This window comes from Equus caballus, unplaced genomic scaffold, assembly GCF_041296265.1.
Source record: "Equus caballus isolate H_3958 breed thoroughbred unplaced genomic scaffold, TB-T2T haplotype2-0000437, whole genome shotgun sequence".
Lineage (NCBI taxonomy): Eukaryota > Metazoa > Chordata > Mammalia > Perissodactyla > Equidae > Equus > Equus caballus.
The window spans coordinates 8,205,164-8,493,521 of record NW_027222394.1 but is presented as its reverse complement, the minus strand read 5'-3'; positions in this window follow the sequence as shown (position 1 = coordinate 8,493,521).

The window sequence follows — 288,358 nt, the reverse complement described above, 5'->3', positions numbered from 1 at the left end:
TACACCAGCACCACTTCGGGGACAAACCGGAATCACGTGAGGGGCATGCCGGCACAGCCTCTCAGACTGAACCTCGTGCCGGACACCACAGAACCACCTGCCGGACAGACCGGAACCACCTGCCGGACTCGCCGGAACCACCGGCTCGACCCGCCGGAACGACCGCTGGACATGCAAAATCACCTGCCGGCTACGCCGGAAACACTTGGCGAACACTCCGGAATCACCTGCCGGGCATGCCGGAACCACCTCTCAGATATGCCAGAACCACGTGCCAATGACCCCGGAAGCACCTGCCGAGCACGCCGGAACCACCTGCTCGACTCGCCAGAACCACCTGCCGGACAAGCAGAAATCACGTGCCGGCTACGCCACAACCAGTTGGGGAACACTTCGGAATCACCTGCTGGGCTTGCTGGAACCACCTGCCGGTCATGCCAAAATCACCTGCCAACTACGCCAGTACCACTTGGCGGACACTGTGGAAACACCTGTCGGGCCGGCCGGAACCACATCTCAGACGTGCCAGAACCATGTGCATGAGATGCTGGAACCACACCCCGAACAGACGGAAAACACCTGCCAGACCCGTCTGAACAACCTGCTGAGCACACCGGAGCCACCTGCTCGACTCGCCGGAACCACCTACCTGACATGCCCAAATCACCAGCCGGGTATGCCAGAACCACTTGGCGGACACTCCGGAATCATCTGCCGGACATGCCGGAACCAGCTCTCAGACACACCAGAACCACGTGCCGGAGACGCCGGAAGCACCTGCCGAGCATGCCGGAGCCACCTGCTCGACTCGCCAGAAACACCTGCCGGACATGCCAAAATCACCTGCCGGGTACGCCAGAACCACCTGGCGGACACTCCGAAATCACCTGCCGCGCATGCCGGAACCACCTCTCAGACGTGCCGGAAGCACGTGCCGGACACGCCGGAATCACCTACCGGACAGACCGGAACCACCTGCCGAGCACGCCGGAGCCACCTGTTCGACTCGCTGGATCCACCTGCCGGACAGGCCAATATCAACTGCTGGCTATGCCAGAACCACCTGGGGGACGGTCCGGAATCACCTGCCAGCCATGGCGGAACCACCTCTCAGACGTACCAGAACCACCTGCCGGAGAAGCTGGAAACACGTCCTGGACAGTCTGGAACCACCTGCCGGCCAAGCCTGAACCACCTGCCAAGCACAACGGAACAACCTGCCAGACACGCCAAAATCACCTGCGTGTTATGCCAGAACCACTTGGAGGACTCTCTGGGATGACCTGCCGGGCATGCCGGAACCACCTCTCAGACGTGCCAGAACCATGTGGCGGACAGTCCGGAATCACCTGTTGGGCATGCGCAACCACCTCTGAGACGTACCAGAACCACATGCCGTGCAGGCTGGAACCACCTACCGGACAGACCGGAATCACCTTTCGGGCATGCCGGAACCACCTGTCAGATGTGCCAGAAACACGTGCCGGAGACGCCGGAAGCACCTGCCAAGCACGTTGGAACCACCTGCTCAACTCGCCTGAACCACCTGCCGGACATGCCAAAATCACCTGCCGACTATGCCAGAACCACTTGGCGAACACTCCGGAATCACTTGCCGGGCATGCAGGAACCACCTCTCAGACATGCCAGAACCCCGTGCCAATGACCCCGGAAGCACCAGCCGAGCACGCCGGAACCACCTGCTCGATTCGCGAGAACCACCTGCCGATCACGCAAAAATCACCTGCCGGCTACGCCACAACCAGTTGGTGAACACTTTGGAATCACCTGCCAGGCTTGCTGGAACCACCTGCCAGTCATGCCAAAATCACCTGCCAACTACGCCAGAACCGCTTGGCGGACACTGCGGAAACACCTGTCGGGCCGGCTGGAACCACATCTCAGACGTGCCAGAATCGTGTTCATGAGATGCTGGAACCACACCCCGAACAGACGGATACCACCTGCCAGAACCGCCTGAACCACCTGCTGAGCACGCCGGAACAACCTGCTCAACTCACCGGTATCACCTCCCTGACACGCCAAAATCACCTGCTGGGTACGCCAGAACCACTTGGCGGACACTCCAGAATCATCTGCCGGACATGCCGGAACCAGCTCTCAGACACACCAGAACCAAGTGCCGGAGACGCCGGAAGCAGCTGCCGAGCATGCCGGAGCCACCTGCTCGACTCGCCAGAAACACCTGCCTGACACGCCAAAATCACCTGCCGGGTATGCCAGAACCACCTGGCGGACTCTACGGAATCACCTGTCGCGCATGCCGGAACCACCTCTCAGACGTGCCGGAAGCACGTGCCGGACACGCCGGAAACACCTGCCGGACAGACCGGAACCACCTGCCAAGAACGCCGGAGCCACCTGTTCGACTCGCTGGAACCACCTGCCCGACAGGCCAATATCAACTGCTGGCTATGCCAGAACCACCTGGGGGACAGTCCGGGATCACCTGCCAGCCATGGCGGAACCACCTCTCAGACGTACCAGAACCACCTGCCGGAGAAGCTGGAAACACGTCCTGGACAGACTGGAACCACGTGACGGCCATGCCTGAACCACCTGCCGAGCACGGCGGAACCACCTGCCGGACACGCCAAAATCACCTGCGGGCTACGCCAGAACCACTTGGACGACTCTCCGAAATGACCTGCCGGGCATGTTGGAACCACCTCTCAGACGTGCCAGAAGCACGTGGCGGACAGTCTGGAATCACCTGTTGGGAATACGCAACCACCTCTGAGACGTACCAGAACCACGTGCCGTGCACGCCGGAACCACCTACCGGACAGACCGGAATCAACTTTTGGGCATGCCGGAACCACCAGTCAGATGTGCCAGAAACACGTGCCGGAGACGCCGGAAGCACCTGCCGAGCACGTCGCAACCACCTGCTCATCTCGCCTGACCCACCTGCCGGACACGCCAAAATCACCTGCCCGCTACACCAGCACCACTTCGGGGACAAGCCGGAATCACGTGAGGGGCATGCCGGCACAGCCTCTCAGAATGAACATCGTGCCGGACACCACAGAACCACCTGCCGGACAGATCGGAACCACCTGCCGGACACGCCGGAACCACCGGCTCGACCCGCCGGAACGACCGCTGGACATGCAAAATCACCTGCCGGGTACGCCGGAAACACTTGGCGAACACTCCGGAATCACCTGCCGGGCATGCCTGAACCACCTCTCAGATATGCCAGAACCACGTGCCAATGACCCCGGAAGCACCTGCCGAGCACGCCGGAACCACCTGCTCGACTCGCCAGAACCGCCTGCCGGACACGCAGAAATCACCTGCCGGCTACGCCACAACCAGTTGGGGAACACTTCGGAATCACCTGCCGGGCTTGCTAGAACCACCTGCCGGTCATGCCAAAATCACCTGCCAACTACGCCAGTACCACTTGGCGGACACTGTGGAAACACCTGTCGGGCCGGCCGGAACCACATCTCAGACGTGCCAGAACCATGTGCATGAGATGCTGGAACCACACCCCGAACAGACGGAAAACACCTGCCAGACCCGTCTGAACAACCTGCCGAGCACGCCGGAGCCACCTGCTCGACTCGCCGGAAACACCTACCTGACATGCCCAAATCACCAGCCGGGTATGCCAGAACCACTTGGCGGACACTCTGGAATCATCTGCAGGACATGCCGGAACCAGCTCTCAGACACACCAGAACCACGTGCTGGAGACGCCGGAAGCACCTGCCGAGCATGCCGGAGCCACCTGCTCGACTCGCGAGAAACACCTGCCGGACACGCCAAAATCACCTGCCGGGTAGGCGAGAACCACCTGGCGGACACTCCGAAATCACCTGCCGCGCATGCCGGAACCACCTCTCAGACGTGCCGGAAGCACGTGCCGGACTCGCCGGAATCACCTACCGGACAGACCGGAACCACCTGCCGAGCACGCCGGAGCCACCTGTTCGACTCGCTGGAACCACCTGCCGGACAGGCCAATATCAACTGCTGGCTATGCCAGAACCACCTGGGGAACGGTCCGGAATCACCTGCCAGCCATGGCGGATCCACCTCTCAGACGTACCAGAACCACCTGCCGGAGAAGCTGGAAACACGTCCTGGACAGTCTGGAACCACCTGCCGGCCAAGCCTGAACCACCTGCCAAGCACAACGGAACAACCTGCCAGACACGCCAAAATCACCTGCGTGTTATGCCAGAACCACTTGGAGGACTCTCTGGGATGACCTGCCGGGCATGCCGGAACCACCTCTCAGACGTGCCAGAACCATGTTCTGGACACGCCGGTACCACGTGCCGAGTATGCCGGAACCAGCTGATGCACTCCCCAGAACCACCTAGTGGACACGCCAAAATCAACACCCGGCTACGCCGGAACCACCGGCTCGACACGCCGGAACCACCGCCGGACATGCAAAATGACCTGCCGGCTACGCCAGAACCACTTGGCGAACACTCCGGAATCACCTGTCGGGCATGCCAGAACCACGTCTCAGACGTGCCAGAACCATGTGCCTGAGATGCCAGAACGACACCCCGAACAGACCGAAACCACCTGCCAGACCCGCCTGAACCCCCTGTATAGCACGCCTGATCCACCTGCTCAACTAGCCGGAACCACCTTCCAGACACGCCAATATCACCTGCCAGGTCTGCAAGAATCACTTGGTGGACACTCCGGAATCATCTACCGGAAATGCCAGAACCAGCCGTCTGACACACCAAAACCACGTGCCGGACACGCCGGAAGCACCTGCTGAGAATGCCTGAGCCAAATGCTCGACTTGCAAGAAACACCTGCCAGACACGCCAAAATCACCTGCCGGGTATGCCAGAACCACGTGGCAGACACTCCGGAATCACCTGTCGGGCATCCCGGAACCAACTCTCAGACGTGCCAGAAACTCGTGCCGGACACGCCAGAACCACCTGCCGGACAGACCGGAAACACCTGCCGGACACGCCGGAACCACCGGCTTGACTCGCGGGAACCACCGCCTGACAAGCAAAATGACCTGCCTGCTACGCCAGAACCACTTGGCGAACACTCCGGAATCACCTACCGGGCATGCCGGAACCACCTCTCAGAGGTGCCGGAACCACATGCCGGACACTCCGGAATCACCTGCCGGGCATGCGGGAACCATCTCTCAGACGTGCCAGAACAATGTTCCGGACACGCCGGTACCACCTGCCGAGTATGCCGGAACCAGCTGATCCACTCCCCAGAACCACCTAGCGGACACGCCAAAATCAACTGCCGGCTACGCCAGACCCACTCGGCAGACACTCCGGGATCACAGGCCAGGCATTCCGGAACCACCTATCAGAGGTGCCAGAACCAAATGCCGGACACTCCGGTATCACCTGCCGGGCATGCCGGAACCACCTCTCAGAGGTGCCAGAACCACATGCCGGACACTCCGGAATCACCTGCCGGGCATGCCGGAACCACCTGCCGGACATGCCGGAACCACCGGCTCGACTCGCCGGAACCATTGCCGGACATGCAAAATCACCTGCCGGCTACGCCAGAACCACTTGGCGAACACTCCGGAATCACCTGCCGGGCATGGCGGAACCACCTCTCAGACATGCCAGAACCACATGCCAATGACACCGGAAGCACCTGCCGTGCACGCCAGAACCACCTGCTCGACTCGCCAAAACCACCTTCTGGACACGCCAAAATCACCTGCCGGCTACGCCAGAACCACTCGGCAGACACTCCGGAATCACCTGCCAGGCATTCCGGAACCGCCTCTCAGAGGTGCCAGAACCAAATGTCGGACACTCAGGTATCACCTGCCGGGCATGCCGGAACCACATCTCAGAGGTGCCAGAACCACATGCCGGACACTCCGGAATCACCTGCCGGGCATGCCGGAACCACCTGCTCGACTCGCCAAAACCACCTGCTTCACACGCCAAAATCACCTGCCGGCTACGCCACAACCATTTGGTGAACACTTCGGAATCCCCTGCCGGGCTGTCTGGAAACACCTGCCGGTCACGCCAACATCACCTGCCAGCTATGCCAGAACCACTTGGCGGACACCATGGAAACAACTGTCCGGACGGCCGGAACCACCTATCAGACGTGCCAGAACCATGTGCCTGAGATGCCGGAACCACTCCCCGAACAGACCGAAACCACCTGCCAGACCCGCCTGAACCACCTGCCGAGCACGCCGGAACCACCTACTCGACTCGCCGGAACCACCTACCTAACACGCTAAAATCACCTGCCGGGTATGCCACAACCACTTGGTGGACACTACGGAATCATCTGCCGGACATGCCAGAACCAGCTCTCAGACACAGCAGAACCACGTGCCAGACACGCCGGAAGCACCTGCTGATCATGCCTGAGCCAAATGCTCGACTTGCAAGAAACACCATCCAGACACTCCAAAATCACCTGCCGGGTACGCCAGAACCACGTTGCGGACACTCCGGAATGACCTGTCGGGCATGCCGGAACCACCTCTCATACATGCCGGAACCACATGCCAATGACACCGGAAGCACCTGCCGAGCACGCCAGAACCACCTGCTCGACTCGCCAAAACCACCTGCTGGACACGCCAAAATCACCTGCCGGCTACGCCAGAACCACGTGGCAGACACTCCGGAATCACCTGCCGGGCTGGCTGGAACCACCTGCCGGTCACGCCAACATCACCTTTCAGCTACGTCAGAACCACTTGGCGGACACTCCGGAAACACCTGTCGGGCCGGCCGGAACCACCTCTCAGACGTGCCAGAACCATGAGCCTGAGATGCCGCAACCAATCCCCGAACAGACCGAAACCACCTGCCAGACCCGCCTGAACCCCCTGGCGAGCACGCCTGATCCACCTGCTCAACCAGCGGGAACCACCTTCCTGACACGCCAAAATCACCTGCCAGGTATACCAGAACCACTTGGTCGTCACTCCGGAATCATCTGCCGGACATGCCAGAACCAGCTCTCAGACACACCAGAACCACGTGCCAGAGACGCCGGAAGCACCAGCTGAGCATGCCTGAGCCACCTGCTCGACTCGCAAGAAACACCTGTCGGACATGCCAAAATCACCTGCCGGGTACGCCAGAAACACTTGGCGGACGCTCCGGAATCACCTGTCGGGCGTGCCGGAACCACCGCTCAGACTTGCTAGAACCATGTTCTGGACACGCCGGTACCACCTGCCGAGTATGCCGGAACCAGCTGATCCACTCCCCAGAACCACCTAGCGGACACGCCAAAATCAACTGCCGGCTACGACAGAACCACTCGGCAGACACTCCGGAATCACATGCCAGGCGTTCCGGAACCACCTCTCAGAGGTGCCAGAACCACATGCCGGACACTCCGGAATCACCTGCCGGGCATGCTGGAACCACCTGCCGGACATGCCGGAACCACCGGCTCGACTCGCCGGAACCATTGCCGGACATGCAAAATCACCTGCCGGCTACGCCAGAACCACTTGGCGAACACTCCGGAATCACCTGCCGGGCATGGCGGAACCACCTCTCAGACATGCCGGAACCACATGTCAATGACACCGGAAGCACCTGCCGAGCACGCCAGAACCACCTGCTCGACTCGCCAAAACCACCTGCTGAAAACGCCAAAATCACCTTCCGGCTACGCCACAACCATTTGGTGAACTCTTCGGAATCACCTGCCGGGCTGGCTGGAACCACCTGCCGGTCACTCCAACATAACCTGCCAGCTATGCCAGAACCACTGGCAGACACCATGGAAACACCTGTCCGGCCGGCCGGAACTACCTATCAGACGTGCCAGAACCATGTGCCTGAGATGCCGGAACCACACCCCGAACAGACCGAAACCACCTGCCAGACCCGCCTGAACCACCTGCCGAGCACGCCGGAACCACCTACTCGACTCGCCGGAACCACCTACCTGACACGCTAAAATCACCTGCCGGGTATGCCACAACCACTTGGTGGACACTACGGAATCATCTGCCGGACATGCCAGAACCAGCTCTCAGACACAGCAGAACCACGTGCCAGACACGCCGGAAGCACCTGCTGATCATGCCTGAGCCAAATGCTCGACTTGCAAGAAACACCTCCCAGACACTCCAAAATCACCTGCCGGGTACGCCAGAACCACGTTGCGGACACTCCGGAATCACCTGTCGGGCATGCCGGAACCAACTCTCAGACGTGCCAGAACCTCATGCCGGTCACGCCAGAACCACCTGCCGCACAGACCGGAAAAACTTGCTGGATACGCCGGAACCACCGGCTGGACTTGCCGGAACCACTGCCAGACATGAAAAATGACCTGCCGGCTACGCCAGAACCACTTGGCGAACACTCCGGAATCACATGTCGGGCATGCCGAAACCACCTCTCAGACATGCCAGAACCATGTTCCGGACACGCCGGTACCACCTGCCGAGTAGGACGGAACCACCTGATCCACTCCCCAGAACCTCCTGCTGGATACGCCAGAATCACCTGCCGGCTACTTCAGAACCACTCGGCAGACACTCCGTAACCAACTGCCGGGCATGCCGGAACCACCTCTCAGAGGTGCCAGAACCAAACGCCGGACACTCCGGTATCACCTGCCGGGCATGCCGGAACCACCTCTCAGAGGTGCCAGAACCACATGCCGGAAACTCCGGAATCACCTGCCGGGCATGCTGCAACCACCTGCCGGACATGCCGGAACCACCAGCACGACTCGCCAAAACCACCTGCTGGACACGCCAAAATCACCTGCCGGCCACGCCAGAACCACTCGGCAGACACTCCGGAATCACCTGCCGGGCTGGCTGGAACCACCTGCCGGTCACGCCAACATCACCTTTCAGCTACGCCAGAACCACTTGGCGGACACTCCGGAAACACCTGTCGGGCCGGCCGGAACCACCTATCAGACGTGCCAGAACCATGAGCCTGAGATGCCGGAACCACTCCCCGAACAGACCGAAACCACCTGCCAGACCCGCCTGAACCCCCTGGCGAGCACGCATGATCCACCTGCTCAACTAGCCGGAACCACCTTCCTGACACGCCAAAATCACCTGCCAGGTATACCAGAACCACTTGGTGGACACTCCGGAATCATCTGCCGGACATGCCAGAACCAGCTCTCAGACACACCAGAACCACGTGAAAGAGACGCCGGAAGCACCAGCTGAGCATGCCTGAGCCACCTGCTCGACTCCCAAGGAACACCTGCCGGACATGCCAAAATCACCTGCCGGGTACGCCAGAAACACTTGTCGGATGCTCCGGAATCACCTGTCGGGCGTGCCGGAACCACCTCTCAGACTTGCCAGAACCATGTTCTGGACACGTCGGTACCACCTGCCGAGTATGCCGGAACCAGTTGATCCACTCCCCAGAACCACCTACTGGACACGGCAAAAACAACTGCCGGCTACGCCAGAACCACTCGGCAGACACTCCGGAATCACATGCCAGGCATTCCGGAACCACCTATCAGAAGTGCCAGAACCAAAGGCCGGACACTCCGGTATCACCTGCCGGGCATGCCGGAACCACCTCTCAGAGGTGCCGGAACCACCTGCCGGACATTCCGGAACCACCGGCTCGACTCGCCGGAACCATTGCCGGACATGCAAAATCACCTGCCGGCTACGCCAGAACCACTTGGCGAACACTCCGGTATCACCTGCCGGGCATGGCGGAACCACCTCTGAGACAGCCGGAACCACATGCCAATGACACCGGAAGCACCTTCCGAGCACGCCAGAACCACCTGCTCGGCTCGACAAAACCACCTGCTGGACACGCCAAAATCACCTTCCGGCTACGCCACAACCATTTGGTGAACACTTCGGAATCACCTGCCGGGCTGGCTGGAAACACCTGCCGGTCACGCCAACATCACCTGCCAGCTATGCCAGAACCACTTGGCGGACACCATGGAAACACATGTCGGGCCGGCGGGAACCACCTATCAGACGTGCCAGAACCATGTGCCTGAGATGCCGGAACCACTCCCCGAACAGACCGAAAACACCTGCCAGACCCGCCTGAACCACCTGGCGAGCACGCCGGAACCACCTACTCGACTCGCTCGATCCACCTACCTGACACGCTAAAATCACCTGCCGGGTATGCCACAACCACTTGGTGGACACTCCGGAATCATCTGCCGGACATGCCAGAACCAGCTCTCAGACACACCAGAACCACGTGCCAGACACGCCGGAAGCACCTGCTGAGCATGCCTGAGCCAAATGCTCGACTTGCAAGAAACACCTGCCAGACACGCCAAAATCACCTGCCGGGTACGCCAGAAGCACGTGGTGGACACTCCGGAATCACCTGTCGGGCATGCCGGAACCAACTCTCAGACGTGCCAGAAACTCGTGCCGGACACGCCAGAACCACCTGCCGGACACGCCGGAACCACCGGCTCGACTCGCCGGAACCACCGCCGGACATGCAAAATGACCTGCCGGCTACGCCAGAACCACTTGGCGAACACTTCGGAATCACCTGTCGGGCATGCCGCAACCGCCTCTCAGACTTGCCAGAACCATGTTCCGGACACGCCGGTACCACCTGCCGAGTATGCCGAAACCGCCTTATCCACTCCCCAGAACCACCTGCTGGTCACGCCAGAATCACCTGCCGACTACGCCAGAACCACTCGGCAGACACTCCGGAACCGCCTGCCAGGCATGCCGGAACCACCTCTCAGAGGTGCCAGAACCACATGCCGGACACTCCGGAATCACCTGCCGGGCATGCCGGAACCATCTCTCAGACGTGCCAGAACCATGTTCCGGACACGCTGCTACCACCTGCCGAGCTCGCCGGAACCACCTGCTGGACACGCCAAAATCACCTGCCAGCTACGCCAGAACCACACGGCAGACACTCCGGAATCACCTGCCGGGCTGGCTGGAACCACCTGTCAGTCACGCCAACATCACCTTTCAGCTACGCCAGAACCACTTGGCGGACACTCCGGAAACACCTCTCCGGCCGGCCAGAACCACCTCTCAGACGTGCCAGAACCATGTGCCTGAGATGCTGGAACCAATCCCTGAACAGACCGAAACCACCTGCCAGACCCGCCTGAACCCCCTGGCGAGCACGCCTGATCCACCTGCTCAAATAGCCGGAACCACCTTCCTGACAGGCCAAAATCACGTGACGGCTACGCCAGAACCATTTGGTGAACTCTTCGGAATCACCTGCCGGGCTGGCTCCAGAACCACTCGGCAGACACTCCGGAAGCACCTGCTGGGCATGCCGGAACCACCTCTCAGACATGCCGGAACCACATGACAATGACACCGGAAGCACCTGCCGAGCACGCCAGAACCACCTGCTCGACTCGCCAAAACCACCTGCTGGACACGCCAAAATCACCGGCAGGCTACGCCACAACCATTTGGTGAACACTTCGGAATCACCTGCTAGGCTAGCTGGAACCACGTGCCGGTCACGCCAACATCACCTGCCAACTATGCCAGAACCACTTGGCGGACACCATGGAAACACCTGTCGGGCCGGCCGGAACCACCTCTCATACGTGCCAGAACCATGAGCCTGAGAAGCCGGAACCACTCCCCGAACAGACCGAAACCACCTGGCAGACCCGCCTGAACCCCGTGGCGAGCACGCCTGATCCACCTGCTCAACTAGCCTGAACCAACTTCCTGACCTGCCAAAATCACCTGCGAGGTATCCCAGAACCATTTGGTGGACACTCCGGAATCATCTGCCGGACATGCCAGAACCAGCTCTCAGACACACCAGAACCACGTGCCAGAGACGCCGGAAGCACCAGCTGAGCATGCCGGAGCCACCGGCTCGACTCGCAAGATACACCTTTCGGCCATGCCAAAATCACCTGCCGGGTACGCCGGAAACACTTGGCGGACGCTCCGGAATCACCTGTCGGGCATGCCGGAACCTCCTCTCAGACTTGCCAGAACCATGTTCTGGACACGCCGGTACCACCTGCCTAGTATGCCGGAACCAGCTGATCCACTCCCCAGAACCACCTAGTGGACACGCCAAAATCAACTGCCGGCTACGCCAGAACCACTCGGCAGACACTCCGGAATCACAGGCCAGGCATTCCAGAACCACCTCTCAGAGCTGCCAGAACCACATGCCGGACACATCGGAATCATCTGCCGGGCATGCTGGAACCACGTGCTGGACATGCCGTAACCACCTGCCGGACATGCCGGAACCACCTGCCGGACATTCCGGAACCACCGGCTCGACTCGCCTGAACCATTGCCGGACATGCAAAATCACCTGCCGGCTACGCCAGAACCACTTGGCGAACAATCCGGTATCACCTGCCGGGCATGCCGGAACCACCTCTCAGAGGTGCCAGAACCACATGCCGGACATTCCGGAATCACCTGCCGGGCATGCCGGAACCACCTGCCGGACATGCCGGAACCACCGGATCGACTCGCTGGAAACATTGCCGGGCATGCAAAATCACCTGAAGGCTACGCCAGAACCACTTGGCGAACACTCCGGTATCACCTGCCGGGCATGCCGGAACCACCTCTCAGAGGTGCCAGAACCACATGCCGGACACTCCGGAATCACCTGCCGGGCATGCCCGAACCACCGGCTCGACTCGCCGGAACCATTGCCGGACATGCAAAATCACCTGCCGGCTACGCCAGAACCACTTGGCGAACACTCCGGAATCACCTGCCGGGCATGGCGTAACCACCTCCCAGACATGCCGGAACCACATGCCAATGACACCGGAAGCACCTGCCGAGCACGCCAGAACCACCTGCTCGACTCGCCAAAACCACCTGCTGGACACGCCAAAATCAACTGTCGGCTACGCCAAAACCATTTGATGAACTCTTCGGAATCACCTGCCGGGCTGGCTGGCTGGAACCACCTGCCGGTCACGCCAACATCACCTGCCAGCTATGCCAGAACCACTTGGCGGACACCATGGAAACACCAGTCGGGTCGGCCGGAACCACCTATCAGACGTGACAGAACCATGTGCCTGAGATGCCGGAACCACACCCCGAACAGACCGAAACCACCTGCCAGACCCGCCTGAACCACCTGCCGAGCACGCCGGAACCACCTACTCGACTCGCCGGAACCACCTACCTGACACGCTAAAATCACCTGCCGGGTATGCCACAACCACTTGGTGGACACTCCGGAATCATCTGCCGGACATGCCAGAACCAGCTCTCAGACACACCAGAACCACGTGCTGGACACGCCGGAAGCACCTGCTGATCATGCCTGAGCCAAATGCTCGACTTGCAAGAAACACCTGCCAGACACGCGAAAATCTCCTGCCGGGTACGCCATAAACACGTGGCGGACACTCCGGAATCACCTGTCGGGCATGCCGGAACCCCCTCTCAGACTTGCCAGAACCATGTTCCGGACACGCCGGTACCACCTGCTGAGTATGCCGGAACCACCTGATCCACTCCCCACAACCACCTGCTGGACACGCCAGAATCACCTGCCGGCTACGCCAGAACCACTCGGCAGACACTCCGGAAGCACCTGCCGGGCATGCTGGAACCACCTCTCAGAGGTGCCAGAACCACATGCCGGACACTCCGGAATCAGCTGCCGGGCATGCCGGAACCATCTCTCAGAGGTGCCAGAACCATGTTCCGGACACGCCGGTACCACCTGACGAGCTCGCCGGAACCACCTGCTGGACACGCCAAAATCACCTGCCGGCTACGCCAGAACCAGTCGCCCGACACTCCGGAATCACCTGCCGGGCTGGCTGGAACCACCTGCCGGTCATGCCAACATCACCTTTCAGCTACCCCAGAACCACTTGGCGGACACTCCGGAATCACCTGTCGGACCGGCCACAACCACCTCTCAGACGTGCCAGAACCATGAGCCTGAGATGCCGGAACCACTCCCCGAACTGACCGAAACCACCTGCCAGACCCGCCTGAAGCCCCTGGCAAGCACGCCTGATCCACCTGCTCACATAGCTGGAACCAACTTCCTGACACGCCAAAATCACCTGCCAGGTATACAAGAACCACTTGGTGGACACTCCGGAATCATCTGCCGGACATGCCAGAACCAGCTCTCAGACACACCAGAACCACGTGCCAGAGACGCCGGAAGCACCAGCTGAGCATGCCTGAGCCACCTGCTCGACTTGCAAGATACACCTGTCGGACATGCCAAAATCACCTGCCGGGTACGCCAGAAACACTTGGCGGACGCTCCGGAATCACCTGTCGGGCGTGCCGGAACCACCTCTCAGACTTGCCAGAACCATGTTCTGGACACGCCGGTACCACCCGCCGAGTATGCCGGAGCCAGCTGATCCACTCCCCAGAACCACCTAGTGGACACGCCAAAATCAACTGCCGGCTACGCCAGAACCACTCGGCAGACACTCGGGAATCACATGCCAGGCATTCCGGAACCACCTCTCAGAGGTGCCAGAACCAAATGCCGGAGACTCCGGTATCACCTGCCGGGCATGCCGGAACCAACTCTCAGAGGTGCCAGAACCACATGCCGGACACTCCAGAATCACCTGCCGGGCATGCCGGAACCACCTGCCGGACATGCCGGAACCACCGGCTCGACTCGCCGGAACCATTGCCGGACATGCAAAATCACCTGCTGGCTACACCAGAAGCACTTGGCCAACACTCCGGAATCACCTGCCGGGCATGGCGGAACCACCTCTCAGACATGCCGGAACCACATGCCAATGACACCGGAAGCACCTGCCCAGCACGCCAGAACCACATGCTCGACTCGCCAAAACCACCTTCTGGACACGACAAAATCACCTGCCGGCTATGCCAGAACCACTCGGCAGACACTCCGGAATCACATGCCAGGCATTCTGGAACCACCTCTCAGAGGTGCCAGAACCAAATGCCGGAGACTCTGGTATCACCTGCCAGGCATGCCGGAACCACCTCTCAGAGGTGCCAGAACCACATGCCGGACACTCCGGAATCACCTGCCGGGCATGCCGGAACCACCTGCCGGACATGCCGGAACCACCGGCTCGACTCGCCGGAACCATTGCCGGACATGCAAAATCACCTGCCGGCTACGCTAGAACCAATTGGCGAACACTCCGGAATCACCTGCCGGGCATGGCGGAACCACCCCTCAGACATGCCGGAACCACATGACAATGACACCGGAAGCACCTGCCGAGCACGCCAGAACCACCTGCTCGAGTCGCCAAATCCACCTGCTGGACACGCAAAAATCACCTGCCGGCTACGCCATAACCATTTGGTGAACTCTTCGGAATCACCTGCCGGGCTGGCTGGAACCACCTGCCGGTGACGCCAACATCACCTGCCAGGTATGCCAGATCCACTTGGCGGACACCATGGAAACACATGTCGGGCCGGCCGGAACCACCTATCAGACGTGCCAGAACAATGTGCCTGAGATGCCGGAACCACACCCCGAACAGACCGAAACCACCTGCCAGACCCGCCTGAACCCCCTGGCGAGCACGCCTGATCCACCTGCTCAACTAGCCGGAACCACCTTCCTGACACGCCAAAATCACCTGCCAGTTATACCAGAACCACTTGGTGGACACTCCGGAATCATCTGCCGGACATGCCAGAACCAGCTCTCAGACACACCAGAACCACGTGCCAGAGACGCCGGAAGCACCAGCTGAGCATGCCTGAGCCACCTGCTCGACTCCCAAGGAACACCTTTCGGCCATGCCAAAATCACCTGCCGGGTACGCCAGAAACACTTGTCGGACTCTCCGGAATCACCTGTCGGGCGTGCCGGAACCACATCTCAGACTTGCCAGAACCATGTTCTGGACACGCCGGTACCACCCGCCGAGTATGCCGGAACCAGCTGATCCACTCCCCAGAACCACCTAGCGGACACGCCAAAATCAACTGCCGGCTACGCCAGAACCACTCGGCAGACACTCCGGAATCACATGCCAGGCATTCCGGAACCACCTCTCAGAGGTGCCAGAACCACATGCCGGACAATCCGGAATCACCTGCCGGGCATGCTGCAACCACCTGCCGGACATGCCGGAACCACCGGCTCGACTCGCCGGAACCATTGCCGGACATGCAAAATCACCTGCCGGCTACGCCAGAACCACTTGGCGAACACTCCGGAATCACCTGCCGGGCATGGCGGAACCACCTCTCAGACATGCCGGAACCGCATGCCAATGACACCGGAAGCACCTGCCGAGCACGCCAGAACCACCTGCTCGACTCGCCAAAACCACCTGCTGGACACGCCAAAATCACCTTCCGGCTACGCCACAACCATTTGGTGAACACTTTGGAATCACCTGCCGGGCTGGCTGGAACCACCTGGCGGTCTCGCCAACATCACCTGCCAGCTATGCCAGAACCACTTGGCGGACACCATGGAAACACCTGTCGGGCCGGCCGGAACCACCTATCAGACGTGCCAGAACCATGTGCCTGAGATGCCGCAACCACACCCCGAACACACCGAAACCATCTGCCAGATGCGCCTGAACCACCTGCCGAGCACGCCGGAACCACCTACTCGACTTGCTGCAACCACCTACTTGACACGCTAAAATCACCTGCCGGGTATGCCACAACCACTTGGTGGACACTCCGGAATCATCTGCCGGACATGCCAGAACCAGCTCTGAGACACACCAGAACCACGTGCCAGACACGCCGGAAGCACCTGCTGAGCATGCCTGAGCCAAATGCTCGACTTGCAAGAAACACCTGCCAGACACGCTAAAATCACCTGCCGGGTACGCCAGAACCACGTGGCGGACACTCCGGAATCACCTGTCGGGCATGCCGGAACCAACTCTCAGACGTGCCAGAACCTCGTGCCGGTCACGCCAGAACCACCTGCCGGACACGCCGGAACCACCGGCTCGACTCGCCGGAACCACCGCTGGACATGCAAAATGACCTGCCGGCTACGCCAGAACCACTTGGCGAACACTCCGGAATCACCTGTCGGGCATGCCGGAACCGCCTCTCAGACTTGCCAGAACCATGTTCCGGACACGCCGGTACCACCTGCCGAGTATGCCGGAACCACCTGATCCACTCCCCAGAACCACCTGCTGGACACCCCAGAATCACCTGCCGGCTACGCCAGAACCACTCGGCAGACACTCCGGAACCACCTGCCGGGCATGCCGGAACCACCTCTCAGAGGTGCGAGAACCACATGCCGAACACTCCATAATCACCTGCCGGGCATGCCGTAACCACATCTCAGAGGTGCCAGAACCACATGCCGGACACTCCCGAATCACCTGCCGGGCATGCCGGAACCACCTCTCAGAGGTGCCAGAGCCATGTTCCGGACACGCCGGTACCACCGGCCGAGCTCGCCGGAACCACCTGCTGCACACGCCAAAATCACCTGCCGGCTACTCCAGAACCATGTGGCAGACACTCCCGAATCACCTGCCGGGCTGGCTGGAACCACCTGCCGGTCACGCCAACATCACCTTTCAGCTACGCCAGAACCACTTGGCGGACACTCCGGAAACACCTGTCGGGCCGGCCGGAACCACCTCTCAGACGTGCCAGAACCATGTGCCTGAGAATGCCGGAACCACTCCCCGAACAGACCGAAACCACCTGCCAGACCCGCCTGAACCCCCGGCAAGCACGCCTGATCCACCTGCTCAACTAGTGGGACCACCTTCCTGACACGCCAAAATCACCTGCCAGGTACCAGAACCACTTGGTGGACTCTCCGGAATCATCTGCCGGACATGCCAGAACCAGCTCTCAGACACACCAGAACCACGTGCCAGAGACGCCGGAAGCACCAGCTGAGCATGCCTCAGCCACCTGCTCGACTCGCAAGAAACACTTGTCGGACATGCCAAAATCACCTGCCGGGTACGCCAGAAACACTTGGCTGACGCTCCGGAATCACCTGTCGGGCGTGCCGGAACCACCTATCAGACTTGCCAGAACCATGTTCTGGACACGCCGGTACCACCCGCCGAGTATGCCGGAACCAGCTGATCCACACCCCAGAACCACCTAGTGGAAACGCCAAAATCAACTGCCGGTTACGCCAGAACCACTCGGCAGACACTCCGGAATCACATGCCAGGCATTCCGGAACCACCTCTCAGAGGTGCCAGAACCAAATGCCGGACATTCCGGTATCACATGCCGGGCATGCCGGAACCACCTCTCAGAGGTGCCAGAACCACATTTCGGACACTCCAAGTCAACTGCCGGGCATGGCGGAACCATCTCTCAGACGTGCCAGAACCATGTTCCGGACACGCCAGTACCACCTGCTGGACACGCCAAAATCACCTGCCGGCTACGCCAGAACCACTCGGCAGACACTCCGGAATCACCTGCCGGGCTGGCTGGAACCACCTGTCGGTCATGCCAACATCACCTTTCAGCTACGCCAGAACCACTTGGCGGACACTCCGGAAACACCTGTCGGGCCGGCCGGAACCACCTCTCAGACGTGCCAGAACCATGAGCCTGAGATGCCGGAACCACTCCCCGAACAGACCGAAACCACCTGCCAGACCCGCCTGAACCCCCTGGCGAGCACGCCTGATCCACCTGCTCAACTAGCCTGAACCACCTTCCTGACACGCCAAAATCACCTGCCAGGTATACCAGAACCACTTGGTGGACACTCCGGAATCATCTGCCGGACATGCCAGAACCAGCTCTCAGACACACCAGAACCACGTGCCAGAGACGCCGGAAGCACCAGCTGAGCATGCCTGAGCCACCTGCTCGACTCGCAAGAAACACTTGTCGGACATGCCAAAATCACCTGCCGGGTACGCCAGAAACACTTGTCGGACGCTCCGGAATCACCTGTCGGGCGTGCCGGAACCACATCTCAGACTTGCCAGAACCATGCTCTGGACACGCCGGTACCACCCGCCGAGTATGCCGGAACCAGCTGATCCACTCCCCAGAACCACCTAGCGGACACGCCAAAATCAACTGCCGGCTACGCCAGAACCACTCGGCAGACACTCCGGAATCACATGCCAGGCATTCCGGAACCACCTCTCAGAGGTGCCAGAACCAAACACCGGAGACTCCCGTATCACCTGCAGGGCATGCCGGAACCACCTCTCAGAGGTGCCAGAACCACATGCCGGACAATCCGGAATCACCTGCCGGGCATGCTGCAACCACCTGCCGGACATGCCGGAACCACCGGCTCGACTCGCCGGAACCATTGCCGGACATGCAAAATCACCTGCCGGCTACGCCAGAACCACTTGGCGAACACTCCGGAATCACCTGCCGGGCATGGCGGAACCACCTCTCAGACATGCCGGAACCGCATGCCAATGACACCGGAAGCACCTGCCGAGCACGCCAGAACCACCTGCTCGACTCGCCAAAACCACCTGCTGGACACGCCAAAATCACCTTCCGGCTACGCCACAACCATTTGGTGAACACTTTGGAATCACCTGCCTGGCTGGCTGGAACCACCTGGCGGTCTCGCCAACATCACCTGCCAGCTATGCCAGAACCACTTGGCGGACACCATGGAACCACCTGTCGGGCCGGCTGGAACCACCAATCAGACGTGCCAGAACCATGTGCCTGAGATGCCGCAACCACACCCCGAACACACCGAAACCACCTCCCAGATGCGCCTGAAGCACCTGCCGAGCACGCCGGAACCACCTACTCGACTCGCTGGAACCACCTACTTGACACGCTAAAATCACCTGCCGGGTATGCCACAACCACTTGGTGGACACTCTGGAATCATCTGCCGGACATGCCAGAACCAGCTCTGAGACACACCAGAACCACGTGCCAGACACGCCGGAAGCACCTGCTGAGCATGCCTGAGCCAAATGCTCGACTTGCAAGAAACACCTGCCAGACACGCTAAAATCACTTGCCGGGTACGCCAGAACCACTCGGCAGACACTCCGGAATCACATGCCAGGCATTCCGGAACCACCTCTCAGAGGTGCCAGAACCAAATGCCGGACACTCCGGTATCACCTGCCGGGCATGCCGGAACCACCTCTCAGAGGTGCCAGAACCACATTTCGGACACTCCAAGTCAACTGCCGGGCATGGCGGAACCATCTCTCAGACGTGCCAGAACCATGTTCCGGACACGCCAGTACCACCTGCTGGACACGCCAAAATCACCTGCCGGCTACGCCAGAACCACTCGGCAGACACTCCGGAATCACCTGCCGGGCTGGCTGGAACCACCTGTCGGTCATGCCAACATCACCTTTCAGCTACGCCAGAACCACTTGGCGGACACTCCGGAAACACCTGTCGGGCCGGCCGGAACCACCTATCAGACGTGCCAGAACCATGTGCCTGAGATGCCGGAACCACTCCCCGAACAGACCGAAACCACCTGCCGGACCCGCCTGAACCCCCTGACGAGTACACCTGATCCACCTGCTCAACTAGCCGGAACCACCTTCCTGACACGCCAAAATCACCTGCCGGCTACGCCACAACCATTTGGTGAACTCTTCGGAATCACCTGCCGGGCTGGCTCCAGAACCACTCGGCACACACTCCGGAACCACCTGCCGGGCATGCCGGAACCTCCTCTCAGACTTGCCAGAACCATGTTCCGGACACGCCGGTACCACCTGCCGAGTATGCCGGAACCAGCGGATCCACTCCCCAGAACCACCGAGTGGACACGCCAAAATCAACTGCCGGCTATGCCAGAACCACTCGTCAGACACTCCGGAATCACAGGCCAGGCATTCCGGAACCACCTCTCAGAGGTGTCAGAACCACATGCCGGACACTCCGGAATCACCTGCCGGGCATGCTGGAACCACGTGCTGGACATACCGGAACCACCTGCCGGACATGCCGGAACCACCTGCCGGACATTCCGGAACCACCGGCTCGACTCGCCGGAACCATTGCCGGACATGCAAAATCACCTGCCGGCCACGCCAGAACCACTTGGCGAACACTCCGGAATCACCTGCCGGGCATGCCGGAACCACCTGCTGGAAATGCCGGAACCACCGGCTCGACTCGCTGGAACCATTGCGGGACATGCAAAATCACCTGCTGGCTACGCCAGAACCACTTGGCAAACACTCCGGAATCACCCTCTGGGCATGGAGGAACCACCTCTCAGACATGCCGGAACCACATGCCAATGACACCGGAAGCACCTGCCGAGCATGCCAGAACCACCTGCTCGACTCGCCAAAACCACCTGCTGGACATGCCAAACTCACCTGCCGGCTACGCCAGAACCACTCGGCAGACACTCCCGAATCACCTGCCGGGCTGGTTGGAACCACCTGCTGGTCACGCCAACATCACCTTTCACCTACGCCAGAACCACTTGGCGGACACTCCGGAAACACCTGTAGGGCCAGCCGGAACCACCTCTCAAACTTACCAGAACCATGTTCCGGACACGCTGGTACCACCTGCCGAGTATGCCAGAACCACCTGATCCACTCCCCAGAACCACCTGCTGGACACGCCAGAATCACCTGCCGACTACGCCAGAACCAATCGGCAGACACTCCGGAACCACCTGCCGGGCATGCCGGAACCAGCTCTGAGACACACCAGAACCACGTGCCAGACACGCCGGTACCACCCGCCGAGTATGCCTGAGCCAAATGCTCGACTTGCAAGAAACACCTGCCAGACACGCTAAAATCACTTGCCGGCTACGCCAGAACCACTCGGCAGACACTCCGGAATCACATGCCAGGCATTCCGGAACCACCTCTCAGAGGTGCCAGAACCAAACACCGGAGACTCCCGTATCACCTGCAGGGCATGCCGGAACCACCTCTCAGAGGTGCCAGAACCACATGCCGGACAATCCGGAATCACCTGCCGGGCATGCTGCAACCACCTGCCGGACATGCCGGAACCACCGGCTCGACTCGCCGGAACCATTGCCGGACATGCAAAATCACCTGCCGGCTACGCCAGAACCACTCGGCAGACACTACGGAATCACCTGCCGGGCTGGCTGGAACCACCTGTCGGTCATGCCAACATCACCTTTCAGCTACGCCAGAACCACTTGGCGGACACTCCGGAAACACCTGTCGGGCCGGCCGGAACCACCTCTCAGACATGCCAGAACCATGTGCCTGAGATGCCGGAACCACTCCCCGAACAGACCGAAACCACCTGCCGGACCCGCCTGAACCCCCTGACGAGTACACCTGATCCACCTGCTCAACTAGCCGGAACCACCTTCCTGACACGCCAAAATCACCTGCCGGCTACGCCACAACCATTTGGTGAACTCTTCGTAATCACCTGCCGGGCTGGCTCCAGAACCACTCGGCACACACTCCGGAACCACCTGCCGGGCATGCCGGAACCTCCTCTCAGACTTGCCAGAACCATGTTCCGGACACGCCGGTACCACCTGCCGAGCTCGCCGGAACCACCTGCTGGACACGCCAAAATCACCTGCCGGCTACGCCAGAACCACGTGGCAGACACTCCGGAATCACCTGCCGGGCATGCCGGAACCATCTCTCAGAGGTGCCAGAACCACATGCCGCACACTCCGGAATCACCTGCCGGGCTGGCTGGAACCAACTGCCGGTCACGCCAACATCACCTTTCAGCTACGCCAGAACCACTTGGCGGACACTCCGGAAACACCTGTCGGGCCGGCCGGAACCACCTCTAAGACGTGCCAGAACCATGTGCCTGAGAAGCCGGAACCACACCCCGAACAGACCGAAACCACCTGCCAGACCCGCCTGAACCCCCTGGCGAGCACGCCTGATCCACCTGCTCAACTAGCCGGAACCACCTTCCAGACACGCCAAAATCACCTGCCAGGTCTACCAGAACCACTTGGTGGACACTCCGGAATCATCTGCCGGAAACGCCAGAACCAGCCCTCTGACACACCAGAACCACGTGCCGGACACGCCGGAAGCACCTGCTGATCATGCCTGAGCCACATGCTCGACTTGCAAGAAACACCTGCCAGACACGCCAAAATCACCTGCCGGGTACGCCAGAACCACGTGGCGGACACTCCGGAATCACCTGTCCGGCATGCCGGAACCAACTTTCAGACGTGCCAGAACCTCGTGCCGGTCACGCCAGAACCACCTGCCGGACAGACCGGAAACACCTGCCGGACACGCCGGAACCACCGGCTTGACTCGCCGGAACCACTGCTGGACATGCAAAGTGACCTGCCGGCTATGCCAGAACCACTTGGCGAACACTCCGGAATCACCTGTCGGGCATGCCGGAACCACCTCTCAGAGTTGCCAGTACCATGTATCGGACACGCCGGTACCACCTGCCGAGAATGCCGGAACCACCTGATGCACTCCCCAGAACCACCTGCTGGACACGCCAGAATCCCCTGCCGACTACGCCAGCACCACTCGTCAGACACTCCGGAACCACCTGCCGGGCATGCCAGAACCACCTCTCAGACACACCGGAACCACGGGCCGGACACGCCGGAAGCACCTGCTGAGCATGCCTGAGAGAAATGCTCGACTTGCAAGAAACACCTGCCAGACACGCCAAAATCACCTGCCGGGTACGCCAGAACCACGTGGCGGACACTCCGGAATCACCCGTTGGGCATGCCGGAACCAACTCTCAGACGTGCCAGAACCTGGTGCCGGTCACGCCAGAAACACCTGCCGGACAGACCGGAAACCCCTGCTGGACACGCCGGAACCACCGGCTCGACTCGCCGGAACCACCGCCGGACATGCAACATGACCTGCCGGCTACGCCAGAACCAGTTGGCGAACACTCCGGAATCACCTGTCGGGCATGCCGGAACCACCTCTCAGACTTGCCAGAACCATGTTCCGGACACGCCGGTACCACCTAACGAGTATGCTGGAACCACCTGATCCACGCCCCAGAACCACCTGCTGGATACGCCAGAATCACCTGCCAGCTACTCCAGAACCACTCGGCAAACACTCTGTAACCAACTGCAGGGCATGCCGGAACCACCTCTCAGAGGTGCCAGACCCACATGCCAGACATTCCGGAATCACCTGCCGGGCATGCCGGAACCATCTCTCAGACGTGCCAGAACCATGTTCCGGACATGCCGGAACCACCTGCCGAGCTCGCCGGAACCACCTGCTGGACACGCCAAAATCACCTGCCGGCTACGCCAGATCCACTCAACAGACACTCCGGAACCACCTTCCGGTCATTCCGGAACCACCCCTCAGAGGTGCCAGAACCACATGCCGGACACTCCGGAATCACCTGCCGGGCATGCCGGAACCATCTCTCAGAGGTGCCAGAACCACATGCCGCACACTCCGGAATCACCTGCGGGGCTGGCTGCAACCACCTGCCGGTCACGCCAACATCACCTTTCAGCTACGCCAGAACCACTTGGCGGACACTCCGGAAACACCTGTCGGGCCGGCCGGAACCACCTCTCAGACGTGCCAGAACCATGTGCCTGAGAATGCCGGAACCACTCCCCGAACAGACCGAAACCACCTGCCAGACCCGCCTGAACCACCTGCCGAGCACGCCTGATCCACCTGCTCAACTAGCCGGAACCACCTTCCTGACACGCCAAAATCCCCTGCCAGGTACCAGAACCACTTGGTGGACACTCCGGAATCATCTGCCGGTCATGCCAGAACCAGCTCTCAGACACACCAGAACCACGTGCCAGAGACGCCGGAAGCACCAGCTGAGCATGCCTGAGCCACCTGCTCGACTCGCAAGAAACACCTGTCGGCCATGCCAAAATCACCTGCCGGGTACGCCAGAAACACTTGGCGGACGCTCCGGAATCACCTGTCGGGCGTGCCGGAACCACCTCTCAGACTTGCGAGAACCATGTTCTGGACACTCCGGTACCACCTGCCGAGTATGCCGGAACCAGCTGATCCACTCCCCAGAACCACCTACTGGACACGCCAAAATCAACTGCCGGCTACGCCAGAACCACTCGGCAGACACTCCGGAATCACATGCCAGACATTCCGGAACCACCTCTCAGAGGTGCCAGAACCAAATACCGGACACTCCGGTATCACCTGCCGGGCATGCCGGAACCACCTGCTGGACATGCCGGAATCACCTGCCAGACATGCCGGAACCACCGGCTCGACTCGCCGGAACCATTGCCGGACATGCAAAATCACCTGCCGGCTACGCCAGAACCACTTGGGGAACACTCCGGAATCACCTGCCGGGCATGGCGGAACCACCTCTCAGACATGCCGGAACCACATGCCAATGACACCGGAAGCACCTGCCGAGCACGCCAGAATCACCTGCTCGACTCGCAAAAACCACCTTCTGGACACGCCAAAATCACCTTCCGGCTACGCCACAACCATTTGGTGAACACTTCGGAATCACCTGCCAGGCTGGCTGGAACCACCTGCCGGTCACGCCAACATCACCTGCCAGCTATGCCAGAACCACTTGGCGGACACCATGGAAACACCTGTCGGGCCGGCCGGAACCACCTATCTGACGTGCAAGAACCATGTGCCTGAGATGCTGGAACCACACCGCGAAAAGACCGAAACCACCTGCCAGACCCGCCTGAACCACCTGACGAGCCCGCCGGAACCACCTACTCGACTCGCCGGAACCACCTACCTGACACGCTAAAATCACCTGTCGGGTATGCCACAGCCACTTGGAGGACACTCCGGAATCATCTGCCGGACATGCCAGAACCAGCTCTCAGACACACCAGAACCACGTGCCAGACACGCCGGATGCACCTACTGATCATGCCTGAGCCAAATGCTCGACTTGCCAGAAACACCTGCCAGACACGCCAAAATCACCTGCCGGGTACGCCAGAACCACGTGGGGGACACTCGGGAATCACCATTCGGGCATGCCGGAACCAACTCTCAGACGTGCCAGAACCTAGTGACGGACACGCCAGAACCACCTGCCGGACAGACCGGAAACACCTGCTTTACACGCGGGAACCACTGGCTCGACTCGCCGGAACCACCGCCGGACATGCAAAATGACCTGCCGGCTACGCCAGAACCACTAGACGAACACTCCGGAATCACCTGTCGGGCATTCCGGAACCGCCTCTCAGACTTGCCAGAACCATGTTCCGGACACGACGGTACAACCTGCCGAGTATGCTGGAACCACCTGATCCACTCCCAAGAACCACCTGCTGGACACGCCAGAATCACCTGCCGACTACGCCAGAACCACTCGGCAGACACTCCGGAACCACCTGCCGGGCATTCTGGAACCACCTCTCAGAGGTGCCAGAACCACATGCCGGACACTCCGGAATCACCTGCCGGGCATGCCGGAACCATCTCTCAGAGGTGCCAGAACCATGTTCCGGACACGCCGGTACCACCTGCCGAGCTCGCCGGAACCACCTGCTGGACACGCCAAAATCACCTGCCGGCTACGCCACAACCACTCGGCAGACACTCCGGAATCAACTGCGGGGCTGGCTGGAACCACCTGCCGGTCACGCCAACATCAACTTTCAGCTACGCCAGAACCACTTGGCGGACACTCCGGAAACACCTGTCGGGCCGGCCGCAACCACCTCTCAGATGTGCAAGAACCATGTGCCTGAGATGCTGGAACCAATCCCCGAACAGACCGAAACCACCTGCCAGACCCGCCTGAACCCCCTGGCGAGCACGCCTGATCCACCTGCTCAACTAGCCGGAACCACCTTCCTGACACGCCAAAATCACCTGCCAGGTATACCAGAACCACTTGGTGGACACTCCGGAATCATCTGCCGGACATGCCAGAACCAGCTCTCAGACACACCAGAACCACGTGCCAGAGACGCCGGAAGCACCAGCTGAGCATGCCTCAGCCACCTGCTCGACTCGCAAGAAACACCTGTCGGACATGCCAAAATCACCTGCCGGGTACGCCAGAAACACTTGGCGGATGCTCCGGAATCACCTGTCGGGCGTGCCGGAACCACCTCTCAGACTTGCCAGAACCATGTTCTGGACACGTCGGTACCACCTGCCGAGTATGCCGGAACCAGTTGATCCACTCCCCAGAACCACCTACTGGACACGGCAAAAACAACTGCCGGCTACGCCAGAACCACTCGGCAGACACTCCGGAATCACATGCCAGGCATTCCGGAACCACCTATCAGAAGTGCCAGAACCAAAGGCCGGACACTCCGGTATCACCTGCCGGGCATGCCGGAACCACCTCTCAGAGGTGCCGGAACCACCTGCCGGACATTCCGGAACCACCGGCTCGAATCGCAGGAACCATTGCCGGACATGCAAAATCACCTGCCGGCTACGCCAGAACCACTTGGCGAACACTCCGGTATCACCTGCCGGGCATGGCGGAACCACCTCTGAGACAGCCGGAACCACATGCCAATGACACCGGAAGCACCTTCCGAGCACGCCAGAACCACCTGCTCGGCTCGACAAAACCACCTGCTGGACACGCCAAAATCACCTTCCGGCTACGCCACAACCATTTGGTGAACACTTCGGAATCACCTGCCGGGCTGGCTGGAAACACCTGCCGGTCACGCCAACATCACCTGCCAGCTATGCCAGAACCACTTGGCGGACACCATGGAAACACATGTCGGGCCGGCGGGAACCACCTATCAGACGTGCCAGAACCATGTGCCTGAGATGCCGGAACCACTCCCCGAACAGACCGAAAACACCTGCCAGACCCGCCTGAACCACCTGGCGAGCACGCCGGAACCACCTACTCGACTCGCTTGATCCACCTACCTGACACGCTAAAATCACCTGCCGGGTATGCCACAACCACTTGGTGGACACTCCGGAATCATCTGCCGGACATGCCAGAACCAGCTCTCAGACACACCAGAACCACGTGCCAGACACGCCGGAAGCACCTGCTGAGCATGCCTGAGCCAAATGCTCGACTTGCAAGAAACACCTGCCAGACACGCCAAAATCACCTGCCGGGTACGCCAGAACCACGTGGCGGACACTCCGGAATCACCTGTCCGGCATGCCGGAACCAACTTTCAGACGTGCCAGAACCTCGTGCCGGTCACGCCAGAACCACCTGCCGGACAGACCGGAAACACCTGCCGGACACGCCGGAACCACCGGCTTGACTCGCCGGAACCACTGCTGGACATGCAAAGTGACCTGCCGGCTATGCCAGAACCACTTGGCGAACACTCCGGAATCACCTGTCGGGCATGCCGGAACCACCTCTCAGAGTTGCCAGTACCATGTATCGGACACGCCGGTACCACCTGCCGAGAATGCCGGAACCACCTGATGCACTCCCCAGAACCACCTGCTGGACACGCCAGAATCCCCTGCCGACTACGCCAGCACCACTCGTCAGACACTCCGGAACCACCTGCCGGGCATGCCAGAACCACCTCTCAGACACACCGGAACCACGGGCCGGACACGCCGGAAGCACCTGCTGAGCATGCCTGAGAGAAATGCTCGACTTGCAAGAAACACCTGCCAGACACGCCAAAATCACCTGCCGGGTACGCCAGAACCACGTGGCGGACACTCCGGAATCACCCGTCGGGCATGCCGGAACCAACTCTCAGACGTGCCAGAACCTGGTGCCGGTCACGCCAGAAACACCTGCCGGACAGACCGGAAACCCCTGCTGGACACGCCGGAACCACCGGCTCGACTCGCCGGAACCACCGCCGGACATGCAACATGACCTGCCGGCTACGCCAGAACCAGTTGGCGAACACTCCGGAATCACCTGTCGGGCATGCCGGAACCACCTCTCAGACTTGCCAGAACCATGTTCCGGACACGCCGGTACCACCTAACGAGTATGCTGGAACCACCTGATCCACGCCCCAGAACCACCTGCTGGATACGCCAGAATCACCTGCCAGCTACTCCAGAACCACTCGGCAAACACTCTGTAACCAACTGCAGGGCATGCCGGAACCACCTCTCAGAGGTGCCAGAACCACATGCCAGACATTCCGGAATCACCTGCCGGGCATGCCGGAACCATCTCTCAGACGTGCCAGAACCATGTTCCGGACATGCCGGAACCACCTGCCGAGCTCGCCGGAACCACCTGCTGGACACGCCAAAATCACCTGCCGGCTACGCCAGATCCACTCAACAGACACTCCGGAACCACCTTCCGGTCATTCCGGAACCACCCCTCAGAGGTGCCAGAACCACATGCCGGACACTCCGGAATCACCTGCCGGGCATGCCGGAACCATCTCTCAGAGGTGCCAGAACCACATGCCGCACACTCCGGAATCACCTGCGGGGCTGGCTGGAACCACCTGCCGGTCACGCCAACATCACCTTTCAGCTACGCCAGAACCACTTGGCGGACACTCCGGAAACACCTGTCGGGCCGGCCGGAACCACCTCTCAGACGTGCCAGAACCATGTGCCTGAGAATGCCGGAACCACTCCCCGAACAGACCGAAACCACCTGCCAGACCCGCCTGAACCACCTGCCGAGCACGCCTGATCCACCTGCTCAACTAGCCGGAACCACCTTCCTGACACGCCAAAATCCCCTGCCAGGTACCAGAACCACTTGGTGGACACTCCGGAATCATCTGCCGGTCATGCCAGAACCAGCTCTCAGACACACCAGAACCACGTGCCAGAGACGCCGGAAGCACCAGCTGAGCATGCCTGAGCCACCTGCTCGACTCGCAAGAAACACCTGTCGGCCATGCCAAAATCACCTGCCGGGTACGCCAGAAACACTTGGCGGACGCTCCGGAATCACCTGTCGGGCGTGCCGGAACCACCTCTCAGACTTGCGAGAACCATGTTCTGGACACTCCGGTACCACCTGCCGAGTATGCCGGAACCAGCTGATCCACTCCCCAGAACCACCTACTGGACACGCCAAAATCAACTGCCGGCTACGCCAGAACCACTCGGCAGACACTCCGGAATCACATGCCAGGCATTCCGGAACCACCTCTCAGAGGTGCCAGAACCAAATACCGGACACTCCGGTATCACCTGCCGGGCATGCCGGAACCACCTGCTGGACATGCCAGAATCACCTGCCAGACATGCCGGAACCACCGGCTCGACTCGCCGGAACCATTGCCGGACATGCAAAATCACCTGCCGGCTACGCCAGAACCACTTGGGGAACACTCCGGAATCACCTGCCGGGCATGGCGGAACCACCTCTCAGACATGCCGGAACCACATGCCAATGACACCGGAAGCACCTGCCGAGCACGCCAGAATCACCTGCTCGACTCGCAAAAACCACCTTCTGGACACGCCAAAATCACCTTCCGGCTACGCCACAACCATTTGGTGAACACTTCGGAATCACCTGCCAGGCTGGCTGGAACCACCTGCCGGTCACGCCAACATCACCTGCCAGCTATGCCAGAACCACTTGGCGGACACCATGGAAACACCTGTCGGGCCGGCCGGAACCACCTATCTGACGTGCAAGAACCATGTGCCTGAGATGCTGGAACCACACCGCGAAAAGACCGAAACCACCTGCCAGACCCGCCTGAACCACCTGACGAGCCCGCCGGAACCACCTACTCGACTCGCCGGAACCACCTACCTGACACGCTAAAATCACCTGTCGGGTATGCCACAGCCACTTGGAGGACACTCCGGAATCATCTGCCGGACATGCCAGAACCAGCTCTCAGACACACCAGAACCACGTGCCAGACACGCCGGATGCACCTACTGATCATGCCTGAGCCAAATGCTCGACTTGCCAGAAACACCTGCCAGACACGCCAAAATCACCTGCCGGGTACGCCAGAACCACGTGGGGGACACTCGGGAATCACCATTCGGGCATGCCGGAACCAACTCTCAGACGTGCCAGAACCTAGTGACGGACACGCCAGAACCACCTGCCGGACAGACCGGAAACACCTGCTTTACACGCGGGAACCACTGGCTCGACTCGCCGGAACCACCGCCGGACATGCAAAATGACCTGCCGGCTACGCCAGAACCACTAGACGAACACTCCGGAATCACCTGTCGGGCATTCCGGAACCGCCTCTCAGACTTGCCAGAACCATGTTCCGGACACGACGGTACAACCTGCCGAGTATGCTGGAACCACCTGATCCACTCCCAAGAACCACCTGCTGGACACGCCAGAATCACCTGCCGACTACGCCAGAACCACTCGGCAGACACTCCGGAACCACCTGCCGGGCATTCTGGAACCACCTCTCAGAGGTGCCAGAACCACATGCCGGACACTCCGGAATCACCTGCCGGGCATGCCGGAACCATCTCTCAGAGGTGCCAGAACCATGGTCCGGACACGCCGGTACCACCTGCCGAGCTCGCCGGAACCACCTGCTGGACACGCCAAAATCACCTGCCGGCTACGCCACAACCACTCGGCAGACACTCCGGAATCAACTGCGGGGCTGGCTGGAACCACCTGCCGGTCACGCCAACATCAACTTTCAGCTACGCCAGAACCACTTGGCGGACACTCCGGAATCACCTGTCGGACCGGCCACAACCACCTCTCAGACGTGCCAGAACCATGTGCCTGAGATGCCGGAACCACTCCCCGAACTGACCGAAACCACCTGCCAGACCCGCCTGAAGCCCCTGGCAAGCACGCCTGATCCACCTGCTCAAATAGCTGGAACCAACTTCCTGACACGCCAAAATCACCTGCCAGGTATACAAGAACCACTTGGTGGACACTCCGGAATCATCTGCCGGACATGCCAGAACCAGCTCTCAGACACACCAGAACCACGTGCCAGAGACGCCGGAAGCACCAGCTGAGCATGCCTGAGCCACCTGCTCGACTTGCAAGATACACCTGTCGGACATGCCAAAATCACCTGCCGGGTACGCCAGAAACACTTGGCGGACGCTCCGGAATCACCTGTCGGGCGTGCCGGAACCACCTCTCAGACTTGCCAGAACCATGTTCTGGACACGCCGGTACCACCCGCCGAGTATGCCGGAGCCAGCTGATCCACTCCCCAGAACCACCTAGTGGACACGCCAAAATCAACTGCCGGCTACGCCAGAACCACTCGGCAGACACTCCGGAATCACATGCCAGGCATTCCGGAACCACCTCTCAGAGGTGCCAGAACCAAATGCCGGAGACTCCGGTATCACCTGCCGGGCATGCCGGAACCAACTCTCAGAGGTGCCAGAACCACATGCCGGACACTCCGGAATCACCTGCCGGGCATGCCGGAACCACCTGCCGGACATGCCGGAACCACTGGCTCGACTCGCCGGAACCATTGCCGGACATGCAAAATCACCTGCCGGCTACACCAGAAGCACTTGGCCAACACTCCGGAATCACCTGCCGGGCATGGCGGAACCACCTCTCAGACATGCCGGAACCACATGCCAATGACACCGGAAGCACCTGCCCAGCACGCCAGAACCACCTGCTCGACTCGCCAAAACCACCTTCTGGACACGACAAAATCACCTGCCGGCTATGCCAGAACCACTCGGCAGACACTCCGGAATCACATGCCAGGCATTCTGGAACCACCTCTCAGAGGTGCCAGAACCAAATGCCGGAGACTCTGGTATCACCTGCCAGGCATGCCGGAACCACCTCTCAGAGGTGCCAGAACCACATGCCGGACACTCCGGAATCACCTGCCGGGCATGCGGGAACCACCTGCCGGACATGCCGGAACCACCGGCTCGACTCGCCGGAACCATTGCCGGACATGAAAAATCACCTGCCGGCTACGCCAGAACCAATTGGCGAACACTCCGGAATCACCTGCCGGGCATGGCGGAACCACCTCTCAGACATGCCGGAACCACATGACAATGACACCGGAAGCACCTGCCGAGCACGCCAGAACCACCTGCTCGACTCGCCAAATCCACCTGCTGGACACGCCAAAATCACCTGCCGGCTACGCCACAACCATTTGGTGAACTCTTCGGAATCACCTGCCGGGCTGGCTGGAACCACCTGCCGGTGACGCCAACATCACCTGCCAGGTATGCCAGATCCACTTGGCGGACACCATGGAAACACATGTCGGGCCGGCCGGAACCACCTATCAGACGTGCCAGAACAATGTGCCTGAGATGCCGGAACCACACCCCGAACAGACCGAAACCACCTTCCAGACCCGCCTGAACCACCTGCCGAGCACGCAGGAACCGCCTACTCGACTCGCCGGAACCACCTACCTGACACGCTAAAATCACCTGCCGGGTATGCCACAACCACTTGGTGGACACTCCGGAATCATCTGCCGGACATGCCAGAACCAGCTCTCAGACACACCAGAACCACGTGCCAGACACGCCGGAAGCACCTGCTGAGCATGCCTAAGCTAAATGCTCGACTTGCAAGAAACACCTGCCAGACACGCCAAAATCACCTGCCGGGTACGCCAGAACCAGGTGGCGGACACTCCGGAATCACCTGTCGGGCATGCCGGAACCAACTCTCAGACGTGCCAGAACCTCGTGCCGGTCACGCCAGAACCACCTGCCGGACACGCCGGAACCACCGGCTCGACTCGCCGGAACCACCGCCGGACATGCAAAATGACCTGCCGGCTACGCCTGAACCACTTGGCGAACACTCCGGAATCACCTGCGGGGCATGCCGGAACCACCTCTCAGACTTGCCAGAACCATGTTCCGGACACGCCGGTACCACCTGCCGAGTATGCCTGAACCACCTGATCCACTCCCCAGAACTACCTGTTGGACACGCCAGAATCACCTGCCGACTACGCCAGAACCACTCGGCAGACACTCCGGAACCACCTGCCGGGCATTCCGGAACCACCACTCAGAGGTGCCAGAACCACATGCCGGACACTGCGGAATCACCTGCCGGAAATGCCGGAACCACCTCTCAGAGGTGCCAGAACCACATGCCGGACACTCCGGAATCACCTCCCGGGCATGCTGGAATCACGTGCTGGACATGCCGGAACCACCTGCCGGACATGCCGGAACCACCTGCCGGACATTCCGGAACCACGGCTCGACTCGCCGGAGCCATTGCCGGACATGCAAAATCACCTGCCTGCTACGCCAGAACCACTTGGCGAACACTAAGGTATCACCTGCCGGGCATGCCGGACCCACCTCTCAGAGGTGCCAGAACCACATGCCGGACACTCCGGAATCACCTGCCTGGCATGACGGAACCATCTCTCAGACGTGCCGGAACCATGTTCCGGACACGCTGGTACCACCTGCCGAGCTCGCCGGAACCACCTGCTGGACACGCCAAAATCACCTGCCAGCTACGCCAGAACCACACGGCAGACACTCCGGAATCACCTGCCAGGCATTCCGGAACCACCTCTCAAAGGTGCCAGAACCAAATGGCAGTCACTCCGGTATCACCTGCCGGGCATGCCGGAACCACCTCTCAGAGGTGCCAGAACCACATGCCGGACACTCCGGAATCACCTGCCGGGCATGCCGGAACCACCTGCCGGACATGCCGGAACCACCGGCTCGACTCGCCGGAACCATTGCCGGACATGCAAAATCACCTGCCGGCTACGCCAGAACCACTTGGCGAACATTCCGGAATCACCTGCCGGGCATGGCGGAACCACCTCTCAGACATGTCGGAACCACATGCCAATGACACCGGAAGCACCTGCCGAGCACGCCAGAACCACCTGCTCGACTCGACAAAACCACCTGCTGGACACGCCAAAATCACCTGCCGGCTACGCCACAACATTTGGTGAACTCTTCGGAATCACCTGCCGGGCTGGTTGGAACCACCTGCCGGTCACGCCAACATCACCTGCCAGCTATGCCAGAACCACTTGGCGGACACCATGGAAACACCAGTCGGGCCTGCCGGAACCACCTATCAGACGTGCCAGAACCATGTGCCTGTGATGCCGGAACCACACCCCGAACAGACCGAAACCACCTGCCAGACCCGCCTGAACCACCTGCCGAGCACGCCGGAACCACCAACTCGACTCGCCGGAACCACCTACCTGACACGCTAAAATCACCTGCGGGGTACGCCAGAACCACGTGGCGGACACTCCAGAATCACCTGTCGGGCATGCCGGAACCAACTCTCAGACGTGCCAGCACCTCGTGTCGGTCACGCATGAACCACCTGCCGGACAGACCTGAAACACCTGCTGGATACGCCGCAACCACCGGCTCGACTCGCCGGAACCACCCCCGGACATGCGAAATGACCTGCCGGCTACGCCAGAACCACTTGGCGAACACTCCGGAATCACCTGTCGGGCATGCCGGAACCACCTCTCAGACTTGCCAGAACCATGTTCCGGACACACCGGTACCACCTGCCGAGTATGCCGGAACCACCTGATCCACTCCCCAGAACCACTTGCTGGACACCCCAGAATCACCTGCCGGCAACGCCAGAACCACTCGGCAGACACTCCGGAACCACCTGCCGGGCATGCCAGAACCACCACTCAGAGGTGCCAGAACCATGTTCCGGACACGCCGGTACCACCTGCCGAGCTCGCCGGATCCATCTTCTGGACACGCCAAAATCACCTGCTGGCTACGCCAGAACCATTCAGCAGACACTCCGGAATCACCTGCTGGGCTGGCTGGAACCACCTGTCGGTCACGCCAACATCACCTTTCAGCTACGCCGGAACCACTAGGCGGACACTCCGGAAACACCTGTAGTGCCGGCCGGAACCACATCTCAGACGTGCCAGAACCATGTGCCTGAGATGCCGGAACCACACCCCGAACAGACCGAAACCACCTGCCAGACCCGCCTGAACCCCCTGGCGAGCACGCCTGATCCATCTGCTCAACTAGCCGTAACCACCTTCCAGACACGCCAAAATCACCTGCCAGGTCTACCAGAACCACTTGGTGGACACTCCGGAATCATCAGCCAGAAATGCCAGAACCAGCCCTCTGACACACCAGAACCACGTGCCGGACACGCCGGAAGCACCTGCTGATAATGCCTGAGCCACATGCTCGACTTGCAAGAAACACATGCCAGACACGCCAAAATCACCTGCCGGGTACGCCAGAACCACATGGCGGACTCTCCGGAATCACCTGTCGGGCATGCCGGAAACAACTTTCAGATGTGCCAGAACCTCGTGCCGGACACGCCAGAACCACCTGCCGGACAGACCGGAAACACCTGCCGGACATGCCGGAACCACCGGCTTGACTCGCCGGAACCACCGCCGGACATGCAAAATGACCTGCCGGCTACGCCAGAACCACTAGGCGAACACTCCGGAATCACCTGTCGGGCATGCCGGAACCACCTCTCAGACTTGCCAGAACCAAGTTCCGGACACGCCGCTACCACCTGCCGAGTATGCCGGAACCACCTGATCCACTCCCCAGAACCACCTGCAGGACACGCCAGAATCACCTGCCGACTACGCCAGAACCACTCGGCAGACACTCCGGAACCACCTGCCGGGCATGCCGGAACCACCTCTCAGAGGTGCCAGAACCACATGCCGGACACTCCGAAATCACCTGCCGTGCATGCCGGAACCACCTCTCAGAGGTGCCAGAACCATGTTCCGGACACGCCGGTACCACCTGCCGAGCTCGCCGGAACCACCTGCTGGACACGCCAAAATCACCTGCTGGCTACGCCAGAACCACGTGGCAGACACTCCCGAATCACCTGCCGGGCTGGCTGGAACCACCTGCCGGTCACGCCAACATCACCTTTCAGCTACGCCAGAACCACTTGACGGACACTCCGGAAACACCTGTCGGGCCGGCCGGAACCACCTCTCAGACGTGCCAGAACCATGTGCCTGAGAATGCCGGAACCACTCCCCGAACAGACCGAAACCACCTGCCAGACCCGCCTGAACCCCCTGGCGAGCACGTCTGATCCACCTGCTCAACTAGCGGGAACCACCTTCCTGACACGCCAAAATCACCTGCCAGGTAGCAGAACCACTTGGTGGACACTCCGGAATCATCTGCCGGTCATGCCAGAACCAGCTCTCAGACACACCAGAACCACGTGCCAGAGACGCCGGAAGCACCAGCTGAGCATGCCTCAGCCACCTGCTCGACTCGCAAGAAACACCTGTCGGACATGCCAAAATCACCTGCCGGGTACGCCAGAAACACTTGGCGGACGCTCCGGAATCACCTGTCGGGAGTGCCGAAACCACATCTCAGACTTGCCAGAACCATGTTCTGGACACGCCGGTACCACCCGCCGAGTATGCCGGAACCAGCTGATCCACTCCCCAGAACCACCTAGTGGACACGCCAAAATCAACTGCCGGCTACGCCAGAACCACTCGGCAGACACTCGGGAATCACATGCCAGGCATTCCGGAACCACCTCTCAGAGGTGCCAGAACCAAATGCCGGACACTCCGGTATCACCTGCCAGGCATGCCGGAACCACCTCTGAGAGGTGCCAGAACCACATGCCGGACACTCCGGAATCACCTGCCGGGCATGCTGGAACCACGTGCTGGACATGCCGGAACCACCTCCCGGACATTCCGGAACCACCGGCTCGACTCGCCGGAACCATTGCCGGACATGCAAAATCACCAGCCGGCTACGCCAGAACCACTTGGCGAACACTCCGGTATCACCTGCCGGGCATGACGGAACCAGCTCTCAGAGGTGCCAGAACCACATTCCGGACACTCCGGAATCACCTGCCGGACATGCCAGAACCACCTCTCAGACACACCGGAACCACGGGCCGGACACGCCGGAAGCACCTGCTGAGCATGCCTGAGCCAAATGCTCGACTTGCAAGAAACACCTGCCAGACACGCCAAAATCACCTGCCGGGTATGCCAGAACCACGTGGCGGACACTCCGGAATCACCCGTCGGGCATGCCGGAACCAACTCTCAGACGTGCCAGAACCTCGTGCCAGTCACGCCAGAAACACCTGCCGGACAGACCGGAAACCCCTGCTGGACATGCCGGAACCACCGGCTCGACTCGCCGGAACCACCGCCGGGCATGCAAAATGACCTGCCGGCTACGCCAGAACCAGTTGGGGAACACTCCGGAATCACCTGTCGGGCATGCCGGAACCACCTCTCAGACTTGCCAGAACCATGTTCCGGACACGCCGGTACCACCTGACGAGTATGCCGGAACCACCTGATCCACTCCCCAGAACCACTTGCTGGATACGCCAGAATCACCTGCCAGCTACTCCAGAACCACTCGGCAAACACTCTGTAACCAACTGCAGGGCATGCCGGAACCACCTCTCAGAGGTGCCAGAACCATGTTCCGGACACGCCGGTACCACCTGCCGAGCTCGCCAGATCCATCTTCTGGACACGCCAAAATCACCTGCTGGCTACGCCAGAACCATTCAGCAGACACTCCGGAATCACCTGCTGGGCTGGCTGGAACCACCTGTCGGTCACGCCAACATCACCTTTCAGCTACGCCGGAACCACTAGGCGGACACTCCGGAAACACCTGTAGGGCCTGCCGGAACCACATCTCAGACGTGCCAGAACCATGTGCCTGAGATGCCGGAACCACACCCCGAACAGACCGAAACCACCTGCCAGACCCGCCTGAACCCCCTGGCGAGCACGCCTGATCCATCTGCTCAACTAGCCGTAACCACCTTCCAGACACGCCAAAATCACCTGCCAGGTCTACCAGAACCACTTGGTGGACACTCCGGAATCATCTGCCAGAAATGCCAGAACCAGCCCTCTGACACACCAGAACCACGTGCCGGACACGCCGGAAGCACCTGCTGATAATGCCTGAGCCACATGCTCGACTTGCAAGAAACACATGCCAGACACGCCAAAATCACCTGCCGGCTACGCCAGAACCACATGGCGGACTCTCCGGAATCACCTGTCGGGCATGCCGGAAACAACTTTCAGATGTGCCAGAACCTCGTGCCGGACACGCCAGAACCACCTGCCGGACAGACCGGAAACACCTGCCGGACACGCCGGAACCACCGGCTTGACTCGCCGGAACCACCGCCGGACATGCAAAATGACCTGCCGGCTACGCCAGAACCACTAGGCGAACACTCCGGAATCACCTGTCGGGCATGCCGGAACCACCTCTCAGACTTGCCAGAACCAAGTTCCGGACACGCCGCTACCACCTGCCGAGTATGCCGGAACCACCTGATCCACTCCCCAGAACCACCTGCAGGACACGCCAGAATCACCTGCCGACTACGCCAGAACCACTCGGCAGACACTCCGGAACCACCTGCCGGGCATGCCGGAACCACCTCTCAGAGGTGCCAGAACCACATGCCGGACACTCCGAAATCACCTGCCGGGCATGCCGGAACCACCTCTCAGAGGTGCCAGAACCATGTTCCGGACACGCCGGTACCACCTGCCGAGCTCGCCGGAACCACCTGCTGGACACGCCAAAATCACCTGCCGGCTACGCCAGAACCACGTGGTAGACACTCCCGAATCACCTGCCGGGCTGGCTGGAACCACCTGCCGGTCACGCCAACATCACCTTTCAGCTACGCCAGAACCACTTGGCGGACACTCCGGAAACACCTGTCGGGCCGGCCGGAACCACCTCTAAGACGTGCCAGAACCATGTGCCTGAGAATGCCGGAACCACTCCGCGAACAGACCGAAACCACCTGCCAGACCCGCCTGAACCCCCTGGCGAGCACGCCTGATCCACCTGCTCAACTAGCGGGAACCACCTTCCTGACACGCCAAAATCACCTGCCAGGTAGCAGAACCACTTGGTGGACACTCCGGAATCATCTGCCGGACATGCCAGAACCAGCTCTCAGACACACCAGAACCACGTGCCAGAGACGCCGGAAGCACCAGCTGAGCATGCCTCAGCCACCTGCTCGACTCGCAAGAAACACCTCTCGGACATGCCAAAATCACCTGCCGGGTACGCCAGAAACACTTGGCGGACGCTACGGAATCACCTGTCGGGCGTGCCGGAACCACATCTCAGACTTGCCAGAACCATGTTCTGGACACGCCGGTACCACCCGCCGAGTATGCTGGAACCAGCTGATCCACTCCCCAGAACCACCTAGTGGACACGCCAAAATCAACTGCCGGCTACACCAGAACCACTCGGCAGACACTCCGGAATCACATGCCAGGCATTCCGGAACCACCTCTCAGAGGTGCCAGAACCAAATGCCGGACACTCCGGTATCACCTGCCGGGCATGCCGGAACCACCTCTCAGAGGTGCCAGAACCACATGCCGGACACTCCGGAATCACCTGCCGGGCATGCTGGAACCACGTGCTGGACATGCCGGAACCACCTCCCGGACATTCCGGAACCACCGGCTCGACTCGCCGGAACCATTGCCGGACATGCAAAACCACCAGCCGGCTACGCCAGAACCACTTGGCGAACAGTCCGGTATCACCTGCTGGGCATGCCGGAACCAGCTCTCAGAGGTGCCAGAACCACATGCCGGACACTCCGGAATCACCTGCCGGACATGCCAGAACCACCTCTCAGACACACCGGAACCAGGGGCCGGACACGCCGGAAGCACCTGCTGAGCATGCCTGAGCCAAATGCTCGACTTGCAAGAAACACCTTCCAGACACGCCAAAATCACCTGCCGGGTATGCCAGAACCACGTGGCGGACACTCCGGAATCAACCGTCGGGCATGCCGGAACCAACTCTCAGATGTGCCAGAACCTCGTGCCAGTCACGCCAGAAACACCTGCCGGACAGACCGGAATCCCCTGCTGGACACGCCGGAACCACCGGCTCGACTCGCCGGAACCACCGCCGGACATGCAAAATGACCTGCCGGCTACGCCAGAACCAGTTGGGGAACACTCCGGAATCACCTGTCGGGCATGCCGGAACCACCTCTCAGACTTGCCAGAACCAAGTTCCGGACACGCCGCTACCACCTGCCGAGTATGCCGGAACCACCTGATCCACTCCCCAGAACCACCTGCAGGACACGCCAGAATCACCTGCCGATTACGCCAGAACCACTCGGCAGACACTCCGGAACCACCTGCCGGGCATGCCGGAACCACCTCTCAGAGGTGCCAGAACCACATGCCGGACACTCCGGAGTCACCTGCCGGGCATGCCGGAACCATCTCTCAGACATGCCAGAACCATGTTGCGGACACGCCGGTACCACCTGCCGAGCTCGCCGGAACCACCTGCTGGACACGCCAAAATCACCTGCCGGCTACCCCACAACCATTTGGTGAACTCTTCGGAATCACCTGCCGGGCTTGCTGGAACCACCTGCCGGTCACGCCAACATCACATACCAGGTATGCCAGAACCACTTGGCGGACACTCCGGAAACACCTGTCGGGCCGGCCGGAACCACCTCTCAGACGTGCCAGAACCATGAGCCTGAGATGCCGGAACCACTCCCCGAACAGACCGAAACCACCTGCCAGACCCGCCTGAACCCCCCGGCGAGCACGCCTGATCCACCTGCTCAACTAGCCGGAACCAACTTCCTGACACACCAAAATCACCTGCCAGGTATACAAGAACCACTTGGTGGACACTCCGGAATCATCTGCCAGACGTGCCAGAACCAGCTCTCAGACACACCAGAACCACGTGCCAGAGACGCCGGAAGCACCAGCTGAGCATGCCTCAGCCACCTGTTCGACTCGCAAGATACACCTGTAGGACAGGCGAAAATCAGCTGCCGGGTACGCCAGAAACACTTGGCGGACGCTCCGGAATCACCTGTCGGGCGTGCCGGAACCACCTCTCAGACTTGCCAGAACCATGTTCTGGACACGCCGGTACAACCTGCCGAGTATGCCGGAACCAGCTGATCCACTCCCCAGAACCACCTAGTGGACACGGCAAAATCAACTGCCGGCTACGCCGGAACCACTCGGCAGACACTCCGGAATCACAGGCCAGGCATTCCGGAACCATCTCTCAGAGGTTCCAGAACCAAATGCCGGAGACTCCGGAATCACCTGCCGGGCATGCCGGAACCATCTCTCAGACGTGCCAGAACCATGTTCCGGACACGCCGGTACCACCTGCCGAGCTCGCCGGAACCACCTGCTGGACACGCCAAAATCACCTGCCGGCTACGCCAGTACCACACGGTAGACACTCCGGAAACACCTCTCCGGCCGGCCGGAACCACCTCTCACACATGCCAGAGCCATGTGCCTGAGATGCCGGAACGACTCCCCGAACAGACCGAAACCACCTGCCAGACCCGCCTGAACCACCTGCCGAGCACGCCGGAACCACCTACTCGACTCGCTGGAACCACCTACCTGACACGCTAAAATCACCTGCCGGGTATGCAACAACCACTTGGTGGACACTCCGGAATCATCTGCCGGACATGCCGGAACCAACGCTCAGACGTGCCATAACCTCGTGGCGGACACGCCAGAACCACCTGCCGGAAAGACCGGAAACACCTGCTGGACACGCCAGAACCACTTGGCAGACACTCTGGAATCACATGCCAGGCATCCCGGAACCACCTCTCAGAGGTGCCAGAACCAAATGCCGGACACTCCGGTATCACCTGCCGGGCCTGCCAGAACAACCTCTCAGAGGCGCCAGAATCACATGCCGGACACTCCGGAATCACCTGCCGGGCATGCCGGAACCACCTGATCCACTCCCCAGAACCACCTGCTGGACATGCCGGAATCACCTGCCGGACATGCCGGAACCAGCGGCTCGAATCGCCGGAACCATTGCCGGACATGCAAAATCACCTGCCGGCTACGCCGAAACCACTTGGCGAACACTCCGGAATCACCTGCCGGGCATGGCGGAACCACCTCTCAGACATGCCGGAACCACATGCCAATGACACCGGAAGCACCTGCCGAGCACGCCAGAACGACCTGCTTGACTCGCCAAGACCACCTGCTGGACACGCTGAAATCACCTGCCGGCTAGGCCACAACCATTTGGTGAACTCTTCGGAATCACCTGCTGGGATTTCTGGAACCACGTGCCGGTCACGCCAACATCACCTGCCAGCTACGCCAGAACAACTTGGCGGACACCATGGAAACACCTGTCGGGCCGGCCGCAACCACCTCTCAGACGTGCCAGAACCATGTGCCTGAGATGCCAGAACCACTCCCCGAACAGACCGAAACCACCTGCCAGACCCGCCTGAACCCCCTGGCGAGCACGCCTGATCCACCTGCTCAACTAGCCGGAACCAACTTCCTGACACGCCAAAATCACCTGCCAGGTATACCAGAACCACTTGGTGGACACTCCGGAATCATCTGCCGGACATGCCAGAACCAGCTCTCAGACACACCAGAACCACGTGCCAGAGACGCCGGAAGCACCAGCTGAGCATGCCTGAGCCACCTGCTCGACTCGCAAGATACACCTGTCGGACATCCCAAAATCACCTGCCGGGTACGCCAGAAACACTTGGCGGACGCTCCGGAATCACCTGTCGGGCGTGCCGGAACCACCTCTCAGACTTGCCAGAACCATGTTCTGGACACGCCGGTACCACCCGCCGAGTATGCCGGAACCAGGAGATCCACTCCCCAGAACCACCTAGTGGACACGCCAAAATCAATTGCCGGCTACGCCAGAACCACTTGGCAGACATTCCGGAATCACATGCCAGCCATTCCGGAACCACATCTCAGACGTGCCAGAACCACATGCCGGACACTCCGGAATCACCTGTCGGGCATGCCGGAACCAACGCTCAGACGTGCCAGAACCTCGTGCCGGACACGCCAGAACCACCTGCCGGACAGACCGGAAACACCTGCTGGACACGCCGGAACCACCGGCTCGACTCGCCGGAACCACCGCCGGACATGCAAAATGACCTGCCGGCTACGCCAGAACCACTTGGCGAACACTCCGGAATCACCTGCCGGGCATGACGGAACCATCTCTCAGACATGCCAGAACCATTTTCCGGACATGCCGGAACCACCTGGCGAGGTCGCCGGAACCACCTGCTGGACACTCCAAAATCACCTGCCGGCTACGCCAGAACCACTCGGCAGACACTCCGGAATCACATGCCGGGCATGCCGGAAGCACCTCTCAGAGGTGCCAGAACCAAATGCTGGACACTCCGGTATCACCTGCCGGGCATGCCGGAACCACCTCTCAGAGGTGCCAGAACCACATTTCAGACACTCAAAGTCACCTGCCGGGCATGCCGGAACCATCTCTCAGACGTGCCAGAACCATGTTCCGGACACGCCAGTACCAACTGCTGGACACGCCAAAATCACCTGCCGGCTACGCCAGAACCACTCGGCAGACACTGCGGAATCACCTGCCGGGCTGTCTGGAACCACCTGCCGGTCACGCCAACATCGCCTTTCAGCTACGCCAGAACCACTTGGCGGACAGTCCGGAAACACCTGTCGGGCCGGCCGGAAGCACCTCTCAGATGTGCCAGAACCATGTGCCTGAGATGCCGGAACCACTACCCGAACAGACCGAAACCACCTGCCAGACCCGCCTGAACCCACTGGCGAGCACGCCTGATCCACCTGCTCAACTAGCTGGAACCACCTTCCTGACACGCCAAAATCACCTGCCAGGTATACCAGAACCACTTGGTGGACACTCCGGAATCATCTGCCGGACATGCCAGAACCAGCTCTCAGACACACCAGAACCACGTGCCAGAGACGCCGGAAGCACCAGCTGAGCATGCCTGAGCCACCTGCTCGACTCGCAAGATACACCTGTCGGACATGCCAAAATCACCTGCCGGGTACGCCAGAAACACTTGGCGGGCGCTCCGGAATCACCTGTCGGGCGTGCCGGAACCACCTCTCAGACTTGCCTGAACCATGTTCTGCACACGCCGGTACCACCTGCCGAGTATGCCGGAACCAGCTGATCCACTCCCCAGAACCACCTAGTGGACACGCCAAAATCAACTGCCGGCTACGCCAGAACCACTCGGCAGACACTCCGGAATCACAGGCCAGGCATTCCGGAACCATCTCTCAGAGGTTCCAGAACCAAATGCCGGAGACTCCGGAATCACCTGCCGGGCATGCCGGAACCATCTCTAAGATGTGCCAGAACCATGTTCCGGACATGCCGGAACCACCTGCCGAGCTCGCCGGAACCACCTGCTGGACACGCCAAAATCACCTGCCGGCTACACCAGAACCACTCGGCAGACACTCCGGAATCACATGCCAGGCATTCCGGAACCACCTCTCAGAGGTGCCGGAACCACATGCCGCACACTCCGGAATCACCTGCCGGGCATGACGGAACCCTCTCTCAGAGGTGCAAGAACCACATGCCACACACTCCGGAATCACCTGCCGGGCTTGCCAGAACCACCTGCCGGACATTCCGGAACCACCGGCTCGACTCGCCGGAACCATTGCCGGACATGCAAAATCACCTGCCGGCTACGCCAGAACCACTTGGCGAACACTCCGGTATAACCTGCCGGGCATGCCGGAACCACCTCTCAGAGGTGCCAGAACCACATGCCGGACACTCCGGAATCACCTGCCGGGTTTGCCGGAACCCCCTCCGGACATGCCGGAACCACCGGCTCGACTCGCCGGAACCATTGCCGGACATGCAAAATCACCTGCTGGCTATGCCAGAACCACTTGGGGAACACTCCGGAATCACCTGCCGGGCATGGCGGAACCACCTCTCAGACATGCCGGAACCGCATGCCAATGACACCGGAAGCACCTGCCGAGCACGCCAGAACCACCTGCTCGACTCGCCAAAACCACCTTCTGGACACGCCAAAATCACCTTCCGGCTACGCCACAACCATTTGGTGAACAATTCGGAATCACCTGCCGGGCTGGCTGGAACCACCTGCCGGTCACGCCAACATCACCTGCCAGCTATGCCAGAACCACTTGGCGGACACCATGGAAACACCTGTCGGGCCGGCCGGAACCACCTATCAGACGTGCCAGAACCATGTGCCTGAGATGCCGGAACCACACCCCGAACAGACCGAAACCACCTGCCAGACCCGCCTGAACCACCTGCCGAGCACGCCGGAACCACCTACTCGACTCGCTGGAACCACCTACCCGACACGCTAAAATCACGTGCCGGGTACGCCAGAACCACGTGGGGGACACTCGGGAATCACCATTCGGGCATGCCGGAACCAACTCTCAGACGTGCCAGAACCTCATGCCGGTCACGCCAGAACCACCTGCCGGACAGACCTGAAACACCTGTAGGATACGCCGCAACCACAGGCTCGACTCGCCGGAACCACCGCCGGACATGCAAAATGACCTGCCGGCTACGCCAGAACCACTTGGCGAACACTCCGGAATCACCTGTCGGGCATGCCGGAACCACCTCTCAGACTTGCCAGAACCATGTTCCGGACACGCCGGTACCACCTGCCGAGTATGCCGGAACCACCTGATCCACTCCCCAGAACCACCTGCTGGATACGCCAGAATCACCTGCCGGCTACTCCAGAACCACTCGGCAGACACTCCGTAACCAACTGACGGGCATGCCGGAACCACCTCTCAGAGGTGCCAGAACCACATGCCGGACACTCCGGAATCACCTGCCAGGCATGCTGGAACCACGTGCTGGACATGCCGGAACCACCTGCCGGACATGCCGGAACCACCTGCCGGACATTCCGGAACCACCGGCTCGACTCGCCGGAAACATTGCCGGACATGCCAAATCACCTGCCGGCTACGCCAGAAGCACTTGTCGAACACTCCAGAATCACCTGCCGGGCATGCCGGAACCACCTCTCAGAGGTGCCAGAACCACATGCCGGACACTCCGGAATCACCTGCCGGGCATGCCGGAACCAAGTGCTGGACATGCCGGAACTACCAGCTCGACTCGCCGGAACCATTGCTGGACATGCAACATCACCTGCCGGCTACGCCAGAACCACTTGGCGAACACTCCGGAATCTCCAGCCGGGCAGGGCGGAACCACCTCTCAGACATGCCGGAACCACATACCAATGACACCGGAAGCACCTACCGAGCCTGCCTGAGCCACCTGCTCGACTCGCAAGAAACACCTGTCGGACAGGCCAAAATCACCTGCCGGGTACGCCAGAAACACTTGGCGGACGCTCCGGAAACACCAGTCGCGCGTGCCGGAACCACCTCTCAGACTTGCCAGAACCATGTTCTGGACACGCCGGTACCACCTGCTGAGTATGCCAGAACCAGCTGATCCACTCCCCAGAACCACCTAGTGGACACGCCAAAATCAACTGCCGGCTACGCCGGAACCACAGGCTCGACTCGCCGGAACCACAGCCGGACATGCAAAATGACCTGCCAGCTACACCAGAACCACTTGGCGAACACTACGGAATCACCTGTTGGGCATGCCGGAGCCACCTCTCAGACTTGCCAGAACCATGTTCCGGACACGCCGGTACCACCTGCCGAGTATGCCGGAACCACTTGCTCCACTCCCCAGAGCCACTTGCTGGACACCCCAGAATCACCTGCCGGCAACGCCAGAAACACTCGGCAGACACTCCGGAACCACCTGCCGGGCATGCCGGAACCCCCTCTCAGAGGTGCCAGAACCATGTTCCGGACACGCCGGTACCACCTGCCGAGCTCGCCCGAACCATCTGCTGGACACGACAAAATCACCTGCCGGCTACGCCAGAACCATTCAGCAGACACTCCGGAATCACCTGCCGGGCTGGCTGGAACCACCTGTCGGTCACGCCAACATCACCTTTCAGCTACGCCGGAACCACTAGGCGGACACTCCGGAAACACCTGTAGGGCCTGCCGGAACCACATCTCAGACGTGCCAGAACCATGTGCCTGAGATGCCGGAACCACACCCCGAACAGACCGAAACCACCTGCCAGACCCGCCTGAACCCCCTGGCGAGCACGCCTGATCCATCTGCTCAACTAGCCGTAACCACCTTCCAGACACGCCAAAATCACCTGCCAGGTCTACCAGAACCACTTGGTGGACACTCCGGAATCATCTGCCAGAAATGCCAGAACCAGCCCTCTGACACACCAGAACCACGTGCCGGACACGCCGGAAGCACCTGCTGATAATGCCTGAGCCACATGCTCGACTTGCAAGAAACACATGCCAGACACGCCAAAATCACCTGCCGGGTACGCCAGAACCACATGGCGGACTCTCCGGAATCACCTGTCGGGCATGCCGGAACCAACTTTCAGATGTGCTAGAACCTCGTGCCGGACACGCCGGAACCACCGGCTTGACTCGCCGGAACCACCGCCGGACATGCAAAATGACATGCCGGCTACGCCAGAACCACTAGGCGAACACTCCGGAATCACCTGCCGGTCATGGCGGAACCACCTCTCAGACTTGCCGGAACCACATGCCAATGACACCGGAAGCACCTGCCGAGCACGCCAGAACCACCTGCTCGATTCGCCAAAACCACCTGCTGGACACGCCAAAATCACCTGCCGGCTACGCCACAACCATTTGGTGAACTCTTCGGAATCACCTGCCGGGCTTGCTGGAACCAACTGCCGGTCACGCCAACATCACCTGCCAGCTATGCCAGAACCACTTGGCGGACACCATGGAAACACCTGTCGGGCCGGACGGAACCACCTCTCAGACTTGCCAGAACCATGTTCCGGACACGCCGGTACCACCTAACGAGTATGCTGGAACCACCTGATCCACGCCCCAGAACCACCTGCTGGATACGCCAGAATCACCTGCCAGCTACTCCAGAACCACTCGGCAAACACTCTGTAACCAACTGCAGGGCATGCCGGAACCACCTCTCAGAGGTGCCAGAACCACATGCCAGACATTCCGGAATCACCTGCCGGGCATGCCGGAACCATCTCTCAGACGTGCCAGAACCATGTTCCGGACATGCCGGAACCACCTGCCGAGCTCGCCGGAACCACCTGCTGGACACGCCAAAATCACCTGCCGGCTACGCCAGATCCACTCAGCAGACACTCCGGAACCACCTTCCGGTCATTCCGGAACCACCCCTCAGAGGTGCCAGAACCACATGCCGGACACTCCGGAATCACCTGCCGGGCATGCCGGAACCATCTCTCAGAGGTGCCAGAACCACATGCCGCACACTCTGGAATCACCTGCGGGGCTGGCTGGAACCACCTGCCGGTCACGCCAACATCACCTTTCAGCTACGCCAGAACCACTTGGCGGACACTCCGGAAACACCTGTCGGGCCGGCCGGAACCACCTCTCAGACGTGCCAGAACCATGTGCCTGAGAATGCCGGAACCGCTCCCCGAACAGACCGAAACCACCTGCCAGACCCGCCTGAACCACCTGCCGAGCACGCCTGATCCACCTGCTCAACTAGCCGGAACCACCTTCCTGACACGCCAAAATCCCCTGCCAGGTACCAGAACCACTTGGTGGACACTCCGGAATCATCTGCCGGTCATGCCAGAACCAGCTCTCAGACACACCAGAACCATGTGCCAGAGACGCCGGAAGCACCAGCTGAGCATGCCTGAGCCACCTGCTCGACTCGCAAGAAACACCTGTCGGACATGCCAAAATCACCTGCCGGGTACGCCAGAAACACTTGGCGGACGCTCCGGAATCACCTGTCGGGCGTGCCGGAACCACCTCTCAGACTTGCGAGAACCATGTTCTGGACACTCCGGTACCACCTGCCGAGTATGCCGGAACCAGCTGATCCACTCCCCAGAACCACCTACTGGACACGCCAAAATCAACTGCCGGCTACGCCAGAACCACTCGGCAGACACTCCGGAATCACATGCCAGGCATTCCGGAACCACCTCTCAGAGGTGCCAGAACCAAATACCGGACACTCCGGTATCACCTGCCGGGCATGCCGGAACCACCTGCTGGACATGCCGGAATCACCTGCCAGACATGCCGGAACCACCGGCTCGACTCGCCGGAACCATTGCCGGACATGCAAAATCACCTGCCGGCTACGCCAGAACCACTTGGGGAACACTCCGGAATCACCTGCCGGGCATGGCGGAACCACCTCTCAGACATGCCGGAACCACATGCCAATGACACCGGAAGCACCTGCCGAGCACGCCAGAATCACCTGCTCGACTCGCAAAAACCACCTTCTGGACACGCCAAAATCACCTTCCGGCTACGCCACAACCATTTGGTGAACACTTCGGAATCACCTGCCAGGCTGGCTGGAACCACCTGCCGGTCACGCCAACATCACCTGCCAGCTATGCCAGAACCACTTGGCGGACACCATGGAAACACCTGTTGGGCCGGCCGGAACCACCTATCTGACGTGCAAGAACCATGTGCCTGAGATGCTGGAACCACACCGCGAAAAGACCGAAACCACCTGCCAGACCCGCCTGAACCACCTGACGAGCCCGCCGGAACCACCTACTCGACTCGCCGGAACCACCTACCTGACACGCTAAAATCACCTGTCGGGTATGCCACAGCCACTTGGAGGACACTCCGGAATCATCTGCCGGACATGCCAGAACCAGCTCTCAGACACACCAGAACCACGTGCCAGACACGCCGGATGCACCTACTGATCATGCCTGAGCCAAATGCTCGACTTGCCAGAAACACCTGCCAGACACGCCAAAATCACCTGCCGGGTACGCCAGAACCACGTGGGGGACACTCGGGAATCACCATTCGGGCATGCCGGAACCAACTCTCAGACGTGCCAGAACCTAGTGACGGACACGCCAGAACCACCTGCCGGACAGACCGGAAACACCTGCTTTACACGCGGGAACCACTGGCTCGACTCGCCGGAACCACCGCCGGACATGCAAAATGACATGCCGGCTACGCCAGAACCACTAGACGAACACTCCGGAATCACCTGTCGGGCATTCCGGAACCGCCTCTCAGACTTGCCAGAACCATGTTCCGGACACGACGGTACAACCTGCCGAGTATGCTGGAACCACCTGATCCACTCCCAAGAACCACCTGCTGGACACGCCAGAATCACCTGCCGACTACGCCAGAACCACTCGGCAGACACTCCGGAACCACCTGCCGGGCATTCTGGAACCACCTCTCAGAGGTGCCAGAACCACATGCCGGACACTCCGGAATCACCTGCCGGGCATGCCGGAACCATCTCTCAGAGGTGCCAGAACCATGTTCCGGACACGCCGGTACCACCTGCCGAGCTCGCCGGAACCACCTGCTGGACACGCCAAAATCACCTGCCGGCTACGCCACAACCACTCGGCAGACACTCCGGAATCAACTGCGGGGCTGGCTGGAACCACCTGCCGGTCACGCCAACATCAACTTTCAGCTACGCCAGAACCACTTGGCGGACACTCCGGAAACACCTGTCGGGCCGGCCGCAACCACCTCTCAGATGTGCAAGAACCATGTGCCTGAGATGCTGGAACCAATCCCCGAACAGACCGAAACCACCTGCCAGACCCGCCTGAACCCCCTGGCGAGCACGCCTGATCCACCTGCTCAACTAGCCGGAACCACCTTCCTGACACGCCAAAATCACCTGCCAGGTATACCAGAACCACTTGGTGGACACTCCGGAATCATCTGCCGGACATGCCAGAACCAGCTCTCAGACACACCAGAACCACGTGCCAGAGACGCCGGAAGCACCAGCTGAGCATGCCTCAGCCACCTGCTCGACTCGCAAGAAACACCTGTCGGACATGCCAAAATCACCTGCCGGGTACGCCAGAAACACTTGGCGGATGCTCCGGAATCACCTGTCGGGCGTGCCGGAACCACCTCTCAGACTTGCCAGAACCATGTTCTGGACACGTCGGTACCACCTGCCGAGTATGCCGGAACCAGTTGATCCACTCCCCAGAACCACCTACTGGACACGGCAAAAACAACTGCCGGCTACGCCAGAACCACTCGGCAGACACTCCGGAATCACATGCCAGGCATTCCGGAACCACCTATCAGAAGTGCCAGAACCAAAGGCCGGACACTCCGGTATCACCTGCCGGGCATGCCGGAACCACCTCTCAGAGGTGCCGGAACCACCTGCCGGACATTCCGGAACCACCGGCTCGACTCGCCGGAACCATTGCCGGACATGCAAAATCACCTGCCGGCTACGCCAGAACCACTTGGCGAACACTCCGGTATCACCTGCCGGGCATGGCGGAACCACCTCTGAGACAGCCGGAACCACATGCCAATGACACCGGAAGCACCTTCCGAGCACGCCAGAACCACCTGCTCGGCTCGACAAAACCACCTGCTGGACACGCCAAAATCACCTTCCGGCTACGCCACAACCATTTGGTGAACACTTCGGAATCACCTGCCGGGCTGGCTGGAAACACCTGCCGGTCACGCCAACATCACCTGCCAGCTATGCCAGAACCACTTGGCGGACACCATGGAAACACATGTCGGGCCGGCGGGAACCACCTATCAGACGTGCCAGAACCATGTGCCTGAGATGCCGGAACCACTCCCCGAACAGACCGAAAACACCTGCCAGACCCGCCTGAACCACCTGGCGAGCACGCCGGAACCACCTACTCGACTCGCTCGATCCACCTACCTGACACGCTAAAATCACCTGCCGGGTATGCCACAACCACTTGGTGGACACTCCGGAATCATCTGCCGGACATGCCAGAACCAGCTCTCAGACACACCAGAACCACGTGCCAGACACGCCGGAAGCACCTGCTGAGCATGCCTGAGCCAAATGCTCGACTTGCAAGAAACACCTGCCAGACACGCCAAAATCACCTGCCGGGTACGCCAGAACCACGTGGCGGACACTCCGGAATCACCTGTCGGGCATGCCGGAACCAACTCTCAGACGTGCCAGAAACTCGTGCCGGACACGCCAGAACCACCTGCCGGACACGCCGGAACCACCGGCTCGACTCGCCGGAACCACCGCCGGACATGCAAAATGACCTGCTGGCTACGCCAGAACCACTTGGCGAACACTCCGGAATCACCTGTCGGGCATGCCGCAACCGCCTCTCAGACTTGCCAGAACCATGTTCCGGACACGCCGGTACCACCTGCCGAGTATGCCGAAACCACCTGATCCACTCCCCAGAACCACCTGCTGGTCACGCCAGAATCACCTGCCGACTACGCCAGAACCACTCGGCAGACACTCCGGAACCGCCTGCCAGGCATGCCGGAACCACCTCTCAGAGGTGCCAGAACCACATGCCGGACACTCCGGAATCACCTGCCGGGCATGCCGGAACCATCTCTCAGACGTGCCAGAACCATGTTCCGGACACGCTGCTACCACCTGCCGAGCTCGCCGGAACCACCTGCTGGACACGCCAAAATCACCTGCCAGCTACGCCAGAACCACACGGCAGACACTCCGGAATCACCTGCCGGGCTGGCTGGAACCACCTGTCAGTCACGCCAACATCACCTTTCAGCTACGCCAGAACCACTTGGCGGACACTCCGGAAACACCTCTCCGGCCGGCCAGAACCACCTCTCAGACGTGCCAGAACCATGTGCCTGAGATGCTGGAACCAATCCCTGAACAGACCGAAACCACCTGCCAGACCCGCCTGAACCCCCTGGCGAGCACGCCTGATCCACCTGCTCAAATAGCCGGAACCACCTTCCTGACAGGCCAAAATCACGTGACGGCTACGCCAGAACCATTTGGTGAACTCTTCGGAATCACCTGCCGGGCTGGCTCCAGAACCACTCGGCAGACACTCCGGAAGCACCTGCTGGGCATGCCGGAACCACCTCTCAGACATGCCGGAACCACATCCCAATGACACCGGAAGCACCTTCCGAGCACGCCAGAACCACCTGCTCGACTCGCCAAAACCACCTGCTGGACACGCCAAAATCACCGGCAGGCTACGCCACAACCATTTGGTGAACACTTCGGAATCACCTGCCGGGCTAGCTGGAACCACGTGCCGGTCACGCCAACATCACCTGCCAGCTATGCCAGAACCACTTGGCGGACACCATGGAAACACCTGTCGGGCCGGCCGGAACCACCTCTCATACGTGCCAGAACCATGAGCCTGAGAAGCCGGAACCACTCCCCGAACAGACCGAAACCACCTGCCAGACCCGCCTGAACCCCGTGGCGAGCACGCCTGATCCACCTGCTCAACTAGCCTGAACCAACTTCCTGACCTGCCAAAATCACCTGCGAGGTATCCCAGAACCATTTGGTGGACACTCCGGAATCATCTGCCGGACATGCCAGAACCAGCTCTCAGACACACCAGAACCACGTGCCAGAGACGCCGGAAGCACCAGCTGAGCATGCCGGAGCCACCGGCTCGACTCGCAAGATACACCTTTCGGCCATGCCAAAATCACCTGCCGGGTACGCCGGAAACACTTGGCGGACGCTCCGGAATCACCTGTCGGGCGTGCCGGAACCTCCTCTCAGACTTGCCAGAACCATGTTCTGGACACGCCGGTACCACCTGCCTAGTATGCCGGAACCAGCTGATCCACTCCCCAGAACCACCTAGTGGACACGCCAAAATCAACTGCCGGCTACGCCAGAACCACTCGGCAGACACTCCGGAATCACAGGCCAGGCATTCCAGAACCACCTCTCAGAGCTGCCAGAACCACATGCCGGACACATCGGAATCATCTGCCGGGCATGCTGGAACCACGTGCTGGACATGCCGTAACCAATGCCGGACATGCCGGAACCACCTGCCGGACATTCCGGAACCACCGGCTCGACTCGCCTGAACCATTGCCGGACATGCAAAATCACCTGCCGGCTACGCCAGAACCACTTGGCGAACAATCCGGTATCACCTGCCGGGCATGCCGGAACCACCTCTCAGAGGTGCCAGAACCACATGCCGGACATTCCGGAATCACCTGCCGGGCATGCCGGAACCACCTGCCGGACATGCCGGAACCACCGGATCGACTCGCTGGAAACATTGCCGGGCATGCAAAATCACCTGAAGGCTACGCCAGAACCACTTGGCGAACACTCCGGTATCACCTGCCGGGCATGCCGGAACCACCTCTCAGAGGTGCCAGAACCACATGCCGGACACTCCGGAATCACCTGCCGGGCATGCCGGAACCACCTGCCGGACATGCCCGAACCACCGGCTCGACTCGCCGGAACCATTGCCGGACATGCAAAATCACCTGCCGGCTACGCCAGAACCACTTGGCGAACACTCCGGAATCACCTGCCGGGCATGGCGTAACCACCTCCCAGACATGCCGGAACCACATGCCAATGACACCGGAAGCACCTGCCGAGCACGCCAGAACCACCTGCTCGACTCGCCAAAACCACCTGCTGGACACGCCAAAATCAACTGTCGGCTACGCCAAAACCATTTGGTGAACTCTTCGGAATCACCTGCCGGGCTGGCTGGCTGGAACCACCTGCCGGTCACGCCAACATCACCTGCCAGCTATGCCAGAACCACTTGGCGGACACCATGGAAACACCAGTCGGGTCGGCCGGAACCACCTATCAGACGTGACAGAACCATGTGCCTGAGATGCCGGAACCACACCCCGAACAGACCGAAACCACCTGCCAGACCCGCCTGAACCACCTGCCGAGCACACCGGAACCACCTACTCGACTCGCCGGAACCACCTACCTGACACGCTAAAATCACCTGCCGGGTATGCCACAACCACTTGGTGGACACTCCGGAATCATCTGCCGGACATGCCAGAACCAGCTCTCAGACACACCAGAACCACGTGCTGGACACGCCGGAAGCACCTGCTGATCATGCCTGAGCCAAATGCTCGACTTGCAAGAAACACCTGCCAGACACGCGAAAATCTCCTGCCGGGTACGCCATAAACACGTGGCGGACACTCCGGAATCACCTGTCGGGCATGCCAGAACCAACTCTCAGACGTGCCAGAACCTCGTGCCGGACACGCCAGAACCACCTGCCGGACAGACCGGAACGACCTGCTGGACACGCCGGATCCACCGGCTCGAGTCGCCGGAACCATCGCCGGACATGCAAAATGACCTGCCGGCTACGCCAGAACCACTTGGCGAACACTCCGGAATCACCTGTCGGGCATGCCGGAACCCCCTCTCAGACTTGCCAGAACCATGTTCCGGACACGCCGGTACCACCTGCCGAGTATGCCGGAACCACCTGATCCACTCCCCACAACCACCTGCTGGACACGCCAGAATCACCTGCCGGCTACGCCAGAACCACTCGGCAGACACTCCGGAAGCACCTGCCGGGCATGCTGGAACCACCTCTCAGAGGTGCCAGAACCACATGCCGGACACTCCGGAATCAGCTGCCGGGCATGCCGGAACCATCTCTCAGAGGTGCCAGAACCATGTTCCGGACACGCCGGTACCACCTGACGAGCTCGCCGGAACCACCTGCTGGACACGCCAAAATCACCTGCCGGCTACGCCAGAACCAGTCGCCCGACACTCCGGAATCACCTGCCGGGCTGGCTGGAACCACCTGACGGTCATGCCAACATCACCTTTCAGCTACCCCAGAACCACTTGGCGGACACTCCGGAATCACCTGTCGGACCGGCCACAACCACCTCTCAGACGTGCCAGAACCATGAGCCTGAGATGCCGGAACCACTCCCCGAACTGACCGAAACCACCTGCCAGACCCGCCTGAAGCCCCTGGCAAGCACGCCTGATCCACCTGCTCAAATAGCTGGAACCAACTTCCTGACACGCCAAAATCACCTGCCAGGTATACAAGAACCACTTGGTGGACACTCCGGAATCATCTGCCGGACATGCCAGAACCAGCTCTCAGACACACCAGAACCACGTGCCAGAGACGCCGGAAGCACCAGCTGAGCATGCCTGAGCCACCTGCTCGACTTGCAAGATACACCTGTCGGACATGCCAAAATCACCTGCCGGGTACGCCAGAAACACTTGGCGGACGCTCCGGAATCACCTGTCGGGCGTGCCGGAACCACCTCTCAGACTTGCCAGAACCATGTTCCGGACACGACGGTACAACCTGCCGAGTATGCTGGAACCACCTGATCCACTCCCAAGAACCACCTGCTGGACACGCCAGAATCACCTGCCGACTACGCCAGAACCACTCGGCAGACACTCCGGAACCACCTGCCGGGCATTCTGGAACCACCTCTCAGAGGTGCCAGAACCACATGCCGGACACTCCGGAATCACCTGCCGGGCATGCCGGAACCATCTCTCAGAGGTGCCAGAACCATGTTCCGGACACGCCGGTACCACCTGCCGAGCTCGCCGGAACCACCTGCTGGACACGCCAAAATCACCTGCCGGCTACGCCACAACCACTCGGCAGACACTCCGGAATCAACTGCGGGGCTGGCTGGAACCACCTGCCGGTCACGCCAACATCAACTTTCAGCTACGCCAGAACCACTTGGCGGACACTCCGGAAACACCTGTCGGGCCGGCCGCAACCACCTCTCAGATGTGCAAGAACCATGTGCCTGAGATGCTGGAACCAATCCCCGAACAGACCGAAACCACCTGCCAGACCCGCCTGAACCCCCTGGCGAGCACGCCTGATCCACCTGCTCAACTAGCCGGAACCACCTTCCTGACACGCCAAAATCACCTGCCAGGTATACCAGAACCACTTGGTGGACACTCCGGAATCATCTGCCGGACATGCCAGAACCAGCTCTCAGACACACCAGAACCACGTGCCAGAGACGCCGGAAGCACCAGCTGAGCATGCCTCAGCCACCTGCTCGACTCGCAAGAAACACCTGTCGGACATGCCAAAATCACCTGCCGGGTACGCCAGAAACACTTGGCGGATGCTCCGGAATCACCTGTCGGGCGTGCCGGAACCACCTCTCAGACTTGCCAGAACCATGTTCTGGACACGTCGGTACCACCTGCCGAGTATGCCGGAACCAGTTGATCCACTCCCCAGAACCACCTACTGGACACGGCAAAAACAACTGCCGGCTACGCCAGAACCACTCGGCAGACACTCCGGAATCACATGCCAGGCATTCCGGAACCACCTATCAGAAGTGCCAGAACCAAAGGCCGGACACTCCGGTATCACCTGCCGGGCATGCCGGAACCACCTCTCAGAGGTGCCGGAACCACCTGCCGGACATTCCGGAACCACCGGCTCGAATCGCCGGAACCATTGCCGGACATGCAAAATCACCTGCCGGCTACGCCAGAACCACTTGGCGAACACTCCGGTATCACCTGCCGGGCATGGCGGAACCACCTCTGAGACAGCCGGAACCACATGCCAATGACACCGGAAGCACCTTCCGAGCACGCCAGAACCACCTGCTCGGCTCGACAAAACCACCTGCTGGACACGCCAAAATCACCTTCCGGCTACGCCACAACCATTTGGTGAACACTTCGGAATCACCTGCCGGGCTGGCTGGAAACACCTGCCGGTCACGCCAACATCACCTGCCAGCTATGCCAGAACCACTTGGCGGACACCATGGAAACACATGTCGGGCCGGCGGGAACCACCTATCAGACGTGCCAGAACCATGTGCCTGAGATGCCGGAACCACTCCCCGAACAGACCGAAAACACCTGCCAGACCCGCCTGAACCACCTGGCGAGCACGCCGGAACCACCTACTCGACTCGCTCGATCCACCTACCTGACACGCTAAAATCACCTGCCGGGTATGCCACAACCACTTGGTGGACACTCCGGAATCATCTGCCGGACATGCCAGAACCAGCTCTCAGACACACCAGAACCACGTGCCAGACACGCCGGAAGCACCTGCTGAGCATGCCTGAGCCAAATGCTCGACTTGCAAGAAACACCTGCCAGACACGCCAAAATCACCTGCCGGGTACGCCAGAACCACGTGGCGGACACTCCGGAATCACCTGTCGGGCATGCCGGAACCAACTCTCAGACGTGCCAGAAACTCGTGCCGGACACGCCAGAACCACCTGCCGGACACGCCGGAACCACCGGCTCGACTCGCCGGAACCACCGCCGGACATGCAAAATGACCTGCCGGCTACGCCAGAACCACTTGGCGAACACTCCGGAATCACCTGTCGGGCATGCCGCAACCGCCTCTCAGACTTGCCAGAACCATGTTCCGGACACGCCGGTACCACCTGCCGAGTATGCCGAAACCACCTGATCCACTCCCCAGAACCACCTGCTGGTCACGCCAGAATCACCTGCCGACTACGCCAGAACCACTCGGCAGACACTCCGGAACCACCTGCCAGGCATGCCGGAACCACCTCTCAGAGGTGCCAGAACCACATGCCGGACACTCCGGAATCACCTGCCGGGCATGCCGGAACCATCTCTCAGACGTGCCAGAACCATGTTCCGGACACGCTGCTACCACCTGCCGAGCTCGCCGGAACCACCTGCTGGACACGCCAAAATCACCTGCCAGCTACGCCAGAACCACACGGCAGACACTCCGGAATCACCTGCCGGGCTGGCTGGAACCACCTGTCAGTCACGCCAACATCACCTTTCAGCTACGCCAGAACCACTTGGCGGACACTCCGGAAACACCTCTCCGGCCGGCCAGAACCACCTCTCAGACGTGCCAGAACCATGTGCCTGAGATGCTGGAACCAATCCCTGAACAGACCAAAACCACCTGCCAGACCCGCCTGAACCCCCTGGCGAGCACGCCTGATCCACCTGCTCAAATAGCCGGAACCACCTTCCTGACAGGCCAAAATCACGTGACGGCTACGCCAGAACCATTTGGTGAACTCTTCGGAATCACCTGCCGGGCTGGCTCCAGAACCACTCGGCAGACACACCGGAAGCACCTGCTGGGCATGCCGGAACCACCTCTCAGACATGCCGGAACCACATCCCAATGACACCGGAAGCACCTGCCGAGCACGCCAGAACCACCTGCTCGACTCGCCAAAACCACCTGCTGGACACGCCAAAATCACCGGCAGGCTACGCCACAACCATTTGGTGAACACTTCGGAATCACCTGCCGGGCTAGCTGGAACCACGTGCCGGTCACGCCAACATCACCTGCCAGCTATGCCAGAACCACTTGGCGGACACCATGGAAACACCTGTCGGGCCGGCCGGAACCACCTCTCATACGTGCCAGAACCATGAGCCTGAGAAGCCGGAACCACTCCCCGAACAGACCGAAACCACCTGCCAGACCCGCCTGAACCCCGTGGCGAGCACGCCTGATCCACCTGCTCAACTAGCCTGAACCAACTTCCTGACCTGCCAAAATCACCTGCGAGGTATCCCAGAACCATTTGGTGGACACTCCGGAATCATCTGCCGGACATGCCAGAACCAGCTCTCAGACACACCAGAACCACGTGCCAGAGACGCCGGAAGCACCAGCTGAGCATGCCGGAGCCACCGGCTCGACTCGCAAGATACACCTTTCGGCCATGCCAAAATCACCTGCCGGATACGCCGGAAACACTTGGCGGACGCTACGGAATCACCTGTCGGGCGTGCCGGAACCTCCTCTCAGACTTGCCAGAACCATGTTCTGGACACGCCGGTACCACCTGCCTAGTATGCCGGAACCAGCTGATCCACTCCCCAGAACCACCTAGTGGACACGCCAAAATCAACTGCCGGCTACGCCAGAACCACTCGGCAGACACTCCGGAATCACAGGCCAGGCATTCCAGAACCACCTCTCAGAGCTGCCAGAACCACATGCCGGACACATCGGAATCATCTGCCGGGCATGCTGGAACCACGTGCTGGACATGCCGTAACCACCTGCCGGACATGCCGGAACCACCTGCCGGACATTCCGGAACCACCGGCTCGACTCGCCTGAACCATTGCCGGACATGCAAAATCACCTGCCGGCTACGCCAGAACCACTTGGCGAACAATCCGGTATCACCTGCCGGGCATGCCGGAACCACCTCTCAGAGGTGCCAGAACCACATGCCGGACATTCCGGAATCACCTGCCGGGCATGCCGGAACCACCTGCCGGACATGCCGGAACCACCGGATCGACTCGCTGGAAACATTGCCGGGCATGCAAAATCACCTGAAGGCTACGCCAGAACCACTTGGCGAACACTCCGGTATCACCTGCCGGGCATGCCGGAACCACCTCTCAGAGGTGCCAGAACCACATGCCGGACACTCCGGAATCACCTGCCGGGCATGCCGGAACCACCTGCCGGACATGCCCGAACCACCGGCTCGACTCGCCGGAACCATTGCCGGACATGCAAAATCACCTGCCGGCTACGCCAGAACCACTTGGCGAACACTCCGGAATCACCTGCCGGGCATGGCGTAACCACCTCCCAGACATGCCGGAACCACATGCCAATGACACCGGAAGCACCTGCCGAGCACGCCAGAACCACCTGCTCGACTCGCCAAAACCACCTGCTGGACACGCCAAAATCAACTGTTGGCTACGCCAAAACCATTTGGTGAACTCTTCGGAATCACCTGCCGGGCTGGCTGGCTGGAACCACCTGCCGGTCACGCCAACATCACCTGCCAGCTATGCCAGAACCACTTGGCGGACACCATGGAAACACCAGTCGGGTCGGCCGGAACCACCTATCAGACGTGACAGAACCATGTGCCTGAGATGCCGGAACCACACCCCGAACAGACCGAAACCACCTGCCAGACCCGCCTGAACCACCTGCCGAGCACGCCGGAACCACCTACTCGACTCGCCGGAACCACCTACCTGACACGCTAAAATCACCTGCCGGGTATGCCACAACCACTTGGTGGACACTCCGGAATCATCTGCCGGACATGCCAGAACCAGCTCTCAGACACACCAGAACCACGTGCTGGACACGCCGGAAGCACCTGCTGATCATGCCTGAGCCAAATGCTCGACTTGCAAGAAACACCTGCCAGACACGCGAAAATCTCCTGCCGGGTACGCCATAAACACGTGGCGGACACTCCGGAATCACCTGTCGGGCATGCCAGAACCAACTCTCAGACGTGCCAGAACCTCGTGCCGGACACGCCAGAACCACCTGCCGGACAGACCGGAACGACCTGCTGGACACGCCGGATCCACCGGCTCGAGTCGCCGGAACCACCGCCGGACATGCAAAATGACCTGCCGGCTACGCCAGAACCACTTGGCGAACACTCCGGAATCACCTGTCGGGCATGCCGGAACCCCCTCTCAGACTTGCCAGAACCATGTTCCGGACACGCCGGTACCACCTGCCGAGTATGCCGGAACCACCTGATCCACTCCCAACAACCACCTGCTGGACACGCCAGAATCACCTGCCGGCTACGCCAGAACCACTCGGCAGACACTCCGGAAGCACCTGCCGGGCATGCTGGAACCACCTCTCAGAGGTGCCAGAACCACATGCCGGACACTCCGGAATCAGCTGCCGGGCATGCCGGAACCATCTCTCAGAGGTGCCAGAACCATGTTCCGGACACGCCGGTACCACCTGACGAGCTCGCCGGAACCACCTGCTGGACACGCCAAAATCACCTGCCGGCTACGCCAGAACCAGTCGCCCGACACTCCGGAATCACCTGCCGGGCTGGCTGGAACCACCTGCCGGTCATGCCAACATCACCTTTCAGCTACCCCAGAACCACTTGGCGGACACTCCGGAATCACCTGTCGGACCGGCCACAACCACCTCTCAGACGTGCCAGAACCATGAGCCTGAGATGCCGGAACCACTCCCCGAACTGACCGAAACCACCTGCCAGACCCGCCTGAAGCCCCTGGCAAGCACGCCTGATCCACCTGCTCAAATAGCTGGAACCAACTTCCTGACACGCCAAAATCACCTGCCAGGTATACAAGAACCACTTGGTGGACACTCCGGAATCATCTGCCGGACATGCCAGAACCAGCTCTCAGACACACCAGAACCACGTGCCAGAGACGCCGGAAGCACCAGCTGAGCATGCCTGAGCCACCTGCTCGACTTGCAAGATACACCTGTCGGACATGCCAAAATCACCTGCCGGGTACGCCAGAAACACTTGGCGGACGCTCCGGAATCACCTGTCGGGCGTGCCGGAACCACCTCTCAGACTTGCCAGAACCATGTTCTGGACACGCCGGTACCACCCGCCGAGTATGCCGGAGCCAGCTGATCCACTCCCCAGAACCACCTAGTGGACACGCCAAAATCAACTGCCGGCTACGCCAGAACCACTCGGCAGACACTCCGGAATCACATGCCAGGCATTCCGGAACCACCTCTCAGAGGTGCCAGAACCAAATGCCGGAGACTCCGGTATCACCTGCCGGGCATGCCGGAACCAACTCTCAGAGGTGCCAGAACCACATGCCGGACACTCCGGAATCACCTGCCGGGCATGCCGGAACCACCTGCCGGACATGCCGGAACCACCGGCTCGACTCGCCGGAACCATTGCCGGACATGCAAAATCACCTGCCGGCTACACCAGAAGCACTTGGCCAACACTCCGGAATCACCTGCCGGGCATGGCGGAACCACCTCTCAGACATGCCGGAACCACATGCCAATGACACCGGAAGCACCTGCCCAGCACGCCAGAACCACCTGCTCGACTCGCCAAAACCACCTTCTGGACACGACAAAATCACCTGCCGGCTATGCCAGAACCACTCGGCAGACACTCCGGAATCACATGCCAGGCATTCTGGAACCACCTCTCAGAGGTGCCAGAACCAAATGCCGGAGACTCTGGTATCACCTGCCAGGCATGCCGGAACCACCTCTCAGAGGTGCCAGAACCACATGCCGGACACTCCGGAATCACCTGCCGGGCATGCCGGAACCACCTGCCGGACATGCCGGAAACACCGGCTCGACTCGCCGGAACCATTGCCGGACATGAAAAATCACCTGCCGGCTACGCCAGAACCAATTGGCGAACACTCCGGAATCACCTGCCGGGCATGGCGGAACCACCTCTCAGACATGCCGGAACCACATGACAATGACACCGGAAGCACCTGCCGAGCACGCCAGAACCACCTGCTCGACTCGCCAAATCCACCTGCTGGACACGCCAAAATCACCTGCCGGCTACGCCACAACCATTTGGTGAACTCTTCGGAATCACCTGCCGGGCTGGCTGGAAACACCTGCCGGTGACGCCAACATCACCTGCCAGGTATGCCAGATCCACTTGGCGGACACCATGGAAACACATGTCGGGCCGGCCGGAACCACCTATCAGACGTGCCAGAACAATGTGCCTGAGATGCCGGAACCACACCCCGAACAGACCGAAACCACCTTCCAGACCCGCCTGAACCACCTGCCGAGCACGCAGGAACCGCCTACTCGACTCGCCGGAACCACCTACCTGACATGCTAAAATCACCTGCCGGGTATGCCACAACCACTTGGTGGACACTCCGGAATCATCTGCCGGACATGCCAGAACCAGCTCTCAGACACACCAGAACCACGTGCCAGACACGCCGGAAGCACCTGCTGAGCATGCCTAAGCTAAATGCTCGACTTGCAAGAAACACCTGCCAGACACGCCAAAATCACCTGCCGGGTACGCCAGAACCAGGTGGCGGACACTCCGGAATCACCTGTCGGGCATGCCGGAACCAACTCTCAGACGTGCCAGAACCTCGTGCCGGTCACGCCAGAACCACCTGCCGGACACGCCGGAACCACCGGCTCGACTCGCCGGAACCACCGCCGGACATGCAAAATGACCTGCCGGCTACGCCTGAACCACTTGGCGAACACTCCGGAATCACCTGCGGGGCATGCCGGAACCACCTCTCAGACTTGCCAGAACCATGTTCCGGACACGCCGGTACCACCTGCCGAGTATGCCTGAACCACCTGATCCACTCCCCAGAACTACCTGTTGGACACGCCAGAATCACCTGCCGACTACGCCAGAACCACTCGGCAGACACTCCGGAACCACCTGCCGGGCATTCCGGAACCACCACTCAGAGGTGCCAGAACCACATGCCGGACACTGCGGAATCACCTGCCGGAAATGCCGGAACCACCTCTCAGAGGTGCCAGAACCACATGCCGGACACTCCGGAATCACCTCCCGGGCATGCTGGAATCACGTGCTGGACATGCCGGAACCACCTGCCGGACATGCCGGAACCACCTGCCGGACATTCCGGAACCACGGCTCGACTCGCCGGAGCCATTGCCGGACATGCAAAATCACCTGCCGGCTACGCCAGAACCACTTGGCGAACACTAAGGTATCACCTGCCGGGCATGCCGGACCCACCTCTCAGAGGTGCCAGAACCACATGCCGGACACTCCGGAATCACCTGCCTGGCATGACGGAACCATCTCTCAGACGTGCCGGAACCATGTTCCGGACACGCTGGTACCACCTGCCGAGCTCGCCGGAACCACCTGCTGGACACGCCAAAATCACCTGCCAGCTACGCCAGAACCACACGGCAGACACTCCGGAATCACCTGCCAGGCATTCCGGAACCACCTCTCAAAGGTGCCAGAACCAAATGGCAGTCACTCCGGTATCACCTGCCGGGCATGCCGGAACCACCTCTCAGAGGTGCCAGAACCACATGCCGGACACTCCGGAATCACCTGCCGGGCATGCCGGGACCACCTGCCGGACATGCCGGAACCACCGGCTCGACTCGCCGGAACCATTGCCGGACATGCAAAATCACCTGCCGGCTACGCCAGAACCACTTGGCGAACATTCCGGAATCACCTGCCGGGCATGGCGGAACCACCTCTCAGACATGTCGGAACCACATGCCAATGACACCGGAAGCACCTGCCGAGCACGCCAGAACCACCTGCTCGACTCGACAAAACCACCTGCTGGACACGCCAAAATCACCTGCCGGCTACGCCACAACATTTGGTGAACTCTTCGGAATCACCTGCCGGGCTGGTTGGAACCACCTGCCGGTCACGCCAACATCACCTGCCAGCTATGCCAGAACCACTTGGCGGACACCATGGAAACACCAGTCGGGCCTGCCGGAACCACCTATCAGACGTGCCAGAACCATGTGCCTGTGATGCCGGAACCACACCCCGAACAGACCGAAACCACCTGCCAGACCCGCCTGAACCACCTGCCGAGCACGCCGGAACCACCAACTCGACTCGCCGGAACCACCTACCTGACACGCTAAAATCACCTGCGGGGTACGCCAGAACCACGTGGCGGACACTCCAGAATCACCTGTCGGGCATGCCGGAACCAACTCTCAGACGTGCCAGCACCTCGTGTCGGTCACGCATGAACCACCTGCCGGACAGACCTGAAACACCTGCTGGATACGCCGCAACCACCGGCTCGACTCGTCGGAACCACCCCCGGACATGCGAAATGACCTGCCGGCTACGCCAGAACCACTTGGCGAACACTCCGGAATCACCTGTCGGGCATGCCGGAACCACCTCTCAGACTTGCCAGAACCATGTTCCGGACACACCGGTACCACCTGCCGAGTATGCCGGAACCACCTGATCCACTCCCCAGAACCACTTGCTGGACACCCCAGAATCACCTGCCGGCAACGCCAGAACCACTCGGCAGACACTCCGGAACCACCTGCCGGGCATGCCAGAACCACCACTCAGAGGTGCCAGAACCATGTTCCGGACACGCCGGTACCACCTGCCGAGCTCGCCGGATCCATCTTCTGGACACGCCAAAATCACCTGCTGGCTACGCCAGAACCATTCAGCAGACACTCCGGAATCACCTGCTGGGCTGGCTGGAACCACCTGTCGGTCACGCCAACATCACCTTTCAGCTACGCCGGAACCACTAGGCGGACACTCCGGAAACACCTGTAGTGCCGGCCGGAACCACATCTCAGACGTGCCAGAACCATGTGCCTGAGATGCCGGAACCACACCCCGAACAGACCGAAACCACCTGCCAGACCCGCCTGAACCCCCTGGCGAGCACGCCTGATCCATCTGCTCAACTAGCCGTAACCACCTTCCAGACACGCCAAAATCACCTGCCAGGTCTACCAGAACCACTTGGTGGACACTCCGGAATCATCTGCCAGAAATGCCAGAACCAGCCCTCTGACACACCAGAACCACGTGCCGGACACGCCGGAAGCACCTGCTGATAATGCCTGAGCCACATGCTCGACTTGCAAGAAACACATGCCAGACACGCCAAAATCACCTGCCGGGTACGCCAGAACCACATGGCGGACTCTCCGGAATCACCTGTCGGGCATGCCGGAAACAACTTTCAGATGTGCCAGAACCTCGTGCCGGACACGCCAGAACCACCTGCCGGACAGACCGGAAACACCTGCCGGACACGCCGGAACCACCGGCTTGACTCGCCGGAACCACCGCCGGACATGCAAAATGACCTGCCGGCTACGCCAGAACCACTAGGCGAACACTCCGGAATCACCTGTCGGGCATGCCGGAACCACCTCTCAGACTTGCCAGAACCAAGTTCCGGACACGCCGCTACCACCTGCCGAGTATGCCGGAACCACCTGATCCACTCCCCAGAACCACCTGCAGGACACGCCAGAATCACCTGCCGACTACGCCAGAACCACTCGGCAGACACTCCGGAACCACCTGCCGGGCATGCCGGAACCACCTCTCAGAGGTGCCAGAACCACATGCCGGACACTCCGAAATCACCTGCCGTGCATGCCGGAACCACCTCTCAGAGGTGCCAGAACCATGTTCCGGACACGCCGGTACCACCTGCCGAGCTCGCCGGAACCACCTGCTGGACACGCCAAAATCACCTGCTGGCTACGCCAGAACCACGTGGCAGACACTCCCGAATCACCTGCCGGGCTGGCTGGAACCACCTGCCGGTCACGCCAACATCACCTTTCAGCTACGCCAGAACCACTTGACGGACACTCCGGAAACACCTGTCGGGCCGGCCGGAACCACCTCTCAGACGTGCCAGAACCATGTGCCTGAGAATGCCGGAACCACTCCCCGAACAGACCGAAACCACCTGCCAGACCCGCCTGAACCCCCTGGCGAGCACGTCTGATCCACCTGCTCAACTAGCGGGAACCACCTTCCTGACACGCCAAAATCACCTGCCAGGTAGCAGAACCACTTGGTGGACACTCCGGAATCATCTGCCGGTCATGCCAGAACCAGCTCTCAGACACACCAGAACCACGTGCCAGAGACGCCGGAAGCACCAGCTGAGCATGCCTCAGCCACCTGCTCGACTCGCAAGAAACACCTGTCGGACATGCCAAAATCACCTGCCGGGTACGCCAGAAACACTTGGCGGACGCTCCGGAATCACCTGTCGGGAGTGCCGAAACCACATCTCAGACTTGCCAGAACCATGTTCTGGACACGCCGGTACCACCCGCCGAGTATGCCGGAACCAGCTGATCCACTCCCCAGAACCACCTAGTGGACACGCCAAAATCAACTGCCGGCTACGCCAGAACCACTCGGCAGACACTCCGGAATCACATGCCAGGCATTCCGGAACCACCTCTCAGAGGTGCCAGAACCAAATGCCGGACACTCCGGTATCACCTGCCGGGCATGCCGGAACCACCTCTGAGAGGTGCCAGAACCACATGCCGGACACTCCGGAATCACCTGCCGGGCATGCTGGAACCACGTGCTGGACATGCCGGAACCACCTCCCGGACATTCCGGAACCACCGGCTCGACTCGCCCGAACCATTGCCAGACATGCAAAATCACCAGCCGGCTACGCCAGAACCACTTGGCGAACACTCCGGTATCACCTGCCGGGCATGACGGAACCAGCTCTCAGAGGTGCCAGAACCACATTCCGGACACTCCGGAATCACCTGCCGGACATGCCAGAACCACCTCTCAGACACACCGGAACCACGGGCCGGACACGCCGGAAGCACCTGCTGAGCATGCCTGAGCCAAATGCTCGACTTGCAAGAAACACCTGCCAGACACGCCAAAATCACCTGCCGGGTATGCCAGAACCACGTGGCGGACACTCCGGAATCACCCGTCGGGCATGCCGGAACCAACTCTCAGACGTGCCAGAACCTCGTGCCAGTCACGCCAGAAACACCTGCCGGACAGACCGGAAACCCCTGCTGGACATGCCGGAACCACCGGCTCGACTCGCCGGAACCACCGCCGGGCATGCAAAATGACCTGCCGGCTACTCCAGAACCAGTTGGGGAACACTCCGGAATCACCTGTCGGGCATGCCGGAACCACCTCTCAGACTTGCCAGAACCATGTTCCGGACACGCCGGTACCACCTGACGAGAATGCCGGAACCACCTGATCCACTCCCCAGAACCACTTGCTGGATACGCCAGAATCACCTGCCAGCTACTCCAGAACCACTCGGCAAACACTCTGTAACCAACTGCAGGGCATGCCGGAACCACCTCTCAGAGGTGCCAGAACCATGTTCCGGACACGCCGGTACCACCTGCCGAGCTCGCCAGATCCATCTTCTGGACACGCCAAAATCACCTGCTGGCTACGCCAGAACCATTCAGCAGACACTCCGGAATCACCTGCTGGGCTGGCTGGAACCACCTGTCGGTCACGCCAACATCACCTTTCAGCTACGCCGGAACCACTAGGCGGACACTCCGGAAACACCTGTAGGGCCTGCCGGAACCACATCTCAGACGTGCCAGAACCATGTGCCTGAGATGCCGGAACCACACCCCGAACAGACCGAAACCACCTGCCAGACCCGCCTGAACCCCCTGGCGAGCACGCCTGATCCATCTGCTCAACTAGCCGTAACCACCTTCCAGACACGCCAAAATCACCTGCCAGGTCTACCAGAACCACTTGGTGGACACTCCGGAATCATCTGCCAGAAATGCCAGAACCAGCCCTCTGACACACCAGAACCACGTGCCGGACACGCCGGAAGCACCTGCTGATAATGCCTGAGCCACATGCTCGACTTGCAAGAAACACATGCCAGACACGCCAAAATCACCTGCCGGGTACGCCAGAACCACATGGCGGACTCTCCGGAATCACCTGTCGGGCATGCCGGAAACAACTTTCAGATGTGCCAGAACCTCGTGCCGGACACGCCAGAACCACCTGCCGGACAGACCGGAAACACCTGCCGGACACGCCGGAACCACCGGCTTGACTCGCCGGAACCACCGCCGGACATGCAAAATGACCTGCCGGCTACGCCAGAACCACTAGGCGAACACTCCGGAATCACCTGTCGGGCATGCCGGAACCACCTCTCAGACTTGCCAGAACCAAGTTCCGGACACGCCGCTACCACCTGCCGAGTATGCCGGAACCACCTGATCCACTCCCCAGAACCACCTGCAGGACACGCCAGAATCACCTGCCGACTACGCCAGAACCACTCGGCAGACACTCCGGAACCACCTGCCGGGCATGCCGGAACCACCTCTCAGAGGTGCCAGAACCACATGCCGGACACTCCGAAATCACCTGCCGGGCATGCCGGAACCACCTCTCAGAGGTGCCAGAACCATGTTCCGGACACGCCGGTACCACCTGCCGAGCTCGCCGGAACCACCTGCTGGACACGCCAAAATCACCTGCCGGCTACGCCAGAACCACGTGGTAGACACTCCTGAATCACCTGCCGGGCTGGCTGGAACCACCTGCCGGTCACGCCAACATCACCTTTCAGCTACGCCAGAACCACTTGGCGGACACTCCGGAAACACCTGTCGGGCCGGCCGGAACCACCTCTAAGACGTGCCAGAACCATGTGCCTGAGAATGCCGGAACCACTCCGCGAACAGACCGAAACCACCTGCCAGACCCGCCTGAACCCCCTGGCGAGCACGCCTGATCCACCTGCTCAACTAGCGGGAACCACCTTCCTGACACGCCAAAATCACCTGCCAGGTAGCAGAACCACTTGGTGGACACTCCGGAATCATCTGCCGGACATGCCAGAACCAGCTCTCAGACACACCAGAACCACGTGCCAGAGACGCCGGAAGCACCAGCTGAGCATGCCTCAGCCACCTGCTCGACTCGCAAGAAACACCTCTCGGACATGCCAAAATCACCTGCCGGGTACGCCAGAAACACTTGGCGGACGCTACGGAATCACCTGTCGGGCGTGCCGGAACCACATCTCAGACTTGCCAGAACCATGTTCTGGACACGCCGGTACCACCCGCCGAGTATGCTGGAACCAGCTGATCCACTCCCCAGAACCACCTAGTGGACACGCCAAAATCAACTGCCGGCTACACCAGAACCACTCGGCAGACACTCCGGAATCACATGCCAGGCATTCCGGAACCACCTCTCAGAGGTGCCAGAACCAAATGCCGGACACTCCGGTATCACCTGCCGGGCATGCCGGAACCACCTCTCAGAGGTGCCAGAACCACATGCCGGACACTCCGGAATCACCTGCCGGGCATGCTGGAACCACGTGCTGGACATGCCGGAACCACCTCCCGGACATTCCGGAACCACCGGCTCGACTCGCCGGAACCATTGCCGGACATGCAAAACCACCAGCCGGCTACGCCAGAACCACTTGGCGAACAGTCCGGTATCACCTGCTGGGCATGCCGGAACCAGCTCTCAGAGGTGCCAGAACCACATGCCGGACACTCCGGAATCACCTGCCGGACATGCCAGAACCACCTCTCAGACACACCGGAACCAGGGGCCGGACACGCCGGAAGCACCTGCTGAGCATGCCTGAGCCAAATGCTCGACTTGCAAGAAACACCTTCCAGACACGCCAAAATCACCTGCCGGGTATGCCAGAACCACGTGGCGGACACTCCGGAATCAACCGTCGGGCATGCCGGAACCAACTCTCAGATGTGCCAGAACCTCGTGCCAGTCACGCCAGAAACACCTGCCGGACAGACCGGAATCCCCTGCTGGACACGCCGGAACCACCGGCTCGACTCGCCGGAACCACCGCCGGACATGCAAAATGACCTGCCGGCTACGCCAGAACCAGTTGGGGAACACTCCGGAATCACCTGTCGGGCATGCCGGAACCACCTCTCAGACTTGCCAGAACCAAGTTCCGGACACGCCGCTACCACCTGCCGAGTATGCCGGAACCACCTGATCCACTCCCCAGAACCACCTGCAGGACACGCCAGAATCACCTGCCGATTACGCCAGAACCACTCAGCAGACACTCCGGAACCACCTGCCGGGCATGCCGGAACCACCTCTCAGAGGTGCCAGAACCACATGCCGGACACTCCGGAGTCACCTGCCGGGCATGCCGGAACCATCTCTCAGACATGCCAGAACCATGTTGCGGACACGCCGGTACCACCTGCCGAGCTCGCCGGAACCACCTGCTGGACACGCCAAAATCACCTGCCGGCTACCCCACAACCATTTGGTGAACTCTTCGGAATCACCTGCCGGGCTTGCTGGAACCACCTGCCGGTCACGCCAACATCACATACCAGGTATGCCAGAACCACTTGGCGGACACTCCGGAAACACCTGTCGGGCCGGCCGGAACCACCTCTCAGACGTGCCAGAACCATGAGCCTGAGATGCCGGAACCACTCCCCGAACAGACCGAAACCACCTGCCAGACCCGCCTGAACCCCCCGGCGAGCACGCCTGATCCACCTGCTCAACTAGCCGGAACCAACTTCCTGACACACCAAAATCACCTGCCAGGTATACAAGAACCACTTGGTGGACACTCCGGAATCATCTGCCAGACGTGCCAGAACCAGCTCTCAGACACACCAGAACCACGTGCCAGAGACGCCGGAAGCACCAGCTGAGCATGCCTCAGCCACCTGTTCGACTCGCAAGATACACCTGTAGGACAGGCGAAAATCAGCTGCCGGGTACGCCAGAAACACTTGGCGGACGCTCCGGAATCACCTGTCGGGCGTGCCGGAACCACCTCTCAGACTTGCCAGAACCATGTTCTGGACACGCCGGTACAACCTGCCGAGTATGCCGGAACCAGCTGATCCACTCCCCAGAACCACCTAGTGGACACGGCAAAATCAACTGCCGGCTACGCCGGAACCACTCGGCAGACACTCCGGAATCACAGGCCAGGCATTCCGGAACCATCTCTCAGAGGTTCCAGAACCAAATGCCGGAGACTCCGGAATCACCTGCCGGGCATGCCGGAACCATCTCTCAGACGTGCCAGAACCATGTTCCGGACACGCCGGTACCACCTGCCGAGCTCGCCGGAACCACCTGCTGGACACGCCAAAATCACCTGCCGGCTACGCCAGTACCACACGGTAGACACTCCGGAAACACCTCTCCGGCCGGCCGGAACCACCTCTCACACATGCCAGAGCCATGTGCCTGAGATGCCGGAACGACTCCCCGAACAGACCGAAACCACCTGCCAGACCCGCCTGAACCACCTGCCGAGCACGCCGGAACCACCTACTCGACTCGCTGGAACCACCTACCTGACACGCTAAAATCACCTGCCGGGTATGCAACAACCACTTGGTGGACACTCCGGAATCATCTGCCGGACATGCCGGAACCAACGCTCAGACGTGCCATAACCTCGTGGCGGACACGCCAGAACCACCTGCCGGAAAGACCGGAAACACCTGCTGGACACGCCAGAACCACTTGGCAGACACTCTGGAATCACATGCCAGGCATCCCGGAACCACCTCTCAGAGGTGCCAGAACCAAATGCCGGACACTCCGGTATCACCTGCCGGGCCTGCCAGAACAACCTCTCAGAGGCGCCAGAATCACATGCCGGACACTCCGGAATCACCTGCCGGGCATGCCGGAACCACCTGATCCACTCCCCAGAACCACCTGCTGGACATGCCGGAATCACCTGCCGGACATGCCGGAACCAGCGGCTCGAATCGCCGGAACCATTGCCGGACATGCAAAATCACCTGCCGGCTACGCCGAAACCACTTGGCGAACACTCCGGAATCACCTGCCGGGCATGGCGGAACCACCTCTCAGACATGCCGGAACCACATGCCAATGACACCGGAAGCACCTGCCGAGCACGCCAGAACGACCTGCTTGACTCGCCAAGACCACCTGCTGGACACGCTGAAATCACCTGCCGGCTAGGCCACAACCATTTGGTGAACTCTTCGGAATCACCTGCTGGGATTTCTGGAACCACGTGCCGGTCACGCCAACATCACCTGCCAGCTACGCCAGAACAACTTGGCGGACACCATGGAAACACCTGTCGGGCCGGCCGCAACCACCTCTCAGACGTGCCAGAACCATGTGCCTGAGATGCCAGAACCACTCCCCGAACAGACCGAAACCACCTGCCAGACCCGCCTGAACCCCCTGGCGAGCACGCCTGATCCACCTGCTCAACTAGCCGGAACCAACTTCCTGACACGCCAAAATCACCTGCCAGGTATACCAGAACCACTTGGTGGACACTCCGGAATCATCTGCCGGACATGCCAGAACCAGCTCTCAGACACACCAGAACCACGTGCCAGAGACGCCGGAAGCACCAGCTGAGCATGCCTGAGCCACCTGCTCGACTCGCAAGATACACCTGTCGGACATCCCAAAATCACCTGCCGGGTACGCCAGAAACACTTGGCGGACGCTCCGGAATCACCTGTCGGGCGTGCCGGAACCACCTCTCAGACTTGCCAGAACCATGTTCTGGACACGCCGGTACCACCCGCCGAGTATGCCGGAACCAGGAGATCCACTCCCCAGAACCACCTAGTGGACACGCCAAAATCAATTGCCGGCTACGCCAGAACCACTCGGCAGACATTCCGGAATCACATGCCAGCCATTCCGGAACCACCTCTCAGACGTGCCAGAACCACATGCCGGACACTCCGGAATCACCTGTCGGGCATGCCGGAACCAACTCTCAGACGTGCCAGAACCTCGTGCCGGACACGCCAGAACCACCTGCCGGACAGACCGGAAACACCTGCTGGACACGCCGGAACCACCGGCTCGACTCGCCGGAACCACCGCCGGACATGCAAAATGACCTGCCGGCTACGCCAGAACCACTTGGCGAACACTCCGGAATCACCTGCCGGGCATGCCGGAACCATCTCTCAGACATGCCAGAACCATTTTCCGGACATGCCGGAACCACCTGGCGAGGTCGCCGGAACCACCTGCTGGACACTCCAAAATCACCTGCCGGCTACGCCAGAACCACTCGGCAGACACTCCGGAATCACATGCCGGGCATGCCGGAAGCACCTCTCAGAGGTGCCAGAACCAAATGCTGGACACTCCGGTATCACCTGCCGGGCATGCCGGAACCACCTCTCAGAGGTGCCAGAACCACATTTCGGACACTCAAAGTCACCTGCCGGGCATGCCGGAACCATCTCTCAGACGTGCCAGAACCATGTTCCGGACACGCCAGTACCAACTGCTGGACACGCCAAAATCACCTGCCGGCTACGCCAGAACCACTCGGCAGACACTGCGGAATCACCTGCCGGGCTGTCTGGAACCACCTGCCGGTCACGCCAACATCGCCTTTCAGCTACGCCAGAACCACTTGGCGGACAGTCCGGAAACACCTGTCGGGCCGGCCGGAAGCACCTCTCAGATGTGCCAGAACCATGTGCCTGAGATGCCGGAACCACTACCCGAACAGACCGAAACCACCTGCCAGACCCGCCTGAACCCACTGGCGAGCACGCCTGATCCACCTGCTCAACTAGCTGGAACCACCTTCCTGACACGCCAAAATCACCTGCCAGGTATACCAGAACCACTTGGTGGACACTCCGGAATCATCTGCCGGACATGCCAGAACCAGCTCTCAGACACACCAGAACCACGTGCCAGAGACGCCGGAAGCACCAGCTGAGCATGCCTGAGCCACCTGCTCGACTCGCAAGATACACCTGTCGGACATGCCAAAATCACCTGCCGGGTACGCCAGAAACACTTGGCGGACGCTCCGGAATCACCTGTCGGGCGTGCCGGAACCACCTCTCAGACTTGCCTGAACCATGTTCTGCACACGCCGGTACCACCTGCCGAGTATGCCGGAACCAGCTGATCCACTCCCCAGAACCACCTAGTGGACACGCCAAAATCAACTGCCGGCTACGCCAGAACCACTCGGCAGACACTCCGGAATCACAGGCCAGGCATTCCGGAACCATCTCTCAGAGGTTCCAGAACCAAATGCCGGAGACTCCGGAATCACCTGCCGGGCATGCCGGAACCATCTCTAAGATGTGCCAGAACCATGTTCCGGACATGCCGGAACCACCTGCCGAGCTCGCCGGAACCACCTGCTGGACACGCCAAAATCACCTGCCGGCTACACCAGAACCACTCGGCAGACACTCCGGAATCACATGCCAGGCATTCCGGAACCACCTCTCAGAGGTGCCAGAACCACATGCCGGACACTCCGGAATCACCTCCCGGGCATGCTGGAATCACGTGCTGGACATGCCGGAACCACCTGCCGGACATGCCGGAACCACCTGCCGGACATTCCGGAACCACGGCTCGACTCGCCGGAGCCATTGCCGGACATGCAAAATCACCTGCCGGCTACGCCAGAACCACTTGGCGAACACTAAGGTATCACCTGCCGGGCATGCCGGACCCACCTCTCAGAGGTGCCAGAACCACATGCCGGACACTCCGGAATCACCTGCCTGGCATGACGGAACCATCTCTCAGACGTGCCGGAACCATGTTCCGGACACGCTGGTACCACCTGCCGAGCTTGCCGGAACCACCTGCTGGACACGCCAAAATCACCTGCCAGCTACGCCAGAACCACACGGCAGACACTCCGGAATCACCTGCCAGGCATTCCGGAACCACCTCTCAAAGGTGCCAGAACCAAATGGCAGTCACTCCGGTATCACCTGCCGGGCATGCCGGAACCACCTTTCAGAGGTGCCAGAACCACATGCCGGACACTCCGGAATCACCTGCCGGGCATGCCGGAACCACCTGCCGGACATGCCGGAACCACCGGCTCGACTCGCCGGAACCATTGCCGGACATGCAAAATCACCTGCCGGCTACGCCAGAACCACTTGGCGAACATTCCGGAATCACCTGCCGGGCATGGCGGAACCACCTCTCAGACATGTCGGAACCACATGCCAATGACACCGGAAGCACCTGCCGAGCACGCCAGAACCACCTGCTCGACTCGACAAAACCACCTGCTGGACACGCCAAAATCACCTGCCGGCTACGCCACAACATTTGGTGAACTCTTCGGAATCACCTGCCGGGCTGGTTGGAACCACCTGCCGGTCACGCCAACATCACCTGCCAGCTATGCCAGAACCACTTGGCGGACACCATGGAAACACCAGTCGGGCCTGCCGGAACCACCTATCAGACGTGCCAGAACCATGTGCCTGTGATGCCGGAACCACACCCCGAACAGACCGAAACCACCTGCCAGACCCGCCTGAACCACCTGCCGAGCACGCCGGAACCACCAACTCGACTCGCCGGAACCACCTACCTGACACGCTAAAATCACCTGCGGGGTACGCCAGAACCACGTGGCGGACACTCCAGAATCACCTGTCGGGCATGCCGGAACCAACTCTCAGACGTGCCAGCACCTCGTGTCGGTCACGCATGAACCACCTGCCGGACAGACCTGAAACACCTGCTGGATACGCCGCAACCACCGGCTCGACTCGCCGGAACCACCCCCGGACATGCGAAATGACCTGCCGGCTACGCCAGAACCACTTGGCGAACACTCCGGAATCACCTGTCGGGCATGCCGGAACCACCTCTCAGACTTGCCAGAACCATGTTCCGGACACACCGGTACCACCTGCCGAGTATGCCGGAACCACCTGATCCACTCCCCAGAACCACTTGCTGGACACCCCAGAATCACCTGCCGGCAACGCCAGAACCACTCGGCAGACACTCCGGAACCACCTGCCGGGCATGCCAGAACCACCACTCAGAGGTGCCAGAACCATGTTCCGGACACGCCGGTACCACCTGCCGAGCTCGCCGGATCCATCTTCTGGACACGCCAAAATCACCTGCTGGCTACGCCAGAACCATTCAGCAGACACTCCGGAATCACCTGCTGGGCTGGCTGGAACCACCTGTCGGTCACGCCAACATCACCTTTCAGCTACGCCGGAACCACTAGGCGGACACTCCGGAAACACCTGTAGTGCCGGCCGGAACCACATCTCAGACGTGCCAGAACCATGTGCCTGAGATGCCGGAACCACACCCCGAACAGACCGAAACCACCTGCCAGACCCGCCTGAACCCCCTGGCGAGCACGCCTGATCCATCTGCTCAACTAGCCGTAACCACCTTCCAGACACGCCAAAATCACCTGCCAGGTCTACCAGAACCACTTGGTGGACACTCCGGAATCATCTGCCAGAAATGCCAGAACCAGCCCTCTGACACACCAGAACCACGTGCCGGACACGCCGGAAGCACCTGCTGATAATGCCTGAGCCACATGCTCGACTTGCAAGAAACACATGCCAGACACGCCAAAATCACCTGCCGGGTACGCCAGAACCACATGGCGGACTCTCCGGAATCACCTGTCGGGCATGCCGGAAACAACTTTCAGATGTGCCAGAACCTCGTGCCGGACACGCCAGAACCACCTGCCGGACAGACCGGAAACACCTGCCGGACACGCCGGAACCACCGGCTTGACTCGCCGGAACCACCGCCGGACATGCAAAATGACCTGCCGGCTACGCCAGAACCACTAGGCGAACACTCCGGAATCACCTGTCGGGCATGCCGGAACCACCTCTCAGACTTGCCAGAACCAAGTTCCGGACACGCCGCTACCACCTGCCGAGTATGCCGGAACCACCTGATCCACTCCCCAGAACCACCTGCAGGACACGCCAGAATCACCTGCCGACTACGCCAGAACCACTCGGCAGACACTCCGGAACCACCTGCCGGGCATGCCGGAACCACCTCTCAGAGGTGCCAGAACCACATGCCGGACACTCCGAAATCACCTGCCGTGCATGCCGGAACCACCTCTCAGAGGTGCCAGAACCATGTTCCGGACACGCCGGTACCACCTGCCGAGCTCGCCGGAACCACCTGCTGGACACGCCAAAATCACCTGCTGGCTACGCCAGAACCACGTGGCAGACACTCCCGAATCACCTGCCGGGCTGGCTGGAACCACCTGCCGGTCACGCCAACATCACCTTTCAGCTACGCCAGAACCACTTGACGGACACTCCGGAAACACCTGTCGGGCCGGCCGGAACCACCTCTCAGACGTGCCAGAACCATGTGCCTGAGAATGCCGGAACCACTCCCCGAACAGACCGAAACCACCTGCCAGACCCGCCTGAACCCCCTGGCGAGCACGTCTGATCCACCTGCTCAACTAGCGGGAACCACCTTCCTGACACGCCAAAATCACCTGCCAGGTAGCAGAACCACTTGGTGGACACTCCGGAATCATCTGCCGGTCATGCCAGAACCAGCTCTCAGACACACCAGAACCACGTGCCAGAGACGCCGGAAGCATCAGCTGAGCATGCCTCAGCCACCTGCTCGACTCGCAAGAAACACCTGTCGGACATGCCAAAATCACCTGCCGGGTACGCCAGAAACACTTGGCGGACGCTCCGGAATCACCTGTCGGGAGTGCCGAAACCACATCTCAGACTTGCCAGAACCATGTTCTGGACACGCCGGTACCACCCGCCGAGTATGCCGGAACCAGCTGATCCACTCCCCAGAACCACCTAGTGGACACGCCAAAATCAACTGCCGGCTACGCCAGAACCACTCGGCAGACACTCCGGAATCACATGCCAGGCATTCCGGAACCACCTCTCAGAGGTGCCAGAACCAAATGCCGGACACTCCGGTATCACCTGCCAGGCATGCCGGAACCACCTCTGAGAGGTGCCAGAACCACATGCCGGACACTCCGGAATCACCTGCCGGGCATGCTGGAACCACGTGCTGGACATGCCGGAACCACCTCCCGGACATTCCGGAACCACCGGCTCGACTCGCCGGAACCATTGCCGGACATGCAAAATCACCAGCCGGCTACGCCAGAACCACTTGGCGAACACTCCGGTATCACCTGCCGGGCATGACGGAACCAGCTCTCAGAGGTGCCAGAACCACATTCCGGACACTCCGGAATCACCTGCCGGACATGCCAGAACCACCTCTCAGACACACCGGAACCACGGGCCGGACACGCCGGAAGCACCTGCTGAGCATGCCTGAGCCAAATGCTCGACTTGCAAGAAACACCTGCCAGACACGCCAAAATCACCTGCCGGGTATGCCAGAACCACGTGGCGGACACTCCGGAATCACCCGTCGGGCATGCCGGAACCAACTCTCAGACGTGCCAGAACCTCGTGCCAGTCACGCCAGAAACACCTGCCGGACAGACCGGAAACCCCTGCTGGACATGCCGGAACCACCGGCTCGACTCGCCGGAACCACCGCCGGGCATGCAAAATGACCTGCCGGCTACTCCAGAACCAGTTGGGGAACACTCCGGAATCACCTGTCGGGCATGCCGGAACCACCTCTCAGACTTGCCAGAACCATGTTCCGGACACGCCGGTACCACCTGACGAGTATGCCGGAACCACCTGATCCACTCCCCAGAACCACTTGCTGGATACGCCAGAATCACCTGCCAGCTACTCCAGAACCACTCGGCAAACACTCTGTAACCAACTGCAGGGCATGCCGGAACCACCTCTCAGAGGTGCCAGAACCATGTTCCGGACACGCCGGTACCACCTGCCGAGCTCGCCAGATCCATCTTCTGGACACGCCAAAATCACCTGCTGGCTACGCCAGAACCATTCAGCAGACACTCCGGAATCACCTGCTGGGCTGGCTGGAACCACCTGTCGGTCACGCCAACATCACCTTTCAGCTACGCCGGAACCACTAGGCGGACACTCCGGAAACACCTGTAGGGCCTGCCGGAACCACATCTCAGACGTGCCAGAACCATGTGCCTGAGATGCCGGAACCACACCCCGAACAGACCGAAACCACCTGCCAGACCCGCCTGAACCCCCTGGCGAGCACGCCTGATCCATCTGCTCAACTAGCCGTAACCACCTTCCAGACACGCCAAAATCACCTGCCAGGTCTACCAGAACCACTTGGTGGACACTCCGGAATCATCTGCCAGAAATGCCAGAACCAGCCCTCTGACACACCAGAACCACGTGCCGGACACGCCGGAAGCACCTGCTGATAATGCCTGAGCCACATGCTCGACTTGCAAGAAACACATGCCAGACATGCCAAAATCACCTGCCGGCTACGCCAGAACCACATGGCGGACTCTCCGGAATCACCTGTCGGGCATGCCGGAAACAACTTTCAGATGTGCCAGAACCTCGTGCCGGACACGCCAGAACCACCTGCCGGACAGACCGGAAACACCTGCCGGACACGCCGGAACCACCGGCTTGACTCGCCGGAACCACCGCCGGACATGCAAAATGACCTGCCGGCTACGCCAGAACCACTAGGCGAACACTCCGGAATCACCTGTCGGGCATGCCGGAACCACCTCTCAGACTTGCCAGAACCAAGTTCCGGACACGCCGCTACCACCTGCCGAGTATGCCGGAACCACCTGATCCACTCCCCAGAACCACCTGCAGGACACGCCAGTATCACCTGCCGACTACGCCAGAACCACTCGGCAGACACTCCGGAACCACCTGCCGGGCATGCCGGAACCACCTCTCAGAGGTGCCAGAACCACATGCCGGACACTCCGAAATCACCTGCCGGGCATGCCGGAACCACCTCTCAGAGGTGCCAGAACCATGTTCCGGACACGCCGGTACCACCTGCCGAGCTCGCCGGAACCACCTGCTGGACACGCCAAAATCACCTGCCGGCTACGCCAGAACCACGTGGTAGACACTCCCGAATCACCTGCCGGGCTGGCTGGAACCACCTGCCGGTCACGCCAACATCACCTTTCAGCTACGCCAGAACCACTTGGCGGACACTCCGGAAACACCTGTCGGGCCGGCCGGAACCACCTCTAAGACGTGCCAGAACCATGTGCCTGAGAATGCCGGAACCACTCCGCGAACAGACCGAAACCACCTGCCAGACCCGCCTGAACCCCCTGGCGAGCACGCCTGATCCACCTGCTCAACTAGCGGGAACCACCTTCCTGACACGCCAAAATCACCTGCCAGGTAGCAGAACCACTTGGTGGACACTCCGGAATCATCTGCCGGACATGCCAGAACCAGCTCTCAGACACACCAGAACCACGTGCCAGAGACGCCGGAAGCACCAGCTGAGCATGCCTCAGCCACCTGCTCGACTCGCAAGAAACACCTCTCGGACATGCCAAAATCACCTGCCGGGTACGCCAGAAACACTTGGCGGACGCTCCGGAATCACCTGTCGGGCGTGCCGGAACCACATCTCAGACTTGCCAGAACCATGTTCTGGACACGCCGGTACCACCCGCCGAGTATGCTGGAACCAGCTGATCCACTCCCCAGAACCACCTAGTGGACACGCCAAAATCAACTGCCGGCTACACCAGAACCACTCGGCAGACACTCCGGAATCACATGCCAGGCATTCCGGAACCACCTCTCAGAGGTGCCAGAACCAAATGCCGGACACTCCGGTATCACCTGCCGGGCATGCCGGAACCACCTCTCAGAGGTGCCAGAACCACATGCCGGACACTCCGGAATCACCTGCCGGGCATGCTGGAACCACGTGCTGGACATGCCGGAACCACCTCCCGGACATTCCGGAACCACCGGCTCGACTCGCCGGAACCATTGCCGGACATGCAAAACCACCAGCCGGCTACGCCAGAACCACTTGGCGAACAGTCCGGTATCACCTGCTGGGCATGCCGGAACCAGCTCTCAGAGGTGCCAGAACCACATGCCGGACACTCCGGAATCACCTGCCGGACATGCCAGAACCACCTCTCAGACACACCGGAACCAGGGGCCGGACACGCCGGAAGCACCTGCTGAGCATGCCTGAGCCAAATGCTCGACTTGCAAGAAACACCTTCCAGACACGCCAAAATCACCTGCCGGGTATGCCAGAACCACGTGGCGGACACTCCGGAATCAACCGTCGGGCATGCCGGAACCAACTCTCAGATGTGCCAGAACCTCGTGCCAGTCACGCCAGAAACACCTGCCAGACAGACCGGAATCCCCTGCTGGACACGCCGGAACCACCGGCTCGACTCGCCGGAACCACCGCCGGACATGCAAAATGACCTGCCGGCTACGCCAGAACCAGTTGGGGAACACTCCGGAATCACCTGTCGGGCATGCCGGAACCACCTCTCAGACTTGCCAGAACCAAGTTCCGGACACGCCGCTACCACCTGCCGAGTATGCCGGAACCACCTGATCCACTCCCCAGAACCACCTGCAGGACACGCCAGAATCACCTGCCGATTACGCCAGAACCACTCGGCAGACACTCCGGAACCACCTGCCGGGCATGCCGGAACCACCTCTCAGAGGTGCCAGAACCACATGCCGGACACTCCGGAGTCACCTGCCGGGCATGCCGGAACCATCTCTCAGACATGCCAGAACCATGTTGCGGACACGCCGGTACCACCTGCCGAGCTCGCCGGAACCACCTGCTGGACACGCCAAAATCACCTGCCGGCTACCCCACAACCATTTGGTGAACTCTTCGGAATCACCTGCCGGGCTTGCTGGAACCACCTGCCGGTCACGCCAACATCACATACCAGGTATGCCAGAACCACTTGGCGGACACTCCGGAAACACCTGTCGGGCCGGCCGGAACCACCTCTCAGACGTGCCAGAACCATGAGCCTGAGATGCCGGAACCACTCCCCGAACAGACCGAAACCACCTGCCAGACCCGCCTGAACCCCCCGGCGAGCACGCCTGATCCACCTGCTCAACTAGCCGGAACCAACTTCCTGACACACCAAAATCACCTGCCAGGTATACAAGAACCACTTGGTGGACACTCCGGAATCATCTGCCAGACGTGCCAGAACCAGCTCTCAGACACACCAGAACCACGTGCCAGAGACGCCGGAAGCACCAGCTGAGCATGCCTCAGCCACCTGTTCGACTCGCAAGATACACCTGTAGGACAGGCGAAAATCAGCTGCCGGGTACGCCAGAAACACTTGGCGGACGCTCCGGAATCACCTGTCGGGCGTGCCGGAACCACCTCTCAGACTTGCCAGAACCATGTTCTGGACACGCCGGTACAACCTGCCGAGTATGCCGGAACCAGCTGATCCACTCCCCAGAACCACCTAGTGGACACGGCAAAATCAACTGCCGGCTACGCCGGAACCACTCGGCAGACACTCCGGAATCACAGGCCAGGCATTCCGGAACCATCTCTCAGAGGTTCCAGAACCAAATGCCGGAGACTCCGGAATCACCTGCCGGGCATGCCGGAACCATCTCTCAGACGTGCCAGAACCATGTTCCGGACACGCCGGTACCACCTGCCGAGCTCGCCGGAACCACCTGCTGGACACGCCAAAATCACCTGCCGGCTACGCCAGTACCACACGGTAGACACTCCGGAAACACCTCTCCGGCCGGCCGGAACCACCTCTCACACATGCCAGAGCCATGTGCCTGAGATGCCGGAACGACTCCCCGAACAGACCGAAACCACCTGCCAGACCCGCCTGAACCACCTGCCGAGCACGCCGGAACCACCTACTCGACTCGCTGGAACCACCTACCTGACACGCTAAAATCACCTGCCGGGTATGCAACAACCACTTGGTGGACACTCCGGAATCATCTGCCGGACATGCCGGAACCAACGCTCAGACGTGCCATAACCTCGTGGCGGACACGCCAGAACCACCTGCCGGAAAGACCGGAAACACCTGCTGGACACGCCAGAACCACTTGGCAGACACTCTGGAATCACATGCCAGGCATCCCGGAACCACCTCTCAGAGGTGCCAGAACCAAATGCCGGACACTCCGGTATCACCTGCCGGGCCTGCCAGAACAACCTCTCAGAGGCGCCAGAATCACATGCCGGACACTCCGGAATCACCTGCCGGGCATGCCGGAACCACCTGATCCACTCCCCAGAACCACCTGCTGGACATGCCGGAATCACCTGCCGGACATGCCGGAACCAGCGGCTCGAATCGCCGGAACCATTGCCGGACATGCAAAATCACCTGCCGGCTACGCCGAAACCACTTGGCGAACACTCCGGAATCACCTGCCGGGCATGGCGGAACCACCTCTCAGACATGCCGGAACCACATGCCAATGACACCGGAAGCACCTGCCGAGCACGCCAGAACGACCTGCTTGACTCGCCAAGACCACCTGCTGGACACGCTGAAATCACCTGCCGGCTAGGCCACAACCATTTGGTGAACTCTTCGGAATCACCTGCTGGGATTTCTGGAACCACGTGCCGGTCACGCCAACATCACCTGCCAGCTACGCCAGAACAACTTGGCGGACACCATGGAAACACCTGTCGGGCCGGCCGCAACCACCTCTCAGACGTGCCAGAACCATGTGCCTGAGATGCCAGAACCACTCCCCGAACAGACCGAAACCACCTGCCAGACCCGCCTGAACCCCCTGGCGAGCACGCCTGATCCACCTGCTCAACTAGCCGGAACCAACTTCCTGACACGCCAAAATCACCTGCCAGGTATACCAGAACCACTTGGTGGACACTCCGGAATCATCTGCCGGACATGCCAGAACCAGCTCTCAGACACACCAGAACCACGTGCCAGAGACGCCGGAAGCACCAGCTGAGCATGCCTGAGCCACCTGCTCGACTCGCAAGATACACCTGTCGGACATCCCAAAATCACCTGCCGGGTACGCCAGAAACACTTGGCGGACGCTCCGGAATCACCTGTCGGGCGTGCCGGAACCACCTCTCAGACTTGCCAGAACCATGTTCTGGACACGCCGGTACCACCCGCCGAGTATGCCGGAACCAGGAGATCCACTCCCCAGAACCACCTAGTGGACACGCCAAAATCAATTGCCGGCTACGCCAGAACCACTCGGCAGACATTCCGGAATCACATGCCAGCCATTCCGGAACCACCTCTCAGACGTGCCAGAACCACATGCCGGACACTCCGGAATCACCTGTCGGGCATGCCGGAACCAACTCTCAGACGTGCCAGAACCTCGTGCCGGACACGCCAGAACCACCTGCCGGACAGACCGGAAACACCTGCTGGACACGCCGGAACCACCGGCTCGACTCGCCGGAACCACCGCCGGACATGCAAAATGACCTGCCGGCTACGCCAGAACCACTTGGCGAACACTCCGGAATCACCTGCCGGGCATGCCGGAACCATCTCTCAGACATGCCAGAACCATTTTCCGGACATGCCGGAACCACCTGGCGAGGTCGCCGGAACCACCTGCTGGACACTCCAAAATCACCTGCCGGCTACGCCAGAACCACTCGGCAGACACTCCGGAATCACATGCCGGGCATGCCGGAAGCACCTCTCAGAGGTGCCAGAACCAAATGCTGGACACTCCGGTATCACCTGCCGGGCATGCCGGAACCACCTCTCAGAGGTGCCAGAACCACATTTCGGACACTCAAAGTCACCTGCCGGGCATGCCGGAACCATCTCTCAGACGTGCCAGAACCATGTTCCGGACACGCCAGTACCAACTGCTGGACACGCCAAAATCACCTGCCGGCTACGCCAGAACCACTCGGCAGACACTGCGGAATCACCTGCCGGGCTGTCTGGAACCACCTGCCGGTCACGCCAACATCGCCTTTCAGCTACGCCAGAACCACTTGGCGGACAGTCCGGAAACACCTGTCAGGCCGGCCGGAAGCACCTCTCAGATGTGCCAGAACCATGTGCCTGAGATGCCGGAACCACTACCCGAACAGACCGAAACCACCTGCCAGACCCGCCTGAACCCACTGGCGAGCACGCCTGATCCACCTGCTCAACTAGCTGGAACCACCTTCCTGACACGCCAAAATCACCTGCCAGGTATACCAGAACCACTTGGTGGACACTCCGGAATCATCTGCCGGACATGCCAGAACCAGCTCTCAGACACACCAGAACCACGTGCCAGAGACGCCGGAAGCACCAGCTGAGCATGCCTGAGCCACCTGCTCGACTCGCAAGATACACCTGTCGGACATGCCAAAACACCTGCCGGGTACGCCAGAAACACTTGGCGGACGCTCCGGAATCACCTGTCGGGCGTGCCGGAACCACCTCTCAGACTTGCCTGAACCATGTTCTGCACACGCCGGTACCACCTGCCGAGTATGCCGGAACCAGCTGATCCACTCCCCAGAACCACCTAGTGGACACGCCAAAATCAACTGCCGGCTACGCCAGAACCACTCGGCAGACACTCCGGAATCACAGGCCAGGCATTCCGGAACCATCTCTCAGAGTTTCCAGAACCAAATGCCGGAGACTCCGGAATCACCTGCCGGGCATGCCGGAACCATCTCTAAGATGTGCCAGAACCATGTTCCGGACATGCCGGAACCACCTGCCGAGCTCGCCGGAACCACCTGCTGGACACGCCAAAATCACCTGCCGGCTACACCAGAACCACTCGGCAGACACTCCGGAATCACATGCCAGGCATTCCGGAACCACCTCTCAGAGGTGCCAGAACCACATGCCGCACACTCCGGAATCACCTGCCGGGCATGACGGAACCCTCTCTCAGAGGTGCAAGAACCACATGCCACACACTCCGGAATCACCTGCCGGGCTTGCCGGAACCACCTGCCGGACATTCCGGAACCACCGGCTCGACTCGCCGGAACCATTGCCGGACATGCAAAATCACCTGCCGGCTACGCCAGAACCACTTGGCGAACACTCCGGTATAACCTGCCGGGCATGCCGGAACCACCTCTCAGAGGTGCCAGAACCACATGCCGGACACTCCGGAATCACCTGCCGGGTTTGCCGGAACCCCCTCCGGACATGCCGGAACCACCGGCTCGACTCGCCGGAACCATTGCCGGACATGCAAAATCACCTGCTGGCTATGCCAGAACCACTTGGGGAACACTCCGGAATCACCTGCCGGGCATGGCGGAACCACCTCTCAGACATGCCGGAACCGCATGCCAATGACACCGGAAGCACCTGCCGAGCACGCCAGAACCACCTGCTCGACTCGCCAAAACCACCTTCTGGACACGCCAAAATCACCTTCCGGCTACGCCACAACCATTTGGTGAACAATTCGGAATCACCTGCCGGGCTGGCTGGAACCACCTGCCGGTCACGCCAACATCACCTGCCAGCTATGCCAGAACCACTTGGCGGACACCATGGAAACACCTGTCGGGCCGGCCGGAACCACCTATCAGACGTGCCAGAACCATGTGCCTGAGATGCCGGAACCACACCCCGAACAGACCGAAACCACCTGCCAGACCCGCCTGAACCACCTGCCGAGCACGCCGGAACCACCTACTCGACTCGCTGGAACCACCTACCCGACACGCTAAAATCACCTGCCGGGTACGCCAGAACCACGTGGCGGACACTCCAGAATCACCTGTCGGGCATGCCGGAACCAACTCTCAGACGTGCCAGAACCTCATGCCGGTCACGCCAGAACCACCTGCCGGACAGACCTGAAACACCTGTAGGATACGCCGCAACCACAGGCTCGACTCGCCGGAACCACCGCCGGACATGCAAAATGACCTGCCGGCTACGCCAGAACCACTTGGCGAACACTCCGGAATCACCTGTCGGGCATGCCGGAACCACCTCTCAGACTTGCCAGAACCATGTTCCGGACACGCCGGTACCACCTGCCGAGTATGCCGGAACCACCTGATCCACTCCCCAGAACCACCTGCTGGATACGCCAGAATCACCTGCCGGCTACTCCAGAACCACTTGGCAGACACTCCGTAACCAACTGACGGGCATGCCGGAACCACCTCTCAGAGGTGCCAAAACCACATGCCGGACACTCCGGAATCACCTGCCAGGCATGCTGGAACCACGTGCTGGACATGCCGGAACCACCTGCCGGACATGCCGGAACCACCTGCCGGACATTCCGGAACCACCGGCTCGACTCGCCGGAAACATTGCCGGACATGCCAAATCACCTGCCGGCTACGCCAGAAGCACTTGTCGAACACTCCAGAATCACCTGCCGGGCATGCCGGAACCACCTCTCAGAGGTGCCAGAACCACATGCCGGACACTCCGGAATCACCTGCCGGGCATGCTGGAACCAAGTGCTGGACATGCTGGAACTACCAGCTCGACTCGCCGGAACCATTGCTGGACATGCAACATCACCTGCCGGCTACGCCAGAACCACTTGGCGAACACTCCGGAATCTCCAGCCGGGCAGGGCGGAACCACCTCTCAGACATGCCGGAACCACATACCAATGACACCGGAAGCACCTACCGAGCATGCCTGAGCCACCTGCTCGACTCGCAAGAAACACCTGTCGGACAGGCCAAAATCACCTGCCGGGTACGCCAGAAACACTTGGCGGACGCTCCGGAAACACCAGTCGCGCGTGCCGGAACCACCTCTCAGACTTGCCAGAACCATGTTCTGGACACGCCGGTACCACCTGCTGAGTATGCCAGAACCAGCTGATCCACTCCCCAGAACCACCTAGTGGACACGCCAAAATCAACTGCCGGCTACGCCGGAACCACAGGCTCGACTCGCCGGAACCACAGCCGGACATGCAAAATGACCTGCCAGCTACACCAGAACCACTTGGCGAACACTACGGAATCACCTGTTGGGCATGCCGGAGCCACCTCTCAGACTTGCCAGAACCATGTTCCGGACACGCCGGTACCACCTGCCGAGTATGCCGGAACCACTTGCTCCACTCCCCAGAGCCACTTGCTGGACACCCCAGAATCACCTGCCGGCAACGCCAGAAACACTCGGCAGACACTCCGGAACCACCTGCCGGGCATGCCGGAACCCCCTCTCAGAGGTGCCAGAACCATGTTCCGGACACGCCGGTACCACCTGCCGAGCTCGCCCGAACCATCTGCTGGACACGACAAAATCACCTGCCGGCTACGCCAGAACCATTCAGCAGACACTCCGGAATCACCTGCCGGGCTGGCTGGAACCACCTGTCGGTCACGCCAACATCACCTTTCAGCTACGCCGGAACCACTAGGCGGACACTCCGGAAACACCTGTAGGGCCGGCCGGAACCACATCTATGACGTGCCAGAACCATGTGCCTGAGATGCCGGAACCACACCCCGAACAGACCGAAACCACCTGCCAGACCCGCCTGAACCCCCTGGCGAGCACGCCTGATCCATCTGCTCAACTAGCCGTAACCACCTTCCAGACACGCCAAAATCACCTGCCAGGTCTACCAGAACCACTTGGTGGACACTCCGGAATCATCTGCCAGAAATGCCAGAACCAGCCCTCTGACACACCAGAACCACGTGCCGGACACGCCGGAAGCACCTGCTGATAATGCCTGAGCCACATGCTCGACTTGCAAGAAACACATGCCAGACACGCCAAAATCACCTGCCGGGTACGCCAGAACCACATGGCGGACTCTCCGGAATCACCTGTCGGGCATGCCGGAAACAACTTTCAGATGTGCCAGAACCTCGTGCCGGACACGCCGGAACCACCGGCTTGACTCGCCGGAACCACCGCCGGACATGCAAAATGACATGCCGGCTACGCCAGAACCACTAGGCGAACACTCCGGAATCACCTGCCGGTCATGGCGGAACCACCTCTCAGACTTGCCGGAACCACATGCCAATGACACCGGAAGCACCTGCCGAGCACGCCAGAACCACCTGCTCGACTCGCCAAAACCACCTGCTGGACACGCCAAAATCACCTGCCGGCTACGCCACAACCATTTGGTGAACTCTTCGGAATCACCTGCCGGGCTTGCTGGAACCAACTGCCGGTCACGCCAACATCACCTGCCAGCTATGCCAGAACCACTTGGCGGACACCATGGAAACACCTGTCGGGCCGGACGGAACCACCTCTCAGACTTGCCAGAACCATGTTCCGGACACGCCGGTACCACCTAACGAGTATGCTGGAACCACCAGATCCACGCCCCAGAACCACCTGCTGGATACGCCAGAATCACCTGCCAGCTACTCCAGAACCACTCGGCAAACACTCTGTAACCAACTGCAGGGCATGCCGGAACCACCTCTCAGAGGTGCCAGAACCACATGCCAGACATTCCGGAATCACCTGCCGGGCATGCCGGAACCATCTCTCAGACGTGCCAGAACCATGTTCCGGACATGCCGGAACCACCTGCCGAGCTCGCCGGAACCACCTGCTGGACACGCCAAAATCACCTGCCGGCTACGCCAGATCCACTCAACAGACACTCCGGAACCACCTTCCGGTCATTCCGGAACCACCCCTCAGAGGTGCCAGAACCACATGCCGGACACTCCGGAATCACCTGCCGGGCATGCCGGAACCATCTCTCAGAGGTGCCAGAACCACATGCCGCACACTCCGGAATCACCTGCGGGGCTGGCTGGAACCACCTGCCGGTCACGCCAACATCACCTTTCAGCTACGCCAGAACCACTTGGCGGACACTCCGGAAACACCTGTCGGGCCGGCCGGAACCACCTCTCAGACGTGCCAGAACCATGTGCCTGAGAATGCCGGAACCACTCCCCGAACAGACCGAAACCACCTGCCAGACCCGCCTGAACCACCTGCCGAGCACGCCTGATCCACCTGCTCAACTAGCCGGAACCACCTTCCTGACACGCCAAAATCCCCTGCCAGGTACCAGAACCACTTGGTGGACACTCCGGAATCATCTGCCGGTCATGCCAGAACCAGCTCTCAGACACACCAGAACCATGTGCCAGAGACGCCGGAAGCACCAGCTGAGCATGCCTGAGCCACCTGCTCGACTCGCAAGAAACACCTGTCGGATATGCCAAAATCACCTGCCGGGTACGCCAGAAACACTTGGCGGACGCTCCGGAATCACCTGTCGGGCGTGCCGGAACCACCTCTCAGACTTGCGAGAACCATGTTCTGGACACTCCGGTACCACCTGCCGAGTATGCCGGAACCAGCTGATCCACTCCCCAGAACCACCTACTGGACACGCCAAAATCAACTGCCGGCTACGCCAGAACCACTCGGCAGAAACTCCGGAATCACATGCCAGGCATTCCGGAACCACCTCTCAGAGGTGCCAGAACCAAATACCGGACACTCCGGTATCACCTGCCGGGCATGCCGGAACCACCTGCTGGACATGCCGGAATCACCTGCCAGACATGCCGGAACCACCGGCTCGACTCGCCGGAACCATTGCCGGACATGCAAAATCACCTGCCGGCTACGCCAGAACCACTTGGGGAACACTCCGGAATCACCTGCCGGGCATGGCGGAACCACCTCTCAGACATGCCGGAACCACATGCCAATGACACCGGAAGCACCTGCCGAGCACGCCAGAATCACCTGCTCGACTCGCAAAAACCACCTTCTGGACACGCCAAAATCACCTTCCGGCTACGCCACAACCATTTGGTGAACACTTCGGAATCACCTGCCAGGCTGGCTGGAACCACCTGCCGGTCACGCCAACATCACCTGCCAGCTATGCCAGAACCACTTGGCGGACACCATGGAAACACCTGTCGGGCCGGCCGGAACCACCTATCTGACGTGCAAGAACCATGTGCCTGAGATGCTGGAACCACACCGCGAAAAGACCGAAACCACCTGCCAGACCCGCCTGAACCACCTGACGAGCCCGCCGGAACCACCTACTCGACTCGCCGGAACCACCTACCTGACACGCTAAAATCACCTGTCGGGTATGCCACAGCCACTTGGAGGACACTCCGGAATCATCTGCCGGACATGCCAGAACCAGCTCTCAGACACACCAGAACCACGTGCCAGACACGCCGGATGCACCTACTGATCATGCCTGAGCCAAATGCTCGACTTGCCAGAAACACCTGCCAGACACGCCAAAATCACCTGCCGGGTACGCCAGAACCACGTGGGGGACACTCGGGAATCACCATTCGGGCATGCCGGAACCAACTCTCAGACGTGCCAGAACCTAGTGACGGACACGCCAGAACCACCTGCCGGACAGACCGGAAACACCTGCTTTACACGCGGGAACCACTGGCTCGACTCGCCGGAACCACCGCCGGACATGCAAAATGACATGCCGGCTACGCCAGAACCACTAGACGAACACTCCGGATTCACCTGTCGGGCATTCCGGAACCGCCTCTCAGACTTGCCAGAACCATGTTCCGGACACGACGGTACAACCTGCCGAGTATGCTGGAACCACCTGATCCACTCCCAAGAACCACCTGCTGGACACGCCAGAATCACCTGCCGACTACGCCAGAACCACTCGGCAGACACTCCGGAACCACCTGCCGGGCATTCTGGAACCACCTCTCAGAGGTGCCAGAACCACATGCCGGACACTCCGGAATCACCTGCCGGGCATGCCGGAACCATCTCTCAGAGGTGCCAGAACCATGTTCCGGACACGCCGGTACCACCTGCCGAGCTCGCCGGAACCACCTGCTGGACACGCCAAAATCACCTGCCGGCTACGCCACAACCACTCGGCAGACACTCCGGAATCAACTGCGGGGCTGGCTGGAACCACCTGCCGGTCACGCCAACATCAACTTTCAGCTACGCCAGAACCACTTGGCGGACACTCCGGAAACACCTGTCGGGCCGGCCGCAACCACCTCTCAGATGTGCAAGAACCATGTGCCTGAGATGCTGGAACCAATCCCCGAACAGACCGAAACCACCTGCCAGACCCGCCTGAACCCCCTGGCGAGCACGCCTGATCCACCTGCTCAACTAGCCGGAACCACCTTCCTGACACGCCAAAATCACCTGCCAGGTATACCAGAACCACTTGGTGGACACTCCGGAATCATCTGCCGGACATGCCAGAACCAGCTCTCAGACACACCAGAACCACGTGCCAGAGACGCCGGAAGCACCAGCTGAGCATGCCTCAGCCACCTGCTCGACTCGCAAGAAACACCTGTCGGACATGCCAAAATCACCTGCCGGGTACGCCAGAAACACTTGGCGGATGCTCCGGAATCACCTGTCGGGCGTGCCGGAACCACCTCTCAGACTTGCCAGAACCATGTTCTGGACACGTCGGTACCACCTGCCGAGTATGCCGGAACCAGCTGATCCACTCCCCAGAACCACCTACTGGACACGGCAAAAACAACTGCCGGCTACGCCAGAACCACTCGGCAGACACTCCGGAATCACATGCCAGGCATTCCGGAACCACCTATCAGAAGTGCCAGAACCAAAGGCCGGACACTCCGGTATCACCTGCCGGGCATGCCGGAACCACCTCTCAGAGGTGCCGGAACCACCTGCCGGACATTCCGGACCCACCGGCTCGACTCGCCGGAACCATTGCCGGACATGCAAAATCACCTGCCGGCTACGCCAGAACCACTTGGCGAACACTCCGGTATCACCTGCTGGGCATGGCGGAACCACCTCTGAGACAGCCGGAACCACATGCCAATGACACCGGAAGCACCTTCCGAGCACGCCAGAACCACCTGCTCGGCTCGACAAAACCACCTGCTGGACACGCCAAAATCACCTTCCGGCTACGCCACAACCATTTGGTGAACACTTCGGAATCACCTGCCGGGCTGGCTGGAAACACCTGCCGGTCACGCCAACATCACCTGCCAGCTATGCCAGAACCACTTGGCGGACACCATGGAAACACATGTCGGGCCGGCGGGAACCACCTATCAGACGTGCCAGAACCATGTGCCTGAGATGCCGGAACCACTCCCCGAACAGACCGAAAACACCTGCCAGACCCGCCTGAACCACCTGGCGAGCACGCCGGAACCACCTACTCGACTCGCTCGATCCACCTACCTGACACGCTAAAATCACCTGCCGGGTATGCCACAACCACTTGGTGGACACTCCGGAATCATCTGCCGGACATGCCAGAACCAGCTCTCAGACACACCAGAACCACGTGCCAGACACGCCGGAAGCACCTGCTGAGCATGCCTGAGCCAAATGCTCGACTTGCAAGAAACACCTGCCAGACACGCCAAAATCACCTGCCGGGTACGCCAGAACCACGTGGCGGACACTCCGGAATCACCTGTCGGGCATGCCGGAACCAACTCTCAGACGTGCCAGAAACTCGTGCCGGACACGCCAGAACCACCTGCCGGACACGCCGGAACCACCGGCTCGACTCGCCGGAACCACCGCCGGACATGCAAAATGACCTGCCGGCTACGCCAGAACCACTTGGCGAACACTCCGGAATCACCTGTCGGGCATGCCGCAACCGCCTCTCAGACTTGCCAGAACCATGTTCCGGACACGCCGGTACCACCTGCCGAGTATGCCGAAACCACCTGATCCACTCCCCAGAACCACCTGCTGGTCACGCCAGAATCACCTGCCGACTACGCCAGAACCACTCGGCAGACACTCCGGAACCGCCTGCCAGGCATGCCGGAACCACCTCTCAGAGGTGCCAGAACCACATGCCGGACACTCCGGAATCACCTGCCGGGCATGCCGGAACCATCTCTCAGACGTGCCAGAACCATGTTCCGGACACGCTGCTACCACCTGCCGAGCTCGCCGGAACCACCTGCTGGACACGCCAAAATCACCTGCCAGCTACGCCAGAACCACACGGCAGACACTCCGGAATCACCTGCCGGGCTGGCTGGAACCACCTGTCAGTCACGCCAACATCACCTTTCAGCTACGCCAGAACCACTTGGCGGACACTCCGGAAACACCTCTCCGGCCGGCCAGAACCACCTCTCAGACGTGCCAGAACCATGTGCCTGAGATGCTGGAACCAATCCCTGAACAGACCGAAACCACCTGCCAGACCCGCCTGAACCCCCTGGCGAGCACGCCTGATCCACCTGCTCAAATAGCCGGAACCACCTTCCTGACAGGCCAAAATCACGTGACGGCTACGCCAGAACCATTTGGTGAACTCTTCGGAATCACCTGCCGGGCTGGCTCCAGAACCACTCGGCAGACACTCCGGAAGCACCTGCTGGGCATGCCGGAACCACCTCTCAGACATGCCGGAACCACATCCCAATGACACCGGAAGCACCTTCCGAGCACGCCAGAACCACCTGCTCGACTCGCCAAAACCACCTGCTGGACACGCCAAAATCACCGGCAGGCTACGCCACAACCATTTGGTGAACACTTCGGAATCACCTGCCGGGCTAGCTGGAACCACGTGCCGGTCACGCCAACATCACCTGCCAGCTATGCCAGAACCACTTGGCGGACACCATGGAAACACCTGTCGGGCCGGCCGGAACCACCTCTCATACGTGCCAGAACCATGAGCCTGAGAAGCCGGAACCACTCCCCGAACAGACCGAAACCACCTGCCAGACCCGCCTGAACCCCGTGGCGAGCACGCCTGATCCACCTGCTCAACTAGCCTGAACCAACTTCCTGACCTGCCAAAATCACCTGCGAGGTATCCCAGAACCATTTGGTGGACACTCCGGAATCATCTGCCGGACATGCCAGAACCAGCTCTCAGACACACCAGAACCACGTGCCAGAGACGCCGGAAGCACCAGCTGAGCATGCCGGAGCCACCGGCTCGACTCGCAAGATACACCTTTCGGCCATGCCAAAATCACCTGCCGGGTACGCCGGAAACACTTGGCGGACGCTCCGGAATCACCTGTCGGGCGTGCCGGAACCACCTCTCAGACTTGCCAGAACCATGTTCTGGACACGCCGGTACCACCTGCCTAGTATGCCGGAACCAGCTGATCCACTCCCCAGAACCACCTAGTGGACACGCCAAAATCAACTGCCGGCTACGCCAGAACCACTCGGCAGACACTCCGGAATCACAGGCCAGGCATTCCAGAACCACCTCTCAGAGCTGCCAGAACCACATGCCGGACACATCGGAATCATCTGCCGGGCATGCTGGAACCACGTGCTGGACATGCCGTAACCACCTGCCGGACATGCCGGAACCACCTGCCGGACATTCCGGAACCACCGGCTCGACTCGCCTGAACCATTGCCGGACATGCAAAATCACCTGCCGGCTACGCCAGAACCACTTGGCGAACAATCCGGTATCACCTGCCGGGCATGCCGGAACCACCTCTCAGAGGTGCCAGAACCACATGCCGGACATTCCGGAATCACCTGCCGGGCATGCCGGAACCACCTGCCGGACATGCCGGAACCACCGGATCGACTCGCTGGAAACATTGCCGGGCATGCAAAATCACCTGAAGGCTACGCCAGAACCACTTGGCGAACACTCCGGTATCACCTGCCGGGCATGCCGGAACCACCTCTCAGAGGTGCCAGAACCACATGCCGGACACTCCGGAATCACCTGCCGGGCATGCCGGAACCACCTGCAGGACATGCCCGAACCACCGGCTCGACTCGCCGGAACCATTGCCGGACATGCAAAATCACCTGCCGGCTACGCCAGAACCACTTGGCGAACACTCCGGAATCACCTGCCGGGCATGGCGTAACCACCTCCCAGACATGCCGGAACCACATGCCAATGACACCGGAAGCACCTGCCGAGCACGCCAGAACCACCTGCTCGACTCGCCAAAACCACCTGCTGGACACGCCAAAATCAACTGTCGGCTACGCCAAAACCATTTGGTGAACTCTTCGGAATCACCTGCCGGGCTGGCTGGCTGGAACCACCTGCCGGTCACGCCAACATCACCTGCCAGCTATGCCAGAACCACTTGGCGGACACCATGGAAACACCAGTCGGGTCGGCCGGAACCACCTATCAGACGTGACAGAACCATGTGCCTGAGATGCCGGAACCACACCCCGAACAGACCGAAACCACCTGCCAGACCCGCCTGAACCACCTGCCGAGCACACCGGAACCACCTACTCGACTCGCCGGAACCACCTACCTGACACGCTAAAATCACCTGCCGGGTATGCCACAACCACTTGGTGGACACTCCGGAATCATCTGCCGGACATGCCAGAACCAGCTCTCAGACACACCAGAACCACGTGCTGGACACGCCGGAAGCACCTGCTGATCATGCCTGAGCCAAATGCTCGACTTGCAAGAAACACCTGCCAGACACGCGAAAATCTCCTGCCGGGTACGCCATAAACACGTGGCGGACACTCCGGAATCACCTGTCGGGCATGCCAGAACCAACTCTCAGACGTGCCAGAACCTCGTGCCGGACACGCCAGAACCACCTGCCGGACAGACCGGAACGACCTGCTGGACACGCCGGATCCACCGGCTCGAGTCGCCGGAACCACCGCCGGACATGCAAAATGACCTGCCGGCTACGCCAGAACCACTTGGCGAACACTCCGGAATCACCTGTCGGGCATGCCGGAACCCCCTCTCAGACTTGCCAGAACCATGTTCCGGACACGCCGGTACCACCTGCCGAGTATGCCGGAACCACCTGATCCACTCCCCACAACCACCTGCTGGACACGCCAGAATCACCTGCCGGCTACGCCAGAACCACTCGGCAGACACTCCGGAAGCACCTGCCGGGCATGCTGGAACCACCTCTCAGAGGTGCCAGAACCACATGCCGGACACTCCGGAATCAGCTGCCGGGCATGCCGGAACCATCTCTCAGAGGTGCCAGAACCATGTTCCGGACACGCCGGTACCACCTGACGAGCTCGCCGGAACCACCTGCTGGACACGCCAAAATCACCTGCCGGCTACGCCAGAACCAGTCGCCCGACACTCCGGAATCACCTGCCGGGCTGGCTGGAACCACCTGACGGTCATGCCAACATCACCTTTCAGCTACCCCAGAACCACTTGGCGGACACTCCAGAATCACCTGTCGGACCGGCCACAACCACCTCTCAGACGTGCCAGAACCATGAGCCTGAGATGCCGGAACCACTCCCCGAACTGACCGAAACCACCTGCCAGACCCGCCTGAAGCCCCTGGCAAGCACGCCTGATCCACCTGCTCAAATAGCTGGAACCAACTTCCTGACACGCCAAAATCACCTGCCAGGTATACAAGAACCACTTGGTGGACACTCCGGAATCATCTGCCGGACATGCCAGAACCAGCTCTCAGACACACCAGAACCACGTGCCAGAGACGCCGGAAGCACCAGCTGAGCATGCCTGAGCCACCTGCTCGACTTGCAAGATACACCTGTCGGACATGCCAAAATCACCTGCCGGGTACGCCAGAAACACTTGCCGGACGCTCCGGAATCACCTGTCGGGCGTGCCGGAACCACCTCTCAGACTTGCCAGAACCATGTTCTGGACACGCCGGTACCACCTGCCGAGTATGCCGGAGCCAGCTGATCCACTCCCCAGAACCACCTAGTGGACACGCCAAAATCAACTGCCGGCTACGCCAGAACCACTCGGCAGACACTCCGGAATCACATGCCAGGCATTCCGGAACCACCTCTCAGAGGTGCCAGAACCAAATGCCGGAGACTCCGGTATCACCTGCCGGGCATGCCGGAACCAACTCTCAGAGGTGCCAGAACCACATGCCGGACACTCCGGAATCACCTGCCGGGCATGCCGGAACCACCTGCCGGACATGCCGGAACCACCGGCTCGACTCGCCGGAACCATTGCCGGACATGCAAAATCACCTGCCGGCTACACCAGAAGCACTTGGCCAACACTCCGGAATCACCTGCCGGGCATGGCGGAACCACCTCTCAGACATGCCGGAACCACATGCCAATGACACCGGAAGCACCTGCCCAGCACGCCAGAACCACCTGCTCGACTCGCCAAAACCACCTTCTGGACACGACAAAATCACCTGCCGGCTATGCCAGAACCACTCGGCAGACACTCCGGAATCACATGCCAGGCATTCTGGAACCACCTCTCAGAGGTGCCAGAACCAAATGCCGGAGACTCTGGTATCACCTGCCAGGCATGCCGGAACCACCTCTCAGAGGTGCCAGAACCACATGCCGGACACTCCGGAATCACCTGCCGGGCATGCCGGAACCACCTGCCGGACATGCCGGAACCACCGGCTCGACTCGCCGGAACCATTGCCGGACATGAAAAATCACCTGCCGGCTACGCCAGAACCAATTGGCGAACACTCCGGAATCACCTGCCGGGCATGGCGGAACCACCTCTCAGACATGCCGGAACCACATGACAATGACACCGGAAGCACCTGCCGAGCACGCCAGAACCACCTGCTCGACTCGCCAAATCCACCTGCTGGACACGCCAAAATCACCTGCCGGCTACGCCACAACCATTTGGTGAACTCTTCGGAATCACCTGCCGGGCTGGCTGGAACCACCTGCCGGTGACGCCAACATCACCTGCCAGGTATGCCAGATCCACTTGGCGGACACCATGGAAACACATGTCGGGCCGGCCGGAACCACCTATCAGACGTGCCAGAACAATGTGCCTGAGATGCCGGAACCACACCCCGAACAGACCGAAACCACCTTCCAGACCCGCCTGAACCACCTGCCGAGCACGCAGGAACCGCCTACTCGACTCGCCGGAACCACCTACCTGACACGCTAAAATCACCTGCCGGGTATGCCACAACCACTTGGTGGACACTCCGGAATCATCTGCCGGACATGCCAGAACCAGCTCTCAGACACACCAGAACCACGTGCCAGACACGCCGGAAGCACCTGCTGAGCATGCCTAAGCTAAATGCTCGACTTGCAAGAAACACCTGCCAGACACGCCAAAATCACCTGCCGGGTACGCCAGAACCAGGTGGCGGACACTCCGGAATCACCTGTCGGGCATGCCGGAACCAACTCTCAGACGTGCCAGAACCTCGTGCCGGTCACGCCAGAACCACCTGCCGGACACGCCGGAACCACCGGCTCGACTCGCCGGAACCACCGCCGGACATGCAAAATGACCTGCCGGCTACGCCTGAACCACTTGGCGAACACTCCGGAATCACCTGCAGGGCATGCCGGAACCACCTCTCAGACTTGCCAGAACCATGTTCCGGACACGCCGGTACCACCTGCCGAGTATGCCTGAACCACCTGATCCACTCCCCAGAACTACCTGTTGGACACGCCAGAATCACCTGCCGACTACGCCAGAACCACTCGGCAGACACTCCGGAACCACCTGCCGGGCATTCCGGAACCACCTCTCAGAGGTGCCAGAACCACATGCCGGACACTGCGGAATCACCTGCCGGAAATGCCGGAACCACCTCTCAGAGGTGCCAGAACCACATGCCGGACACTCCGGAATCACCTCCCGGGCATGCTGGAATCACGTGCTGGACATGCCGGAACCACCTGCCGGACATGCCGGAACCACCTGCCGGACATTCCGGAACCACGGCTCGACTCGCCGGAGCCATTGCCGGACATGCAAAATCACCTGCCGGCTACGCCAGAACCGCTTGGCGAACACTAAGGTATCACCTGCATGGCATGACGGAACCATCTCTCAGACGTGCCGGAACCATGTTCCGGACACGCTGGTACCACCTGCCGAGCTCGCCGGAACCACCTGCTGGACACGCCAAAATCACCTGCCGGCTACGCCAGAACCACACGGCAGACACTCCGGAATCACCTGCCAGGCATTCCGGAACCACCTCTCAAAGGTGGCAGAACCAAATGGCAGTCACTCCGGTATCACCTGCCGGGCATGCCGGAACCACCTCTCAGAGGTGCCAGAACCACATGCCGGACACTCCGGAATCACCTGCCGGGCATGCCGGAACCACCTGCCGGACATGCCGGAACCACCGGCTCAACTCGCCGGAACCATTGCCGGACATGCAAAATCACCTGCCGGCTACGCCAGAACCACTTGGCGAACATTCCGGAATCACCTGCCGGGCATGGCGGAACCACCTCTCAGACATGTCGGAACCACATGCCAATGACACCGGAAGCACCTGCCGAGCACGCCAGAACCACCTGCTCGACTCGACAAAACCACCTGCTGGACACGCCAAAATCACCTGCCGGCTACGCCACAACATTTGGTGAACTCTTCGGAATCACCTGCCGGGCTGGTTGGAACCACCTGCCGGTCACGCCAACATCACCTGCCAGCTATGCCAGAACCACTTGGCGGACACCATGGAAACACCAGTCGGGTCGGCCGGAACCACCTATCAGACGTGACAGAACCATGTGCCTGAGATGCCGGAACCACACCCCGAACAGACCGAAACCACCTGCCAGACCCGCCTGAACCACCTGCCGAGCACACCGGAACCACCTACTCGACTCGCCGGAACCACCTACCTGACACGCTAAAATCACCTGCCGGGTATGCCACAACCACTTGGTGGACACTCCGGAATCATCTGCCGGACATGCCAGAACCAGCTCTCAGACACACCAGAACCACGTGCTGGACACGCCGGAAGCACCTGCTGATCATGCCTGAGCCAAATGCTCGACTTGCAAGAAACACCTGCCAGACACGCGAAAATCTCCTGCCGGGTACGCCATAAACACGTGGCGGACACTCCGGAATCACCTGTCGGGCATGCCAGAACCAACTCTCAGACGTGCCAGAACCTCGTGCCGGACACGCCAGAACCACCTGCCGGACAGACCGGAACGACCTGCTGGACACGCCGGATCCACCGGCTCGAGTCGCCGGAACCACCGCCGGACATGCAAAATGACCTGCCGGCTACGCCAGAACCACTTGGCGAACACTCCGGAATCACCTGTCGGGCATGCCGGAACCCCCTCTCAGACTTGCCAGAACCATGTTCCGGACACGCCGGTACCACCTGCCGAGTATGCCGGAACCACCTGATCCACTCCCCACAACCACCTGCTGGACACGCCAGAATCACCTGCCGGCTACGCCAGAACCACTCGGCAGACACTCCGGAAGCACCTGCCGGGCATGCTGGAACCACCTCTCAGAGGTGCCAGAACCACATGCCGGACACTCCGGAATCAGCTGCCGGGCATGCCGGAACCATCTCTCAGAGGTGCCAGAACCATGTTCCGGACACGCCGGTACCACCTGACGAGCTCGCCGGAACCACCTGCTGGACACGCCAAAATCACCTGCCGGCTACGCCAGAACCAGTCGCCCGACACTCCGGAATCACCTGCCGGGCTGGCTGGAACCACCTGACGGTCATGCCAACATCACCTTTCAGCTACCCCAGAACCACTTGGCGGACACTCCAGAATCACCTGTCGGACCGGCCACAACCACCTCTCAGACGTGCCAGAACCATGAGCCTGAGATGCCGGAACCACTCCCCGAACTGACCGAAACCACCTGCCAGACCCGCCTGAAGCCCCTGGCAAGCACGCCTGATCCACCTGCTCAAATAGCTGGAACCAACTTCCTGACACGCCAAAATCACCTGCCAGGTATACAAGAACCACTTGGTGGACACTCCGGAATCATCTGCCGGACATGCCAGAACCAGCTCTCAGACACACCAGAACCACGTGCCAGAGACGCCGGAAGCACCAGCTGAGCATGCCTGAGCCACCTGCTCGACTTGCAAGATACACCTGTCGGACATGCCAAAATCACCTGCCGGGTACGCCAGAAACACTTGCCGGACGCTCCGGAATCACCTGTCGGGCGTGCCGGAACCACCTCTCAGACTTGCCAGAACCATGTTCTGGACACGCCGGTACCACCTGCCGAGTATGCCGGAGCCAGCTGATCCACTCCCCAGAACCACCTAGTGGACACGCCAAAATCAACTGCCGGCTACGCCAGAACCACTCGGCAGACACTCCGGAATCACATGCCAGGCATTCCGGAACCACCTCTCAGAGGTGCCAGAACCAAATGCCGGAGACTCCGGTATCACCTGCCGGGCATGCCGGAACCAACTCTCAGAGGTGCCAGAACCACATGCCGGACACTCCGGAATCACCTGCCGGGCATGCCGGAACCACCTGCCGGACATGCCGGAACCACCGGCTCGACTCGCCGGAACCATTGCCGGACATGCAAAATCACCTGCCGGCTACACCAGAAGCACTTGGCCAACACTCCGGAATCACCTGCCGGGCATGGCGGAACCACCTCTCAGACATGCCGGAACCACATGCCAATGACACCGGAAGCACCTGCCCAGCACGCCAGAACCACCTGCTCGACTCGCCAAAACCACCTTCTGGACACGACAAAATCACCTGCCGGCTATGCCAGAACCACTCGGCAGACACTCCGGAATCACATGCCAGGCATTCTGGAACCACCTCTCAGAGGTGCCAGAACCAAATGCCGGAGACTCTGGTATCACCTGCCAGGCATGCCGGAACCACCTCTCAGAGGTGCCAGAACCACATGCCGGACACTCCGGAATCACCTGCCGGGCATGCCGGAACCACCTGCCGGACATGCCGGAACCACCGGCTCGACTCGCCGGAACCATTGCCGGACATGAAAAATCACCTGCCGGCTACGCCAGAACCAATTGGCGAACACTCCGGAATCACCTGCCGGGCATGGCGGAACCACCTCTCAGACATGCCGGAACCACATGACAATGACACCGGAAGCACCTGCCGAGCACGCCAGAACCACCTGCTCGACTCGCCAAATCCACCTGCTGGACACGCCAAAATCACCTGCCGGCTACGCCACAACCATTTGGTGAACTCTTCGGAATCACCTGCCGGGCTGGCTGGAACCACCTGCCGGTGACGCCAACATCACCTGCCAGGTATGCCAGATCCACTTGGCGGACACCATGGAAACACATGTCGGGCCGGCCGGAACCACCTATCAGACGTGCCAGAACAATGTGCCTGAGATGCCGGAACCACACCCCGAACAGACCGAAACCACCTTCCAGACCCGCCTGAACCACCTGCCGAGCACGCAGGAACCGCCTACTCGACTCGCCGGAACCACCTACCTGACACGCTAAAATCACCTGCCGGGTATGCCACAACCACTTGGTGGACACTCCGGAATCATCTGCCGGACATGCCAGAACCAGCTCTCAGACACACCAGAACCACGTGCCAGACACGCCGGAAGCACCTGCTGAGCATGCCTAAGCTAAATGCTCGACTTGCAAGAAACACCTGCCAGACACGCCAAAATCACCTGCCGGGTACGCCAGAACCAGGTGGCGGACACTCCGGAATCACCTGTCGGGCATGCCGGAACCAACTCTCAGACGTGCCAGAACCTCGTGCCGGTCACGCCAGAACCACCTGCCGGACACGCCGGAACCACCGGCTCGACTCGCCGGAACCACCGCCGGACATGCAAAATGACCTGCCGGCTACGCCTGAACCACTTGGCGAACACTCCGGAATCACCTGCAGGGCATGCCGGAACCACCTCTCAGACTTGCCAGAACCATGTTCCGGACACGCCGGTACCACCTGCCGAGTATGCCTGAACCACCTGATCCACTCCCCAGAACTACCTGTTGGACACGCCAGAATCACCTGCCGACTACGCCAGAACCACTCGGCAGACACTCCGGAACCACCTGCCGGGCATTCCGGAACCACCTCTCAGAGGTGCCAGAACCACATGCCGGACACTGCGGAATCACCTGCCGGAAATGCCGGAACCACCTCTCAGAGGTGCCAGAACCACATGCCGGACACTCCGGAATCACCTCCCGGGCATGCTGGAATCACGTGCTGGACATGCCGGAACCACCTGCCGGACATGCCGGAACCACCTGCCGGACATTCCGGAACCACGGCTCGACTCGCCGGAGCCATTGCCGGACATGCAAAATCACCTGCCGGCTACGCCAGAACCGCTTGGCGAACACTAAGGTATCACCTGCATGGCATGACGGAACCATCTCTCAGACGTGCCGGAACCATGTTCCGGACACGCTGGTACCACCTGCCGAGCTCGCCGGAACCACCTGCTGGACACGCCAAAATCACCTGCCGGCTACGCCAGAACCACACGGCAGACACTCCGGAATCACCTGCCAGGCATTCCGGAACCACCTCTCAAAGGTGGCAGAACCAAATGGCAGTCACTCCGGTATCACCTGCCGGGCATGCCGGAACCACCTCTCAGAGGTGCCAGAACCACATGCCGGACACTCCGGAATCACCTGCCGGGCATGCCGGAACCACCTGCCGGACATGCCGGAACCACCGGCTCAACTCGCCGGAACCATTGCCGGACATGCAAAATCACCTGCCGGCTACGCCAGAACCACTTGGCGAACATTCCGGAATCACCTGCCGGGCATGGCGGAACCACCTCTCAGACATGTCGGAACCACATGCCAATGACACCGGAAGCACCTGCCGAGCACGCCAGAACCACCTGCTCGACTCGACAAAACCACCTGCTGGACACGCCAAAATCACCTGCCGGCTACGCCACAACATTTGGTGAACTCTTCGGAATCACCTGCCGGGCTGGTTGGAACCACCTGCCGGTCACGCCAACATCACCTGCCAGCTATGCCAGAACCACTTGGCGGACACCATGGAAACACCAGTCGGGCCTGCCGGAACCACCTATCAGACGTGCCAGAACCATGTGCCTGTGATGCCGGAACCACACCCCGAACAGACCGAAACCACCTGCCAGACCCGCCTGAACCACCTGCCGAGCACGCCGGAACCACCAACTCGACTCGCCGGAACCACCTACCTGACACGCTAAAATCACCTGCGGGGTACGCCAGAACCACGTGGCGGACACTCCAGAATCACCTGTCGGGCATGCCGGAACCAACTCTCAGACGTGCCAGCACCTCGTGTCGATCACGCATGAACCACCTGCCGGACAGACCTGAAACACCTGCTGGATACGCCGCAACCACCGGCTCGACTCGCCGGAACCACCCCCGGACATGCGAAATGACCTGCCGGCTACGCCAGAACCACTTGGCGAACACTCCGGAATCACCTGTCGGGCATGCCGGAACCACCTCTCAGACTTGCCAGAACCATGTTCCGGACACACCGGTACCACCTGCCGAGTATGCCGGAACCACCTGATCCACTCCCCAGAACCACTTGCTGGACACCCCAGAATCACCTGCCGGCAACGCCAGAACCACTCGGCAGACACTCCGGAACCACCTGCCGGGCATGCCAGAACCACCACTCAGAGGTGCCAGAACCATGTTCCGGACACGCCAGTACCACCTGCCGAGCTCGCCGGATCCATCTTCTGGACACGCCAAAATCACCTGCTGGCTACGCCAGAACCATTCAGCAGACACTCCGGAATCACCTGCTGGGCTGGCTGGAACCACCTGTCGGTCACGCCAACATCACCTTTCAGCTACGCCGGAACCACTAGGCGGACACTCCGGAAACACCTGTAGTGCCGGCCGGAACCACATCTCAGACGTGCCAGAACCATGTGCCTGAGATGCCGGAACCACACCCCGAACAGACCGAAACCACCTGCCAGACCCGCCTGAACCCCCTGGCGAGCACGCCTGATCCATCTGCTCAACTAGCCGTAACCACCTTCCAGACACGCCAAAATCACCTGCCAGGTCTACCAGAACCACTTGGTGGACACTCCGGAATCATCTGCCAGAAATGCCAGAACCAGCCCTCTGACACACCAGAACCACGTGCCGGACACGCCGGAAGCACCTGCTGATAATGCCAGAGCCACATGCTCGACTTGCAAGAAACACATGCCAGACACGCCAAAATCACCTGCCGGGTACGCCAGAACCACCTGGCGGACACTCCGAAATCACCTGTCGCGCATGCCGGAACCACCTCTCAGACGTGCCGGAAGCACGTGCCAGACACGCCGGAAACACCTACCGGACAGACCGGAACCACCTGCCAAGAACGCCGGAGCCACCTGTTCGACTCGCTGGAACCACCTGCCGGACAGGCCAATATCAACTGCTGGCTATGCCAGAACCACCTGGGGGACAGTCCGGGATCACCTGCCAGCCATGGCGGAACCACCTCTCAGACGTACCAGAACCACCTGCCGGAGAAGCTGGAAACACGTCCTGGACAGACTGGAACCACGTGACGGCCATGCCTGAACCACCTGCCGAGCACGGCGGAACCACCTGCCGGACACGCCAAAATCACCTGCGGGCTACGCCAGAACCACTTGGACGACTCTCCGAAATGACCTGCCGGGCATGTTGGAACCACCTCTCAGACGTGCCAGAAGCACGTGGCGGACAGTCCGGAATCACCTGTTGGGCATACGCAACCACCTCTGACACGTACCAGAACCATGTGCCGTGCACGCCGGAACCACCTACCGGACAGACCGGAATCCACTTTTGGGCATGCCGGAACCACCAGTCAGATGTGCCAGAAACACGTGCCGGAGACGCCGGAAGCACCTGCCGAGCACGTCGCAACCACCTGCTCAACTCGCCTGAACCACCTGCCGGACACGCCAAAATCACCTGCCCGCTACACCAGCACCACTTCGGGGACAAGCCGGAATCACGTGAGGGGCATGCCGGCACAGCCTCTCAGACTGAACCTCGTGCCGGACACCACAGAACCACCTGCCGGACAGACCGGAACCACCTGCCGGACACGCCGGAACCACCGGCTCGACCCGCCGGAACGACCGCTGGACATGCAAAATCACCTGCCGGCTACGCCGGAAACACTTGGCGAACACTCCGGAATCACCTGCCGGGCATGCCGGAACCACCTCTCAGATATGCCAGAACCACGTGCCAATGACCCCGGAAGCACCTGCCGAGCACGCCGGAACCACCTGCTCGACTCGCCAGAACCACCTGCCGGACACGCAGAAATCACCTGCCGGCTACGCCACAACCAGTTGGGGAACACTTCGGAATCACCTGCCGGGCTTGCTGGAACCACCTGCCGGTCATGCCAAAATCACCTGCCAACTACGCCAGTACCACTTGGCGGACACTGTGGAAACACCTGTCGGGCCGGCCGGAACCACATCTCAGACGTGCCAGAACCATGTGCAAGAGATGCTGGAACCACACCCCGAACAGACGGAAAACACCTGCCAGACCCGTCTGAACAACCTGCCGAGCACGCCGGAGCCACCTACCTGACATGCCCAAATCACCAGCCGGGTATGCCAGAACCACTTGGCGGACACTCCGGAATCATCTGCCGGACATGCCGGAACCAGCTCTCAGACACACCAGAACCACGTGCCGGAGACGCCGGAAGCACCTGCCGAGCATGCCGGAGCCACCTGCTCGACTCGCCAGAAACACCTGCCGGACACGCCAAAATCACCTGCCGGGTACGCCAGAACCACCTGGCGGACACTCCGAAATCACCTGTCGCGCATGCCGGAACCACCTCTCAGACGTGCCGGAAGCACGTGCAGGACACGCCGGAATCACCTACCGGACTGACCGGAACCACCTGCCGAGCACGCCGGAGCCACGTGTTCGACTCGCTGGAACCACCTGCCGGACAGGCCAATATCAACTGCTGGCTATGCCAGAACCACCTGGGGGACGGTCCGGAATCACCTGCCAGCCATGGCGGAACCACCTCTCAGACGTACCAGAACCACCTGCCGGAGAAGCTGGAAACACGTCCTGGACAGTCTGGAACCACCTGCCGGCCAAGCCTGGACCACCTGCCAAGCACAACGGAACAACCTGCTAGACACGCCAAAATCACCTGCGTATTATGCCAGAACCAATTGGAGGACTCTCTGGGATGACCTGCCGGGCATGCCGGAACCACCTCTCAGACGTGCCAGAACCATGTGGTGGACAGTCCGGAATCACCTGTTGGGCATGCGCAACCACCTCTGTGACGTACCAGAACCACATGCCGTGCAGGCTGGAACCGCCTTCCAGACAGACCGGAATCACCTTTCGGGCATGCCGGAACCACCTGTCAGATGTGCCAGAAACACGTGCCGGAGACGCCGGAAGCACCTGCCAAGCACGTTGGAACCACCTGCTCAACTCGCCTGAACCACCTGCCGGACATGCCAAAATCACCTGCCGACTATGCCAGAACCACGTGGCGAACACTCCGGAATCACTTGCCGGGCATGCAGGAACCACCTCTCAGACATGCCAGAACCCCGTGCCAATGACCCCGGAAGCACCAGCCGAGCACGCCGGAACCACCTGCTCGACTCGCCAGAACCACCTGCCGATCACGCAAAAATCACCTGCCGGCTACGCCACAACCAGTTGGTGAACACTTTGGAATCACCTGCCAGGCTTGCTGGAACCACCTGCCAGTCATGCCAAAATCACCTGCCAACTACGCCAGAACCGCTTGGCGGACACTGCGGAAAGACCTGTCGGGCCGGCTGGAACCACATCTCAGACGTGCCAGAAACGTGTTCATGAGATGCTGGAACCACACCCCGAACAGACGGATACCACCTGCCAGAACCGCCTGAACCACATGCTGAGCACGCCGGAACCACCTGCTCGACTCACCGGTACCACCTCCCTGACACGCCAAAATCACCTGCTGGGTATGCCAGAACCACTTGGCGGACACTCCGGAATCATCTGCCGGACATGCCGGAACCAGCTCTCAGACACACCAGAACCAAGTGCCGGAAACGCCGGAAGCACCTGCCGAGCATGCCGGAGCCACCTGCTCGACTCGCCAGAAACACCTGCCGGTCACGCCAAAATCAATTGCCGGGTACGCCAGAACCACCTGGCGGACACTCCGGAATCACCTGTCGCGCATGACGGAACCACCTCGCAGACGTGCCGGAAGCACGTGCCGGACACGCCGGAAACACCTACCGGACAGACCGGAACGACCTGCCGAGCACGCCGGAGCCACCAGTTCGACTCGCTGGAACCACCGGCCGGACAGGCCAATATCAACTGCTGACTATGCCAGAACCACATGGGGGACGGTCCGGAATCACCTGCCAGCCATGGCGGAACCACCTCTCAGACGTACCAGAACCACCTGCCGGAGAAGCTGGAAACACGTCCTGGACAGACTGGAACCACGTGACGGCCATGCCTGAACCACCTGCCGAGCACGGCGGAACCAGCTGCCGGACACGCCAAAGTCACCTGCGGGCTACGCCAGAACCACTTGGACGACTCTCCGAAATGACCTGCCGGGCATGTTGGAACCACCTCTCAGACGTGCTAGAAGCACGTGGCGGACAGTCCGGAATCACCTGTTGGGCATACGCAACCACCTCTGACACGTACCAGAACCACGTGCCGTGCACGCCGGAACCACCTACCGCACAGACCGGAATCCACTTTTGGGCATGCCGGAACCACCAGTCAGATGTGCCAGAAACACGTGCCGGAGACGCCGGAAGCACCTGCAGAGCACGTCGCAACCACCTGCTCAACTCGCCTGAACCACCTGCCGGACACGCCAAAATCACCTGCCTGCTACACCAGCACCACTTCGGGGACAAGCCGGAATCACGTGAGGGGCATGCCGGCACAGCCTCTCAGACTGAGCCTCGTGCCAGACACCACAGAACCACCTGCCGGACAGACCGGAACCACCTGCCGGACACGCCGGAACCACCGGCTCGACCCGCCGGAACGACCGCTGGACATGCAAAATCACCTGCCGGCTACGCCGGAAACACTTGGCGAACACTCCGGAATCACCTGCCGGGCATGCCGGAACCACCTCTCAGATATGCCAGAACCACGTGCCAATGACCCCGGAAGCACCTGCCGAGCACGGCGGAACCACCTGCTCGACTCGCCAGAACCACCTGCCGGACACGCAGAAATCACCTGCCGGCTACGCCACAACCAGTTGGGGAACACTTCGGAATCACCTGCCGGGCTTGCTGGAACCACCTGCCGGTCATGCCAAAATCACCTGCCAACAACGCCAGTACCACTTGCCGGACACTGTGGAAACACCTGTCGGGCCGGCCGGAACACATCTCAGACGTGCCAGAACCATGTGCATGAGATGCTGGAACCACACCCCAAACAGACGGAAAGCACCTGCCAGACCCGTCTGAACAACCTGCCGAGCACGCCGGAGCCACCTGCTCGACTCGCCGGAACCACCTACCTGACATGCCCAAATCACCAGCCGGGTATGCCAGAACCACTTGGCGGACACTCCGGAATCATCTGCCGGACATGCCGGAACCAGCTCTCAGACACACCAGAACCACGTGCCGGAGACGCCGGAAGCACCTGCCGAGCATGCCGGAGCCACCTGCTCGACTCGCCAGAAACACCTGCCGGACACGCCAAAATCACCTGCCGGGTACGCCAGAACCACCTGGCGGACACTCCGAAATCACCTGTCGCGCATGCCGGAACCACCTCTCAGACGTGCCGGAAGCACGTGCCAGACACGCCGGAAACACCTACCGGACAGACCGGAACCACCTGCCAAGAACGCCGGAGCCACCTGTTCGACTCGCTGGAACCACCTGCCGGACAGGCCAATATCAACTGCTGGCTATGCCAGAACCACCTGGGGGACAGTCCGGGATCACCTGCCAGCCATGGCGGAACCACCTCTCAGACGTACCAGAACCACCTGCCGGAGAAGCTGGAAACACGTCCTGGACAGACTGGAACCACGTGACGGCCATGCCTGAACCACCTGCCGAGCACGGCGGAACCACCTGCCGGACACGCCAAAATCACCTGCGGGCTACGCCAGAACCACTTGGACGACTCTCCGAAATGACCTGCCGGGCATGTTGGAACCACCTCTCAGACGTGCCAGAAGCACGTGGCGGACAGTCCGGAATCACCTGTTGGGCATACGCAACCACCTCTGACACGTACCAGAACCATGTGCCGTGCACGCCGGAACCACCTACCGGACAGACCGGAATCCACTTTTGGGCATGCCGGAACCACCAGTCAGATGTGCCAGAAACACGTGCCGGAGACGCCGGAAGCACCTGCCGAGCACGTCGCAACCACCTGCTCAACTCGCCTGAACCACCTGCCGGACACGCCAAAATCACCTGCCCGCTACACCAGCACCACTTCGGGGACAAGCCGGAATCACGTGAGGGGCATGCCGGCACAGCCTCTCAGACTGAACCTCGTGCCGGACACCACAGAACCACCTGCCGGACAGACCGGAACCACCTGCCGGACACGCCGGAACCACCGGCTCGACCCGCCGGAACGACCGCTGGACATGCAAAATCACCTGCCGGCTACGCCGGAAACACTTGGCGAACACTCCGGAATCACCTGCCGGGCATGCCGGAGCCACCTGCTCGACTCGCCAGAAACACCTGCCGGTCACGCCAAAATCAACTGCCGGGTACGCCAGAACCACCTGGCGGACACTCCGGAATCACCTGTCGCGCATGACGGAACCACCTCGCAGACGTGCCGGAAGCACGTGCCGGACACGCCGGAAACACCTACCGGACAGACCGGAACGACCTGCCGAGCACGCCGGAGCCACCAGTTCGACTCGCTGGAACCACCGGCCGGACAGGCCAATATCAACTGCTGACTATGCCAGAACCACATGGGGGACGGTCCGGAATCACCTGCCAGCCATGGCGGAACCACCTCTCAGACGTACCAGAACCACCTGCCGGAGAAGCTGGAAACACGTCCTGGACAGACTGGAACCACGTGACGGCCATGCCTGAACCACCTGCCGAGCACGGCGGAACCAGCTGCCGGACACGCCAAAGTCACCTGCGGGATACGCCAGAACCACTTGGACGACTCTCCGAAATGACCTGCCGGGCATGTTGGAACCACCTCTCAGACGTGCTAGAAGCACGTGGCGGACAGTCCGGAATCACCTGTTGGGCATACGCAACCACCTCTGACACGTACCAGAACCACGTGCCGTGCACGCCGGAACCACCTACCGCACAGACCGGAATCCACTTTTGGGCATGCCGGAACCACCAGTCAGATGTGCCAGAAACACGTGCCGGAGACGCCGGAAGCACCTGCAGAGCACGTCGCAACCACCGGCTCAACTCGCCTGAACCACCTGCCGGACACGCCAAAATCACCTGCCTGCTACACCAGCACCACTTCGGGGACAAGCCGGAATCACGTGAGGGGCATGCCGGCACAGCCTCTCAGACTGAGCCTCGTGCCAGACACCACAGAACCACCTGCCGGACAGACCGGAACCACCTGCCGGACACGCCGGAACCACCGGCTCGACCCGCCGGAACGACCGCTGGACATGCAAAATCACCTGCCGGCTACGCCGGAAACACTTGGCGAACACTCCGGAATCACCTGCCGGGCATGCCGGAACCACCTCTCAGATATGCCAGAACCACATGCCAATGACCCCGGAAGCACCTGCCGAGCACGGCGGAACCACCTGCTCGACTCGCCAGAACCACCTGCCGGACACGCAAAAATCACCTGCCGGCTACGCCACAACCAGTTGGGGAACACTTCGGAATCACCTGCCGGGCTTGCTGGAACCACCTGCCGGTCATGCCAAAATCACCTGCCAACAACGCCAGTACCACTTGCCGGACACTGTGGAAACACCTGTCGGGCCGGCCGGAACACATCTCACACGTGCCAGAACCATGTGCATGAGATGCTGGAACCACACCCCAAACAGACGGAAAGCACCTGCCAGACCCGTCTGAACAACCTGCCGAGCACGCCGGAGCCACCTGCACGACTCGCCGGAACCACCTACCTGACATGCCCAAATCACCAGCCGGGTATGCCAGAACCACTTGGCGGACACTCCGGAATCATCTGCCGGACATGCCGGAACCAGCTCTCAGACACACCAGAACCACGTGCCGGAGACGCCGGAAGCACCTGCCGAGCATGCCGGAGCCACCTGCTCGACTCGCCAGAAACACCTGCCGGACACGCCAAAATCACCTGCCGGGTACGCCAGAACCACCTGGCGGACACTCCGAAATCACCTGTCGCGCATGCCGGAACCACCTCTCAGACGTGCCGGAAGCACGTGCCAGACACGCCGGAAACACCTACCGGACAGACCGGAACCACCTGCCAAGAACGCCGGAGCCACCAGTTCGACTCGCTGGAACCACCTGCCGGACAGGCCAATATCAACTGCTGGCTATGCCAGAACCACCTGGGGGACAGTCCGGGATCACCTGCCAGCCATGGCGGAACCACCTCTCAGACGTACCAGAACCACCTGCCGGAGAAGCTGGAAACACGTCCTGGACAGACTGGAACCACGTGACGGCCATGCCTGAACCACCTGCCGAGCACGGCGGAACCACCTGCCGGACACGCCAAAATCACCTGCGGGCTACGCCAGAACCACTTGGACGACTCTCCGAAATGACCTGCCGGGCATGTTGGAACCACCTCTCAGACGTGCCAGAAGCACGTGGCGGACAGTCCGGAATCACCTGTTGGGCATACGCAACCACCTCTGACACGTACCAGAACCATGTGCCGTGCACGCCGGAACCACCTACCGGACAGACCGGAATCCACTTTTGGGCATGCCGGAACCACCAGTCAGATGTGCCAGAAACACGTGCCGGAGACGCCGGAAGCACCTGCCGAGCACGTCGCAACCACCTGCTCAACTCGCCTGAACCACCTGCCGGACACGCCAAAATCACCTGCCCGCTACACCAGCACCACTTCGGGGACAAGCCGGAATCACGTGAGGGGCATGCCGGCACAGCCTCTCAGACTGAACCTCGTGCCGGACACCACAGAACCACCTGCCGGACAGACCGGAACCGCCTGCCGGACACGCCGGAACCACCGGCTCGACCCGCCGGAACGACCGCTGGACATGCAAAATCACCTGCCGGCTACGCCGGAAACACTTGGCGAACACTCCGGAATCACCTGCCGGGCATGCCGGAACCACCTCTCAGATATGCCAGAACCACGTGCCAATGACCCCGGAAGCACCTGCCGAGCACGCCGGAACCACCTGCTCGACTCGCCAGAACCACCTGCCGGACACGCAGAAATCACCTGCCGGCTACGCCACAACCAGTTGGGGAACACTTCGGAATCACCTGCCGGGCTTGCTGGAACCACCTGCCGGTCATGCCAAAATCACCTGCCAACTACGCCAGTACCACTTGGCGGACACTGTGGAAACACCTGTCGGGCCGGCCGGAACCACATCTCAGACGTGCCAGAACCATGTGCAAGAGATGCTGGAACCACACCCCGAACAGACGGAAAACACCTGCCAGACCCGTCTGAACAACCTGCCGAGCACGCCGGAGCCACCTACCTGACATGCCCAAATCACCAGCCGGGTATGCCAGAACCACTTGGCGGACACTACGGAATCATCTGCCAGACATGCCGGAACCAGCTCTCAGACACACCAGAACCACGTGCCGGAGACGCTGGAAGCACCTGCCGAGCATGCCGGAGCCACCTGCTCGACTCGCCAGAAACACCTGCCGGAAACGCCAAAATCACCTGCTGGGTACGCCAGAACAACCTGGCGGACACTCCGAAATCACCTGTCGCGCATGCCGGAACCACCTCTCAGACGTGCCGGAAGCACGTGCTGGACACGCCGGAATCACCTACCGGACAGACCGGAACCACCTGCCGAGCACGCCGGAGCCACCTGTTCGACTCGCTGGAACCACCTGCCACACAGGCCAATATCAACTGCTGGCTATGCCAGAACCACCTGGGGGACGGTCCGGAATCACCTGCCAGCCATGGCGGAACCACCTCTCAGACGTACCAGAACCACCTGCCGGAGAAGCTGGAAACACGTCCTGGACAGTCTGGAACCACCTGCCGGCCAAGCCTGAACCACCTGCCAAGCACAATGGAACAACCTGCCAGACACGCCAAAATCACCTGCGTGTTATGCCAGAACCACTTGGAGGACTCTCTGGGATGACCTGCCGGGCATGCCGGAACCACCTCTCAGACGTGCCAGAACCATGTGGCGGACAGTCCGGAATCACCTGTTGGGCATGCGCAACCACCTCTGAGACGTACCTGAACCACATGCCGTGCAGGCTGGAACCGCCTACCGGACAGACCGGAATCACCTTTCGGGCATGCCGGAACCACCTTTCATATGTGCCAGAAACACGTGCTGGAGACGGCAGAGGCACCTGCCGAGCACGTCGCAACCACCTGCTCAACTCGCCTGAACCACCTGCCGGACATGCCAAAATCACCTGCCGACTATGCCAGAACCACTTGGCGAACACTCCGGAATCACTTGCCGGGCATGCAGGAACCACCTCTCAGACATGCCAGAACCCCGTGCCAATGACCCCGGAAGCACCAGCCGAGCACGCCGGAACCACCTGCTCGACTCGCCAGAACCACCTGCCGATCACGCAAAAATCACCTGCCGGCTACGCCACAACCAGTTGGTGAACACTTTGGAATCACCTGCCAGGCTTGCTGGAACCACCTGCCAGTCATGCCAAAATCACCTGCCAACTACGCCAGAACCGCTTGGCGGACACTGCGGAAACACCTGTCGGGCCGGCTGGAACCACATCTCAGACGTGCCAGAAACGTGTTCATGTGATGCTGGAACCACACCCCGAACAGACGGATACCACCTGCCAGAACCGCCTGAACCACCTGCTGAGCACGCCGGAACCACCTGCTCAACTCACCGGTATCACCTCCCTGACACGCCAAAATCACCTGCTGGGTATGCCAGAACCACATGGCGGACACTCCAGAATCATCTGCCGGACATGCCGGAAGCAGCTCTCAGACACACCAGAACCAAGTGCCGGAGACGCCGGAAGCACCTGCCGAGCATGCCGGAGCCACCTGCTCGACTCGCCAGAAACACCTGCCGGACACGCCAAAATCACCTGCCGGGTATGCCAGAACCACCTGGCCGACATTACGGAATCACCTGCCGCGCATGCCGGAACCACCTCTCAGACGTGCCGGAAGCACGTGCCAGACACGCCGGAAACACCTACCGGACAGACCGGAACCACCTGCCAAGAACGCCGGAGCCACCTGTTCGACTCGCTGGAACCACCTGCCGGACAGGCCAATATCAACTGCTGGCTATGCCAGAACCACCTGGGGGACAGTCCGGGATCACCTGCCAGCCATGGCGGAACCACCTCTCAGACGTACCAGAACCACCTGCCGGAGAAGCTGGAAACACGTCCTGGACAGACTGGAACCACGTGACGGCCATGCCTGAACCACCTGCCGAGCACGGCGGAACCACCTGCCGGACACGCCAAAATCACCTGCGGGCTACGCCAGAACCACTTGGACGACTCTCCGAAATGACCTGCCGGGCATGTTGGAACCACCTCTCAGACGTGCCAGAAGCACGTGGCGGACAGTCCGGAATCACCTGTTGGGCATACGCAACCACCTCTGACAAGTACCAGAACCACGTGCCGTGCACGCCGGAACCACCTAACGGACAGACCGGAATCCACTTTTGGGCATGCCGGAACCACCAGTCAGATGTGCCAGAAACACGTGCCGGAGACGCCGGAAGCACCTGCCGAGCACGTCGCAACCACCTGCTCAACTCGCCTGAACCACCTGCCGGACACGCCAAAATCACCTGCCCGCTACACCAGCACCACTTCGGGGACAAGCCGGAATCACGTGAGGGGCATGCCGGCACAGCCTCTCAGACTGAACCTCGTGCCGGACACCACAGAACCACCTGCCAGACAGACCGGAACCACCTGCCGGACACGCCGGAACCACAGGCTCGACCCGCCGGAACAACGGCTGGACATGCAAAATCACCTGCCGGCTACGCCGGAAACACTTGGCGAACACTCCGGAATCACCTGCCGGGCATGCCGGAACCACCTCTCAGATATGCCAGAACCACGTGCCAATGACCCCGGAAGAACCTGCCGAGCACGACGGAGCCACCTGCTCGACTCGCCGGAACCACCTACCTGACATGCCCAAATCACCAGCCGGGTATGCCAGAACCACTTGGCGGACACTCCGGAATCATCTGCCGGACATGCCGGAACCAGCTCTCAGACACACCAGAACCAAGTGCCGGAGACGCCGGAAGCACCTGCCGAGCATGCCGGAGCCACCTACTCGACTCGCCAGAAACACGTGCCAGACACGCCAAAATCACCTGCCGGGTACGCCAGAACCACCTGGCGGACACTCCGAACTCACCTGTCGCGCATGCCGGAACCACCTCTCAGACGTGCCGGAAGCACGTGCCGGACACGCCGGAATCACCTACCGGACAGACCGGAACCACCTGCCGAGCACGCCGGAGCCACCTGTTCGACTCGCTGGAACCACCTGCCAGACAGGCCAATATCAACTGCTGTCTATGCCAGAACCACCTGGGGGACGGTCCTGAATCACCTGCCAGCCATGGCAGAACCACCTCTCAGACGTACCAGAACCACCTGCCGGAGAAGCTGGAAACACGTCCTGGACAGTCTGGAACCACCTGCCGGCCAAGCCTGAACCACCTGCCAAGCACAACGGAACAATCTGCCAGACACGCCAAAATCACCTGCGTGTTATGCCAGAACCACTTGGAGGACTCTCTGGGATGACCTGCCGGGCATGCCGGAACCACCTCTCAGACGTGCCAGAACCATGTGGCGGACAGTCCGGAATCACCTGTTGGGCATGCGCAACCACCTCTGAGACGTACCAGAACCACATGCCGTGCAGGCTGGAACCGCCTACCGGACAGACCGGAATGACCTTTCGGGCATGCCGGAACCACCTTTCAGATGTGCCTGAAACACGTGCTGGAGACGCCGGAAGCACCAGCCGAGCACGTCGCAACCACCTGCTCAACTCGCCTGAACCACCTGCCGGACATGCCAAAATCACCTGCCGACTATGCCAGAACCACTTGGCGAACACTCCGGAATCACTTGCCGGGCATGCAGGAACCACCTCTCAGACATGCCAGAACCCCGTGCCAATGACCCCGGAAGCACCAGCCGAGCACGCCGGAACCACCTGCTCGACTCGCCAGAACCACCTGCCGATCACACAAAAATCACCTGCCGGCTACGCCACAACCAGTTGGTGAACACTTTGGAATCACCTGCCAGGCTTGCTGGAACCACCTGCCAGTCATGCCAAAATCACCTGCCAACTACGCCAGAACCGCTTGGCGGACACTGCGGAAACACCTGTCGGGCCGGCTGGAACCACATCTCAGACGTGCCAGAAACGTGTTCATGAGATGCTGGAACCACACCCCGAACAGACGGATACCACCTGCCAGAACCGCCTGAACCACCTGCTGTGCACGCCGGAACCACCTGCTCGACTCACCGGTACCACCTCCCTGACATGCCAAAATCACCTGCTGGGTATGCCAGAACCACTTGGCGGACACTCCGGAATCATCTGCCGGACATGCCGGAACCAGCTCTCAGACACACCAGAACCAAGTGCCGGAGACGCCGGAAGCACCTGCCGCGCATGCCGTAGCCACCTGCTCGACTCGCCAGAAACACCTGCCTGACACGCCAAAATCACCTGCCGGGTATGCCAGAACCACCTGGCGGACACTACGGAATCACCTGCCGCGCATGCCGGAACCACCTCTCAGACGTGCCGGAAGCACGTGCCAGACACGCCGGAAACACCTACCAGACAGACCGGAACCACCTGCCAAGAACGCCGGAGCCACCTGTTCGACTCGCTGGAACCACCTGCCGGACAGGCCAATATCAACTGCTGGCTATGCCAGAACCACCTGGGGGACAGTCCGGGATCACCTGCCAGCCATGGCGGAACCACCTCTCAGACGTACCAGAACCACCTGCCGGAGAAGCTGGAAACACGTCCTGGACAGACTGGAACCACGTGACGGCCATGCCTGAACCACCTGCCGAGCACGGCGGAACCACCTGCCGGACACGCCAAAATCACCTGCGGGCTACGCCAGAACCACTTGGATGACTCTCCGAAATGACATGCCAGGCATGTTGGAACCACCTCTCAGACGTGCCAGAAGCACGTGGCGGACAGTCCGGAATCACCTGTTGGGCATACGCAACCACCTCTGACACGTCCCAGAACCACGTGCCGTGCACGCCGGAACCACCTAACGGACAGACCGGAATCCACTTTTGGGCATGCCGGAACCACCAGTCAGATGTGCCAGAAACACGTGCCGGAGACGCCGGAAGCACCTGCCGAGCACGTCGCAACCACCTGCTCAACTCGCCTGAACCACCTGCCGGACACGCCAAAATCACCTGCCCGCTACACCAGCACCACTTCGGGGACAAACCGGAATCACGTGAGGGGCATGCCGGCACAGCCTCTCAGACTGAACCTCGTGTCGGACACCACAGAACCACCTGCCGGACAGACCGGAACCACCTGCCGGACTCGCCGGAACCACCGGCACGACCCGCCGGAACCACCGCTGGACATGCAAAATCACCTGCCGGCTATGCCGGAAACACTTGGCGAACACTCCGGAATCACCTGCCGGGCATGCCGGAACCACCTCTCAGATATGCCAGAACCACGTGCCAATGACCCCGGAAGCACCTGCCGAGCACGCCGGAACCACCTGCTCGACTCGCCAGAACCACCTGCCGGACACGCAGAAATCACCTGCCGGCTACGCCACAACCAGTTGGGGAACACTTCGGAATCACCTGCCGGGCTTGCTGGAACCACCTGCCGGTCATGCCAAAATCACCTGCCAACTACGCCAGTACCACTTGGCGGACACTGTGGAAACACCTGTCGGGCCGGCCGGAACCACATCTCAGACGTGCCAGAACCATGTGCATGAGATGCTGGAACCACACCCCGAACAGACGGAAAACACCTGCCAGACCCGTCTGAACAACCTGCCGAGCACGCAGGAGCCACCTGCTCGACTCGCCGGAACCACCTACCTGACATGCCGAAATCACCAGCCGGGTACGCCAGAACCACCTGGCTGACACTCCGAAATCACCTGCCGCGCATGCCGGAACCACCTGTCAGACGTGCCGGAAGCACGTGCCGGACACGCCGGAATCACCTACCCGACAGACCGGAACCACCTGCCGAGCACGCCGGAGCCACCTGATCGACTCGCTGGAACCACCTGCCGTACAGGCCAATATCAACAGCTGGCTATGCCAGAACCACGTGGGGGACGGTCCGGAATCACCTGCCAGCCATGGCGGAACCACCTCTCAGACGTACCAGAAACACCTGCCGGAGAAGCTGGAAACACGTCCTGGACGGTCTGGAACCACCTGCCGGCCAAGCCTGAACCACCTGCCAAGCACAACGGAACAACCTGCCAGACACGCCAAAATCACCTGCGTGTTATGCCAGAACCACCTGGAGGACTCTCTGGGATTACCTGCCGGGCATGCCGGAACCACCTCTCAGACGTGCCAGAACCATGTGGCGGACAGTCCGGAATCACCTGTTGGGCATGCGCAACCACCTCTGAGACGTACCAGAACCACATGCCGTGCAGGCTGGAACCACCTACCGGACAGACCGGAATCACCTTTCGGGCATGCCGGAACCACCTGTCAGATGTGCCAGAAACACGTGCCGGAGACGCCGGAAGCACCTGCCAAGCACGTTGGAACCACCTGCTCAACTCGCCTGAACCACCTGCCGGACATGCCAAAATCACCTGCCGACTATGCCAGAACCACTTGGCGAACACTCCGGAATCACTTGCCGGGCATGCAGGAACCACCTCTCAGACATGCCAGAACCCCGTGCCATTGACCCCGGAAGCACCAGCCGAGCACGCCGGAACCACCTGCTCGACTCGCCAGAACCACCTGCCGATCACGCAAAAATCACATGCCGGCTACGCCACAACCAGTTGGTGAACACTTTGGAATCACCTGCCAGGCTTGCTGGAACCACCTGCCAGTCATGCCAAAATCACCTGCCAACTACGCCAGAACCGCTTGGCGGACACTGCGGAAACACCTGTCGGGCCGGCTGGAACCACATCTCAGATGTGCCAGAAACGTGTTCATGAGATGCTGGAACCACATCCCGAACAGACGGATACCACCTGCCAGAACCGCCTGAACCACCTGCTGAGCACGCCGGAACCACCTGCTCGACTCACCGGTACCACCTCCCTGACATGCCAATATCAGCTGCTGGGTATGCCAGAACCACTTGGCGGACACTCCGGAATCATCTGCCGGACATGCCGGAACCAGCTCTCAGACACACCAGAACCAAGTGCCGGAGATGTCGGAAGCACCTGCCGAGCATGCCGGAGCCACCTGCTCGACTCGCCAGAAACACCTGCCGGACACGCCAAAATCACCTGCCCGCTACACCAGCACCAATTCGGGGACAAGCCGGAATCACGTGAGTGGCATGCCGGCACAGACTCTCAGACTGAACCTCGTGCCGGACACCACAGAACCACCTGCCGGACAGACCGGAACCACCGGCTCGACCCGCCGGAACGACCGCTGGACATGTAAAATCACCTGCCGGCTACGCCGGAAACACTTGGCGAACACTCCGGAATCACCTGCCGGGCATGCCAGAAATAGCTCTCAGATATGCCAGAACCATGTGCCAATGACCCCGGAAGCACCTGCCGAGCACGCCGGAACCACCTGCTCGACTCGCCATAACCACCTGCCGGACACGCAGAAATCACCTGCCGGCTACGCCACACCCAGTTGGGGAACACTTCAGAATCACCTGCCGGGCTTGCTGGAACCACCTGCCGGTCATGCCAAAATCACCTGCCAACTACGCCAGTACCACTTGGCGGACACTGTGGAAACACCTGTCGGGCCGGCCGGAACCACATCTCAGACGTGCCAGAACCATGTGCATGAGATGCTGGAACCACACCCCGAACAGACGGAAAACACCTGCCAGACCCGTCTGAACAACCTGCCGAGCACGCCGGAGCCACCTGCTCGACTCGCCGGAACCACCTACCTGACATGCCCAAATCACCAGCCGGGTATGCCAGAACCACTTGGCGGACACTCCGGAATCATCTGCCGGACATGCCGGAACCAGCTCTCAGACACACCAGAACCACGTGCCGGAGACGCCGGAAGCACCTGCCGAGCATGCCGGAGCCACCTGCTCGACTCGCCAGAAACACCTGCCGGACACGCCAAAATCACCTGCCGGGTATGCCAGAACCACCTGGCGGACACTACGGAATCACCTGCCGCGCATGCCGGAACCACTTCTCAGACGTGCCGTAAGCATGTGCCAGACACGCCGGAAACACCTACCGGACAGACCGGAACCACCTGCCAAGAACGCCGGAGCCACCTGTTCGACTCGCTGGAACCACCTGCCGGACAGGCCAATATCAACTGCTGGCTGTGCCAGAACCACCTGGGGGACAGTCCGGGATCACCTGCCAGCCATGGCGGAACCACGTCTCAGACGTACCCGAACCACCTGCCGGAGAAGCTGGAAACACGTCCTGGACAGACTGGAACCACGTGACGGCCATGCCTGAACCACCTGCCGATCACGGCGGAACCACCTGCCGGACACGCCAAAATCACCTGCGGGCTACGCCAGAACCACTTGGACGACTCTCCGAAATGACCTGCCGGGCATGTTGGAACCACCTCTCAGACGTGCCAGAAGCACGTGGCGGACAGTCCGGAATCACCTGTTGGGCATACGCAACCACCTCTGACACGTACCAGAACCACGTGCCGTGCACGCCGGAACCACCTACCAGACAGACCGGAATCCGCTTTTGGGCATGCCGGAACCACCAGTCAGATGTGCCAGAATCACGTGCCGGAGACGCCGGAAGCACCTGCCGAGCACGTCGCAACCACCTGCTCAACTCGTCTGAACCACCTGCCGGACACGCCAAAATCACCTGCCCGCTACACCAGCACCACTTCGGGGACAAGCCAGAATCACGTGAGGGGCATGCCGGCACAGCCTCTCAGACTGAACCTCGTGCCGGACACCACAGAACCACCTGCCGGACAGACCGGAACCACCTGCCGGACACGCCGGAACCACCGGCTCGACCCGCCGGAACGACCGCTGGACATGCAAAATCACCTGCCGGCTACGCCGGAAACACTTGGCGAACACTCCGGAATCACCTGCCGGGCATGCCGGAACCACCTCTCAGATATGCCAGAACCCCGTGCCAATGACCCCGGAAGCACCTGCCGAGCACGCCGGAACCACCTGCTCGACTCGCCAGAACCACCTGCCGGACACGCAAAAATCACCTGCCGGCTACGACACAACCAGTTGGGGAACACTTCGGAATCACCTGCCGGGCTTGCTGGAACCACCTGCCGGTCATGCCAAAATCACCTGCCAACTACGCCAGTACCACTTGGCGGACACTGTGGAAACACCTGTCGGGCCGGCCGGAACCACATCTCAGACGTGCCAGAACCATGTGCATGAGATGCTGGAACCACACCCCGAACAGACGGAAAACACCTGCCAGACCCTTCTGAACAACCAGCCGAGCACACGAGAGCCACCTGCTCGACTCGGCGGAACCACCTACCTGACATGCCAAAATCACCAGCCGGGTATGCCAGAACCACTTGGCGGACACTCCAGAATCATCTGCCGGACATGCCGGAACCAGCTCTCAGACACACCAGAACCACGTGCCGGAGACGCCGGAAGCACCTGCCGAGCATGCCGGAGCCACCTGCTCGACTCGCCAGAAACACCTGCCGGACACGCCAAAATCACCTGCCGGGTACGCCAGAACCACCTGGCGGACACTCCGAAATCACCTGTCGCGCATGCCGGAACCACCTCTCAGACGTGCCGGAAGCACGTGCCGGACACGCCGGAATCACCTACCGGACAGACCGGAGCCACCTGCCGAGCAAGCCGGAGCCACCTCTTCGACTGGCTGGAACCACCTGCCGGACAGGCCAATATTAACTGCTGGGTATGCCAGAACCACCTGGGGGACAGTCCGGGATCACCTGCCAGCCATGGCGGAACCACCTCTCACACGTACCAGAACCACCTGCCGGAGAAGCTGGAAACACGTCCTGGACAGTCTGGAACCACCTGCCGGCCAAGCCTGAACCACCTGCCAAGCACAACGGAACAACCTGCCAGACACGCCAAAATCAGCTGCGTGTTATGCCAGAACCACTTGGAGGACTCTCTGTGATGACCTGCCGGGCATGCCGGAACCACCTCTCAGACGTGCCAGAACCATGTGGCGGACAGTCCGGAATCACCTGTTGGGCATGCGCAACCACCTCTGAGACGTACCAGAACCACATGCCGTGCAGGCTGGAACCACCTACCGGACAGACCGGAATCACCTTTCAGGCATGCCGGAACCACCTGTCAGATGTGCCAGAAACACGTGCCGGGGACGCCGGAAGCACCTGCGAAGCACGTTGGAACCACCTGCTCAACTCACCTGAACCACCTGCCGGACATGCCAAAATCACCTGCCGACTATGCCAGAACCACTTGGCGAACACTCCGGAATCACTTGCCGGGCATGCAGGAACCACCTCTCAGACGTGCCAGAAGCACGTGGCGGACAGTCCGGAATCACCTGTTGGGCATACGCAACCACCTCTGACACCTACCAGAACCACGTGCCGTGCACGCCGGAACCACCTACCGGACAGACCGGAATCCACTTTTGGGCATGCCGGAACCACCAGTCAGATGTGCCAGAAACACGTGCCGGAGACGCCGGAAGCACCTGCCGAGCACGTCGCAACCACCTGCTCAACTCCCCTGAACCACCTGCCGGACACGCCAAAATCACCTGCCCGCTACATCAGCACCACTTCGGGGACAAGCCGGAATCACGTGAGGGGCATGCCGGCACAGCCTCTCAGACTGAACCTCGTGCCGGACACCACAGAACCACCTGCCGGACAGACCGGAACCACCTGCCGGACACGCCGGAACCACCGGCTCGACCCGCCGGAACGACCGCTGGACATGCAAAATCACCTGCCGGCTACGCCGGAAACACTTGGCAAACACTCCGGAATCACCTGCCGGGCATGCCGGAACCACCTCTCAGATCTGCCAGAACCACGTGCCAATGACCCCGGAAGCACCTGCCGAGCACGCCGGAACCACCTGCTCGACTCGCCAGAACCACCTGCCGGACACGCAAAAATCACCTGCCGGCTACGCCACAACCAGTTGGGGAACACTTCGGGATCACCTGCCGGGCTTGCTGGAACCACCTGCCGGTCATGCCAAAATCACCTGCCAACTACGCCAGTACCACATGGCGGACACTGTGGAAACACCTGTCGGGCCGGCCGGAACCACATCTCACACGTGCCAGAACCATGTGCATGAGATGCTGGAACCACACCCCGAACAGACGGAAAACACCTGCCAGACCCGTCTGAACAACCTGCCGAGCAGGCCAGAGCCACCTGTTCGACTCGCCGGAACCACCTACCTGACATGCCCAAATCACCAGCCGGGTATGCCAGAACCACTTGGCGGACACTCCGGAATCATCTGCCGGACATGCCGGAACCAGCTCTCAGACACACCAGAACCAAGTGCTGGAGACGCCGGAAGCACCTGCCGAGCATGCCGGAGCCACCTGCTCGACTCGCCAGAAACACCTGCCGGACACGCCAAAATCACCTGCCGGGTATGCCAGAACCACCTGGCGAACACTCCGGAATCACCTGCCGGCCATGCCGGAACCACCTCTCAGATATGCCAGAACCACGTTCCAATGACCCCGGATGCACCTGCCGAGCACGCCGGAACCACCTGCTCGACTCGCCAGAACCACCTGCCGGACACGCAAAAATCGCCTGACGGCTACGCCACAACCAGTTGGGGAACACTTCGGAATCACCTGCCGGGCTTGGTGGAACCACCTGCCGGTCATGCCAAAATCACCTGCCAACTACGCCAGTACCACTTGGCGGACACTGTGGAAACACCTGTCGGGCCGGCCGGAACCACATCTCAGACGTGCCAGAACCATGTGCATGAGATGCTGGAACCACACCCCGAACAGACGGAAAACACCTGCCAGACCCGTCTGAACAACCTGCCAAGCACGCCGGAGCCACCTGCTCGACTCGGCGGAACCACCTACCTGACATGCCCAAATCACCAGCCGGGTATGCCAGAACCACCTGGCGGACACTCTGGAATCATCTGCCGGACATGCCGGAACCAGCTCTCAGACACACCAGAACCACGTACCGGAGACGCCGGAAGCACCTGCCGAGCATGCAGGAGCCACCTGCTCGACTCGCCAGAAACACCTGCCGGACACGCCAAAATCACCTGCCGGGTACGCCAGAACCACCTGGCGGACACTCCGAAATCACCTGTCGCGCATGCCGGAACCACCTCTCAGACGTGCCGGAAGCACGTGCCGGACACGACGGAATCACCTACCGGACAGACCGGAGCCACCTGCCGAGCAAGGCGGAGCCACCTCTTCGACTGGCTGGAACCACCTGCCGGACAGGCCAATATCAACTGCTGGCTATGCCAGAACCACCTGGGGGACAGTCCGGGATCACCTGCCAGCCATGGCGGAACCACCTCTCACACGTACCAGAACCACCTGCCGAAGAAGCTGGAAACAAGTCCTGGACAGTCTGGAAACACCTGCCGGCCAAGCCTGAACCACCTGCCAAGCACAACGGAACAACCTGCCAGACACGCCAAAATCACCTGCGTGTTATGCTAGAACCACTTGGAGGACTCTCTGGGATGACCTGCCGGGCATGCCGGAACCACCTCTCAGACGTGCCAGAACCATGTGGCGGACAGTCCGGAATCACCTGTTGGGCATACGCAACCACCTCTGAGACGTACCAGAACCACGTGCCGTCCACGCCGGAACCACCTACCAGACAGACCGGAATCAACTTTTGGGCATACTGGAACCACCAGTCAGATGTGCCAGAAACACGTGCCGGAGACGCCTGAAGCACCTGCCGAGCACGTCGCAACCACCTGCTCAACTCGCCTGAACCACCTGCCGGACACGCCAAAATCACCTGCCCGCTACACCAGCACCACTTCGGGGACAAGCCGGAATCACGTGAGGGGCATGCCGGCACAGCCTCTCAGACTGAACCTCGTGCCGGACACCACAGAACCACCTGCCGGACAGACCGGAACCACCTGCCGGACACGCCAGAACCACCGGCTCGACCCGCCGGCACGACCGCTGGACATGCAAAATCACCTGCCGGCTACGCCGGACACACTTGGCGAACACTCCGGAATCACCTGCCGGGAATGGCGGAACCACCTCTCAGGCATGCCAGAACCCCGTGCCAATGACCCCGGAAGCACCAGCCGAGCACGCCGGAACCACCTGCTCGACTCGCCAGAACCACCTGCCGATCACGCAAAAATCACCTGCCGGCTACGCCACAACCAGTTGGGGAACACTTTATAATCACCTGCCAGGCTTGCTGGAACCACCTGCCAGTCATGCCAAAATCACCTGCCAAGTACGCCAGACCCGCTTGGCGGACACTGCGGAAAGACCTGTCGGGCCGGCTGGAACCACATCTCAGACGTGCCAGAAACGTGTTCATGAGATGCTGGAACCACACCCCGAACAGACGGATACCACCTGCCAGAACCGCCTGAACCACCTGCTGAGCACGCCAGAACCACCTGTTCGAGTCACCGGTACCACTTCCCTGATACGCCAAAATCACCTGCCGGGAATGCCAGAAGCACTTGGCGGACACTCCGGAATCATCTGCCGGACATGCCGGAACCAGCTCTCAGACACACCAGAACCAAGTGCCGGAGACGCCGGAAGCACCTGCCGAGCATGCCGGAGCCACCTGATCGACTCGCCAGAAACACCTGTCGGACACGCCAAAATCACCTGCCGGGTATGCCAGAACCACCTGGCGGACACTACGGAATCACCTGCCGCGCATGCTGGAACCACCTCTCAGACGTGCCGGAAGCACGTGCCGGACACGCCGGAAACACCTACCGGACAGACCGGAACCACCTGCCAAGAACGCCGGAGCCACCTGTTCGACTCGCTGGAACCACCTGCCGGACAGGCCAATATCAACTGCTGGCTATGCCAGAACCACCTGGGGGACAGTCTGGGATCACCTGCCAGCCATGGCGGAACCACCTCTCAGACGTACCAGAACCACCTGCCGGAGAAGCTGGAAACACGTCCTGGACAGACTGGAACCACGTGACGGCCATGCCTGAACCACCTGCCGAGCACGGCGGAACCACCTGCCGGACACGCCAAAATCACCTGCGGGCTACGCCAGAACCACTTGGACGACTCTCCGAAATGACCTGCCGGGCATGTTGGAACCACCTCTCAGACGTGCCAGAAGCACGTGGCGGACAGTCCGGAATCACCTGTTGGGCATACGCAACCACCTCTGAGACGTACCAGAACCACGTGCCGTCCACGCCGGAACCACCTACCGGACAGACCAGAATCCACTTTTGGGCATGCTGGAACCACCAGTCAGATGTGCCAGAAACCCGTGCCGGAGACGCCGGAAGCAGCTGCCGAGCACATCGCAACCACCTGCTCAACTCGCCTGAACCACCTGCCGGACTCGCCCAAATCACCTGCCCGCTACACCAGCAACACTTCGGGGACAAGCCGGAATCACGTGAGGGGCATGCCGGCACAGCCTCTCAGACTGAACCTCGTGCCGGACACCACAGAACCACCTGCCGGACAGACCGGAACCACCTGCCGGACACGCCGGAACCACCGGCTCGACCCGCCGTTACGAAAGCTGGACATGCAAAATCACCTGCCGGCTACGCCGGAAACACTTGGCGAACACTCCGGAATCACCTGCCGGGCATGCCGGAAAAACCTCTCAGACATGCCAGAACCATGTGGCGGACAGTCCGGAATCACCTGTTGGGCATGCGCAACCACCTCTGAGACGTACCTGAACCACATGCCGTGCAGGCTGGAACCACCTACCGGACAGACCGGAATCACCTTTCGGGCATGCCGGAACCACCTGTCAGATGTGCCAGAAAACCGTGCCGGAGACGCCGGAAGCACCTGCCAAGCACGTTGGAACCACCTGCTCAACTCGCCTGAACCACCTGCCGGACATGCCAAAATCACCTGCCGACTATGCCAGAACCACTTGGCGAACACTCCGGAATCACTTGCCGGGCATGCAGGAACCACCTCTCAGACATGCCAGAACCCCGTGCCAATGACCCCGGAAGCACCAGCCGAGCACGCCGGAACCACCTGCTCGACTCGCCAGAACCACCTGCCGATCACGCAAAAATCACCTGCCGGCTACGCCACAACCAGTTGGTGAACACTTTGGAATCACCTGCCAGGCTTGCTGGAACCACCTGCCAGTCATGCCAAAATCACCTGCCAAGTACGCCAGACCCGCTTGGCGGACACTGCGGAAAGACCTCTCGGGCCGGCTGGAACCACATCTCAGACGTGCCAGAAACGTGTTCATGAGATGCTGGAACCACACCCCGAACAGACGGATACCACCTGCCAGAACCGCCTGAACCACCTGCTGAGCACGCCGGAACCACCTGCTCGACTCACCGGTACCACCTCCCTGACACGCCAAAATCACCTGCTGGGTATGCCAGAACCACTTGGACGACTCTCCGAAATGACCTGCCGGGCATGTTGGAACCATCTCTCAGACGTGCCAGAAGCACGTGGCGGACAGTCCGGAATCACCTGTTGGGCATACGCAACCACCTCTGAGACGTACCAGAACCACGTGCCGTGCACGCCGGAACCACCTACCGGACAGACCGGAATCCACTTTTGGGCATGCCGGAACCACCAGTCAGATGTGCCAGAAACACGTGCCGGAGACGCCGGAAGCACCTGCCGAGCACGTCGCAACCACCTGCTCAACTCGCCTGAACCACCTGCCGGACACGCCAAAATCACCTGCCCGCTACACCAGCACCACTTCGGGGACAAGCCGGAATCACGTGAGGGGCATGCCGGCACAGCCTCTCAGACTGAACCTCGTGCCGGACACCACAGAACCACCTGCCGGACAGACCGGAACCACCTGCCGGACACGCCGGAACCACCGGCTCGACCCGCCGGAACGACCGCTGGACATGCAAAATCACCTGCCGGCTACGCCGGAAACACTTGACGAACACTCCGGAATCACCTGCCGGGCATGCCGGAACCACCTCTCAGATATGCCAGAACCACGTGCCAATGACCCCGGAAGCACCAGCCGAGCACGCCGGAACCACCTGCTCGACTCGCCAGAACCACCTGCCGGACACACAAAAATCACCTGCCGGCTACGCCACAACCAGTTGGGGAACACTTTATAATCACCTGCCAGGCTTGCTGGAACCACCTGCCAGTCATGCCAAAATCACCTGCCAAGTACGCCAGACCCGCTTGGCGGACACTGTGGAATCACCTGTCGGGCCGGCCGGAACCACATCTCAGACGTGCCAGAACCATGTGCATGAGATGCTGGAACCACACCCCGAACAGACGGAAAACACCTGCCAGACCCGTCTGAACAACCTGCCGAGCACGCCGGAACCACCTGCTCGACTCGCCGGAACCACCTACCTGACATGCCCAAATCACCAGCCGGGTATGCCAGAACCACTTGGCGGACACTCCAGAATCATCTGCCGGACATGCCGGAACCAGCTCTCAGACACACCAGAACCACGTGCCGGAGACGCCTGAAGCAACTGCCGAGCATGCCGGAGCCACCTGCTCGACTCGCCAGAAACACCTGCCGGACACGCCAAAATCACCTGCCAGGTACGCCAGAACCACCTGGCGGACACTCCGGAATCACCTGTCGCGCATGCCGGAACCACCTCTCAGACGTGCCGGAAGCACGTGCCGGACACGCCGGAATCACCTACCGGACAGACCGGAACCACCTGCCGAGCAAGCCGAGCCACCTGTTCGACTGGCTGGAACCACATGCCGGACAGGCCAATATTAACTGCTGGCTATGCCAGAACCACCTGGGGGACAGTCCGGGATCACCTGCCAGCCATGGCGGAACCACCTCTCACACGTACCAGAACCACCTGCCGGAGAAGCTGGAAACACGTCCTGGAGAGTCTGGAACCACCTGCCGGCCAAGTCTGAACCACCTGCCAAGCACAACGGAACAACCTGCCAGACACGCCAAAATCACCTGCGTGTTATGCCAGAACCACTTGGAGGACTCTCTGGGATGACCTGCCGGGCGTGCCGGAAACACCTCTCAGACGTTCCAGAACCATGTGGCGGACAGTCCGGAATCACCTGTTGGGCATGCGCAACCACCTCTGAGACGTACCAGAACCACATGCCGTGAAGGCTGGAACCACCTACCGTACAGACCGGAATCACCTTTCGGGCATGCCGGAATCACCTGTCAGATGTGCCAGAAACACGTGCCGGAGACGCCGGAAGCACCTGCCAAGCATGTTGGAACCACCTGCTCAACTCGCCTGAACCACCTGCCGGACATGCGAAAATCACATGCCGACTATGCCAGAACCACTTGGCGAACACTAGGGAATCACTTGCCAGGCATGCAGGAACCAACTCTCAGACATGCCAGAACCCCGTGCCATTGACCCCGGAAGCACCAGCCGAGCACGCCGGAACCACCTGCTCATCTCGCCTGAACCACCTGCCGGACACGCCAAAATCACCTGCCGGGTATGCCAGAACCACTTGGCGGACACTCCGGAATCATCTGCCGGACATGCCGGAACCAGCTCTCAGACACACCAGAACCAAGTGCCGGAGACGCCGGAAGCACCTGCCGAGCATGCCGGAGCCACCTGCTCGACTCGCCAGAAACACCTGCCGGACACGCCAAAATCACCTGCCGGGTATGCCAGAACCACCTGGCGGACACTACGGAATCACCTGCCGCGCATGCCGGAACCACCTCTCAGACGTGCCGGAAGCACGTGCCAGACACGCCGGAAACACCTACCGGACAGACCGGAACCACCTGCCAAGAACGCCGGAGCCAGCTGTTCGACTCGCTTGAACCACCTGCCGGACAGGCCAATATCAACTGCTGGCTATGCCAGAACCACCTGGGGGACAGTCCGGGATCACCTGCCAGCCATGGCGGAACCACCTCTCAGACGTACCAGAACCACCTGCCGGAGAAGCTGGAAACACGTCCTGGACAGACTGGAACCACGTGACGGCCATGCCTGAACCACCTGCCGAGCACGGCGGAACCACCTGCCGGACACGCCAAAATCACCTGCGGGCTACGCCAGAACCACTTGGACGACTCTCCGAAATGACCTGCCGGGCATGTTGGAACCACCTCTCAGACGTGCCAGAAGCACGTAGCGGACAGTCCGGAATCACCTGTTGGGCATACGCAACCACCTCTGAGACGTACCAGAACCACGTGCCATGCACGCTGCAACCACCTACCGGACAGACCGGAATCCACTTTTGGGCATCCCGGAACCACCAGTCAGATGTGCCAGAAACACATGCCGGAGACGCTGGAAGCACCTGCCGAGCACGTCGCAACCATCTGCTCAACTCGCCTGAACCACCTGCCGGACACGCCAAAATCACCTGCCCGCTACACCAGCACCACTTCGGGGACAAGCCGGAATCACGTGAGGGGCATGCCGGCACAGCCTCTCAGACTGAAACTCGTGACGGACACCACAGAACCACCTGCCGGACAGACCGGAACCACCTGCCGGACACGCCGGAACCACCGGCTCGACCCGCCGGAACGACCGCTGGACATGCAAAATCACCTGCCGGCTACGCCGGAAACACTTGGCGAACACTCCGGAGTCACCTGACGGGCATGCCGGAACCACCTCTCAGATATGCCAGAACCACGTGCCAATGACCCCGGAAGCACCAGCCAAGCACGCCGGAACCACCTGCTCGACTCGCCAGAACCACCTGCCGATCATGCAAAAATCACCTTCCGGCTACGCCACAACCAGTTGGTGAACACTTTATAATCACCTGCCAGGCTTGCTGGAACCACCTGCCAGTCATGCCAAAATCACCTGCGAAGTACGCCAGACCCGCTTGGCGGACACTGTGGAAACACCTGTCGGGCCGGCCGGAACCACATCTCAGACGTGCCAGAACCATGTGCATGAGATGCTGGAACCACACCCCGAACAGACGGAAAACACCTGCCAGACCCGTCTGAACAACGTGCCGAGCACGCCGGAGCCACCTGCTCGACTCGCCGGAACCACCTACCTGACATGCCCAAATCACCAGCCGGGTATGCCAGAACCACGTGGCGGACACTCCGGAATCATCTGCCGGACATGCCGGAACCAGCTCTCAGACACACCAGAACCACGTGCCGGAGACGCCGGAAGCACCTGCCGAGCATGCCGGAGCCACCTGCTCGACTCGCCAGAAACACCTGCCGGACACGCCAAAAACACCTGCCGGGTTCGCCAGAACCACCTGGCGGACAGTCCGAAATCACCTGTCGCGCATGCCGGAACCAACTCTCAGACGTGCCGGAAGCACGTGCCGGACACGCCGGAATCACCTACCGGACAGACCGGAACCACCTGCCGAGCACGCCGGAGCCACCTGTTCGACTGGCTGGAACTACCTGCCGGACAGGCCAATATTAACTGCTGGCTATGCCAGAACCACCTGGGGGACAGTCCGGAATCACCTGCCAGCCATGGCGGAACCACCTCTCACACGTACCAGAACCACCTGCCGGAGAAGCCGGAAACACGTCCTGGACAGTCTGGAACCACCTGCCGGCCAAGCCTGAACCACCTGCCAAGCACAACGGAACAACCTGCCAGACACGCCAAAATCACCTGCGTGTTATGCCAGAACCACTTGGAGGACTCTCTGGGATGACCTGCCGGGCATGCCGGAACCACCTCTCAGACGTGCCAGAACCATGTGGCGGACAGTCCGGAATCACCTGTTGGGCATGCGCAACCACCTCTGAGACGTACCAGTACCACATGCCGTGCAGGCTGGAACCACCTACCGGACAGACCGGAATCACCTTTCGAGCATGCCGGAACCACCTGTCAGATGTGCCAGAAACACGTGCCGGAGACGCCGGAATCACCTGCCAAGCACGTTGGAACCACCTGCTCAACTCGCCTGAACCACCTGCCGGACATGCCAAAATCACCTGCCGACTATGCCAGAACCACTTGGCGAACACTCCGGAATCACTAGCCGGGCATGCAGGAACCACCTCTCAGACATGCCAGAACCCCGTGCCAATGACCCCTGAAGCACCAGCCGAGCACGCCGGAACCACCTGCTCGACTTGCCAGAACCACCTGCCAATCATGCAAAAATCACCTGCCGGCTACGCCACAACCAGTTGGTGAACACTTTGGAATCACCTGCCAGGCTTGCTGGAACCACCTGCCAGTCATGCCAAAATCACCTGCCAACTACGCCAGAACCGCTTGGCGGACACTGCGAAAACACCTGTCGGGCCGGCTGGAACCACATCTCAGACGTGCCAGAAACGTGTTCATGAGATGCTGGAACCACACCCCGAACAGACGGATGCCACCTGCCAGAACCGCCTGAACCACCTGCTGAGCACGCCGGAACCACCTGCTCGACTCACCGGTACCACCTCCCTGACACGCCAAAATCACCTGCTGGGTATGTCAGAACCACTTGGCGGAAACTCCGGAATCATCTGCCGGACATGCTGGAACCAGCTCTCAGACACACCAGAACCAAGTGCCGGAGACGCCGGAAGCACCTGCCGAGCATGCCGGAGCCACCTGCTCGACTCGCCAGCAACACCTGCCGGACACGCCAAAATCACCTGCCGGGTATGCCAGAACCACCTGGCGGACACTATGGAATCACCTGCTGCGCATGCCGGAACCACCTCTCAGACGTGCCGGAAGCACGTGCCAGACACGCCGGAAACACCTACCGGACAGACCGGAACCCCCTTGAGACGTACCAGAACCACGTGCCATGCAGGCCGGAACCACCTACCGGACAGACCGGAATCCACTTTTGGGCATGCCGGAACCACCAGTCAGATGTGCCAGAAACACGTGCCGGAGACGCCGGAAGCACCTGCCGAGCACGTCGCAACCATCTGCTCAACTCGCCTGAACCACCTGCCGGACACGCAAAAATCACCTGCCGGCTACGCCACAACCAGTTGGGGACAAGCCGGAATCACGTGAGGGCCATGCCGGCACAGCCTCTCAGACTGAACCTCGTGCCGGACACCACAGGACCACCTGCCGGACAGACCGGAACCACCTGCCGGACACGCCGGAACCACCGGCTCGACCCGGCGGAACGACCGCTGGACATGCAAAATCACCTGCCGGCTACGCCGGAAACACTTGGCGAACACTCCGGAATCACCTGCTGGGCATGCCGGAGCCACCTCTCAGATATGCCAGAACCACGTGCCAATGACCCCGGAAGCACCTGCCGAGCATGCCTGAACCACCTGCTCGACTCGCCAGAACCACCTGCCGGACACGCAAAAATCACCTGCCGGCTACGCCACAACCAGTTGGGGAACACTTCGGAATCACCTGCCGGGCTTGCTGGAACCACCTGCCGGTCATGCCAAAATCACCTGCCAACTACGCCAGTACCACTTGGCGGACACTGTGGAAACACCTGTCGGGCCGGCCGGAACCACATCTCAGACGTGCCAGAACCATGTGCATGAGATGCTGGAACCACACCCCGAACAGACGGAAAACACCTGCCAGACCCGTCTGAACAACCTGCCGAGCACACCGGAGCCACCTGCTCGACTCGCCGGAACCACCTACCTGACATGCCCAAATCACCAGCCGGGTATGCCAGAACCACTTGGCGGACACTCCGGAATCATCTGCCGGACATGCCGGAACCAGCTCTCAGACACACCAGAACCACGTGCCGGAGACGCCGGAAGCACCTGCCGAGCATGCCGGAGCCACCTGCTCGACTCGCCAGAAACACCTTCCGGACACGCCAAAATCACCTGCCGGGTACGCCAGAACCACCTGGCGGACACTCCGAAATCACCTGTCGCGCATGCCGGAGCCACCTCTCAGACGTACCGGAAGCACGTTCCGGACACGCCGGAATCACCTACCGGACAGACCGGAACGACCTGCCGAGCACGCCGGAGCCACCTGTTCGACTGGCTGGAACCACCTGCCGGACAGGCCAATATTAACTGCTGGCTATGCCAGAACCACCTGGGGGACAGTCTGGAATCACCTGCCAGCCATGGCGGAACCACCTCTCACACGTACCAGAACCACCTGCCGGAGAAGCTGGAAACACGTCCTGGACAGTCTGGAACCACCTGTCGGCCAAGCCTGAACCACCTGCCAAGCACAACGGAACAACCTGCCAGACACGCCAAAATCACCTGCGTGCTATGCCAGAACCACTTGGAGGACTCTCTGGGATGACCTGCCGGGCATGCCGGAACCACCTCTCAGACGTGCCAGAACCATGTGGGGGACAGTCCGGAATCACCTGTTGGGCATGCGCAACCACCTCTGAGACGTACCAGAACCACATGCCGTGCAGGCTGGAACCACCTACCGGACAGACCGGAATCACCTTTCGGGCAGGCCGGAACCACGTGTCAGATGTGCCAGAAACACGTGCCGGAGACGCCGGAAGCACCTGCCAAGCACGTTGGAACCACCTGCTCAACTCGCCTGAACCACCTGCCGGATATGCCAAAATCACCTGCCCACTATGCCAGAACCACTTGGCGAACACTCCGGAATCACTTGCCGGGCATGCAGGAACCACCTCTCAGACATGCCAGAACCCCGTGCCAATGACCCCGGAAGCACCAGCCGAGCACGCCGGAACCACCTGCTCGACTCGCCAGAACCACCTGCCGATCACGCAAAAATCACCTGCCGGCTACGCCACAACCAGTTGGTGAACACTTTGGAATCACCTGCCAGGCTTGCTGGAACAACCTGCCATTCATGCCATAATCACCTGCCAACTACGCCAGAACCGCTTGGCGGACACTGCGGAAAGACCTGTCGGGCCAGCTGGAACCACATCTCAGACGTGCCAGAAACGTGTTCATGAGATGCTGGAACCACACCCCGAACAGACGGAAAACACCTGCCAGAACCGCCTGAACCACCTGCTGAGCACGCCGGAACCACCTGCTCGACTCACCGGTACCACCAACCTGACACGCCAAAATCACCTGCTGAGTATGCCAGAACCACTTGGCGGACACTCCGGAATCATCTGCCGGACATGCCGGAACCAGCTCTCAGACACACCAGAACCAAGTGTCGGAGACGCCGGAAGCACCTGCCGAGCACGCCGGAGCCACCTGCTCAACTCGCCAGAAACACCTGCCGGACACGCCAAAATCACCTGCCGGTTACGCCAGAACCACCTGGCGGACACTCTGGAATCACCTGCCGCGCATGCCGGAACCACCTCTCAAGCGTGCCGGAAGCACGTGCCAGACACGCCGGAAACACCTACCGGACAGACCGGAACCACCTGCCAAGAACGCCGGAGCCACCTGTTCGACTCGCTGGAACCACCTGCCGGACAGGCCAATATCAACTGCTGGCCATGCCAGAACCACCTGGGGGACAGTCCGGGATCACCTGCCATCCATGGCGGAACCACCTCTCAGACGTACCAGAACCACCTGCCGGAGAATCTGGAAACACGTCCTGGACAGACTGGAACCACGTGACGGCCATGCCTGAACCACCTGCCGAGCACGGCAGAACCACCTGCCCGACACGCCAAAATCACCTGCGGGCTACGCCAGAACCACTTGGACGACTCTCCGAAATGACCTGCCGAGCATGATGGAACCACCTCTCAGACGTGCCGGAAGCACGTGGCGGACAGTCCGGGATCACCTGTTGGGCATACGCAAACACCTCTGACACGTACCAGAACCACGTGCCGTGCACGCCGGAACCACCTACCGGACAGACCGGAATCCACTTTTGGGCATGCCGGAAACACCAGTCAGATGTGCCAGAAACACGTGCCGGAGACGCCGGAAGCACCTGCCGAGCACGTCGCAACCACCTGCTCAACTCGCCTGAACCACCTGCCGGACACGCCAAAATCACCTGCCCGCTACACCAGCACCAATTCCGGGACAAGCCGGAATCACGTGAGGGGCATGCCGGCACAGCCTCTCAGACTGAACCTCGTGCCGGACACCACAGAACCACCTGCCGGACAGACCGGAACCACCTGCCGGACACGCCGGAACCACCGGCTCGACCCGCCGGAACGACCGCTGGACATGCAAAATCACCTGCCGGCTACGCCGGAAACACTTGGCGAACACTCCGGAATCACCTGCCGGGCATGCCGGAACCACCTCTCAGATATGCCAGAACCACGTGCCAATGACCCCGGAAGCACCTGCCGAGCACGCCGGAACCACCTGCTCGACTCGCCAGAACCACCTGCCGGACACGCAAAAATCACCTGCCGGCTACGACACAACCAGTTGGGGAACACTTCGGAATCACCTGCCGGGCTTGCTGGAACCACCTGCCGGTCATGCCAAAATCACCTGCCAACTACGCCAGTACCACTTGGCGGACACTGTGGAAACACCTGTCGGGCCGGCCGGAACCACATCTCAGACGTGCCAGAACCATGTGCATGAGATGCTGGAACCACACCCCGAACAGACGGAAAACACCTGCCAGACCCTTCTGAACAACCAGCCGAGCACACGAGAGCCACCTGCTCGATTCGCCGGAACCACCTACCTGACATGCCAAAATCACCAGCCGGGTATGCCAGAACCACTTGGCGGACACTCCGGAATCATCTGCCGGACATGCCGGAACCAGCTCTCAGACACACCAGAACCACGTGCCGGAGACGCCGGAAGCACCTGCCGAGCATGCCGGAGCCACCTGCTCGACTCGCCAGAAACACCTGCCGGACACGCCAAAATCACCTGCCGGGTACGCCAGAACCACCTGGCGGACACTCCGAAATCACCTGTCGCGCATGCCGGAACCAAATCTCAGACGTGCCGGAAGCACGTGCCGGACACGCCGGAATCACCTACCGGACAGACCGGAGCCACCTGCCGAGCAAGCCGAGCCACCTCTTCGACTGGCTGGAACCACCTGCCGGACAGGCCAATATTAACTGCTGGCTATGCCAGAACCACCTGGGGGACAGTCCGGGATCACCTGCCAGCCATGGCGGAACCACCTCTCACACGTACCAGAACCACCTGCCGGAGAAGCTGGAAACACGTCCAGGACAGTCTGGAACCACCTGCCGGCCAAGCCTGAACCACCTGCCAAGCACAACGGAACAACCTGCCAGACACGCCAAAATCACCTGCGTGTTATGCCAGAACCACTTGGAGGACTCTCTGGGATGACCTGCCGGGCATGCCGGAACCACCTCTCAGACGTGCCAGAACCATGTGGCGGACAGTCCGGAATCACCTGTTGGGCATGCGCAACCACCTCTGAGATGTACCAGAACCACATGCCGTGCAGGCTGGAACCACCTACCGGACAGACCAGAATCACCTTTCGGGCATGCTGGAACCACCAGTCAGATGTGCCAGAAACACGTGCTGGAGACGCCGGAAGCACCTGCCAAGCACGTTGGAACCACCTGCTCAACTCACCTGAACCACCTGCCGGACATGCCAAAATCACCTGCCGACTATGCCAGAACCACTTGGCGAACACTCCGGAATCACTTGCCGGGCATGCAGGAACCACCTCTCAGACGTGCCAGAAGCACGTGGCGGACAGTCCGGAATCACCTGTTGGGCATACGCAACCACCTCTGACACCTACCAGAACCACGTGCCGTGCACGCCGGAACCACCTACCGGACAGACCGGAATCCACTTTTGGGCATGCCTGAACCACCAGTCAGATGTGCCAGAAACACGTGCCGGAGACGCCGGAAGCACCTGCCGAGCACGTCGCAACCACCTGCTCAACTCGCCTGAACCACCTGCCGGATATGCCAAAATCACCTGCCCACTATGCCAGAACCACTTGGCGAACACTCCGGAATCACTTGCCGGGCATGCAGGAACCACCTCTCAGACATGCCAGAACCCCGTGCCAATGACCCCGGAAGCACCAGCCGAGCACGCCGGAACCACCTGCTCGACTCGCCAGAACCACCTGCCGATCACGCAAAAATCACCTGCCGGCTACGCCACAACCAGTTGGAGAACACTTTGGAATCACCTGCCAGGCTTGCTGGAACAACCTGCCATTCATGCCATAATCACCTGCCAACTACGCCAGAACCGCTTGGCGGACACTGCGGAAAGACCTGTCGGGCCGGCTGGAACCACATCTCAGACGTGCCAGAAACGTGTTCATGAGATGCTGGAACCACACCCCGAACAGACGGAAAACACCTGCCAGAACCGCCTGAACCACCTGCTGAGCACGCCGGAACCACCTGCTCGACTCACCGGTACCACCAACCTGACACGCCAAAATCACCTGCTGAGTATGCCAGAACCACTTGGCGGACACTCCGGAATCATCTGCCGGACATGCCGGAACCAGCTCTCAGACACACCAGAACCAAGTGTCGGAGACGCCGGAAGCACCTGCCGAGCATGCCGGAGCCACCTGCTCAACTCGCCAGAAACACCTGCCGGACATGCCAAAATCACCTGCCGGTTACGCCAGAACCACCTGGCGGACACTCCGGAATCACCTGCCGCGCATGCCGGAACCACCTCTCAAGCGTGCCGGAAGCACGTGCCAGACACGCCGGAAACACCTACCGGACAGACCGGAACCACCTGCCAAGAACGCCGGAGCCACCTGTTCGACTCGCTGGAACCACCTGCCGGACAGGCCAATATCAACTGCTGGCCATGCCAGAACCACCTGGGGGACAGTCCGGGATCACCTGCCATCCATGGCGGAACCACCTCTCAGACGTACCAGAACCACCTGCCGGAGAATCTGGAAACACGTCCTGGACAGACTGGAACCACGTGACGGCCATGCCTGAACCACCTGCCGAGCACGGCAGAACCACCTGCCCGACACGCCAAAATCACCTGCGGGCTACGCCAGAACCACTTGGACGACTCTCCGAAATGACCTGCCGAGCATGATGGAACCACCTCTCAGACGTGCCGGAAGCACGTGGCGGACAGTCCGGGATCACCTGTTGGGCATACGCAAACACCTCTGACACGTACCAGAACCACGTGCCGTGCACGCCGGAACCACCTACCGGACAGACCGGAATCCACTTTTGGGCATGCCGGAAACACCAGTCAGATGTGCCAGAAACACGTGCCGGAGACGCCGGAAGCACCTGCCGAGCACGTCGCAACCACCTGCTCAACTCGCCTGAACCACCTGCCGGACACGCCAAAATCACCTGCCCGCTACACCAGCACCAATTCCGGGACAAGCCGGAATCACGTGAGGGGCATGCCGGCACAGCCTCTCAGACTGAACCTCGTGCCGGACACCACAGAACCACCTGCCGGACAGACCGGAACCACCTGCCGGACACGCCGGAACCACCGGCTCGACCCGCCGGAACGACCGCTGGACATGCAAAATCACCTGCCGGCTACGCCGGAAACACTTGGCGAACACTCCGGAATCACCTGCCGGGCATGCCAGAACCACCTCTCAGATATGCCAGAACCACGTGCCAATGACCCCGGAAGCACCTGCCGAGCACGCCGGAACCACCTGCTCGACTCGCCAGAACCACCTGCCGGACACGCAAAAATCACCTGCCGGCTACGACACAACCAGTTGGGGAACACTTCGGAATCACCTGCCGGGCTTGCTGGAACCACCTGCCGGTCATGCCAAAATCACCTGCCAACTACGCCAGTACCACTTGGCGGACACTGTGGAAACACCTGTCGGGCCGGCCGGAACCACATCTCAGACGTGCCAGAACCATGTGCATGAGATGCTGGAACCACACCCCGAACAGACGGAAAACACCTGCCAGACCCTTCTGAACAACCAGCCGAGCACACGAGAGCCACCTGCTCGATTCGCCGGAACCACCTACCTGACATGCCAAAATCACCAGCCGGGTATGCCAGAACCACTTGGCGGACACTCCGGAATCATCTGCCGGACATGCCGGAACCAGCTCTCAGACACACCAGAACCACGTGCCGGAGACGCCGGAAGCACCTGCCGAGCATGCCGGAGCCACCTGCTCGACTCGCCAGAAACACCTGCCGGACACGCCAAAATCACCTGCCGGGTACGCCAGAACCACCTGGCGGACACTCCGAAATCAACTGTCGCGCATGCCGGAACCAAATCTCAGACGTGCCGGAAGCACGTGCCGGACACGCCGGAATCACCTACCGGACAGACCGGAGCCACCTGCCGAGCAAGCCGAGCCACCTCTTCGACTGGCTGGAACCACCTGCCGGACAGGCCAATATTAACTGCTGGCTATGCCAGAACCACCTGGGGGACAGTCCGGGATCACCTGCCAGCCATGGCGGAACCACCTCTCACACGTACCAGAACCACCTGCCGGAGAAGCTGGAAACACGTCCAGGACAGTCTGGAACCACCTGCCGGCCAAGCCTGAACCACCTGCCAAGCACAACGGAACAACCTGCCAGACACGCCAAAATCAGCTGCGTGTTATGCCAGAACCACTTGGAGGACTCTCTGGGATGACCTGCCGGGCATGCCGGAACCACCTCTCAGACGTGCCAGAACCATGTGGCGGACAGTCCGGAATCACCTGTTGGGCATGTGCAACCACCTCTGAGACGTACCAGAACCACATGCCGTGCAGGCTGGAACCACCTACCGGACAGACCGGAATCACCTTTCGGGCATGCCGGAACCACCTGTCAGATGTGCCAGAAACACGTGCTGGAGACGCCGGAAGCACCTGCCAAGCACGTTGGAACCACCTGCTCAACTCACCTGAACCACCTGCCGGACATGCCAAAATCACCTGCCGACTATGCCAGAACCGCGTGGCGAACACTCCGGAATCACTTGCCGGGCATGCAGGAACCACCTCTCAGACGTGCCAGAAGCACGTGGCGGACAGTCCGGAATCACCTGTTGGGCATACGCAACCACCTCTGACACCTACCAGAACCACGTGCCGTGCACGCCGGAACCACCTACCGGACAGACCGGAATCCACTTTTGGGCATGCCTGAACCACCAGTCAGATGTGCCAGAAACACGTGCCGGAGACGCCGGAAGCACCTACCGAGCACGTCGCAACCACCTGCTCAACTCCCCTGAACCACCTGCCGGACACGCCCAAATCACCTGCCCGCTACACCAGCACCACTTCGGGGACAAGCCGGAATCACGTGAGGGGCATGCCGGCACAGCCTCTAAGACTGAACCTCGTGCCGGACACCACAGAACCACCTGCCGGACAGACCAGAACCACCTGCCGGACACGCCGGAACCACCGGCTCGACCCGCCGTAACGACAGCTGGACATGCAAAATCACCTGCCGGCTACGCCGGAAACACTTGGCGAACACTCCGGAATCACCTGCCGGCCATGCCGGAACCACCTCTCAGACATGCCAGAACCATGTGGCGGACAGTCCGGAATCACCTGTTGGGCATGCGCAACCACCTCTGAGACGTACCTGAACCACATGCAATGCAGGCTGGAACCACCTACCGGACAGACCGGAATCACCTTTCGGGCATGCCGGAACCACCTGTCAGATGTGCCAGATAACCGTGCCGGAGACGCCGGAAGCACCTGCCAAGAACGTTGGAACCACCTGCTCAACTCGCCTGAACCACCTGCCGGACATGCCAAAATCACCTGCCGACTATGCCAGAACCACTTGGCGAACACTCCGGAATCAATTGCTGGGCATGCAGGAACCACCTCTCAGACATGCCAGAACCCCGTGCCAATGACCCTGGAAGCACCAGCCGAGCACGCCGGAACCACCTGCTCGACTCGCCAGAACCACCTGCCGATCACGCAAAAATCACCTGCCGGCTACGCCACAACCAGTTGGGGAACACTTTGGAATCACCTGCCAGGCTTGCTGGAACCACCTGCCAGTCATGCCAAAATCACCTGCCAAGTACGCCAGACCCGCTTGGCGGACACTGCGGAAAGACCTGTCGGGCCGGCTGGAACCACATCTCAGACGTGCCAGAAACGTGTTCATGAGATGCTGGAACCACACCCCGAACAGACGGATACCACCTGCCAGAACCACCTGAACCACCTGCTGAGCACGCCGGAACCACCTGCTCCACTCACCGGTACCACCTCCCTGACATGCCAAAATCACCTGCCGGGTATGCCAGAACCACTTGGCGGACACTCCGGAATCATCTGCCGGACATGCCGGAACCAGCTCTCAGACACACCAGAACCAAGTGCCGGAGACGCCGGAAGCACCTGCCGAGCATGCCGGAGCCACCTGCTCGACTCGCCAGAAACACCTGCCGGACACGCCAAAATCACGTGCCGGGTATGCCAGAACCACCTGGCGGACACTACGGAATCACCTGCCGCGCATGCCGGAACCACCTCTCAGACGTGCCGGAAGCACGTGCCAGACACGCCGGAAACACCTACCGGACAGACCGGAACCACCTGCCGAGCACGCCGGAGCCACCTGTTCGACTCGCTGGAACCAACTGCCGGACAGGCCAATATCAACTGCTGGCTATGCCAGAACCACCTGGGGGACAGTCCGGGATCAACTGCCAGCCATGGCGGAACCAGCTCTCAGACGTACCAGAACCACATGCCGGAGAAGCTGGAAACACGTCCTGGACAGACTGGAACCACGTGACGGCCATGCCTGAACCACCTGCTGAGCACGGCGGAACAACCTGCCGGACACGCCAAAATCACCTGCGGGCTACGCCAGAACCACTTGGACGACTCTCCGAAATGACCTGCCGGGCATGTTGGAACCACCTCTCAGACGGGCCAGAAGCACGTGGCGGACAGTCCGGAATCACCTGTTGGGAATACGCAACCACCTCTGACACGTACCAGAACCACGTTCCGTGCACGCCGGAACCACCTGCTCGACTTGCCAGAACCACCTGCCGATCACGCAAAAATCACCTGCCGGCTACGCCACAACCAGTTGGTGAACACTTTGGAATCACCTGCCAGGCTTGCTGGAACCACCTGCCAGTCATGCCAAAATCACCTGCCAACTACGCCAGAACCGCTTGGCGGACACTGCGGAAACACCTGTCTGGCCGGCTGGAACCACATCTCAGACGTGCCAGAAACGTGTTCATGAGATGCTGGAACCACACCCCGAACAGACGGATACCACCTGCCAGAACCGCCTGAACCACCTGCTGAGCACGCCGGAACCACCTGCTCGACTCACCGGTACCACCTCCCTGACACGCCAAAATCACCTGCTGGGTATGCCAGAACCACTTGGCGGACACTCCGGAATCATCTGCCGGACATGCCGGAACCAGCTCTCAGACACACCAGAACCAAGTGCCGGAGACGCCGGAAGCACCTGCCGAGCATGCCGGAGCCACCTGCTCGACTCGCCAGAAACACCTGCCGGACTCGCCAAAATCACCTGCCGGGTATGCCAGAACCACCTGGTGGACACTACGGAATCACATGACGCGCATGCCGGAACCACCTCTCAGACGTGCCGGAAGCACGTGCCAGACACGCCGGAAACACCTACCGGACAGACCGGAACCACCTGCCAAGAACGCCGGAGCCACCTGTTCGACTCGCTGGAACCACCTGCCGGACAGGCCAATATCAACTGCTGGTTATGCCAGAACCACCTGGGGGACAGTCCGGGATCACCTGCCAGCCATGGCGGAACCACCTCTCAGACGTACCAGAACCAGCTGCCGGAGAAGCTGGAAACACGTCCTGGACAGACTGGAACCACGTGACGGCCATGCCTGAACCACCTGCCGAGCACGGCGGAACCACCTGCCGGACACGCCAAAATCACCTGCGGGCTACGCCAGAACCACTTGGACGACTCTCCGAAATGACCTGCCGGGCATGTTGGAACCACCTCTCAGACGTGCCAGAAGCACTTGGCGGACAGTCCGGAATCACCTGCTGGGCATACGCAACCACCTCTGAGACGTACCAGAACCACGTGCCGTGCACGCCGGAACCACCTACCGGACAGACCGGAATCCACTTTTGGGCATGCCGGAACCACCAGTCAGATGTGCCAGAAACACGTGCCGGAGACGCCGGAAGCACCTGCCGAGCACGTCGCAACCACCTGCTCAACTAGCCTGAACCACCTGCCGGACACGCCAAAATCACCTGCCCGCTACACCAGCACCACTTCGGGGAAAAGCCGGAATCACGTGAGGGGCATGCCGGCACAGCCTCTCAGACTGAACCTCGTGCCGGACACCACAGAACCACCTGCCGGACAGACCGGAACCACCTGCCGGACACGCCGGAACCACCGGCTCGACCCGCCGGAACGACCGCTGGACATGCAAAATCACCTGCCGGCTACGCCGGAAACACTTGACGAACACTCCGGAATCACCTGCCGGGCATGCCGGAACCACCTCTCAGATATGCCAGAACCACGTGCCAATGACCCCGGAAGCACCAGCCGAGCACGCCGGAACCACCTGCTCGACTCGCCAGAACCACCTGCCGGACACACAAAAATCACCTGCCGGCTACGCCACAACCAGTTGGGGAACACTTTATAATCACCTGCCAGGCTTGCTGGAACCACCTGCCAGTCATGCCAAAATCACCTGCCAAGTACGCCAGACCCGCTTGGCGGACACTGTGGAATCACCTGTCGGGCCGGCCGGAACCACATCTCAGACGTGCCAGAACCATGTGCATGAGATGCTGGAACCACACCCCGAACAGACGGAAAACTCCTGCCAGACCCGTCTGAACAACGTGCCGAGCACGCCGGAGACACCTGCTCGACTCGCCGGAACCACCTACCTGACATGCCCAAATCACCAGCCGGGTATGCCAGAACCACTTGGCGGACACTCCGGAATCATCTGCCGGACATGCCGGAACCAGCTCTCAGACACACCAGAACCACGTGCCGGAGACGCCGGAAGCACCTGCCGAGCATGCCGGAGCCACCTGCTCGACTCGCCAGAAACACCTGCCGGACACGCCAAAATCACCTGCCGGGTACGCCAGAATCACCTGGCGGACACTCCGAAACCACCTGTCGCGCATGCCGGAACCACCTCTCAGACGTGCCGGAAGCACGTGCCGGACACGCCGGAATCACCTACCGGACAGACCGGAACCACCTGCCGAGCACGCCGGAGCCACCTGTTCGACTCGCTGGAACCACCTGCCGGACAGGCCAATATCAACTGCTGGCTATGCCAGAACCACCTGGGGGACGGTCTGGAATCACCTGCCAGCCATGGCGGAACCATCTCTCAGACCTACCAGAACCACCTGCCGGAGAAGCTGGAAACACGTCCTGGACAGTCTGGAACCACCTGCCGGCCAAGCCTGAACCACCTGCCAAGCACAACGGAACAACCTGCCAGACACGCCAAAATCACCTGCGTGTTATGCCAGAACCACTTGGAGGACTCTCTGCTATGACCTGCCGGGCATGCCGGAACCAGCTCTCAGACGTGCCAGAACCATGTGGCGGACAGTCCGGAATCACCTGTTGGGCATGCGCAACCACCTCTGAGACGTACCAGAACCACATGCCGTGCAGGCTGGAACCACCTACCGGACAGACCGGAATCACCTTTCGGGCATGCCGGAACCACCTGTCAGATGTGCCAGAAAAACGTGCCGGAGACGCCGGAAGCACCTGCCAAGCACGTTGGAACCACCTGCTCAACTCGCCTTAACCACCTGCCGGACATGCCAAAATCACCTGCCGACTATGCCAGAACCACTTGGCGAACACTCCGGAATCACTTGCCGGGCATGCAGGAACCACCTCTCAGACATGCCAGAACCCCGTGCCAATGACCCCGGAAGCACCAGCCGAGCACGCCGGAACCCCTGCTCGACTCGCCAGAACCACCTGCCGATCACGCAAAAATCACCTGCCGGCTACGCCACAACCAGTTGGTGAACACTTTGGAATCAGCTGCCAGGCTTGCTGGAACCACCTGCCAGTCATGCCAAAATCACCTGCCAACTACGCCAGAACCTCTTGGCGGACACTGCGGAAACACCTGTCGGGCCGGCTGGAACCACATCTCAGACGTGCCAGAAACGTGTTCATGAGATGCTGGAACCACACCCCGAACAGACGGATACCACCTGCCAGAACCGCCTGAACCACCTGCTGAGCACGCCGGAACCACCTGCTCGACTCACCGGTACCACCTCCCTGACACGCCAAAATCACCTGCTGGGTATGCCAGAACCACTTGGCGGACACTCCGGAATCATCTGCCGGACATGCCGGAACCAGCTCTCAGACACACCAGAACCAAGTGCCGGAGACGCCGGAAGCACCTGCGGAGCATGCCGGAGCCACCTGCTCGACTCGCCAGAAACACCTGCCGGACACGCCAAAATCACGTGCCGGGTATGCCAGAACCACCTGGCGGACACTACGGAATCACCTGCCGCGCATGCCGGAACCACCTCTCAGACGTGCCGGAAGCACGTGCCAGACACGCCGGAAACACCTACCGGACAGACCGGAACCACCTGCCGAGCACGCCGGAGCCACCTGTTCGACTCGCTGGAACCAACTGCCGGACAGGCCAATATCAACTGCTGGCTATGCCAGAACCACCTGGGGGACAGTCCGGGATCAACTGCCAGCCATGGCGGAACCAGCTCTCAGACGTACCAGAACCACATGCCGGAGAAGCTGGAAACACGTCCTGGACAGACTGGAACCACGTGACGGCCATGCCTGAACCACCTGCTGAGCACGGCGGAACAACCTGCCGGACACGCCAAAATCACCTGCGGGCTACGCCAGAACCACTTGGACGACTCTCCGAAATGACCTGCCGGGCATGTTGGAACCACCTCTCAGACGGGCCAGAAGCACGTGGCGGACAGTCCGGAATCACCTGTTGGGAATACGCAACCACCTCTGACACGTACCAGAACCACGTTCCGTGCACGCCGGAACCACCTGCTCGACTTGCCAGAACCACCTGCCGATCACGCAAAAATCACCTGCCGGCTACGCCACAACCAGTTGGTGAACACTTTGGAATCACCTGCCAGGCTTGCTGGAACCACCTGCCAGTCATGCCAAAATCACCTGCCAACTACGCCAGAACCGCTTGGCGGACACTGCGGAAACACCTGTCTGGCCGGCTGGAACCACATCTCAGACGTGCCAGAAACGTGTTCATGAGATGCTGGAACCACACCCCGAACAGACGGATACCACCTGCCAGAACCGCCTGAACCACCTGCTGAGCACGCCGGAACCACCTGCTCGACTCACCGGTACCACCTCCCTGACACGCCAAAATCACCTGCTGGGTATGCCAGAACCACTTGGCGGACACTCCGGAATCATCTGCCGGACATGCCGGAACCAGCTCTCAGACACACCAGAACCAAGTGCCGGAGACGCCGGAAGCACCTGCCGAGCATGCTGGAGCCACCTGCTCGACTCGCCAGAAACACCTGCCGGACACGCCAAAATCACCTGCCGGTTATGCCAGAACCACCTGGCGGACAGTCCGGGATCACCTGCGAGCCATGGCGGAAGCACCTCTCAGACGTACCAGAACCACCCGCCGGAGAACCTGGAAACACGTCCTGGACAGACTGGAACCACGTGACGGCCATGCCTGAACCACCTGCCAGACACGCCAAAATCACCTGCGGGCTACGCCAGAACTACTTGGACGACTCTCCGAAATGACATGCCAGGCATGTTGGAACCACCTCTCAGACGTGCCAGAAGCACGTGGCGGACAGACCGGAATCAACTTTTGGGCATGCCGGAACCACCAGTCAGATGTGCCAAAAACACGTGCCGGAGACGCCGGAAGCACCTGCCGAGCACGTCGCAACCACCTGCTCAACTCGCCTGAACCACCTGCCGGACACGCCAAAATCACCTGCCCGCTACACCAGCACCACTTCGGGGACAAGCCGGAATCACGTGAGCGGCATGCCGGCACAGCCTCTCAGAATGAACCTCGTGCCGGACACCACAGAACCACCTGCCGGACAGACCGGAACCACCTCCCGGACACGCCGGAACCACCGGCTCGACCCGCCGGAACGACCGCTGGACATGCAAAATCACCTGCCGGCTATGCTGGAAACACTTGGCGAACACTCCGGAATCACCTGCCGGGCATGCCGGAACCAGCTCTCAGACACACCACATCCACGTGCCGGAGACGCCGGAAGCACCTGCCGAGCATGCCGGAGCCACCTGCTCGACTCGCCAGAAACACCTGCCGGACACGCAAAAATCTCTTGCCGGCTACGCCACAACCAGTTGGGGAACACTTCGGAATCACCTGCCGGGCTTGCTGGAACCACCTGCCGGTCATGCCAAAATCACCTGCCAACTACGCCAGGACCACTTGGCGGACACTGCGGAAACACCTGTCGGGCCGGCCGGAACCACATCTCAGACGTGCCAGAACCATGTGCATGAGATGCTGGAACCACACCCCGAACAGACGGAAAACACCTGCCAGACCCGTCTGAACAACCTGCCGAGCACGCCGGAGCCACCTGCTCGACTCGCTGGAACCACCTGACGGACAGGCCAATATTAACTGCTGGCTATGCCAGAACCAACTGGGGACGGTCCGGAATCACCTGCCAGCCATGGCGGAACCACCTCTCAGACGTACCAGAACCACCTGCCGGAGAAGCTGGAAACACGTCCTGGACAGTCTGGAACCACCTGCCGGCCAAGCCTGAACCACCTGCCTAGCACAACGGAACAACCTGCCAGACACGCCAAAATCACCTGCGTGTTATTCCAGAACCACTTGGAGGACTCTCTGGGATGACCTGCCGGGCATGCCGGAACCACCTCTCAGACGTGCCAGAACCATGTGGCGGACAGTCCGGAATCACCTGTTGGGCATGCGCAACCACCTCTGAGACCTACCAGAACCACATGCCGTGCAGGCTGGAACCACCTACCGGACAGACCGGAATCACCTTTCGGGCATGCCGGAACCACCTGTCAGATGTGCCAGAAACACGTGCCGGAGACGCCGGAAGCACCTGCCAAGCACGTTGGAACCACCTGCTCAACTCGCCTGAACCACCTGCCGGACATGCCAAAATCACCTGCCGACTATGCCAGAACCACTTGGCGAACACTCCGGAATCACTTGCCGGGCATGCAGGAACCACCTCTCAGACATGCCAGAACCCCGTGCCAATGACCCCGGAAGCACCAGCCGAGCACGCCGGAACCACCTGCTCGACTCGCCAGAACCACCTGCCGAACTCGCAAAAATCACCTGCCGGCTACGCCACAGCCAGTTGGTGAACACTTTGGAATCAGCTGCCAGGCTTGCTGGAACCACCTGCCAGTCATGCCAAAATCACCTGCCAACTACGCCAGAACCGCTTGGCGGACACTGCGGAAACACCTGTCGGGCCGGCTGGAACCACATCTCAGACGGGCCAGAAACGTGTTCATGAGATGCTGGAACCACACCCCAACAGACGGATACCACCTGCCAGAACCGCCTGAACCACCTGCTGAGCACGCCGGAACCACCTGCTCGACTCACCGGTACCACCTCCCTGACACGCCAAAATCACCTGCTGGGTATGCCAGAACCACTTGGCGGACACTCCAGAATCATCTGCCGGACATGCCGGAACCAGCTCTCAGACACACCAGAACCAAGTGCCGGAGACGCCGGAAGCACCTGCGGAGCATGCCGGAGCCACCTGCTCGACTCGCCATAAACACCAGCCGGACACGCAAAAATCTCTTGCCGGCTACGCCACAACCATTTGGGGAACACTTCGGAATCACCTGCCGGGCTTGCTGGAACCACCTGCCGGTCATGCCAAAATCACCTGCCAACTACGCCAGTACCACTTGGCGGACACTGTGGAAACACCTGTCGGGCCGTCCGGAACCACATCTCAGACGTGCCAGAACCATGTGCATGAGATGCTGGAACCACACTCCGAACACACGGAAAACCCCTGCCAGACCCTTCTGAACAACCTGCCGAGCACGCCGGAGCCACCTGCTCGACTCGCTGGAACCACCTGACGGACAGGCCAATATTAACTGCTGGCTATGCCAGAACCAACTGGGGACGGTCCGGAATCACCTGGCAGCCATGGCGGAACCACCTCTCAGACGTACCAGAACCTCCTGCCGGAGAAGCTGGAAACACGTCCTGGACAGTCTGGAACCACCTGCCGGCCAAGCCTGAACCACCTGCCAAGCACAACGGAACAACATGCCAGACACGCCAAAATCACCTGCGTGTTATGCCAGAACCACTTGGAGGACTCTCTGGGATGACCTGCCGGGCATGCCGGAACCACCTCTCAGACGTGCCAGAACCATGTGGCGGACAGTCCGGAATCACCTGTTGGGCATGCGCAACCACCTCTGAGACCTACCAGAACCACATGCCGTGCAGGCTGGAACCACCTACCGGACAGACCGGAATCACCTTTCGGGCATGCCGGAACCACCTGTCAGATGTGCCAGAAACACGTGCCGGAGACGCCGGAAGCACCTGCCAAGCACGTTGGAACCACCTGCTCAACTCGCCTGAACCACCTGCCGGACATGCCAAAATCACCTGCCGACTATGCCAGAACCACTTGGCGAACACTCCGGAATCACTTGCCGGGCATGCAGGAACCACCTCTCAGACATGCCAGAACCCCGTGCCAATGACCCCGGAAGCACCAGCCGAGCACGCCGGAACCACCTGCTCGACTCGCCAGAACCACCTGCCGATCACGCAAAAATCACCTGCCGGCTACGCCACAACCAGTTGGTGAACACTTTGGAATCACCTGCCAGGCTTGCTGGAACCACCTGCCAGTCATGCCAAAATCACCTGCCAACTACGCCAGAACCGCTTGGCGGACACTGCGGAAACACCTGTCGGGCCGGCTGGAACCACATCTCAGACGTGCCAGAAACGTGTTCATGAGATGCTGGAACCACACCCCGAACAGACGGATACCACCTGCCAGAACCGCCTGAACCACCTGCTGAGCACGCCGGAACCACCTGCTCGACTCACCGGTACCACCTCCCTGACACGCCAAAATCACCTGCTGGGTATGCCAGAACCACTTGGCGGACACTCCGGAATCATCTGCCGGACATGCCGGAACCAGCTCTCAGACACACCAGAACCAAGTGCCGGAGACGCCGGAAGCACCTGCCGAGCATGCCGGAGCCACCTGCTCGACTCGCCAGAAACACCTGCCGGACACGCCAAAATCACCTGCCGGTTATGCCAGAACCACCTGGCGGACAGTCCGGGATCACCTGCGAGCCATGGCGGAAGCACATCTCAGACATACCAGAACCACCCGCCGGAGAACCTGGAAACACGTCCTGGACAGACTGGAACCACGTGACGGCCATGCCTGAACCACCTGCCAGACACGCCAAAATCACCTGCGGGCTACGCCAGAACTACTTGGACGACTCTCCGAAATGACATGCCAGGCATGTTGGAACCACCTCTCAGACGTGCCAGAAGCACGTGGCGGACAGACCGGAATCAACTTTTGGGCATGCCGGAACCACCAGTCAGATGTGCCAGAAACACGTGCCGGAGACGCCGGAAGCACCTGCCGAGCACGTCGCAACCACCTGCTCAACTCGCCTGAACCACCTGCCGGACACGCCAAAATCACCTGCCCGCTACACCAGCACCACTTCGGGGACAAGCCGGAATCACGTGAGGGGCATGCCGGCACAGCCTCTCAGACTGAACCTCGTGCCGGACACCACAGAACCACATGCCGGACAGACCGGAACCACCTCCCGGACACGCCGGAACCACCGGCTCGACCGGCCGGAACGACCGCTGGACATGCAAAATCACCTGCCGGCTATGCCGGAAACACTTGGCGAACACTCCGGAATCACCTGCCGGGCATGCCGGAACCACCTCTCAGATATGCCAGAACCACGTGCCAATGACCCCGGAAGCACCTGCCGAGCACGCCGGAACCACCTGCTCGACTCGCCAGAACCACCTGCCGGACACGCAAAAATCACCTGCCGGCTACGCCACAACCAGTTGGGGAACACTTCGGAATCACCTGCCGGGCTTGCTGGAACCACCTGCCGGTCATGCCAAAATCACCTGCCAACTACGCCAGTACCACTTGGCGGACACTGTGGAAACACCTGTCGGGCCGGCCGGAACCACATCTCAGACGTGCCAGAACCATGTGCATGAGATGCTGGAACCACACCCCGAAAAGACGGAAAACACCTGCCAGACCCGTCTGAACAACGTGCCGAGCACGCCGGAGCCACCTGCTCGACTCGCCGGAACCACCTACCTGACATGCCCAAATCACCAGCCGGTTATGCCAGAACCAGTTGGCGGACACTCCGGAATCATCTGCCGGACATGCCGGAACCAGCTCTCAGACACACCACATCCACGTGCCGGAGACGCCGGAAGCACCTGCCGAGCATGCCGGAGCCACCTGCTCGACTCGCTAGAAACACCTGCCGGACACGCCAAAATCACCTGCTGGGTACGCCAGAACCACCTGGCGGACACTCCGAAACCACCTGTCGCGCATGCCGGAACCACCTCTCAGACGTGCCGGAAGCACGTGCCGGACACGCCGGAATCACCTACCGGACAGACCGGAACCACCTGCCGAGCACGCCGGAGCCACCTGTTCGACTCGCTGGAACCACCTGCCGGACAGGCCAATATCAACTGCTGGCTATGCCAGAACCACCTGGGAGACGGTCCGGGATCACCTGCCAGCCATGGCGGAACCACCTCTCAGACGTACCCGAACCACCTGCCGGAGAAGCTGGAAACACGTCCTGGACAGTCTGGAACCACCTGCCGGCCAAGCCTGAACCACCTGCCAAGCACAACGGAACAACCTGCCGGACACGCCAAAATCACCTGCGTCTTATGCCAGAACCACTTGGAGGACTCTCTGGGATGACCTGCCGGGCATGCCGGAACCACCTCTCAGAAGTGCCAGAACCATGTGGCGGACAGTCCGGAATCACCTGTTGGGCATGCGCAACCACCTCTGAGACGTACCAGAACCACATGCCGTGCAGGCTGGAACCACCTACCGGACAGACCGGAATCACCTTTCGGGCATGCCGGAACCACCTGTCAGATGTGCCAGAAACACGTGCCGGAGACGCCGGAAGCACCTGCCAAGCACGTTGGAACCACCTGCTCAACTCGCCTGAACCACCTGCCGGACATGCCAAAATCACCTGCCGACTATGCCAGAACCACTTGGCGAACACTCCGGAATCACTTGCCGGGCATGCAGGAACCAACTCTCAGACATGCCAGAACCCCGTGCCAATGACCCCGGAAGCACCAGCCGAGCACGCCGGAACCACCTGCTCGACTCGCCAGAACCACCTGCCGATCACGCAAAAATCACCTGCCGGCTATGCCACAACCAGTTGGTGAACACTTTGGAATCACCTGTCAGGCTTGCTGGAACCACCTGCCAGTCATGCCAAAATCACCTGCCAACTACGCCAGAACCGCTTGGCGGACACTGCGGAAACACCTGTCGGGCCGGCTGGAACCACATCTCAGACGTGCCAGAAACGTGTTCATGAGATGCTGGAACCACACCCCGAACAGACGGATACCACCTGCCAGAACCGCCTGAACCACCTGCTGAGCACGCCGGAACCACCTGCTCGACTCACCGGTACCACCTCCCTGACACGCCAAAATCACCTGCTGGGTATGCCAGAACCACTTGGCGGACACTCCGGAATCATCTGCCATACATGCCGGAACCAGCTCTCAGACACACCAGAACCAAGTGCCGGAGACGCCGGAGGCACCTGCCGAGCATGCCGGAGCCACCTGCTCGACTCGCCAGAAACACCTGCCGGACACGCCAAAATCACCTGCCGGGTACGCAAGAACCACCTGGCGGACACTACGGAATCACCTGCCGCGCATGCCGGAACCACCACTCAGACGTAACGGAAGCACGTGCCGGACACGCCGGAAACACCTACCGGACAGACCGGAACCATCTGCCAAGAACGCCGGAGCCACCTGTTCGACTCGCTGGAACCACCTGCCGGACAGGCCAATATCAACGGCTGGCTATGCCAGAACCACCTGGGGGACAGTCCGGGATCACCTGCCAGCCATGGCGGAACCACCTCTCAGACGTACCAGAAACACCTGCCGGAGAAGCTGGAAACACGTCCTGGACAGACTGGAACCACATGACGGCCATGCCTGAACCACTTGCCGAGCACGGCGGAACCACCTGCCGGACACGCCAAAATCACCTGCGGGCTACGCCAGAACCACTTGGACGACTCTCCGAAATGACCTGCCGGGCATGTTGGAACCACCTCTCAGACGTGCCAGAAGCACGTGGCGGACAGTCCGGAATCACCTGTTGGGCATACGCAACCACCTCTGACACGTACCAGAACCACGTTCCGTGCACGCCGGAACCACCTACCGGACAGACCGGAATCCACTTTTGGGCATGCCGGAACCACCAGTCAGATGTGCCAGAAACACGTGCCGGAGACGCCGGAAGCACCTGCCGAGCACGTCGCAACCACCTGCTCAACTCGCCTGAACCACCTGCCGGACACGCCAAAATCACCTGCCCGCTACACCAGCACCACTTCGGGGACAAGCCAGAATCACGTGAGGGGCATGCCGGCACAGCCTCTCAGACTGAACCTCGTGCCGGACACCACAGAACCACCTGCCGGACAGACCGGAACCACCTGCCGGACACGCCGGAACCACCGGCTCGACCCGCCGGAACGACCGCTGGACATGCCAAATCACCTGCCGGCTACGCCGGAAACACTTGGCGAACACTCCGGAATCACCTGCCGGGCATGCCGGAACCACCTCTCAGATATGCCAGAACCACGTGCCAATGACCCCGGAAGCACCTGCCGAGCACGCCGGAACCACCTGCTCGAGTCGCCAGAACCACCTGCCGGACACGCAAAAATCACCTGCCGGCTACGCCACAACCAGTTGGGGAACACTTCGGAATCACCTGCCGGGCTTGCTGGAACCACCTGCCGGTCATGCAAAAATCACCTGCCAACTACGCCAGTACCACTTGGCGGACACTGTGAAAACACCTGTCGGGGCGGCCGGAACCACATCTCAGACGTGCCAGAACCATGGTCATGAGATGCTGGAACCACACCCCGAACAGACGGAAAACTCCTGCCAGACCCGTCTGAACAACGTGCCGAGCACGCCGGAGCCACCTGCTCGACTCGCCGGAACCACCTACCTGACATGCCCAAATCACCAGCCGGGTATGCCAGAACCACTTGGCGGACACTCCGGAATCATCTGCCGGACATGCCGGAACCAGCTCTCAGACACACCAGAACCACGTGCCGGAGACGCCGGAAGCACCTGCCGAGCATGCCGGAGCCACCTGCTCGACTCGCCAGAAACACCTGACGGACACGCCAAAATCACCTGCCGGGTACGCCAGAACCACCTGGCGGACACTCCGAAACCACCTGTCGCGCATGCCGGAACCACCTCTCAGACGTGCCGGAAGCACGTGCCGGACACGCCGGAATCACCTACCGGACAGACCGGAACTACCTGCCGAGCACGCCGGAGCCACCTGTTCGACTCGCTGGAACCACCTGCCGGACAGGCCAATATCAACTGCTGGCTATGCCAGAACCACCTGGGGGACGGTCTGGAATCACCTGCCAGCCATGGCGGAACCATCTCTCAGACCTTCCAGAACCACCTGCCGGAGAAGCTGGAAACACGTCCTGGACAGTCTGGAACCACCTGCCGGCCAAGCCTGAACCACCTGCCAAGCACAACGGAACAACCTGCCAGACACGCCAAAATCACCTGCGTGTTATGGCAGAACCACTTGGAGGACTCTCTGGGATGACCTGCCGGGCATGCCGGAACCAGCTCTCAGACGTGCCAGAACCATGTGGCGGACAGTCCGGAATCACCTGTTGGGCATGCGCAACCACCTCTGAGACCTACCAGAACCACATGCCGTGCAGGCTGGAACCACCTACCGGACAGACCGGAATCACCTTTCGGGCATGCCGGAACCACCTGTCAGATGTGCCAGAAACACGTGCCGGAGACGCCGGAAGCACCTGCCAAGCACGTTGGAACCACCTGCTCAAAACGCCTGAACCACCTGCCGGACATGCCAAAATCACCTGCCGACTATGCCAGAACCACTTGGCGAACACTCCGGAATCACTTGCCGGGCATGCAGGAACCACCTCTCAGACATGCCAGAACCCCGTGCCAATGACCCCGGAAGCACCTGCCGAGCACGCCGGAACTCCTGCTCGACTCGCCAGAACCACCTGCCGATCACGCAAAAATCACCTGCCGGCTACGCCACAACCAGTTGGTGAACACTTTGGAATCAGCTGCCAGGCTTGCTGGAACCACCTGCCAGTCATGCCAAAATCACCTGCCAACTACGCCAGAACCGCTTGGCGGACACTGCGGAAACACCTGTCGGGCCGGCTGGAACCACATCTCAGACGTGCCAGAAACGTGTTCATGAGATGCTGGAACCACACCCTGAACAGACGGATACCACCTGCCAGAACCGCCTGAACCACCTGCTGAGCACGCCGGAACCACCTGCTCGACTCACCGGTACCACCTCCCTGACATGCCAAAATCACCTGCTGGGTATGCCAGAACCACTTGGCGGACACTCCGGAATCATCTGCCGGACATGCCGGAACCAGCTCTCAGACACACCAGAACCAAGTGCCGGAGACGCCGGAAGCACCTGCGGAGCATGCCGGAGCCACCTGCTCGACTCGCCAGAAACACCTGCCGGACACGCCAAAATCACGTGCCGGGTATGCCAGAACCACCTGGCGGACACTACGGAATCACCTGCCGCGCATGCCGGAACCACCTCTCAGACGTGCCGGAAGCACGTGCCGGACTCGCCGGAAACACCTACCGGACAGCCCGGAACCACCTGCCGAGCACGCCGGAGCCACCTGTTCGACTCGCTGGAACCACCTGCCGGACAGGCCAATATCAACTGCTGGCTATGCCAGAACCACCTGGGGGACAGTCCGGGATCACCTGCCAGCCATGGCGGAACCACCTCTCAGACGTACCAGAACCACCTGCCGGAGAAGCTGGAAACACGTCCTGGACAGACTGGAACCACGTGACGGCCATGCCTGAACCACCTGCCGAGCACGGCGGAACCACCTGCCGGACACGCCAAAATCACCTGCGGGCTACGCCAGAACCACTTGGACGACTCTCCGAAATGACCTGCCGGGCATGTTGGAACCACCTCTCAGACGTGCCAGAAGCACGTGGCGGACAGTCCGGAATCACCTGTTGGGCATACGCAACCACCTCTGACACGTACCAGAACCACGTGCCGTGCACGCCGGAACCACCTACCGGACAGACCGGAATCCACTTTTGGGCATGCCGGAACCACCAGGCAGATGTGCCAGAAACACGTGCCGGAGACGCCGGAAGCACCTGCCGAGCACGTCGCAAGCACCTGCTCAACTCGCCTGAACCACCTGCCGGACACGCCAAAATCACCTGCCCGCTACACCAGCACCACTTCGGGGACAAGCCGGAATCACGTGAGGGGCATGCCGGCACAGCCTCTCAGACTGAACCTCGTGCCAGACACCACAGAACCACCTGCCGGACAGACCGGAACCGCCTGCCGGACACGCCGGAACCACCGGCTCGACCCGCCGGAACGACCGCTGGACATGCAAAATCACCTGCCGGCTACGCCGGAAACACTTGGCGAAGACTCCGGAATCACCTGCCAGGCATGCCTGAACCACCTCTCAGATATGCCAGAACCACGTGCCAATGACCCCGGAAGCACCTGCCGAGCACGCCGGAACCACCTGCTCGACTCGCCAGAACCACCTGCCGGACACGCAAAAATCACCTGCCGGCTACGCCACAACCAGTTGGGGAACACTTCGGAATCACCTGCCAGGCTTGCTGGAACCACCTGCCGGTCATGCCAAAATCACCTGCCAACTACGCCAGTACCACTTGGCGGACACTGTGGAAACACCTGTCGGGCCGGCCGGAACCACATCTCAGACGTGCCAGAACCATGTGCATGAGATGCTGGAACCACACCCCGAACAGACGGAAAACACCTGCCAGACCCGTCTGAACAACCTGCCGAGCACGCCGGAGCCACCTGCTCGACTCGCCGGAACCACCTACCTGACATGCCCAAATCACCAGCCGGGTATGCCAGAACCACTTGGCGGACACTCCGGAATCATCTGCAGGACATGCCGGAACCAGCTCTCAGACACACCAAAACCACGTGCCGGAGACGCCGGAAGCACCTGCCGAGCATGCCGGAGCCACCTGCTCGACTCGCCAGAAACACCTGCCGGACACGCCAAAATCACCTGCCGGGTACGCCAGAACCACCTGGCGGACACTCCGAAACCACCTGTCGCTCATGCCGGAACCAACTCTCAGACGTGCCGGAAGCACGTGCCGGACACGCCGGAATCACCTACCGGACAGACCGGAACCACCTGCCGAGCACGCCGGAGCCACCTGTTCGACTCGCTGGAACCACCTGCCGGACAGGCCAATATCAACTGCTGGCTATGCCAGAACCACCTGGGGGACGGTCCGGAATCACCTGCCAGCCATGGCGGAACCACCTCTCAGACGTACCAGAACCACCTGCCGGAGAAGCTGGAAACACGTCCTGGACAGTCTGGAACCACCTGCCGGCCAAGCCTGAACCACCTACCAAGCACAACGGAACAACCTGCCAGACACACCAAAATCACCTGCGTGTTATGCCAGAACCACTTGGAGGACTCTCTGGGATGACCTGCCGGGCATGCCGGAACCACCTCTCAGAAGTGCCAGAACCATGTGGCGGACAGTCCGGAATCACCTGTTGGGCATGCGCAACCACCTCTGAGACCTACCAGAACCACATGCCGTGCAGGCTGGAACCACCTACCGGACAGACCGGAATCACCTTTCGGGCATGCCGGAACCACCTGTCAGATGTGCCAGAAACACGTGCCGGAGACGCCGGAAGCACCTGCCAAGCACGTTGGAACCACCTGCTCAACTCGCCTGAACCACCTGCCGGACATGCCAAAATCACCTGCCGACTATGCCAGAACCACTTGGTGAACACTCCGGAATCACTTGCCGGGCATGCAGGAACCACCTCTCAGACATGCCAGAACCCCGTGCCAATGACCCCGGAAGCCCCAGCCGAGCACGCCGGAACCACCTGCTCGACTCGCCAGAACCACCTGCCGATCACGCAAAAATCACCTGCCGGCTACGCCACAACCAGTTGGTGAACACTTTGGAATCACCTTCCAGGCTTGCTGGAACCACCTGACAGTCATGCCAAAATCACCTGCCAACTACGCCAGAACCGCTTGGCGGACACTGCGGAAACACCTGTCGGGCCGGCTGGAACCACATCTCAGACGTGCCAGAAACGTGTTCATGAGATGCTGGAACCACACCCCGAACAGACGGATACCACCTGCCAGAACCGCCTGAACCACCTGCTGAGCACGCCGGAACCACCTGCTCGGCTCACCGGTACCACCTCCCTGACACGCCAAAATCACCTGCCGGGTATGCCAGAACCACCTTGCGGACACTACGGAATCACCTGCCGCGCATGCCGGAACCACCTCTCAGACGTTCCGGAAGCACGTGCCAGACACGCCGGAAACACCTACCGGACAGACCGGAACCACCTGCCAAGAACGCCGGAGCCACCTGTTCGACTCGCTGGAACCACCTGCCGGACAGGCCAATATCAACTGCTGGCTATGCCAGAACCACCTGGGGGACAGTCCGGGATCACCTGCCAGCCATGGCGGAACCACCTCTCAGACGTACCAGAACCACCTGCCGGAGAAGCTGGAAACACGTCCTGGACAGACTGGAACCACGTGACGGCCATGCCTGAAACACCTGCCGAGCATGGCGGAACCACCTGCCGGACACGCCAAAATCACCTGCGGGCTATGCCAGAACCACTTGGACGACTCTCCGAAATGACCTGCCGGGCATGTTGGAACCACCTCTCAGACGTGCCAGAAGCACGTGGCGGACAGTCCGGAATCACCTGTTGGGGATACGCAACCACCTCTGACACGTACCAGAACCACGTGCCGTGCACGCCGGAACCACCTACCGGACAGACCGGAATCAACTTTTGGGCATGCCGGAACCACCAGTCAGATGTGCCAGAAACACGTGCCGGAGACGCCGGAAGCACCTGCCGAGCACGTCGCAACCACCTGATCTACTCGCCTGAACCACCTGCCCCTGCACGCCAAAATCACCTGCCCGCTACACCAGCACCACTTCGGGGACAAGCCGGAATCACGTGAGGGGCATGCCGGCACAGCCTCTCAGACTGAACCTCGTGCCGGACACCACAGAACCACCTGCCGGACAGACCGGAACCACCTGCCGGACACGCCGGAACAACCGGCTCGACCCGCCGGAACGACCGCTGGACATGCAAAATCACCTGCCGGCTACGCCAGAAACACTTGGCGAACACTCCGGAATCACCTGCCGGGCATGCCGGAACCACCTCTCAGATATGCCAGAACCACGGGCCAATGACCCCGGAAGCACCTGCCGATCACGCCGGAACCACCTGCTCGACTCGCCAGAACCACCTGCCGGACACGCAAAAATCACCTGCCGGCTACGCCACAACCAGTTGGGGAACACTTCGGAATCACCTGCCGGGCTTGCTGGAACCACCTGCCGGTCATGCCAAAATCACCTGCCAACTACGCCAGTACCACTTGGCGGACACTGTGGAAACACCTGTCGGGCCAGCCGGAACCACATCTCAGACGTGCCAGAACCATGTGCATGAGATGCTGGAACCACACCCCGAACAGACGGAAAACACCTGCCAGACCCGTCTGAACAACGTGCCGAGCACGCCGGAGCCACCTGCTCGACTCGCCGGAACCACCTACCTGACATGCCCAAATCACCAGCCGGGTATGCGAGAACCACTTGGCAGACACTCCGGAATCATCTGCCGGACATGCCGGAACCAGCTCTGAGACACACCAGAACCACGTGCCGGAGACGCCGGAAGCACCTTCCGAGCATGCTGGAGCCACCTGCTCGACTCGCCAGAAACACCTGCCGGACACGCCAAAATCAACTGCCGGGTACGCCAGAACCACCTGGCGGACACTCCGAAACCACCTATCGCGCATGTCGGAACCAACTCTCAGAAGTGCCGGAAGCACGTGCCGGACACACCGGAATCACCTACCGGACAGACCGGAACCACCTGCCGAGCACGCCGGAGCCACCTGTTCGACTCGCTGGAACCACCTGCCGGACAGGCCAATATCAACTGCTGGCTATGCCAGAACCACCTGGGGGACGGTCCGGAATCACCTGCCAGCCATGGCGGAACCACCTCTCAGACGTACCAGAACCACCTGCCGGAGAAGCTGGAAACACGTCCTGGACAATCTGGAACCACCTGCCGGCCAAGCCTGAACCACCTGCCAAGCACAACGGAACAACCTGCCAGACACGCCAAAATCACCTGCGTGTTATGCCAGAACCACTTGGAGGACTCTCTGGGATGACCTGCCGGGCATGCCGGAACCACCTCTCAGACGTGCCAGAACCATGCGGCGGACAGTCCGGAATCACCTGTTGGGCATGCGCAACCACCTCTGAGACGTACCAGAACCACATGCCGTGCAGGCTGGATCCACCTACCGGACAGACCGGAATCACCTTTCGGGCATGCCGGAACCACCTGTCAGATGTGCCAGAAACACGTGCCGGAGACGCCGGAAGCACCTGCCAAGCACGTTGGAACCACCTGCTCAACTCGCCTGAACCACCTGCCGGACATGCCAAAATCACCTGCCGACTATGCCAGAACCACTTGGCGAACACTCCGGAATCACTTGCCGGGCATGCAGGAACCACCTCTCAGACATGCCAGAACCCCGTGCCAATGACCCCGGAAGCACCAGCCGAGCACGCCGGAACCACCTGCTCGACTCGCCAGAACCACCTGCCGATCACGCAAAAATCACCTGCCGGCTACGCCACAACCAGTTGGTGAACACTTTGGAATCAGCTGCCAGGCTTGCTGGAACCACCTGCCAGTCATGCCAAAATCACCTGCCAACTACGCCAGAACCGCTTGGCGGACACTGCGGAAACACCTGTCGGGCCGGCTGGAACCACATCTCAGACGTGCCAGAAACGTGTTCATGAGATGCTGGAACCACACCCCGAACAGACGGATACCACCTGCCAGAACCGCCTGAACCACCTGCTGAGCACGCCGGAACCACCTGCTCGACTCACCGGTACCACCTCCCTGACACGCCAAAATCACCTGCTGGGTATGCCAGAACCACTTGGCGGACACTCCGGAATCATCTGCCGGACATGCCGGAACCAGCTCTCAGACACACCAGAACCAAGTGCCGGAGACGCCGGAAGCACCTGCCGAGCATGCCGGAGCCACCTGCTCGACTCGCCAGAAACACCTGCCGGACACGCCAAAATCACCTGCCGGGTATGCCAGAACCACCTGGCGGACACTACGGAATCACCTGCCGCGCATGCCGGAACCACCTCTCAGGCGTGCCGGAAGCACGTGCCAGACACGCCGGAAACACCTACCGGACAGACCGGAACCACCTGCCGAGCACGCCGGAGCCACCTGTTCGACTCGCTGGAACCACCTGCCGGACAGGCCAATATCAACTGCTGGCTATGCCAGAACCACCTGGGGGACAGTCCGGGATCACCTGCCAGCCATGGCGGAACCACCTCTCAGACGTACCAGAACCACCTGCCGGAGAAGCTGGAAACACGTCCTGGACAGACTGGAACCACGTGACGGCCATGCCTGAACCACCTGCCGAGCACGGCGGAACCACCTGCCGGACACGCCAAAATCACCTGCGGGCTACGCCAGAACCACTTGCACGACTCTCCGAAATGACCTGCCGGGCATGTTGGAACCACCTCTCAGACGTGCCAGAAGCACGTGGCGGACAGTCCGGAATCACCTGTTGGGCATACGCAACCACCTCTGACACGTACCAGAACCACGTGCCGTGCACGCCGGAACCACCTACCGGACACACCGGAATCAACTTTTGGGCATGCCGGAACCACCAGTCAGATGTGCCAGAAACACGTGCCGGAGACGCCGGAAGCACCTGCCGAGCACGTCGCAAGCACCTGCTCAACTCGCCTGAACCACCTGCCGGACACGCCAAAATCATCTGCCCGCTACACCAGCACCACTTCGGGGACAAGCCGGAATCACGTGAGGGGCATGCCGGCACAGCCTCTCAGACTGAACCTCGTGCCGGACACCACAGAACCACCTGCCGGACAGACCGGAACCACCTGCCGGACACGCCGGAACAACCGGCTCGACCCGCCGGAACGACCGCTGGACATGCAAAATCACCTGCCGGCTACGCCAGAAACACTTGGCGAACACTCCGGAATCACCTGCCGGGCATGCCGGAACCACCTCTCAGATATGCCAGAACCACGGGCCAATGACCCCGGAAGCACCTGCCGATCACGCCGGAACCACCTGCTCGACTCGCCAGAACCACCTGCCGGACACGCAAAAATCACCTGCCGGCTACGCCACAACCAGTTGGGGAACACTTCGGAATCACCTGCCGGGCTTGCTGGAACCACCTGCCGGTCATGCCAAAATCACCTGCCAACTACGCCAGTACCACTTGGCGGACACTGTGGAAACACCTGTCGGGCCGGCCGGAACCACATCTCAGACGTGCCAGAACCATGTGCATGAGATGCTGGAACCACACCCCGAACAGACGGAAAACACCTGCCAGACCCGTCTGAACAACCTGTCGAGCACGCCGGAGCCACCTGCTCGACTCGCCGGAACCACCTACCTGACATGCCCAAATCACCAGCCGGGTATGCCAGAACCACTTGGCGGACACTCCGGAATCATCTGCCGGACATGCCGGAACCAGCTCTGAGACACACCAGAACCACGTGCCGGAGACGCCGGAAGCACCTTCCGAGCATGCTGGAGCCACCTGCTCGACTCGCCAGAAACACCTGCCGGACACGCCAAAATCACCTGCCGGGTACGCCAGAACCACCTGGCGGACACTCCGAAACCACCTATCGCGCATGCCGGAACCAACTCTCAGAAGTGCCGGAAGCACGTGCCGGACACACCGGAATCACCTACCGGACAGACCGGAACCACCTGCCGAGCACGCCGGAGCCACCTGTTCGACTCGCTGGAACCACCTGCCGGACAGGCCAATATCTACTGCTGGCTATGCCAGAACCACCTGGGGGACGGTCCGGAATCACCTGCCAGCCATGGCGGAACCACCTCTCAGACGTACCAGAACCACCTGCCGGAGAAGCTGGAAACACGTCCTGGACAATCTGGAACCACCTGCCGGCCAAGCCTGAACCACCTGCCAAGCACAACGGAACAACCTGCCAGACACGCCAAAATCACCTGCGTGTTATGCCAGAACCACTTGGAGGACTCTCTGGGATGACCTGCCGGGCATGCCGGAACCACCTCTCAGACGTGCCAGAACCATGCGGCGGACAGTCCGGAATCACCTGTTGGGCATGCGCAACCACCTCTGAGACGTACCAGAACCACATGCCGTGCAGGCTGGAACCACCTACCGGACAGACCGGAATCACCTTTCGGGCATGCCGGAACCACCTGTCAGATGTGACAGAAACACGTGCTGGAGACGGCAGAGGCACCTGCCGAGCACGTCGCAACCACCTGCTCAACTCGCCTGAACCACCTGCCGGACATGCCAAAATCACCTGCCGACTATGCCAGAACCACTTGGCGAACACTCCGGAATCAATTGCCGGGCATGCAGGAACCACCTCTCAGACATGCCAGAACCCCGTGCCAATGACCCCGGAAGCACCAGCCGAGCACGCCGGAACCACCTGCTCGACTCGCCAGAACCACCTGCCGATCACGCAAAAATCACCTGCCGGCTACGCCACAACCAGTTGGTGAACACTTTGGAATCACCTGCCAGGCTTGCTGGAACCACCTGACAGTCATGCCAAAATCACCTGCCAACTACGCCAGAACCGCTTGGCGGACACTGCGGAAACACCTGTCGGGCCGGCTGGAACCACATCTCAGACGTGCCAGAAACGTGTTCATGAGATGCTGGAACCACACCCCGAACAGACGGATACCACCTGCCAGAACCGCCTGAACCACCTGCTGAGCACGCCGGAACCACCTGCTCGACTCACCGGTACCACCTCCCTGACACGCCAAAATCACCTGCTTTGTATGCCACAACCACTTGGCGGACACTCCGGAATCATCTGCCGGACATGCCGGAACCAGCTCTCAGACACACCAGAACCAAGTGCCGGAGACGCCGGAAGCACCTGCCGAGCATGCCGGAGCCACCTGCTCGACTCGCCAGAAACACCTGCCGGACACGCCAAAATCACCTGCCAGGTATGCCAGAACCACCTGGCGGACACTACGGAATCACCTGCCGCGCATGCCGGAACCACCTCTCAGACGTGCCGGAAGCACGTGCCAGACACGCCGGAAACACCTACCGGACAGCCCGGAACCACCTGCCGAGCACGCCGGAGCCACCTGTTCGACTCGCTGGAACCACCTGCCGGACAGGCCAATATCAACTGCTGGCTATGCCAGAACCACCTGGGGGACAGTCCGGGATCACCTGCCAGCCATGGCGGAACCACCTCTCAGACGTACCAGAACCACCTGCCGGAGAAGCTGGAAACACGTCCTGGACAGACTGGAACCACGTGACGGCCATGCCTGAACCACCTGCCGAGCACGGCGGAACCACCTGCCGGACACGCCAAAATCACCTGCGGGCTACGCCAGAACCACTTGGACGACTCTCCGAAATGACCTGCCGGGCATGTTGGAACCACCTCTCAGACGTGCCAGAAGCACGTGGCGGACAGTCCGGAATCACCTGTTGGGCATACGCAACCACCTCTGAGACGTACCAGAACCACGTTCCGTGCACGCTGGAACCACCTACCGGACAGACCGGAATCCACTTTTGGGCATGCCGGAACCACCAGTCAGATGTGCCAGAAACACGTGCCGGAGACGCCGGAAGCACCTGCCGAGCACGTCACAAGCACCTGTTCAACTCGCCTGAACCACCTGCCAGACACGCCAAAATCACCTGCCCGCTACACCAGCACCACTTCGGGGACAAGCCGGAATCACGTGAGGGGCATGCCGGCACAGCCTCTCAGACTGAACCTCGTGCCGGACACCACAGAACCACCTGCCGGACAGACCGGAACCACCTGCCGGACACGCCGGAACAACCGGCTCGACCCGCCGGAACGACCGCTGGACATGCAAAATCACCTGCCGGCTACGCCAGAAACACTTGGCGAACACTCCGGAATCACCTGCCGGGCATGCCGGAACCACCTCTCAGATATGCCAGAACCACGGGCCAATGACCCCGGAAGCACCTGCCGATCACGCCGGAACCACCTGCTCGACTCGCCAGAACCACCTGCCGGACACGCAAAAATCACCTGCCGGCTACTCCACAACCAGTTGGGGAACACTTCGGAATCACCTGCCGGGCTTGCTGGAACCACCTGCCGGTCATGCCAAAATCACCTGCCAACTACGCCAGTACCACTTGGCGGACACTGTGGAAACACCTGTCGGGCCGGCCGGAACCACATCTCAGACGTGCCAGAACCATGTGCATGAGATGCTGGAACCACACCCCGAACAGACGGAAAACACCTGCCAGACCCGTCTGAACAACCTGTCGAGCACGCCGGAGCCACCTGCTCGACTCGCCGGAACCACCTACCTGACATGCCCAAATCACCAGCCGGGTATGCCAGAACCACTTGGCGGACACTCCGGAATCATCTGCCGGACATGCCGGAACCAGCTCTGAGACACACCAGAACCACGTGCCGGAGACGCCGGAAGCACCTTCCGAGCATGCTGGAGCCACCTGCTCGACTCGCCAGAAACACCTGCCGGACACGCCAAAATCACCTGCCGGGTACGCCAGAACCACCTGGCGGACACTCCGAAACCACCTATCGCGCATGCCGGAACCAACTCTCAGAAGTGCCGGAAGCACGTGCCGGACACACCGGAATCACCTACCGGACAGACCGGAACCACCTGCCGAGCACGCCGGAGCCACCTGTTCGACTCGCTGGAACCACCTGCCGGACAGGCCAATATCAACTGCTGGCTATGCCAGAACCACCTGGGGGACGGTCCGGAATCACCTGCCAGCCATGGCGGAACCACCTCTCAGACGTACCAGAACCACCTGCCGGAGAAGCTGGAAACACGTCCTGGACAATCGGGAACCACCTGCCGGCCAAGCCTGAACCACCTGCCAAGCACAACGGAACAACCTGCCAGACACGCCAAAATCACCTGCGTGTTATGCCAGAACCACTTGGAGGACTCTCTGGGATGACCTGCCGGGCATGCCGGAACCACCTCTCAGACGTGCCAGAACCATGCGGCGGACAGTCCGGAATCACCTGTTGGGCATGCGCAACCACCTCTGAGACGTACCAGAACCACATGCCGTGCAGGCTGGAACCACCTACCGGACAGACCGGAATCACCTTTCGGGCATGCCGGAACCACCTGTCAGATGTGCCAGAAACACGTGCCGGAGACGCCGGAAGCACCTGCCAAGCACGTTGGAACCACCTGCTCAACTCGCCTGAACCACCTGCCGGACATGCCAAAATCACCTGCCGACTATGCCAGAACCACTTGGCGAACACTCCGGAATCACTTGCCGGGCATGCAGGAACCACCTCTCAGACATGCCAGAACCCCGTGCCAATGACCCCGGAAGCACCAGCCGAGCACGCCGGAACCACCTGCTCGACTCGCCAGAACCACCTGCCGATCACGCAAAAATCACCTGCCGGCTACGCCACAACCAGTTGGTGAACACTTTGGAATCACCTGCCAGGCTTGCTGGAACCACCTGACAGTCATGCCAAAATCACCTGCCAACTACGCCAGAACCGCTTGGCGGACACTGCGGAAACACCTGTCGGGCCGGCTGGAACCACATCTCAGACGTGCCAGAAACGTGTTCATGAGATGCTGGAACCACACCCCGAACAGACGGATACCACCTGCCAGAACCGCCTGAACCACCTGCTGAGCACGCCGGAACCACCTGCTCGACTCACCGGTACCACCTCCCTGACACGCCAAAATCACCTGCTTTGTATGCCACAACCACTTGGCGGACACTCCGGAATCATCTGCCGGACATGCCGGAACCAGCTCTCAGACACACCAGAACCAAGTGCCGGAGACGCCGGAAGCACCTGCCGAGCATGCCGGAGCCACCTGCTGGACTCGCCAGAAACACCTGCCGGACACGCCAAAATCACCTGCCGGGTATGCCAGAACCACCTGGCGGACACTACGGAATCACCTGCCGCGCATGCCGGAACCACCTCTCAGGCGTGCCGGAAGCACGTGCCAGACACGCCGGAAACACCTACCGGACAGACCGGAACCACCTGCCGAGCACGCCGGAGCCACCTGTTCGACTCGCTGGAACCACCTGCCGGACAGGCCAATATCAACTGCTGGCTATGCCAGAACCACCTGGGGGACAGTCCGGGATCACCTGCCAGCCATGGCGGAACCACCTCTCAGACGTACCAGAACCACCTGCCGGAGAAGCTGGAAACACGTCCTGGACAGACTGGAACCACGTGACGGCCATGCCTGAACCACCTGCCGAGCACGGCGGAACCACCTGCCGGACACGCCAAAATCACCTGCGGGCTACGCCAGAACCACTTGGACGACTCTCCGAAATGACCTGCCGGGCATGTTGGAACCACCTCTCAGACGTGCCAGAAGCACGTGGCGGAAAGTCCGGAATCACCTGTTGGGCATACGCAACCACCTCTGACACGTACCAGAACCACGTGCCGTGCACGCCGGAACCACCTACCGGACACACCGGAATCCACTTTTGGGCATGCCGGAACCACCAGTCAGATGTGCCAGAAACACGTGCCGGAGACGCCGGAAGCACCTGCCGAGCACGTCGCAAGCACCTGCTCAACTCGCCTGAACCACCTGCCGGGCACGCCAAAATCACCTGCCCGCTACACCAGCACCACTTCGGGGACAAGCCGGAATCACGTGAGGGGCATGCCGGCACAGCCTCTCAGACTGAACCTCGTGCCGGACACCACAGAACCACCTGCCGGACAGACCGGAACCACCTGCCGGACACGCCGGAACAACCGGCTCGACCCGCCGGAACGACCGCTGGACATGCAAAATCACCTGCCGGCTACGCCAGAAACACTTGGCGAACACTCCGGAATCACCTGCCGTGCATGCCGGAACCACCTCTCAGATATGCCAGAACAACGGGCCAATGACCCCGGAAGCACCTGCCGATCACGCCGGAACCACCTGCTCGACTCGCCAGAACCACCTGCCGGACACGCAAAAATCACCTGCCGGCTACGCCACAACCAGTTGGGGAACACTTCGGAATCACCTGCCGGGCTTGCTGGAACCACCTGCCGGTCATGCCAAAATCACCTGCCAACTACGCCAGTACCACTTGGCGGACACTGTGGAAACACCTGTCGGGCCGGCCGGAACCACATCTCAGACGTGCCAGAACCATGTGCATGAGATGCTGGAACCACACCCCGAACAGACGGAAAACACCTGCCAGACCCGTCTGAACAACCTGTCGAGCACGCCGGAGCCACCTGCTCGACTCGCCGGAACCACCTACCTGACATGCCCAAATCACCAGCCGGGTATGCCAGAACCACTTGGCGGACACTCCGGAATCATCTGCCGGACATGCCGGAACCAGCTCTGAGACACACCAGAACCACGTGCCGGAGACGCCGGAAGCACCTTCCGAGCATGCTGGAGCCACCTGCTCGACTCGCCAGAAACACCTGAAGGACACGCCAAAATCACCTGCCGGGTACGCCAGAACCACCTGGCGGACACTCCGAAACCACCTATCGCGCATGCCGGAACCAACTCTCAGAAGTGCCGGAAGCACGTGCCGGACACACCGGAATCACCTACCGGACAGACCGGAACCACCTGCCGAGCACGCCGGAGCCACCTGTTCGACTCGCTGGAACCACCTGCCGGACAGGCCAATATCAACTGCTGGCTATGCCAGAACCACCTGGGGGACGGTCCGGAATCACCTGCCAGCCATGGCGGAACCACCTCTCAGACGTACCAGAACCACCTGCCGGAGAAGCTGGAAACACGTCCTGGACAATCTGGAACCACCTGCCGGCCAAGCCTGAACCACCTGCCAAGCACAACGGAACAACCTGCCAGACACGCCAAAATCACCTGCGTGTTATGCCAGAACCACTTGGAGGACTCTCTGGGATGACCTGCCGGGCATGCCGGAACCACCTCTCAGACGTGCCAGAACCATGCGGCGGACAGTCCGGAATCACCTGTTGGGCATGCGCAACCACCTCTGAGACGTACCAGAACCACATGCCGTGCAGGCTGGAACCACCTACCGGACAGACCGGAATCACCTTTCGGGCATGCCGGAACCACCTGTCAGATGTGCCAGAAACACGTGCCGGAGACGCCGGAAGCACCTGCCAAGCACGTTGGAACCACCTGCTCAACTCGCCTGAACCACCTGCCGGACATGCCAAAATCACCTGCCGACTATGCCAGAACCACTTGGCGAACACTCCGGAATCACTTGCCGGGCATGCAGGAACCACCTCTCAGACATGCCAGAACCCCGTGCCAATGACCCCGGAAGCACCAGCCGAGCACGCCGGAACCACCTGCTCGACTCGCCAGAACCACCTGCCGATCACGCAAAAATCACCTGCCGGCTACGCCACAACCAGTTGGTGAACACTTTGGAATCACCTGCCAGGCTTGCTGGAACCACCTGACAGTCATGCCAAAATCACCTGCCAACTACGCCAGAACCGCTTGGCGGACACTGCGGAAACACCTGTCGGGCCGGCTGGAACCACATCTCAGACGTGCCAGAAACGTGTTCATGAGATGCTGGAACCACACCCCGAACAGACGGATACCACCTGCCAGAACCGCCTGAACCACCTGCTGAGCACGCCGGAACCACCTGCTCGACTCACCGGTACCACCTCCCTGACACGCCAAAATCACCTGCTTTGTATGCCACAACCACTTGGCGGACACTCCGGAATCATCTGCCGGACATGCCGGAACCAGCTCTCAGACACACCAGAACCAAGTGCCGGAGACGCCGGAAGCACCTGCCGAGCATGCCGGAGCCACCTGCTCGACTCGCCAGAAACACCTGCCGGACACGCCAAAATCACCTGCCGGGTATGCCAGAACCACCTGGCGGACACTACGGAATCACCTGCCGCGCATGCCGGAACCACCTCTCAGACGTGCCGGAAGCATGTGCCAGACACGCCGGAAACACCTACCGGACAGACCGGAACCACCTGCCGAGCACGCCGGAGCCACCTGTTCGACTCGCTGGAACCACCTGCCGGACAGGCCAATATCAACTGCTGGCTATGCCAGAACCACCTGGGGGACAGTCCGGGATCACCTGCCAGCCATGGCGGAACCACATCTCAGACGTACCAGAACCACCTGCCGGAGAAGCTGGAAACACGTCCTGGACAGACTGGAACCACGTGACGGCCATGCCTGAACCACCTGCCGAGCACGGCGGAACCACCTGCCGGACACGCCAAAATCACCTGCGGGCTACGCCAGAACCACTTGCACGACTCTCCGAAATGACCTGCCGGGCATGTTGGAACCACCTCTCAGACGTGCCAGAAGCACGTGGCGGACAGTCCGGAATCACCTGTTGGGCATACGCAACCACCTCTGACACGTACCAGAACCACGTGCCGTGCACGCCGGAACCACCTACCCGACACACCGGAATCAACTTTTGGGCATGCCGGAACCACCAGTCAGATGTGCCAGAAACACGTGCCGGAGACGCCGGAAGCACCTGCCGAGCACGTCGCAAGCACCTGCTCAACTCGCCTGAACCACCTGCCGGACACGCCAAAATCACCTGCCCGCTACACCAGCACCACTTCGGGGACAAGCCGGAATCACGTGAGGGGCATGCCGGCACAGCCTCTCAGACTGAACCTCGTGCCGGACACCACAGAACCACCTGCCGGACTGACCGGAACCACCTGCCGGACACGCCGGAACAACCGGCTCGACCCGCCGGAACGACCGCTGGACATGCAAAATCACCTGCCGGCTACGCCAGAAACACTTGGCGAACACTCCGGAATCACCTGCCGGGCATGCCGGAACCACCTCTCAGATATGCCAGAACCACGGGCCAATGACCCCGGAAGCACCTGCCGATCACGCCGGAACCACCTGCTCGACTCGCCAGAACCACCTGCCGGACACGCAAAAATCACCTGCCGGCTACGCCACAACCAGTTGGGGAACACTTCGGAATCACCTGCCGGGCTTGCTGGAACCACCTGCCGGTCATGCCAAAATCACCTGCCAACTACGCCAGTACCACTTGGCGGACACTGTGGAAACACCTGTCGGGCCGGCCGGAACCACATCTCAGACGTGCCAGAACCATGTGCATGAGATGCTGGAACCACACCCCGAACAGACGGAAAACACCTGCCAGACCCGTCTGAACAACCTGTCGAGCACGCCGGAGCCACCTGCTCGACTCGCCGGAACCACCTACCTGACATGCCCAAATCACCAGCCGGGTATGCCAGAACCACTTGGCGGACACTCCGGAATCATCTGCCGGACATGCCGGAACCAGCTCTGAGACACACCAGAACCACGTGCCGGAGACGCCGGAAGCACCTTCCGAGCATGCTGGAGCCACCTGCTCGACTCGCCAGAAACACCTGCCGGACACGCCAAAATCACCTGCCGGGTACGCCAGAACCACCTGGCGGACACTCCGAAACCACCTATCGCGCATGCCGGAACCAACTCTCAGAAGTGCCGGAAGCACGTGCCGGACACACCGGAATCACCTACCGGACAGACCGGAACCACCTGCCGAGCACGCCGGAGCCACCTGTTCGACTCGCTGGAACCACCTGCCGGACAGGCCAATATCAACTGCTGGCTATGCCAGAACCACCTGGGGGACGGTCCGGAATCACCTGCCAGCCATGGCGGAACCACCTCTCAGACGTACCAGAACCACCTGCCGGAGAAGCTGGAAACACGTCCTGGACAATCTGGAACCACCTGCCGGCCAAGCCTGAACCACCTGCCAAGCACAACGGAACAACCTGCCAGACACGCCAAAATCACCTGCGTGTTATGCCAGAACCACTTGGAGGACTCTCTGGGATGACCTGCCGGGCATGCCGGAACCACCTCTCAGACGTGCCAGAACCATGCGGCGGACAGTCCGGAATCACCTGTTGGGCATGCGCAACCACCTCTGAGACGTACCAGAACCACATGCCGTGCAGGCTGGAACCACCTACCGGACAGACCGGAATCACCTTTCGGGCATGCCGGAACCACCTGTCAGATGTGCCAGAAACACGTGCCGGAGACGCCGGAAGCACCTGCCAAGCACGTTGGAACCACCTGCTCAACTCGCCTGAACCACCTGCCGGACATGCCAAAATCACCTGCCGACTATGCCAGAACCACTTGGCGAACACTCCGGAATCACTTGCCGGGCATGCAGGAACCACCTCTCAGACATGCCAGAACCCCGTGCCAATGACCCCGGAAGCACCAGCCGAGCACGCCGGAACCACCTGCTCGACTCGCCAGAACCACCTGCCGATCACGCAAAAATCACCTGCCGGCTACGCCACAACCAGTTGGTGAACACTTTGGAATCACCTGCCAGGCTTGCTGGAACCACCTGACAGTCATGCCAAAATCACCTGCCAACTACGCCAGAACCGCTTGGCGGACACTGCGGAAACACCTGTCGGGCCGGCTGGAACCACATCTCAGACGTGCCAGAAACGTGTTCATGAGATGCTGGAACCACACCCCGAACAGACGGATACCACCTGCCAGAACCGCCTGAACCACCTGCTGAGCACGCCGGAACCACCTGCTCGACTCACCGGTACCACCTCCCTGACACGCCAAAATCACCTGCTTTGTATGCCACAACCACTTGGCGGACACTCCGGAATCATCTGCCGGACATGCCGGAACCAGCTCTCAGACACACCAGAACCAAGTGCCGGAGACGCCGGAAGCACCTGCCGAGCATGCCGGAGCCACCTGCTCGACTCGCCAGAAATACCTGCCAGACACGCCAAAATCACCTGCCGGGTACGCCAGAACCACCTGGCGGACACTACGGAATCACCTGCCGCGCATGCCGGAACCACCTCTCAGACGTGCCGGAAGCACGTGCCAGACACGCCGGAAACACCTACCGGACAGACCGGAACCACCTGCCGAGCACGCCGGAGCCACCTGTTCGACTCGCTGGAACCACCTGCCGGACAGGCCAATATCAACTGCTGGCTATGCCAGAACCACCTGGGGGACAGTCCGGGATCACCTGCCAGCCATGGCGGAACCACCTCTCAGACGTACCAGAACCACCTGCCGGAGAAGCTGGAAACACGTCCTGGACAGACTGGAACCACGTGACGGCCATGCCTGAACCACCTGCCGAGCACGGCGGAACCACCTGCCGGACACGCCAAAATCACCTGCGGGCTACGCCAGAACCACTTGGACGACTCTCCGAAATGACCTGCCGGGCATGTTGGAACCACCTCTCAGACGTGCCAGAAGCACGTGGCGGACAGTCCGGAATCACCTGTTGGGCATACGCAACCACCTCTGACACGTACCAGAACCACGTTCCGTGCACGCCGGAACCACCTACCGGACAGACCGGAATCCACTTTTGGGCATGCCGGAACCACCAGTCAGATGTGCCAGAAACACGTGCCGGAGACGCCGGAAGCACCTGCCGAGCACGTCGCAACCACCTGCTCAACTCGCCTGAACCACCTGCCGGACACGCCAAAATCACCTGCCCGCTACACCAGCACCACTTCGGGGACAAGCCAGAATCACGTGAGGGGCATGCCGGCACAGCCTCTCAGACTGAACCTCGTGCCGGACACCACAGAACCACCTGCCGGACAGACCGGAACCACCTGCCGGACACGCCGGAACCACCGGCTCGACCCGCCGGAACGACCGCTGGACATGCCAAATCACCTGCCGGCTACGCCGGAAACACTTGGCGAACACTCCGGAATCACCTGCCGGGCATGCCGGAACCACCTCTCAGATATGCCAGAACCACGTGCCAATGACCCCGGAAGCACCTGCCGAGCACGCCGGAACCACCAGCTCGAGTCGCCAGAACCACCTGCCGGACACGCAAAAATCACCTGCCGGCTACGCCACAACCAGTTGGGGAACACTTCGGAATCACCTGCCGGGCTTGCTGGAACCACCTGCCGGTCATGCAAAAATCACCTGCCAACTACGCCAGTACCACTTGGCGGACACTGTGAAAACACCTGTCGGGGCGGCCGGAACCACATCTCAGACGTGCCAGAACCATGGTCATGAGATGCTGGAACCACACCCCGAACAGACGGAAAACTCCTGCCAGACCCGTCTGAACAACGTGCCGAGCACGCCGGAGCCACCTGCTCGACTCGCCGGAACCACCTACCTGACATGCCCAAATCACCAGCCGGGTATGCCAGAACCACTTGGCGGACACTCCGGAATCATCTGCCGGACATGCCGGAACCAGCTCTCAGACACACCAGAACCACGTGCCGGAGACGCCGGAAGCACCTGCCGAGCATGCCGGAGCCACCTGCTCGACTCGCCAGAAACACCTGCCGGACACGCCAAAATCACCTGCCGGGTACGCCAGAACCACCTGGCGGACACTCCGAAACCACCTGTCGCGCATGCCGGAACCACCTCTCAGACGTGCCGGAAGCACGTGCCGGACACGCCGGAATCACCTACCGGACAGACCGGAACTACCTGCCGAGCACGCCGGAGCCACCTGTTCGACTCGCTGGAACCACCTGCCGGACAGGCCAATATCAACTGCTGGCTATGCCAGAACCACCTGGGGGACGGTCTGGAATCACCTGCCAGCCATGGCGGAACCATCTCTCAGACCTTCCAGAACCACCTGCCGGAGAAGCTGGAAACACGTCCTGGACAGTCTGGAACCACCTGCCGGCCAAGCCTGAACCACCTGCCAAGCACAACGGAACAACCTGCCAGACACGCCAAAATCACCTGCGTGTTATGGCAGAACCACTTGGAGGACTCTCTGGGATGACCTGCCGGGCATGCCGGAACCACCTCTCAGACGTGCCAGAACCATGTGGCGGACAGTCCGGAATCACCTGTTGGGCATGCGCAACCACCTCTGAGACCTACCAGAACCACATGCCGTGCAGGCTGGAACCACCTACCGGACAGACCGGAATCACCTTTCGGGCATGCCGGAACCACCTGTCAGATGTGCCAGAAACACGTGCCGGAGACGCCGGAAGCACCTGCCAAGCACGTTGGAACCACCTGCTCAAAACGCCTGAACCACCTGCCGGACATGCCAAAATCACCTGCCGACTATGCCAGAACCACTTGGCGAACACTCCGGAATCACTTGCCGGGCATGCAGGAACCACCTCTCAGACATGCCAGAACCCCGTGCCAATGACCCCGGAAGCACCTGCCGAGCACGCCGGAACTCCTGCTCGACTCGCCAGAACCACCTGCCGATCACGCAAAAATCACCTGCCGGCTACGCCACAACCAGTTGGTGAACACTTTGGAATCAGCTGCCAGGCTTGCTGGAACCACCTGCCAGTCATGCCAAAATCACCTGCCAACTACGCCAGAACCGCTTGGCGGACACTGCGGAAACACCTGTCGGGCCGGCTGGAACCACATCTCAGACGTGCCAGAAACGTGTTCATGAGATGCTGGAACCACACCCTGAACAGACGGATACCACCTGCCAGAACCGCCTGAACCACCTGCTGAGCACGCCGGAACCACCTGCTCGACTCACCGGTACCACCTCCCTGACACGCCAAAATCACCTGCTGGGTATGCCAGAACCACTTGGCGGACACTCCGGAATCATCTGCCGGACATGCCGGAACCAGCTCTCAGACACACCAGAACCAAGTGCCGGAGACGCCGGAAGCACCTGCGGAGCATGCCGGAGCCACCTGCTCGACTCGCCAGAAACACCTGCCGGACACGCCAAAATCACGTGCCGGGTATGCCAGAACCACCTGGCGGACACTACGGAATCACCTGCCGCGCATGCCGGAACCACCTCTCAGACGTGCCGGAAGCACGTGCCAGACACGCCGGAAACACCTACCGGACAGCCCGGAACCACCTGCCGAGCACGCCGGAGCCACCTGTTCGACTCGCTGGAACCACCTGCCGGACAGGCCAATATCAACTGCTGGCTATGCCAGAACCACCTGGGGGACAGTCCGGGATCACCTGCCAGCCATGGCGGAACCACCTCTCAGACGTACCAGAACCACCTGCCGGAGAAGCTGGAAACACGTCCTGGACAGACTGGAACCACGTGACGGCCATGCCTGAACCACCTGCCGAGCACGGCGGAACCACCTGCCGGACACGCCAAAATCACCTGCGGGCTACGCCAGAACCACTTGGACGACTCTCCGAAATGACCTGCCGGGCATGTTGGAACCACCTCTCAGACGTGCCAGAAGCACGTGGCGGACAGTCCGGAATCACCTGTTGGGCATACGCAACCACCTCTGACACGTACCAGAACCACGTGCCGTGCACGCCGGAACCACCTACCGGACAGACCGGAATCCACTTTTGGGCATGCCGGAACCACCAGGCAGATGTGCCAGAAACACGTGCCGGAGACGCCGGAAGCACCTGCCGAGCACGTCGCAAGCACCTGCTCAACTCGCCTGAACCACCTGCCGGACACGCCAAAATCACCTGCCCGCTACACCAGCACCACTTCGGGGACAAGCCGGAATCACGTGAGGGGCATGCCGGCACAGCCTCTCAGACTGAACCTCGTGCCAGACACCACAGAACCACCTGCCGGACAGACCGGAACCGCCTGCCGGACACGCCGGAACCACCGGCTCGACCCGCCGGAACGACCGCTGGACATGCAAAATCACCTGCCGGCTACGCCGGAAACACTTGGCGAAGACTCCGGAATCACCTGCCAGGCATGCCTGAACCACCTCTCAGATATGCCAGAACCACGTGCCAATGACCCCGGAAGCACCTGCCGAGCACGCCGGAACCACCTGCTCGACTCGCCAGAACCACCTGCCGGACACGCAAAAATCACCTGCCGGCTACGCCACAACCAGTTGGGGAACACTTCGGAATCACCTGCCGGGCTTGCTGGAACCACCTGCCGGTCATGCCAAAATCACCTGCCAACTACGCCAGTACCACTTGGCGGACACTGTGGAAACACCTGTCGGGCCGGCCGGAACCACATCTCAGACGTGCCAGAACCATGTGCATGAGATGCTGGAACCACACCCCGAACAGACGGAAAACACCTGCCAGACCCGTCTGAACAACCTGCCGAGCACGCCGGAGCCACCTGCTCGACTCGCCGGAACCACCTACCTGACATGCCCAAATCACCAGCCGGGTATGCCAGAACCACTTGGCGGACACTCCGGAATCATCTGCAGGACATGCCGGAACCAGCTCTCAGACACACCAAAACCACGTGCCGGAGACGCCGGAAGCACCTGCCGAGCATGCCGGAGCCACCTGCTCGACTCGCCAGAAACACCTGCCGGACACGCCAAAATCACCTGCCGGGTACGCCAGAACCACCTGGCGGACACTCCGAAACCACCTGTCGCTCATGCCGGAACCAACTCTCAGACGTGCCGGAAGCACGTGCCGGACACGCCGGAATCACCTACCGGACAGACCGGAACCACCTGCCGAGCACGCCGGAGCCACCTGTTCGACTCGCTGGAACCACCTGCCGGACAGGCCAATATCAACTGCTGGCTATGCCAGAACCACCTGGGGGACGGTCCGGAATCACCTGCCAGCCATGGCGGAACCACCTCTCAGACGTACCAGAACCACCTGCCGGAGAAGCTGGAAACACGTCCTGGACAGTCTGGAACCACCTGCCGGCCAAGCCTGAACCACCTACCAAGCACAACGGAACAACCTGCCAGACACACCAAAATCACCTGCGTGTTATGCCAGAACCACTTGGAGGACTCTCTGGGATGACCTGCCGGGCATGCCGGAACCACCTCTCAGAAGTGCCAGAACCATGTGGCGGACAGTCCGGAATCACCTGTTGGGCATGCGCAACCACCTCTGAGACCTACCAGAACCACATGCCGTGCAGGCTGGAACCACCTACCGGACAGACCGGAATCACCTTTCGGGCATGCCGGAACCACCTGTCAGATGTGCCAGAAACACGTGCCGGAGACGCCGGAAGCACCTGCCAAGCACGTTGGAACCACCTGCTCAACTCGCCTGAACCACCTGCCGGACATGCCAAAATCACCTGCCGACTATGCCAGAACCACTTGGTGAACACTCCGGAATCACTTGCCGGGCATGCAGGAACCACCTCTCAGACATGCCAGAACCCCGTGCCAATGACCCCGGAAGCCCCAGCCGAGCACGCCGGAACCACCTGCTCGACTCGCCAGAACCACCTGCCGATCACGCAAAAATCACCTGCCGGCTACGCCACAACCAGTTGGTGAACACTTTGGAATCACCTTCCAGGCTTGCTGGAACCACCTGACAGTCATGCCAAAATCACCTGCCAACTACGCCAGAACCGCTTGGCGGACACTGCGGAAACACCTGTCGGGCCGGCTGGAACCACATCTCAGACGTGCCAGAAACGTGTTCATGAGATGCTGGAACCACACCCCGAACAGACGGATACCACCTGCCAGAACCGCCTGAACCACCTGCTGAGCACGCCGGAACCACCTGCTCGGCTCACCGGTACCACCTCCCTGACACGCCAAAATCACCTGCCGGGTATGCCAGAACCACCTTGCGGACACTACGGAATCACCTGCCGCGCATGCCGGAACCACCTCTCAGACGTTCCGGAAGCACGTGCCAGACACGCCGGAAACACCTACCGGACAGACCGGAACCACCTGCCAAGAACGCCGGAGCCACCTGTTCGACTCGCTGGAACCACCTGCCGGACAGGCCAATATCAACTGCTGGCTATGCCAGAACCACCTGGGGGACAGTCCGGGATCACCTGCCAGCCATGGCGGAACCACCTCTCAGACGTACCAGAACCACCTGCCGGAGAAGCTGGAAACACGTCCTGGACAGACTGGAACCACGTGACGGCCATGCCTGAAACACCTGCCGAGCATGGCGGAACCACCTGCCGGACACGCCAAAATCACCTGCGGGCTATGCCAGAACCACTTGGACGACTCTCCGAAATGACCTGCCGGGCATGTTGGAACCACCTCTCAGACGTGCCAGAAGCACGTGGCGGACAGTCCGGAATCACCTGTTGGGGATACGCAACCACCTCTGACACGTACCAGAACCACGTGCCGTGCACGCCGGAACCACCTACCGGACAGACCGGAATCAACTTTTGGGCATGCCGGAACCACCAGTCAGATGTGCCAGAAACACGTGCCGGAGACGCCGGAAGCACCTGCCGAGCACGTCGCAACCACCTGATCTACTCGCCTGAACCACCTGCCCCTGCACGCCAAAATCACCTGCCCGCTACACCAGCACCACTTCGGGGACAAGCCGGAATCACGTGAGGGGCATGCCGGCACAGCCTCTCAGACTGAACCTCGTGCCGGACACCACAGAACCACCTGCCGGACAGACCGGAACCACCTGCCGGACACGCCGGAACAACCGGCTCGACCCGCCGGAACGACCGCTGGACATGCCAAATCACCTGCCGGCTACGCCAGAAACACTTGGCGAACACTCCGGAATCACCTGCCGGGCATGCCGGAACCACCTCTCAGATATGCCAGAACCACGGGCCAATGACCCCGGAAGCACCTGCCGATCACGCCGGAACCACCTGCTCGACTCGCCAGAACCACCTGCCGGACACGCAAAAATCACCTGCCGGCTACGCCACAACCAGTTGGGGAACACTTCGGAATCACCTGCCGGGCTTGCTGGAACCACCTGCCGGTCATGCCAAAATCACCTGCCAACTACGCCAGTACCACTTGGCGGACACTGTGGAAACACCTGTCGGGCCAGCCGGAACCACATCTCAGACGTGCCAGAACCATGTGCATGAGATGCTGGAACCACACCCCGAACAGACGGAAAACACCTGCCAGACCCGTCTGAACAACGTGCCGAGCACGCCGGAGCCACCTGCTCGACTCGCCGGAACCACCTACCTGACATGCCCAAATCACCAGCCGGGTATGCGAGAACCACTTGGCGGACACTCCGGAATCATCTGCCGGACATGCCGGAACCAGCTCTGAGACACACCAGAACCACGTGCCGGAGACGCCGGAAGCACCTTCCGAGCATGCTGGAGCCACCTGCTCGACTCGCCAGAAACACCTGCCGGACACGCCAAAATCAACTGCCGGGTACGCCAGAACCACCTGGCGGACACTCCGAAACCACCTATCGCGCATGTCGGAACCAACTCTCAGAAGTGCCGGAAGCACGTGCCGGACACACCGGAATCACCTACCGGACAGACCGGAACCACCTGCCGAGCACGCCGGAGCCACCTGTTCGACTCGCTGGAACCACCTGCCGGACAGGCCAATATCAACTGCTGGCTATGCCAGAACCACCTGGGGGACGGTCCGGAATCACCTGCCAGCCATGGCGGAACCACCTCTCAGACGTACCAGAACCACCTGCCGGAGAAGCTGGAAACACGTCCTGGACAATCTGGAACCACCTGCCGGCCAAGCCTGAACCACCTGCCAAGCACAACGGAACAACCTGCCAGACACGCCAAAATCACCTGCGTGTTATGCCAGAACCACTTGGAGGACTCTCTGGGATGACCTGCCGGGCATGCCGGAACCACCTCTCAGACGTGCCAGAACCATGCGGCGGACAGTCCGGAATCACCTGTTGGGCATGCGCAACCACCTCTGAGACGTACCAGAACCACATGCCGTGCAGGCTGGAACCACCTACCGGACAGACCGGAATCACCTTTCGGGCATGCCGGAACCACCTGTCAGATGTGCCAGAAACACGTGCCGGAGACGCCGGAAGCACCTGCCAAGCACGTTGGAACCACCTGCTCAACTCGCCTGAACCACCTGCCGGACATGCCAAAATCACCTGCCGACTATGCCAGAACCACTTGGCGAACACTCCGGAATCACTTGCCGGGCATGCAGGAACCACCTCTCAGACATGCCAGAACCCCGTGCCAATGACCCCGGAAGCACCAGCCGAGCACGCCGGAACCACCTGCTCGACTCGCCAGAACCACCTGCCGATCACGCAAAAATCACCTGCCGGCTACGCCACAACCAGTTGGTGAACACTTTGGAATCAGCTGCCAGGCTTGCTGGAACCACCTGCCAGTCATGCCAAAATCACCTGCCAACTACGCCAGAACCGCTTGGCGGACACTGCGGAAACACCTGTCGGGCCGGCTGGAAACACATCTCAGACGTGCCAGAAACGTGTTCATGAGATGCTGGAACCACACCCCGAACAGACGGATACCACCTGCCAGAACCGCCTGAACCACCTGCTGAGCACGCCGGAACCACCTGCTCGACTCACCGGTACCACCTCCCTGACACGCCAAAATCACCTGCTGGGTATGCCAGAACCACTTGGCGGACACTCCGGAATCATCTGCCGGACATGCCGGAACCAGCTCTCAGACACACCAGAACCAAGTGCCGGAGACGCCGGAAGCACCTGCCGAGCATGCCGGAGCCACCTGCTCGACTCGCCAGAAACACCTGCCGGACACGCCAAAATCACCTGCCGGGTATGCCAGAACCACCTGGCGGACACTACGGAATCACCTGCCGCGCATGCCGGAACCACCTCTCAGGCGTGCCGGAAGCACGTGCCAGACACGCCGGAAACACCTACCGGACAGACCGGAACCACCTGCCGAGCACGCCGGAGCCACCTGTTCGACTCGCTGGAACCACCTGCCGGACAGGCCAATATCAACTGCTGGCTATGCCAGAACCACCTGGGGGACAGTCCGGGATCACCTGCCAGCCATGGCGGAACCACCTCTCAGACGTACCAGAACCACCTGCCGGAGAAGCTGGAAACACGTCCTGGACAGACTGGAACCACGTGACGGCCATGCCTGAACCACCTGCCGAGCACGGCGGAACCACCTGCCGGACACGCCAAAATCACCTGCGGGCTACGCCAGAACCACTTGCACGACTCTCCGAAATGACCTGCCGGGCATGTTGGAACCACCTCTCAGACGTGCCAGAAGCACGTGGCGGACAGTCCGGAATCACCTGTTGGGCATACGCAACCACCTCTGACACGTACCAGAACCACGTGCCGTGCACGCCGGAACCACCTACCGGACACACCGGAATCAACTTTTGGGCATGCCGGAACCACCAGTCAGATGTGCCAGAAACACGTGCCGGAGACGCCGGAAGCACCTGCCGAGCACGTCGCAAGCACCTGCTCAACTCGCCTGAACCACCTGCCGGACACGCCAAAATCATCTGCCCGCTACACCAGCACCACTTCGGGGACAAGCCGGAATCACGTGAGGGGCATGCCAGCACAGCCTCTCAGACTGAACCTCGTGCCGGACACCACAGAACCACCTGCCGGACAGACCGGAACCACCTGCCGGACACGCCGGAACAACCGGCTCGACCCGCCGGAACGACCGCTGGACATGCAAAATCACCTGCCGGCTACGCCAGAAACACTTGGCGAACACTCCGGAATCACCTTCCGGGCATGCCGGAACCACCTCTCAGATATGCCAGAACCACGGGCCAATGACCCCGGAAGCACCTGCCGATCACGCCGGAACCACCTGCTCGACTCGCCAGAACCACCTGCCGGACACGCAAAAATCACCTGCCGGCTACGCCACAACCAGTTGGGGAACACTTCGGAATCACCTGCCGGGCTTGCTGGAACCACCTGCCGGTCATGCCAAAATCACCTGCCAACTACGCCAGTACCACTTGGCGGACACTGTGGAAACACCTGTCGGGCCGGCCGGAACCACATCTCAGACGTGCCAGAACCATGTGCATGAGATGCTGGAACCACACCCCGAACAGACGGAAAACACCTGCCAGACCCGTCTGAACAACCTGTCGAGCACGCCGGAGCCACCTGCTCGACTCGCCGGAACCACCTACCTGACATGCCCAAATCACCAGCCGGGTATGCCAGAACCACTTGGCGGACACTCCGGAATCATCTGCCGGACATGCCGGAACCAGCTCTGAGACACACCAGAACCACGTGCCGGAGACGCCGGAAGCACCTTCCGAGCATGCTGGAGCCACCTGCTCGACTCGCCAGAAACACCTGCCGGACACGCCAAAATCACCTGCCGGGTACGCCAGAACCACCTGGCGGACACTCCGAAACCACCTATCGCGCATGCCGGAACCAACTCTCAGAAGTGCCGGAAGCACGTGCCGGACACACCGGAATCACCTACCGGACAGACCGGAACCACCTGCCGAGCACGCCGGAGCCACCTGTTCGACTCGCTGGAACCACCTGCCGGACAGGCCAATATCTACTGCTGGCTATGCCAGAACCACCTGGGGGACGGTCCGGAATCACCTGCCAGCCATGGCGGAACCACCTCTCAGACGTACCAGAACCACCTGCCGGAGAAGCTGGAAACACGTCCTGGACAATCTGGAACCACCTGCCGGCCAAGCCTGAACCACCTGCCAAGCACAACGGAACAACCTGCCAGACACGCCAAAATCACCTGCGTGTTATGCCAGAACCACTTGGAGGACTCTCTGGGATGACCTGCCGGGCATGCCGGAACCACCTCTCAGACGTGCCAGAACCATGCGGCGGACAGTCCGGAATCACCTGTTGGGCATGCGCAACCACCTCTGAGACGTACCAGAACCACATGCCGTGCAGGCTGGAACCACCTACCGGACAGACCGGAATCACCTTTCGGGCATGCCGGAACCACCTGTCAGATGTGACAGAAACACGTGCTGGAGACGGCAGAGGCACCTGCCGAGCACGTCGCAACCACCTGCTCAACTCGCCTGAACCACCTGCCGGACATGCCAAAATCACCTGCCGACTATGCCAGAACCACTTGGCGAACACTCCGGAATCAATTGCCGGGCATGCAGGAACCACCTCTCAGACATGCCAGAACCCCGTGCCAATGACCCCGGAAGCACCAGCCGAGCACGCCGGAACCACCTGCTCGACTCGCCAGAACCACCTGCCGATCACGCAAAAATCACCTGCCGGCTACGCCACAACCAGTTGGTGAACACTTTGGAATCACCTGCCAGGCTTGCTGGAACCACCTGACAGTCATGCCAAAATCACCTGCCAACTACGCCAGAACCGCTTGGCGGACACTGCGGAAACACCTGTCGGGCCGGCTGGAACCACATCTCAGACGTGCCAGAAACGTGTTCATGAGATGCTGGAACCACACCCCGAACAGACGGATACCACGTGCCAGAACCGCCTGAACCACCTGCTGAGCACGCCGGAACCACCTGCTCGACTCACCGGTACCACCTCCCTGACACGCCAAAATCACCTGCTTTGTATGCCACAACCACTTGGCGGACACTCCGGAATCATCTGCCGGACATGCCGGAACCAGCTCTCAGACACACCAGAACCAAGTGCCGGAGACGCCGGAAGCACCTGCCGAGCATGCCGGAGCCACCTGCTCGACTCGCCAGAAACACCTGCCGGACACGCCAAAATCACCTGCCAGGTATGCCAGAACCACCTGGCGGACACTACGGAATCACCTGCCGCGCATGCCGGAACCACCTCTCAGACGTGCCGGAAGCACGTGCCAGACACGCCGGAAACACCTACCGGACAGACCGGAACCACCTGCCGAGCACGCCGGAGCCACCTGTTCGACTCGCTGGAACCACCTGCCGGACAGGCCAATATCAACTGCTGGCTATGCCAGAACCACCTGGGGGACAGTCCGGGATCACCTGCCAGCCATGGCGGAACCACCTCTCAGACGTACCAGAACCACCTGCCGGAGAAGCTGGAAACACGTCCTGGACAGACTGGAACCACGTGACGGCCATGCCTGAACCACCTGCCGAGCACGGCGGAACCACCTGCCGGACACGCCAAAATCACCTGCGGGCTACGCCAGAACCACTTGGACGACTCTCCGAAATGACCTGCCGGGCATGTTGGAACCACCTCTCAGACGTGCCAGAAGCACGTGGCGGACAGTCCGGAATCACCTGTTGGGCATACGCAACCACCTCTGAGACGTACCAGAACCACGTTCCGTGCACGCTGGAACCACCTACCGGACAGACCGGAATCCACTTTTGGGCATGCCGGAACCACCAGTCAGATGTACCAGAAACACGTGCCGGAGACGCCGGAAGCACCTGCCGAGCACGTCACAAGCACCTGTTCAACTCGCCTGAACCACCTGCCAGACACGCCAAAATCACCTGCCCGCTACACCAGCACCACTTCGGGGACAAGCCGGAATCACGTGAGGGGCATGCCGGCACAGCCTCTCAGACTGAACCTCGTGCCGGACACCACAGAACCACCTGCCGGACAGACCGGAACCACCTGCCGGACACGCCGGAACAACCGGCTCGACCCGCCGGAACGACCGCTGGACATGCAAAATCACCTGCCGGCTACGCCAGAAACACTTGGCGAACACTCCGGAATCACCTGCCGGGCATGCCGGAACCACCTCTCAGATATGCCAGAACCACGGGCCAATGACCCCGGAAGCACCTGCCGATCACGCCGGAACCACCTGCTCGACTCGCCAGAACCACCTGCCGGACACGCAAAAATCACCTGCCGGCTACTCCACAACCAGTTGGGGAACACTTCGGAATCACCTGCCGGGCTTGCTGGAACCACCTGCCGGTCATGCCAAAATCACCTGCCAACTACGCCAGTACCACTTGGCGGACACTGTGGAAACACCTGTCGGGCCGGCCGGAACCACATCTCAGACGTGCCAGAACCATGTGCATGAGATGCTGGAACCACACCCCGAACAGACGGAAAACACCTGCCAGACCCGTCTGAACAACCTGTCGAGCACGCCGGAGCCACCTGCTCGACTCGCCGGAACCACCTACCTGACATGCCCAAATCACCAGCCGGGTATGCCAGAACCACTTGGCGGACACTCCGGAATCATCTGCCGGACATGCCGGAACCAGCTCTGAGACACACCAGAACCACGTGCCGGAGACGCCGGAAGCACCTTCCGAGCATGCTGGAGCCACCTGCTCGACTCGCCAGAAACACCTGCCGGACACGCCAAAATCACCTGCCGGGTACGCCAGAACCACCTGGCGGACACTCCGAAACCACCTATCGCGCATGCCGGAACCAACTCTCAGAAGTGCCGGAAGCACGTGCCGGACACACCGGAATCACCTACCGGACAGACCGGAACCACCTGCCGAGCACGCCGGAGCCACCTGTTCGACTCGCTGGAACCACCTGCCGGACAGGCCAATATCAACTGCTGGCTATGCCAGAACCACCTGGGGGACGGTCCGGAATCACCTGCCAGCCATGGCGGAACCACCTCTCAGACGTACCAGAACCACCTGCCGGAGAAGCTGGAAACACGTCCTGGACAATCGGGAACCACCTGCCGGCCAAGCCTGAACCACCTGCCAAGCACAACGGAACAACCTGCCAGACACGCCAAAATCACCTGCGTGTTATGCCAGAACCACTTGGAGGACTCTCTGGGATGACCTGCCGGGCATGCCGGAACCACCTCTCAGACGTGCCAGAACCATGCGGCGGACAGTCCGGAATCACCTGTTGGGCATGCGCAACCACCTCTGAGACGTACCAGAACCACATGCCGTGCAGGCTGTAACCACCTACCGGACAGACCGGAATCACCTTTCGGGCATGCCGGAACCACCTGTCAGATGTGCCAGAAACACGTGCCGGAGACGCCGGAAGCACCTGCCAAGCACGTTGGAACCACCTGCTCAACTCGCCTGAACCACCTGCCGGACATGCCAAAATCACCTGCCGACTATGCCAGAACCACTTGGCGAACACTCCGGAATCACTTGCCGGGCATGCAGGAACCACCTCTCAGACATGCCAGAACCCCGTGCCAATGACCCCGGAAGCACCAGCCGAGCACGCCGGAACCACCTGCTCGACTCGCCAGAACCACCTGCCGATCACGCAAAAATCACCTGCCGGCTACGCCACAACCAGTTGGTGAACACTTTGGAATCACCTGCCAGGCTTGCTGGAACCACCTGCCAGTCATGCCAAAATCACCTGCCAACTACGCCAGAACCGCTTGGCGGACACTGCGGAAACACCTGTCGGGCCGGCTGGAACCACATCTCAGACGTGCCAGAAACGTGTTCATGAGATGCTGGAACCACACCCCGAACAGACGGATACCACCTGCCAGAACCGCCTGAACCACCTGCTGAGCACGCCGGAACCACCTGCTCGACTCACCGGTACCACCTCCCTGACACGCCAAAATCACCTGCTTTGTATGCCACAACCACTTGGCGGACACTCCGGAATCATCTGCCGGACATGCCGGAACCAGCTCTCAGACACACCAGAACCAAGTGCCGGAGACGCCGGAAGCACCTGCGGAGCATGCCGGAGCCACCTGCTGGACTCGCCAGAAACACCTGCCGGACACGCCAAAATCACCTGCCGGGTATGCCAGAACCACCTGGCGGACACTACGGAATCACCTGCCGCGCATGCCGGAACCACCTCTCAGGCGTGCCGGAAGCACGTGCCAGACACGCCGGAAACACCTACCGGACAGACCGGAACCACCTGCCGAGCACGCCGGAGCCACCTGTTCGACTCGCTGGAACCACCTGCCGGACAGGCCAATATCAACTGCTGGCTATGCCAGAACCACCTGGGGGACAGTCCGGGATCACCTGCCAGCCATGGCGGAACCACCTCTCAGACGTACCAGAACCACCTGCCGGAGAAGCTGGAAACACGTCCTGGACAGACTGGAACCACGTGACGGCCATGCCTGAACCACCTGCCGAGCACGGCGGAACCACCTGCCGGACACGCCAAAATCACCTGCGGGCTACGCCAGAACCACTTGGACGACTCTCCGAAATGACCTGCCGGGCATGTTGGAACCACCTCTCAGACGTGCCAGAAGCACGTGGCGGAAAGTCCGGAATCACCTGTTGGGCATACGCAACCACCTCTGACACGTACCAGAACCACGTGCCGTGCACGCCGGAACCACCTACCGGACACACCGGAATCCACTTTTGGGCATGCCGGAACCACCAGTCAGATGTGCCAGAAACACGTGCCGGAGACGCCGGAAGCACCTGCCGAGCACGTCGCAAGCACCTGCTCAACTCGCCTGAACCACCTGCCGGGCACGCCAAAATCACCTGCCCGCTACACCAGCACCACTTCGGGGACAAGCCGGAATCACGTGAGGGGCATGCCGGCACAGCCTCTCAGACTGAACCTCGTGCCGGACACCACAGAACCACCTGCCGGACAGACCGGAACCACCTGCCGGACACGCCGGAACAACCGGCTCGACCCGCCGGAACGACCGCTGGACATGCAAAATCACCTGCCGGCTACGCCAGAAACACTTGGCGAACACTCCGGAATCACCTGCCGTGCATGCCGGAACCACCTCTCAGATATGCCAGAACAACGGGCCAATGACCCCGGAAGCACCTGCCGATCACGCCGGAACCACCTGCTCGACTCGCCAGAACCACCTGCCGGACACGCAAAAATCACCTGCCGGCTACGCCACAACCAGTTGGGGAACACTTCGGAATCACCTGCCGGGCTTGCTGGAACCACCTGCCGGTCATGCCAAAATCACCTGCCAACTACGCCAGTACCACTTGGCGGACACTGTGGAAACACCTGTCGGGCCGGCCGGAACCACATCTCAGACGTGCCAGAACCATGTGCATGAGATGCTGGAACCACACCCCGAACAGACGGAAAACACCTGCCAGACCCGTCTGAACAACCTGTCGAGCACGCCGGAGCCACCTGCTCGACTCGCCGGAACCACCTACCTGACATGCCCAAATCACCAGCCGGGTATGCCAGAACCACTTGGCGGACACTCCGGAATCATCTGCCGGACATGCCGGAACCAGCTCTGAGACACACCAGAACCACGTGCCGGAGACGCCGGAAGCACCTTCCGAGCATGCTGGAGCCACCTGCTCGACTCGCCAGAAACACCTGAAGGACACGCCAAAATCACCTGCCGGGTACGCCAGAACCACCTGGCGGACACTCCGAAACCACCTATCGCGCATGCCGGAACCAACTCTCAGAAGTGCCGGAAGCACGTGCCGGACACACCGGAATCACCTACCGGACAGACCGGAACCACCTGCCGAGCACGCCGGAGCCACCTGTTCGACTCGCTGGAACCACCTGCCGGACAGGCCAATATCAACTGCTGGCTATGCCAGAACCACCTGGGGGACGGTCCGGAATCACCTGCCAGCCATGGCGGAACCACCTCTCAGACGTACCAGAACCACCTGCCGGAGAAGCTGGAAACACGTCCTGGACAATCTGGAACCACCTGCCGGCCAAGCCTGAACCACCTGCCAAGCACAACGGAACAACCTGCCAGACACGCCAAAATCACCTGCGTGTTATGCCAGAACCACTTGGAGGACTCTCTGGGATGACCTGCCGGGCATGCCGGAACCACCTCTCAGACGTGCCAGAACCATGCGGCGGACAGTCCGGAATCACCTGTTGGGCATGCGCAACCACCTCTGAGACGTACCAGAACCACATGCCGTGCAGGCTGGAACCACCTACCGGACAGACCGGAATCACCTTTCGGGCATGCCGGAACCACCTGTCAGATGTGCCAGAAACACGTGCCGGAGATGCCGGAAGCACCTGCCAAGCACGTTGGAACCACCTGCTCAACTCGCCTGAACCACCTGCCGGACATGCCAAAATCACCTGCCGACTATGCCAGAACCACTTGGCGAACACTCCGGAATCACTTGCCGGGCATGCAGGAACCACCTCTCAGACATGCCAGAACCCCGTGCCAATGACCCCGGAAGCACCAGCCGAGCACGCCGGAACCACCTGCTCGACTCGCCAGAACCACCTGCCGATCACGCAAAAATCACCTGCCGGCTACGCCACAACCAGTTGGTGAACACTTTGGAATCACCTGCCAGGCTTGCTGGAACCACCTGCCAGTCATGCCAAAATCACCTGCCAACTACGCCAGAACCGCTTGGCGGACACTGCGGAAACACCTGTCGGGCCGGCTGGAACCACATCTCAGACGTGCCAGAAACGTGTTCATGAGATGCTGGAACCACACCCCGAACAGACGGATACCACCTGCCAGAACCGCCTGAACCACCTGCTGAGCACGCCGGAACCACCTGCTCGACTCACCGGTACCACCTCCCTGACACGCCAAAATCACCTGCTTTGTATGCCACAACCACTTGGCGGACACTCCGGAATCATCTGCCGGACATGCCGGAACCAGCTCTCAGACACACCAGAACCAAGTGCCGGAGACGCCGGAAGCACCTGCCGAGCATGCCGGAGCCACCTGCTCGACTCGCCAGAAACACCTGCCGGACACGCCAAAATCACCTGCCGGGTATGCCAGAACCACCTGGCGGACACTACGGAATCACCTGCCGCGCATGCCGGAACCACCTCTCAGACGTGCCGGAAGCATGTGCCAGACACGCCGGAAACACCTACCGGACAGACCGGAACCACCTGCCGAGCACGCCGGAGCCACCTGTTCGACTCGCTGGAACCACCTGCCGGACAGGCCAATATCAACTGCTGGCTATGCCAGAACCACCTGGGGGACAGTCCGGGATCACCTGCCAGCCATGGCGGAACCACATCTCAGACGTACCAGAACCACCTGCCGGAGAAGCTGGAAACACGTCCTGGACAGACTGGAACCACGTGACGGCCATGCCTGAACCACCTGCCGAGCACGGCGGAACCACCTGCCGGACACGCCAAAATCACCTGCGGGCTACGCCAGAACCACTTGCACGACTCTCCGAAATGACCTGCCGGGCATGTTGGAACCACCTCTCAGACGTGCCAGAAGCACGTGGCGGACAGTCCGGAATCACCTGTTGGGCATACGCAACCACCTCTGACACGTACCAGAACCACGTGCCGTGCACGCCGGAACCACCTACCCGACACACCGGAATCAACTTTTGGGCATGCCGGAACCACCAGTCAGATGTGCCAGAAACACGTGCCGGAGACGCCGGAAGCACCTGCCGAGCACGTCGCAAGCACCTGCTCAACTCGCCTGAACCACCTGCCGGACACGCCAAAATCACCTGCCCGCTACTTGAGCACCACTTCGGGGACAAGCCGGAATCACGTGAGGGGCATGCCGGCACAGCCTCTCAGACTGAACCTCGTGCCGGACACCACAGAACCACCTGCCGGACTGACCGGAACCACCTGCCGGACACGCCGGAACAACCGGCTCGACCCGCCGGAACGACCGCTGGACATGCAAAATCACCTGCCGGCTACGCCAGAAACACTTGGCGAACACTCCGGAATCACCTGCCGGGCATGCCGGAACCACCTCTCAGATATGCCAGAACCACGGGCCAATGACCCCGGAAGCACCTGCCGATCACGCCGGAACCACCTGCTCGACTCGCCAGAACCACCTGCCGGACACGCAAAAATCACCTGCCGGCTACGCCACAACCAGTTGGGGAACACTTCGGAATCACCTGCCGGGCTTGCTGGAACCACCTGCCGGTCATGCCAAAATCACCTGCCAACTACGCCAGTACCACTTGGCGGACACTGTGGAAACACCTGTCGGGCCGGCCGGAACCACATCTCAGACGTGCCAGAACCATGTGCATGAGATGCTGGAACCACACCCCGAACAGACGGAAAACACCTGCCAGACCCGTCTGAACAACCTGTCGAGCACGCCGGAGCCACCTGCTCGACTCGCCGGAACCACCTACCTGACATGCCCAAATCACCAGCCGGGTATGCCAGAACCACTTGGCGGACACTCCGGAATCATCTGCCGGACATGCCGGAACCAGCTCTGAGACACACCAGAACCACGTGCCGGAGACGCCGGAAGCACCTTCCGAGCATGCTGGAGCCACCTGCTCGACTCGCCAGAAACACCTGCCGGACACGCCAAAATCACCTGCCGGGTACGCCAGAACCACCTGGCGGACACTCCGAAACCACCTATCGCGCATGCCGGAACCAACTCTCAGAAGTGCCGGAAGCACGTGCCGGACACACCGGAATCACCTACCGGACAGACCGGAACCACCTGCCGAGCACGCCGGAGCCACCTGTTCGACTCGCTGGAACCACCTGCCGGACAGGCCAATATCAACTGCTGGCTATGCCAGAACCACCTGGGGGACGGTCCGGAATCACCTGCCAGCCATGGCGGAACCACCTCTCAGACGTACCAGAACCACCTGCCGGAGAAGCTGGAAACACGTCCTGGACAATCTGGAACCACCTGCCGGCCAAGCCTGAACCACCTGCCAAGCACAACGGAACAACCTGCCAGACACGCCAAAATCACCTGCGTGTTATGCCAGAACCACTTGGAGGACTCTCTGGGATGACCTGCCGGGCATGCCGGAACCACCTCTCAGACGTGCCAGAACCATGCGGCGGACAGTCCGGAATCACCTGTTGGGCATGCGCAACCACCTCTGAGACGTACCAGAACCACATGCCGTGCAGGCTGGAACCACCTACCGGACAGACCGGAATCACCTTTCGGGCATGCCGGAACCACCTGTCAGATGTGCCAGAAACACGTGCCGGAGACGCCGGAAGCACCTGCCAAGCACGTTGGAACCACCTGCTCAACTCGCCTGAACCACCTGCCGGACATGCCAAAATCACCTGCCGACTATGCCAGAACCACTTGGCGAACACTCCGGAATCACTTGCCGGGCATGCAGGAACCACCTCTCAGACATGCCAGAACCCCGTGCCAATGACCCCGGAAGCACCAGCCGAGCACGCCGGAACCACCTGCTCGACTCGCCAGAACCACCTGCCGATCACGCAAAAATCACCTGCCGGCTACGCCACAACCAGTTGGTGAACACTTTGGAATCACCTGCCAGGCTTGCTGGAACCACCTGACAGTCATGCCAAAATCACCTGCCAACTACGCCAGAACCGCTTGGCGGACACTGCGGAAACACCTGTCGGGCCGGCTGGAACCACATCTCAGACGTGCCAGAAACGTGTTCATGAGATGCTGGAACCACACCCCGAACAGACGGATACCACCTGCCAGAACCGCCTGAACCACCTGCTGAGCACGCCGGAACCACCTGCTCGACTCACCGGTACCACCTCCCTGACACACCAAAATCACCTGCTTTGTATGCCACAACCACTTGGCGGACACTCCGGAATCATCTGCCAGACATGCCGGAACCAGCTCTCAGACACACCAGAACCAAGTGCCGGAGACGCCGGAAGCACCTGCCGAGCATGCCGGAGCCACCTGCTCGACTCGCCAGAAATACCTGCCAGACACGCCAAAATCACCTGCCGGGTACGCCAGAACCACCTGGCGGACACTACGGAATCACCTGCCGCGCATGCCGGAACCACCTCTCAGACGTGCCGGAAGCACGTGCCAGACACGCCGGAAACACCTACCGGACAGACCGGAACCACCTGCCGAGCACGCCGGAGCCACCTGTTCGACTCGCTGGAACCACCTGCCGGACAGGCCAATATCAACTGCTGGCTATGCCAGAACCACCTGGGGGACAGTCCGGGATCACCTGCCAGCCATGGCGGAACCACCTCTCAGACGTACCAGAACCACCTGCCGGAGAAGCTGGAAACACGTCCTGGACAGACTGGAACCACGTGACGGCCATGCCTGAACCACCTGCCGAGCACGGCGGAACCACCTGCCGGACACGCCAAAATCACCTGCGGGCTACGCCAGAACCACTTGCACGACTCTCCGAAATGACCTGCCGGGCATGTTGGAACCACCTCTCAGACGTGCCAGAAGCACGTGGCGGACAGTCCGGAATCACCTGTTGGGGATACGCAACCACCTCTGACACGTACCAGAACCACGTGCCGTGCACGCCGGAACCACCTACCGGACAGACCGGAATCCACTTTTGGGCATGCCGGAACCACCAGGCAGATGTGCCAGAAACACGTGCCGGAGACGCCGGAAGCACCTGCCGAGCACGTCGCAACCACCTGCTCAACTCGCCTGAACCACCTGCCGGACACGCCAAAATCACCTGCCCGCTACACCAGCACCACTTCGGGGACAAGCCGGAATCACGTGAGGGGCATGCCGGCACAGCCTCTCAGACTGAACCTCGTGCCAGACACCACAGAACCACCTGCCGGACAGACCGGAACCGCCTGCCGGACACGCCGGAACCACCGGCTCGACCCGCCGGAACGACCGCTGGACATGCAAAATCACCTGCCGGCTACGCCGGAAACACTTGGCGAAGACTCCGGAATCACCTGCCGGGCATGCCGGAACCACCTCTCGGATATGCCAGAACCACGTGCCAATGACCCCGGAAGCACCTGCCGAGCACGCCGGAACCACCTGCTCGACTCGCCAGAACCACCTGCCGGACACGCAAAAATCACCTGCCGGCTACGCCACAACCAGTTGGGGAACACTTCGGAATCACCTGCCGGGCTTGCTGGAACCACCTGCCGGTCATGCCAAAATCACCTGCCAACTACGCCAGTACCACTTGGCGGACACTGTGGAAACACCTGTTGGGCAGGCCGGAACCACATCTCAGACGTGCCAGAACCATGTGCATGAGATGCTGGAACCACACCCCGAACAGACGGAAAACACCTGCCAGACCCGTCTGAACAACCTGTCGAGCACGCCGGAGCCACCTGCTCGACTCGCCGGAACCACCTACCTGACATGCCCAAATCACCAGCCGGGTATGCGAGAACGACTTGGCGGACACTCCGGAATCATCTGCCGGACATGCCGGAACCAGCTCTCAGACACACCAGAACCACGTGCCGGAGACGCCGGAAGCACCTTCCGAGCATGCCGGAGCCACCTGCTCGACTCGCCAGAAACACCTGCCGGACACGCCAAAATCACCTGCCGGGTACGCCAGAACCACCTGGCGGACACTCCGAAACCACCTGTCGCGCATGCCGGAACCAACTCTCAGACGTGCCGGAAGCACGTGCCGGACACACCGGAATGACCTACCGGACAGACCGGAACCACCTGCCGAGCACGCCGGAGCCACCTGTTCGACTCGCTGGAACCACCTGCCGGACAGGCCAATATCAACTGCTGGCTATGCCAGAACCACCTGGGGGACGGTCCGGAATCACCTGCCAGCCATGGCGGAACCACCTCTCAGACGTACCAGAACCACCTGCCGGAGAAGCTGGAAACACGTCCTGGACAGTCTGGAACCACCTGCCGGCCAAGCCTGAACCACCTACCAAGCACAACGGAACAACCTGCCAGACACGCCAAAATCACATGCATGTTATGCCAGAACCACTTGGAGGACTCTCTGGGATGACCTGCCGGGCATGCCGGAACCACCTCTCAGAAGTGCCAGAACCATGTGGCGGACAGTCCGGAATCACCTGTTGGGCATGCGCAACCACCTCTGAGACGTACCAGAACGACATGCCGTGCAGGCTGCAACCACCTACCGGACAGACCGGAATCACCTTTCGGGCATGCCGGAACCACCTGTCAGATGTGCCACAAACACGTGCCGGAGACGCCGGAAGCACCTGCCAAGCACGTTGGAACCACCTGCTCAACTCGCCTGAACCACCTGCCGGACATGCCAAAATCACCTGCCGACTATGCCAGAACCACTTGGTGAACACTCCGGAATCACTTGCCGGGCATGCAGGAACCACCTCTCAGACATGCCAGAACCCCGTGACAATGACCCCGGAAGCCCCAGCCGAGCACGCCGGAACCACCTGCTCGACTCGCCAGAACCACCTGCCGATCACGCAAAAATCACCTGCCGGCTACGCCACAACCAGTTGGTGAACACTTTGGAATCACCTTCCAGGCTTGCTGGAGCCACCTGACAGTCATGCCAAAATCACCTGCCAACTACGCCAGAACCGCTTGGCGGACACTGCGGAAACACCTGTCGGGCCGGCTGGAACCACATCTCAGACGTGCCAGAAACGTGTTCATGAGATGCTGGAACCACACCCCGAACAGACGGATACCACCTGCCAGAACCGCCTGAACCACCTGCTGAGCACGCCGGAACCACCTGCTCGGCTCACCGGTACCACCTCCCTGACACGCCAAAATCACCTGCTGGGTATGCCAGAACCACTTGGCGGACACTCCGGAATCATCTGCCGGACATGCCGGAACCAGCTCTCAGACACACCAGAACCAAGTGCCGGAGACGCCGGAAGCACCTGCCGAGCATGCAGGAGCCACCTGCTCGACTCGCCAGAAACACCTGCCGGACACGCCAAAATCACCTGCCGGGTATGCCAGAACCACCTGGCGGACACTACGGAATCACCTGCCGCGCATGCCGGAACCACCTCTCAGACGTTCCGGAAGCACGTGCCAGACACGCCGGAAACACCTACCGGACAGACCGGAACCACCTGCCAAGAACGCCGGAGCCACCTGTTCGACTCGCTGGAACCACCTGCCGGACAGGCCAATATCAACTGCTGGCTATGCCAGAACCACCTGGGGGACAGTCCGGGATCACCTGCCAGCCATGGCGGAACCACCTCTCAGACGTACCAGAACCACCTGCCGGAGAAGCTGGAAACACGTCCTGGACAGACTGGAACCACGTGACGGCCATGCCTGAAACACCTGCCGAGCATGGCGGAACCACCTGCCGGACACGCCAAAATCACCTGCGGGCTATGCCAGAACCACTTGGACGACTCTCCGAAACGACCTGCCGGGCATGTTGGAACCACCTCTCAGACGTGCCAGAAGCACGTGGCGGACAGTCCGGAATCACCTGTTGGGGATACGCAACCACCTCTGACACGTACCAGAACCACGTGCCGTGCACGCCGGAACCACCTACCGGACAGACCGGAATCCACTTTTGGGCATGCCGGAACCACCAGTCAGATGTGCCAGAAACACGTGCCGGAGACGCCGGAAGCACCTGCCGAGCACGTCGCAACCACCTGCTCTACTCGCCTGAACCACCTGCCCCTACACGCCAAAATCACCTGCCCGCTACACCAGCACCACTTCGGGGACAAGCCGGAATCACGTGAGGGGCATGCCGGCACAGCCTCTCAGACTGAACCTCGTGCCGGACACCACAGAACCACCTGCCGGACAGACCGGAACCACCTGCCGGACACGCCGGAACCACCGGCTCGACCCGCCGGAACGACCGCTGGACATGCCAAATCACCTGCCGGCTACGCCGGAAACACTTGGCGAACACTCCGGAATCACCTGCCGGGCATGCCGGAACCACCTCTCAGATATGCCAGAACCACGGGCCAATGACCCCGGAAGCACCTGCCGATCACGCCGGAACCACCTGCTCGACTCGCCAGAACCACCTGCCGGACACGCAAAAATCACCTGCCGGCTACGCCACAACCAGTTGGGGAACACTTCGGAATCACCTGCCGGGCTTGCTGGAACCACCTGCCGGTCATGCCAAAATCACCTGCCAACTACGCCAGTACCACTTGGCGGACACTGTGGAAACACCTGTCGGGCCGGCCGGAACCACATCTCAGACGTGCCAGAACCATGTGCATGAGATGCTGGAACCACACCCCGAACAGACGGAAAACACCTGCCAGACCCGTCTGAACAACCTGCCGAGCACGCCGGAGCCACCTGCTCGACTCGCCGGAACCACCTACCTGACATGCCCAAATCACCAGCCGGGTATGCCAGAACCACTTGGCGGACACTCCGGAATCATCTGCCGGACATGCCGGAACCAGCTCTGAGACACACCAGAAGCACGTGCCGGAGACGCCGGAAGCAGCTTCCGAGCATGCTGGAGCCACCTGCTCGACTCGCCAGAAACACCTGCCGGACACGCCAAAATCACCTGCCGGGTACGCCAGAACCACCTGGCGGACACTCCGAAACCACCTATCGCGCATGCCGGAACCAACTCTCAGAAGTGCCGGAAGCACGTGCCGGACACACCGGAATCACCTACCGGACAGACCGGAACCACCTGCCGAGCACGCCGGAGCCACCTGTTCGACTCGCTGGAACCACCTGCCGGACAGGCCAATATCAACTGCTGGCTATGCCAGAACCACCTGGGGGACGGTCCGGAATCACCTGCCAGCCATGGCGGAACCACCTCTCAGACGTACCAGAACCACCTGCCGGAGAAGCTGGAAACACGTCCTGGACAATCTGGAACCACCTGCCGGCCAAGCCTGAACCACCTGCCAAGCACAACGGAACAACCTGCCAGACACGCCAAAATCACCTGCGTGTTATGCCAGAACCACTTGGAGGACTGTCTGGGATGACCTGCCGGGCATGCCGGAACCACCTCTCAGACGTGCCAGAACCATGCGGCGGACAGTCCGGAATCACCTGTTGGGCATGCGCAACCACCTCTGAGACGTACCAGAACCACATGCCGTGCAGGCTGGAACCACCTACCGGACAGACCGGAATCACCTTTCGGGCATGCCGGAACCACCTGTCAGATGTGCCAGAAACACGTGCCGGAGACGCCGGAAGCACCTGCCAAGCACGTTGGAACCACCTGCTCAACTCGCCTGAACCACCTGCCGGACATGCCAAAATCACCTGCCGACTATGCCAGAACCACTTGGCGAACACTCCGGAATCACTTGCCGGGCATGCAGGAACCACCTCTCAGACATGCCAGGACCCCGTGCCAATGACCCCGGAAGCACCAGCCGAGCACGCCGGAACCACCTGCTCGACTCGCCAGAACCACCTGCCGATCACGCAAAAATCACCTGCCGGCTACGCCACAACCAGTTGGTGAACACTTTGGAATCACCTGCCAGGCTTGCTGGAACCACCTGCCAGTCATGCCAAAATCACCTGCCAACTACGCCAGAACCGCTTGGCGGACACTGCGGAAACACCTGTCGGGCCGGCTGGAACCACATCTCAGACGTGCCAGAAACGTGTTCATGAGATGCTGGAACCACACCCCGAACAGACGGATACCACCTGCCAGAACCGCCTGAACCACCTGCTGAGCACGCCGGAACCACCTGCTCGACTCACCGGTACCACCTCCCTGACACGCCAAAATCACCTGCTTTGTATGCCACAACCACTTGGCGGACACTCCGGAATCATCTGCCGGACATGCCGGAACCAGCTCTCAGACACACCAGAACCAAGTGCCGGAGACGCCGGAAGCACCTGCGGAGCATGCCGGAGCCACCTGCTCGACTGGCCAGAAACACCTGCCGGACACGCCAAAATCACGTGCCGGGTATGCCAGAACCACCTGGCGGACACTACGGAATCACCTGCCGCGCATGCTGGAACCACCTCTCAGACGTGCCGGAAGCACGTGCCAGACACGCCGGAAACACCTACCGGACAGACCGGAACCACCTGCCAAGAACGCCAGAGCCACCTGTTCGACTCGCTGGAACCAACTGCCGGACAGGCCAATATCAACTGCTGGCTATGCCAGAACCACCTGGGGGACAGTCCGGGATCAACTGCCAGCCATGGCGGAACCACCTCTCAGACGTACCAGAACCACCTGCCGGAGAAGCTGGAAACACGTCCTGGACAGACTGGAACCACGTGACGGCCATGCCTGAACCACCTGCTGAGCACGGCGGAACCACCTGCCGGACACGCCAAAATCACCTGCGGGCTACGCCAGAACCACTTGGACGACTCTCCGAAATGACCTGCCGGGCATGTTGGAACCACCTCTCAGACGTGCCAGAAGCACGTGGCGGACAGTCCGGAATCACCTGTTGGGCATACGCAACCACCTCTGACACGTACCAGAACCACGTGCCGTGCACGCCGGAACCACCTGCTCGACTCGCCAGAACCACCTGCCGATCACGCAAAAATCACCTGCCGGCTACGCCACAACCAGTTGGTGAACACTTTGGAATCACCTGACAGGCTTGCCGGAACCACCTGCCAGTCATGCCAAAATCACCTGCCAACTACACCAGAACCGCTTGGCGGACACTGCGGAAACACCTGTCTGGCCGGCTGGAACCACATCTCAGACGTGCCAGAAACGTGTTCATGAGATGCTGGAACCACACCCCGAACAGACGGATACCACCTGCCAGAACCGCCTGAACCACCTGCTGAGCACGCCGGAACCACCTGCTCGACTCACCGGTACCACCTCCCTGACACGCCAAAATCACCTGCTGGGTATGCCAGAACCACTTGGCGGACACTCCGGAATCATCTGCCGGACATGCCGGAACCAGCTCTCAGACACACCAGAACCAAGTGCCGGAGACGCCGGAAGCACCTGCCGAGCATGCCGGAGCCACCTGCTCGACTCGCCAGAAACACCTGCCGGACACGCCAAAATCACCTGCCGGTTATGCCAGAACCACCTGGCGGACAGTCCGGGATCACCTGCGAGCCATGGCGGAAGCACCTCTCAGACGTACCAGAACCACCCGCCGGAGAACCTGGAAACACGTCCTGGACAGACTGGAACCACGTGACGGCCATGCCTGAACCACCTGCCAGACACGCCAAAATCACCTGCGGGCTACGCCAGAACTACTTGGACGACTCTCCGAAATGACATGCCAGGCATGTTGGAACCACGTCTCAGACGTGCCAGAAGCACGTGGCGGACAGACCGGAATCAACTTTTGGGCATGCCGGAACCACCAGTCAGATGTGCCAGAAACACGTGCCGGAGACCCCGGAAGCACCTGCCGAGCACGTCGCAACCACCTGCTCAACTCGCCTGAACCACCTGCCGGACACGCCACAATCACCTGCCCGCTACACCAGCACCACTTCGGGGACAAGCCGGAATCACGTGAGGGGCATGCCGGCACAGCCTCTCAGACTGAACCTCGTGCCGGACACCACAGAACCACATGCCGGACAGACCGGAACCACCTCCCGGACACGCCGGAACCACCGGCTCGACCCGCCGGAACGACCGCTGGACATGCAAAATCACCTGCCGGCTATGCCGGAAACACTTGGCGAAGACTCCGGAATCACCTGCCGGGCATGCCGGAACCACCTCTCAGATATGCCAGAACCACGTGCCAATGACCCCGGAAGCACCTGCCGAGCACGCCGGAACCACCTGCTCGACTCGCCAGAACCACCTGCCGGACACGCAAAAATCACCTGCCGGCTACGCCACAACCAGTTGGGGAACACTTCGGAATCACCTGCCGGGCTTGCTGGAACCACCTGCCGGTCATGCCAAAATCACCTGCCAACTACGCCAGTACCACTTGGCGGACACTGTGGAAACACCTGTCGGGCCGGCCGGAAACACATCTCAGACGTGCCAGAACCATGTGCATGAGATGCTGGAACCACACCCCGAACAGACGGAAAACACCTGCCAGAACCGCCTGAACCACCTGCTGAGCACGCCGGAACCACCTGCTCGACTCACCGGTACCACCTCCCTGACACGCCAAAATCACCTGCTGGGTATGCCAGAACCACTTGGCGGACACTCCGGAATCATCTGCCGGACATGCCGGAACCAGCTCTCAGACACACCAGAACCAAGTGCCGGAGACGCCGGAAGCACCTGCGGAGCATGCCGGAGCCACCTGCTCGACTCGCCAGAAACACCTGCCGGACACGCCAAAATCACGTGCCGGGTATGCCAGAACCACCTGGCGGACACTACGGAATCACCTGCCGCGCATGCCGGAACCACCTCTCAGACGTGCCGGAAGCACGTGCCAGACACGCCGGAAACACCTACCGGACAGACCGGAACCACCTGCCAAGAACGCCAGAGCCACCTGTTCGACTCGCTGGAACCAACTGCCGGACAGGCCAATATCAACTGCTGGCTATGCCAGAACCACCTGGGGGACAGTCCGGGATCAACTGCCAGCCATGGCGGAACCACCTCTCAGACGTACCAGAACCACCTGCCGGAGAAGCTGGAAACACGTCCTGGACAGACTGGAACCACGTGACGGCCATTCCTGAACCACCTGCTGAGCACGGCGGAACCACCTGCCGGACACGCCAAAATCACCTGCGGGCTACGCCAGAACCACTTGGACGACTCTCCGAAATGACCTGCCGGGCATGTTGGAACCACCTCTCAGACGTGCCAGAAGCACGTGGCGGACAGTCCGGAATCACCTGTTGGGCATACGCAACCACCTCTGACACGTACCAGAACCACGTGCCGTGCACGCCGGAACCACCTACCGGACAGACCGGATTCCACTTTTGGGCATGCCGGAACCACCAGTCAGATGTGCCAGAAACACGTGCCGGAGACGCCGGAAGCACCTGCCGAGCATGTCGCAAGCACCTGCTCAACTCGCCTGAACCACCTGCCGGACACGCCAAAATCACCTGCCCGCTACACCAGCACCACTTCGGGGACAAGCCGGAATCACGTGAGGGGCATGCCGGCACAGCCTCTCAGACTGAACCTCGTGCCGGACACCACAGAACCACCTGCCGGACAGACCGGAACCACCTGCCGGACACGCCGGAACCACCGGCTCGACCCGCCGGAACGACCGCTGGACATGCCAAATCACCTGCCGGCTACGCCGGAAACACTTGGCGAACACTCCGGAATCACCTGCCGGGCATGCCGGAACCACCTCTCAGATATGCCAGAACCACGTGCCAATGACCCCAGAAGCACCTGCCGAGCACGCCGGAACCACCTGCTCGACTCGCCAGAACCACCTGCCGGACACGCAAAAATCACCTGCCGGCTACGCCACAACCAGTTGGGGAACACTTCGGAATCACCTGCCGGGCTTGCTGGAACCACCTGCCGGTCATGCCAAAATCACCTGCCAACTACGCCAGTACCACTTGGCGGACACTGTGGAAACACCTGTCGGGCCGGCCGGAACCACATCTCAGACGTGCCAGAACCATGTGCATGAGATGCTGGAACCACACCCCGAACAGACGGAAAACACCTGCCAGACCCGTCTGAACAACCTGTCGAGCACGCCGGAGCCACCTGCTCGACTCGCCGGAACCACCTACCTGACATGCCCAAATCACCAGCCGGGTATGCCAGAACCACTTGGCGGACACTCCGGAATCATCTGCCGGACATGCCGGAACCAGCTCTGAGACACACCAGAACCATGTGCCGGAGACGCCGGAAGAACCTTCCGAGCATGCCGGAGCCACCTGCTCGACTCGCCAGAAACACCTGCCGGACACGCCAAAATCACCTGCCGGGTACGCCAGAACCACCTGGCGGACACTCCGAAACCACCTGTCGCGCATGCCGGAACCAACTCTCAGACGTGCCGGAAGCACGTGCCGGACACACCGGAATCACCTACCAGACAGACCGGAACCACCTGCCGAGCACGCCGGAGCCACCTGCTCGACTCGCTGGAACCACCTGACGGACAGGCCAATGTTAACTGCTGGCTATGCCAGAACCAACTGGGGACGGTCCGGAATCACCTGGCAGCCATGGCGGAACCACCTCTCAGACGTACCAGAACCTCCTGCCGGAGAAGCTGGAAACACGTCCTGGACAGTCTGGAACCACCTGCCGGCCAAGCCTGAACCACCTGCCAAGCACAACGGAACAACATGCCAGACACGCCAAAATCACCTGCGTGTTATGCCAGAACCACTTGGAGGACTGTCTGGGATGACCTGCCGGGCATGCCGGAACCACCTCTCAGAAGTGCCAGAACCATGTGGCGGACAGTCCGGAATCACCTGTTGGGCATGCGCAACCACCTCTGAGACCTACCAGAACCACATGCCGTGCAGGCTGGAACCACCTACCGGACAGACCGGAATCACCTTTCGGGCATGCCGGAACCACCTGTCAGATGTGCCAGAAACACGTGCCGGAGACGCCGGAAGCACCTGCCAAGCACGTTGGAACCACCTGCTCAACTCGCCTGAACCACCTGCCGGACATGCCAAAATCACCTGCCGACTATGCCAGAACCACTTGGCGAAAACTCCGGAATCACTAGCCGGGCATGCAGGACCACCTCTCAGACATGCCAGAACCCCGTGCCAATGACCCCGGAAGCACCAGCCGAGCACGCCGGAACCACCTGCTCGACTCGCCAGAACCACCTGCCGAACTCGCAAAAATCACCTGCCGGCTACGCCACAACCAGTTGGTGAACACTTTGGAATCAGCTGCCAGGCTTGCTGGAACCACCTGCCAGTCATGCCAAAATCACCTGCCAACTACGCCAGAACCGCTTGGCGGACACTGCGGAAACACCTGTCGGGCCGGCTGGAACCACATCTGAGACGTGCCAGAAACGTGTTCATGAGATGCTGGAACCACACCCCGAACAGACGGATACCACCTGCCAGAACCGCCTGAACCACCTGCTGAGCACGCCGGAACCACCTGCTCGACTCACCGGTTCCACCTCCCTGACACGCCAAAATCACCTGCCCGCTACACCAGCACCACTTCGGGGACAAGCCGGAATCACGTGAGGGGCATGCCGGCACAGCCTCTCAGACTGAACCTCGTGCCAGACACCACAGAACCACCTGCCGGACAGACCGGAACCGCCTGCCGGACACGCCGGAACCACCGGCTCGACCCGCCGGAACGACCGCTGGACATGCAAAATCACCTGCCGGCTACGCCGGAAACACTTGGCGAAGACTCCGGAATCACCTGCCGGGCATGCCGGAACCACCTCTCAGATATGCCAGAACCACGTGCCAATGACCCCGGAAGCACCTGCCGAGCACGCCGGAACCACCTGCTCGACTCGCCAGAACCACCTGCCGGACACGCAAAAATCACCTGCCGGCTACGCCACAACCAGTTGGGGAACACTTCGGAATCACCTGCCGGGCTTGCTGGAACCACCTGCCGGTCATGCCAAAATCACCTGCCAACTACGCCAGTACCACTTGGCGGACACTGTGGAAACACCTGTTGGGCCGGCCGGAACCACATCTCAGACGTGCCAGAACCATGTGCATGAGATGCTGGAACCACACCCCGAACAGACGGAAAACACCTGCCAGACCCGTCTGAACAACCTGTCGAGCACGCCGGAGCCACCTGCTCGACTCGCCGGAACCACCTACCTGACATGCCCAAATCACCAGCCGGGTATGCGAGAACGACTTGGCGGACACTCCGGAATCATCTGCCGGACATGCCGGAACCAGCTCTCAGACACACCAGAACCACGTGCCGGAGACGCCGGAAGCACCTTCCGAGCATGCCGGAGCCACCTGCTCGACTCGCCAGAAACACCTGCCGGACACGCCAAAATCACCTGCCGGGTACGCCAGAACCACCTGGCGGACACTCCGAAACCACCTGTCGCGCATGCCGGAACCAACTCTCAGACGTGCCGGAAGCACGTGCCGGACACACCGGAATGACCTACCGGACAGACCGGAACCACCTGCCGAGCACGCCGGAGCCACCTGTTCGACTCGCTGGAACCACCTGCCGGACAGGCCAATATCAACTGCTGGCTATGCCAGAACCACCTGGGGGACGGTCCGGAATCACCTGCCAGCCATGGCGGAACCACCTCTCAGACGTACCAGAACCACCTGCCGGAGAAGCTGGAAACACGTCCTGGACAGTCTGGAACCACCTGCCGGCCAAGCCTGAACCACCTACCAAGCACAACGGAACAACCTGCCAGACACGCCAAAATCACCTGCATGTTATGCCAGAACCACTTGGAGGACTCTCTGGGATGACCTGCCGGGCATGCCGGAACCACCTCTCAGAAGTGCCAGAACCATGTGGCGGACAGTCCGGAATCACCTGTTGGGCATGCGCAACCACCTCTGAGACGTACCAGAACGACATGCCGTGCAGGCTGCAACCACCTACCGGACAGACCGGAATCACCTTTCGGGCATGCCGGAACCACCTGTCAGATGTGCCACAAACACGTGCCGGAGACGCCGGAAGCACCTGCCAAGCACGTTGGAACCACCTGCTCAACTCGCCTGAACCACCTGCCGGACATGCCAAAATCACCTGCCGACTATGCCAGAACCACTTGGTGAACACTCCGGAATCACTTGCCGGGCATGCAGGAACCACCTCTCAGACATGCCAGAACCCCGTGACAATGACCCCGGAAGCCCCAGCCGAGCACGCCGGAACCACCTGCTCGACTCGCCAGAACCACCTGCCGATCACGCAAAAATCACCTGCCGGCTACGCCACAACCAGTTGGTGAACACTTTGGAATCACCTTCCAGGCTTGCTGGAGCCACCTGACAGTCATGCCAAAATCACCTGCCAACTACGCCAGAACCGCTTGGCGGACACTGCGGAAACACCTGTCGGGCCGGCTGGAACCACATCTCAGACGTGCCAGAAACGTGTTCATGAGATGCTGGAACCACACCCCGAACAGACGGATACCACCTGCCAGAACCGCCTGAACCACCTGCTGAGCACGCCGGAACCACCTGCTCGGCTCACCGGTACCACCTCCCTGACACGCCAAAATCACCTGCTGGGTATGCCAGAACCACTTGGCGGACACTCCGGAATCATCTGCCGGACATGCCGGAACCAGCTCTCAGACACACCAGAACCAAGTGCCGGAGACGCCGGAAGCACCTGCCGAGCATGCCGGAGCCACCTGCTCGACTCGCCAGAAACACCTGCCGGACACGCCAAAATCACCTGCCGGGTATGCCAGAACCACCTGGCGGACACTACGGAATCACCTGCCGCGCATGCCGGAACCACCTCTCAGACGTTCCGGAAGCACGTGCCAGACACGCCGGAAACACCTACCGGACAGACCGGAACCACCTGCCAAGAACGCCGGAGCCACCTGTTCGACTCGCTGGAACCACCTGCCGGACAGGCCAATATCAACTGCTGGCTATGCCAGAACCACCTGGGGGACAGTCCGGGATCACCTGCCAGCCATGGCGGAACCACCTCTCAGACGTACCAGAACCACCTGCCGGAGAAGCTGGAAACACGTCCTGGACAGACTGGAACCACGTGACGGCCATGCCTGAAACACCTGCCGAGCATGGCGGAACCACCTGCCGGACACGCCAAAATCACCTGCGGGCTATGCCAGAACCACTTGGACGACTCTCCGAAACGACCTGCCGGGCATGTTGGAACCACCTCTCAGACGTGCCAGAAGCACGTGGCGGACAGTCCGGAATCACCTGTTGGGGATACGCAACCACCTCTGACACGTACCAGAACCACGTGCCGTGCACGCCGGAACCACCTACCGGACAGACCGGAATCCACTTTTGGGCATGCCGGAACCACCAGTCAGATGTGCCAGAAACACGTGCCGGAGACGCCGGAAGCACCTGCCGAGCACGTCGCAACCACCTGCTCTACTCGCCTGAACCACCTGCCCCTACACGCCAAAATCACCTGCCCGCTACACCAGCACCACTTCGGGGACAAGCCGGAATCACGTGAGGGGCATGCCGGCACAGCCTCTCAGACTGAACCTCGTGCCGGACACCACAGAACCACCTGCCGGACAGACCGGAACCACCTGCCGGACACGCCGGAACCACCGGCTCGACCCGCCGGAACGACCGCTGGACATGCCAAATCACCTGCCGGCTACGCCGGAAACACTTGGCGAACACTCCGGAATCACCTGCCGGGCATGCCGGAACCACCTCTCAGATATGCCAGAACCACGGGCCAATGACCCCGGAAGCACCTGCCGAGCACGCCGGAACCACCTGCTCGACTCGCCAGAACCACCTGCCGGACACGCAAAAATCACCTGCCGGCTACGCCACAACCAGTTGGGGAACACTTCGGAATCACCTGCCGGGCTTGCTGGAACCACCTGCCGGTCATGCCAAAATCACCTGCCAACTACGCCAGTACCACTTGGCGGACACTGTGGAAACACCTGTCGGGCCGGCCGGAACCACATCTCAGACGTGCCAGAACCATGTGCATGAGATGCTGGAACCACACCCCGAACAGACGGAAAACACCTGCCAGACCCGTCTGAACAACCTGCCGAGCACGCCGGAGCCACCTGCTCGACTCGCCGGAACCACCTACCTGACATGCCCAAATCACCAGCCGGGTATGCCAGAACCACTTGGCGGACACTCCGGAATCATCTGCCGGACATGCCGGAACCAGCTCTGAGACACACCAGAACCACGTGCCGGAGACGCCGGAAGCAGCTTCCGAGCATGCTGGAGCCACCTGCTCGACTCGCCAGAAACACCTGCCGGACACGCAAAAATCACCTGCCGGGTACGCCAGAACCACCTGGCGGACACTCCGAAACCACCTATCGCGCATGCCGGAACCAACTCTCAGAAGTGCCGGAAGCACGTGCCGGACACACCGGAATCACCTACCGGACAGACCGGAACCACCTGCCGAGCACGCCGGAGCCACCTGTTCGACTCGCTGGAACCACCTGCCGGACAGGCCAATATCAACTGCTGGCTATGCCAGAACCACCTGGGGGACGGTCCGGAATCACCTGCCAGCCATGGCGGAACCACCTCTCAGACGTACCAGAACCACCTGCCGGAGAAGCTGGAAACACGTCCTGGACAATCTGGAACCACCTGCCGGCCAAGCCTGAACCACCTGCCAAGCACAACGGAACAACCTGCCAGACACGCCAAAATCACCTGCGTGTTATGCCAGAACCACTTGGAGGACTGTCTGGGATGACCTGCCGGGCATGCCGGAACCACCTCTCAGACGTGCCAGAACCATGCGGCGGACAGTCCGGAATCACCTGTTGGGCATGCGCAACCACCTCTGAGACGTACCAGAACCACATGCCGTGCAGGCTGGAACCACCTACCGGACAGACCGGAATCACCTTTCGGGCATGCCGGAACCACCTGTCAGATGTGCCAGAAACACGTGCCGGAGACGCCGGAAGCACCTGCCAAGCACGTTGGAACCACCTGCTCAACTCGCCTGAACCACCTGCCGGACATGCCAAAATCACCTGCCGACTATGCCAGAACCACTTGGCGAACACTCCGGAATCACTTGCCGGGCATGCAGGAACCACCTCTCAGACATGCCAGGACCCCGTGCCAATGACCCCGGAAGCACCAGCCGAGCACGCCGGAACCACCTGCTCGACTCGCCAGAACCACCTGCCGATCACGCAAAAATCACCTGCCGGCTACGCCACAACCAGTTGGTGAACACTTTGGAATCACCTGCCAGGCTTGCTGGAACCACCTGCCAGTCATGCCAAAATCACCTGCCAACTACGCCAGAACCGCTTGGCGGACACTGCGGAAACACCTGTCGGGCCGGCTGGAACCACATCTCAGACGTGCCAGAAACGTGTTCATGAGATGCTGGAACCACACCCCGAACAGACGGATACCACCTGCCAGAACCGCCTGAACCACCTGCTGAGCACGCCGGAACCACCTGCTCGACTCACCGGTACCACCTCCCTGACACGCCAAAATCACCTGCTTTGTATGCCACAACCACTTGGCGGACACTCCGGAATCATCTGCCGGACATGCCGGAACCAGCTCTCAGACACACCAGAACCAAGTGCCGGAGACGCCGGAAGCACCTGCGGAGCATGCCGGAGCCACCTGCTCGACTGGCCAGAAACACCTGCCGGACACGCCAAAATCACGTGCCGGGTATGCCAGAACCACCTGGCGGACACTACGGAATCACCTGCCGCGCATGCCGGAACCACCTCTCAGACGTGCCGGAAGCACGTGCCAGACAAGCCGGAAACACCTACCGGACAGACCGGAACCACCTGCCAAGAACGCCAGAGCCACCTGTTCGACTCGCTGGAACCAACTGCCGGACAGGCCAATATCAACTGCTGGCTATGCCAGAACCACCTGGGGGACAGTCCGGGATCAACTGCCAGCCATGGCGGAACCACCTCTCAGACGTACCAGAACCACCTGCCGGAGAAGCTGGAAACACGTCCTGGACAGACTGGAACCACGTGACGGCCATGCCTGAACCACCTGCTGAGCACGGCGGAACCACCTGCCGGACACGCCAAAATCACCTGCGGGCTACGCCAGAACCACTTGGACGACTCTCCGAAATGACCTGCCGGGCATGTTGGAACCACCTCTCAGACGTGCCAGAAGCACGTGGCGGACAGTCCGGAATCACCTGTTGGGCATACGCAACCACCTCTGACACGTACCAGAACCACGTGCCGTGCACGCCGGAACCACCTGCTCGACTCGCCAGAACCACCTGCCGATCACGCAAAAATCACCTGCCGGCTACGCCACAACCAGTTGGTGAACACTTTGGAATCACCTGACAGGCTTGCCGGAACCACCTGCCAGTCATGCCAAAATCACCTGCCAACTACGCCAGAACCGCTTGGCGGACACTGCGGAAACACCTGTCTGGCCGGCTGGAACCACATCTCAGACGTGCCAGAAACGTGTTCATGAGATGCTGGAACCACACCCCGAACAGACGGATACCACCTGCCAGAACCGCCTGAACCACCTGCTGAGCACGCCGGAACCACCTGCTCGACTCACCGGTACCACCTCCCTGACACGCCAAAATCACCTGCTGGGTATGCCAGAACCACTTGGCGGACACTCCGGAATCATCTGCCGGACATGCCGGAACCAGCTCTCAGACACACCAGAACCAAGTGCCGGAGACGCCGGAAGCACCTGCCGAGCATGCCGGAGCCACCTGCTCGACTCGCCAGAAACACCTGCCGGACACGCCAAAATCACCTGCCGGTTATGCCAGAACCACCTGGCGGACAGTCCGGGATCACCTGCGAGCCATGGCGGAAGCACCTCTCAGACGTACCAGAACCACCCGCCGGAGAACCTGGAAACACGTCCTGGACAGACTGGAACCACGTGACGGCCATGCCTGAACCACCTGCCAGACACGCCAAAATCACCTGCGGGCTACGCCAGAACTACTTGGACGACTCTCCGAAATGACATGCCAGGCATGTTGGAACCACCTCTCAGACGTGCCAGAAGCACGTGGCGGACAGACCGGAATCAACTTTTGGGCATGCCGGAACCACCAGTCAGATGTGCCAGAAACACGTGCCGGAGACCCCGGAAGCACCTGCCGAGCACGTCGCAACCACCTGCTCAACTCGCCTGAACCACCTGCCGGACACGCCACAATCACCTGCCCGCTACACCAGCACCACTTCGGGGACAAGCCGGAATCACGTGAGGGGCATGCCGGCACAGCCTCTCAGACTGAACCTCGTGCCGGACACCACAGAACCACATGCCGGACAGACCGGAACCACCTCCCGGACACGCCGGAACCACCGGCTCGACCCGCCGGAACGACCGCTGGACATGCAAAATCACCTGCCGGCTATGCCGGAAACACTTGGCGAAGACTCCGGAATCACCTGCCGGGCATGCCGGAACCACCTCTCAGATATGCCAGAACCACGTGCCAATGACCCCGGAAGCACCTGCCGAGCACGCCGGAACCACCTGCTCGACTCGCCAGAACCACCTGCCGGACACGCAAAAATCACCTGCCGGCTACGCCACAACCAGTTGGGGAACACTTCGGAATCACCTGCCGGTCTTGCTGGAACCACCTGCCGGTCATGCCAAAATCACCTGCCAACTACGCCAGTACCACTTGGCGGACACTGTGGAAACACCTGTCGGGCCGGCCGGAAACACATCTCAGACGTGCCAGAACCATGTGCATGAGATGCTGGAACCACACCCCGAACAGACGGAAAACACCTGCCAGAACCGCCTGAACCACCTGCTGAGCACGCCGGAACCACCTGCTCGACTCACCGGTACCACCTCCCTGACACGCCAAAATCACCTGCTGGGTATGCCAGAACCACTTGGCGGACACTCCGGAATCATCTGCCGGACATGCCGGAACCAGCTCTCAGACACACCAGAACCAAGTGCCGGAGACGCCGGAAGCACCTGCGGAGCATGCCGGAGCCACCTGCTCGACTCGCCAGAAACACCTGCCGGACACGCCAAAATCACGTGCCGGGTATGCCAGAACCACCTGGCGGACACTACGGAATCACCTGCCGCGCATGCCGGAACCACCTCTCAGACGTGCCGGAAGCACGTGCCAGACACGCCGGAAACACCTACCGGACAGACCGGAACCACCTGCCAAGAACGCCAGAGCCACCTGTTCGACTCGCTGGAACCAACTGCCGGACAGGCCAATATCAACTGCTGGCTATGCCAGAACCACCTGGGGGACAGTCCGGGATCAACTGCCAGCCATGGCGGAACCACCTCTCAGACGTACCAGAACCACCTGCCGGAGAAGCTGGAAACACGTCCTGGACAGACTGGAACCACGTGACGGCCATTCCTGAACCACCTGCTGAGCACGGCGGAACCACCTGCCGGACACGCCAAAATCACCTGCGGGCTACGCCAGAACCACTTGGACGACTCTCCGAAATGACCTGCCGGGCATGTTGGAACCACCTCTCAGACGTGCCAGAAGCACGTGGCGGACAGTCCGGAATCACCTGTTGGGCATACGCAACCACCTCTGACACGTACCAGAACCACGTGCCGTGCACGCCGGAACCACCTACCGGACAGACCGGATTCCACTTTTGGGCATGCCGGAACCACCAGTCAGATGTGCCAGAAACACGTGCCGGAGACGCCGGAAGCACCTGCCGAGCATGTCGCAAGCACCTGCTCAACTCGCCTGAACCACCTGCCGGACACGCCAAAATCACCTGCCCGCTACACCAGCACCACTTCGGGGACAAGCCGGAATCACGTGAGGGGCATGCCGGCACAGCCTCTCAGACTGAACCTCGTGCCGGACACCACAGAACCACCTGCCGGACAGACCGGAACCACCTGCCGGACACGCCGGAACCACCGGCTCGACCCGCCGGAACGACCGCTGGACATGCCAAATCACCTGCCGGCTACGCCGGAAACACTTGGCGAACACTCCGGAATCACCTGCCGGGCATGCCGGAACCACCTCTCAGATATGCCAGAACCACGTGCCAATGACCCCAGAAGCACCTGCCGAGCACGCCGGAACCACCTGCTCGACTCGCCAGAACCACCTGCCGGACACGCAAAAATCACCTGCCGGCTACGCCACAACCAGTTGGGGAACACTTCGGAATCACCTGCCGGGCTTGCTGGAACCACCTGCCGGTCATGCCAAAATCACCTGCCAACTACGCCAGTACCACTTGGCGGACACTGTGGAAACACCTGTCGGGCCGGCCGGAACCACATCTCAGACGTGCCAGAACCATGTGCATGAGATGCTGGAACCACACCCCGAACAGACGGAAAACACCTGCCAGACCCGTCTGAACAACCTGTCGAGCACGCCGGAGCCACCTGCTCGACTCGCCGGAACCACCTACCTGACATGCCCAAATCACCAGCCGGGTATGCCAGAACCACTTGGCGGACACTCCGGAATCATCTGCCGGACATGCCGGAACCAGCTCTGAGACACACCAGAACCATGTGCCGGAGACGCCGGAAGAACCTTCCGAGCATGCCGGAGCCACCTGCTCGACTCGCCAGAAACACCTGCCGGACACGCCAAAATCACCTGCCGGGTACGCCAGAACCACCTGGCGGACACTCCGAAACCACCTGTCGCGCATGCCGGAACCAACTCTCAGACGTGCCGGAAGCACGTGCCGGACACACCGGAATCACCTACCAGACAGACCGGAACCACCTGCCGAGCACGCCGGAGCCACCTGCTCGACTCGCTGGAACCACCTGACGGACAGGCCAATGTTAACTGCTGGCTATGCCAGAACCAACTGGGGACGGTCCGGAATCACCTGGCAGCCATGGCGGAACCACCTCTCAGACGTACCAGAACCTCCTGCCGGAGAAGCTGGAAACACGTCCTGGACAGTCTGGAACCACCTGCCGGCCAAGCCTGAACCACCTGCCAAGCACAACGGAACAACATGCCAGACACGCCAAAATCACCTGCGTGTTATGCCAGAACCACTTGGAGGACTGTCTGGGATGACCTGCCGGGCATGCCGGAACCACCTCTCAGAAGTGCCAGAACCATGTGGCGGACAGTCCGGAATCACCTGTTGGGCATGCGCAACCACCTCTGAGACCTACCAGAACCACATGCCGTGCAGGCTGGAACCACCTACCGGACAGACCGGAATCACCTTTCGGGCATGCCGGAACCACCTGTCAGATGTGCCAGAAACACGTGCCGGAGACGCCGGAAGCACCTGCCAAGCACGTTGGAACCACCTGCTCAACTCGCCTGAACCACCTGCCGGACATGCCAAAATCACCTGCCGACTATGCCAGAACCACTTGGCGAAAACTCCGGAATCACTTGCCGGGCATGCAGGACCACCTCTCAGACATGCCAGAACCCCGTGCCAATGACCCCGGAAGCACCAGCCGAGCACGCCGGAACCACCTGCTCGACTCGCCAGAACCACCTGCCGAACTCGCAAAAATCACCTGCCGGCTACGCCACAACCAGTTGGTGAACACTTTGGAATCAGCTGCCAGGCTTGCTGGAACCACCTGCCAGTCATGCCAAAATCACCTGCCAACTACGCCAGAACCGCTTGGCGGACACTGCGGAAACACCTGTCGGGCCGGCTGGAACCACATCTCAGACGGGCCAGAAACGTGTTCATGAGATGCTGGAACCACACCCCGAACAGACGGATACCACCTGCCAGAACCGCCTGAACCACCTGCTGAGCACGCCGGAACCACCTGCTCGACTCACCGGTTCCACCTCCCTGACACGCCAAAATCACCTGCTGGGTATGCCAGAACCACTTGGCGGACACTCCAGAATCATCTGCCGGACATGACGGAACCAGCTCTCAGACACACCAGAACCAAGTGCCGGAGACGCCGGAAGCACCTGCCGAGCATGCCGGAGCCACCTGCTCGACTCGCCATAAACACCAGCCGGACACGCAAAAATCTCTTGCCGGCTACGCCACAACCAGTTGGGGAACACTTCGGAATCACCTGCCGGGCTTGCTGGAACCACCTGCCGGTCATGCCAAAATCACCTGCCAACTACGCCAGTACCACTTGGCGGACACTGTGGAAACACCTGTCGGGCCGGCCGGAACCACATCTCAGACGTGCCAGAACCATGTGCATGAGATGCTGGAACCACACTCCGAACACACGGAAAACACCTGCCAGACCCGTCTGAACAACCTGCCGAGCACGCCGGAGCCACCTGCTCGACTCGCTGGAACCACCTGACGGACAGGCCAATATTAACTGCTGGCTATGCCAGAACCAACTGGGGACGGTCCGGAATCACCTGGCAGCCATGGCGGAACCACCTCTCAGACGTACCAGAACCTCCTGCCGGAGAAGCTGGAAACACGTCCTGGACAGTCTGGAACCACCTGCCGGCCAAGCCTGAACCACCTGCCAAGCACAACGGAACAACATGCCAGACACGCCAAAATCACCTGCGTGTTATGCCAGAACCACTTGGAGGACTCTCTGGGATGACCTGCCGGGCATGCCGGAACCACCTCTCAGACGTGCCAGAACCATGTGGCGGACAGTCCGGAATCACCTGTTGGGCATGCGCAACCACCTCTGAGACCTACCAGAACCACATGCCGTGCAGGCTGGAACCACCTACCGGACAGACCGGAATCACCTTTCGGGCATGCCGGAACCACCTGTCAGATGTGCCAGAAACACGTGCCGGAGACGCCGGAAGCACCTGCCAAGCACGTTGGAACCACCTGCTCAACTCGCCTGAACCACCTGCCCGACATGCCAAAATCACCTGCCGACTATGCCAGAACCACTTGGCGAACACTCCGGAATCACTTGCCGGGCATGCAGGAACCACCTCTCAGACATGCCAGAACCCCGTGCCAATGACCCCGGAAGCACCAGCCGAGCACGCCGGAACCACCTGCTCGACTCGCCAGAACCACCTGCCGATCACGCAAAAATCACCTGCCGGCTACGCCACAACCAGTTGGTGAACACTTTGGAATCACCTGCCAGGCTTGCTGGAACCACCTGCCAGTCATGCCAAAATCACCTGCCAACTACGCCAGAACCGCTTGGCGGACACTGCGGAAACACCTGTCTGGCCGGCTGGAACCACATCTCAGACGTGCCAGAAACGTGTTCATGAGATGCTGGAACCACACCCCGAACAGACGGATACCACCTGCCAGAACCGCCTGAACCACCTGCTGAGCACGCCGGAACCACCTGCTCGACTCACCGGTACCACCTCCCTGACACGCCAAAATCACCTGCTGGGTATGCCAGAACCACTTGGCGGACACTCCGGAATCATCTGCCGGACATGCCGGAACCAGCTCTCAGACACACCAGAACCAAGTGCCGGAGACGCCGGAAGCACCTGCCGAGCATGCCGGAGCCACCTGCTCGACTCGCCAGAAACACCTGCCGGACACGCCAAAATCACCTGCCGGTTATGCCAGAACCACCTGGCGGACAGTCCGGGATCACCTGCGAGCCATGGCGGAAGCACCTCTCAGACGTACCAGAACCACCCGCCGGAGAACCTGGAAACACGTCCTGGACAGACTGGAACCACGTGACGGCCATGCCTGAACCACCTGCCAGACACGCCAAAATCACCTGCGGGCTACGCCAGAACTACTTGGACGACTCTCCGAAATGACATGCCAGGCATGTTGGAACCACCTCTCAGACGTGCCAGAAGCACGTGGCGGACAGTCCGGAATCAACTTTTGGGCATGCCGGAACCACCAGTCAGATGTGCCAGAAACACGTGCCGGAGATGCCGGAAGCACCTGCCGAGCACGTCGCAACCACCTGCTCAACTCGCCTGAACCACCTGCCGGACACGCCAAAATCACCTGCCCGCTACACCAGCACCACTTCGGGGACAAGCCGGAATCACGAGAAGGGCATGCCGGCACAGCCTCTCAGACTGAACCTCGTGCCGGACACCACAGAACCACATGCCGGACAGACCGGAACCACCTCCCGGACATGCCGGAACCACCGGCTCGACCCGCCGGAACGACCGCTGGACATGCAAAATCACCTGCCGGCTATGCCCGAAACACTTGGCGAACACTCCGGAATCACCTGCCGGGCATGCCGGAACCACCTCTCAGATATGCCAGAACCACGTGCCAATGACCCCGGAAGCACCTGCCGAGCACGCCGGAACCACGTGCTCGACTCGCCAGAACCACCTGCCGGACACGCAAAAATCACCTGCCGGCTACGCCACAACCAGTTGGGGAACACTTCGGAATCACCTGCCGGGCTTGCTGGAACCACCTGCCGGTCATGCCAAAATCACCTGCCAACTACGCCAGTACCACTTGGCGGACACTGTGGAAACACCTGTCGGGCCGGCCGGAACCACATCTCAGACGTGCCAGAACCATGTGCATGAGATGCTGGAACCACACCCCGAACAGACGGAAAACACCTGCCAGACCCGTCTGAACAACCTGCCGAGCACGCCGGAGCCACCTGCTCGACTCGCCGGAACCACCTACCTGACATGCCCAAATCACCAGCCGGTTATGCCAGAACCAGTTGGCGGACACTCCGGAATCATCTGCCGGACATGCCGGAACCAGCTCTCAGACACACCACATCCACGTGCCGGAGACGCCGGAAGCACCTGCCGAGCATGCCGGAGCCACCTGCTCGACTCGCTAGAAACACCTGCCGGACACGCCAAAATCACCTGCTGGGTACGCCCGAACCACCTGGCGGACACTCCTAAACCACCTGTCGCGCATGCCGGAACCACCTCTCAGACGTGCCGGAAGCACGTGCCGGACACGCAGGAATCACCTACCGGACAGACCGGAACCACCTGCCGAGCACGCCGGAGCCACCTGTTCGACTCGCTGGAACCACCTGCCGGACAGGCCAATATCAACTGCTGGCTATGCCAGAACCACCTGGGAGACGGTCCGGGATCACCTGCCAGCCATGGCGGAACCACCTCTCAGACGTACCAGAACCACCTGCCGGAGAAGCTGGAAACACGTCCTGGACAGTCTGGAACCACCTGCCGGCCCAGCCTGAACCACCTGCCAAGCACAACGGAACAACCTGCCGGACACGCCAAAATCACCTGCGTCTTATGCCAGAACCACTTGGAGGACTCTCTGGGATGACCTGCCGGGCATGCCGGAACCACCTCTCAGAAGTGCCAGAACCATGTGGCGGACAGTCCGGAATCACCTGTTGGGCATGCGCAACCACCTCTGAGACGTACCAGAACCACATGCCGTGCAGGCTGGAACCACCTACCGGACAGACCGGAATCACCTTTCGGGCATGCCGGAACCACCTGTCAGATGTGCCAGAAACACGTGCCGGAGACGCCGGAAGCACCTGCCAAGCACGTTGGAACCACCTGCTCAACTCGCCTGAACCACCTGCCGGACATGCCAAAATCACCTGCCGACTATGCCAGAACCACTTGGCGAACACTCCGGAATCACTTGCCGGGCATGCAGGAACCACCTCTCAGACATGCCAGAACCCCGTGCCAATGACCCCGGAAGCACCAGCCGAGCACGCCGGAACCACCTGCTCGACTCGCCAGAACCACCTGCCGATCACGCAAAAATCACCTGCCGGCTACGCCACAACCAGTTGGTGAACACTTTGGAATCACCTGCCAGGCTTGCTGGAACCACCTGCCAGTCATGCCAAAATCACCTGCCAACTACGCCAGAACCGCTTGGCGGACACTGCGGAAACACCTGTCGGGCGGGCCGGAACCACATCTCAGACGTGCCAGAAACGTGTTCATGAGATGCTGGAACCACACCCCGAACAGACGGATACCACCTGCCAGAACCGCCTGAACCACCTGCTGAGCACGCCGGAACCAGCTGCTCGACTCACCGGTACCACCTCCCTGACACGCCAAAATCACCTGCTGGGTATGCCAGAACAACTTGGCGGACACTCCGGAATCATCTGCCATACATGCCGGAACCAGCTCTCAGACACACCAGAACCAAGTGCCGGAGACGCCGGAGGCACCTGCCGAGCATGCCGGAGCCACCTGCTCGACTCGCCAGAAACACCTGCCGGACACGCCAAAATCACCTGCCGGGTACGCAAGAACCACCTGGCGGACACTACGGAATCACCTGCCGCGCATGCCGGAACCACCACTCAGACGTAACGGAAGCACGTGCCGGACACGCCGGAAACACCTACCGGACAGACCGGAACCACCTGCCAAGAACGCCGGAGCCACCTGTTCGACTCGCTGGAACCACCTGCCGGACAGGCCAATATCAACTGCTGGCTATGCCAGAACCACCTGGGGGACAGTCCGGGATCACCTGCCAGCCATGGCGGAACCACCTCTCAGACGTACCAGAACCACCTGCCGGAGAAGCTGGAAACACGTCCTGGACAGACTGCAACCACGTGACGGCCATGCCTGAACCACTTGCCGAGCACGGCGGAACCACCTGCCGGACACGCCAAAATCACCTGCGGGCTACGCCAGAACCACTTGGACGACTCTCCGAAATAACCTGCCGGGCATGTTGGAACCACCTCTCAGACGTGCCAGAAGCACGTGGCGGACAGTCCGGAATCACCTGTTGGGCATACGCAACCACCTCTGACACGTACCAGAACCACGTTCCGTGCACGCCGGAACCACCTACCGGACAGACCGGAATCCACTTTTGGGCATGCCGGAACCACCAGTCAGATGTGCCAGAAACACGTGCCGGAGACGCCGGAAGCACCTGCCGAGCACGTCGCAACCACCTGCTCAACTCGCCTGAACCACCTGCCGGACACGCCACAATCACCTGCCCGCTACACCAGCACCACTTCGGGGACAAGCCAGAATCACGTGAGGGGCATGCCGGCACAGCCTCTCAGACTGAACCTCGTGCCGGACACCAGAGAACCACCTGCCGGACAGACCGGAACCACCTGCCGGACACGCCAGAACCACCGTCTCGACCCGCCGGAACGACCGCTGGACATGCCAAATCACCTGCCGGCTACGCCGGAAACACTTGGCGAACACTCCGGAATCACCTGCCGGGCATGCCGGAACCACCTCTCAGATATGCCAGAACCACGTGCCAATGACCCCGGAAGCACCTGCCGAGCACGCCGGAACCACCTGCTCGAGTCGCCAGAACCACCTGCCGGACACGCAAAAATCACCTGCCGGCTACGCCACAACCAGTTGGGGAACACTTCGGAATCACCTGCCGGGCTTGCTGGAACCACCTGCCGGTCATGCCAAAATCACCTGCCAACTACGCCAGTACCACTTGGTGGACACTGTGAAAACACCTGTCGGGCCGGCCGGAACCACATCTCAGACGTGCCAGAACCATGGTCATGAGATGCTGGAACCACACCCCGAACAGACGGAAAACTCCTGCCAGACCCGTCTGAACAACGTGCCGAGCACGCCGGAGCCACCTGCTCGACTCGCCGGAACCACCTACCTGACATGCCCAAATCACCAGCCGGGTATGCCAGAACCACTTGGCGGACACTCCGGAATCATCTGCCGGACATGCCGGAACCAGCTCTCAGACACACCAGAACCACGTGCCAGAGATGCCGGAAGCACCTGCCGAGCATGCCGGAGCCACCTGCTCGACTCGCCAGAAACACCTGCCGGACACGCCAAAATCACCTGCCGGGTACGCCAGAACCACCTGGCGGACACTCCGAAACCACCTGTCGCGCATGCCGGAACCACCTCTCAGACGTGCCGGAAGCACGTGCCGGACACGCCGGAATAACCTACCGGACAGACCGGAACCACCTGCCGAGCACGCCGGAGCCACCTGTTCGACTCGCTGGAACCACCTGCCGGACAGGCCAATATCAACTGCTGGCTATGCCAGAACCACCTGGGGGACGGTCTGGAATCACCTGCCAGCCATGGCGGAACCATCTCTCAGACCTACCAGAACCACCTGCCGGAGAAGCTGGAAACACGTCCTGGACAGTCTGGAACCACCTGCCGGCCAAGCCTGAACCACCTGCCAAGCACAACGGAACAACCTGCCAGACACGCCAAAATCACCTGCGTGTTATGCCAGAACCACTTGGAGGACTCTCTGGGATGACCTGCCGGGCATGCCGGAACCACGTCTCAGACGTGCCAGAACCATGTGGCGGACAGTCCGGAATCACCTGTTGGGCATGCGCAACCACCTCTGAGACGTACCAGAACCACATGCCGTGCAGGCTGGAACCACCTACCGGACAGACCGGAATCACCTTTCGGGCATGCCAGAACCACCTGTCAGATGTGCCAGAAACACGTGCCGGAGACGCCGGAAGCACCTGCCAAGCACGTTGGAACCACCTGCTCAACTCGCCTGAACCACCTGCCGGACATGCCAAAATCACCTGCCGACTATGCCAGAACCACTTGGCGAACACTCCGGAATCACTTGCCGGGCATGCAGGAACCACCTCTCAGACATGCCAGAACCCCGTGCCAATGACCCCGGAAGCACCAGCCGAGCACGCCGGAACCCCTGCTCGACTCGCCAGAACCACCTGCCGATCACGCAAAAATCACCTGCCGGCTACGCCACAACCAGTTGGTGAACACTTTGGAATCAGCTGCCAGGCTTGCTGGAACCACCTGCCAGTCATGCCAAAATCACCTGCCAACTACGCCAGAACCGCTTGGCGGACACTGCGGAAACACCTGTCGGGCCGGCTGGAACCACATCCCCGACGTGCCAGAAACGTGTTCATGAGATGCTGGAACCACACACCGAACAGACGGATACCACCTGCCAGAACCGCCTGAACCACCTGCTGAGCACGCCGGAACCACCTGCTCGACTCACAGGTACCACCTCCCTGACACGCCAAAATCACCTGCTGGGTATGCCAGAACCACTTGGCGGACACTCCGGAATCATCTGCCGGACATGCCGGAACCAGCTCTCAGACACACCAGAACCAAGTGCCGGAGACGCCGGAAGCACCTGCGGAGCATGCCGGAGCCACCTGCTCGACTCGCCAGAAACACCTGCCGGACACGCCAAAATCACGTGCCGGGTATGCCAGAACCACCTGGCGGACACTACAGAATCACCTGCCGCGCATGCCGGAACCACCTCTCAGACGTGCCGGAAGCACGTGCCAGACACGCCGGAAACACCTACCGGACAGACCAGAACCACCTGCCAAGAACGCCAGAGCCACCTGTTCGACTCGCTGGAACCACCTGCCGGACAGGCCAATATCAACTGCTGGCTATGCCAGAACCACCTGGGGGACAGTCCGGGATCAACTGCCAGCCATGGCGGAACCACCTCTCAGACGTACCAGAACCACCTGCCGGAGAAGCTGGAAACACGTCCTGGACAGACTGGAACCACGTGACGGCCATGCCTGAACCACCTGCTGAGCACGGCGGAACCACCTGCCGGACACGCCAAAATCACCTGCGGGCTACGCCAGAACCACTTGGACGACTCTCCGAAATGACCTGCCGGGCATGTTGGAACCACCTCTCAGACGTGCCAGAAGCACGTGGCGGACAGTCCGGAATCACCTGTTGGGCATACGCAACCACCTCTGACACGTACCAGAACCACGTGCTGTGCACGCCGGAACCACCTACCGGACAGACCGGATTCCACTTTTGGGCATGCCGGAACCACCAGTCAGATGTGCCAGAAACACGTGCCGGAGACGCCGGAAGCACCTGCCGAGCATGTCGCAAGCACCTGCTCAACTCGCCTGAACCACCTGCCGGACACGCCACAATCACCTGCCCGCTACACCAGCACCACTTCGGGGACAAGCCGGAATCACGTGAGGGGCATGCCGGCACAGCCTCTCAGACTGAACCTCGTGCCGGACACCACAGAACCACATGCCGGACAGACCGGAACCACCTGCTCGACTCGCCGGAACCACCTACCTGACATGGCCAAATCACAGGCCGGGTATGCCAGAACCACTTGGCGGACACTACGGAATCATCTGCCTGACATGCCGGAACCAGCGCTCAGACACACCAGAACCACGTGCCGGAGACGCCGGAAGCACCTGGCGAGCATGCCGGTGCCACCTGCTCGACTCGCCAGAAACACCTGCCGGACACGCCAAAATCACCTGCCGGGTACGCCAGAACCACCTGGCGGACACTCCGAAATCACCTGTCGCGCATGCCGGAACCACCTCTCAGACGTGCCGGAAGCACGTGCCGGACACGCCGGAATCAACTACCGGACAGACCGGAACGACCTGCCGAGCACGCCGGAGCCACCTGTTCGACTCGCTGGAACCACCTGCCGGACAGGCCAATATCAACTGCTGGCTATGCCAGAACCACCTGGGGGACGGTCCGGAATCACCTGCCAGCCATGGCGGAACCACCTCTCAGACGTACCAGAACCACCTGCCGGAGAAGCTGGAAACACGTCCTGGACAGTCTGGAACCACCTGCCGGCCAAGCCTGAACCACCTGCCAAGCACAACGGAACAACCTGCCAGACACGCCAAAATCACCTGCGTGTTATGCCAGAACCACTTGGAGGACTCTCTGGGATGACCTGCCGGGCATGCCGGAACCACCTCTCAGACGTGCCAGAACCATGTGGCGGACAGTCCGGAATCACCTGTTGGGCATGCGCAACCACCTCTGAGACGTACCAGAACCACATGCCGTGCAGGCTGGAACCACCTACCGGACAGACCGGAATCACCTTTCGGGCATGCCGGAACCACCTGTCAGATGTGCCAGAAACACGTGCCGGAGACGCCGGAAGCACCTGCCAAGCACGTTGGAACCACCTGCTCAACTCGCCTGAACCACCTGCCGGACATGCCAAAATCACCTGCTGACTATGCCAGAACCACTTGGCGAACACTCCGGAATCACTTGCCGGGCATGCAGGAACCACCTCTCAGACATGCCAGAACCCCGTGCCAATGACCCCGGAAGCACCAGCCGAGCACGCCGGAACCACCTGCTCGACTCGCCAGAACCACCTGCCGAACTCGCAAAAATCACCTGCCGGCTACGCCACAACCAGTTGGTGAACACTTTGGAATCAGCTGCCAGGCTTGCTGGAACCACCTGCCAGTCATGCCAAAATCACCTGCCAACTACGCCAGAACCGCTTGGCGGACACTGCGGAAACACCTGTCGGGCCGGCTGGAACCACATCGCAGACGTGCCAGAAACGTGTTCATGAGATGCTGGAACCACACTCCGAACAGACAGAAAACACCTGCCAGAACCGCCTGAACCACCTGCTGAGCACGCCGGAACCACCTGCTCGACTCACCGGTACCACCTCCCTGACACGCCAAAATCACCTGCTGAGTATGCCAGAACCACTTGGCGGACACTCCGGAATCATCTGCCGGACATGCCGGAACCAGCTCTCAGACACACCAGAACCAAGTGCCGGAGACGCCGGAAGCACCTGCCGAGCATGCCGGAGCCACCTGCTCGACTCGCCAGAAACACCTGCCGGACACGCCAAAATCCCCTGCCGCGTATGCCAGAACCACCTGGCGGACACTACGGAATCACGTGCTGCGCATTCCGGAACCACATCTCAGACGTGCCGGAAGCACGTGCCAGACACGCCGGAAACACCAACCGGACAGACCGGAACCACCCGCCAAGAACGCCGGAGCCACCTGTTCGACTCGCTGGAACCACCTGCCGGACAGGCCAATATCAACTGCTGGCTATGCCAGAACCACCTGGGGGACAGTCCGGGATCACCTGCCAGCCATTGCAGAACCACCTCTCAGACGCACGAGAACCACCTGCCGGAGAAGCTGGAAACACGTCCTGGACAGACTGGAACCACGTGACGGCCATGCCTGAACCACCTGCCGAGCACGGTGGAACCACCTAACGGACACGCCAAAATCACCTGCGGGGTACGCCAGAACCACTTGGATGATTCTCCGAAATGACCTGCCGGGCATGTTGGAACCACCTCTCAGACGTGCCAGAAGCATGTGGCGGACAGTCCGGAATCACCTGTTGGGCATACGCAACCACCTCTGAGACGTACCAGAACCACGTGCCGTGCACTCCGGAACCACCTACCGGACAGACCGGAATCCACTTTTGGGCATGCCGGAACCACCTGTCAGATGTGCCAGAAACACGTGCCGGAGACGCCGGAAGCACCTGCCGAGCGCGTCGCAACCACCTGCTCAAGTCGCCTGAACCACCTGCCGGACACGCCAAAATCACCTGCCCGCTACACCAGCACCACTTCGGGGACAAGCCGGAATCACGTGAGGGGCATGCCGGCACAGCCTCTCAGACTGAACCTCGTGCCGGACACCACAGAACCACCTGCCGGACAGACCGGAACCACCTGCCGGACACGCCGGAACCACCGGCTCGACCCGCCGGAACGGCCGCTGGACATGCAAAATCACCTGCCGGCTACGCCGGAAACACTTGGCGAACACTCTGGAATCACCTGCCTGGCATGCCGGAACCACCTCTCAGATATGCCAGAACCACGTGCCAATGACCCCGGAAGCACCTGCCGAGCACGCCGGAACCACCTGCTCGACTCGCCAGAACCACCTGCCGGACACGCAAAAATCACCTGCCGGCTACGCCACAACCAGTTGGGGAACACTTCGGAATCACCTGCCGGGCTTGCTGGAACCACCTGCCGGTCATGCCAAAATCACCTGCCAACTACGCCAGTACCACTTGGCGGACACTGTGGAAACACCTGTCGGGCCGGCCGGAACCACATCTCAGACGTGCCAGAACCATGTGCATGAGATGCTGGAACCACACCCCGAACAGACGGAAAACACCTGCCAGACCCGTCTGAACAACCTGTCGAGCACGCCGGAGCCACCTGCTCGACTCGCCGGAACCACCTACCTGACATGCCCAAATCACCAGCCGGGTATGCCAGAACCACTTGGCGGACACTCCGGAATCATCTGCCGGACATGCCGGAACCAGCTCTCAGACACACCAGAACCACGTGCCGGAGACGCCGGAAGCACCTTCCGAGCATGCCGGAGCCACCTGCTCGACTCGCCAGAAACACCTGCCGGACACGCCAAAATCACCTGCCGGGTACGCCAGAACCACCTGGCGGACACTCCGAAATCACCTGTCGCGCATGCCGGAACCAACTCTCAGTCGTGCCGGAAGCACGTGCCGGACACACCGGAATCACCTACCGGACAGACCGGAACCACCTGCCGAGCACGCCGGAGCCACCTGTTCGACTCGCTGGAACCACCTGCCGGACAGGCCAATATCAACTGCTGGCTATGCCAGAACCACCTGGGGGACGGTCCGGAATCACCTGCCAGCCATGGCGGAACCACCTCTCAGACGTACCAGAACCACCTGCCGGAGAAGCTGGAAACACGTCCTGGACAGTCTGGAACCACCTGCCGGCCAAGCCTGAACCACCTGCCAAGCACAACGGAACAACCTGCCAGACACGCCAAAATCACCTGCGTGTTATGCCAGAACCACTTGGAGGACTCTCTGGGATGACCTGCCGGGCATGCCGGAACCACCTCTCAGACGTGCCAGAACCATGTGGCGGACAGTCCGGAATCACCTGTTGGACATGCGCAACCACCTCTGAGACGTACCAGAACCACATGCCGTGCAGGCTGGAACCACCTACCGGACAGACCGGAATCACCTTTCGGGCATGCCGGAACCACCTGTCAGATGTGCCAGAAACACGTGCCGGAGACGCCGGAAGCACCTGCCAAGCACGTTGGAACCACCTGCTCAACTCGCCTGAACCACCTGCCGGACATGCCAAAATCACCTGCCGACTATGCCAGAACCACTTGGCGAACACTCCGGAATCACTTGCCGGGCATGCAGTAACCACCTCTCAGACATGCCAGAACCCCGTGCCAATGACCCCGGAAGCACCAGCCGAGCACGCCGGAACCACCTGCTTGACTCGCCAGAACCACCTGCCGAACTCGCAAAAATCACCTGCCGGCTACGCCACAACCAGTTGGTGAACACTTTGGAATCAGCTGCCAGGCTTGCTGGAACCACCTGCCAGTCATGCCAAAATCACCTGCCAACTACGCCAGAACCGCTTGGCGGACACTGCGGAAACACCTGTAGGGCCGGCTGGAACCACATCGCAGACGTGCCAGAAACGTGTTCATGAGATGCTGGAACCACACCCCGAACAGACAGAAAACACATGCCAGAACCGCCTGAACCACCTGCTGAGCACGCCGGAACCACCTGCTCGACTCACCGGTACCACCTCCCTGACACGCCAAAATCACCTGCTGAGTATGCCAGAACCACTTGGCGGACACTCCGGAATCATCTGCCGGACATGCCGGAACCAGCTCTCAGACACACCAGAACCAAGTGCCGGAGACGCCGGAAGCACCTGCCGAGCATGCCGGAGCCACCTGCTCGACTCGCCAGAAACACCTGCCGGACACGCAAAAATCTCTTGCCGGCTACGCCACAACCTGTTGGGGAACACTTCGGAATCACCTGCCGGGCTTGCTGGAACCACCTGCCGGTCATGCCAAAATCAACTGCCAACTACGCCAGGACCACTTGGCGGACACTGCGGAAACACCTGTCGGGCCGGCCGGAACCACATCTCAGACGTGCCAGAACCATGTGCATGAGATGCTGGAACCACACCCCGAACAGACGGAAAACACCTGCCAGAGCCGTCTGAACAACCTGCCGAGCACGCCGGAGCCACCTGCTCGACTCGCTGGAACCACCTGACGGACAGGCCAATATTAACTGCTGGCTATGCCAGAACCAACTGGGACGGTCCGGAATCACCTGCCAGCCATGGCGGAACCACCTCTCAGACGTACCAGAACCACCTGCCGGAGAAGCTGGAAACACGTCCTGGACAGTCTGGAACCACCTGCCGGCCAAGCCTGAACCACCTGCCTAGCACAACGGAACAACCTGCCAGACACGCCAAAATCACCTGCGTGTTATTCCAGAACCACTTGGAGGACTCTCTGGGATGACCTGCCGGGCATGCCGGAACCACCTCTCAGACGTGCCAGAACCATGTGGCGGACAGTCCGGAATCACCTGTTGGGCATGCGCAACCACCTCTGAGACCTACCAGAACCACATGCCGTGCAGGCTGGAACCACCTACCGGACAGACCGGAATCACCTTTCGGGCATGCCGGAACCACCTGTCAGTTGTGCCAGAAACACGTGCCGGAGACGCCGGAAGCACCTGCCAAGCACGTTGGAACCACCTGCTCAACTCGCCTGAACCACCTGCCGGACATGCCAAAATCACCTGCCGACTATGCCAGAACCACTTGGCGAAAACTCCGGAATCACTTGCCGGGCATGCAGGAACCACCTCTCAGACATGCCAGAACCCCGTGCCAATGACCCCGGAAGCACCAGCCGAGCACGCCGGAACCACCTGCTCGACTCGCCAGAACCACCTGCAGAACTCGCAAAAATCACCTGCCGGCTACGCCACAACCAGTTGGTGAACACTTTGGAATCAGCTGCCAGGCTTGCTGGAACCACCTGCCAGTCATGCCAAAATCACCTGCCAACTACGCCAGAACCGCTTGGCGGACACTGCGGAAACACCTGTCGGGCCGGCTGGAACCACATCTCAGACGGGCCAGAAACGTGTTCATGAGATGCTGGAACCACACCCCGAACAGACGGATACCACCTGCCAGAACCGCCTGAACCACCTGCTGAGCACGCCGGAACCACCTGCTCGACTCACCTGTACCACCTCCCTGACACGCCAAAATCACCTGCTGGGTATGCCAGAACCACTTGGCGGACACTCCAGAATCATCTGCCGGACATGACGGAACCAGCTCTCAGACACACCAGAACCAAGTGCCGGAGACGCCGGAAGCACCTGCCGAGCATGCCGGAGCCACCTGCTCGACTCGCCATAAACACCAGCCGGACACGCTAAAATCTCTTGCCGGCTACGCCACAACCAGTTGGGGAACACTTCGGAATCACCTGCCGGGCTTGCTGGAACCACCTGCCGGTCATGCCAAAATCACCTGCCAACTACGCCAGTACCACTTGGCGGACACTGTGGAAACACCTGTCGGGCCGGCCGGAACCACATCTCAGACGTGCCAGAACCATGTGCATGAGATGCTGGAACCACACTCCGAACACACGGAAAACACCTGCCAGACCCGTCTGAACAACCTGCCGAGCACGCCGGAGCCACCTGCTCGACTCGCTGGAACCACCTGACGGACAGGCCAATATTAACTGCTGGCTATGCCAGAACCAACTGGGGACGGTCCGGAATCACCTGGCAGCCATGGCGGAACCACCTCTCAGACGTACCAGAACCTCCTGCCGGAGAAGCTGGAAACACGTCCTGGACAGTCTGGAACCACCTGCCGGCCAAGCCTGAACCACCTGCCAAGCACAATGGAACAACATGCCAGACACGCCAAAATCACCTGCGTGTTATGCCAGAACCACTTGGAGGACTCTCTGGGATGACCTGCCGGGCATGCCAGAACCACCTCTCAGACGTGCCAGAACCATGTGGCGGACAGTCCGGAATCACCTGTTGGGCATGCGCAACCACCTCTGAGACGTACCAGAACCACATGCCGTGCAGGCTGGAACCACCTACCGGACAGACCGGAATCACCTTTCGGGCATGCCGGAACCACCTGTCAGATGTGCCAGAAACACGTGCCGGAGACGCCGGAAGCACCTGCCAAGCACGTTGGAACCACCTGCTCAACTCGCCTGAACCACCTGCCGGACATGCCAAAATCACCTGCCGACTATGCCAGAACCACGTGGCGAAAACTCCGGAATCACTTGCCAGGCATGCAGGAACCACCTCTCAGACATGCCAGAACCCCGTGCCAATGACCCCGGAAGCACCAGCCGAGCACGCCGGAACCACCTGCTCGACTCGCCAGAACCACCTGCCGATCATGCAAAAATCACCTGCCGGCTACGCCACAACCAGTTGGTGAACACTTTGGAATCACCTGCCAGGCTTGCTGGAACCACCTGCCAGTCATGCCAAAATCACCTGCCAACTACGCCAGAACCGCTTGGCGGACACTGCGGAAACACCTGTCTGGCCGGCTGGAACCACATCTCAGACGTGCCAGAAACGTGTTCATGAGATGCTGGAACCACACCCCGAACAGACGGATACCACCTGCCAGAACCGCCTGAACCACCTGCTGAGCACGCCGGAACCACCTGCTCGACTCACCGGTACCACCTCCCTGACACGCCAAAATCACCTGCTGGGTATGCCAGAACCACTTGACGGACACTCCGGAATCATATGCCGGACATGCCGGAACCAGCTCTCAGACACACCAGAACCAAGTGCCGGAGACGCCGGAAGCACCTGCCGAGCATGCCGGAGCCACCTGCTCGACTCGCCAGAAACACCTGCCGGACACGCCAAAATCACCTGCCGGTTATGCCAGAACCACCTGGCGGACAGTCAGGGATCACCTGCGAGCCATGTCGGAAGCACCTCTCAGACGTACCAGAACCACCCGCCGGAGAACCTGGAAACATGTCCTGGACAGACTGGAACCACGTGACGGCCATGCCTGAACCACCTGCCAGACACGCCAAAATCACCTGCGGGCTACGCCAGAACTACTTGGACGACTCTCCGAAATGACATGCCAGGCATGTTGGAACCACCTCTCAGACGTGCCAGAAGCACGTGGCGGACAGACCGGAATCAACTTTTGGGCATGCCGGAACCACCAGTCAGATGTGCCAGAAACACGTGCCGGAGACGCCGGAAGCACCTGCCGAGCGCGTCGCAACCACCTGCTCAACTCGCCTGAACCACCTGCCGGACACGCCAAAATCACCTGCCCGCTACACCAGCACCACTTCGGGGACAAGCCGGAATCACGTGAGGGGCATGCCGGCACAGCCTCTCAGACTGAACCTCGTGCCGGACACCACAGAACCACATGCCGGACAGACCGGAACCACCTGCCGGACACGCCGGAACCACCGGCTCGACCCGCCGGAACGACCGCTGGACATGCCAAATCACCTGCCGGCTACGCCGGAAACACTTGGCGAACACTCCGGAATCACCTGCCGGGCATGCCGGAACCACCTCTCAGATATGCCAGAACCACGTGCCAATGACCCCGGAAGCACCTGCCGAGCACGCCGGAACCACCTGCTCGACTCGCCAGAACCACCTTCCGGACACGCAAAAATCACCTGCCGGCTACGCCACAACCAGTTGGGGAACACTTCGGAATCACCTGCCGGGCTTGCTGGAACCACCTGCCGGTCATGCCAAAATCACCTGCCAACTACGCCAGTACCACTTGGCGGACACTGTGGAAACACCTGTCGGGCCGGCCGGAACCACATCTCAGACGTGCCAGAACCATGTGCATGAGATGCTGGAACCACACCCCGAACAGACGGAAAACACCTGCCAGACCCGTCTGAACAACCTGTCGAGCACGCCGGAGCCAACTGCTCGACTCGCCGGAACCACCTACCTGACATGCCCAAATCACCAGCCGGGTATGCCAGAACCACTTGGCGGACACTCCGGAATCATCTGCCGGACATGCCGGAACCAGCTCTCAGACACACCAGAACCACGTGCCGGAGACGCCGGAAGAACCTTCCGAGCATGCCGGAGCCACCTGCTCGACTCGCCAGAAACACCTGCCGGACACGCCAAAATCACCTGCCGGGTACGCCAGAACCACCTGGCGGACACTCCGAAACCACCTGTCGCGCATGCCGGAACCAACTCTCAGACGTGCCGGAAGCACGTGCCGGACACACCGGAATCACCTACCAGACAGACCGGAACCACCTGCCGAGCACGCCGGAGCCACCTGTTCGACTCGCTGGAACCACCTGCCGGACAGGCCAATATCAACTGCTGGCTATGCCAGAACCACCTGGGGGACGGTCCGGAATCACCTGCCAGCCATGGCGGAACCACCTCTCAGACGTACCAGAACCACCTGCCGGAGAAGCTGGAAACACGTCCTGGACAGTCTGGAACCACCTGCCGGCCAAGCCTGAACCACCTGCCAAGCACAACGGAACAACCTGCCAGACACGCCAAAATCACCTGCGTGTTATGCCAGAACCACTTGGAGGACTCTCTGGGATGACCTGCCGGGCATGCCGGAACCACCTCTCAGACGTGCCAGAACCATGTGGCGGACAGTCCGGAATCACCTGTTGGGCATGCGCAACCAACTCTGAGACCTACCAGAACCACATGCCGTGCAGGCTGGAACTACCTACCGGACAGACCGGAATCACCTTTCGAGCATGCCGGAACCACCTGTCAGATGTGCCAGAAACACGTGCCGGAGACGCCGGAAGCACCTGCCAAGCACGTTGGAACCACCTGCTCAACTCGCCTGAACCACCTGCCGGACATGCCAAAATCACCTGCCGACTATGCCAGAACCACTTGGCGAACACTCCGGAATCACTTGCCGGGCATGCAGGAACCACATCTCAGACATGCCAGAACCCCGTGCCAATGACCCCGGAAGCACCAGCCGAGCACGCCGGAACCACCTGCTCGACTCGCCAGAACCACCTGCCGATCGCGCAAAAATCACCTGCCGGCTACGCCACAACCAGTTGGTGAACACTTTGGAATCACCTGCCAGGCTTGCTGGAACCACCTGCCAGTCATGCCAAAATCACCTGCCAACTACGCCAGAACCGCTTGGCGGACACTGCGGAAACACCTGTCGGGCCGGCTGGAACCACATCTCAGACGTGCCAGAAACGTGTTCATGAGATGCTGGAACCACACCCCGAACAGACGGATACCACCTGCCAGAACCGCCTGAACCACCTGCTGAGCACGCCGGAACCACCTGCTCGACTCACCGGTACCACCTCCCTGACACGCCAAAATCACCTGCTGGGTATGCCAGAACCACTTGGCGGACACTCCGGAATCATCTGCCGGACATGCCGGAACCAGCTCTCAGACACACCAGAACCAAGTGCCGGAGACGCCGGAAGCACCTGCCGAGCATGCCGGAGCCACGTGCTCGACTCGCCAGAAACACCTGCCGGACACGCCAAAATCACCTGCCGGGTATGCCAGAACCACCTGGCGGACACTACGGAATCACCTGCCGCGCGTGCCGGAACCACCTCTCAGACGTGCCGGAAGGACGTGCCAGACACGCCAAAAACACCTACCGGACAGACCGGAACCACCTGCCAAGAACGCCGGAGCCACCTGTTCGACTCGCTGGAACCACCTGCCGGACAGGCCAATATCAACTGCTGGCTATGCCAGAACCACCTGGGGGACAGTCCGGGATCACCTGCCAGCCATGGCAGAACCACCTCTCAGACGTACCAGAACCACCTGCCGGAGAAGCTGGAAACACGTCCTGGACAGACTGGAACCACGTGACGGCCATGCCTGAACCACCTGCTGAGCACGGCGGAACCACCTGCCGGACACGCCAAAATCACCTGCGGGCTACGCCAGAACCACTTGGACGACTCTCCGAAATGACCTGCCGGGCATGTTGGAACCACCTCTCAGACGTGCCAGAAGCACGTGGCGGAGAGTCCGGAATCACCTGTTGGGCATACGCAACCACCTCTGTGACGTACCAGAACCACGTGCCGTGCACGCCGGAACCACCTACCGGACAGACCGGAATCCACTTTTGGGCATGCCGGAACCACCAGTCAGATGTGCCAGAAACACGTGCCGGAGACGCCGGAAGCACCTGCCGAGCACGTCGCAACCACCTGCTCAACTCGCCTGAACCACCTGCCGGACACGCCAAAATCACCTGCCCGCTACACCAGCACCACTTCGGGGACAAGCCGGATTCACGTGAGGGGCATGCCGGCACAGCCTCTCAGACTGAACCTCGTGCCGGACACCACAGAACCACCTGCCGGACAGACCGGAACCACCTGCCGGACACGCCGGAACCACCGGCTCGACCCGCCGGAACGACCGCTGGACATGCCAAATCACCTGCCGGCTACGCCGGAAACACTTGGCGAACACTCCGGAATCACCTGCCGGGCATGCCGGAACCACCTCTCAGATATGCCAGAACCACGTGCCAATGACCCCGGAAGCACCTGCCGAGCACGCCGGAACCACCTGCTCGACTCGCCAGAACCACCTGCCGGACACGCAAAAATCACCTGCCGGCTACGCCACAACCAGTTGGGGAACACTTCGGAATCACCTGCCGGGCTTGCTGGAACCACCTGCCGGTCATGCCAAAATCACCTGCCAACTACGCCAGTACCACTTGGCGGACACTGTGGAAACACCTGTCGGGCCGGCCGGAACCACATCTCAGACGTGCCAGAACCATGTGAATGAGATGCTGGAACCACACCCCGAACAGACGGAAAACACCTGCCAGACCCGTCTGAACAACCTGCCGAGCACGCCGGAACCACCTGCTCGACTCGCCGGAACCACCTACCTGACATGCCCAAATTACCAGCCGGGTATGCCAGAACCACTTGGCGGACACTCCGGAATCATCTGCCGGACATGCCGGAACCAGCTCTCAGACACACCAGAACCAAGTGCCGGAGACGCCGGAAGCACCTGCCGAGCATGCCGGAGCCACCTGCTCGACTCGCCAGAAACACCTGCCGGACACGCAAAAATCTCTTGCCGGCTACGCCACAACCAGTTGGGGAACACTTCGGAATCACCTGCCGGGCTTGCTGGAACCACCTGCCGGTCATGCCAAAATCAACTGCCAACTACGCCAGGACCACTTGGCGGACACTGCGGAAACACCTGTCGGGCCGGCCGGAACCACATCTCAGACGTGCCAGAATCATGTGCATGAGATGCTGGAACCACACCGCGAACAGACGGAAAACACCTGCCAGACCCGTCTGAACAACCTGCCGAGCACGCCGGAGCCACCTGCTCGACTCGCTGGAACCACCTGACGGACAGGCCAATATTAACTGCTGGCTATGCCAGAACCAACTGGGGACGGTCCGGAATCACCTGCCAGCCATGGCGGAACCACCTCTCAGACGTACCAGAACCACCTGCCAGAGAAGCTGGAAACACGTCCTGGACAGTCTGGAACCACCTGCCGGCCAAGCCTGAACCACCTGCCTAGCACAACGGAACAACCTGCCAGACACGCCAAAATCACCTGCGTGTTATTCCAGAACCACTTGGAGGACTCTCTGGGATGACCTGCCGGGCATGCCGGAACCACCTCTCAGACGTGCCAGAACCATGTGGCGGACAGTCCGGAATCACCTGTTGGGCATGCGCAACCACCTCTGAGACCTACCAGAACCACATGCCGTGCAGGCTGGAACCACCTACCGGACAGACCGGAATCACCTTTCGGGCATGCCGGAACCACCTGTCAGATGTGCCAGAAACACGTGCCGGAGACGCCGGAAGCACCTGCCAAGCACGTTGGAACCACCTGCTCAACTCGCCTGAACCACCTGCCGGACATGCCAAAATCACCTGCCGACTATGCCAGAACCACTTGGCGAAAACTCCGGAATCACTTGCCGGGCATGCAGGAACCACCTCTCAGACATGCCAGAACCCCGTGCCAATGACCCCGGAAGCACCAGCCGAGCACGCCGGAACCACCTGCTCGACTCGCCAGAACCACCTGCCGAACTCGCAAAAATCACCTGCCGGCTACGCCACAACCAGTTGGTGAACACTTTGGAATCAGCTGCCAGGCTTGCTGGAACCACCTGCCAGTCATGCCAAAATCACCTGCCAACTACGCCAGAACCGCTTGGCGGACACTGCGGAAACACCTGTCGGGCCGGCTGGAACCACATCTCAGACGGGCCAGAAACGTGTTCATGAGATGCTGGAACCACACCCCGAACAGACGGATACCACCTGCCAGAACCGCCTGAACCACCTGCTGAGCACGCCGGAACCACCTGCTCGACTCACCTGTACCACCTCCCTGACACGCCAAAATCACCTGCTGGGTATGCCAGAACCACTTGGCGGACACTCCAGAATCATCTGCCGGACATGACGGAACCAGCTCTCAGACACACCAGAACCAAGTGCCGGAGACGCCGGAAGCACCTGCCGAGCATGCCGGAGCCACCTGCTCGACTCGCCATAAACACCAGCCGGACACGCAAAAATCTCTTGCCGGCTACGCCACAACCAGTTGGGGAACACTTCGGAATCACCTGCCGGGCTTGCTGGAACCACCTGCCGGTCATGCCAAAATCACCTGCCAACTACGCCAGTACCACTTGGCGGACACTGTGGAAACACCTGTCGGGCCGGCCGGAACCACATCTCAGACGTGCCAGAACCATGTGCATGAGATGCTGGAACCACACTCCGAACACACGGAAAACACCTGCCAGACCCGTGTGAACAACCTGCCGAGCACGCCGGAGCCACCTGCTCGACTCGCTGGAACCACCTGACGGACAGGCCAATATTAACTGCTGGCTATGCCAGAACCAACTGGGGACGGTCCGGAATCACCTGGCAGCCATGGCGGAACCACCTCTCAGACGTACCAGAACCTCCTGCCGGAGAAGCTGGAAACACGTCCTGGACAGTCTGGAACCACCTGCCGGCCAAGCCTGAACCACCTGCCAAGCACAACGGAACAACATGCCAGACACGCCAAAATCACCTGCGTGTTATGCCAGAACCACTTGGAGGACTCTCTGGGATGACCTGCCGGGCATGCCGGAACCACCTCTCAGACGTGCCAGAACCATGTGGCGGACAGTCCGGAATCAACTGTTGGGCATGCGCAACCACCTCTGAGACCTACCAGAACCACATGCCGTGCAGGCTGGAACCACCTACCGGACAGACCGGAATCACCTTTCGGGCATGCCGGAACCACCTGTCAGATGTGCCAGAAACACGTGCCGGAGACGCCGGAAGCACCTGCCAAGCACGTTGGAACCACCTGCTCAACTCGCCTGAACCACCTGCCGGACATGCCAAAATCACCTGCCGACTATGCCAGAACCACTTGGCGAAAACTCCGGAATCACTTGCCAGGCACGCAGGAACCACCTCTCAGACATGCCAGAACCCCGTGCCAATGACCCCGGAAGCACCAGCCGAGCACGCCGGAACCACCTGCTCGACTCGCCAGAACCACCTGCCGATCATGCAAAAATCACCTACCGGCTACTCCACAACCAGTTGGTGAACACTTTGGAATCACCTGCCAGGCTTGCTGGAACCACCTGCCAGTCATGCCAAAATCACCTGCCAACTACGCCAGAACCGCTTGGCGGACACTGCGGAAAAACCTGTCTGGCCGGCTGGAACCACATCTCAGACGTGCCAGAAACGTGTTCATGAGATGCTGGAACCACACCCCGAACAGACGGATACCACCTGCCAGAACTGCCTGAACCACCTGCTGAGCACGCCGGAACCACCTGCTCGACTCACCGGTACCACCTCCCTGACACGCCAAAATCACCTGCTGGGTATGCCAGAACCACTTGACGGACACTCCGGAATCATCTGCCGGACATGCCGGAACCAGCTCTCAGACACACCAGAACCAAGTGCCGGAGACGCCGGAAGCACCTGCCGAGCATGCCGGAGCCACCTGCTCGACTCGCCAGAAACACCTGCCGGACACGGCAGAATCACCTGCCGGTTATGCCAGAACCACCTGGCGGACAGTCCGGGATCACCTGCGAGCCATGGCGGAAGCACCTCTCAGACGTACCAGAACCACCCGCCGGAGAACCTGGAAACATGTCCTTGACAGACTGGAACCACGTGACGGCCATGCCTGAACCACCTGCCAGACACGCCAAAATCACCTGCGGGCTACGCCAGAACTACTTGGACGACTCTCCGAAATGACATGCCAGGCATGTTGGAACCACCTCTCAGATGTGCCAGAAGCACGTGGCGGACAGACCGGAATCAACTTTTGGGCATGCCGGAACCACCAGTCAGATGTGCCAGAAACACGTGCCGGAGACGCCGGAAGCACCTGCCGAGCACGTCGCAACCACCTGCTCAACTCGCCTGAACCACCTGCCGGACACGCCAAAATCACCTGCCCGCTACACCAGCACCACTTCGGGGACAAGCCGGAATCACGTGAGGGGCATGCCGGCACAGCCTCTCAGACTGAACCTCGTGCCGGACACCACAGAACCACATGCCGGACAGACCGGAACCACCTGCCGGACACGCCGGAACCACCGGCTCGACCCGCCGGAACGACCGCTGGACATGCAAAATCACCTGCCGGCTACGCCGGAAACACTTGGCGAACACTCCGGAATCACCTGCCAGGCATGCCGGAACCACCTCTCAGATATGCCAGAACCACGTGCCAATGACCCCGGAAGCACCTGCCGAGCACGCCGGAACCACCTGCTCGACTCGCCAGAACCACCTGCCGGACACGCAAAAATCACCTGCCGGCTACGCCACAACCAGTTGGGGAACACTTCGGAATCACCTGCCGGGCTTGCTGGAACCACCTGCCGGTCATGCCAAAATCACCTGCCAACTACGCCAGTACCACTTGGCGGACACTGTGGAAACACCTGTCGGGCTGGCCGGAACCACATCTCAGACGTGCCAGAACCATGTGCATGAGATGCTGGAACCACACCCCGAACAGACGGAAAACACCTGCCAGACCCGTCTGAACAACGTGCCGAGCACGCCGGAGCCACCTGCTCGACTCGCCGGAACCACCTACCTGACATGCCCAAATCACCAGCCGGTTATGCCAGAACCAGTTGGCGGACACTCCGGAATCATCTGCCGGACATGCCGGAACCAGCTCTCAGACACACCACATCCACGTGCTGGAGACGCCGGAAGCACCTGCCGAGCATGCCGGAGCCACCTGCTCGACTCGCCAGAAACACCTGCCGGACACGCCAAAATCACCTGCTGGGTACGCCAGAACCACCTGGCGGACACTCCGAAACCACCTGTCGCGCATGCCGGAACCACCTCTCAGAGGTGCCGGAAGCACGTGCCGGACACGCCGGAATCACCTACCGGACAGACCGGAACCACCTGCCGAGCACGCCGGAGCCACCTGTTCGACTCGCTGGAACCACCTGCCGGACAGGCCAATATCAACTGCTGGCTATGCCAGAACCACCTGGGGGACGGTCCGGAATCACCTGCCAGCCATGGCGGAACCACCTCTCAGACGTACCAGAACCACCTGCCGGAGAAGCTGGAAACACGTCCTGGACAGTCTGGAACCACCTGCCGGCCAAGCCTGAACCACCTGCCAAGCACAACGGAACAACCTGCCGGACACGCCAAAATCACCTGCGTCTTATGCCAGAACCACTTGGAGGACTCTCCGGGATGACCTGCCGGGCATGCCGGAACCACCTCTCAGAAGTGCCAGAACCATGTGGCGGACAGTCCGGAATCACCTGTTGGGCATGCGCAACCACCTCTGAGACGTACCAGAACCACATGCCGTGCAGGCTGGAACCACCTACCGGACAGACCGGAATCACCTTTCGGGCATGCCGGAACCACCTGTCAGATGTGCCAGAAACACGTGCCGGAGACGCCGGAAGCACCTGCCAAGCACGTTGGAACCACCTGCTCAACTCGCCTGAACCACCTGCCGGACATGCCAAAATCACCTGCCGACTATGCCAGAACCACTTGGCGAACACTCCGGAATCACTTGCCGGGCATGCAGGAACCACCTCTCAGACATGCCAGAACCCCGTGCCAATGACCCCGGAAGCACCAGCCGAGCACGCCGGAACCACCTGTTCGACTCGCCAGAACCACCTGCCGATCACGCAAAAATCACCTGCCGGCTATGCCACAACCAGTTGGTGAACACTTTGGAATCACCTGCAAGGCTTGCTGGAACCACCTGCCAGTCATGCCAAAATCACCTGCCAACTACGCCAGAACCGCTTGGCGGACACTGCGGAAACACCTGTCGGGCCGGCCGGAACCACCTCTCAGACGTGCCAGAAGCACGTGGCGGACAGTCCGGAATCACCTGTTGGGCATACGCAACCACCTCTGACACGTACCAGAACCACGTTCCGTGCACGCCGGAACCACCTACCGGACAGACCGGAATCAACTTTTGGGCATGCCGGAACCACCAGTCAGATGTGCCAGAAACACGTGCCGGAGACGCCGGAAGCACCTGCCGAGCACGTCGCAACCACCTGCTCAACTCGCCTGAACCACCTGCCGGACACGCCAAAATCACCTGCCCGCTACACCAGCACCACTTCGGGGACAAGCCAGAATCACGTGAGGGGCATGCCGGCACAGCCTCTCAGACTGAACCTCGTGCCGGACACCACAGAACCACCTGCCGGACAGACCGGAACCACCTGCCGGACACGCCGGAACCACCGGCTCGACCCGCCGGAACGACCGCTGGACATGCCAAATCACCTGCCGGCTACGCCGGAAACACTTGGCGAACACTCCGGAATCACCTGCCGGGCATGCCGGAACCACCTCTCAGATATGCCAGAACCACGTGCCAATGACCCCAGAAGCACCTGCCGAGCACGCCGGAACCACCTGCTCGACTCGCCAGAACCACCTGTCGGACACGCAAAAATCACCTGCCGGCTACGCCACAACCAGTTGGGGAACACTTCGGAATCACCTGCCGGGCTTGCTGGAACCACCTGCCGGTCATGCCAAAATCACCTGCCAACTACGCCAGTACCACTTGGCGGACACTGTGGAAACACCTGTCGGGCCGGCCGGAACCACATCTCAGACGTGCCAGAACCATGTGCATGAGATGCTGGAACCTCACCCCGAACAGACGGAAAACACCTGCCAGACCCGTCTGAACAACTTGTCGAGCACGCCGGAGCCACCTGCTCGACTCGCCGGAACCACCTACCTGACATGCCCAAATCACCAGCCGGGTATGCCAGAACCACTTGGCGGACACTCCGGAATCATCTGCCGGACATGCCAGAACCAGCTCTCAGACACACCAGAACCACGTGCCGGAGACGCCGGAAGAACCTTCCGAGCATGCCGGAGCCACCTGCTCGACTCGCCAGAAACACCTGCCGGACACGCCAAAATCACCTGCCGGGTACGCCAGAACCACCTGGCGGACACTCCGAAACCACCTGTCGCGCATGCCGGAACCAACTCTCAGAAGTGCCGGAAGCACGTGCCGGACACACCGGAATCACCTACCAGACAGACCGGAACCACCTGCCGAGCACGCCGGAGCCACCTGTTCGACTCGCTGGAACCACCTGCCGGACAGGCCAATATCAACTGCTGGCTATGCCAGAACCACCTGGGGGACGGTCCGGAATCACCTGCCAGCCATGGCGGAACCACCTCTCAGACGTACCAGAACCACCTGCCGGAGAAGCTGGAAACACGTCCTGGACAGTCTGGAACCACCTGCCGGCCAAGCCTGAACCACCTGCCAAGCACAACGGAACAACATGCCAGACACGCCAAAATCACCTGCGTGTTATGCCAGAACCACTTGGAGGACTCTCTGGGATGACCTGCCGGGCATGCCGGAACCACCTCTCAGACGTGCCAGAACCATGTGGCGGACAGTCCGGAATCACCTGTTGGGCATGCGCAACCACCTCTGAGACCTATCAGAACCACATGCCGTGCAGGCTGGAACCACCTACCGGACAGACCGGAATCACCTTTCGGGCATGCCGGAACCACCTGTCAGATGTGCCAGAAACACGTGCCGGAGACGCCGGAAGCACCTGCCAAGCACGTTGGAACCACCTGCTCAACTCGCCTGAACCACCTGCCGGACATGCCAAAATCACCTGCCGACTATGCCAGAACCACTTGGCGAACACTCCGGAATCACTTGCCGGGCATGCAGGAACCACCTCTCAGACATGCCAGAACCCCGTGCCAATGACCCCGGAAGCACCAGCCGAGCACGCCGGAACCACCTGCTCGACTCGCCAGAACCACCTGCCGATCGCGCAAAAATCACCTGCCGGCTACGCCACAACCAGTTGGTGAACACTTTCGAATCACCTGCCAGGCTTGCTGGAACCACCTGCCAGTCATGCCAAAATCACCTGCCAACTACGCCAGAACCGCTTGGCGGACACTGCGGAAACACCTGTCGGGCCGGCTGGAACCACATCTCAGACGTGCCAGAAACGTGTTCATGAGATGCTGGAACCACACCCCGAACAGACGGATACCACCTGCCAGAACCGCCTGAACCACCTGCTGAGCACGCCGGAACCACCTGCTCGACTCACCGGTACCACCTCCCTGACACGCCAAAATCACCTGCTGGGTATGCCAGAACCACTTGGCGGACACTCCGGAATCATCTGCCGGACATGCCGGAACCAGCTCTCAGACACACCAGAACCAAGTGCCGGAGACGCCGGAAGCACCTGCCGAGCATGCCGGAGCCACCTGCTCGACTCGCCAGAAACACCTGCCGGACACGCCAAAATCACCTGCCGGGTATGCCAGAACCACCTGGCGGACACTACGGAATCACCTGCCGCGCATGCCGGAACCACCTCTCAGACGTGCCGGAAGGACGTGCCAGACACGCCAAAAACACCTACCGGACAGACCGGAACCACCTGCCAAGAACGCCGGAGCCACCTGTTCGACTCGCTGGAACCACCTGCCGGACAGGCCAATATCAACTGCTGGCTATGCCAGAACCACCTGGGGGACAGTCCGGGATCACCTGCCAGCCATGGCGGAACCACCTCTCAGACGTACCAGAACCACCTGCCAGAGAAGCTGGAAACACGTCCTGGACAGACTGGAACCACGTGACGGCCATGCCTGAACCACCTGCTGAGCACGGCGGAACCACCTGCCGGACACGCCAAAATCACCTGCGGGCTATGCCAGAACCACTTGGACGACTCTCCGAAATGACCTGCCGGGCATGTTGGAACCACCTCTCAGACGTGCCAGAAGCACGTGGCGGACAGTCCGGAATCACCTGTTGGGCATACGCAACCACCTCTGAGACGTACCAGAACCACGTGCCGTGCACGCCGGAACCACCTACCGGACAGACCGGAATCAACTTTTGGGCATGCCGGAACCACCAGTCAGATGTGTCAGAAACACGTGCCGGAGACGCCGGAAGCACCTGCCGAGCACGTCGCAACCACCTGCTCAACTCGCCTGAACCACCTGCCGGACACGCCAAAATCACCTGCCCGCTACACCAGCACCACTTCGGGGACAAGCCGGAATCACGTGAGGGGCATGCCGGCACAGCCTCTCAGACTGAACCTCGTGCCGGACACCACAGAACCACATGCCGGACAGACCGGAACCACCTGCCGGACACGCCGGAACCACCGGCTCGACCCGCCGCAACGACCGCTGGACATGCCAAATCACCTGCCGGCTACGCCGGAAACACTTGGCGAACACTCCGGAATCACCTGCCGGGCATGCCGGAACCACCTCTCAGATATGCCAGAACCACGTGCCAATGACCCCGGAAGCACCTGCCGAGCACGCCGGAACCACCTGCTCGACTCGCCAGAACCACCTGCCGGACACGCAAAAATCACCTGCCGGCTACGCCACAACCAGTTGGGGAACACTTCGGAATCACCTGCCGGGCTTGCTGGAACCACCTGCCGGTCATGCCAAAATCACCTGCCAACTACGCCAGTACCACTTGGCGGACACTGTGGAAACACCTGTCGGGCCGGCCGGAACCACATCTCAGACGTGCCAGAACCATGTGCATGAGATGCTGGAACCACACCCCGAACAGACGGAAAACACCTGCCAGACCCGTCTGAACAACGTGCCGAGCACGCCGGAGCCACCTGCTCGACTCGCCGGAACCACCTACCTGACATGCCCAAATTACCAGCCGGGTATGCCAGAACCACTTGGCGGACACTCCGGAATCATCTGCCGGACATGCCGGAACCAGCTCTCAGACACACCAGAACCACGTTCCGGAGACGCCGGAAGCACCTGCCGAGCATGCCGGAGCCACCTGCTCGACTCGCCAGAAACACCTGCCGGACACGCCAAAATCACCTGCCGGGTACGCCAGAACCACCTGGCGGATACTCCGAAACCACCTGTCGCGCATGCCGGAACCACCTCTCAGACGTGCCGGAATCACGTGCCGGACATGCCGGAATCACCTACCGGACAGACCGGAACCACCTGCCAAGAACGCCGGAGCCACCTGTTCGACTCGCTGGAACCACCTGCCGGACATGCCAATATTAACTGCTGGCTATGCCAGAACCACCTGGGCTACAGTCCGGGATCACCTGCCAGCCATTGCAGAACCACCTGTCAGAATCACCAGAACCACCTGCCGGAGAAGCTGGAAACACGTCCTGGACAGACTGGAACCACGTGACGGCCATGCCTGAACCACCTGCCGAGCACGGCGGAACCACCTGCCGGACACGCCAAAATCACCTGTGGGCTACGCCAGAACCACTTGGACGACTCTCCGAAATGACCTGCCGGGCATGTTGGAACCACCTCTCAGACGTGCCAGAAGCACGTGGCGGACAGTCCGGAATCACCTGTTGGGCATACGCAACCACCTCTGAGACGTACCAGAACCACGTTCCGTGCACGCCAGAACCACCTACCGGACAGACCGGAATCCACTTTTGGGCATGCCGGAACCACCAGTCAGATGTGCCAGAAACACGTGCCGGAGACGCCGGAAGCACCTGCCGAGCACGTCGCAACCACCTGCTCAACTCGCGTGAACCACCTGACGGACACGCCACAATCACCTGCCCGCTACACCAGCACCACTTCGGGGACAAGCCGGAATCACGTGAGGGGCATGCCGGCACAGCCTCTCAGACTGAACCTCGTGCCGGACACCACAGAACCACCTGCCGGACAGACCGGAACCACCTGCTCGACTCGCCGGAACCACCTACCTGACATGGCCAAATCACCAGCCGGGTATGCCAGAACCACTTGGCGGACACTACGGAATCATCTGCCTGACATGCCGGAACCAGCTCTCAGACACACCAGAACCACGTGCCGGAGACGCCGGAAGCACCTGCCGAGCATGCCGGAGCCACATGCTCGACTCGCCAGAAACACCTGCCGGACACTCCAAAATCACCTGCCGGGTACGCCAGAACCACCTGGCGGACACTCCGAAATCACCTGTAGCGCATGCCGGAACCACCTCTCAGACGTGCCGGAAGCACGTGCCGGACACGCCGGAATCAACTACCGCACAGACCGGAACCACCTGCCGAGCACGCCGGAGCCACCTGTTCGACTCGCTGGAACCACCTGCCGGACATGCCAATATTAACTGCTGGCTATGCCAGAACCACCTGGGGGACGGTCCGGAATCACCTGCCAGCCATGGCGGAACCACCTCTCAGACGTACCAGAACCACCTGCCGGAGAAGCTGGAAACACGTCCTGGACAGTCTGGAACCACCTGCCGGCCAAGCCTGAACCACCTGCCAAGCACAACGGAACAACCTGCCAGACACGCCAAAATCACCTGCGTGTTATGCCAGAACCACTTGGAGGACTCTCTGGGATGACCTGCCGGGCATGCCGGAACCACCTCTCAGACGTGCCAGAACCATGTGGCGGACAGTCCGGAATCACCTGTTGGGCATGCGCAACCACCTCTGAGACGTACCAGAACCACATGCCGTGCAGGCTGGAACCACCTACCGGACAGACCGGAATCACCTTTCGGGCATGCCGGAACCACCTGTCAGATGTGCCAGAAACACGTGCCGGAGACGCCGGAAGCACCTGCCAAGCACGTTGGAACCACCTGCTCAACTCGCCTGAACCACCTGCCGGACATGCCAAAATCACCTGCCGACTATGCCAGAACCACTTGGCGAACACTCCGGAATCACTTGCCGGGCATGCAGGAACCACCTCTCAGACATGCCAGAACCCCGTGCCAATGACCCCGGAAGCACCAGCCGAGCACGCCGGAACCCCTGCTCGACTCGCCAGAACCACCTGCCGGACACGCAAAAATCACCTGCCGGCTACGCCACAACCAGTTGGGGAACACTTCGGAATCACCTGCCGGGCTTGCTGGAACCACCTGCCGGTCATGCCAAAAAAACCTGCCAACTACGCCAGTACCACTTGGCGGACACTGTGGAAACACCTGTCGGGCCGGCCGGAACCACATCTCAGACGTGCCAGAACCATGTGCATGAGATGCTGGAACCACACCCCGAACAGACGGAAAACACCTGCCAGACCCGTCTGAACAACCTGCCGATCACGGCGGAGCCACCTGCTCGACTCGCCGGAACCACCTACCTGACATGCCCAAATCACCAGCCGGGTATGCCAGAACCACTTGGCGGACCCTCCGGAATCATCTGCCGGATATGCCGGAACCAGCTCTCAGACACACCAGAACCACGTGCCGGAGACGCCAGAAGCACCTGCCGAGAATGCCGGAGCCACCTGCTCGACTCGCCAGAAACACCTGCCGGACACGCCAAAATCACCTGCCGGGTACGCCACAACCACCTGGCGGACACTCCGAAATCACCTGTCGCGCATGCCGGAACCACCTCTCAGACGTGCCGGAAGCACGTGCCGGACACGCCGGAATCACCTACCGGACAGACCGGAACCACCTGCCTAGCACGCCGGAGCCACCTGTTCGACTCGCTGGAACCACCTGCCGGACAGGCCAATATCAACTGCTGGCTATGCCAGAACCACCTGGGGGACGGTCCGGAATCACCTGCCAGCCATGGCGGAACCACCTCTCAGACGTACCAGAACCACCTGCCGGAGAAGCTGGAAACACGTCCTGGACAGTCTGGAACCACCTGCCGGCCAAGCCTGAACCACCTGCCAAGCACAACGGAACAACCTGCCAGACACGCCAAAATCACCTGCGTGTTATGCCAGAACCACTTGGAGGACTCTCTGGGATGACCTGCCGGGCATGCCGGAACCACCTCTCAGACGTGCCAGAACCATGTGGCGGACAGTCCGGAATCACCTGTTGGGCATGCGCAACCACCTCTGAGACGTACCAGAACCACATGCCGTGCAGGCTGGAACCACCTACCGGACAGACCGGAATCACCTTTCGGGCATGCCGGAACCACCTGTCAGATGTGCCAGAAACACGTGCCGGAGACGCCGGAAGCACCTGCCAAGCACGTTGGAACCACCTGCTCAACTCGCCTGAACCACCTGCCGGACATGCCAAAATCACCTGCCGACTATGCCAGAACCACTTGGCGAACACTCCGGAATCACTTGCCGGGCATGCAGGAACCACCTCTCAGACATGCCAGAAGCCCGTGCCAATGACCCCGGAAGCACCAGCCGAGCACGCCGGAACCACCTGCTCGACTCGCCAGAACCACCTGCCGATCGCGCAAAAATCACCTGCCGGCTACGCCACAACCAGTTGGTGAACACTTTGGAATCACCTGCCAGGCTTGCTGGAACCACCTGCCAGTCATGCCAAAATCACCTGCCAACTACGCCAGAACCGCTTGGCGGACACTGCGGAAACACCTGTCGGGCCGGCTGGAACCACATCTCAGACGTGCCAGAAACGTGTTCATGAGATGCTGGAACCACACCCCGAACAGACGGATACCACCTGCCAGAACCGCCTGAACCACCTGCTGAGCACGCCGGAACCACCTGCTCGACTCACCGGTACCACCTCCCTGACACGCCAAAATCACCTGCTGGGTATGCCAGAACCACTTGGCGGACACTCCGGAATCATCTGCCGGACATGCCGGAACCAGCTCTCAGACACACCAGAACCAAGTGCCGGAGACGCCGGAAGCACCTGCCGAGAATGCCGGAGCCACCTGCTCGACTCGCCAGAAACACCTGCCGGACACGCCAAAATCACCTGCCGTGTATGTCAGAACCACCTGGCGGACACTACGGAATCACCTGCCACGCATGCCGGAACCACATCTCAGACGTGCCGGAAGCACGTGCCAGACACATGGAAACACCTACCGGACAGACCGGAACCACCTGCCAAGAACGCCGGAGCCACCTGTTCGACTCGCTGGAACCACCTGCCGGACAGGCCAATATCAACTGCTGGCTATGCCAGAACCACCTGGGGGACAGTCCGGGATCACCTGCCAGCCATGGCGGAACCACCTCTCAGACGTACCAGGACCACCTGCCGGAGAAGCTGGAAACACGTCCTGGACAGACTGGAACCACGTGACGGCCATGCCTGAACCACCTGCCGAGCACGGCGGAACCACCTGCCGGACACGCCAAAATAACCTGCGGGCTACGCCAGAACCACTTGGACGACTCTCCGAAATGACCTGCCGGGCATGTTGGAACCACCTCTCAGACGTGCCAGAAGCACGTGGCGGACAGTCCGGAATCACCTGTTGGGCATACGCAACCACCTCTGACACGTACCAGAACCACGTGCCGTGCACGCCGGAACCACCTACCGGACAGACCGGAATCAACTTTTGGGCATGCCGGAACCACCAGTCAGATGTGCCAGAAACACGTGCCGGAGACGCCGGAAGCACCTGCCGAGCACGTCGCAACCACCTGCTCAACTCGCCTGAACCACCTGCCGGACACGCCAAAATCACCTGCCCGCTACACCAGCACCACTTAAGGGACAAGCCGGAATCACGTGAGGGGCATGCCGGCACAGCCTCTCAGACTGAACCTCGTGCCGGACACCACAGAACCACCTGCCGGACAGACCGGAACCACCTGCCGGACACGCCGGAACCACCGGCTCGACCCGCCGGAACGACCGCTGGACATGCAAAATCACCTGCCGGCTACGCCGGAAACACTTGGCGAACACTCCGGAATCACCTGCCGGGCATGCCGGAACCACCTCTCAGATATGCCAGAACCACGTGCCAATGACCCCGGAAGCACCTGCCGAGCACGCCGGAACCACCTGCTCGACTCGCCAGAACCACCTGCCGGACACGCAAAAATCACCTGCCGGCTACGCCACAACCAGTTGGGGAACACTTCGGAATCACCTGCCGGGCTTGCTGGAACCACCTGCCGGTCATGCCAAAATCACCTGCCAACTACGCCAGTACCACTTGGCGGACACTGTGGAAACACCTGTCGGGCCGGCCGGAACCACATCTCAGACGTGCCAGAACCATGTGCATGAGATGCTGGAACCACACCCCGAACAGACGGAAAACACCTGCCAGACCCGTCTGAACAACCTGCCGAGCACGCCGGAGCCACCTGCTCGACTCGCCGGAACCACCTACCTGACATGCCAAAATCACCAGCCGGGTATGCCAGAACCACTTGGCGGACACTCCGGAATCATCTGCCGGACATGCCGGAACCAGCTCTCAGACACACCACAACCACGTGCCGGAGACGCCGGAAGCACCTGCCGAGCATGCTGGAGCCACCTGCTCGACTCGCCAGAAACACCTGCCGGACACGCCAAAATCACCTGCCGGGTACGCCAGAACCACCTGGCGGACACTCCGAAACCACCTGTCGCGCATGCCGGAACCACCTCTCAGACGTGCCAGAAGCACGTGCCGGACACGCCGGAATCACCTACCGGACAGACCGGAACCACCTGCCGAGCACGCCGGAGCCACCTGTTCGACTCGCTGGAACCACCTGCCGGACAGGCCAATATCAACTGCTGGCTATGCCAGAACCACCTGGGGGACGGTCCGGAATCACCTGCCAGCCATGGCGGAACCACCTCTCAGACGTACCAGAACCACCTGCCGGAGAAGCTGGAAACACGTCCTGGACAGTCTGGAACCACCTGCCGGCCAAGCCTGAACCACCTGCCAAGCACAACGGAACAACATGCCAGACACGCCAAAATCACCTGCGTGTTATGCCAGAACCACTTGGAGGACTCTCTGGGATGACCTGCCGGGCATGCCGGAACCACCTCTCAGACGTGCCAGAACCATGTGGCGGACAGTCCGGAATCACCTGTTGGGCATGCGCAACCACCTCTGAGACGTACCAGAACCACATGCCGTGCAGGCTGGAACCACCTACCGGACAGACCGGAATCACCTTTTGGGAATGCCGGAACCACCTGTCAGATGTGCCAGAAACACGTGCCGGAGACGCCGGAAGCACCTGCCAAGCACGTTGGAACCACCTGCTCAACTCGCCTGAACCACCTGCCGGACATGCCAAAATCACCTGCCGACTATGCCAGAACCACTTGGCGAACACTCCGGAATCACTTGCCGGGCATGCAGGAACCACCTCTCAGACATGCCAGAACCCCGTGCCAATGACCCCGGAAGCACCAGCCGAGCACGCCGGAACCACCTGCTCGACTCGCCAGAACCACCTGCCGATCACGCAAAAATCACCTGCCGGCTACGCCACAACCAGTTGGTGAACACTTTGGAATCACCTGCCAGGCTTGCTGGAACCACCTGCCAGTCATGCCAAAATCACCTGCCAACTACGCCAGAACCGCTTGGCGGACACTGCGGAAACACCTGTCGGGCCGGCTGGAACCACATCTCAGACGTGCCAGAAACGTGTTCATGAGATGCTGGAACCACACCCCGAACAGACGGATACCACCTGCCAGAACCGCCTGAACCACCTGCTGAGCACGCCGGAACCACCTGCTCGACTCACCGGTACCACCTCCCTGACACGCCAAAATCACCTGCTGGGTATGCCAGAACCACTTGGCGGACACTCCGGAATCATCTGCCGGACATGCCGGAACCAGCTCTCAGACACACCAGAACCAAGTGCCGGAGACGCCGGAAGCACCTGCCGAGCATGCCGGAGCCACCTGCTCGACTCGCCAGAAACACCTGCCGGACACGCCAAAATCACCTGCCGGGTATGCCAGAACCACCTGGCGGACACTACGGAATCACCTGCCACGCATGCCGGAACCACCTCTCAGACGTGCCGGAAGCACGTGCCGGACACGCCGGAAACACCTACCGGACAGACCGGAACCACCTGCCAAGAACGCCGGAGCCACCTGTTCGACTCGCTGGAACCACCTGCCGGACAGGCCAATATCAACTGCTGGCTATGCCAGAACCACCTGGGGGACAGTCCGGGATCACCTGCCAGCCATGGCGGAACCACCTCTCAGACGTACCAGAACCACCTGCCGGAGAAGCTGGAAACACGTCCTGGACAGACTGGAACCACGTGACGGCCATGCCTGAACCACCTGCCGAGCACGGCGGAACCACCTGCCGGACACGCCAAAATCACCCGCGGGCTACGCCAGAACCACTTGGACGACTCTCCGAAATGACCTGCCGGGCATGTTGGAACCACCTCTCAGACGTGCCAGAAGCACGTGGCGGACAGTCCGGAATCACCTGTTGGGCATACGCAACCACCTCTGACACGTACCAGAACCACGTGCCGTGCACGCCGGAACCACCTACCGGACAGACCGGAATCAACTTTTGGGCATGCCGGAACCACCAGTCAGATGTGCCAGAAACACGTGCCGGAGACGCCGGAAGCACCTGCCGAGCACGTCGCAACCACCTGCTCAACTCGCCTGAACCACCTGCCGGACACGCCAAAATCACCTGCCCGCTACACCAGCACCACTTCGGGGACAAGCCGGAATCACGTGAGGGGCATGCCGGCACAGCCTCTCAGACTGAACCTTGTGCCGGACACCACAGAACCACCTGCCGGACAGACCGGAACCACCTGCCGGACACGCCGGAACCACCGGCTCGACCAGCCGGAACGACCGCTGGACATGCAAAATCACCTGCCGGCTACGCCGGAAACACTTGGCGAACACTCCGGAATCACCTGCCGGGCATGCCGGAACCACCTCTCAGATATGCCAGAACCACGTGCCAATGACCCCGGAAGCACCTGCCGAGCACGCCGGAACCACCTGCTCGACTCGCCAGAACCACCTGCCGGACACGCAAAAATCACCTGCCGGCTACGCCACAACCAGTTGGGGAACACTTCGGAATCACCTGCCGGGCTTGCTGGAACCACCTGCCGGTCATGCCAAAATCACCTGCCAACTACGCCAGTACCACTTGGCGGACACTGTGGAAACACCTGTCGGGCCGGCCGGAACCACATCTCAGACGTGCCAGAACCATGTGCATGAGATGCTGGAACCACACCCCGAACAGACGGAAAACACCTGCCAGACCCGTCTGAACAACCTGCCGAGCACGCCGGAGCCACCTGCTCGACTCGCCGGAACCACCTACCTGACATGCCAAAATCACCAGCCGGGTATGCCAGAACCACTTGGCGGACACTCCGGAATCATCTGCCGGACATGCCGGAACCAGCTCTCAGACACACCAGAACCACGTGCCGGAGACGCCGGAAGCACCTGCCGAGCATGCCGGAGCCACCTGCTCGACTCGCCAGAAACACCTGCCGGACACGCCAAAATCACCTGCCGGGTACGCCAGAACCACCTGGCGGACACTCCTAAACCACCTGTCGTGCATGCCGGAACCACCTCTAAGACGTGCCGGAAGCACGTGCCGGACACGCCGGAATCACCTACCGGACAGACCGGAACCACCTGCCGAGCACGCCGGAGCCACCTGTTCGACTCGCTGGAACCACCTGCCGGACAGGCCAATATCAACTGCTGGCTATGCCAGAACCACCTGGGGGACGGTCCGGATTCACCTGCCAGCCATGGCGGAACCACCTCTCAGACGTACCAGAACCACCTGCCGGAGAAGCTGGAAACACGTCCCGGACAGTCTGGAACCACCTGCCGGCCAAGCCTGAACCACCTGCCAAGCACAACGGAACAACCTGCCAGACACACCAAAATCACCTGCGTGTTATGCCAGAACCACTTGGAGGACTCTCTGGGATGACCTGCCGGGCATGCCGGAACCACCTCTCAGACGTGCCAGAACCATGTGGCGGACAGTCCGGAATCACCTGTTGGGCATGCGCAACCACCTCTGAGACGTACCAGAACCACATGCCGTGCAGGCTGGAACCACCAACCGGACAGACCGGAATCACCTTTCGGGCATGCCGGAACCACCTGTCAGATGTGCCAGAAACACGTGCCGGAGACGCCGGAAGCACCTGCCAAGCACGTTGGAACCACCTGCTCAACTCGCCTGAACCACCTGCCGGACATGCCAAAATCACCTGCCGACTATGCCAGAACCACTTGGCGAACACTCCGGAATCACTTGCCTGGCATGCAGGAACCACCTCTCAGACATGCCAGAACCCCGTGCCAATGACCCCGGAAGCACCAGCCGAGCACGCCGGAAGCACCTGCTCGACTCGCCAGAACCACCTGCCGGACACTCAAAAATCACCTGCCGGCTACGCCACAACCAGTTGGGGAACACTTCGGAATCACCTGCCGGGCTTGCTGGAACCACCTGCCGGTCATGCCAAAATCACCTGCCAACTACGCCAGTACCACTTGGCGGACACTGTGGAAACACCTGTCGGGCCGGCCGGAACCACATCTCAGACGTGCCAGCACCATGTGCATGAGATGCTGGAACCACACCCCGAACAGAAGGAAAACACCTGCCAGACCCGTCTGAACAACCTGCCGAGCACGCCGGAGCCACCTGCTCGACTCGCTGGAACCACCTACCTGACATGCCCAAATCACCAGCCGGGTATGCCAGAACCACTTGGCGGACACACCGGAATCATCTGCCGGACATGCCGGAACCAGCTCTCAGACACACCAGAACCAAGTGCCGGAGACGCCGGAAGCACCTGCCAAGCACGTTGGAACCACCTACTCACCTCGCCTGAACCACCTGCCGGACATGCCAAAATCACCTGCCGACTATGCCAGAACCACTTGGCGAACACTCCCGAATCACTTGCCGGGCATGCAGGAACCACCTCTCAGACATGCCAGAACCCCGTGCCAATGACCCCAGAAGCACCAGCCGAGCACGCCGGAACCACCTGCTCGACTCGCCAGAACCACCTGCCGATCACGCAAAAATCACCTGCCGGCTACGCCACAACCAGTTGGTGAACACTTTGGAATCACCTGCCAGGCTTGCTGGAACCACCTGCCAGTCATGCCAAAATCACCTGCCAACTATGCCAGAACCGCTTGGCGGACACTGCGGAAACACCTGTCGGGCCGGCTGGAACCACATCTCAGACGTGCCAGGAACGTGTTCATGAGATGCTGGAACCACACCCCGAACAGACGGATACCACCTGCCAGAACCGCCTGAACCACCTGCTGAGCACGCCGGAACCACCTGCTCGACTCACCGGTACCACCTCCCTGACACGCCAAAATCACCTGCTGGGTATGCCAGAACCACTTGGCGGACACTCCGGAATCATCTGCCGGACATGCCGGAACCAGCTCTCAGACACACCAGAACCAAGTGCCGGAGACGCCGGAAGCACCTGCCGAGCATGCCGGAGCCACCTGCTCGACTCGCCAGAAACACCTGCCGGACACGCCAAAATCACCTGCCGGGTATGCCAGAACCACCTGGCGGACACTACGGAATCATCTGCCGCGCATGCCGGAACCACCTCGCAGACGTGCCGGAAGCACGTGCCGGACACGCCGGAAACACCTACCGGACAGACCGGAAACACCTGCCAAGAACGCCGGAGCCACCTGTTCGACTCGCTGGAACCACCTGCCGGACAGGCCAATATCAACTGCTGGCTATGCCAGAACCACCTGGGGGACAGTCCGGGATCACCTGCCAGCCATGGCGGAACCACCTCTCAGACGTACCAGAACCACCTGCCGGAGAAGCTGGAAACACGTCCTGGACAGACTGGACCCGCGTGACGTCCATGCCTGAACCACCTGCCAGGCACGGCGGAACCACCTGCCGGACACGCCAAAATCACCTGCGGGCTAAGCCAGAACCACTTGGACGACTCTCCGAAATGACCTGCCGGGCATCTTGGAACCACCTCTCAGACGTGCCAGAAGCTCGTGGCGGAAAGTCCGGAATCACCTGTTGGGCATACGCAACCACCTCTGAGACGTACCAGAACCACGTGCCGTGCACGCCGGAACCACCTACCGGACAGACCGGAATCAACTTTTGGGCATGCCGGAACCACCAGTCAGATGTGCCAGAAACACGTGCCGGAGACGCCGGAAGCACCTGCCGAGCACGTCGCAACCACCTGCTCAACTCGCCTGAACCACCTGCCGGACACGCCAAAATCACCTGCCCGCTACACCAGCACCACTTCGGGGACAAGCCGGAATCACGTGAGGGGCATGCTGGCACAGCCTCTCAGACTGAACCTCGTGCCGGACACCACAGAATCACCTGCCGGACAGACCGGAACCACATGCCGGACACGCCGGAACCACCGGCTCGACCCGCCGGAACGACCGCTGGACATGCAAAATCACCTGCCGGCTACGCCGGAAACACTTGGCGAACACTGCGGAATCACCTGCCGGGCATGCCGGAACCACCTCTCAGATATGCCAGAACCACGTGCCAATGACCCCGGAAGCACCTGCCGAGCACGCCGGAACCACCTGCTCGACTCGCCAGAACCACCTGCCGGACACGCAAAAATCACCTGCCGGCTACGCCACAACCAGTTGGGGAACACTTCGGAATCACCTGCCGGGCTTGCTGGAACCACCTGCCGGTCATGCCAAAATCACCTGCCAACTACGCCAGTACCACTTGGCGGACACTGTGGAAACACCTGTCGGGCCGGCCGGAACCACATCTCAGACGTGCCAGAACCATGTGCATGAGATGCTGGAACCACACCCCGAACAGACGGAAAACACCTGCCAGACCCGTCTGAACAACCTGCCGAGCACGCCAGAGCCACCTGCTCGACTCGCCGGAACCACCTACCTGACATGCCAAAATCACCAGCCGGGTATGCCAGAACCACTTGGCGGACACTCCGGAATCATCTGCCGGACATGCCGGAACCAGCTCTCAGACACACCAGAACCACGTGCCGGAGACGCCGGAAGCACCTGCCGAGCATGCCGGAGCCACCTGCTCGACTCGCCAGAAACACCTGCCGGACACGCCAAAATCACCTGCCGGGTACGCCAGAACCACCTGGCGGACACTCCGAAACCACCTGTCGCGCATGCCGGAACCACCTCTCAGACGTGCCGGAAGCACGTGCCGGACACGCCGGAATCACCTACCGGACAGACCGGAACCACCTGCCGAGCTCACCGGAGCCACCTGTACGACTCGCTGGAACCACCTGCCGGACAGGCCAATATCAACTGCTGGCTATGCCAGAACCACCTGGGGGACGGTCCGGAATCACCTGCCAGCCATGGCGGAACCACCTCTCAGACGTACCAGAACCACCTGCCGGAGAAGCTGGAAACACGTCCTGGACAGTCTGGAACCACCTGCCGGCCAAGCCTGAACCACCTGCCAAGCACAACGGAACAACCTGCCAGACACGCCAAAATCACCTGCGTGTTATGCCAGAACCACTTGGAGGACTCTCTGGGATGACCTGCCGGGCATGCCGGAACCACCTCTCAGACGTGCCAGAACCATGTGGCGGACAGTCCGGAATCACCTGTTGGGCATGCGCAACCACCTCTGAGACGTACCAGAACCACATGCCGTGCAGGCTGGAACCACCTACCGGACAGACCGGAATCACCTTTCGGGCATGCCGGAACCACCTGTCAGATGTGCCAGAAACACGTGCCGGAGACGCCGGAAGCACCTGCCAAGCACGTTGGAACCACCTGCTCAACTCGCCTGAACCACCTGCCGGACATGCCAAAATCACCTGACGACTATGCCAGAACCACTTGGCGAACACTCCGGAATCACTTGCCGGGCATGCAGGAACCACCGCTCAGACATGCCAGAACCCCGTGCCAATGACCCCGGAAGCACCAGCCGAGCACGCCGGAACCACCTGCTCGACTCGCCAGAACCACCTGCCGATCACGCAAAAATCACCTGCCGGCTACGCCACAACCAGTTGGTGAACACTTTGGAATCACCTGCCAGGCTTGCTGGAACCACCTGCCAGTCATGCCAAAATCACCTGCCAACTACGCCAGAACCGCTTGGCGGACACTGCGGAAACACCTGTCGGGCCGGCTGGAACCAGATTTCAGACGTGCCAGAAACGTGTTCATGAGATGCTGGAACCACACCCCGAACAGACGGATACCACCTGCCAGAACCGCCTGAACCACCTGCTGAGCACGCCCGAAACACCTGCTCGACTCACCGTTACCACCTCCCTGACACGCCAAAATCACCTGCTGGGTATGCCAGAACCACTTGGCGGACACTCCGGAATCATCTGCCGGACATGCCGGAACCAGCTCTCAGACACACCAGAACCACGTGCCGGAGACGCCAGAAGCACCTGCCGAGCATGCCGGAGCCACCTGCTCGACTCGCCAGAAACACCTGCCGGACACGCCAAAATCACCTGCCGGGTATGCCAGAACCACCTGGAGGACACTACGGAATCACCCGCCGCGCATGCCGGAACCACCTCTCAGACGTGCCGGAAGCACGTGCCGGACACGCCGGAAACACCTACCGGACAGACCGGAACCACCTGCCAAGAACGCCGGAGCCACCTGTTCGACTCGCTGGAACCACCTGCCGGACAGGCCAATATCAACTGCTGGCTATGCCAGAACCACCTGGGGGACAGTCCGGGATCACCTGCCAGCCATGGCAGAACCACCTCTCAGACGTACCAGAACCACCTGCCGGAGAAGCTGGAAACACGTCCTGGACAGACTGGAACCACGTGACGGCCATGCCTGAACCACCTGCCGAGCAAGGCGGAACCACCTGCCGGACACGCCAAAATCACCTGCGGGCTACGCCGGAACCACTTGGACGACTCTCCGAAATGACCTGCCGGGCATGTTGGAACCACCTCTCAGACGTGCCAGAAGCACGTGGCGGACAGTCCGGAATCACCTGTTGGGCATACGCAACCACCTCTGACACGTACCAGAACCACGTGCCGTGCACGCCGGAACCACCTACCGGACAGACCGGAATCAACTTTTGGGCATGCCGGAACCACCAGTCAGATGTGCCAGAAACACGTGCCGGAGACGCCGGAAGCACCTGCCGAGCACGTCGCAACCACCTGCTCAACTCGCCTGAACCACCTGCCGGACACGCCAAAATCACCTGCCCTCTACAACAGCACCACTTCGGGGACAAGCCGGAATCACGTGAGGGGCATGCCGGCACAGCCTCTCAGACTGAACCTCGTGCCGGACACCACAGAACCACCTGCCGGACAGACCAGAACCACCTGCCGGACACGCCGGAACCACCGGCTCGACCCGCCGGAACGACCGCTGGACATGCAAAATCACCTGCCGGCTACGCCGGAAACACTTGGCGAAGACTCCGGAATCACCTGCCGGGCATGCCGGAACCACCTCTCAGATATGCCAGAACCACGTGCCAATGACCCCGGAAGCACCTGCCGAGCACGCCGGAACCACCTGCTCGACTCGCCAGAACCACCTGCCGGACACGCAAAAATCACCTGCCGGCTACGCCACAACCAGTTGGGGAACACTTCGGAATCACCTGCCGGGCTTGCTGGAACCACCTGCCGGTCATGCCAAAATCACCTGCCAACTACGCCAGTACCACTTGGCGGACACTGTGGAAACACCTGTCGGGCCGGCCGGAACCACATCTCAGACGTGCCAGAACCATGTGCATGAGATGCTGGAACCACACCCCGAACAGACGGAAAACACCTGCCAGACCCGTCTGAACAACCTGCCGAGCACGCCGGAGCCACCTGCTCGACTCGCCGGAACCACCTACCTGACATGCCCAAATCACCAGCCGGGTATGCCAGAACCACTTGGCGGACACTCCGGAATCATCTGCCGGACATGCCGGAACCAGCTCTCAGACACACCAGAACCACGTGCCGGAGACGCCGGAAGCACCTGCCGAGCATGCCGGAGCCACCTGCTCGACTCGCCAGAAACACCTGCCGGACACGCCAAAATCACCTGCCGGGTACGCCAGAACCACCTGGCGGACACTCCGAAACCACCTGTCGCGCATGCCGGAACCACCTCTAAGACGTGCCGGAAGCACGTGCCGGACACGCCGGAATCACCTACCGGACAGACCGGAACCACCTGCCGAGCACGCCGGAGCCACCTGTTCGACTCGCTGGAACCACCTGCCGGACAGGCCAATATCAACTGCTGGCTATGCCAGAACCACCTGGGGGACGGTCCGGAATCACCTGCCAGCCATGGCGGAACCACCTCTCAGACGTACCAGAACCACCTGCCGGAGAAGCTGGAAACACGTCCCGGACAGTCTGGAACCACCTGCCGGCCAAGCCTGAACCACCTGCCAAGCACAACGGAACAACCTGCCAGACACGCCAAAATCACCTGCGTGTTATGCCAGAACCACTTGGAGGACTCTCTGGGATGACCTGCCGGGCATGCCGGAACCACCTCTCAGACGTGCCAGAACCATGTGGCGGACAGTCCGAAATCACCTGTTGGGCATGCGCAACCACCTCTGAGACGGACCAGAACCACATGCCGTGCAGGCTGGAACCACCAACCGGACAGACCGGAATCACCTTTCGGGCATGCCGGAACCACCTGTCAGATGTGCCAGAAACACGTGCCGGAGACGCCGGAAGCACCTGCCAAGCACGTTGGAACCACCTGCTCAACTCGCCTGAACCACCTGCCGGACATGCCAAAATCACCTGCCGACTATGCCAGAACCACTTGGCGAACACTCCGGAATCACTTGCCGGGCATGCAGGAACCACCTCTCAGACATGCCAGAACCCCGTGCCAATGACCCCGGAAGCACCAGCCGAGCACGCCGGAACCACCTGCTCGACTCGCCAGAACCACCTGCTGATCACGCAAAAATCACCTGCCGGCTACGCCACAACCAGTTGGTGAACACTTTGGAATCACCTGCCAGGCTTGCTGGAACCACCTGCCAGTCATGCCAAAATCACCTGCCAACTACGCCAGAACCGCTTGGCGGACACTGCGGAAACACCTGTCGGGCCGGCTGGAACCAGATTTCAGACGTGCCAGAAACGTGTTCATGAGATGCTGGAACCACACCCCGAACAGACGGATACCACCTGCCAGAACCGCCTGAACCAGCTGCTGAGCACGCCGGAACCACCTGCTCGACTCACCGGTACCACCTCCCTGACACGCCAAAATCACCTGCTGGGTATGCCAGAACCACTTGGCGGACACTCCGGAATCATCTGCCAGACATGCCGGAACCAGCTCTCAGACACACCAGAACCAAGTGCCGGAGACGCCGGAAGCACCTGCCGAGCATGCCGGAGCCACCTGCTCGACTCGCCAGAAACACCTGCCGGACACGCCAAAATCACCTGCCGGGTATGCCAGAACCACCTGGCGGACACTACGGAATCACCTGCCGCGCATGCCGGAACCACCTCTCAGACGTGCCGGAAGCACGTGCCGGACACGCCGGAAACACCTACCGGGCAGACCGGAACCACCTGCCAAGAACGCCGGAGCCACCTGTTCGACTCGCTGGAACCACCTGCCGGACAGGCCAATATCAACTGCTGGCTATGCCAGAACCACCTGGGGGACAGTCCGGGATCACCTGCCAGCCATGGCGGAACCACCTCTCAGACGTACCAGAACCACCTGCCGGAGAAGCTGGAAACACGTCCTGGACAGACTGGAACCACGTGACGGCCATGCCTGAACCACCTGCCGAGCACGGCGGAACCACCTGCCGGACACGCCAAAATCACCCGCGGGCTACGCCAGAACCACTTGGACGACTCTCCGAAATGACCTGCCGGGCATGTTGGAACCACCTCTCAGACGTGCCAGAAGCACGTGGCGGACAGTCCGGAATCACCTGTTGGGCATACGCAACCACCTCTGACACGTACCAGAACCACGTGCCGTGCACGCCGGAACCACCTACCGGACAGACCGGAATCAACTTTTGGGCATGCCGGAACCACCAGTCAGATGTGCCAGAAACACGTGCCGGAGACGCCGGAAGCACCTGCCGAGCACGTCGCAACCACCTGCTCAACTCGCCTGAACCACCTGCCGGACACGCCAAAATCACCTGCCCGCTACACCAGCACCACTTCGGGGACAAGCCGGAATCACGTGAGGGGCATGCCGGCACTGCCTCTCAGACTGAACCTCGTGCCGGACACCACAGAACCACCTGCCGGACAGACCGGAACCACCTGCCGGACACGCCGGAACCACCGGCTCGACCCGCCGGAACGACCGCTGGACATGCAAAATCACCTGCCGGCTACGCCGGAAACACTTGGCGAACACTCCGGAATCACCTGCCGGGCATGCCGGAACCACCTCTCAGATATGCCAGAACCACGTGCCAATGACCCCGGAAGCACCTGCCGAGCACGCCGGAACCACCTGCTCGACTCGCCAGAACCACCTGCCGGACACGCAAAAATCACCTGCCGGCTACGCCACAACCAGTTGGGGAACACTTCGGAATCACCTGCCGGGCTTGCTGGAACCACCTGCCGGTCATGCCAAAATCACCTGCCAACTACGCCAGTACCACTTGGCGGACACTGTGGAAACACCTGTCGGGCCGGCCGGAACCACATCTCAGACGTGCCAGAACCATGTGCATGAGATGCTGGAACCACACCCCGAACAGACGGAAAACACCTGCCAGACCCGTCTGAACAACCTGCCGAGCATGCCGGAGCCACCTGCTCGACTTGCCGGAACCACCTACCTTAAATGCCCAAATCACCAGCCGGGTATGCCAGAACCACTTGGCGGACACTCCGGAATCATCTGCCGGACATGCCGGAACCAGCTTTCAGACACACCAGAACCACGTGCCGGAGACGCCGGAAGCACCTGCCGAGCATGCCGGAGCCACCTGCTCGACTCGCCAGAAACACCTGCCAGACACGCCAAAATCACCTGCCGGGTACGCCAGAACCACCTGCCGGACACTCCGAAACCACCTGTCGCGCATGCCGGAACCACCTCTCAGACGTGCCGGAAGCACGTGCCGGACACGCCGGAATCACCTACCGGACAGACCGGAACCACCTGCCGAGCACGCCGGAGCCACCTGTTCGACTCGCTGGAACCACCTGCCGGACAGGCCAATATCAACTGCTGGCTATGCCAGAACCACCTGGGGGACAGTCCGGGATCACCTGCCAGCCATGGCGGAACCACCTCTCAGACGTACCAGAACCACCTGCCGGAGAAGCTGGAAACACGTCCTGGACAGACTGGACCCACGTGACGTCCATGCCTGAACCACCTGCCAGGCACGGCGGAACCACCTGCCGGACACGCCAAAATCACCTGCGGGCTAAGCCAGAACCACTTGGACGACTCTCCGAAATGACCTGCCGGGCATGTTGGAACCACCTCTCAGACGTGCCAGAAGCTCGTCCGGACTGTCCGGAATCACCTGTTGGGCATACGCAACCACCTCTGAGACGTACTAGAACCACGTGCCGTGCACGCCGGAACCACCTACCGGACAGACCGGAATCAACTTTTGGGCATGCCGGAACCACCAGTCAGATGTGCCAGAAACACGTGCCGGAGACGCCGGAAGCACCTGCCGAGCACGTCGCAACCACCTGCTCAACTCGCCTGAACCACCTGCCGGACACGCCAAAATCACCTGCCCGCTACACCAGCACCACTTCGGGGACAAGCCGGAATCACGTGAGGGGCATGCCGGCACTGCCTCTCAGACTGAACCTCGTGCCGGACACCACAGCATCACCTGCCGGACAGACCGGAACCACATGCCGGACACGCCGGAACCACCGGCTCGACCCGCCGGAACGACCGCTGGACATGCAAAATCACCTGCCGGCTACGCCGGAAACACTTGGCGAACACTGCGGAATCACCTGCCGGGCATGCCGGAACCACCTCTCAGATATGCCAGAACCACGTGCCAATGACCCCGGAAGCACCTGCCGAGCACGCCGGAACCACCTGCTCGACTCGCCAGAACCACCTGCCGGACACGCAAAAATCACCTGCCGGCTACGCCACAACCAGTTGGGGAACACTTCGGAATCACCTGCCGGGCTTGCTGGAACCACCTGCCGGTCATGCCAAAATCACCTGCCAACTACGCCAGTACCACTTGGCGGACACTGTGGAAACACCTGTCGGGCCGGCCGGAACCACATCTCAGACGTGCCAGAACCATGTGCATGAGATGCTGGAACCACACCCCGAACAGACGGAAAACACCTGCCAGACCCGTCTGAACAACCTGCCGAGCACGCCGGAGCCACCTGCTCGACTCGCCGGAACCACCTACCTGACATGCCCAAATCACCAGCCGGGTATGCCAGAACCACTTGGCGGACACTCCGGAATCATCTGCCGGACATGCCGGAACCAGCTCTCAGACACACCAGAACCACGTGCCGGAGACGCCGGAAGCACCTGCCGAGCATGCCGGAGCCACCTGCTCGACTCGCCAGAAACACCTGCCGGACACGCCAAAATCACCTGCCGGGTACGCCAGAACCACCTGGCGGACACTGCGAAACCACCTGTCGCGCATGCCAGAACCACCTCTCAGACGTGCCGGAAGCACGTGCCGGACACGCCGGAATCACCTACCGGACAGACCGGAACCACCTGCCGAGCTCGCCGGAGCCACCTGTACGACTCGCTGGAACCACCTGCCGGACAGGCCAATATCAACTGCTGGCTATGCCAGAACCACCTGGGGGACGGTCCGGAATCACCTGCCAGCCATGGCGGAACCACCTCTCAGACGTACCAGAACCACCTGCCGGAGAAGCTGGAAACACGTCCTGGACAGTCTGGAACCACCTGCCGGCCAAGCCTGAACCACCTGCCAAGCACAACGGAACAACCTGCCAGACACGCCAAAATCACCTGCGTGTTATGCCAGAACCACTTGGAGGACTCTCTGGGATGACCTGCCGGGCATGCCGGAACCACCTCTCAGACGTGCCAGAACCATGTGGCGGACAGTCCGGAATCACCTGTTGGGCATGCGCAACCACCTCTGAGACCTACCAGAACCACATGCCGTGCAGGCTGGAACCACCTACCGGACAGACCGGAATCACCTTTCGGGCATGCCGGAACCACCTGTCAGATGTGCCAGAAACACGTGCCGGAGACGCCGGAAGCACCTGCCGAGCACGTTGGAACCACCTGCTCAACTCGCCTGAACCACCTGCCGGACATGCCAAAATCACCTGCCGACTATGCCAGAACCACTTGGCGAACACTCCGGAATCACTTGCCGGGCATGCAGGAACCACCTCTCAGACATGCCAGAACCCCGTGCCAATGACCCCGGAAGCACCAGCCGAGCACGCCGGAACCACCTGCTCGACTCGCCAGAACCACCTGCCGATCACGCAAAAATCACCTGCCGGCTACGCCACAACCAGTTGGTGAACACTTTGGAATCACCTGCCAGGCTTGCTGGAACCACCTGCCAGTCATGCCAAAATCACCTGCCAACTACGCCAGAACCGCTTGGCGGACACTGCGGAAACACCTGTCGGGCCGGCTGGAACCACATCTCAGACGTGCCAGAAACGTGTTCATGAGATGCTGGAATCACACCCCGAACAGACGGATACCACCTGCCAGAACCGCCTGAACCACCTGCTGAGCACGCCCGAAACACCTGCTCGACACACCGGTACCACCTCCCTGACACGCCAAAATCACCTGCTGGGTATGCCAGAACCACTTGGCGGACACTCCGGAATCATCTGCCGGACATGCCGGAACCAGCTCTCAGACACACCAGAACCAAGTGCCGGAGACGCCGGAAGCACCTGCCGAGCATGCCGGAGCCACCTGCTTGACTCGCCAGAAACACCTGCCGGACACGCCAAAATCACCTGCCGGCTATGCCAGAACCACCTGGCGGACACTACGGAATCACCTGCCGCGCATGCCGGAACCACCTCTCAGACGTGCCGGAAGCACGTGCCGGACACGCCGGAAACACCTCCCGGACAGACCGGAACCACCTGCCAAGAACGCCGGAGCCACCTGTTCGACTCGCTGGAACCACCTGCCGGACAGGCCAATATCAACTGCTGGCTTTGCCAGAACCACCTGGGGTACAGTCCGGGATCACCTGCCAGCCATGGCGGAACCACCTCTCAGACGTACCAGAACCACCTGCCGGAGAAGCTGGAAACACGTCCTGGACAGACTGGAACCACGTGACGACCATGCCTGAACCACCTGCCGAGCACGGCGGAACCACCTGCCGGACACGCCAAAATCACCTGCGGGCTACGCCAGAACCACTTGGACGACTCTCCGAAATGACCTGCCGGGCATGTTGGAACCACCTCTCAGACGTGCCAGAAGCACGTGGCGGACAGTCCGGAATCACCTGTTGGGCATACGCAACCACCTCTGAGACGTACCAGAACCACGTGCCGTGCACGCCGGAACCACCTACCGGACAGACCGGAATCAACTTTTGGGCATGCCGGAACCACCAGTCAGATGTGCCAGAAACACGTGCCGGAGACGCCGGAAGCACCTGCCGAGCACGTCGCAACCACCTGCTCAACTCGCCTGAACCACCTGCCGGACACGCCAAAATCACCTGCCCGCTACACCAGCACCACTTAAGGGACAAGCCGGAATCACGTGAGGGGCATGCCGGCACAGCCTCTCAGACTGAACCTCGTGCCGGACACCACAGAACCACCTGCCGGACAGACCGGAACCACCTGCCGGACACGCCGGAACCACCGGCTCGACCCGCCGGAACGACCGCTGGACATGCAAAATCACCTGCCGGCTACGCCGGAAACACTTGGCGAACACTCCGGAATCACCTGCCGGGCATGCCGGAACCACCTCTCAGATATGCCAGAACCACGTGCCAATGACCCCGGAAGCACCTGCCGAGCACGCCGGAACCACCTGCTCGACTCGCCAGAACCACCTGCCGGACACGCAAAAATCACCTGCCGGCTACGCCACAACCAGTTGGGGAACACTTCGGAATCACCTGCCGGGCTTGCTGGAACCACCTGCCGGTCATGCCAAAATCACCTGCCAACTACGCCAGTACCACTTGGCGGACACTGTGGAAACACCTGTCGGGCCGGCCGGAACCACATCTCAGACGTGCCAGAACCATGTGCATGAGATGCTGGAACCACACCCCGAACAGACGGAAAACACCTGCCAGACCCGTCTGAACAACCTGCCGAGCACGCCGGAGCCACCTGCTCGACTCGCCGGAACCACCTACCTGACATGCCCAAATCACCAGCCGGGTATGCCAGAACCACTTGGCGGACACTCCGGAATCATCTGCCGGACATGCCGGAACCAGCTCTCAGACACACCAGAACCACGTGCCGGAGACGCCGGAAGCACCTGCCGAGCATGCCGGAGCCACCTGCTCGACTCGCCAGAAACACCTGCCGGACACGCCAAAATCACCTGCCGGGTACGCCAGAACCACCTGGCGGACACTCCGAAACCACCTGTCGCGCATGCCGGAACCACCTCTCAGACGTGCCGGAAGCACGTGCCGGACACGCCGGAATCACCTACCGGACAGACCGGAACCACCTGCCGAGCACGCCGGAGCCACCTGTTCGACTCGCTGGCACCACCTGCCGGACAGGCCAATATCAACTGCTGGCTATGCCAGAACCACCTGGGGGACGGTCCGGAATCACCTGCCAGCCATGGCGGAACCACCTCTCAGACGTACCAGAACCACCTGCCGGAGAAGCTGGAAACACGTCCTGGACAGTCTGGAACCACCTGCCGGCCAAGCCTGAACCACCTGCCAAGCACAACGGAACAACCTGCCAGACACGCCAAAATCACCTGCGTGTTATGCCAGAACCACTTGGAGGACTCTCTGGGATGACCTGCCGCGCATGCCGGAACCACCTCTCAGACGTGCCGGAAGCACGTTCCAGGCACGCCGGAAACACCTACCGGACAGACCGGAACCACCTGCCAAGAACGCCGGAGCCACCTGTTCGACTCTCTGGAACCACCTGCCGGACAGGGCAATATCAACTGCTGGCTATGCCAGAACCACCTGGGGTACAGTCCGGGATCACCTGCCAGCCATGGCGGAACCACCTCTCAGACGTACCAGAACCACCTGCCGGAGAAGCTGGAAACACGACCTGGACAGACTGGAACCACGTGACGGCCATGCCTGAAGCACCTGCCGAGCACGGCGGAACCACTTGCCGGAGATGCCAAAATCACCCGCGGGCTACGCCAGAACCACTTGGACGACTCTCCGAAATGACCTGCCGGGCATGTTGGAACCACCTCTCAGACGTGCCAGAAGCACGTGGCGGACAGTCCGGAATCACCTGTTGGGCATACGCAACCACCTCTGACGCGTACCAGAACCACGTGCCGTGCACGCCGGAACCACCTACCGGACAGACCGGAACCAACTTTTGGGCATGCCGGAACCACCAGTCAGATGTGCCAGAAACACGTGCCGGAGACGCCGGAAGCACCTGCCGAGCACGTCGCAACCACCTGCTCAACTCGCCTGAACCACCTGCCGGACACGCCAAAATCACCTGCCCGCTACACCAGCACCACTTCGGGGACAAGCCGGAATCACGTGAGGGGCATGCCGGCACAGCCTCTCAGACTGAACCTCGTGCCGGACACCACAGAACCACCTGCCGGACAGACCGGAACCACCTGCCGGACACGCCGGAACCACCGGCTCGACCCGCCGGAACGACCGCTGGACATGCAAAATCACCTGCCGGCTACGCCGGAAACACTTGGCGAACACTCCGGAATCACCTGCGGGCATGCCGGAACCACCTCTCAGATATGCCAGAACCACGTGCCAATGACCCCGGAAGCACCTGCCGAGCACGCCGGAACCACCTGCTCGACTCGCCAGAACCACCTGCCGGACACGCAAAAATCACCTGCCGGCTACGCCACAACCAGTTGGGGAACACTTCGGAATCACCTGCCGGGCTTGCTGGAACCACCTGCCAGTCATGCCAAAATCACCTGCCAACTACGCCTGAACCGCTTGGCGGACACTGCTGAAACACCTGTCGGGCCGGCTGGAACCACATCTCAGACGTGCCAGGAACGTGTTCATGAGATGCTGGAACCACACCCCGAACAGACGGATACCACCTGCCAGAACCGCCTGAACCACCTGCTGAGCACGCCGGAACCACCTGCTCGACTCACCGGTACCACCTCCCTGACACGCCAATATCACCTGCTGGGTATGCCAGAACCACTTGGCGGACACTCCGGAATCATCTGCCGGACATGCCGGAACCAGCTCTCAGACACACCAGAACCAAGTGCCGGAGACGCCGGAAGCACCTGCCGAGCATGCCGGAGCCACCTGCTCGACTCGCCAGAAACACCTGCCGGACACGCCAAAATCACCTGCCGGGTATGCCAGAACCACCTGGCGGACACTACGGAATCATCTGCCGCGCATGCCGGAACCACCTCGCAGACGTGCCGGAAGCACGTGCCGGACACACCGGAAACACCTACCGGACAGACCGGAACCACCTGCCAAGAACGCCGGAGCCACCTGTTCGACTCGCTGGAACCACCTGCCGGACAGGCCAATATCAACTGCTGGCTATGCCAGAACCACCTGGGGGACAGTCCGGGATCACCTGCCAGCCATGGCGGAACCACCTCTCAGACGTACCAGAACCACCTGCCGGAGAAGCTGGAAACACGTCCTGGACAGACTGGAACCACGTGACGGCCATGCCTGAACCACCTGCCGAGCACGGCGGAACCACCTGCCGGACACGCCAAAATCACCTGCGGGCTACGCCAGAACCACTTGGACGACTCTCCGAAATGACCTGCCGGGCATGTTGGAACCACCTCTCAGACGTGCCAGAAGCACGTGGCGGACAGTCCGGAATCACCTGTTGGGCATACGCAACCACCTCTGACACGTACCAGAACCACGTGCCGTGCACGCCGGAACCACCTATCGGACAGACCGGAATCAACTTTTGGGCATGCCGGAACCACCAGTCAGATGTGCCAGAAACACGTGCCGGAGACGCCGGAAGCACCTGCCGAGCACGTCGCAACCACCTGCTCAACTCGCCTGAACCACCTGCCGGACACGCCAAAATCACCTGCCCGCTACACCATCACCACTTCGGGGACAAGCCGGAATCACGTGAGGGGCATGCCGGCACAGCCTCTCAGACTGAACCTCGTGCCGGACACCACAGAATCACCTGCCGGACAGACCGGAACCACATGCCGGACACGCCGGAACCACAGGCTCGACCCGCCGGAACGACCGCTGGACATGCAAAATCACCTGCCGGCTACGCCGGAAACACTTGGCGAACACTGCGGAATCACCTGCCGGGCATGCCGGAACCACCTCTCAGATATGCCAGAACCACGTGCCAATGACCCCGGAAGCACCTGCCGAGCACGCCGGAACCACCTGCTCGACTCGCCAGAACCACCTGCCGGACACGCAAAAATCACCTGCCGGCTACGCCACAACCAGTTGGGGAACACTTCGGAATCACCTGCCGGGCTTGCTGGAACCACCTGCCGGTCATGCCAAAATCACCTGCCAACTACGCCAGTACCACTTGGCGGACACTGTGGAAACACCTGTCGGGCCGGCCGGAACCACATCTCAGACGTGCCAGAACCATGTGCATGAGATGCTGGAACCACACCCCGAACAGACGGAAAACACCTGCCAGACCCGTCTGAACAACCTGCCGAGCACGCCGGAGCCACCTGCTCGACTCGCTGGAACCACCTACCTGACATGCCCAAATCACCAGCCGGGTATGCCAGAACCACTTGGCGGACACTCCGGAATCATCTGCCGGACATGCCGGAACCAGCTCTCAGACACACCAGAACCACGTGCCGGAGACGCCGGAAGCACTTGCGGAGCATGCCGGAGCCACCTGCTCGACTCGCCAGAAACACCTGCCGGACACGCCAAAATCACCTGCCGGGTACCCCAGAACCACCTGGCGGACACTCCGAAACCACCTGTCGCGCATGCCGGAACCACCTCTCAGACGTGCCGGAAGCACGTGCCGGACACGCCGGAATCACCTACCGGACAGACCGGAACCACCTGCCGAGCACGCCGGAGCCACCTGTTCGACTCGCTGGAACCACCTGCCGGACAGGCCAATATCAACTGCTGGCTATGCCAGAACCACCTGGGGGACGGTCCGGAATCACCTGCCAGCCATGGCGGAACCACCTCTCAGACGTACCAGAACCACCTGCCGGAGAAGCTGGAAACACGTCCTGGACAGTCTGGAACCACCTGCCGGCCAAGCCTGAACCACCTGCCAAGCACAACGGAACAACCTGCCAGACACGCCAAAATCACCTGCGTGTTATGCCAGAACCACTTGGAGGACTCTCTGGGATGACCTGCCGGGCATGCCGGAACCACCTCTCAGACGTGCCAGAACCATGTGGCGGACAGTCCGGAATCACCTGTTGGGCATGCGCAACCACCTCTGAGACGTACCAGAACAACATGCCGTGCAGGCTGGAACCACCTACCGGACACACCGGAATCACCTTTCGGGCATGCCGGAACCACCTGTCAGATGTGCCAGAAACACGTGCCGGAGACGCCGGAAGCACCTGCCAAGCACGTTGGAACCACCTGCTCAACTCGCCTGAACCACATGCCGGACATGCCAAAATCACCTGCCGACTATGCCAGAATCACTTGGCGAACACTCCGGAATCACTTGCCGGGCATGCAGGAACCACCTCTCAGACATGCCAGAACCCCGTGCCAATGACCCCGGAAGCACCAGCCGAGCACGCCGGAACCACCTGCTCGACTCGCCAGAACCACCTGCCGATCACGCAAAAATCACCTGCCGGCTACGCCACAACCAGTTGGTGAACACTTTGGAATCACCTGCCAGGCTTGCTGGAACCACCTGCCAGTCATGCCAAAATCACCTGCCAACTACACCAGAACCGCTTGGCGGACACTGCGGAAACACCTGTCGGGCCGGCTGGAACCACATCTCAGACGTGCCAGAAACGTGTTCATGAGATGCTGGAACCACACCCCGAACAGACGGATACCACCTGCCAGAACCGCCTGAACCACCTGCTGAGCACCCCGGAACCACCTGCTCGACTCACCGGTACCACCTCCCTGACACGCCAAAATCACCTGCTGGGTATGCCAGAACCACTTGGCGGACACTCCGGAATCATCTGCCGGACATGCCGGAACCAGCTCTCAGACGCACCAGAACCAAGTGCCGGAGATGCCGGAAGCACCTGCCGAGCATGCCGGAGCCACCTGCTCGACTCACCAGAAACACCTGCCGTACACGCCAAAATCACCTGCCGGGTATGCCAGAACCACCTGGCGGACACTACGGAATCACCTGCCGCGCATGCCAGAACCACGTCTCAGACGTGCCGGAAGCACGTGCCAGACACGCCGGAAACACCTACCGGACAGACCGGAACCACCTGCCAAGAACGCCGGAGCCACCTGTTCGACTCGCTGGAACCACCTGCCGGACAGGCCAATATCAACTGCTGGCTATGCCAGAACCACCTGGGGGACAGTCCGGGATCACCTGCCAGCCATGGCGGAACCACCTCTCAGACGTACCAGAACCACCTGCCGGAGAAGCTGGAAACACGTCCTGGACAGACTGGAACCACGTGACGGCCATGCCTGAACCACCTGCCGAGCACGGCGGAACCACCTGCCGGACACGCCAAAATCACCCGCGGGCTACGCCAGAACCACTTGGACGACTCTCCGAAATGACCTGCCGGGCATGTTGGAACCACCTCTCAGACGTGCCAGAAGCACGTGGCGGACAGTCCGGAATCACCTGTTGGGCATACGCAACCACCTCTGAGACGTACCAGAACCACGTGCCGTGCACGCCGGAACCACCTACCGGACAGACCGGAACCAACTTTTGGGCATGCCGGAACCACCAGTCAGATGTGCCAGAAACACGTGCCGGAGACGCCGGAAGCACCTGCCGAGCACGTCGCAACCACCTGCTCAACTCGCCTGAACCACCTGCCGGACACGCCAAAATCACCTGCCCGCTACACCAGCACCACTTCGGGGACAAGCCGGAATCACGTGAGGGGCATGCCGGCACAGCCTCTCAGACTGAACCTCGTGCCGGACACCACAGAACCACCTGCCGGACAGACCGGAACCACCTGCCGGACACGCCGGAACCACCGGCTCGACCCGCCGGAACGACCGCTGGACATGCAAAATCACCTGCCGGCTACGCCGGAAACACTTGGCGAACACTCCGGAATCACCTGCGGGCATGCCGGAACCACCTCTCAGATATGCCAGAACCACGTGCCAATGACCCCGGAAGCACCTGCCGAGCACGCCGGAACCACCTGCTCGACTCGCCAGAACCACCTGCCGGACACGCAAAAATCACCTGCCGGCTACACCACAACCAGTTGGGGAACACTTCGGAATCACCTGCCGGGCTTGCTGGAACCACCTGCCAGTCATGCCAAAATCACCTGCCAACTACGCCTGAACCGCTTGGCGGACACTGCTGAAACACCTGTCGGGCCGGCTGGAACCACATCTCAGACGTGCCAGGAACGTGTTCATGAGATGCTGGAACCACACCCCGAACAGACGGATACCACCTGCCAGAACCGCCTGAACCACCTGCTGAGCACGCCGGAACCACCTGCTCGACTCACCGGTACCACCTCCCTGACACGCCAATATCACCTGCTGGGTATGCCAGAACCACTTGGCGGACACTCCGGAATCATCTGCCGGACATGCCGGAACCAGCTCTCAGACACACCAGAACCAAGTGCCGGAGACGCCGGAAGCACCTGCCGAGCATGCCGGAGCCACCTGCTCGACTCGCCAGAAACACCTGCCGGACACGCCAAAATCACCTGCCGGGTATGCCAGAACCACCTGGCGGACACTACGGAATCATCTGCCGCGCATGCCGGAACCACCTCGCAGACGTGCCGGAAGCACGTGCCGGACACACCGGAAACACCTACCGGACAGACCGGAACCACCTGCCAAGAACGCCGGAGCCACCTGTTCGACTCGCTGGAACCACCTGCCGGACAGGCCAATATCAACTGCTGGCTATGCCAGAACCACCTGGGGGACAGTCCGGGATCACCTGCCAGCCATGGCGGAACCACCTCTCAGACGTACCAGAACCACCTGCCGGAGAAGCTGGAAACACGTCCTGGACAGACTGGAACCACGTGACGGCCATGCCTGAACCACCTGCCGAGCACGGCGGAACCACCTGCCGGACACGCCAAAATCACCTGCGGGCTACGCCAGAACCACTTGGACGACTCTCCGAAATGACCTGCCGGGCATGTTGGAACCACCTCTCAGACGTGCCAGAAGCACGTGGCGGACAGTCCGGAATCACCTGTTGGGCATACGCAACCACCTCTGACACGTACCAGAACCACGTGCCGTGCACGCCGGAACCACCTATCGGACAGACCGGAATCAACTTTTGGGCATGCCGGAACCACCAGTCAGATGTGCCAGAAACACGTGCCGGAGACGCCGGAAGCACCTGCCGAGCACGTCGCAACCACCTGCTCAACTCGCCTGAACCACCTGCCGGACACGCCAAAATCACCTGCCCGCTACACCATCACCACTTCGGGGACAAGCCGGAATCACGTGAGGGGCATGCCGGCACAGCCTCTCAGACTGAACCTCGTGCCGGACACCACAGAATCACCTGCCGGACAGACCGGAACCACATGCCGGACACGCCGGAACCACAGGCTCGACCCGCCGGAACGACCGCTGGACATGCAAAATCACCTGCCGGCTACGCCGGAAACACTTGGCGAACACTGCGGAATCACCTGCCGGGCATGCCGGAACCACCTCTCAGATATGCCAGAACCACGTGCCAATGACCCCGGAAGCACCTGCCGAGCACGCCGGAACCACCTGCTCGACTCGCCAGAACCACCTGCCGGACACGCAAAAATCACCTGCCGGCTACGCCACAACCAGTTGGGGAACACTTCGGAATCACCTGCCGGGCTTGCTGGAACCACCTGCCGGTCATGCCAAAATCACCTGCCAACTACGCCAGTACCACTTGGCGGACACTGTGGAAACACCTGTCGGGCCGGCCGGAACCACATCTCAGACGTGCCAGAACCATGTGCATGAGATGCTGGAACCACACCCCGAACAGACGGAAAACACCTGCCAGACCCATCTGAACAACCTGCCGAGCACGCCGGAGCCACCTGCTCGACTCGCCGGAACCACCTACCTGACATGCCCAAATCACCAGCCGGGTATGCCAGAACCACTTGGCGGACACTCCGGAATCATCTGCCGGACATGCCGGAACCAGCTCTCAGACACACCAGAACCACGTGCCGGAGACGCCGGAAGCACCTGCCGAGCATGCCGGAGCCACCTGCTCGACTCGCCAGAAACACCTGCCGGACACGCCAAAATCACCTGCCGGGTACGCCAGAACCACCTGGCGGACACTCCGAAACCACCTGTCGCGCATGCCGGAACCACCTCTCAGACGTGCCGGAAGCACGTGCCGGACACGCCGGAATCACCTACCGGACAGACCGGAACCACCTGCCGAGCTCGCCGGAGCCACCTGTTCGACTCGCTGGAACCACCTGCCGGACAGGCCAATATCAACTGCTGGCTATGCCAGAACCACCTGGGGGACGGTCCGGAATCACCTGCCAGCCATGGCGGAACCACCTCTCAGACGTACCAGAACCACCTGCCGGAGAAGCTGGAAACACGTCCTGGACAGTCTGGAACCACCTGCCGGCCAAGCCTGAACCACCTGCCAAGCACAACGGAACAACCTGCCAGACACGCCAAAATCACCTGCGTGTTATGCCAGAACCACTTGGAGGACTCTCTGGGATGACCTGCCGGGCATGCCGGAACCACCTCTCAGACGTGTCAGAACCATGTGGCGGACAGTCCGGAATCACCTGTTGGGCATGCGCAACCACCTCTGAGACGTACCAGAACCACATGCCGTGCAGGCTGGAACCACCTACCGGACACACCGGAATCACCTTTCGGGCATGCCGGAACCACCTGTCAGATGTGCCAGAAACACGTGCCGGAGACGCCGGAAGCACCTGCCAAGCACGTTGGAACCACCTGCTCAACTCGCCTGAACCACCTGCCGGACATGCCAAAATCACCTGCCGACTATGCCAGAACCACTTGGCGAACACTCCGGAATCACTTGCCGGGCATGCAGGAACCACCTCTCAGACATGCCAGAACCCCGTGCCAATGACCCCGGAAGCACCAGCCGAGCACGCCGGAACCACCTGCTCGACTCGCCAGAACCACCTGCCGATCACGCAAAAATCACCTGCCGGCTACGCCACAACCAGTTGGTGAACACTTTGGAATCACCTGCCGGGCTTGCTGGAACCACCTGCCAGTCATGCCAAAATCACCTGCCAACTACGCCAGAACCGCTTGGCGGACACTGCGGAAACACCTGTCGGGCCGGCTGGAACCACATCTCAGACGTGCCAGAAACGTGTTCATGAGATGCTGGAACCACACCCCGAACAGACGGATACCACCTGCCAGAACCGCCTGAACCACCTGCTGAGCACGCCGGAACCACCTGCTCGACTCACCGGTACCACCTCCCTGACACGACAAAATCACCTGCTGGGTATGCCAGAACCACTTGGCGGACACTCCGGAATCATCTGCCGGACATGCCGGAACCAGCTCTCAGACACACCAGAACCAAGTGCCGGAGACGCCGGAAGCACCTGCCGAGCATGCCGGAGCCACCTGCTCGACTCGCCAGAAACACCTGCCGGACACGCCAAAATCACCTGCCGGGTATGCCAGAACCACCTGGCGGACTCTACGGAATCACCTGCCGCGTATGCCGGAACCACCTCACAGACATGCCGGAAGCATGTGCCGGACACGCCGGAAACACCTACCGGACAGACCGGAACCACCTGCCAAGAACGCCGGAGCCACCTGTTCGACTCGCTGGAACCACCTCCCGGACAGGCCAATATCAACTGCTGGCTTTGCCAGAACCACCTGGGGTACAGTCCGGGATCACCTGCCAGCCATGGCGGAACCACCTCTCAGACGTCCCAGAACCACCTGCCGGAGAAGCTGGAAACACGTCCTGGACAGACTGGAACCACGTGACGGCCATGCCTGAACCACCTGCCGAGCACGGCGGAACCACCTGCCGGACACGCCAAAATCACCTGCGGGCTACGCCAGAACCACTTGGACGACTCTCCGAAATGACCTGCCGGGCATGTTGGAACCACCTCTCAGACGTGCCAGAAGCACGTGGCGGACAGTCCGGAATCACCTGTTGGGCATACGCAACCACCTCTGACACGTACCAGAACCACGTGCCGTGCACGCCGGAACCACCTACCGGACAGACCGGAATCAACTTTTGGGCATGCCGGAACCACCAGTCAGATGTGCCAGAAACACGTGCCGGAGACGCCGGAAGCACCTGCCGAGCACGTCGCAACCACCTGCTCAACTCGCCTGAACCACCTGCCGGACACGCCAAAATCACCTGCCCGCTACACCAGCACCACTTCGGGGACAAGCCGGAATCACGTGAGGGGCATGCCGGCACAGCCTCTCAGACTGAACCTCGTGCCAGACACCACAGAACCACCTGCCGGACAGACCGGAACCACCTGCCGGACACGCCGGAACCACCGGCTCGACCCGCCGGAACGACCGCTGGACATGCAAAATCACCTGCCGGCTACGCCGGAAACACTTGGCGAACACTCCGGAATCACCTGCCGGGCATGCCGGAACCACCTCTCAGATATGCCAGAACCACGTGCCAATGACCCCGGAAGCACCTGCCGAGCACGCCGGAACCACCTGCTCGACTCGCCAGAACCACCTGCCGGACACGCAAAAATCACCTGCCGGCTACGCCACAACCAGTTGGGGAACACTTCGGAATCACCTGCCGGGCTTGCTGGAACCACCTGCCGGTCATGCCAAAATCACCTGCCAACTACGCCAGTACCACTTGGCGGACACTGTGGAAACACCTGTCGGGCCGGCCGGAACCACATCTCAGACGTGCCAGAACCATGTGCATGAGATGCTGGAACCACACCCCGAACAGACGGAAAACACCTGCCAGACCCGTCTGAACAACCTGCCGAGCACGCCGGAGCCACCTGCTCGACTCGCCGGAACCACCTACCTGACATGCCCAAATCACCAGCCGGGTATGCCAGAACCACTTGGCGGACACTCCGGAATCATCTGCCGGACATGCCGGAACCAGCTCTCAGACACACCAGAACCACGTGCCGGAGACGCCGGAAGCACCTGCCGAGCATGCCGGAGCCACCTGCTCGACTCGCCAGAAACACCTGCCGGACACGCCAAAATCACCTGCCGGGTACGCCAGAACCACCTGGCGGACACTCCGAAACCACCTGTCGCGCATGCCGGAACCACCTCTCAGACGTGCCGGAAGCACGTGCCGGACACGCCGGAATCACCTACCGGACAGACCGGAACCACCTGCCGAGCACGCCGGAGCCACCTGTTCGACTCGCTGGAACCACCTGCCGGACAGGCCAATATCAACTGCTGGCTATGCCAGAACCACCTGGGGGACGGTCCGGAATCACCTGCCAGCCATGGCGGAACCACCTCTCAGACGTACCAGAACCACCTGCCGGAGAAGCTGGAAACACGTCCTGGACAGTCTGGAACCACCTGCCGGCCAAGCCTGAACCACCTGCCAAGCACAACGGAACAACCTGCCAGACACGCCAAAATCACCTGCGTGTTATGCCAGAACCACTTGGAGGACTCTCTGGGATGACCTGCCGGGCATGCCGGAACCACCTCTCAGACGTGTCAGAACCATGTGGCGGACAGTCCGGAATCACCTGTTGGGCATGCGCAACCACCTCTGAGACGTACCAGAACCACATGCCGTGCAGGCTGGAACCACCGACCGGACACACCGGAATCACCTTTCGGGCATGCCGGAACCACCTGTCAGATGTGCCAGAAACACGTGCCGGAGACGCCGGAAGCACCTGCCAAGCACGTTGGAACCACCTGCTCAACTCGCCTGAACCACCTGCCGGACATGCCAAAATCACCTGCCGACTATGCCAGAACCACTTGGCGAACACTCCGGAATCACTTGCCGGGCATGCAGGAACCACCTCTCAGACATGCCAGAACCCCGTGCCAATGACCCCGGAAGCACCAGCCGAGCACGCCGGAACCACCTGCTCGACTCGCCAGAACCACCTGCCGATCACGCAAAAATCACCTGCCGGCTACGCCACAACCAGTTGGTGAACACTTTGGAATCACCTGCCGGGCTTGCTGGAACCACCTGCCAGTCATGCCAAAATCACCTGCCAACTACGCCAGAACCGCTTGGCGGACACTGCGGAAACACCTGTCGGGCCGGCTGGAACCACATCTCAGACGTGCCAGAAACGTGTTCATGAGATGCTGGAACCACACCCCGAACAGACGGATACCACCTGCCAGAACCGCCTGAACCACCTGCTGAGCACGCCGGAACCACCTGCTCGACTCACCGGTACCACCTACCTGACACGCCAAAATCACCTGCTGGGTATGCCAGAACCACTTGGCGGACACTCCGGAATCATCTGCCGGACATGCCGGAACCAGCTCTCAGACACACCAGAACCAAGTGCCGGAGACGCCGGAAGCACCTGCCGAGCATGCCGGAGCCACCTGCTCGACTCGCCAGAAACACCTGCCGGACACGCCAAAATCACCTGCCGGGTATGCCAGAACCACCTGGCGGACTCTACGGAATCACCTGCCGCGTATGCCGGAACCACCTCTCAGACATGCCGGAAGCATGTGCCGGACACGCCGGAAACACCTACCGGACAGACCGGAACCACCTGCCAAGAACGCCGGAGCCACCTGTTCGACTCGCTGGAACCACCTCCCGGACAGGCCAATATCAACAGCTGGCTTTGCCAGAACCACCTGGGGTACAGTCCGGGATCACCTGCCAGCCATGGCGGAACCACCTCTCAGACGTCCCAGAACCACCTGCCGGAGAAGCTGGAAACACGTCCTGGACAGACTGGAACCACGTGACGGCCATGCCTGAACCACCTGCCGAGCACGGCGGAACCACCTGCCGGACACGCCAAAATCACCTGCGGGCTACGCCAGAACCACTTGGACGACTCTCCGAAATGACCTGCCGGGCATGTTGGAACCACCTCTCAGACGTGCCAGAAGCACGTGGCGGACAGTCCGGAATCACCTGTTGGGCATACGCAACCACCTCTGACACGTACCAGAACCACGTGCCGTGCACGCCGGAACCACCTACCGGACAGACCGGAATCAACTTTTGGGCATGCCGGAACCACCAGTCAGATGTGCCAGAAACACGTGCCGGAGACGCCGGAAGCACCTGCCGAGCACGTCGCAACCACCTGCTCAACTCGCCTGAACCACCTGCCGGACACGCCAAAATCACCTGCCCGCTACACCAGCACCACTTCGGGGACAAGCCGGAATCACGTGAGGGGCATGCCGGCACAGCCTCTCAGACTGAACCTCGTGCCGGACACCACAGAACCACCTGCCGGACAGACCGGAACCACCTGCCGGACACGCCGGAACCACCGGCTCGACCCGCCGGAACGACCGCTGGACATGCAAAATCACCTGCCGGCTACGCCGGAAACACTTGGCGAACACTCCGGAATCACCTGCCGGGCATGCCGGAACCACCTCTCAGATATGCCAGAACCACGTGCCAATGACCCCGGAAGCACCTGCCGAGCACGCCGGAACCACCTGCTCGACTCGCCAGAACCACCTGCCGGACACGCAAAAATCACCTGCCTGCTACGCCACAACCAGTTGGGGAACACTTCGGAATCACCTGCCGGGCTTGCTGGAACCACCTGCCGGTCATGCCAAAATCACCTGCCAACTACGCCAGTACCACTTGGCGGACACTGTGGAAACACCTGTCGGGCCGGCCGGAACCACATCTCAGACGTGCCAGAACCATGTGCATGAGATGCTGGAACCACACCCCGAACAGACGGAAAACACCTGCCAGACCCGTCTGAACAGCCTGCCGAGCACGCCGGAGCCACCTGCTCGACCCGCCGGAACCACCTACCTGAAATGCCCAAATCACCAGCCGGGTATGCCAGAACCACTTGGCGGACACTCCGGAATCATCTGCCGGACATGCCGGAACCAGCTCTCAGACACACCAGAACCACGTGCCGGAGACGCCGGAAGCACCTGCCGAGCATGCCGGAGCCACCTGCTCGACTCGCCAGAAACACCTGCCGGACACGCCAAAATCACCTGCCGGGTACGCCAGAACCACCTGGCGGACACTCGGAAACCACCTGTCGCGCATGCCGGAACCACCTCTCAGACGTGCCGGAAGCACGTGCCGGACACGCCGGAATCACCTACCGGACAGACCGGAACCACCTGCCGAGCACGCCGGAGCCACCTGTTCGACTCGCTGGAACCACCTGCCGGACAGGCCAATATCAACTGCTGGCTATGCCAGAACCACCTGGGGGACGGTCCGGAATCACCTGCCAGCCATGGCGGAACCACCTCTCAGACGTACCAGAACCACCTGCCGGAGAAGCTGGAAACACGTCCTGGACAGTCTGGAACCACCTGCCGGCCAAGCCTGAACCACCTGCCAAGCACAACGGAACAACCTGCCAGACACGCCAAAATCACCTGCGTGTTATGCCAGAACCACTTGGAGGACTCTCTGGGATGACCTGCCGGGCATGCCGGAACCACCTCTCAGACGTGCCAGAACCATGTGGCGGACAGTCCGGAATCACCTGTTGGGCATGCGCAACCACCTCTGAGACGTACCAGAACCACATGCCGTGCAGGCTGGAACCACCGACCGGACACACCGGAATCACCTTTCGGGCATGCCGGAACCACCTGTCAGATGTGCCAGAAACACGTGCCGGAGACGCCGGAAGCACCTGCCAAGCACGTTGGAACCACCTGCTCAACTCGCCTGAACCACCTGCCGGACATGCCAAAATCACCTGCCGACTATGCCAGAACCACTTGGCGAACACTCCGGAATCACTTGCCGGGCATGCAGGAACCACCTCTCAGACATGCCAGAACCCCGTGCCAATGACCCCGGAAGCACCAGCCGAGCACGCCGGAACCACCTGCTCGACTCGCCAGAACCACCTGCCGATCACGCAAAAATCACCTGCCGGCTACGCCACAACCAGTTGGTGAACACTTTGGAATCACCTGCCAGGCTTGCTGGAACCACCTGCCAGTCATGCCAAAATCACCTGCCAACTACGCCAGAACCGCTTGGCGGACACTGCGGAAACACCTGTCGGGCCGGCTGGAACCACATCTCAGACGTGCCAGAAACGTGTTCATGAGATGCTGGAACCACACCCCGAACAGACGGATACCACCTGCCAGAACCGCCTGAACCACCTGCTGAGCACGCCGGAACCACCTGCTCGACTCACCGGTACCACCTCCCTGACACGCCAAAATCACCTGCTGGGTATGCCAGAACCACTTGGCGGACACTCCGGAATCATCTGCCGGACATGCCGGAACCAGCTCTCAGACACACCAGAACCAAGTGCCGGAGACGCCGGAAGCACATGCCGAGCATGCCGGAGCCACCTGCTCGACTCGCCAGAAACACCTGCCGGACACGCCAAAATCACCTGCCGGGTATGCCAGAACCACCTGGCGGACTCTACGGAATCACCTGCCGCGTATGCCGGAACCACCTCTCAGACATGCCGGAAGCACGTGCCGGACACGCCGGAAACACCTACCGGACAGACCGGAACCACCTGCCAAGAACGCCGGAGCCACCTGTTCGACTCGATGGAACCACCTCCCGGACAGGCCAATATCAACTGCTGGCTTTGCCAGAACCACCTGGGGTACAGTCCGGGATCACCTGCCAGCCATGGCGGAACCACCTCTCAGACGTCCCAGAACCACCTGCCGGAGAAGCTGGAAACACGTCCTGGACAGACTGGAACCACGTGACGGCCATGCCTGAACCACCTGCCGAGCACGGCGGAACCACCTGCCGGACACGCCAAAATCACCTGCGGGCTACGCCAGAACCACTTGGACGACTCTCCGAAATGACCTGCCGGGCATGTTGGAACCACCTCTCAGACGTGCCAGAAGCACGTGGCGGACAGTCCGGAATCACCTGTTGGGCATACGCAACCACCTCTGACACGTACCAGAACCACGTGCCGTGCACGCCGGAACCACCTACCGGACAGACCGGAATCAACTTTTGGGCATGCCGGAACCACCAGTCAGATGTGCCAGAAACACGTGCCGGAGACGCCGGAAGCACCTGCCGAGCACGTCGCAACCACCTGCTCAACTCGCCTGAACCACCTGCCGGACACGCCAAAATCACCTGCCCGCTACACCAGCACCACTTCGGGGACAAGCCGGAATCACGTGAGGGGCATGCCGGCACAGCCTCTCAGACTGAACCTCGTGCCGGACACCACAGAACCACCTGCCGGACAGACCGGA